At 47.0% G+C, this 261,337-nt stretch overlaps 5 protein-coding genes, 4 long non-coding RNA genes and 1 other non-coding gene across 27 annotated transcripts; 5 read left to right on the top strand and 5 right to left on the bottom strand.

Annotated features, from left to right (window-relative positions):
• Positions 1-10,130: 10,130 nt before the first annotated feature.
• Positions 10,131-46,658, bottom strand: TRPV4 (transient receptor potential cation channel subfamily V member 4). Its single transcript, XM_036874149.1, has 16 exons — positions 46,577-46,658; positions 32,115-32,531; positions 28,982-29,154; positions 24,425-24,577; positions 23,565-23,705; positions 22,599-22,897; positions 20,937-21,116; positions 19,490-19,648; positions 19,022-19,114; positions 18,806-18,879; positions 17,932-18,097; positions 17,626-17,692; positions 14,519-14,835; positions 12,999-13,126; positions 11,274-11,395; positions 10,131-10,798 (listed from the first exon to the last, which is right to left on the bottom strand). The coding sequence occupies exons 2-16, from the start codon at positions 32,498-32,500 to the stop codon at positions 10,641-10,643; spliced, it is 2,616 nt and encodes an 871-aa protein (XP_036730044.1). The 5' UTR covers positions 32,501-32,531; positions 46,577-46,658; the 3' UTR covers positions 10,131-10,640.
• A 10,023-nt stretch (positions 46,659-56,681) lies between these two features.
• On the bottom strand, positions 56,682-80,075 carry LOC118880163 (glycolipid transfer protein). 2 transcript variants are annotated; one of them, XM_036823623.1, is made up of 6 exons: positions 79,806-80,075; positions 63,721-63,779; positions 62,595-62,728; positions 59,665-59,815; positions 57,669-57,845; positions 56,690-56,937 (listed from the first exon to the last, which is right to left on the bottom strand). In XM_036823623.1, exons 1-6 carry the CDS (start codon positions 79,906-79,908, stop codon positions 56,875-56,877), a joined length of 687 nt encoding a protein of 228 aa, XP_036679518.1. In that variant the 5' UTR covers positions 79,909-80,075; the 3' UTR covers positions 56,690-56,874. The 2 variants fall into 2 exon arrangements, with proteins under 2 accessions (XP_036679520.1, XP_036679518.1); XM_036823625.1 differs by having other exon boundaries at positions 56,682-57,845.
• A 12,188-nt stretch (positions 80,076-92,263) lies between these two features.
• On the top strand, positions 92,264-107,481 carry LOC118880266 (trichoplein keratin filament binding). Of its 2 annotated transcripts, XM_036823841.1 has the most exons (14): positions 92,264-92,403; positions 93,720-93,913; positions 94,704-94,914; positions 95,524-95,580; positions 96,955-97,023; positions 97,708-97,881; positions 98,719-98,831; positions 99,016-99,082; positions 100,171-100,343; positions 101,193-101,274; positions 102,650-102,835; positions 103,418-103,561; positions 104,609-104,672; positions 107,445-107,481. In XM_036823841.1, the coding sequence occupies exons 2-13, from the start codon at positions 93,720-93,722 to the stop codon at positions 104,639-104,641; spliced, it is 1,503 nt and encodes a 500-aa protein (XP_036679736.1). In that variant the 5' UTR covers positions 92,264-92,403; the 3' UTR covers positions 104,642-104,672; positions 107,445-107,481. The 2 variants fall into 2 exon arrangements, with proteins under 2 accessions (XP_036679736.1, XP_036679735.1); XM_036823840.1 differs by lacking the exon at positions 107,445-107,481 and having other exon boundaries at positions 104,609-105,964.
• A 7,323-nt stretch (positions 107,482-114,804) lies between these two features.
• GIT2 (GIT ArfGAP 2) lies at positions 114,805-163,324 on the bottom strand. 16 transcript variants are annotated; one of them, XM_036874407.1, is made up of 21 exons: positions 163,122-163,311; positions 158,824-158,957; positions 157,270-157,382; positions 156,533-156,638; positions 154,934-155,020; positions 154,687-154,817; positions 152,591-152,685; positions 144,120-144,165; positions 143,976-143,981; positions 142,948-142,999; positions 139,576-139,648; positions 139,227-139,324; positions 137,953-138,064; positions 134,806-134,948; positions 132,627-132,776; positions 128,676-128,924; positions 126,956-127,045; positions 122,905-122,987; positions 122,110-122,298; positions 118,806-118,869; positions 114,805-118,270 (listed from the first exon to the last, which is right to left on the bottom strand). In XM_036874407.1, exons 1-21 carry the CDS (start codon positions 163,171-163,173, stop codon positions 118,058-118,060), a joined length of 2,286 nt encoding a protein of 761 aa, XP_036730302.1. In that variant the 5' UTR covers positions 163,174-163,311; the 3' UTR covers positions 114,805-118,057. The 16 variants fall into 16 exon arrangements, with proteins under 16 accessions (XP_036730302.1, XP_036730303.1, XP_036730306.1 ...); XM_036874408.1 differs by lacking the exon at positions 143,976-143,981 and having other exon boundaries at positions 163,122-163,320; XM_036874411.1 differs by lacking the exon at positions 126,956-127,045 and having other exon boundaries at positions 163,122-163,318.
• A 3,716-nt stretch (positions 163,325-167,040) lies between these two features.
• Positions 167,041-206,788, top strand: ANKRD13A (ankyrin repeat domain 13A). The gene is made up of 15 exons (XM_036822824.1): positions 167,041-167,416; positions 185,209-185,341; positions 186,143-186,267; positions 188,427-188,472; positions 189,977-190,120; positions 190,770-190,959; positions 195,051-195,117; positions 196,482-196,563; positions 198,547-198,608; positions 199,359-199,489; positions 200,168-200,325; positions 201,030-201,143; positions 202,170-202,330; positions 203,893-203,960; positions 204,803-206,788. Exons 1-15 carry the CDS (start codon positions 167,321-167,323, stop codon positions 204,996-204,998), a joined length of 1,773 nt encoding a protein of 590 aa, XP_036678719.1. The 5' UTR covers positions 167,041-167,320; the 3' UTR covers positions 204,999-206,788.
• A 2,500-nt stretch (positions 206,789-209,288) lies between these two features.
• On the bottom strand, positions 209,289-215,108 carry LOC118879801. Its single transcript, XR_005016145.1, has 2 exons — positions 214,947-215,108; positions 209,289-210,570 (listed from the first exon to the last, which is right to left on the bottom strand). It is a non-coding gene; the product is annotated as an uncharacterized LOC118879801 (long non-coding RNA).
• A 193-nt stretch (positions 215,109-215,301) lies between these two features.
• On the top strand, positions 215,302-218,217 carry LOC118906620. Its single transcript, XR_005022555.1, has 3 exons — positions 215,302-215,416; positions 216,328-216,480; positions 218,118-218,217. It is a non-coding gene; the product is annotated as an uncharacterized LOC118906620 (long non-coding RNA).
• A 2,196-nt stretch (positions 218,218-220,413) lies between these two features.
• On the top strand, positions 220,414-224,445 carry LOC118906621. The gene is made up of 3 exons (XR_005022556.1): positions 220,414-220,752; positions 223,796-223,948; positions 224,347-224,445. It is a non-coding gene; the product is annotated as an uncharacterized LOC118906621 (long non-coding RNA).
• Positions 224,446-229,075: 4,630 nt separating this feature from the next.
• Positions 229,076-237,416, top strand: LOC118906619. Its single transcript, XR_005022554.1, has 3 exons — positions 229,076-230,736; positions 235,948-236,043; positions 237,072-237,416. It is a non-coding gene; the product is annotated as an uncharacterized LOC118906619 (long non-coding RNA).
• Positions 232,729-232,801, bottom strand: TRNAE-CUC. The gene has a single exon. It is a non-coding gene; the product is annotated as a tRNA-Glu (tRNA).
• Positions 237,417-261,337: the final 23,921 nt, after the last annotated feature.

The raw sequence follows: 261,337 nt of genomic DNA, 5'->3' as shown, positions 1-261,337 counted from the left end.
CCTGCAAGCCACCCTCCAAGGCCTGCCCCACACCATTCCAGGGTATAAGGCAGGCAGGGGGTCCCCCCATTAAGTCTCCAGGGCCCGATTTCCCCAAGTCCTGGCCCCTCTGGCACTCCGGAAGCGGTACTGTATCTCTCTCCAAGGCCTGTTCAAGCACTAAGTGCATTTACAAATCTCTGAGAATGTTTTTTTTTTATACTAAAATTGACCATTATATTCTACTGTGAGAAGTGCGGTCTGCACTATATTGTTTTAAAAACGAAGAGAAAGAAAAAAAAAAGGAAAACACAGATGGTGTCTCAGCTGTGGGATGTTTTGTAGCTCTTGTTTTCGTTCGTTCTTCCTTCCTCCCCTTAGGAGTAAAATGGGCTGTCTCCTCCCCTGCTGACTGGGCTTGGAGCCCTCGGAAGCAGGCCAGGAGCCTCCTGGCCCCTCCTCTGCTGGGCCACTTTGTATGCAATGTTTCATTTACTTCTCCAGCTCTTTCGAAGTGGACACTGTTTACGTGTCAGCCACTCAGTTGGGTCAGTGATCGGTCCTAGAGCAGCCGAGACAGAACTGAGCCCGGGCCGCTCTGGCTCATTCCCTGAGGGGTACAGAGGTGGTCCTGGGGCTGGTGTTCCCCTGCATCACTAAATTCCTTTCCAGCTCTTCCTCTGTGCCTGGCACCATCCATGCTTCCCTGGAGGCAGAGTGGCTGGGGACAGGCCAAAGTGGCTGAGCAGTGGCCATCTCCCTGGCCAGCCCCAGCACACACCCACCCCATGCCCTGGTGCCTGGGGATGTCCAGGAGACCATCCCTGCTCCGGGATGCTCAGCATTTATCAGGCACTTACTGTGTGCTGGCCATTTTCCTATACACGGCAGCTCTTTGGAGCCTCACCACTGCTTGCAAGGAAGAAGCGGCTCAGAGATGTGAAGCGATCTGCCTGAGGTCACACAGCAAGTCTGTGGAAAGTTGTAGTTCAAGCAGCAAAGCACAGACTCTTCCTCACGTCCTGTCCCCACCTTCTCCCCTGGCTTGTTGGCCCAGTGTCTGAACAGGGGGGTCCCCAGTCTGATTCAGGCCTCCCCTCTCATGCATGGAGCCCTGCCTGGGATGCCTGGCATGGCAGGTTCAGGGCAGAAGAGGGACAGAGAGGACACCCTGGATGTGACCTTGCAGTGCAGACATCCACCTCCCTAAGGCCAGACCCCCGAGCCTGGCAGCACACAGAGGCTCCGAGAGGAAGAGGCTGTGTCCAGGGCGGGACCCAGGCCCTTCTGAGCTGGGTCAATGAACCAAACACACCACCCAGGCCCTGGAGAGCAGGAGCAGGGGTCCTGCTGGGAGACAAGCTAGGGAAGTCAGCGCTGCGTGAAAGGCCACTGGGAGTTATCACAAATAGGATGTAAACGGTAGCTGACACAGTGCTTTTCTGACCACACATAATTAAGTCTCATGACATTCTTCTCGGGTATGTAATAAAAGCATCCCCACTTTACAGATGACGCAGAGAATCTGAGAAACAGCCACAAGGATGGTAAGAGGGAGCCAGGTTCCAGCATCAAGCCCCACGCCCTGGGCCAGGCTGCCTTGACACTCCACCCTCATCCATCACTGAAGTACGCCTGGGGGCATCGCAGTGCCCAGGGCAACCCAGCCCCTGGAGTGAGCTAGCCCTGGGTGCAAATCCTACCAATGGTACTTTGAGTGAGCCGGAACAGGTCCATCCCCACAGGGGGCAGCGCCAGAACCAGAGATGGGATTCAAGGAGACTACAGCACAGTGCGGGTACTTGGGAGGGGCGCAGAGCAGAGCAGCAGGGTCTACAGCCAGGTTTACGGCTGGGTGGCAGCCTGTGGCTCGGCTGTTCTAAGGGGCTACCAGCACCAATTCTAGGTAGCCCAGGTCCCCACGTCCTGGGCCCACCACCAGGCCCGCCCACACTGGGGCATCAGGAGAGAGGACAGAGATGGGAGCCACCCTGCAGGTCAGGTCCCTCACACCGGGGGTGAGGACCCGCCCCCTATCCTGGGAAAAATCTTACCCTCTGCAGGGTGGGTCTGCAAGCGGGGCAGGTGCAGGCACGGAGCACAGCCAGTCGGGGCATGGCCCCAGGACCCAGCTGGGGTTCTAGCTCTGTCCTAGCACTGGCTCCCTGGGTGCCTTGGCCAGGTTTCTTCTCCCTGGGAGCTGAGCTAGCTGATGTCAAAGGGCCCTCCAGCCTCGTCATTCTGGCATGAGGCACCCCTGCCCTTTATACCACATTGGAGGAGCAGCACAGTTGTCAGCGATATTATCATTACGACAATTACAGACAGCCCAGTTACTGTAGGCAGATTGGCTACCAGGCTCAGCGCTAAATGGTATTTAGGCCTCACAACTGTTCAGGTGCGCCTGATATGGGTGCACCCTGCCACGTCACAGATGAGGCCCAGAGAAGGGCAATCACTTTGCCTAAAGGCACACAGCTGAGGATGGAGCTCAGAGAAGCAGCTCGGGTAGAACACCAGCCCTCTGATTCAGAGTCTAAGCTCTTAACTGCTGTGCTATGCAGCGACTAAAACTACCACCGACCCCCAAATATGGCCTACTTGGCTCCAGAACGCAGGTCCGGCCTCAGTTGCCGCACCCCGCGCTGCTGGGACTTCATGTTGGGTGAACGAGGGAGAGGGGAGCCGCTGCCAGCCGATCCAGCCCCCTCCCCCGACCCGAGGTGCAAGCCTTTCTCTTCATAAGGACGCTAGGAGCCTCTTCTCCGTGTAGCTGTCTTGGGTTCACCCCCAGTTAGAGCTGAGCTGTCCAATACGGTAACCACGTGTGGCTGGCCCAGAACCGCGTCTACTACTACCACTTCCGGTCATAACAACAATTAGAACATCACCCCATCCTCCAGAGGCATCAGACTGGAGGCAGGGCTTCGACAAACATTTGAGTGGAGGGAATCCACGTGGGGAACACTCACCTTTTCAGGGTGGCTCCGTGTTTTCCTGACTCATCCCAGCTTTTAGATCCCGCTCCCATTTCGACCCCTGCCTTGCCTCCAAGCAGCAACTTCGAACCCGAACCCAACCCGCACAGCTCAGCTCTGAGCTGCATCTGAGACTCCACGTGCGCCTGGGTTTCCCCACGCGCTGTACTGCGCCTGCGCCCGCGCGTCCCGGGTGCTCTTAAAGGGCCCACACGGCCGCCACAGGGCCCCCTTCGCTGGCCATTGGAAGGGGGCCCAGCCAGGGGGGCGGGCAAACCCGGTGGACAAAAGGTTTTTTGTTTAAATCATCACCATCACCAGCTCACTAAAGAGTGGCAGGAGGAGGGGAGGAGTCAGGAAAAACTGGCCTCAGTGTCCTCATAGACTCCATGTGTGACCCTGGGTGACTTGTAGGGCCTCTCTGAGCCTTGGTTCCAGTTCTCTGAGCCTCTGTCAAAGGGAGTGGAGGCCTTTGAAGGACTGGGATGGCATCAGGTGATGTGTGATGAGGATGACAGGGCAAATTGGTCCTGTGAGTGGGACCCACCCCCAGAGCAGCGGGGCCCAAAGGTTCCAGTCCTGAGGCTGCCGCCCACCAGCATGTGGCATTTGGCAAGTGACTGCCCCTCTTTGAGCCACCTATGTCTCAAATGTAAAGTGAACCTAATATTACAATACACGTACCATGTGGTGTTGAACAGAGGAGACGGGTAGTCATATCCGCTAGGCAGCACAGATCCTGTTCTGTAGATGTATTATTTCTGTCTTCACCTAGTCTGGCTGACTTTCACCTTGGAAAGTGGGTTTCTAGGTTAAAAGAGTTTGAGAAATAGATGCCTATGTCCCCCTCCCCCCACCACCTTGGAGATGCACAAATCACATTAGCATATTAAAGGCTCTGAAAAGTCCTGCAGGCAAGATACCCTTCCAGCTTTTACCCAGCATTTCCCTAACTTTTTCCGATCACCTAAGTTTTTGTTTCTATCTGTTAGCATCCCAAGGAACAAATGGGACTTCAGGAAATACTGAGTCCTAACTCTTGTGTTGCAATTGGGGAAACTAAGTCCTTTCTCCTCACTGGGCCTCAGTTTCCCCAATTGCAACACAAAGACTCCTAATGAGTTTGCTGCAGAGCCAGAACTGGAATCCAACCCTGACCTGAGTCGTTGGGCCTCACGTCCTAATCGGTCTTTGTCCACTGTGTAGAGCTAGGCCCAAAAGAAGGGAAAGACCACCAGGGAGAGAAAGAAAGCCCTCATTTGAGAACTGGGGATGATCCTCCATTTTGAAAATTTAAAAAGTGAGGTTCAGAGAAGGGAGGCAACTTGCCTGAGAGCACACAGCAACTAGGTCCTAGACTTTCCAGAGGCAGATATAGACTCCTTTTTCTCCTTGTGGGAGTGGCAGTGGCAGGGTTTCCTCAGTCTTGTAGCGTCAGCCTCACTTAATGGGGAGCTCACTCTAGGCGCTCCTCCCGACCACGTCCCCAGGTTCCAAGTTTCCCTAAGGCCTCCTCCGAGGAGGCTCCTGGGTGTGACTACAGCAGCCCCTGGTGGCCAATCTCCACGACCAGCCACCCCACCCTGTAGTGGCCAAAGGCAGATCTGTGGGATCCAGTGGGTATATCCCAAACTGAGGGGGGCTGAGATAGAGGTGGGAGTCTCTGATGTCACTGTGCACCTTGAGATGCTGAGAAGGCTCTGAGCTGGGATATGGGGACCTGGGTTTGAGTCCCAGCTCCACCCAACCTGTCCCATCTTCACCTGTTAGAAGCCATCACAGCAGCCTGTTGCTATAGAAAAACAGAATGTCCCCTTGCTGTGGAAAGGCCAAATCGCTAAAAAAAAAAAAAAAAAGAAAAAAGAAAGAAAGAAAAAAATCCTGCTACCCCCCAGCAGGGGTCTCCTTCTAAGCCAGAGGATTCAAATCCTGAGTCCACCACATCCAGGCTGTGTGTACTTAAGCAAATGCCTTTACTTCATTGGATCTCACTTTCTTCATCTGTAAAATAGGCAGAAAAATTTGTTCTTGTATCTTCATGATTTTGGCAGGGTAACAGGAAACCCTGACTCACTGGTATAAATGAGGAAAAAAAATTGATTATCTCAAACAATCATAAGAAACCCTATGGTAGGGTAGCTCCAGGGTTCGTTAATTCAATAGCACAGTGGTGTCATCAAGGACCCATGTCCTTTTCATCTTTCTGTTCCACCAAGCCCTTTCATGGTCACAAAACGGCTGCTGCAGCTCTGGGCATCACATCCAGACCTGACAGCGCCCAGCAAAAGAGAAGACAGTGTTTTTTATATTTCTCTTTTTCTCCCCAGAATTCTTCCTCCTTTGGCAGACTTCCCCTTTTGTCTCATGGTCCAGAACTGGTTCACATGGCTGTTCCTATACCAATACCTAGTGAGGGAAATAGAGTCACAGTGGTTGGCCCGGCGAAAGCCCATGACTGTAGAGCAGAGTGGAGAACTCTGAACAAAACGAGGTGCTGTGAATAAGGAAGAGAGTCATGACTTTTGGAGAGGCATCCACACCAGTCCATGAGGTCCCACACATGGTTCCTGAGATGTGAATGCCAAACACTGGGCACGGCGCCTAACACAGGGCAGGTGCCTTATGTGTGTTCATTTGTTCTCTCCTTTTGGTGCTTCCCTCCAAAAACACAAGACTCCCAGCCTGGCCTCTCCTGACCCAGCCTCCCGCCCTCCATCCCTGGGGCTGGGGTCTCCACTGCCCAATGCCCCTTCTACCCTGTCCTCTGGTTCCATCACCACCACCTCCTTTTGTTTCTGTCTCAAAAGCTTGGAATGAACAAGGATCTCCCCATTGTCCCCCATGACTTCAGATTCCTAAAAAATAAAAGACGGGAAGTGCTCGATTCTCATGCAAATGCTTTTGCCAGGGAGTCAAAAATTAATAACAATATAAACAGAGGCCTGGAGTATTTAACCACCTCGTCCAAACAACCAGAGTGATCAGAATACACCGTTATCCAGGCAAGGTGTGGAGACTGACTGCCAACTACGACATTATTACATTCGGAAATGTCAGAAGCGTGCGAACGCCGGGAGGAGATGAACAGTATGGTTGAAAATGACTTTTGATTAAAAAAAAAAAATCCCCAGCATTCATCTAAAACAATAATAACAGCTAATAATAACAGGGCATGTAATAATGAACTATTCACAGGCATAAGAGGTAATTGTTCAATTAAGATCCAAGAGTTTCTGAGACTGTCTTTTCTGATGGGGTCCCATTGTTTTTGCCTCTGGTAGCACTAATTATTTCCCAGTAGCGCTTTAAAGTTGGGATGAAAAAAACCCTGCTGTCACATATGACATACAAGTGCTTTAACATTATTAAATACACATACACGCACATAATAAGAAATCCTTGTTGGAATAAAGTTAGGGGTATGTTCAAACTGACGGTCTCCAGGGCTCAGCAGAAGTGGCGGGCAACGGCCAGGGCCTTACCCCACTGCAGAAGCCATCTGGCCTCACCACCTCTCACCCCTCAGGGGTCAGAGTGTTTTCTCTCCAGGAAGGGGTCTGAGGGCAGAATGCCTGGGTTCAGATCCCACCTCCACCACTTACCAGCCAGCTGCCCTGGGCAAGTGTCTTCCCCTCTCTGAGCCTCCGTTTCCCCATTTATAACATGGAGTGCAGTGAACATTCAGTTTTTCGGTTTTTGTTTTTTGTTTCTTTTTGGCCTCACCAGATTCTAGTTACTCTTTCTTCTATTGTCTGTATTCATTAGCTATTGCCACAAGATTGATGCCTGCACTTGAAAAAAAATCACAAAACTCAATGACATACAAAAAAAATGTTTTTGGTCCCGCATCTGTGGGGTCCCTCTGATCTCTGTGAGGCTTGCCTGGGATGATATAGCTCTATTCCACGTTCTCTCATCCTCCGCCTGGGTGCTGGCGCCGGCACGTCTGCTAACATCCCACTGGTTAAAACAAGTCACATGGTTAAGCCCAGGGATGCAAACTTATGCTTTGCCCATAGTCGAAAGACAAAGTTGTACTGCAAAGGAATGGCTAAAGGGAAGAGTCAGGGCCACTGAAGCAGTCTAGCACAGGTATCAACACTCCAACTTTCCCGGGAACTCCCCCTCCCCATCCTCAGTCCCTGTAGTCCGGGAGAAGCTAACATCATCCCTGGTTCTAGCTCTGCCTCTCAGAGATTCTGAGCCTCAGGTTTTTCTCCATTAAAGAGAGGTTAGGGGCTTCCCTGGTGGCACAGCGGTTAAGAATCTGCCTGCCAATGCAGGGAAAACGGGTTCGAGCCCTGGTCTGGGAGGATCCCACATGCCGCGGAGCAACTGGGCCCGTGAGCCACAATTACTGAGCCTGCGCGTCTGGAGCCTGTGCTCCGCAACGGGAGAGGCCGCGACAGTGAGAGGCCCGCGCACCGCGATGAAGAGTGGCCCCCGCTCGCCGCAACTGGAGAAAGCCCTCGCACAGAAACGAAGACCCAACACAGCCATAAATAAATAAATAAATAAATTTATAAAAAAAAAAAAAAAAAAAAAAAAAGAGAGGTTAGTGAGTGTCAGGAAGGTATCAAAAGCCCAGAAACATCAAACTGAGACCATGTCCTAATCAGGAGGGACGTTTTCCTCTAAGTGATTCTATGTCCAATGTGTCCCCCGAAAATATTTTGACATACCACCAGTACACGCCCTATATTTTGAAGGACATTGGGAAAGGTCATCTTTCAGATCTTACAGGAACAAACAAAATCTCAATGGCCTGAAAATATTTTAAGTTCCCCCTAAACAGCTTTTGAGTTATAGAATATCAACACCCAAACCATCAAATATTTAGAAAATCACAGTTGAAAAAGTTACTATATATTTAGCTGAAAATGTTCTCAGAGGAAAATTCATAGCCTACAATTATTTCGTTATTTTTTAAAAAATGAATGAATTAAACATTCACCTCAATAATTTATGGAGTCTCTTTGAGTTGAGAGGGTGTTTTGATTTTGTGGGCCAGCCCATCACAAAACCCCCTAGAGAAATGACCTCTTTATAGCCCCAGAATAAGTCAGAGCCGTTTTCCATGACAATGTTGCCCAGATGGGGTAGAGGGTGGGCATCTGGGAGAAGGATTGTCGCAGATGTTACTGGCTGCCTAGGCAATATTGGTTTCCCCATCCTCCTTTCCCACAGAACCGAGACCTGGCTGGGGAAACTACCTTTCTCCATATTGCCTTCTGCTGCTTTAGGACAACTGCTGCTTCCAGCCTGCTGATTGGCTGAAGCATGGAACACATGACACAATTCTGGCCAATAATACAAGAGGGGAGGTTGGCTGGGGGACTTCAGGGAAAGGTTTCCTCCCTCATAAAAAGAGACACAGGAAGAACCATTTCTCCTTCTTCCTCTGGATGCTACCGAATCTGGATGTGATTCCTGAAACAGTGGCGCCATCTTGTTTCTTTGATGGAGGCCTGTATGAGGAAAAAGCCAGCACATCTGGTGGGTAGTGCCTAGCACAGTGCCTGATAAATGTTTGAGGGGATAAATGAGCTGGCAGAACCCTTAATGAATCACAGAGACTGAATTAACCAGCCTTACTGCCCTCCCTAACTTGGGACTTCCTGCCGAGACAATAAATATTCTTTTCTTCAAGCCAGTGTAAGTTTTCTGACTTGCTGCCCCAAACACATAACTGTTTGAACACCACAACCACAATCCTCTCTTCTTTGAAAAGCCCAGGGAATCACCTGACCTTCACAAAAGCTGTGCCCCATTTTACAGATGAGGACACTGAGGATCAGCGTTTAGGTCCTACCCACGGTTACCCAGAAGGCTTGGCTCAGCCGGGGGGCATCCCCTCCCCCAGCACAGGATTGGCTCAGGCATGACATGTGACCCAAGTCCGTCCAATCAGAGTGGCTCTTGGGACCTCCATTGAGAATGGTGGAATAAGGAAGCAAGTAGCCCTGGGAGAAGCTGGGTCATCCCTGGATCACGAGGAGAGCCCATCAGCCCCTGCCCATCAGCAACGTAGAGGGAGATGGAAAGAATGCGTCTGTGGGAAGGTTGGCGCCCCTCAGCCACCCTCAGCAGTAATACAATGAGTCTCCCCTTCATTCTCATATAGCTGAACAGACTATATGACATCCTTCTGACAGACGGGGACATGGAGGCCCAAAGTAAAGTGACCCATTGCCACAGTTTGGGCTGAGGGTGTGAACTCGGGTCTATAGACCCCACGCCCTGTGCGTCTCCCACTGCAGCTGCCCTTGGCCAGGTCCTCAGAGACCCAAGCTCTTCTCAACTGAAGCTTCAGAGAGGAAGTAAGACCTAGTCCAAGCCGGGACCAGGAACCTGGGAGGTCAGAGGGAAACTTCAGCTGGCTGCAGATTCCTCCACTTCAGCGTGGAGCAGCAGGATGGGGTATTTTGGGGGCCCCTCCTCATGCCCAGAGGCTTGGAGCTGCCCTGGGGGCTTGATCAGCAGCGGCGTGTGACCCTGGGAAGAATGGCTGCCCTCAGAAGGGAAGCAGGTCGGCCTTCAACTCCAGCTCACGTTCACATCCCCGACGGCACGCGGTCCCATCCACAAGCACTCTCACGGCTCCAGTCAGCACCACTGTCCTTACTAAGGCCGCTCTCATCCTCACCATCACCCCGCTGCTGACGCTGGATGGCTCACCCATCTCTGTGCCTGTCATCTCCGCCTCTGCTCTGCCCTCTCCCAGCAGCTTTCCTACCCACCAGCACATCAGTGTCCCCCCACCAGCATCACTATCCCATGATGAGCTTTACAATCTCCCCACTAGCATTACTCTCCCCCACCAGTGTCATTACCCCCTCCCAGCATTTCAATAGATTTACTATCTCCCCCCAGCATCGCTATCCCTCCGCCAGCACTCCTCCTCTCCTCACTCCCTTTGTCTCTACCTTCCCATCACACTCCACTCTCACCTCCATCTCTCAGGCCACCACCCCCGTCCAGCCCCCACCAACCATCACCCTAAACATCACCTTGGTCGTTACTACTAAGCCTCGTTCTGTTCTCATCCCCACCGCCCCATCCCCCCGACAAGAGCATCTCTTAGCTCGTCCATCTCTGTGCTGTCATCCCCGTGCCTGTTACCGTCTTCCCCACCGTCTCCACAATCAGTGAACATTTATTGAGCACCAACAATCCCCTACAGAACACACAGAAGGCGCAGCCCCACCCCGAGGGCCCGGCCCTTCAGCAAAGCCACCCCGCTTCAGCCCAGGGTGGCCTGTGCCGCCAGGGTGTGGGGCGGGGCCGGGGGCTTAGCCGGCGGCAGTGCACCTGGGACGGGGGCCTGAGGCCTCTACCAGGCTCCAGTTGGGGGCGGAGGTTGTGCCACTTTCCTGAGAACAGAGCAAATAAATAAATGGAGAGGCCAGGTCTGAGCCGCCCCGGTGGGCGGAGAGACTGGTGTTGCTTACGTGACTCCATGGGAGTGAGACAGGCGGCCAGGAGCCCTGTGCCCGGGTGGGGAGGTGGAGCTGGAGGCAGAAGCCTGGGGACCAGAGGGTCCTGGGGCCCCCCTGGCATCTCCACCTGGCCCTCACCTCTGGGGGTCGAAGGAGGGTGCGGGGGACACCCCAGGAGGTGCCGCCGAAATGCGGGTGGACTAGAAATGGGCGGTGGAGGGGACCCTACTCCTGCCGGCAGCCCCTAGAGGGGGGCGTCGTCAGTCCTCCACCTGGGGGGATAACTCTTCTGGTGGCCGTCACAGCTGGGGTTCCCCATGTTGTCCAGAGGCACCACCACCTCGTCCGGGTTCGAGTTCTTGTTCAGCTCCACCACGCGGGGCACCACCGAGGACCAACGATCTGTAGTGAGCGCGGCGGAGGGAAGGGTGAGGGTTGGCGGGGAGTGCACATGCATATATTGAGCACCTTCTGTGTACCAGGCACTCCTCCACAGTGATCTAAAGGGGGAGGTATATTATCCCTGTTTTATAGAGGTGGAAAGTGGGGCTCAGAGAGGTCACAGAGTCCGCCCAGGAACACACAGGAGTAAATGAAAGAATAAGAATTCAAGCCTGGGTCAGGAGGCCTGAGTGCCCATGACCTCTCCACTGCATCTCATGCACTCAGCTGAGTGGAACGGAGGGGCCCCAGGCCTTCACAAGCAGCGGAGGAAGCTCAGTGGCCAGCCCATCGGACCCTTCCATTCTACAGATGTGAACACTGAGTCCCAGAAAAGGAACAGGACTGCTCAAAACAAACCAGTGATGAGGAGGACCAGGGCTCCCCCTCTGCACCCCTGAATGTCCCCCACCCCTCCACTCCGCCCTCTACTCACCCCTCCGGAGGCGGCCCACGGTGTGCGAGAAGCCGTAATACTGGTAGTTCTCGTTCTTGCCGGGGTCCTCGTTAATGATGCCCAAGTTCTGGTTCCAGTGAGACCAGTTTACCTCGTCCACCCTGGTGGGGCCACAGCAGAGGGAGGGTCAAGGGGAGTCCCCCAGAGACAGCACCCCTTTCCCACCCCCAGGCAGCATCCCTGTTTCAGCCTCCCAGCATACCCTCCTTTTTTTTATTCTGATAAAATATATATAACATAAAATTTGCCATTTCAACCACTTTTTTTTTTTTTTTTTTGGCTGCTCCACGCAGCTTGCAAGATCTTAATTTCCCTGCCAGGTGTCTGTCCTGGCAGTAAAAGCACGGAGTCTTAACCACTGGACCGCCGGGGAAGTCCCCTTCAACCACTTTTGAGTGTACAATTCAATGGCATTAAATACATTCCTAAGATTGTGCAACCATCACCCCTATCTATTTCCAAAATATTTTCATCACCCCAAACAGAAATTCTGTACCCATTAAGCAATAACTCCCCATTCCCCTTCCCACCAGCCCCTGGTAACCTCTGTTCTACTTTCTTTCTCTATGAATTTAACTATTCTGGACATTTCATGTAAGTAGAATCATTCAGCATGTGGCCTTTGTGTCTGGCTGCTTTCACTTAGCATCATGTTTTCAAGTTGTATCCACAATGTAGCCTGGATCAGTACTGCATTCCTTTTTATGGCTGAATAATATTCCATTGTGTGGAAAGACCTTATTTGTACGGGTATATATCCATTCATCTGAAGATGGACACCCTCCTTCTTGATATTCTCACTCTTATTATTGAGACACCCTCCTAAAGTCAGGTTATACCCTTTTGGGCCCAAATGGGCTCAAGATAATTTTTCCTTTCTAAAATTATTTTTAAGTTATTTTCATTCAGTTTCCATTTTTTGAGCATTTTTTCCTATGGGTCAGGACCCAGCAAGGAAGATACATTCTCTGTTCCCATTTTACAGATGAGGAAACTGAGGCTTGAACTATTCATCCAAGGTTACAAAGCTGATAAATCACAGTCGGGGCTTGAACTTCAAATTCAAATTGAACAGGACTGACTAGCTGGCCTGTGAGGTGGGGGCTATCATAGCGGAAACTGACTTTGCCTGACTCCAAACATGATGCTTACGCTCTGTGCTGGCAACCACATTACAGAGTCCCCTTAAAAGAAAAGATTCACCCAGGGGTTCCCCTAAGAAGCTGGCATTCCCTGTGCATCTGGGTAACATCCCAAGCCCTGGAAGCTGCTGATAGCTCAGATTCCCCCTTTCAGCCGGAGACCTGAAACCCACCCCATTGGTTCGCCGACAGAGGGCGGTGCCCTGTGATGAGAACCCGCCTCTGAGTCCGCTTCCTCCAGCAAAGGACAGAGCAGTAACACTGGTTGCATGGGGGGGGCGGGGGGGGGAATCTGTCCCAACGTGCGTCAGGTGCTGGCCGCGCACATCTCATGTGCCAACCCGTCTAATCCACACAGATGGCTGAGGGAGTGATGCTATCATTGTCCCCATTTCACAGATGAAGAAACCAAGGCTGAGAACTAAACCAACTGGCTCAAGATCAGCCGGTGGAACTGAGTTCTGGTTGGGCCCATGGGGGCCTCAGTGGCTCGGGAAGTGGCAATGGGTAGAAAACGTAAGGAGGCCCAATGGTCCTGCCCTGCCCACTCACCCGGCCTCACCTGAAGCACCACCTGCGGTCTGGAGTGCCGTCCGAGCTCTTGCCCACGGTCACCATCTCGCCGGAGCGGAAGGCCTTCCTCAGGAACACAGGGAAGGAGCGCTCGATGTCCAGGATGGTGGTGGCCCACTGCGGGGAGGGAGGGAGGGCGGGCAGGCGTGGGTGAGCCGACCCCAGCCTCGCCTAACTGCTCTCAAGGCAGGAATGATTCAATGGGTCAGTCTGGGTAAAGAACTAGGCTTCCCAGCTCCCACTGCCTCTGGATTAAAAACTCAAATACCCACAGGGGCCTGGCAGAAGAAAATGAATGAAGAAGGATCAACATTCTGTGCCCCAGGACACCATGTGTCCCCTCGGTGCTGGGCATCCCCAGGGAGGGGTGGGGACTGGGGCAGACCGGTGGGTGCAGGTCCCCCACCCCGTGTAAAGGAAGCAGCCACCTCTCATCTATCTGAGCGCTGCCAGGCAGGAATGTGAGCTCACCTTGCCAGGCTTCCAACCGTTCAAGAAAGGCCAGAAATCTGGATTCTTCTATGACATCTCTTAATTTAAAAGTTTTGCATTAATAAAAAAAAAATATGGTGATGTAGGAAAAAAATAAATCTGGGCTGGTCAAATCCAGTCCATAGGCTGCCAGTGGCATCTTATGAGTTATACTCAGTGGGGAAACTGAGGCCCAGGGAAGTAAGCGGTATGGATAAAGGTTAAGAGCAGGTCCAGATGGTTCCCTGAGACCCAGACCTGGGAGGAGGACCTTGGAGTTTTTTCTCACTGCGCCTTTTCCTGGAAATGTACCACGTGATGGTAAATGTGGACGCTGCGTTCCCGGGCCTTGCAGAGACACTGAATTTATTGGGAACGCCAGTTCTTGAACTGCATGCACCCAGGCGGGCTGTAACCCCCACCCCCAGGGCCTCTGCTGTCTAGGACTGCACGGCAACCTGTGGGAAGCAAAGGCAGCAGCTCCCCAGCACCCACGAGGCCCACATCTACATCCAACCACATCTGCTTGGCGGGGGGCAGGTGGGGAACCTGGAAGCTCCCCCTGGGCTGGTAAAAGCCCCTCTGACGGGATTGCTGACGCTTCCCGGCTCTGGGGGGGCCTCTACGCATGCCAGCCTTGTCTCTTGGGCCAGGGTGGGGCACGGAAGCTGCCCCCCGTGCTCACTGCAGAACCCTCACTGAAATGTGAAATGTGATGCTCTTTGAGCATTTCCTGTGCCGACAGAGCTCACTCAGCGGAGCCGCGTGAAGCTGACTGTATACCACAAACCGGACCACGAGGGAATCTGAGCCCACTGCTAGTGGTCAGGCAAGAAGCCACCTGGAAATGTGTTAGGCGGCTCTGGGGAACAGATGGCAGTCTTCGGTGCCCATTTTACAGACAGGGCAGTGGAGGCAGAATGAGATGGTGTGGCTCGCCCAGAGCACAAGGCCGAGGAGGTGAGGCGGGTCAGGTGGGCCCATCTCAGAAGGAGAAGAGTGGCGGGCAGGGTGGGGATGGGAGCCCTGGGGCCTCACCTGCAGCTTCCAGATGTGCTTGCTCTCCTTGGACACCTGGCCCACCGTCTCCCCCATGAGGGCGATGAGCATGTTGAGGAGCAGCACGAACGTGAGGATGATGTAGGTGACGAGCAGGATGATGAAGACCACGGGGTACTTGGTGCTGCTCAGCATCTCCAGGTCGCCCATGCCGATGGTCAGCTTGAAGAGGTCCAGGAGGAAGGTGCTGAAGGTCTCGCTGTCACGGCACGAGGGGTACGTGGGCACTGTGCAGTTGGTGTGGTCCTCGCTGCACATCTTCATGTTGGCACACGGGTTCAGGAGGGAGACCAGGGCTGTGGGAGGGACGGCGGTGATGTTCACCGAGGGTGAGGACGCCGGCTGAGAAGTGGGGAGGACCCTTCCCATTTGATGGAGGGGAACGCTGAGGCCTGGTTAGGGGATAGCGCTGGCCCAAGGTCACTGAGCGTGGAAGCCAAGCCAGCAGTCACATCTGGGCCCTCCTGCATGCAAAGCCTTTGCTCTGTCCACAAACTCTTGTTAACAAGGAAGAGGCTCCCAGGACCTAGTCCAGTGGTTCTCAACCAGGAGTCATTTTTCCCCCAGGGCACCTTTGGTAGGTCTAGAGACATTTTTGGTTGTCACAGCTGGAGGGGGGAGCACTAGTGGCACCTAGTGGGTAAAGATTAGGGATGCTGGGACTTCCCTGGTGGTCCAGTGGTTAAGACTCCGCACGTCCACTGCAGGGGGTGTGGGTTCGATCCCTGGTCAGGGAACTAAGATACCACGTGCCATGCGGCATGGCCAAAAAAATTAAAAAAAAAAAAAGACCAGCAATGCTGCTCAACATCCCACCGTGCACTGGACAGTTCCCACCACAGGGAATTATCTGATCCCAAATGTCAGCAGTGCCAAGGCTAAGAAAAACCTCATCGAGCCTATTGTCCTTAGAGGTCTTGGGAGCCTGGAACGCCAGCATTCTGGGGGCAGACTCTCTCGCATGCTCTTGTTTCCCAGCTCACGGCAGCTCAGAGAGGAAGGGTGGAAGAAGCCGTTCTCACTAAGGCCCTCACCCGCTCCAGACATCTCAAACTGATCATGGTGTTCATCCCTTCCCACTAAACCCAGACGAAGCTTCAGAGTCCTTCTCAACACAGTTTAGCACCAACATCTGCATCTGCTCCTACACCATTCACAGCAGGGAGCATGAGGGGGCTGAGCCCCTTCAGTCAGTGGGGCATAGACGGTCACCATGCCTTCAACCTGGGATTACAGTAAGCAGGTTCCAACTCATATACTAATGCTATTCAATTCTGTAGTGACTGCTGAAATATGTGTTGCGAAGGATTGTGTGATCCATTAGCAATGTCTGTCATGGGCACAATAGTGAAAAACAGCAGCACATGTACCATGTTTGGGATATGTCAGCCTCAGAATGCAGATCTAGTGTTCCCTAGCAGGAGAAGCCCTGGGACCAAGCTGACCACTAAGTTGCTACTTTAACCCCTAGGTTTCTGCCTCAGTTTCTATATTTAGGACTGTGGTACGGCTGGACTCTAGATATGACTTTCAAACCACTGGAGAACCCTTGACAATCTGTCTAGTTCTTTCCAGTCCTACTCCTGGTAGGGGCAGTTGGACCCTGTCCTTCTCTCCCCAGCTAAGCTAAGGCCACAGTTCTCCTTCTCCAGAATAATCCACACAGAGCCTTGGCACCATCTGGGTTAAAATATCACCATCATCAGATTCCTGCTGCCAGTGCTGGTTCCTAGACCAGCCTCCTCAGATGTGAATGTGGCCCGGTGACGCCTGAGTTGGCCACTCCCTTTTGGACACTGGGCATTGGATGGCAGATCACCCACCCCTTGGGAACCAGCCCAACAGCTTCATTAGTTTCCCCATCCCTGGTCCTTCCCCCATGGTCTGTGCCACTGAGGTCCCACAGCATCAGGTCATCAAGGAGAAAGCCTATTAGAGGGAGCCAGTGCCGAGCCTTAAGAAAGACCTGGGCTGGGGCTTCCCTGGTGGCGCAGTGGTTAAGAATCCACCTGCCAATGCAGGGACACGGGTTCGAGCCCTGGTCCGGGAGGATCCCACATGCTGCGGAGCAACTAAGCCCATGCGCCACAACTACTGAGCCTGCGAGCCACAACTACTGAAGCCTGCACACCTAGACCCCATGCTCCGCAACAAGAGAGGCCACCGCAGTGAGAAGCCCGCGCACCACAGCGAAGAGCGGCCCCCGCTCGCAGCAACTAGAGAAAGCCCGCACGCAGCAACGAAGACCCAACGCAGCCAAAAATAAAATAAATAAATTTATAAAAAAAAAAAAAAAGAAAGAAAAGAAAGACCTGGGCTGGTAGATGAATGATTAAAAGGCACCCCCCCCCTGTAACCACACCCCTTCAATGTGGCTTTGTAGCTCCTGCCACCAAGAGGGTAGAGTCTATTTCCCCACTCCTTGAATCAAGGCTGGCTTTAAGACTTGCTTTGGCCAATAGGGTGAAGCAGAATTGATGCTGTGCCAGGCAGTGACCTTGAACACTTCTGCTCACATTCTGGGAACCCTCAGACCACCATGTGACCAAGTCCAAGCTAGCCGGCTGGAGATGAGTGACCCTGGGGAAGACAGCGAAGTCACCCCCAACAGAGGCCACCCCCTAGCTATACCAGTCAGCCAGCAGCCAACCCGCCAGCTGAGCACAGACACAGGAGCCCATCAAGATTAGCCAAACCTGGCCCAGGTCGGCACAACCACCCAGCTGGGCCACAGACTTGAACGTAATCATCAGTGGTGGTTGTTTTAAGCCACTAAGTTTTGGGTGGCTTCTTTTGCAACAATAGCTAAGACACCAGTTTTACCATTCCCTAGCTTTTGAACTTGGGCACATTATTTAACCTTTCTAAGCCTTGGTTTCCTTATCTGTAAAAGGTGATAAGAAAGGCACTTCCCTTACAGACTTGTTGGGAGGATTAAATGAGGCAGGAATGGGAAAGGACTTAGCCCAGTGCCAGGCACACAATGAGAACTCTACAAACGCTGGTCATTTTCCTCCACACATTGTGGTGGCCGCTCCAGTCCCGGTACCACCCCCGCCAGGCCCACCTGGGCACCCGGAGCTCACCTGAAGCGTAGCCAATCATGAAGAGCAAGTAGACCAGCAGGAAGCGGAAAAGATCTTTGAAGAGGATCTAAAGACCCCGGCGGGAATATGGAGGCAAAGATGAGACACGTGGTTTCTCGCTTTCCCAACACCTCATCCCAAATCTTCTCTCCAGCTCCACTCTGTCCCTCTCCGATGTCCAGGCCCTGCCCACTGCCCCCACAGCACCCCACAGCCTCAAGGCCGCCAGCACTGTCTGTACATATGTGGTGTGTGTGGCTTCCTCCGAGGACATGCAAGTCCAGAGGGAACCCCCCCACCCCATACCTTCTGGATCATGATGCTATAGGTCCCCGTCAGCTTCAGCCCACGGGTGAAGTAAAGGGCGTTCATCCAGCCCAGGACCAAGGCAAAGACCATGACGGCCAGGTAGGCCTCAATCCCCGCCAGGTAGAGGGCCGCCGAGACTATCACCAGCACAGAGTAGATGAAGCTACAGGGCAGCAGAGATCACAAGAGGGGCCAAAGGGGAGAGGGGGGAATGAGGCCCTGGAGGGGGAGGCATGCCCTCAAGCCCTCTAGGTAGTAGGACAGTCCAATGACACCCGGAAGAGAAACCATGTGGATTCACTGGGTTCCCCAGCATCCTGTTAACCGGACGCTCAATTAATTGGCAACTGATACGTGTGTAATGGCCCTGAGGCCCTACCAGAACCCAAAGTGATGTCCTTTGGAATTGGTAGAGAAAGAGTCAGTGGTGTTCAGTGGTGATTTTGTGGCTAAGTGAATTTTCATTGTTCTCTAACTCTCAGGAAAAGGGAAAAGAAGTAACACACACGTAACAACACATCCTGTGCCCTAGGCAGACATCATTAATCAATCCCAGCACTCTTTCCCACTAAACACAGACACAGCCTCAAGATTCTTAACATGGGCACTCCTGGCAGACATTAGCGATTAATCACAAGCATAAGAGGTTAAATTATTTCTATCCATGGTGTATATGGTGATAACTCTTTAGCAACCAGAATCTTGCTTTAACCAGAAGACCCTTTTGCTTGACACTGGCCTTGTCCTGATCAGGCTGGGTGAATTCACTCCTAACAGAGTCAGCCCCCATCCCACCACCAAACCTGGATGATGTCCCTCCCAACCCCACCTTCCTCACCCAGAAGCTGCCACCCCAGGGACCTCTACTCACTAGAGTAGTTGGAAGGAGCCATCCACGAAGAGAGAATTCACTCCAGGGCATTTCTTCATGAACAGGTCTTTGATCTGGAGGAAGGGAGGGGACATGTGAGAGAGGTGGAGCCAACAGAAGTGCGGAGGGGAGGAGAATGGAGCTAAAAGAGGTGGAGGGAGAGGAGGGGGATGGGCAGGGTGGGCGGGGGGATGAGGGGGGAGGCCAAGCACTCACGTTGGTGAAAAAGAACAGGACCCCGGTGAAGAGCGTGATGATCTCGCCGGCAAGCCTCAGGTAGTCCACCGTGGTGAGGTAAGGGTATGGCGGCTGGGGGGCAGGGAGCATGCAAGTCCTCCCCCAGCCCCACCAACATCTGGTCCCAGATCCATATGTTCCCCAATGCCCCGAACATCTACGTCCTGTGGCGCCTCCTCCCTCACCCTCTTCCCCCTGGGTGTGGGGTAGGCACCTCCCCATCCGTTTCTTTTTTTTTTTTTTTTTCCCGGCTGCACCACACAGCTTGTGGGATCTTAGTTCCCCCAACCAGGGATTTACTGAACCCAGGCCCTCAGCAGTGAGAGCACGGAGTCTTAACCACTGGACCGCCAGGGAATTCCCCCTATCCATCCCTAAGCCTTCTCCAGTCCCTCCCACGGGGGACCCCGCTGCGCCCCAGCTTCTGCCTGGCTCGCGGTCACTCACAGTGCCCTCCAGTGGCTGGTAGTAGGCGGTGAGGGTAAAGATGACCATGGCGCACAGATAGGAGGCCACGTTGATGTAGAAGGAAACGGCCCCGAACTTTCGCCACTTGTCCCGAAGTAGTTCATTGATGGGTTCCACGGCCAGCATCTCGTGGCGGTTCTGTGGAAGGCGGGGTGGTCAGGGAGCTAGACAGGCTGACTCCGGTACGCCTTCCCCCACCCTCTGCCCTGGGAGCACTTTTTCCTCCTAATTCATTCTTCAACGACACCCAAACTTCTGGGCTCAGCATTCGAGGCTCTGCCCAATTCTGCCCCAACTTACCTTTCCAGCCTGTTCTAGACTCATGGAACCCAGAGCTAGAAAGATCCCTAAAGAATATCTATTCTTGTGGTCCCCAAACTCCAATCTGTGGATGGTGCCAAGCCGCTGGCAGCAAAATCACCTATGGAGCTTGTTAAAAATATAAATCCCTGGGTTTCAACCTCAGAAGTTCTGATTCAGGAAGTGGGACTTGGAAATTTAGCCCAAGGATAATAAATACTTGACTCACCACAATTTTCCAACTCTGAACCCAGGACAGACATCAGTAATTGAGTCCCACACAATAGTTCTCTATACAGTTCCCTGGGCAGACACTACCAATCAGTCAGAGTTTGCAGCAGAGATGCTAAACTTCCCACCATCCCCAATCTAAATCAAGTTGGTCACTAATTTCAAAGATGAGGGAAGTGAGCTCTGGTAGGGGAAAGGCATCTGTCCAGGCTCACAGAGCCGGGGCTAGAAGGGAGACCTGCACCCAGGACCCAGCACTTTCTGCCCCATTTGTACAGCATCCTGTCCCTTTAACGACTTGAGTCTCTTTATCATCAAGGATTTGTGCAATTATGTAGTCACAAAGATGTCACTGCAGTGTTATTCCTGATAGTTAAGTGCAGAAACAAACCCAAATGACCAAGAATAGAGGAATGGTTAATTAGAATGTGGTACATTTCCATGCAGCAATGATATTGCAGAAGAATATTTAATGGTGCAGAACGATGTTCATAAAATATTCCTAAGTCAAAAAAAAGAGCTTTTAAAAACTTCATATAACAAATGCTAATGATAATAGCTGACACCTAATGTTTACCCTGCGCCAGGCTGTTCATTTGGTCCTCCCAGCAACCCAATGGGAAATGCTCTATCTTTATCCACATGGTACAAAAGAGGAAGCTGCAACTCAGAGAGGTTGGGTCGTTTGTCCTGAGTCATACAGCACGTAAGTTACAGAGCCAGGATCCTGAACCAGTCCTGCTTGCCCCTGAAGCCCGACCCTACAACCTCCCATTGCCCCCCAGTGCCAGATGCTGTTCTGGCACTTAGTGGCCTCTTCTTCTGCATCCAGTTCACAGACCCACCACTTTGGGCCCCTCCTTCACTGGGTCCCATCTCCTGCCCTGATGCCTACCTCGATCTTGCTGTTGTACACCAGGATCTCCAGCACAGAGGCCTCTTCCCCACACGTGTCCAGGGAGGAGAGGTCATAGAGTGAGGAATACACTGGCCCGTAGGCCCAGTCCTTGAACTTGCGGGACAGATGCCTGGTGTCCTCGTCTGTCACCTCCCGACGGATGATGTGCTGAAAGATCTGCATGGGAGGAGGGAGGGTCAGGGGGTCCTCTGGGGGGCGGGGAGCACTGCTGCTGGGCCACACACATTGGAGGGACCCTGGGAGCTGGGCCAGCCCATCAAATAGCACCTCCCCAGAGAGCAGGATGGAGGGAAGGGTAAAATATTTACTGAGCACCTGCTGTATGCTGGACCCTTTCCTCACATCATCTTGTTTAATTCCTACCCTTACCATCCTGGTTGACAGATGAGCAAACAGAGGCTCAGAGAAAAGAAGGATGTCCCCTGAGGCCACACACCCCTCTGAAGCCAGACTGAACCCAGGTCAGCCTTAAAAACCTGAGTTGTCATGAGTATCTTCTTTACGTAATTAAAACAGCAATTAATCAATCTTACTGATCAGTTAAATCTAGTAATAATTATCCTATTTGGTCCTTCTTATTGCTACTCCTACTATCTCTGGCTTACACACAGGAGAACTGGGGAACAGATCCAGGTGAGAGTCCCCCCAGGCCACAGAGCCCAATAGGCAAAGACAGATTTTAAACCTAGGCCTTTTCTACCGCCTCAGGACTCTGGTATAATTGTGATTTTAGTAATTTTTTGCTATATTTTTAATAGAGGAATAATAACCCTTACCGATTATTGAGCACTTATTACCCATCCCAGGATCTTTATTAACAGCTTTAAGTGGATCACCTCATTGAGTTGTCAGAACACTATACCACAGGGTACTATTGTTATCCCCATTTTACAGATGAGGAAACTGAGGCACAGAGAGGTGAGATGCCTGAGGTGACACGCTGGGAAGTGGCAGAGCCTGGCCTTGGACCCAGGTGCTCCTGACTCTAGAGAACCCCAGATTTGGTTCTCAATCAGGGCGATGGGTGCCCCCCACCAGGGGACAATTTGGCAATGTCTGGAGACATTTGGGGTTGTCACAATCGGTGGGGGGTACTACTGGCATCTAGTGAGTCGAGGCCAGGGATGCAGCTAAACATCCCACAATGACACAGAGCAGCCCCACACCCCAGAACATCCAGACCCAAATGTCAGTAGTGCCCAAGCTGAGAAATCCTGCTCTAGGCCCTGTGCTGTGAGGCCAGAGAGGGAAGCAACTGGCACACAGCCACTCAGCAGGTTAGAGGCTGAGCCAGGACCCCTGCCATGGAGTAGAGGGGAGTACTGCAGGGCTGCAGCTCTGGGACTCAGTTCTCTGTCAGTGGCTTGCCCTGGCTGGTGGGAATGGGGCAGTGAGCATCCAGTGAGGTGGGAAGAGCAGAGAAGCTCTGGGATGAGGTTGAATAGCTTGGCTGGACAATAGGGAGCCATAGCAGGTTCTTGAGCTGGGACATCTGCACAATGGGGTTGGCAGGATGGGAGGTGGGTGGCATATTAATAATAATGCATGCCAGCAGCAGTCCCTCCCCTGTGTGTGTGTGTGTGTGTGTGTGTGAATGGAGGGGCAAGAATGGGTGTGTGCCCCCGGCCCTGCACTCACCCCGATCTTGCCCGTCTTGGCGGCCATCATGAGGGGCGAGAGGCCGTCGTTGTTGAGCACGGCCTCCAGGTTGCTGTCAGGGAAGAGGCGGGCACACTTGAGCAGCAGCAGGTCGTACATCTTGGTGACGAACTTGGTGTTCTCGCGAGTGTTGTCCGCGATGGCCACCAGCGCGTGAAGCACTGTGTTGCCACGGGAGTCCTGGCGCCGCATGTCCGCCTTCTTGTGCGGGTTCTCTGTCAGGTAGTTGACGATGTGGGGCTGGTTGGTGCAGGCCGCCAGCGACAGGGGCAGCTCGCCTGTGGGTGGGGGGGCGGTCAGTGACGGGGCCCCGGGGGCGGACACTCAGGGGCAGACGCCGTGACAATGGACGCAGTGCCCACGGTCAACGTGGACGAGCCCCGGCCGACTACACGTGTCTGGAGGCGATGCCCCCGGGTAGACGGAGGCAGCTATTTGGGGGGGGGGGGGCGGAGGGCGGGGTGGGGCGTGTGACTTGGAGGCCGTGAGGGATTCTTTAAGGGACTTTGTGCCTGAACCCCAAATAACATGTGCCTTTGAGCAGGGGTGGAATTTAAAATCTTTCATGGGTCCAACTGGGACCCATGGCGGTGATGGAATTTGGGCCCTGCAACGCGACCATCAGTCCCAGCTTAAGTCAGACTGGAGGGTGCGAGTGCTAAGGGGCGGGGACAGCCCATCGCAGCCCTCGGATCCCATCACGATCCCCACTGTAGAGATGGGGAAGCTGAGGCTCGGGGCAGTGTGGTGATGCTCTACTCCTCAAAGACAAGACCTCAGTGACCAAGACCAGCAAGGCGGCCTGTGTACCGGGTGCCGTCTGGGCCCGTGGCCAGCGCAGCCCTGGCTGTTTGGGGAGGGGTCAGGGCTGCCAGCACCACCATAGACCCCCCCGCCCCCAGCCTCTCCCCCGTGGGCCCCAGGCCCCACCGGGCCCCTCCTCACCAAAGTAGAAGTAGCCTCCCTCATCCTTGGGCTGGAAGAAGCGTCCCCGGGCCTGGGCGTGAACATCGGCACCTTGGGCCACCAGGAGCTCCACATAGTGTTTGCAGCGGCGCTCGATGGCGATGTGCAGGGCGGTCTGGCCTGGGATGGGGTGGGGGACAGTCACCGGGGGCAGAGACCCGACCAGTCGTGGGAGGCACTGGGGTGCAAAAGGGAGAAATCCACCCGAGGGCAGCAAATAGACCTTCAGACATTCCCGGATGTGGAGTCTCTGATGCCCGAGGTCCCAGACCTGCTGCATCATGCAAGCAGAATCTTAGGCTCAAGGGATATCCAACTTGGAGGGTCCCAAATGTGGGAACTTTTCAGACTCAAAAGAGGCTTTCATCCTAGAGGAAACAACGGGATCATGGTCTCATAGAATTTGGGATATAAAATTCACAGCCTTTGAATCTGCATATCCAGGAATCTGAAAGGTCAAGTTGGATTCATAGATCTCAGAATTTAGACCCAGGGAGCTGGCACTGGTGACACCTGTGCCTTTCTGAGCTGTTGGCTCATAGAACTATTACAACAAAGCCTCAGAGTACCCAGAACCTGAGCATCTTGGGTCCAGATTTCCAAGTTCATGGCCCCTTTGGCTCATTGCATCTGAGAACCTTGGAACCTTTGATTCTGAAACTCAAAATATCAAAGTTGGAAGGGGTAGTTATTGTTCTTTCGTCCGTTCATTCATTCATTCAACAGTTGGTTCCTGGGGACGTGCTGGCACTTGGGGCCCAGACTGAAGCTCTCAGTTGGGGGGATGGTTGGACAAGTGGAGACGGTGCCCCCCACCCCTGCCCGGCCCAGGGCCTCACCTCGGTAGTAGATGTCCCGGAAGGGCGAGTTGATGAACTCGCGCATGTTGCCCGTGCGCTCAGCGATGTCCAGAAGCACAGGGATTGTGTCGTTGCGGCCGTTGCTTAGATTCAGCAGGGCTTTGGGCAGGCAGGTCTTCCCCGTGGATGGCTCTGTGAGGAGAGACGTGCAGGAGAAGGGGCGCTTGGCCCATGGCCCAAACTGCTGGGCAGCTGGGGACAGGGCACTGGGCAGGGAGCCAGAGGTCCTGGCCGTGTCGGTCCTCCTCTCCGAGCCTGTTCCCTATCTGCTCCCCACGGTACTGAGAAGGTCAAATAAACTCAGAGGAGCAGAAGTTTTTTAAAACGTGGGAAGCTGCAGCCTGTAGAGAGGTTGGTGTTTACCAAAGCATATTTGGAGAGAATTTTTAAAAATCAAATAAAAAGGGTGAATGCTGGGTTAAACAAAGCCAACCGTATTTCTTCACTACAGGACTTCTCAGAACCTTTAATCTGTTAATGAGGACTGTGAACCTCTAAAAGCAGACCCAGGAGGCAGTCTTTGCCTGCCTATTTGCACATAGCTCCTTTTCCCATGAAGCGATTACACTAGTGCCCATAGAGGGCAGCAGAGGGAGTGCAGCGTTCCCCAAAGTGGAGGCCGTGAGCCATAGTGAACGTGAAATTACCTTAGAGGATTTTGGGGCTTCTGCAGATGCAGCAATAAATAACAGTAAAAACCCGAGTGTGCAAGGTTTCATCCGCTTGTCAAACCCCTCCTGTGAAGTCGGTCTTCATTTTGTCCTAATGGGTCCTTAACACCTCCCACTAACGCTTACTGTCCCTTTGCAATTTTCTTTCCCTTGTATTAATTTTTATGGTGACGTGAGTTGATTTATATCTTTAAAAGAGCAAGTCAATGAAAAGAGAACTCCCCTGTGAATCAGGCAGGGGGCAAAACGGCCAGATGCAGGACAGGGATCAGGAAAGGGATGAGGAAGGGGAGAGGCAGGTGTGGGCTGAGGGGCCCGCTCTGGAGCCAGGTCTCTGGGGGCTCGAATTGGGCTTTGCTCCTGATTTCTGTGTGACCTTTTCTGCTTCAGTTTTTGTCTAGCTAAATTGAGGTTACAAAGGGAAATTGTGGGACTTCCCTGGTGGCGCAGAGGTTAAGAATCTGCTTGCCAATGCAGGAGACATGGGTTCGATCCTTGGCCCGGGAAGATCCCACATGCCACGGAGCAACTAAGCCCGTGCGCCACAACTACTGAGCCTGCACTCTAGAGCAGGTGAGCCACAACTGTTGAGCCCGCGAGACACAACTACTGAAGCCCACGCGCCTAGAGCCCACACTCCGCAACAAGCGAAGCCACCACAATGAGAAGCCCGCGCACCGCAACGAAGAATAGCCCCTGCTCGCCGCAACTAGAGAAAGCCCGCGCACAGCAACAAAGACCCAACGCAGCCATAAATAAATAAATTTATATATATATAAAAGGGAAATCGTGAGCTAATAGGTATTTGTTGATGAGCCCAGAGCCAGGCAGATAGGAGTCTTCAATAAGTAATACTGCTGCAGTTATTACTCCACGAGAAATGCTTTAGAGCCTCTCCCTAGGTGCTGGGAAGTGGGGAAAACGCAGAGACCTGAATTTCTGTCCCACTGCTCCTAGGAGTGAGGTTGCTCAGACAAGCCTCATTCTGGCTGCTTTTCGCTACACCCCTGGGGCCCAGCCCAGAGTCGACACCAGGTAACTATGTACTGAATGATAACGGACTCCAGTTCCCCATCTGCATAAGGGGGAGGGGACCCCAAATGCTGGCCGAGGCCCCTGGGGATTCTGTCCAGACACACCCACACTCAAACAGTCCGTTTTCTAATTGTCAGGCAACTCATGATTCTCCATGCTGACCTCGTCATCTTTCCTTCCCCAAACCCCAAGCCAGTCTACATGTGTCTCCTTCGTAGATGACGGTGTCCCCAGCCAGCCAAAACTTTTGTGTCACTCTTATCTTTGTCCTCCCTTCTCCCCACATCCACCTCCCCCCAGCAAGTCCCACAAATTTTACCTATTTCTCCAACCCCTCCACCACGCTCCATCTCCACTGCCGCCAACCTGGCCCAGCCACCATTTCTCTCACATTCCTGGTTTCCACCAGCCTCTCTGGACGTCCTTTAATCCACTTTCCACATAGCGACTGAGTCCAACTCTGGTCATGGTTAGCCACAGGGCCTTTGCACATGCTGTTCTTTCACCTCCTCTCTAATCCCTCCTCCACCTCTTTTTACCTGGCTAACTGCAATTCATTCAGACTCAGCTCGTGTCACCTCCTCCCGGAAGTTCTCCCAGATTTTCCTGATTAGGTCAAATTGTCCAATACATCCTATTGTGGACACACATTACAGTTTGTAATTGTGTATTTATTTCTGTGATTGCTTGATCAAGTTGGTCTCACCCTCAAGACTGAGAGCAACGTGAGGACAGGGTCATATCTGCTTCACTCACCACTTTTGCCCCACACCAGCACAGAGCCTGACACTTGATAGGTGCCCAATAACCACTTGTTGAATTAATACACATTCAGCGAAGGGGCAAGGTGGGCACTGCAGGGAATTCCAAACCACAGGAACTCAAGTGGTTTGTGTGGGATGTGGAACTAGACCCTGGATTTGGACTTCCACACCCCCAGGCCCAGGCTGTAGCAGGGTCCGGGGCTGACAGCCTGGGTCCTGGTATAAGACACCAAGAACGGCGGCTACCCAGAAATGGGGAGGGGTTGCAGTTATGGACTCCACCAGCAGGTGGCGAAGTGGCTCTGCCCACGGTGGGGATGAGGGGAGGCTGGAGCCAAGGGCCCTAAGTTAACTGCCAAGTTCGAGGTTATGTGTGGGCGGAGGGGAGGGCCGGTCACTGACTCCCCTAAGAATCAATGAGCTCAGGAGCCTCTGGCTAGAAAAACCCACAGGGGCAAATCCAGGTTTTGTGGAGCCTGAGACTTACACAATTTGGGGATCCTGTTAATGAAAGCGAACACACAATTACAAGTTCCAGATTAGGTCCAGGGCTACAAGGGGCCAGAGCAAGCAAGGGGCCTGAAGCCTAATTAATGGGCCTCACAGTAAAGCCCCTTCTACAGATGCATTATTCTGTACAATTTCAGGGCCCTCTCCCAGCCTAACTTAGGGTCTCCCACCCACCCTCATGCAGACACACTGGCCTGGGGGTTCCCAGCCTAGGCTTAGAGCCCCCTTTCAGCTCAGTCCTGAACTCAGGAGAAGCCAGAAGCCTTGGCAAGCCCAGCCTGGCGCTGCTCTGTCCACCGAAGCACAGGCACCATGATCCCCATCTCACAGGGGTTCACTCTGCCCCAAAGCTCCCCACTTTTGCCAGGTGAACTTGGGGGGCCAGGTGGGGCCATTTGGCCGGGGCTTAAACGTGGGTTATCTCCAAATGAGATTCATACCATCACAGAGACCCTCTCCGCGACTCTAAGCTCGTGCCCCAAACGAGGCCACACCACCTGGCTGGGCACCATGAATGAATATTTTTTATAAGTCCGGTAATTCTCTTCTGATGGACACAATGATACAGCATCGTATCGTTTTGGTGTTCAAAGAATCTGGTTGATAAAGGTATATGTGAAAAATATACTGCAGACCCGGTCAGCCTACTTTCGCACTTAATTTACTTGAAGTACCTAAAGTCTCCAAAAATGGCCCCTGATCTCCCTGAAGCTTCGTCAGCCCCGAGCTGTTACCATGGCCGGCCCACCCGAGACAGGCCCTCCTTCCTAGCAGGTGCCACGATTCTCGACATTTTATATGGATTTGTGGGGTCACTAGGCCAGTTAATTACAGCTCACCTGGCACCCGGCACATAGCAGGTGGCTGACTTGGGTGGAGAGGCTCACAGGCCACCTTCCCCGATTTGCAGGGAAGCCCTGGGGTAGCGGAGGGAGCTAGTGCCCCGAGGTGGGTGTTCTGAGCCTGGACGAGGCTGGAGAGGGAGCTGTCTGGGCTGAGTAAGTCCCAGGGCAATGGTGACTGGGCTCCAGCCTATAGCGGGGAGCTGGAAAGCTGGGCGGGGAGGGGGGCAGAGCCTCAAAGCAGAAGCAGGAATGCCCTGCTCCCGCCTCCAGAGCTCCCCTCAGAGGGGGCAGGAGCTCCTGGGACCCCAGCTGCCTTGTGCTTGGCAATATGGAATTCTCTGTCCTCAGAGGCCAGGACTATGCTATTATTATTCCCCAGGGTACAGATGAGGAAACTGAGACCCAGAGAGGCCCACACGTCCCTTAAGTGGTAATGGTGGGATTTGAATCCAGGTGGGTAGACTCTGCTCACCTATGACACTAATCTTTTCATAAATGAAGGCTGAATGAATGAACAAAGAAAGGCAGCAAAGGCGCAGAGAGGTTAAGTAATATGGTAAAGGACACACAGGACCAGACTCCCTGTCCAGTGCTCTTCCTGGCTAGTGCAGCCCACTAACCCAAGGGAAAATGCTGAGGGGAAAGGGGGCCCCCAATGCCAGGCCTCCCCCAACCCCCAGGTGGCCCACCTGCTATTCCTGGGTGGCTTACCCCGGAACTCCTCGTCAGTCAGCCGCTTCTTGTGGGTCAGCAAGAAGGGGAGCAGCCCGTCCAGGTCAGCGGTGGAGCCCCGAGACACGATGTCAAAGAGGATAGGCCGGTTGAAGACTTTGAGTATGGGAGGCGGCTGGGGTGTGGGAGCTTTGGGGCTCTGTGGCTGCTTCCTGAAGGGGGAGGAAGCCGGGTGATAGGAGGGCTCATCCTCTGCCCACCCCACAGTCTCTAGCCTTAGGGGCCCAGGGATTGTGGGGTGGGGGCAGCTGGAGCCCTAGAGAGGGACCAGACTGAGAGGAGAAAGACATCTGGAGACACAAAGGAATGTTTTATCCCAATAGACTCTACCTGGTACCTACTGTGTGTTGGTTGGAGACAGAAAGAAACACACAGCCCATCCATCCACCCACCCACCCATCCACCCACCCATCCATTCATCCATCCATCCATCCATCCACCCACCCACCCATCCATTCATCTATCCATCCATCTACCTATCCATCCATCCATCCATCCATCCATCCACCCATCCATTCACCCATCAATCCACCCATCCATCCATCCATCCACGCACCCACCCACCCATCCAGTCTTCCATCCATCCATCCACCCATCCACACACCCACCCATCCACCCACCCTCCATCCATCCATTTATCATTTACTAAGTACTTAAGAATCCAGAGACTGGAAGAGACAAAGATAGTAAGACAATAAAGGAGGAACACCAGACTAAAAGATAAAGCAACTCTATCTTTTATTCAATCATTCACTCCTTGATTTATTCATTCAACAAACATTTGAGACAAATGAGGCCATGCACATAGGTGCTTAGTCCAGGCCCCAGCAAAGTAAACACCCAATAAATGTTAGCTGATATTCCTGTTATTATTTAGTGCCTACTGTGTGTCCAGAGTCTGTATGTGTGGGAGAAATGCCGAGCTACAGAGGCAGGTGGAGATAGAACAAGATGGAGAGGGCTGGGGGAGAGGAAGCGATGGAGAAAGAAAAAAGGGAAAAAACACACATTCATTCAGTCATTCAATAAACATTCATTGGGCACCTACTGTGTGCTAGGTTTTGAGAGACAAAGAGCTGGAGCAGCAGTGGCCCAGGGGCACCATGAGGGCAGGGATGCCCTGCGTCGTGTCCTCACACACCCAGTGCCCGGGACGTACGAGGGCGAAGAACAATCTGTGAAATGAAGACAGGATGGAGAAGAGAAAGAGGCGGAGGTGGGGAGGGAGAAGAGGGGCTGTAGGGGAGCAGAGAGTGAACCATGGCAGAGGTGGCGGGGCCAGAGGGGGAAGGGACACTGAGGCAGGGGCTTCAGGGCAGAGAAAGCGAGCGGCTCACCAGGGGGAGTGGACAGCCGCTCTCCCTCCTTCCTCTGCCCGGGCCCCAGATTTTACACCCCAGGGCAGCGCCTCCAGTGATGGGGGGCCAGGGAAGGGGGAAGAGGTGCTTCCTGACGACGGGGGCACACAGGCTAGGGCAGCCCCCATTTTATCTGCTCCTGAACTGTGACCTTTGAGCCAAAAAATGAAATGAAATAACACCCTCGCCCCCAGTCCTCACCGAGGCAGCCTTCGGGGTCTCTGAAGACCTCAGCCGCTTAGCCACCTCCCAACTCCTCTGCAGCACTCCCAAAGCTGTTAGCCCTGGCTGTCTGGGGTAATGGTGGGGATGAGGGCTTGAAGGAGGGGATCTGAGGGAGGGGAAAGGGAGACAGGGAGCCCACCAACTTCCAATGGGACCTTGGAGGGATGGGATACCAGGGCACTTTGCTGCCCTGGGCCTGTTTCCACCTCTGAGTGGAGGTGATGCAATTTGGCCAGTACAGCATGTGGACTGCGAGGCCCCATTTCTTGGATACATTGAGCCTCTGTAGCCTTGGGCCCCTGTACATGCACTTCCCTCCACCTGGAATACCTTCCTCCCACCCACCCCACCCCCCCCCGCTGTGTGGCTGCCCTTTTTCACCCCTTAGCGTTGGGCTTAAATGTCGGCTGCTCCAGGAAGCCCTCCTGGACTACCTTTCCTGTAACAGCTCCTCTCTCCCACCTCAGCACCTCCCCCAAAGTGAATTGTCTAATCACTTGCTTATTACCTGTCTTGCCCTCCAAACTGAAGGTACCAGTGACAGCTACTCAGTGTCTGAGCTGAGTAGGGGTAACATCTGGTCTGACTCACCCCTGGAGCCCCAGGGCCAACCGCCCTACCTGGCATGTGGTGGGTGCTCCAGAAACAGTCACCGAACAAATCGGTGGCTCAGTGAACAAATAAAGGAAACAAAGCAAGGGCTGAGGAGGTGAGTGGGCTTCATCCAAGGGCATAAATGAGTCTGTGATCAGCAAGGGGGAACAGAGGAGGACCAGGTGACAACAGGACATCTGCAGACTTCAAGACTGTCCTCCAGACACACACAGAGGCCTGAGAGAGGTTTTCATGGGTGGATGGCTGGGCAGAGAGATAGCAGATGAATAGATGGGTCGATAGACATTTGAATGAGTGATGATGGACAGATGAACAGGACAAGTGGATGGGCAGATGGGAAGATGGGTAGCTAACGACAGAGAAAGAGAGGGAAAGAGAAAGAGAACAAAAGAAAGACATGGAAATGAAATGAATGAATGAATTATGAATAGTTTGATAGCTGACTGGCTGGATGAACAGAAACAGTGAGTAGATGGGAGAATGGATGGATTTTGGGTAAGTATATGGTGGATAAATGGAAGGTTTGTTGTATGAGTGGATGATTGGCCAGATAGATGACAGATGCATAGATGGGTAGATAGATACTTGAATGAGTAGATGATGGATGGATGGACGGACTGGACAAGTGGATGGCTAGGTGGAAAGATAGGTAGCTGGATGAATGAATGAGTAGATAATGGATGGATACACAGATGGATGGATATACAGATGGATTGGTAAGTGGACAGACAGATGAATGGATAGACAAGTATACAGAAAGGTGGACAGATAGGTGGATGGATGGATGAGTGAATAGGTAGACAAATGAATGAATGGATAGAAGGATGGATGGATGGGTGAATGGATGGATGGACGGATGGATGGATGGATTCAATACAGAGGAGACCCTCGGCCAGGCAGCCAGCAGTACTCACTCTATGACCTTCCTCCTCCACCGCTTGTTGTCACTGGGGTGCTGACGATAGGTGCCATAGTCAAAGAGCGAGTCCATGGGCGCCTTCTTGGGCCCAGGCACAACCGAGGACTCATACAAGGTGGACTCCAGCAGGTCGATGGGGTTGGGCACCCCCTTGCGGAAGGCGCCCTGGAACTTCATGCGCAGGTTTGGTCGCCCATCGCCTGGGCCGGCGGGGCGACCACTATCAGCCGGAGAGGGTGACGGGGAGCCGTCCTCCCCCTCGAACAGGTTGGCCAGCGAAGAGAGGGGGAAGGCCTCCCCGCCGGGGATGCCACTCTCATCCCCGGGGGGCTCGGCTACCTCCCCAGGCCCCACGCGGGGGCCTTCGCTGGGATCCGCCATGCTGCCCCTGGACCTGTCTGCACTGCTCGGCCTGCAAGGGAACAGGAGGGGAGTCAGGCCGGCTCCAGGAAGCCCCCTCCCACGTGGGCAAACAACACTGCTACCAGCTTCTTCAAAGCCACCGTTGTAATGACAGGGGTTCAGGGTGGCCACTCCCAGATGTGGTTGGCCGCCAGCCCCCGGCAGGAGCTGCAACAGAGCCTCTTTCAGGGACCTGGAAACATGAGTCTGCCTTGGGTCCAGCTACCCTGGACGTTAGCTGGAGGAGAAAGGGCGTCAGAGTCACACTGGGTCCCCAGATCTGGAGCCCGGGGCTTACTCCTGGCCAACCAAGCCAGCTTCGGGGCCCCCAGAGCAGGGTTCAAGTTCCAAGCTCCACATTTAGCAACCATGTGATGCGAAAGTGGATGGTTCACAGCCTCGGTTTCCTCACCTGTGAAATGGGGATGCTGAAGCAGAGAGCACGTGTTCCAGTGGCCAGTGCCGTGCCTGCCACACTGTAAGCACCTACTAAAACATAACCATCAAATCTATGCTTCAGGGACACTAGGTGCTCAGAAATACTCATGAACCCACTGTGGGAGTCAGTAGCCCTCAATTTCCCAGTACCATCATTATGACCCCATTTCACAGAACAGGAAACCAAGGTTCCGAGAATTTAGTTAACTTCCCACAGTGCTCAAATGCTGCTCCCCAGTGCCAAGCGCTGACCCCTTCCCTCCCCTCTTTGCCTGGTTAACTCCTGCCCACCTGCAATCCCAGCTCATGTCCATTCCTCTGGGAAGCCCTCCCTGACCATTTGTTCATGAGATTAGTTAATTCCTGAGCTGTAAGCACCAGAAGATAGGGAATGCATCTGTCTCGTTCACTGCTGTGTCCCTGACACCTAGAAGGGTGCCACATGGACACACGACCTGATGACAAAGGTATTATTTGTTCCCATTTGTCAGATGAGGAAAATGCAGCTTTAAGAGGGGAAGTCACACAGCTTGTAAGGAGAAGAGTTGGACTTGAACCCAGCTCTCTCTGGCTCCCAGGCCCAACTTTTAGCCAGGAGAAGGGCAAGGGAGGGGCAAGGCCCTGCTGGCTGTCAGCCCCCTGCCCTCTGCAGCACGCCACTGGGAGGGCTGGACACCAAGGGCGAGTTTCCTGGAACTCCTACCATCCCACCTGGGCTGCAGGAAAATGTCTGGAAAGCCCTCTTTTCTATAGCTCTCCCTCCCCACACATTAGCAGAAAAACAAATAAAGATTGGTTCCCACCTTGTTTGTTTTGTGGCTACCAGGAGGGAAGGCTAGGGCACTGCAAGAGGCCTCTCTAGGCAGGCGCAGCAGGGCACACAGAGGGTCAGAGCTCCTGCCGGGGACAGACCCTCTTCTAGGCACCAGAGGGTAGGGAGAGCCTAGATTTTAGAGTCTTCCAGGCCTGGGTTCTAACCCCAGCTGTGCTATTTATGTGCATCATGACCTTGAGAAAGTGACTTTAGCTACCTGAGCCTCAGTTTCCTCATTTGTAAAATGGGTACAATAGTAGTAGCTTTTTTCATACGTTTGCAGGAGGAAGTAAATGAGATCAGGCACGTCCAGTGTCAAAACTGGGGCTCTCAATGATTATAATCAAAGGAGTAAGTAAGGGTTAGGAGCACAGTTGTTGAAATCAGATATACCCGGTTCCCATCTTGGCCCTGGTTAATTAGCAGCTGTGTGATCCTGGACAAATCACTTCCTCTCTCTGGGCCTCAGCTTCCCCACCTGTAAAACCAGGGTAACCACACCTCCTCCTAAAGCTCTTGGGAAATGCCAGTGCCCTCAGGAGTTTGAAGCACCCACTTGATGCCAGCACTTAGTACGACTTCAGGAGACATTAGTTCCTATTCACCTGCCAGGTGGGAAAGGGAGACCCCTAGTGGCTGCCACACGAGTCTGGGCTTAGTGATGCAGGAATGGGGGTATGTGGAGGCAGGGAGGGTGTCCACTGGGGTGCAGGCATTGAGGGGGAAGATTAGACTTCCCCCGGCACAGTCCTGTTCACCTCAGTGGGGACCCAGGGTCAGGGGAAGAGGAGGCATTGGGCACGTGCTTCTGCTGTCAACACCCTCCTTACTACTGCACCCCGTCCCAGGGCCCCACGGGGGCAGGACAGCCCCCGCCATAGGGGGGGCCAGAGGAGGCAGCTGCTCAAACCCCCGCCACGCCTGCACCCCCTGCCCTAAGAAATCTCAACTCAGATGGCATCCAGGGTTTCTGGGGACTCCACAACAGGGGGTCTGGAGTCAGCCAGCCCCAGGTTCAAATCCCCCCTCAGTCACTCACACACTGCTCGTAGCCTTGACAAGACACACAGAGATCAATATGAGCATATTAATTACGGTGAAGTAGTAATTTTGAACTAAACTCCCATCATCATCGTGATCATGTGGCTCTGAAGAGCCCAAGTGCTTCATACACGCACTCTCATCCGGTCCTCACTGCAAACTTAGACCAGCAGTTCTCAGCCGGGGGCCCTTCTGCTCCCCAGGGACACTCGGCAATGTCTGAAGACATGTTTGGTTGTCACACTGCACAGAGGAGAGAGGGCTACTGGCATCTAGTGCGTCAAGGCCAGGGATAGTGCCAGACATCCTACAATGCACAGGACAGTCCCCACCACAAGGAACGACCCAGCCCAAAAAGTCAATAGTGCTGAGGTTGAGAAATCCTGCCCTGGAGGTAGGTACTGCTATAATTCCCCTTTCACAGATAAGGAAACTGAGGCTCAGAGAGGTAAAGTGACTTGCCTGAGGCCACCCAGCAGGTTAGCAACGGAACCAGGATTCAAATCCTGGCAGTTGGCTGCGGAGCCTGGGCTACCCTAACCCCTCAGTTGAAGGCATGGCCTGGGAGCCAGGCGCCACACCAGACCCTTAGAATATCTTGTTCAAGGTGCACAACAGCCCTGGGAGGTAAGGGTTATTACTATCAGCTCATGCTAATCTCTCTGAGCCTTGGTTTCCCTACCTATAAAATGAGGGTTGCAAAACAGCTTCTATCCCCTAGGGCTGCTGTAATGGGCAAGTCAGGTGTCTCTTGGGCACCTAATAAGCACTTGACAAATACTTTAATCATCATCGTCATTATGATACGGTCCCAGTTTACCTGTCCTCCTCGCCACCGCACCTGCCGGGCACACACAGGTTGTAGTACTACAGCCTGGCATTCACGGCCCAGGCTAACATTCACCAAGCCCTCCCAGCCTCTCCCTTGGTTAATCGGCCAGAGCCTGGTGAGCAAAGCTGGGCTACTGCTCCCATTTTACAGCTGAGGAAACTGACTTTGAGTTGCCACACGGAGAGTGAATGGCCTTGACGAAGGCCTCTGGACTCCGAACCTTGGACTCCTTCCACACCACACAACCCAGTGTGTACAGACACCACCGTGCACATCCACACACATATACACGTGTACACGCACGTGCATGCACATGCACACACACACACACACACACACACACACACACACACACAGCCTGCTCTGTGGCCATCCCCTCCCCAAACACTGCCCTGTTCTCTGTGGTTGGGGATAGAGTTCACTCCCGGTTCTAATTTGCCCTGTAGGCTGTTATTACACATTCCAAACCCATGCCAGATTTAGAGGGAAGGAGGGGTACAGGGCAGGAGAGAGGCTGAGTCCTCCTTCATCTCCTCTGTGTGTAAATATCGTGTCGGTTTCTTCCTGTCTCTCCCCATGTGATCAGGCACACGCGGGCGTGCCTGCTGTGAGCCCCTGGGAATGCCTCTGCAGCGGGTAGCACCCAGCTGGCACCAGGAGCATGTCTGGGGCTCAGCGAAGGACATTTACGCAGAGCGTGGACATCCCCACACACTGTGTGACCGCTGTGTTCATTTAACGCAGCAGATTTCAAATGTTTTTGTTTTCAGCATCAAGGAGCAGGACTGGAAACCATTCACCTATGTATTTACTCAACAAATGTGTATTGAGCACCTATTGCGTGCCAGGTCTTGGGGACACAGACGTGAACAAGACAAAGAACTCCTGCCCTGCTGGGGCTGACCTGGTGGGAAAACAGAAGAAACAGCTAGACAAAGCAAGAAGCTGAGGCATGTCTGGTGGTAAGAGCTGGTGAGACCAGAAGGGCTCGGGAGTGGCCGAGTTCAGGGGTGCAGGGGTCCCGGGCGGGGTGAGGAGATACAGTGCTGAGCCAGGGTCCCCAAGCCGTCCTCTCTGCCTGGGTCAGACTCCAGGCTCTCCAGAAACATGGCTGAAGGTCATGCATTCTGCTCTGATGGCCCTGCGGACTCAGTCAGAGCAGCCAAACCCACAATCCCTTCCCCCTAAGGAGGGGGCACTTGGTAGGAGCTAAGGGGGCATGGAAAGAACTTGCATTTTGATGTCAGACAGATCAGGGGGTTGGCTCCCAGACTCACCGCTCATCAGCTGGATGAGCTTGAGAGAGTTACTTAGCCTCTCCGAGGCTCGCTTGCCTCACCTTTCCTTGAGGAACTTAAGTGGGTCATCGTGAGGATTATATGAATTGAGTCAAGCACCTGGCACAGAGTAAGCCCTCAGTAAACAGCAAACCGCAAGACTACGTGAATGGCAGGTGCCTTCTGAGAATCCCAGATTCAGCAGGGGTGGGGTGGAAGTCTCTTGCTCCATCCCCCTGTCCCCACGCAGAGGGTAGAAGAAGGGACCCATCCTCACCGTTACCCCGTGGCTTTGCCTGATCTCATGGAAACCCTGGCACGTAATGTCAAATCCCATCCTCCTGATTCCGTGACCAAGGAAAGCTGCTTAAATCTGGGGGCAAGTTTAGGCGTGCAGGGGCTGCTCCACCCCAGGGGGAGGAATTCCAGGGAGCTGGGATCAGTGCACTCCATCTGCTGAGTGCCACCTGCTTGCAGGGCAAACAGGAGTGGAAGCTCAGGGAATTCACAGTCTAGGCGGGAAGGCAGATGGCTTTCCCCCTCCAGGCCTTTGCCTGGGCTGTCCCCTCTGCCTGGGATGCACTTCCTCCACTAACCCTTTCTTTGAGTGTCATCTCAACCAGCACTTCCTCTGAAAAGCCCCCCTGGCCGCCCCCAGTCTAAACTGGCTCCCTTGTGTTCACTCTTAGAGCAAATTGTGCCCCTCTTTATAGCGCTTCTCATGATTAGACTTTGACCGTTACTTATATCATTCTTTTATTCATCTTCTCCCTTCTCCTCTAGAATTTTGAGTTCCATGAAGGAGGGACTATTTTGTGTCTGCTGTCTCCCCAGCATTCAGCATCGTGCCGAGGCATCAGTAAATTCTTACACTGCAAGGCAAGGTCCTCTGAAGTTCTGGAAGGAGGAAGGCGGGAGGAAGCAGCACTAAACTTGACAGGCACAGGGAGAGGCTGCAAGGAGGAGGGCTTGACAAATGGAATGGGATACAAGAGCAGAGGAGACAGCAAGGTCAAGGGTACGGAGCTGGGAAAGAGCAGGGGGCACTGAGGAACGGTGCAGCCTGAGGCGTCAGAGAAGAAAGATAGGAAGGAAGAAAAGATGGGTGAGTGGGTGGGCGGATGGGGAGGTGGGGAGGAGGATGAGGATGGGTCCCAAGGTTTGCTGGTGCCGAGAGAAAACAGCCGCTCTGTCCAACCCCCCACCTTCGAGGTGAGGAAACTGAGGCTCAGAGAGGTGGAGTCACTCTTACAGGGTTGCCCAGCTCCTTAGAGGCAGAAGCGGGTCTAGGATCCACGTGGCTCCAAGACCTATGCCTTCCGTGGATACTTTACAAGGACCAGGAGACTCGAGAAGAAAAGGGTGGAAGATGGGGGTGGAAGAAGAGTGGTTCAGGGTGAGTGGTGGGGACCAGGGGCCCCAGAGGCAAACTGCCCACTCACCAGTTGTGTGACCCTGGGCAAGTCACTGGCCTTTCTGTGCCTCTGTTTCCTCACCTGTAAATGGTGATGATCATAGCACCTATCTCCGGATTGTTGAGCGGGTTAAATGAGATAGCACCCCGCAGAGAGCACACACCCAGTAAACGATGGCTGCTGTCAGCATCATCAGTATCATTACATCATCGTTATTAGAGGATGGATGAACAGACAGACCGAGGACCAAGGAAGGTATGATAGCCAGGGAGGGCGGAGTGGCAGGGCCCAGAGCCTGGGACTCTGGCAGCCACCTCAGAGCAGCTGCCACTGGGAGCTCAGCCCCTTGGCCAGGCAAAACCCACTGCCTGCCAGGCTGCCCGAGGCTCCCTAGGCCCTGGCGGGCGGCAGCAACAGGGGGCATCACGCCATGCCGGGCACCTTCCCCAGACAGCCTGTATTTACCTAGCAGGTCTCGGCCCAACCCGCTTCCTGTTTGCTGCACAGTGGCTGCCTGACCAGGGCTGACAGAGCCCCAGTGTCCTGTCGGGTCCCCCCACCCAGGAGGGAGCACAGGCGGGGCAGGGCTGGGGTGACTCACTGGGCCCCACAGAGGGCAAGGCCAATGTGACCACGGCAGTTACTTGGTCATTCTGCAAGTCCTTGGCCGGAGGGATTCCAACAGTGCACACAAATACCCCTCTGAGCTCTCACGGGCACGCATTTGCTTCCAGGGTCCCCGGCCCCAGGGTGGGAGCCACCAGGAGGCAGTGTGGCTAAATGGTTTAAGAGCACACGCTGAACAGCACAGAAGGCCACATGTGATAGGATCCTACTTACATGAAATGTCCAGAATAGGCACATCCATAGAAACAGAAAGCAGATGAGTGGTTGCCAGGGGCTGGGGGGAGTGGGGGGGGGGACAGTGACAGCTAATGGGTACGGGGTTCATTTTGGGGGTGATGAAAAGGCACTGAAACTAAACAGTGGTGATGTCTGCATAACTCTGAACACTCTACAAAGCCACTAAATTGTACAAGTTGAAAGGGTGAGTTGCATGTGAATTACATCTCAATAACACTTCCCAGCTTGGTGACCTCAGACAAGTCACTTCCCCTCCCGAAGCTTCAGTTTCCTCGGTGCAACAAGGGAACGTCGTGAGGTTAGACGCTCATAAAGGGTCCAGCACAGGGGCTGGCGCATAGCAGGGGCTCAAGGACATGAAGTCCCTGTCCCAGGAGGCTCCGGCTCCTTCTTCCCTTGCCTCGCCCCCTTCCATCAGAGCACAGCCCTGGATTCCACCCTCTAACTCAGCCCTGCTCAGAGCATGATGCTACCCAGATCCAGCTAGGAAGACGGAGGCCCCTTCTCCCTAGCCCAGCCCCTCTCCTGGAGGACAGTCACAGCCACAGAGAGCCCCCCCAGAGAGGATTCTGTGGCCTCAGAAACTACCCAACCTATATCCTCTTCCCCACCTGCCGCTTCCTGGCAGGGCGACCGGGAGCAAGTCATCTCTCTCTGGGCCTCAGTTTTCTCATCTGTACAATGGGGTAAACAATTACTGCCACCTGGGAGGGGTGAACCCATATTTGCTTTATAGTTATTGGTTGGACTCTACATTCATGCTTTGAATTAAAAAATAAAATGATAGCTCTTACACCAAAAGGCTGTTGTGAGGATTGAATGATAATGGAAGATAATTGATTGAGTTGATAATTCAAGAGTTTAAGACAGCGCCTGGTACATAGTAAATGTTAACAAAAGGCAGCTGCCTTTTCATTGTTAATATTCCCTCAATTTACAGCTGGGGAGACGTGACCCAGGACTTGTGACTCTACGCAAAGACCTGGTCTTCTGAAAGGGTTTTCTCCCCTCCTCGTTTCCATCTCTCTTCCATCATGGCCCCACTTCCTAGCTGGGAGACTGAGGTCCAGAGGAGACAGGATACCCACTCACCCATACCTACACACATCCCTCCACCTCATACCCACATGCAAAAGTCCCGAGGTGACCAAGTCAGAGAAGAGAGCAGACACCCGTGGAATGAATGGGTCGGGCAGGAGCCGGGAGGGGAGCCCCAGGCAGCAGAAAACCAGTTTGAGATCCTCTCTCTGCCCCAGCCGGCCTCACCACCAGTCTATGCCAACAGTAGGCTGTGTCTCTGGCTAACTGCTTGGAATTATGGCTGAGAGTAAGGCCTGAAATCCCACATTAGCAGTGCCTACCCTCCCATTGGTCCATGTCACACAGCATCTTCTATCTCTTTTAATCCAAAAAATAACTCTAGAAGTTAGATATCATCGTCTCCATTGTCAGATGAATAAACCACGTCTGGGGAGAATGGAGGGGAGGGGCTGACATTTATCCAACACCCATCATGTGTTGAGCACTCTCACGTTTACTTCTCATCCCCATTTCACAGATGAGCAAACAGGCTCGGCGAGACCAAGAGATCCAGCCGAGGTCACAACTCAACAGGAAGGGAATGTGGCTAGGATTCCAACCATCTGCTTTTAAGCCCATTTGAGTTCATCCCTTCAGGGTCTATGAAGCCCTCTCCCTGGGGTCATCCTTCTAAATGCCACGCCCCTTGGAAGTCATGGGGCAAGCCAGCACAAAAAGACTTGGAGTTTCCATTGTGGCTTTGCCACTTAGTAGCTGTGTGACCCCAGGCAGATTATTTCAGCTCTCTGAGCCTCAGTTTCCTCATTTCTAAAAGCGAACTAATCACAGCACCCACTGCTGGGTTGCATGGTCATTGTGGGTGTCAGAGCCTCATAAAGTGCAGCCCCCAATGATGGGAACGCGGACACAAGCTCCAGGAGGGCAGGGACCTCTTCTGTTCCAGTCACCACTGAGTCCCCAGTGCCTAGGACAGGGCCTGGCACATAGTATCTATCCAAGATATACTTGCTGAATGAATGAACAAACGAATGAATGAACGCATGGATATAAGTGAAAGGAATCACAAACAGCTAAGTCATTCTCCACGGGGCAGACAGATCTCCACAGCTGAACCTCTACCCAGCTAGCTAACTTGCTCCCTCCCATCCTTTAACATAGTTTATTGAGCACCTACTGCATGCTGGGTTCTCTGACCTACGAGGTTCAATGTCCCCCCATGAGGGCGGCAGCTATCATGAGTCCATTTTGCAGATGAGGAAACTGAGGCTCAGAGAGGCCAGGACACTCGCCCAAACCCGAGTCTGAATCTGAGCAGGCAGGTTCTCCTGATGCCCCCGCCTTGCTGATTCATCTGTTCAATCACTCATTCCTTCCTTCCTTTACCATTCACTCTGTCCACAGGTATTCCTCAGCCCCTCCTCTCTGCCAAGGGACACAGGGACAGGAGTGAACCGGGCAAACCGGTCCCTGTCTGAGGTCAGTTGGCCCCTTGCCCACCGGGGTCCCCCCTGAGCCTGTGGAGCCCATCGGGGACACACGTTGGAAGTAGCCCCCCCATATATACCCTTGACGAGCTGTCCCAGAAGGTGGTCAGCCCTCCAGGTCAGCCGGGTGGAAGCCAGGCCACTCCACCCTCAGGGAAAAACAGGCGTCCAGTGAGACTGAGGAGCCCTTTGTGTGGCGGCAGGCAAGGGCGGGGGCAGGAGGGGCGGCCGTTACTCACCACCCAAGAAAAATAAGCGTATTCCCGTTTGGTCAATGGCCCTCCTGTCTGCCCCGCCACGCCACCACCTCCTTCCGTAGGCTTTCCCACCCTCTGACCTCACCTGGAGCAGACCTGTGAGGGCCTCCTATGCCCCTGGTGTGCTGTCTGTGACCATCCCTCACAATTGAGGAAACATGTTCAGAGACGTGGGGTGACCTGCTTGAGGTCACACAGCCTGCAGTGGGCAGGGCTCGGAGCAGAAAGGGGAGCCGGTGACCAGGAAGGGGCTCAGAGGTGGGAAGGAAGTCAGAGTCACAGTGAAAGTGAGGGCCTGGCCTCCCTTCCTCATCCCTGCTCGGCCAGGGTGACAGCTCAGGGGGACCCAAGGGCACCCAAGGCAGGGGGAGTCCAGGCCGGGGCAGGAGTGGCAGCCAGAATAACCCAAATCTCCCCAACTGGCAGAGCTCTGACCTCCAGCAAACCCCGGGTGGCAGCCCCAGGAACACCGCAGCAAGTGGCGGAGCTGGGATGTGAACAGAGGTGGGTCAGACTCCAAGAGGGGAGAGTCCAGTGGCCTTCCAGGAAGGAAGCTGAGCCACCCACTGAGTTTTCAGGGACCCAAGGCATCCAGAGTCACTGGGATCTGGCTTTCAGGTCCAGCTCTTCCATAAGCCAGCGGGGCATCCCTAGGCAAATTACTTCTCTCTCTGAGCCTCAGTTTCCTCAGCTGTAAAATGGGACTCAGTATTCCTGCCCTGCCCACCTCCAGTGGGGGTGATGCCGTGACACCATCAAGGTGACTGTCAGGCAATAGACACTGGTTACACATTGAACAGTCCGTGTTGCTCTGGAGACTGTCCACAACCACCCCCACGAAGCAGGCACTAACATCCTATTTTACAGGTGAGGAAACTGAGGCCCAAGGAGTAAGGGAACTTACTGAGAGCTGGGATCTGAACCAGCTGGCCAGGCTCTGGCCCTGTTTTTAAGCATTACATTAGGAAAGCAGGAAACTCTGACGGTCCTAGAGCTCAGTCAATGCCCGTAAATATTTTGTAGCTGAAAAGGCAGCACCCCTTGTCCAAATGCAAGTCTAGCTCTGCCCCTGCTACCTTCCACCTGCTTTCCTGGCACAGAGGGGTTCTCAGAGAGATGAGCTGGAGGAAAATGCACGCTGGCACAGGCCGGGGGACAGGATGAGGAAGAAGATAATGCTCAGAGCCCCATCGGTGTGCCTTGGACTGTCCTTGCAAAGAGGGGGTTGACAGCCTCATTTGACAGATGAGGAAACTGAGGCTCAGAAAGATGAGGTGACTTGCCCGAGCTCCCCTGGTGAGAAGGCAGCAGGCCTCGGATTTAAACCCAGGCCTGTCTGAACAATTCAGGTTCTTATCTCTAAACTGCAGACTATCTTCCCATGACCCCAGATCCAGACAAATGGGGACAGGCCACTTTGGAAGTTAAGGGCATGGATTTTAGAATCAGATAAATGGAGTTCAGATCCCAGCTCCGGCCCTTCCCAGATGGGCAAGCAACTTCACCACCTTGACCTCAGTTCCTCCCTCTCAAAAATGGGTACAATCCTAGCTTTGCATCCAAATGTACTGAGTGTTGGGCTCAGTGCCTGGCACACAGTACGTGCTCAATAAATGTTTGCAACCATCGTAATGACCACTAATGCAGCCCACGCCTGGCTAAAGCCAGAAAGAATCTTGCACCCAGAGTTCAGAGCGGCAGCTGCGGGGCCCAGGACCACAAGCATCTCAAGAGATCTGAATTAATCTTTAACAGGTGAATTCCGCCCCAACTTGGTGACGCAGAGCATTCCAGAGGGCTTGCTGGCATGAAATGTTCCCTTGGCTCCCCAGATCGTGTGTGTGACAAGAAGAGGAGCTAGTCCCTGGGTCCCCATGAATTGGGGAGGGGCCTGGAGTGTCTTTCCCGGAGTCAAATGGGAGAAACTGAGACAGACAGCAGGCCGGGGGCCTGGGAGGGGTACAGCCGCCTGCTCCACATGGCCCCCTCCCTCCTGGGAACACACGAAGGACCTCAAAGGACTCCGGCCCTCTCAAAACGATGTTTTCAGTCACTCAACCGTGCAACAGTGATTTACTGAGCACCACGTGCCAGGTGCAGCGAGGCCAAGGCTTGCGTGGTTCTCTCCCTCCTACACCTTCCAGCCGCCCCTGTCAGTCCCTACCTGGGGCCTCACACCTCTGGCCTGGAGGACTTCCCCTGCCTGGGGACCGGCCTCCCCGCCTGGTCCCCACTCTGCGGACCTTTCCAGACCACACATCCGGCATGTCCCTCCCAGCCTGGACTTGTAGGGTTTCTAGGTCTGACCCAGCCCCTGCCTGTCTGATCCCCTGTCCTTCCTGTTCATGTCACACACTCCAGACAAAGGGGACAATGTCTCAGCTCTCCAAACCCTAGTTTTACCACCTGGTGACTGGTAGAAGTCAGGTCTTTACCTAAAAACCTTTTTGCCCAACATCTGCATTTATTCCTCCAGGTGAGGCTCAAGTGCCACCTTGATCAAGCCGTCCCGGGTACTCAGGTCTTTACCTAAAAACCTTTTTGCCCAACATCTGCATTTATTCCTCCAGGTGAGGCTCAAGTGCCACCTTGATCAAGCCGTCCCGGGTACTCAGGTCTTTACCTAAAAAATCCTTTTGCCCAACATCTGCATTTATTCCTCCAGGTGAGGCTCAAGTGCCACCTTGATCAAGCCGTCCCGGGTACTGGATCGTCACAGTGCCACCCCCAGCGCGCTCTCCTGGCCCCCATTCACGGGCAGGACACCCTTCCCGGCATCCAGCACAGTGCTCCCTTGCTGGGCGCCCTCAGGTCTGGTGTGGGTGCTCCTGCTGGAAGCCACAGCTGGCACGAGGGGCAACCCCAGGGTCAGGGATGCAGCCGTGGGAGAGGGGCAGCCCTTCCTCCCATCTCAGCGGCTCTCTTGGACCGCTCGGTTCACGCCCCTCGGGCTGGGGCTAGGCTGGGTCTGAGGTGCCTCAGTGCCCAGCCCAGGGCTGGCACAGGATGGCTTTCCCGGAGGGTTCGATGGACAAAGGAAATGGCTGAGGCTCAGCTCACACCTGATGAGGTGGGAGGGGTGTCCACAGGCCCGGCCTGGATATAAGGCATCTGGTCTGGATTTAGCTTGGGGAATCCCAGGCATCTTCACTGGGGCTCTCTTGCACGCTTTTTCCTCAGGTGCCCGTTCCCTAAACCTCGGAAAACTCCACTTCGGAATGACCCCACCCTGCTTTCACAAACGTGAACCTGACTGGCCCATGACCGCCATTTGCCATTTGTCTTGGGAGCCCCTCCCCGCTCCGATTGATCAATGAAGGTGGGAAAAGGGGCCCCCAGCCTTTCTGGTTCCCACTATTACTCAAACAGAATGATGTAGAGAAATGCGGAAATGGCCAATCACCTTTCTCACCCCCTTCCATTAAGAAGACGTTGGGGCAACAACAGCACGAGCATAGTAACAGCTGGGGCTCCAGGCACGGCGTGGGACCCCCTCACACGTCCGCTGTCCTCACCCCAGCCCCTGGGGTCACCCTCAGCCAACCCCCATTTTCCAGATGAGCTCCCTGTCCCTCAGGCAGCTGAGGGAGCAGCCCAGGGTCACACAGTAGTGGGGCGGCAGAGTGAGGGTTCGGGCCCACACAAGCCCCACTTTTAACCTCACAGATGACCTTGGCCAACCCTCGTACCTGACCTCTCAGAAGAGGCCACCACTTCACCCCGCTGTCCCCGCCCCAGAGATAAAGTGGCAAAGCTTAAACCCTCCAGTGGGTCTTAGCGTCCCAGATCAAAGCTCACACACGACATCACGCCCCTACCCCCCCTCCCAGCAGAAGCCCTTGTTGTAGACACTCAGCAGCCATAAGCCCACCCCCTCCTGGGTAACTTCCAAGACACCCCCTGGGCACCAGGCAGGGAGGACGTTGGAGCCGGACAGCCCTGGGTTTAAATTCCACTTGGCTACATCCCCGACCTGAGCCTCAGTTTCCTCATCTGCAAAATGGGGAAGACAGATGGAGAAACCCGCTGGGGCTGGGCCAGGCAGGGGTGCCTGTGGTTGGAACGGCCACCCATGCGGGGAGGGTGGGAAGTCTCTCCCTGTCCTCAGAGACCTCCCAGGAGTCTCCAGGGCAGAGCTGGAGGGGAGGTTAAAGATTTTCCTGCCTCTTGCGGGGAAAGAGCCATCTCTCTGGGACTCAGTAACTAAGAAGTGGCCTTTGGAAGTTCCAGGCTCCCAATTCCCTCCCAGAGGTGGGGGGCAAACCTCAGGACCCCAACTCCCTCTTCCAAGCCCTCCAAAAAGGAGGTGACTCCGGGGTGGGCTGCAGGGCCTTCTGTGTTTGCTTCCTGGGCTTGGATATTGGGGGACCTGGGCCTGCATCCCCGGAGCCCACGTTGGCGCCCTCTTCGCAGGTAACAAAACCGAAGCCCAGAGAGGTGGTGCCCAGCCCAAGGGCCCCCCGCGGGTCCCGCGCCTCCCGCGCTCCAGGTCACCACTCCGCAGCTTCCAAGATGTGCCCGGGGGCGCGCGAGGTCCTCGGCTGGGCCGTCCCTCCCAGGGTCCCCGCCCCGAAGTTCCAGGCCCCACTCACCTCCGGGAGGGCTCGGCGCCGGCGGCCGGGAGCGCGGCGCTTCCTGAATCCCGGCAGCCGGCCCAGCTCCCGCCCGCCCGCCGGCCGCCGCCGCCGCCGCCGCCGCGTCCCTCCTCCCCGGGCTCAGGTTCCACCTCGCGCGCCGCCCGCGGAGTGCACCCCGCCCACCCCGCCCGCCCTCCAGCGGTGGCACCGAGCCTACCCCGCACCCGGGATCGGCTCCCCTGCGGGGCGTAGAGGCGGGCCCTCAGTTTTCTCACCTGGAAAGTGGGCGTCATGATCCCTGGTAGAGGGGCAGGCGCTCCGTGGAGGGGGCTCTGGCTGGAATCCTGAGATCATGGGCTGCTGACCTCGCCAGCCTGGGACTCCTTCCTCATCTGTTAATGGGCATCTCGCTGATTCCTCCCCGCTTTCGCTCATTCATTCATTCAGCAGACAATTCAGAGACAGGTCTGCGGTAGGTCCCGGCCCTCAGGTAGCTCCACGTCCAGGAGGGGAGACACCTGTGTTACAGACAGTGCAGGTCCAGGACTAAATCAATGTGAGCTCCTCTTAACTTCACCTCTACCCAGCGCCTAGCACGGAGCCTGGCACTGAGTAGGCGATCAACGAGTGCTTTTTTTTTAACAGGTGGTGAAGGTAAGCCCCACCACCCAGACACACCTTCTACCCCAGATACTTGAATACCTCCACGGGACGGGCAGCTCACTTCTGCTGGGACTGGTTGGAAGCCTCGAGCCAGACTCCCTGAGCCCAAGCCCTAGCTCTGTGACTCACTAACTGAACAGCTGGTCCCTTCTCTGTGCTTCAGTGTCCCCTCTGTAGAGCGCGGTGTAGATATGTCCCCACCTCACATCACAGTGAAGATGGGGGGAGCACCAGGTCTGTGTAGAGCTCAAGGAGCATTCTTAGCCCTTTTTATCGTTATTGTTTTTACTAAACTGAGCTAACTCTCCCACTGGGAAGACAGTGGGGTACGTCCTTCCTCCTGAGCTTGCAAGTAGAAATAGTTCTACTATTCTACTACACCATGGGGTGTCGGTTCGGCAGCTAGAAAGTGGAATTTGAGAATCACTGGAGACAGAGAACCTTAATGGAAGTGATGTGTTCAAACCACCAGTTTGAGGACTTCCCTGGTGGTCCAGCGGTTAAGACCCCATGCTTCCTCTGCAGAGGGCATGGGTTCGGTCCCTGGTCAGGGAACTAAAATCCTGCATGCCTTGTGGCCAAAACGAACAGACCAAAAATTAAAATAAAATTCAAACCACCAGTGTGAAACATTTACCAAAAAGAAACCTTAATAATGAACTCGCTGAGCAAGGGGTGGGGTGGGGGGGTGTCATGTAAACCTTCCTCCCACCAGGCTATGAGGTAGGGATTGCTGTGCCCATTTTACAGATGGGAAACTGAGGCTTGGAAGGTAGTGTGGCCTCTCCAAAGCTCCCTCCATGAGGGGATGGGGAAGAGAAACTTTTTACTCTGGGTTTCCAGGATCTTAAACAGAGCAGACAGGCAGCTATCTGGCAGTGAGGAATGTAAACAGGGGGCCCCTCATACTTCCCTGATGGAAAGCCCATCTGTTGGGGGCCTTCTGGGCTGCGGCTGGGGCTGGGCCAGGTTGGGAAGCAGAGGAGTCATGGGCATAACTAGTCTGGAGCCCACTTCTGCAGAAAGACCCTTCTCAAATGGAAAGAAAATGACAGGGATAATTCAGGTTAGTAGGAAGGTGATGGAGGGGACGAGAGAAGATAGGGTCGGGGAGGGTGTCTGCTCTTCTCCAAAGTTAGGGGGAAGAGGCATGAGCCCTCAGCATCCGTATGGTTAACCCAACTCCCTCCTGAACCCAATTTCATGGACGGGGCAACTGAGGCCCCATGCAAAAAAGTGACTCATCTTGGGCCAAGAAGCTGGATCTTGGCCCCTATGCCAGCCGTGGGTTCAAACTCTGTTTTGCCACTGATGAGGTGGGAGCCGTGAGCAAGAGCCTCTCCCTCTCAGTGCCTCAGTCTTCTCATATGAAAAATGGGTATCAGTTCCCACAAGGCAAGGACCACGTCTGTCTCATTTGCAGCTGCAGGACCAGCCCCTTGGCACTTAGTAGATGCTTTTAAAATACTGTTTGATTGAGACTTCCCTGGTGGTCCAGTGGTTAAGACTCCGTGCTCCCAATGCAGGGGGCCCGGGTTCGATCCCTGGTCAGGGAACTAGATCCCACATGCATGCTGCAACTAAAGATACCGCATGCTGCAACTAAAAGATCCTGCATGCCGCAACTAAATATCTGTCACGCCGCAATGAAGATCCTGCGTGCCACAACTAAGACCTGGCGCAGCCAAATAAATTATTTTTAAAAATTATTTTTAAAAAAATACTGGTTGATTGAGCTGGAGGAAGGGGGGAATAGAGTTACAGTTTAATGGGTACAAACTTTCAGTTTTGCAAGATGACAAGAGTTCTGGAGATGGATGGTGGTGATGGTTGCACAACAATGTGAGTGTTCTTTGAGCCACTGAACTGTACACTTACAAATGGCTTAAGATGGCAAATTTTGTTATGTGTATTTTACCGCAATAAAAGAAAAATTGGGGAAAAAATACTGGCTGATTGAAAGCATGCAGGCCTGCCTTGCAGGAAAGGGGGGAGTGGGAAGAGAAAGTGAGGTGCTCGGGGCACCCAGCAAACACTCGGTGGTTTGACTAAATAAGAACAAGGGCCACTGCTAGAATGTGACTGCCATTATTTCACTGTTTTTTGTCTCTGGTGAAACTCTCCAGCCTCTGCCTTGGAAGAACGAGAGACTCTCAACAGAAGGAACTTTTCCTCTTAGGGAAGGAAAAATTTTCAAAGCCCTTAAAACGGGCAGAGAGTCCCGTAGAGGCTATAGGCAGGCCCAGCACCTTGTCCCACATGGGTCCCAGAGCCCCTAGCAGGGGCACGGCCACTTCCACTAAGGGAGGTTCCTTGGCAGCATCGAGGGTCTACACTTAGCAAGCGCCTACTGTATGCCAGAATCAGTGCCAGGCACTGGGGAGAGATCGGGAGCCAGATGGGTCCACATCTCAGGGACTTTATACCTGGTACATCTGCCCCAACCCCTGGTTATAAAAACAAGACATATGCACCTCACTTTACAGTTAGCATAGCCCTGATGCTGCCACTTCACCTCCTGACAGCCCGGAAGGGAGGGGTTCCTATGCCATTTCCTACAAAAGGACACAGAGAGCCCACGTGTCTGAGATCCTACAGCTGGTAGCATTTGAACCCAAGCTGGGCAGATTCTAGTATAGCAAAGTCAATGAGAATATGGTCTCAAAAAGACAGATCATAATATGTGTTAGCAAAGATGTGGAGAAGCTGGGACCCTCATACACTGCTGGTAGGAATGTAAAATGGTGCAGCCACTGTGGAAAAGTTTGGCAGTTCCTCAAAAAGTTAAATACAGAGTTACCATATGACCCAGCAATTCCACTCCTAGGGATACAGCCAAGAGAAATGAAAACATATGAATACCAAAAATACTTGTATACAGGTGTTCACAGCAGCACTATTCATACTAGTCAAAATAGAAACAACTCAAATGATGAACGGATAAATGAAATGTGGTATATCTATACTGTGGAATATTATTTGACAATAAAAAGAAAGAAGGAATTCCCTGGCGGTGCAGTGGTTAGGACTCTTCCACTGCTGAGGGCCCAGGTTCGATCCCTGGTCAGGGAACTAAGACCCCGCAAGCCACGTGGTGCCGCCAAAAAAAAAAAAGAATGAAGTGTTCACGCCTGATACAAAGTGGATGGACCTTGAAGACATTATACTGAGTGAAAAAAGCCAGACATCAAAGACCATATATTGTATGATTCCATTTATATGAAATGTCCAGGAGAGGCAAATCCATAGAGACAGAGAGTAGACTAGGGACTTCCCTGGTGGCGCAGTGGTTAAGAATCTGCCTGCCAATGTAGGGGACACGGGTTCGATCCCTGGTCCAGGAAGATCCCACATGCCGCGGAGCAACCAAGCCCACGTGCCGCAACTACTGAGCCTGCGCTCTAGAGCCCAAGTACCGCAACTACTGAAGCCCACACACCTAGAGCCCGCACACCTCAACGAAGACCCAACGCATCCCAAAGAAACAGAAAAAAGAAAGAAAGTAGACTAGTGTTTGCAAGGGGCTGGAGAGGCTTGGAGCAGTGATGGCTAAAGGGTATGGGGTTTCTTTTTAGGATGATGAAAATGTTCTAAAATTGACTGTGGTAAGAATTGCATCTATCTGTGAATATACTAAAAACCATTGAATAGTTCACTTCAAGTGAGTGCATTGCATGGTATGTGAATTGTATTTCAATAGAGCTGTTACAAAAGATTAAAAAAAAAAGAAGAAGAAGAATGTGGTCTCTGGAGTCCAAAGTACCTGGGAGTGGCTGTACTGTATTTCTAAGCTGTGTGACCTCAGGCAGGTGACCTTGCTTCTCTGAGCTTTACTTCTTTGTCTATAACATGGGAATAGCAACTGTCCCTACCCCTTCCCCTACCTGGGAAGAGTAAACACGATCATGCTCATGAGGGCCGGGCAATGCCAGGACATAGTAACGCTCAGTAACTAGTCCTGTGTGGGCACCGTGCTTCCCCCACCAAGACCAACATCCCCTTCTGAGCGCTGTTATGTTTACCCTACACTCTCCCTTACACATCTTCCTTCCCGCATCTTGTGAGGTTGGCATTAGTGTCTCCATTTTACAGATGAGAACTACTGAGTCCAGCAGGCAGCAGGCTTCCCTGGCATGGCTCTCCCCTACACTCCCAGGCAGAAACTTCCTTCCTCTCTGTTCCCACACCCCATGCTGTTCTGCCTCTGCCCTCTCCCCTCCTTCTCTCCCCTGGGCACCCCCTTAGCCCTGCTGGTGTCCTTGTAGCTCCAGGGCTTGGCTTAGGCCAAGAGTTGGTGTTTAGGTTCCTGGGGGCCTGAAGTGCTCCTCAGAGTTAGGGATGCAGCCAAAACCACCACGTGGGGCTGGATTCCTGCAGACCCTGGCCATCTCAGTCCCTCCTCCCAATACACCTCAGAGGGGTGGGTTTCTCCAGCCCTTTTCACAGATAGACAAACTGAGCTTCCATACAGTGAAAGCCCTTTGCCTGAGGTGCCTGCTGGTGATGCAGTCAGGATCTGAACCCAGGACCGTCTGAATTCAAACGACACTCTCCAGCCCCTCTAGCAGCCACTTGGCACTGCCCCCTGTGCCTTAGTCCCCTCACCTCTGACATGGGAAGCCCTGCTCACATCCACCTGGGTGAGATTGGGGAACATGGGGTTGTAGGGGTTGAGAATTCTGGTTGGTCTTTTGGCTTTTTCTCTGAGTGCCAGGGAAGGGCTCAAGTCGTGATGTGGAGAAGAAACAATTGGGGACGAGGGTGGGGGAGTACCAGGGCTGGCCTATGTGCATGTATGCAGCACCTGCTGTGTGCCAGGCACTGCATAGGGCTTGATCCTCACCAATCGCTCCCAGCTACAGGAGAGGAACACACTCAGAGAGGTGAAGGAACCTGCCCAAGGTCACAGAGCCAGGAGGGTGTGGGGTCTGATGGTCTTCCTCTGGGGGGCTGCCCCAATGGACAGCAGGCCCCCCATGAAATCACATCCCCCCACATTTACCTAGAAGCCACAGAGACAGGATACCAAGAGGCTGGGGACACTCAGCTGGTTTGTTCACCTCGGTCCTACAAAGAGCTGGCTTTGTCCCAGAGACCATTAGGTTCTTCTGGAATTCTCCCTGGGGCAGAAACCTGAGGCCAGGTGGGGAGGAAGCCCTTCCCCTCAGACATCCGTTGCCATGGGAACAGCCACCCGCAGCCCTCAGCCACTGGCTGTGATTCCAGTCCGCTGCTGGGCAGCAGGCCTGGTGGCCTGTGGGTGTGGCCAAGCCACAGCTGGCCACGGGCATTTTGGAATTAGCCTTCATCTGGAGCTATGGCCTAGAGAGGGCGGGGAGCCTTGGCGCCAGTGGGGTTTGAGTAATTCCAGGCTTCCCAGCTGGGGCCCCTGGGTGGGCTACTGGGGACGCGTGGAGGCCCCTGGGATGGTGACCGAAATTGTGAGGGGGGTGGTGAATGAGCACGTTCCTGAGAGGTCCATGACTTTCACAGAGGTCTGGGACTCCCTCCCCCGCCACTCCTCCACCCCTGCCCCCCAGCACATAGGTGATGAAGGCTCAATTCTCCCAGCCAGGAAGAGGCAGAGGTTGGGGCAGGGAAGGGAGCAGCCGGGACCCGTTAAGATCCTAGCTAACAGCTTTTTAAACTGAGAATTGGCTTTGCCACCTTCTACTCACAGAGGCTTATGACTTCCCTTGCTCTAAAATAAAAACCAAACTCACACGGGCCTCAGCATCGCTAGGTTTCCTCCCTCACTGTCCTCCCCCCTCTATCACCAGGCTCCAGACACTTTGGCCTTTCTCTGTCCTTAGAACATGGTGTTTTCTCTCCTGCCTCAAGGCCTTTGCATCAGCTGTAGCCGGCTTCTTTTCTTGGTCTGCTCTTTCTCCCTCTTCAGATCTCAGCTCAAATCTCACCTACTCAGAGGGGCTCTCCCTGCCCTCCCCCATCTACATCTCTTCCCGTGGACCGTGAGCCCCTTGAAGGGTGCAGCCTTATCTGACTCGGGGCTCCCATAGAGTAGGTGTTCAGCAAACAGGAGTTGAATGACTTGCCTTCCAGACTCTCCTCTCTGGGCTAGGTGGAGAGCTGATTGCTATCATCATCATCATAGCTGCCCTTTATCACGCACCCTCTAGGTGCCAGGCCCTGTGCTAAGTGCTTTGCACATGTGGTCCCATTAGATGTCACAAGGAGAAACCGGAGTGCCCACTTGTGGGTGGAGTGTTGATTTCCCTGGAATTACGAATACAAACCAGGGACTGGATGCAGCGACAGGCCACTGTAGATTGACAGAGCTAGAAAGGAGCTTTGAACTGTCCAATCTCCTGACCTTATAGATGGGGAAACTGAGGCCCAGAGGGGAGAAGGCACTTGCTCAGAGTCACACAGCAGATTAGGGCAGAGCGAGGAATCCCAGCCATATTGCACGACCTTTTCTGGGGTGTTCCTGTGGATGTGTTGCCGTGCACCCTGCCGTATCTTTCAAAACAAGAAGTGAACATGCTACAGTTTAACTGCATTAGGGGTCGGGTTGCCCCTCAGGAGCCCCTGGCAGGCCATAGAATCATAATAAAAATATTAATAAATGCCAATTATTGAACATTTTCTGTGGCAGGCATTTTACACACATTATCTTATGTAATCCTGCAAGGTAGAGGAGTTCCTGTCCCATTTTAGCGATGCGGAAACTGAGGCTCGAGGGGTGAATTGACTTCCCTGGATCACACAGCTACAAAGTTATAGAACCTGGGCTTGAACCCAAAAATTGTGAGGTGATGATGATGGTGATGGTGCTAGTGGTAGTAGTAGCAACTGTAGTAGCAGCAGCAGCAGTAGTAGTAGTAGTACTAGTAGTAGTAGCAGAAGTAATAGGACATACCTTTGACCAGCGGCTGACATGAAGTCAGAATCCCAAAGCACCCACTTAAGAGGCTTCAAACTTTTCCAACAGTGTTCAAATAGGGCTCCTCACGTAGCCCTTGGAAACCACCCCGAACACGTTAGCGAGGCAAGGCACACACCTTGGGCTCTGGCTGCTGTTCGGGAGGTGCGGACAGGCGGGGACTCCCAGCTCTGTCGCAGCGGCGCGGTGCTAACAGCGCCACCTACCGGAACCCGTGGGACCTGCAGGAGGTCAGCGCGCAGGCGCAAGGGCGGTGGGGCGCGCTGCCCGAAGATGCAATGGCATGAACCAAAGGAAGCCATCAACGAGCCAACTAAACCCAGGGAATGGAATCCTCCTCCGTCCTCCTATTAAGCTTCTGTAAATGATGATCATTGGATCAACACTGAACGATTAGCAGCCAAGCGCCTGCCTGGGCAGTTTCATTGACTCTCAGTGAGCTAGGAACTGTTAGTATCCCCATTGTACGGATGAGGAAACTGAGACTCAGAGAGGTGAAGCGATTTGTCCAAGGTCACTCAGCTGATAAATAACAGAGCCAGGACTCCAACACTCGATACATTGCCATACGCCCTTCATCACATACCAAAAATATCCATGCAGTTTTATTTAACACTTACGAAGACAGCTTACTACGTTGCAGACACTTCTAATTGCTTTGCAAATAGTAACTTTTTTCCTTTTTTTTTTCTTTCTTTCTTTTTTTTTGGCCATGCCACACAGCTTGTAGCATCTTAGTTCCCGGACCAGGATTGAACCTGGGTCCTCGGCAGTGAGAGCTTAGAGTCCTAAATACTGGACCACCAGGAAATTCCCTACAAATAGTAACATTTAATTTAAGCCTCACAACCTGTGAGATGGGTATTAGCAAGACCCCCGTGGTACAGAAAAGGAAACAGAGGCTTTTTTATGGAGAAGTGAGCTTCAGTTCCTTGTCTGTAATAGAGATGTATTAAGACGGATTTGAACTATTGCTTATGAGGTTTAACTGAATGCAGCAACGAGTGAAGAGTCAGCCGTTGTCAAACTTTTGGGCTCGCTCAGGTTTCTGTGGACCATCATGTTAACCTGGGTTACATCTGGGGCTTCCCACAGTGGGAGTGTCCTGGCAGGATGTGTGCTGGAAGGCGGGCTCACTCTGTCCGCTGGCACCGGAGTGGGCATGACTGGGGGGAGATATGGAGTCAGATGTGAGCTCCCAGTGCCCCCAGTCCTGGCAGGATCACCCTAGCCGAGTCCTCTTGAACCCCTGGGGGGTTCAGTTTCTTCATCTGATAAATGGTGCTCCTGATGCCCACATGTCAGGGCGCTTGTGAAATGATGCATATGAAGCACTTGTGCAGGGCCTGGTATACAGCTGGTGCTCAATGTGTTCCTTCCTCCCTGCCCCGGGCAGAACTCAGTCCCACTTTGACAAGGATGAAATGAGAAGGCATAGATGCACTGCTGGCTTTGTTTCTGGGGTCAAAAACCCAAAGGGCTCCTGGGGCCAGGCAGGTACCAGGACTGAAAGAGGCTCTCCTGGGAATATTCTGACCTTCCACAAAGAAACTGCCTTCCCGGTCTCACTGTATTACGTTGAAAACATGAAGAAAAGCTCTTTTTAAAAAGGAATACACAGAATTTTACAATTTTGTTGGCAGAATTTTATATCCAAAGGGAAAAATCCTAAAAAGCAGTTAGAGTTTAGAAAGATCAGTGGCATTCCTACTATCAGTAACCTTAGAAAATATAATAAAATCAGAGACAGCAAAAAACTTAGTTCAGGCGTCCAACCCTTGGCCACATCAGAGGGAGCCTTCCGAACTGGATATCCAACTGACTGTGCGCAAGACCCTTGAAGGCGTTCCATAATTTTCAGGGTCAAATTCAAATCCCTCAGTGGCATGATGTCTCATATACACACAGCCTGCTCTGGGTCAAGCCATCAGGACATTGCCTATGATTTGCAGTGTCCCCTCCTTCTCCTCCTCTACTGGGATCCTCCCAACCCCAACGCTTCCATCGAGGTTCAGTGTCATCCCAGGATGTGGCCCCCCCAACCTGTAGCCCCAGGCTCCCTCTGGGCACTGACCACTCTATATCATCACTGGTGATTTACTGGTCCATCTTGCCCACTAGACTATCAGTTCTGTAGGAGCAGGAATGAAGTAAAATATTTCCTTCTACATTTAACCCTAGTAACAGAAAAAGCATCAGCCCACAATAAAGCTCAAATAACCAATGGTCACAGGGTTGGGGAGGCAACAGGGATTGGTGGGGACTGAGGCAAAGTGGAAAATATATCCACCCACTCCTCCCATCCAGCCAAGGGGGCAGTCATCTCTCAGCTCCTGACAGGCAGTCTGATTTTTCAAAAGAAGCTAGAAATCAAGCTTTTTCTGTGACATGTCCCCAGTTTCTCAATGTGGCAACCAGTTCTATTTTTTTAAACCAGAAATAGGACCTGGAGGCCAGAAAACAGGTCCTTGGCTTATCCCCAGTTGTAACCTCTGATCCAGAAAGAACGGGGAAAAAAAAAAAGAATCAAGAACCAAAACAGCACACCAATGTGATTCCAAAATAGAGATTTATTTATTAAGGATTATTTAGTTTCCACATAAAAATCACCAATCGTTCCTCACTGGGTTTTTAACACATATCAGTTCTTTGGGGGTTGCTCTGTTTGCCCCAACACTTTCAAAAATACAGCTCTTTTTAGCGCCAGGAAGGACAGTTAAGGCAGCAAGGCGTGTTCTTGGGTTCATCCTCTTCCCCTTGAAAGAATACACATGGTAGGTAGTTTCTTAGGTTGGAAAAGCTGTCCCTGAAGAAGATAATTATGGAGAAGAATGCAAATACAGTCATCTATGGTCAATTATTTGTGCCTGATAGCTTTAAAATAACCCTCCCCTTGGTCATCAAAGGCTTGCTGGTTGGTTTCAGCTATAAAAACACTGTCTAGCAAAAGACAGTAAGAAAGAGCAGGCTCTAATGACAGTGCTGTGAGGTTGGGCTGTGCAAACCACGGAGAACACACGCCAGTTTGTTTAAAAAAAATCCCACAATAGGGGCCCTGTGTAATTTCAGATCAAACCCCCTCATGGTCCTTAAAATACCCCAAACATCAGTCAGCCAGATCCTCAGGACACGCGCCTATTTTTAAAGTGAGGAGTCTGACACCGGTTCCCCCAGAGTCACGCTCCGCATGGGGTGGTGGTGGGAAACCAAAAAAACCCAAGGACTTGATTTATTAGAAACATTAATCAATTTTTATCACACTGAAATGAAGGCATAAAGTCAGTCTGTGCTGTCATGAAATTCGGAAGTGAGATCGTTATTTATTGCTCCAGGAGGATAGACCCCAAAAGTGACTTTTAAAAGAGCAGGGCCGGTCCCCTGCAGACCCTGGTCCGTCTCTGGGCTGCTCTGGGGGGCGCCTCAGGCTGGGGGTGGCCGGCCGGCTGGATTCACAGTGATTCGGGTTTGCCTGTTCCTGCGGGGGGCTGTGGTCAGGGGCATGCGGCCCGGGGTGCCCGCTGAGGGTCTGGCCTACACCTTGTAGTTGAGCTCAGCATTCATCTTGGTGTACATCTCGTAGATGACGTCGATGGTGGCCGTGTAGTTGACCAGGAAGAGGCGGGTCTTCTCCAGGCATTCCTCTTCCGTCACGTTCTGGCCCTTGGAGAGTGCTTTGAGGAGGTCGGACTTATAGGGGGCCGCGTACAGTGCTGCCTTGAGACGGGTGAGAGGAGGGTGCGCAGTGTTAGCGGAGGTGGAGACCCTGAGCCACCAGGCCAGGCCCGTCGGGGTTCTGGGAGGGGACTCCCCAGAGGTCCGTGCTGGGCAGGGGTCTGTGCTATTCGTGGTGCTGGACGGGAAAGGCCAAGGGGGATGTGTGTCCCCTTCTACCCCGGTGAGAGACAGCAGGAAGCTTTGGGGACAGACAGACCTGGGTTCAAATTCCAGCTTGTGCCGCCGACTAGCGGTGAGCCTTGAGCAAGTTACTTAGCCTCTCTGAGCCTCAGTTTCCTTATCTGTAAATGGGGATAATAATGACACCCACCCAATCGGGCTGCCTTTGTGAGGATTAAGGAGGTCATGCGAAGTGCTCAGCACAGCACCAGGCACACAGCAGGTGCTTGGTGTGGATGAGCCTCTTACCCCGGCGCTCCCTGCCCTGGAGAAAGTAAACAGCTTCCTCCTGAGACCCCACCTTTCTGAGCCGGGGAGAGGACGGCTGATCTGTGCTGTTCCTCTTTTGTCCTTCAGGGGGTGATACTTCCCTAAATTTCAGGGCTTCCCTGACAACTTGAAAAGTCCAGAGAACCAGACATACACAGAATTTCAGAGCCAGAAGGAAAAGGATGCAACCGGATAAAAAGCTGAGGCTACAAGCCTTTTGAGAAGGTGAGGAAATTACAAATAATAACGTTATCATTAGGAATCAAAATAGAAATAGCTTCAATTTGCTGAGTGTAAACCACATGCCAAGCATTTTATACAGAGTAACACGCTGACTCTTCACAATGAGACTGTGAGGCAGGGCCTATTTTATACCCATCTGCAAGATGAGGATACCGAGGCTCAGGAGGTAGAATCCCAGCTGCCCATTTCTCTTACTGTGTGACCTCTAGCAAGATCCTAAACGTCTCTGGGCGTCAGTTTCCTCATCTGTGAAACGGAGGCAAGGACAGCACCTCTCGGTGCATTTGTGAGGGTCCCCCTCCACGGGCAGCCCGCCAGGCCAGGCATCCAGGACACATGGTTATTACTGAGGTGGTGGTCGTGAGGCCTTCACGGGGGAGGGGGGGCAACGCTCTGCCGGGGGTGGTGGGGGACAGGGCCCTTGCGGCACCCACCCAGGATGAGCACTGTCCCCAGCCCTGCCAGGGAAGATGGCCCAGATGTGGCCCTATTTCCTGCCTGGATCCAGCAGATTCCCGACCCAGCCTACCCTCGACCTGTGCCACGTGGGACAGAGACCAGCCCTCAGATGCCGGTTCTCACGGGAGTGAGGAACAGCGGGTGGTGGGAGCTTCAGGAGGAAGGGCAGCCACGACAGTGTACAGGGCACCCCGAGGGCTCTCCACACCTCCCCAGTGGACCTCTCCCAAAGCCGGGCTGGTGCTGAAGGCCTGTGGTCATCACCACCCCAACACAAGTCACCAAGGGCCTCGTGGGCCAATGTTCTTTCAGCAGACGCCCCCGTGGGCACAGGGGCCCTTCCTCCCCTCCCAACCCCAGAGCGAGGGTCCCAGCTGAATCCAAGGGGCCAGTGAGGCCAGCCCACCATCAACCTGACGGCCTCAGTCTCTGCCCTGGTTCCTCCCATGGCCTCCCAATCAGGCCCCTCATCAGAACCACCACGGAGCATCTAGGAAAATGCCCGCTACGCGGCAGGGGTCCTTCGGAGCACCAGCCTCACCCCAGATGGACAGGGGAGCCCTTCCTGAGCCGGGGCGGAGGGGGGCGTGGACCGCAGCTCCAGGGCGCGGGGCAGAGGGCGGGCCCCGCGAGCCGGTGGTCCTTCCGGGCCTGCGGGGTGGCTCACCTGGAAGATCTTCTGCACGATCCAGCCGTGGTACTTCTTGAGGGCCATCTCGTAGGCCTTGGTGGCGTTGACGCGGACGAGGTTGGGGTGGTTCTCATCCCGCTCGCCGTCGCAGATGCTCTGGAGGAACACCTGGATGAAGCGCAGGCCTCTGCAGCCGGAAGGGAGACGGCGCTTCAGCGCCCTGCACGCCCCCGTCGGCACCACCCACCAGCGCCGCACGCGGAGACCCGGATGTGCTCTGTATTAACCTCCCACAGTGAGCCGGGGGGGATGGACACCCCAAAGGGGGTGATGATTCCTCTACTGTCATGTGTCTACAACAGCTTCCGTGTAACATGACTCCCCGGCTCACGTCACATGTCCCAAGTACCTCGTCTATACCAGGCCTGGGGCCAGTCCCTGTTGGGCTGTAAGGTCTATGAGGGCAGGGTCTGGGCCTGTCTTGCCTATTTCCATGGCCACATGGCCATCAGTGCTTGAGGAATGAAGCCAGTCAGTGCAGGGTTGAAGCTACAGCTCTGGTCCTCAAAGGGCTCAGGGACCATAGACCAGGGACATGCTGAGAACACAGGCGAGTTTGACCCTGTGGGTTCCCCGCCTCCATCACTGCCTGAGCCACCGTCTGCATCTTCCAATGGCCACTTGAGCCCTTCCTCCGGGGTAGAATGATGCTTCAAGAGCCAGAAGAAGGGTGTGGGTCACGGCAGGGTGACCAAGTTGAAAATCAGATCAGTACTAGCCCTTTAATCCACATCATTTCACCTGCTCCCCTCAGCCCTGTGAGACTAAGTTCAGCATGATCTGCCCACTTCACAGAAGGGAACACAGAGGTACCCCAAAAGCTCAATCAAAGGCCGGGATGTGAACCCAGCCTGTCTCACTCCCCAGCTGGGGTCCTCTGCTCCCTCCCTGCAGGGCGGTAGGATTCAGGTTGGGGGGTTCTTAGGGGCAAGAGTTCTGGACCCGAGGACTAAAGGAATAAAAGTTAAGCTTTATCACCTATGAGGTGAAGGGAAATCCTCCATGCTTGGATCACAACCCTCAACCACTGGGGATCAGCCTGGGGTGTGGAAGCGAGCTCAGGGTCCAGTCCCAGCCCTGCCCTGGCTGACCACCTCTCCTGAGGCCCTGCCTCTCCCAGCCCAAATGATCCCCCTCTAACCAGCAGCTGGGACGATTCCTTCTCAAGCCCCATCTTACCCTGTTGCCAATGGGCTTCATGCCCCTCAGTGGCTCCCTAGCACCCCTGAGGAGGCTGGAACTCATCCTTGTCCAATCCCATCTCATCTTTCCCTGCTCCTGCCTTGCATCCCGGGCCCTGGCTAGACCAGATCTTCCTGGAGGGGCAGATATGCTGTGCCTCTCCTGCCCTCCCAAGGTCTCTGCAAGGCCTCCTCCTCTTGGAACCCTCCTGTTCAGTCTTGGAGACCCTGCTTGGCGATCCTCCTCCGGGAAGCCCTCCCTGATTTCTCTCTGCTCCAGGGTCTGATATCCAGCTGTCAGGATCTGCCCACCAGCCTGACCCCTTGCCCAGGCTGTGATGCCCTAAGAGGGACCATGCCTCTCCAAGCATCATCCCATGCACCCGGCACCATGCACAGCACACAGCAGGTGCTTATTATGTGCTCGATTTGTTGACATCCACCGGCATGTGCTCTCCCAGTCACCTGGCTCTGCCCATGTCTGATCTGGACACAATCTAACTGATCTGAACGTCACTCTCTGGCTTGCTCTTCCTGAGAAACCTACGGAACCTGCCAATGGATAGACCCAGGGGCTTTCCTTATTCCAGGTCTGTGATTCTCTTGTTGACAGACAAGAGTAGGTAGCTCAGTGGGGGCGAGTCATAAAATAGGCCATAAGGTTGTTAATTATAGCCCATTTACCCCCTGATGCCCACACAGGCCACACCCTCCAGGGAGCAGATTCTTCCTGTTCTGTTTCACCAAAGAAGTGCATGGGGGTGGGGGTGGGGTAGCTTCAGGGAATGGAGAGAGAGACAGGGGAAGAGCGCCTTTCCTGGCTCCTGACTCCAGGCCCCAGAGAAAGGGCAACATTGGGAACATCTGTGGGGCAGAGAATGGGTTCCTGGCTTCACAGCTGTTGCCAGGGACTGTGCAGTTTGCACAGCTAAAGGAGAATTCTGGAGCTGGTAGAGAGCAGCGTGATCTCAGCAAGCAAGCTACCTGGCCTCTCTGAGCCTCAATGGCTTCATCTGTAAGATGGAACAATTGTATGCGGCTCCAAATATGTGCTATGAGGACAATATGTATCACGGTTACAAGCACTGTCAACTCTGGGGTAAGGCTGTCTGAGTTCATATCCCATATCGGGGTACCCTGCCCCCAGGCCACAGGACAAATTTTGTGCAAATTAGAGTTCTTTGTCTTCAAGATGCTGTATTTCTGTCAAGAAGCTGTCATAATATACAAATCTACCATGTGTGTGATGTGACCGGCCCTAGACGGAACATCTTTGTGCAGTGTACAACCTGCACAACTGTGCTCAGCCACTCAGTCCCAGCACTGCCCCTGTGCCCTGGGCATGTGATTTGGCCACCAGAAGCCCCAGTGGCCTCCTCTGGGAGATGGGGATAACCACACCTAACTCACAGCACATGAAATGCGATTGGGTGTCTAAACAGCTTAGCACAACGGCCAGAGTACCCGCCGGCTTGCTATGCCTCTGGTGGGGCTGGAACAAGCAAGGAAGCGTCACCATCAGGCTGGCCTTGGCCCCCAGGGTGCTTTTTCTCTGTCACTAACTAGCTTTACACAAGAAGAGCGCCTATGTGAAAGACAGGAAGTGCCCGTCCTGCCCCATCAGAGCAGACACCGTGGGGCAGTGGCGGGGTTGGCCGTCCCTCCTCTGCAGAGCAGGCCTCCGGGCCCACCAGCCACACACACCCAGCCACCCGAGCCCATCACCTCTTCAGCCACATCAGCGCCAGCGTGGCCCCCACTTTGGGCCACTCTGCTCCATACATTTCCTTCTCCACCTCCAGGATGTTCTGCAGGGTCCGGAACTTGGCCGGGTTGTTGTCATACACAGCTTTGATTTTCTGAAACGGAGCACACAGGGTTTCCCCCTTAGGAAGGCTGCCCCCATAGACGGCTGCCGCGTGCTGGGTGGAGGAGCGCCCCGCCAGAGCCTCGCTCTCCTGCCCCCCAGCGCCAGGACCTGCAGTGGGGCTTGTCAGCGGGGCTTGTCATAACAATAACCATGACTGTTCGCATTTACAGGACTTGCGAAGTACTTTATGGGCACAGCCTCATTTGATCCTCACGGCAACCCTGATGCTGCTGTCATAATTCCAATTTGCAGATGAGGAAACTGAGGCTCAGAGAGGGGAAATGACGTGCTCAAGGTCACATAGCTGATGCAGGTGCGAGCGGGTTCCAGCACTGGCCAGGCCCCAGAGTCCACGTTCTCCAACCACTACTGACAGCGCCTCAAACCCCAAGCATCTGAAGTTTCGCTTTTGTGGACAAATGGAAATAGGTTCTTAGGATTCTGAGATGTCCAGGAAGAAGGCTCCTGAGTTGGAGCCAGGCAGTTTGGATGTGAATTCCACCTCTGCCACTTCCGTGCTATGAGCCCCTCAACAGCTCTGAGCCTCAGCTTCCTCGTCTATAAAATGGGGATAATGACACAGAACCAGCCTCAGAGTGGATCCTCATGGGGGGAGGGTCAGTGGCTGGGGGATGCCGTCTGGAGCTCTCAGCATTGGGGAAGGGAAGGGCAGGGTCAGTGCACCTGTGGACCTTGGAGTTTATTTTTTGTTTGGTAGAGTGAATACAAGAACCAGTAGGTTCCTTCTCAGGTCAACCCTCCAGACTGTGGTCCTAGTTTGGCTATGACTGGATGGCATGACCGCAAAGAGGACCAAGAACCTGGAGCCCCAAGTCAGAGAAGCTGGGGGCCAGGCCCATTTCCACACCTCCTTCCTGTTCCTCGGCCTGGGGAACTTGTGGCAGGGAGCAGGGCACTGGTGACGGGGCGGGATTACAGAGTCCTGATCTGGGTACCGGGGCTGCAGGGCCAAGTACGTACTGTGATGTTGCCACTTATGTCCAGCTTGATGGGAGTAAACACTGGGGAGCCGAGGCAATCTGGGGACAAAATAAGAAGAGAGATTTAGATTCCCAACGAGAGTGATATTCAGGACCTCCATGGGCCATGGGGACAGGAGGGGAGGTCACTTGGTGTGTTTAAGGAAAGGCAGAGCTGTTTGTTAAGTGTTAAAATGGTTCATGGGCAATTTGGAGTGCTGGGCTCTGAGTAAGACCAGTTTCTTACTGCAGGACTTGTCAGAGCCTTTAAAATACACCTGGACTAGGACTTCCCTGGTGGTCCAGTGGTTAAGACTCCGCACTCCCAATGCAGGGGGCCCGGGTTTGATCCCTGGTCGGGGAACTAGATCCCACATGCTGCAACTAAGAACCCACATGCCGCAACTAAAAGAGGCCGCATGCCGCAACTAAGACCTGGCGCAGCCAAATAAATAAATAAATACTAAAAAAAAAAATACAACTGGACTATCTAGGGGGCAAACCGTTTTGTCCACAGCACCCTCTCTTCCTAAGACAAAATGTTCTATATTTGCACCGTCTAACATGGGCCACATGTGGCTATTGAGCACTTGAAATGTGGTGAGTGTGATCGAGGAACTGAATTTGTAATTTGATTTAACTTTCATTCATTTAAATTTAAATAGCCACATGTGGCCAGTGGCTACCAAATTGGACAGCACAGTGTAGAGTATCTTGCAAAACTAATACTCTAAGAAACCATCTTGGCTGACAAGGCGGAGGCCACTAATGAACCAGCTGGCCAGGAGGCAGCTCGAGGAATCTTACGAGCTGGAAGAACAGCTCGTTCACCAGCTTCTTTTTTCTTTTTTTTTAAATTTTTATTGGAGTATAGCTGCTTTACAATGTTGTGTTAGTTTCTACTATACAGCAAAGTGAATCAGCTATACGTATACACATATCCCCTCTTTTTCGGATTTCCTTCCCATTTAGGTCACCGCAGAGCACTGAGTAGAGTTCCCTGTGCTATACAGTAGGTTCTCATTAGTCATCTATTTTATACATAGTACCCATAGTGTATATATGTCAATTCCAATCTCCCAATTCATCCTACCCACCTCATTCACCAGCTTCTAAGGAAGAAGTGAGCTGGCGACCCAGAGGCCCCACCATTCTGAGACTCTTTATAAGAGCCCAGGAGAACCCACCAGGAGTGGGACTCTGGTCACTTAACAGAGCTCGATGAACTGGGGCTCCATACCCGCTCTGCACACGCTGGCAGTGTGGGCTTGGTCATGTCCCTTCTGCTCTCTGAGCCCAGCTTTCCCATCTAGCAAATGGGCCAACAGAACCGATCAGAGCTGCTGTGAGGATGATGTGAAACAACCCACTTCCAAGACACATATTTTGTTCACCTCTGGAATTGGAATGTTCTTAATTGGAGGCGTTTTTCCTGTCTTGGTGGTTCATAAAACAACAGAGCATTTTAAAATAGGTGGCACCTTTGAGTTGATGAAATGTGGACCTAGAAACTGGCAGTGCCTGGAACTCAGGACTCCATGGGAAATGTGAGCTGACTGTGGACTGTCTCTCCTCCTTTCCCTCCTCTGTGATCCCCCAGCAGGCTGTCAAGGGGACCAGAGACAGCCCATGGGTCAGAGCTCCCTGCTAAGGGCTGGGCAAGGAGGAAACACATGGGGAAGGGCCGGTTCTCTCCTGAGCAGACTCAACAAGGACTTCACCTCAGAGCCTGAAGACAGCTGTGCTTCCCCAACACCTCTCACCGTCCTCGATACAGAGCCCAGGGGGCAAAGATGCCCAAGCAGGCCACAAGTGGGTATCAAACCCACGGCGGGGAAACACCAGCGCCAGCTTCCCCTTGTCCGCTGGCCAGGCTGGGGCCTCGGTGCGCGTGCCAACTGACCGCATAGGGGCGGAGGACTGGGGGAGGGACACCTGTGGGCTGAATTCCACCCAAGGTGACCCAGCACACCTGGCCGGCCATCTGGAACATTCTAATCGCAGCCGTTACAAAAAAGGTGCATTGGGGAAACAGCATTGGACGTTATAAATGAAATACCCCAAAACCCAATGGAAAGAAGGTCAGGTAGAAATCCAGACACCCTGGGTTTGAATTCAGTTGAGCAAGTTTCCTGTGCTTCAGTTTCCTCACATGTCAAATGGGGCAGCAGTGGCACTTATTTCATAGGGTTGACGTGGGGATTAAAATGCACGCGCTGAACGCATTTAGCAGAGTGGCCAGCACAGGAACCCTCAGTGCATGAACTGTGACCATCTTTATGACTTTGTAGCGTGACCAGCGCCAGGCTCCACGGTCCAGCAAATGTCACCCAGGCTCGGAAGGCACCAGGTCCTTCAGGACCTCCGCTGAGTGGGAACACTGGGCCTGTGTCCCCTGCCACCTCTACTCTCCTGCTTCCCAACTGAGGCCCTCATGGGGCCCGGGGCGGCTGCCTTGCCCTGCTGCAGGCTCCCGGGCACAGAACCCTCGGGCCGAGAGGTGAGCCCACCGCTCTCAGCTACCGGCCTCTCTCACGCCTGTGGGAGCACATCTCCCTCCACGGGGCTACGCTGGACCTCCCCCGGGGTGGCCACAGGAGCTGCGCCGAGGTGCTGGGTGGGGGGATGCAGGCTGCCTGTCCCACCTGATCCTGGGCGCTCTGGACTCCCAGGTGGACCTGCCAAGGGCATTAATGAGGTAATGATTCCACCCACCCTTTCATCTTCCCTGATGTATCGCTGACCTCATCCTGCAAGGCCAACCTGGGAGGCTGTGCAATTTGCTAGCCCTGCAACGTGTTCTCTCCTGGGACATTTACCACTGACTCCCCCAAAGGACAACGCATTCCAGACTTAAAATAAGAATGCAGGAAATTCCTGGCGGTCCAGTGGTTAGGACTCAGCGCTTTCCCTGCTCAGGGTAAGGGTTCAATCCCTGGTCGGGGAACAAAGATCCCGCATGCCGAGCGGCGTGGCCAAAAAATAAATAAATAAAAAGAAACCTCCTTTAAAAAAAAAATAATAATGCAAGACAGCCAGGACTCTCCACCACTGGAGACTCTTCCCCTCTTGACTGTGCAACCAAGGGTCACCAATTTCGAGCCTCACAGGAGCCGGGCAGGTGCCATGGATGGGGAGCATAGGGACTGGCAAAACCCTTCCAAAGGGGGGCTTCCCTGGTGGCGCAGTGGTTAAGAATCCACCTGCCAATGCAGGGGACACGGGTTTGATCCCTGGCCTGGGAAGATCCCAGATGCCGCAGAGCAGCTAAGTCCGTGCACCACAACTACTGAGGCTGCGCTCTAGAGCCCTCGAGCCACAACTACTGAGCCCACGCGCCACAACTACTGAAGGCAGCACGCCTAGAGCCCGTGCTGTGCAACAAGAGAAGCCACCGCAATGAGAAGCCCGTGCACCACAACAAAGAGTAGCCCCCGCTCGCCGCAACTACAGAAAGCCAGCACGCAGCAACGAAGACCTAGTGCAGCCAAAAAAAAAAAAAACCCTTCAAAATGTATGTTGTCCAAAGACATGAGGTGGATTGATGGATGGATGGAGAGGTGGATAGACAGGTATGGTCAGGTATTAATGGTAGAATCTAGGTGGCAGATTCATGAATATTCACCATAAAATTCTTTCAATTTTGCTGTACGTTTTATTTTTTATTTATTTATTTTTTTTATGGGTATACTATTTTATTAACATTTAAATTTCACCAAGAGTTCGCTAGCCATTTGTTCAGATTTTTAAAGACAAAATGGGCAAACAGCTTTAAGGCTGCGATGTATTTAACACTGCACCATATATTCACCAACTAGACAATCGAAGGGGTAAGACCATACCCTTAGGAGCACCAAGTATAGGAACAAGCCCTGGAATTGGAAGACAAACCTGCCCCGCCATTCAGGACTGCACAGAGGTCTTTGGTTGCTGACAGAATCTCCCCTTGACTTCAGACTTGAGACAAACCGAGGGAGTCTGTCAGTATACATGAACCACTGCCTTCAGTAACAGGATGGACTGGCCAGAGCCAATTCAGATTGTGGGGGCCAGTCTGAAGTGAGCAGGGTTGGCTGGAGGCTGGAAATGCCGCAGCTGAAAGCCAGCATCGGCAGATGACAGCAGTCATCTTCTAAAAATCGCTGATTTCTACACAAGTTCCTAAGATGCTTTTCCCAAACAGGGTTGCTGTATGTTTTAAATTTTTCATATATAAAGTTGGAAAAGAATGTCAGACTTGGGACTTCCCTGGTGGTCCAGCAGTTAAGATTCTGTGCTTCCACTGCAGGGGCACGGGTTCAATCTCTGGTGGGGGAACTAAGATCCCACATGCCGTGCGGCACAGCCAAAAAAAAAAAAAAGAACAAGAATGTCAGACACTTTTTTCTGCTCATAAAAGTCATACTTCTTACTTCCACTTTTTCTCCAAGTCCACTGCACTGCTACCGTGATTGTGGTTCCACATGTAACTCTGTTTTCCACCCATCCCTGCCATGGACTTGACCTCAGAGAGGGCAGAGACCAGGGGGGCCTCAGTCCCCCTCTGTGCCCCCCGCACCTGGCATGGAGCTGGACCCCAGCATGAACGAGGGGGCAGATAATAGGAAACGTGAATCTAGAGGCACATTTCCTGCCAGGTTCTTCTTCTAGCCACTTTCTTGTAGTGAAGATTGACCCAATGCACCGGGTCTAAGGACCCACGCGACTAACAAGGCAGAGGCTATGGAAAGGGGCTTTGGCCTCAGTTTCCCCGCCTGGAAAGGGACCACCCCTGTAGAGTTGCTGTGATGGGGCAGGCGCCATATGTGCCAACTGAGGGCCCTGAGCCTGGCCGTGATTTGATTCCCACTGCCGGCTGATGTTCGAGTAAAGCCATCCCACGTTGGAGATGTGGAACCAGGGCTTGGCGACAGATCATCATCAACCACGCGTGGGTGGCTCCCTAGCTTTTCCCAGCGACTCAGGCCACTGGGCATGCATTTTAGACATGCACAGAATGTTATTCAGCTTCCCTGGCTCTAGAAACGGCTCTTTTATGGTTCTGAGTGCCCGCCCCACCCCGCGATGGCGGGGAGAAAGGCTTTTTGTTTCGCCTTCTCCCAACAGCGTGTCACTCGGGTCATGAGGCTGCCGTGGTTGGCAGGAGCCGGGCCCCAAGGCAGCTGTTCTTTTTTTTTTTTTTTTTTTTTCCCCTGATTTTTTTTTTTTTAATTATTTATTCATTCATTTATTTATGGCTGTGTTGGGTCTTCGTTTCTGTGCGAGGGCTTTCTCTAGTTGCGGCAAGTGGGGGCCACTCTTCATCGCGGTGCGCGGGCCTCTCACTATCGCGGCCTCTCTTGTTGCGGAGCACCGGCTCCAGACGCGCTGGCTCAGTAGTTGTGGCTCACGGGCCCAGTTGCTCCGTGGCATGTGGGATCTTCCCAGACCAGGGCTCGAACCCGTGTCCCCTGCACTGGCAGGCAGATTCTCAACCACTGCGCCACCAGGGAAGCCCCAAGGCAGCTGTTCTTGTGCGTCGTGGCTACCATGCAGGGACACAGCTTCTGCTCTACTGTAGGGTAGGATGTGGGGTCTGGATGGACTTCTGGAGCCAGTTGTAGAGCAGAAGCAAGAGAGGGGAGAGTCAAGGGCTGGGAGATGGACCCCAGCAGAGGGAGATGGTGAGGCCGACCGACCCCAGAATCCACTTCCCCGCTGCATGGGGCCGGGGCGAGGGGGCGATTGCCGGCAGGAAAGGCGTCACTGTGTACACGCAGATGGGCACACAGGAGTCGGGCTGGCAGCATCTGGGGGTGGGCCGCCTGTGATCAGGGGAGGAGCACGGTTGTGCTCCAGAGCCCCGGTCCTGGGTTCGGCTCTCAGCTCTGGTGTCTGGACAAGTGCCTGAACCACGCTGGGCTCAGGCCCCTCCCTTTCCAGAGCCCTGACGTGCTGGACAAACAGGAGGCGCTCCAGGTAAGCTGAAGCCAGCTTCAACACGCCTCATGGAAGGCTCTGGGTTTATGTTTGCTTTGGCGCAGCCCGAGGCCGCCAGGCCCAGAAGAGCCAAGTGACTGGCCCAGGGTCACACGGCGAGAGTCAGGCACGCAGACACAATTAGCCAAGGCTGGTGCCACCACTCCCTCTAGCCTTTCTTTCTAGAACGTTTCTATCTGTGTGTGTGAACTCAACAAAAGCGAAAGGACTCTGACGGGAAAACCCTGAAATGATTTTAACCCCCAAGCACACCGTGGCCTAAGCCTTGAAACTCAAACTGGCCGCTGCTCTGGATACGACGCGACATGCTTCTGGAGGGTTATCCAGCTTTACCTTTCCTACAGAATGCAGCCCTGCCTCAAAATTATTACCTTTCTTGTTTTACCTGTTTTGCAGTTAACCCAAACTTGTTTTTCATTGTTGTCAGCCAACAGGCTCTTTAGAATGACACCCAGAACCTGCCAGAAGGGAAGGGCAGGGGGCGGGGGCGGGGGCGTTCGGGCGCTTTTCTCATTCATCGTCTTACCTCCAGGGTGAAAGGAAGTTGTCTCAAAAACAAAAGAAAAATCAGGTACAATTTCACCATCTCGCTTCATGATACCAACTCTAATGGGCACGGATTCCAAACACAGTCAAGCCTTGGTTACCTGGAACACATTGGCAAATGGCCCCTTCTGTTTAGAAGACTTTTCTAAGCATGCTACTCAACCCAAAAGACATAAGGAAAAGACCAATAAGTCTGATTACAAAACCCAGAAACCTTCTATATGGCATGGGGTCGGGGTGGGGGGAAATCCCATCACCAATCTAAGCCAAAGAGCAAACTGATTGGGGGAGGGGATGACCTGTGTAACAAATACCATAGACCAAAGACTGTCATCCCTAATGTGTAAAGAGTTCGAACAAATCAATAAGAAAAAAACAACAACCACCTTATAGAAAAATGGACAATTAAAAGAAGAAAGGAAAAGACATTTAATCTCAATAATAAAAAGAAAATAAAACAGTGAAATATTTTCCATCTACCAAATTTTATGAATGTACCAACTTTCACATTCAGCCATTCTGGATGGAACTTCTCAAAATGTAACTCAAATGTCCCTGCTTTTGTACAGCAAGCCATTTGCAGTTTTCTAAACAGGGCCATCATCAAAAACAGGAATTATGATAAAAGTGTGACCCAGTGACATCACAGGCCCCCTCAAGTCTTCTCTAAATGGCTCTACATGGTATGTTTTCAGGGATTTAGGACAGCTTTGTGTAGTTTTTTAAAAACTCCTCTTGTTTTCTCTGCAGTGCTTTGATTCTGCTAGATACTTGGAAAACAAATAGCCAACTTTGTCACCATTGCCTTCAAAATAAGAGGAAACAGGCACCAAGCAAGCATTCTGTGCATGACCTCTGTGACAGTTCTGCCCGGGTCTCTGTCATAGTTCAGATGGTTGAGATTGCCCAGACAGCAGAATTCCCCGTAAGCCAGCAGTCACCATATGCCACACAGAATCACATTCACTTCCTCTTTTTCTGGCCTCAGCGTAGTTGGAAAGCACCTGCCATCACGCTCTGAGCAAGCCCCCAGCACATACTTGGAAATTTCCATCCAAGCTGCCCCTCAACGCCTGCCTCTTCAGACAACCATATCTTCCCACAGGTGATGTTCCCAACATTAGGCAAGAAAGTGACAGAATCGCCCCCGCCCTGGCCCGCCCTCTCATTTCATCTCAGGAATAATTCTCCTTCAAGAACAAAAAGCATTCCATTTTTAAGATGCACAGCTTCACTTTCAGCCTGTGTGATTCAGTGTGGGAATACCAGAGCCAACCCATAAATACTTATTTGAAAAAGGAAGAAGAGGGTACCTGTGTCATGACTCTAGGAGCCTGGTTTGGGGAGGTTCTATTTCAAATTCAATTTTTTTTTTTTTCAATAGCTGGATAATAAGGTTTTGTTGTTAAACACATGGGGCAGATTAACTTTACAGACCCTGGGTTACAAGGATCATAATGGGAGGCACTCAAATTACAGCTGATGGAGATGAATCATTTATTAATCCACGGGTATGTGGTGTGTGTGTGTGTGTGTGTGTGTGTGTGAGATGGCTCAGTCTGCAATACGGCCTATTTTGAAGCATAAGAGCCCTGAGAATGCCCACCTTTCTAAAACTAGTTCCCATTCTAAATTCTACTATCCTAATATCTAAGAGAAAAGAATGTTTACAAAATGATGCTTTTAAAAATCACCCCCATGACATGCCAACTCTCTTTATCCAAAATTGACCCCTTTGGCAAAAACCAGCCTTCAATCGGGAATGCAGATGGGAAAATGATTTCTCTTACTTGCTGTGTGGCCTGGGAGAATTTAGTTAAACTCTCTGAGCCGCAGTTTCCGCATTTGTAAAATGAGGCTAATAACAGGCCTCACCTCATAGTTTCTGGCTAAATTTTCATAGTTTCTGGCTAAAGTATTCTTTCTGATTATGATTATAATAACTATTATTATACATTATATCATCATTCTTTAGAGAAGAAATCCAGAAAAGAGTGATTCCAATGATTAAGAAAACAAAAGAGAAAGAGAGGAAGGGAGGGAGGAGAGAGAGGTAGAGAAAGAAGGTGTTATCAGTTGATTGATATGGGTAAAATTAACAGGAGCCCTTCAGTTATAAAATAAGGACCATGTATTCCTGACCATTAATGTCTGAGATCTCAGAAGGGAGTGGAGAAAGGAACTCGGGGGAACAGCAGTGCAGAAAGTGAATCATTTCTGAGCCAGGGGAAGTGTGAGCTGGCTGCGCAACGGCAGGGACAGAAAGCAGAGGTTTTATAGGACCCTGGAGAGGGCTGATCCGTTGTAATGACTTTTAAAAGCTCAGATACAGTTAACACTGTAACAATTAAAAAAAAACCCAAAAAACCCTGTTACCAGTAACTCTGTAAGAATGTAACACAAGGAGTTAACATCCATCCAGGCCATTTTAAAACTGAAACAATGCAACCTACATTTCCATTCTAATAAGCTCATTGAAATAAGCACACTGCCAGATGGGAACTTACTTCCTATCATTTCCCCTCCCTGACAAACAGCTCAAAAAGGCCCTTTCTGCTCTGGAAGACTTGTGGCAGGGCTGGCCCCCTACAAAGCCCTTACTAGCTGTGTGACCTGGTCAAATCCCTTCACCACTCTGAACCTTGGTCTCCTCTTCTGTAAAATGGCACGAATTCCTCCTAATTCATAAGGTCATGATAAGGACTGGAAATGAGATATCGGCTAGTTCAATGCTTGGCACATGGGAGTCACTCAAAACAGGGGTTACGCTAGCTATGATGGGGTCATGCATTATATTTTACAAAGCCCTTTGTCACGCATTCTTTCCATTCCCTTTCAAGTCCCATGTTGGCTGGGCACCTACGCTCTGCCAGGCACATTGCTGGGGCCTGGGAGGCGATTCACAATGGGGCACTGTTCCTCCAAGAAGCCCTATGCGACAGACACCCCACAGATGAGGAATGAAACGGGGGCTGGATGAGCTAGCAGGTGACAGAGTGGACGTTCGGGTCTTTTCCCTCTTTCTTCTCCATCCTCTTCCCTCCAGGAGCAGAGGCCAGACCTCCGTCCCTGACCTCAGGGTCAGACTTTTCTGAACCCAGAGGATCAAGAGGATTTCATCCTTATCACTGGGGGAACAGAGCAGGTGGGCACCATTTGTCCATGCTCTGCACTGGCCTTTGGATGTTATAAGTGAGAATTGCTTCAGTAGCCAGGCGGCTCAGCTGGCCCCAAGCCCTGGCAGCTGGTCAGCAAGAGCCAGAGGCAGCTTCTTTTTGCAAGAACCTTGTTTCCCAAGGGCTGTGTGGCAAGAAGTGCAGATTCTAAAGGTCTGAGGATGTCTGTCCCACCTGTGCAAAAAGATGGAGTGACTCTGGGCATTGGGTGCCAACATCATTTGGGGGAGGCCACCTCCATCGGCCCTCCTGGGAGGCCCAGCTTCCCCCTTGTACAGTTGGGGCTGCAGGCTCAGAGAGGGGAAGCACTAGGGCATGGACACACAGCTGGGGCACCATGGAACCAGCACTCAAGCTCAGGCTGGCTGCTTGATGCCAATATCCATCTATCTAGAGATTTCGATTCATGGACTTCAGTGGACAATAGACCCAGGTTCAAAGCAACTTCTTCCCTCTAAGCCTCCAAAGCAGCCAGCTCATGGGCTGTTATACAGACGGACGGGATAAGACAACAGGGCCAGCGGCAGCCCTCTATACAGGTGTTACTTGGCTCTAACTTGGGCCAGGTGAGCTCATGAGTATGTCTCACCAGCACGCAGTAGGTGCTCCTCAAGGCTAATGAATCCTCACTCACTACTTGCAAACACACTTCCAATGGATGAGAGGAGTCTGCAGGCCGGTTCAAAATTGCAAAACCCATCGCTGAAAGTGACTTATCCACCGCCCTCCGCAAAGTACATTGTTTCTTCCTCCTAGAAGCGGTCTACTTCCGGTTCCTACAGCATCCAGCTCTCAACAGACACTCAACCAAAATGATAACTAACCTGCTATTGGACGAGGGTTAATACAGTTTCTTGTTTCTCTTTCTTGGGATATTCTATACAAAACCAAAAATAAACATATATTTGTATCAACTTAAAAAACAAATACCAAAAAACTTGTGGTCCCAAGTCCTGAAAGGTGCTTGTTGCAATGGTAAGAACAACTTCTTAGAGGCCAAGGGGTGTGGGTGAGGCTGGTCCCCAGGCAGTTAACTCAGTGTCCCAATTAAAGGAAAAACTGAGCTGTCTGGGGCCTCCCCACTGGATGACTTCCATGCCCCGGCCATCAGATCTGCGTTCAAATAGGCAAGAGATATGGTCCCAGCTTGGCAAGATGATTATGAGGCACGCAGCTCCAAGGAAACCTGCATAGCTGGTCTGGGGTTCCCAGCGTCTTGGATAAGCCACGGTGGAGCCAGCAGAGCTCCAGGACTTCGGTGGCCAAACAGGCTGGCTCCACTGACCAGACAGGAAGCCAGGAAAGCAGGCAGGCACAACAGCAAAAGCACTGCATAAGGAGTCCAGAGGCCTGAGTTCTAGTCTGGCTCTGTGGTCAATTGCTGGCTGTGTGACCTTGGGCAAGTCACCTAACCTTCCTGGCCTTGGTTTCTTTGGCTGTAAAACAAGATAATTCTGTGGCTCTGGGCTGCCATTCCCCCACTCCCCGCCAAACAGAGCTAGCATTGAACCAAAGTGATGCAAAACCACTCTTTCTGGGGCTACTCTAGGACTGTTTCGTGAGTGTCAGGTATCTGTAAGGCTCAATTCTATGGACATCCATTTAATTAAGCTAAGAAGCCTGAAGGAAGTAAAATCACCCCTGGAATCTGGATCTCAAGAACCAAGAGGTAGAAATCATTACTTTCAGCTCCTGCATCTTTGGTTGCTCGCTAAACAGTGAGAGCAAACAGGTGTCACCTCATACATCAATTCTAATGGACCTCGGAGTGGCCGAGGCTGTGTTTAGACTTAAAGGGGCAAAAAACAGCATCATGATTGATTATTAACGTCTGCCATGGGTACAGGATATGAGTTATGTATCTTAATTTGATCCTATATTTTAACTTAGAAAGAGAGAAGAAAGCAAAACACTTTTAGAAGAACCCAGAAAAATGGGAATGGAGCCAAAAGCATTCACTCGACAAACATCACTAGCTCGCCAAGTGCTAGGCACTGAAATAACTCAAAGTGTCAGAATGGGGTAGATTCCATGGGAGTCAGGCAAGATTTTCTGGATGAGGTGACCCCTAAGCTGATTCCTTAAGGATAAGTGGAACCCAGCCAGGTGAAAGGAAGGTGGTGGGCCAGAGAGGAGTGGTACCCCAGGCAGAGAAACTGACACGGGTAAAGTGCCAGAGGCAGATGATGGCATGGTACCCTCTGTGGGGCTGCAAGCCATTCAGAAAGGCTACAGCACAGATATCAAGGCGGGGTAACAGGGAGCCACTGAGGCTTCTAGGCACGGAGTGGCCAGACTAAATGATTAAGCCTCTCCCTCCCCCTCCCTCCACCCCCCCCCCATCCTCCAATTGCAAATGCTCTAGAACAGCTGCATAATTGACCATAAAAGATGAGAGAGCAGGGCCTCACAGAAGTCAGCTGCAAACTGATCAGTCAGAGGTGAGATCCAATTACTGGGTCAAGGTAGAGAAAGAAGATGGACAAAGGGCTGACCTCTAAGTGGACATAGCAAAACCTATACAGCTCGGGAGACTCAGGCTGGAGATATGGAAGTGTTAGCCCAGGATGCAGATGTTCTGAGCTACATCTGACCTGCAGCCCAAAGAATCAGCATTCATCAAGCCCAACCAATTCTGTCCCAAACCACCACCGATGATGGTTTAAGAAATGGGGTTGTGCTAACAGGTTAAAAGCCTTCACAGCCTTCGACCCAGCAATTTCCCTTCTAAAAATTAGAAATAACCAAAGAAGTATGCAAAGAAATATATACAAGAATGTTCACTGTAGCACAGTTTACAAGAGCAAAAAAAAAAAAAAGGAAGCAATGTAAATGTCCAACAGCAGGGGATTGGTTAAATAAATTAAGGCCACATTCAAACAATGAAGTTCTAGGCAGCTATGAAAAATGCTGACTGATGGGTAAAGGTGGTTATGCTATATTGTTGGGTGTAAAAAAGCAGCTTATACATTTCCCCTTAAACATAGATAAAGATATAAATGGGTTTGGAATGAAAATACTCTGAAATGTCAGCATTGATTCTCTCTTAAATAACAATAACAACAACAACAAACTGACTCAAAAGGTTGTGAGAGGATTAAGTGAATTAATCAACATAGAATGCTTAGCACACAGTAAATGCTCAATAAATGGCAGGGAGATTTTTAATTTATCATTTCTTCTTGCTCAATTTTCCTTTGAGAAACAGATCTTCCTTGCAGAATTAAAATACTTTTTAAAAACACAGCTTTCAGCCCTCTGCCCTATTTATATCAAGAGCGGTAGCTCTCAACCAAGGGTAACTTGGTCTCCCTGCAGATATTTTTGGTTGTTACAACTTGGGGAGATGGGGTGCCACTGGCATCTGGTAGAGAGAGGTCAGAGATGCCACTAAACGTCTTACAAAGCACAGGACAGACCCCCACCCCAAAGAATGGCCCAGCCCCAAATGTCAGCAGTGTCACGGTGGAGAAACACTGATTTGGAGGAAACTGGCACCGAATGCCTTTCAGACTTCTTGTGTCCATTATCCCAGGCCTGCTCCATTCCAGAAACACGCCACCCAGATCATCCAGGGGACCAGATGTTCCCAAGACCTAGGCAAAGCCCGTGTGTCAGAGCTGACGGCAGATCTCCATCGACCCCTGAGTGCCAGAGAAAAGCCACTGGTGGGAGCAACCTCCTAAAGCTTAAAGCCTCAGGAGGAACTCTCCCCCAAGAAGAGCCTAATGCTTCAAAATGGATCATCACGGGGGCTTCCCTGGTGGTGCAGTGGTTGAGAGTCTGCCTGCCAATGCAGGGGACACGGGTTCGAGCCCTGGTCTGGGAAGATCCCACATGCCGCGGAGCAACTAGGCCCGTGAGCCACAACTACTGAGGCTGCGCATCTGGAGCCTGTGCTCCGCAACAAGAGAGGCCGCGATAGTGAGAGGCCACAATAGTGGGAGGCCGGCGCACTGCGATGAAGAGTGGCCCCCACTTGCCATAACTAGAGAAAGCCCTCGCACAGAAACGAAGACCCAACACAGCCATAAATAAATAAATAAATGGATTATCACTTTTTTTAAATAGTGCTAAGAATTATCCTCTGTGGGCCAACCCACTGAGGCCTCTGTATAAATGGTGCTTCTGTCAACAGATGTGACGGCCCACAGCACCAGGCTCGCAGCAAAGACAAGGGTCTTTTGAGATCAGGGGAAGGAGGAGGGGGTGCTCTCCAGCCGGGGCACCAGATCACCGCCAGCTCCAGCCGCCACCACCCCCTTCCTCTAAAACCGGCCCGATAATCGCATCAAATGAAGGAGCCCCCAAATGCAGAACTGATGGGCAACCTTGCTGAAGATGAGGGAGGAAAGGGCCACAGAGCTTAACTCGGGGTTTCTCCACCTTGAGATCCAGCTAACGTTTGGGGCTGGATCAGTTCTTTGTGGTGAGGGCTGTGCTGTGCACTGGAGGATGTTTGCAGCATCCCGGGCTTCTACCCACTAGGTGCCAGTAGCACCTCCCCGTGCCCCTCACCACCCCGCCCCCCCCCAAGCTGTGACAACCAAAAATGTCTCTAGATATTGCCAGATGTCCCCTGAGGAGGCGAAACCACCCTCAGTTGAGAACGACTAGCTTAAACAGATTCTGAATCCTTGTTCAGGGCAAATGCTCATAGAACCGAGGAGGGGGGAAAAACCTGTCACAAAAATCAACAACTCCTCAATGCTCAAACCAGATAGCTCCCAAGCTCCTGCCTGGAGAGTCAGTGTTATCTCAACACTGAGATACAGAAAATAAGAATGTTTTATACATTTAACAAGTTCTGACTGAGCACCTACTGTGTGCCAGGCGCTGTTCTGGGTACCAGGGATGTAACAGTGGATGTAAAAGAGCCAGGTCTGAGAATCGTACAAACCAGCCAATGGCACTCACTCAAATACTACTCATTAATCAATCATCCACTCTATGAAGGAACCAAAACTGAATCCAGGAACTTGTATAACAACCACACACCTCCCCCTGCCAACAGCTAAGATCTATTTGGCACTTAAGGCCTCAGAACTTTACACACACCACCTCATTTACTCTTTGCTGCTAGCCTAGGAGATCAGCTTGCCCGTTTCACAGATGGGGATACTGAGGCTCAAGAGGTGGAGGAGGAGAGCATGCACACGACTCCACGTAGTCACAACCACCCCAGAGCCCACGGCACTTCAGGGACTACTGCCCACCGTGAGCCCTGGTCACCCACTAGGGGGGAAAGGGAGTGACTGCCCCGGGTGCCACTTCCCTTCAGTCCAGGTCAGTGTCAAGGTTCTGTCAGTTTGCGGGTTTCGGCTAGACTCTGCCCTCCGGACTGGTCTCTTCCTGCAAGGCCACCAAATGAAACAGCAGGGCGGGACGCCGGGCAAGCCCACATAGAAGAGGAAAAAGCACAGCTCAGGTTGCACCCTTTACTCAGGACCAGCAAAGCAACGGGCAGGGGCCGATGGTACTGTCTTCTGTTTCCCATTTTCCATCCAGGGTGTGGGCTGGGCTGAGGGATGGGAGAAAGGAAGGTCTGCAACTGGCTCAGTGCTCCTATGACCTCCCAGGGCATGACATATGGAGGAGGGATCTTTTTCTTTTGGACCCCATCCCAAGCACTCCATGTCTGATGTCGCCCCACATAGCAGCCCCCCTGTCCTGACCCCTGTTCTAAATGGAGGGAAAGCTTTAGGTGGTTCTGCCTAGGAAGGGGCCCCAGAGTTTTGCGACTCTGTCTCCAAAAGGACCCTCCTCACCCTGCCAGGCTTCCTGCCCTTGGAGTGGCGGTGGTGGGTGGTGTCTCTGATCTGGAATGAGGGAATTCTAAGGAAAGAAGTGTTCACAAGGTCCCATGAGGGAGAGACTGGGAGAATTTACAGAAAAGAGGGGGTTTATGAAATGGGGGGGGATTCATTTTAAGGGAGGGAGTTGAGAGCCACTCTGAAAGGGAAGAGGGGAATGATAGGGTGAGAGATGTTTTCGGGGAGATGGAGGATTGGGGATTTGGAAGAGTGGGGGTGTTTGTGGGGAGATGGACGACTGGGGTGCACAAAGGGGTGGAGAACCGCGAGCATCTGAAGGACATGTTGGCATGTGAGGTGTCTGGGGAGACAGAGGGTTGGGAGAGTCTGAGGGAGATGGAGGATTTGGGGATGTCTGGGAAGAGATGAAGGATGTGACATGTTCGGGGGAAAGAGGATTTGGGAGCGGGCCGGGATAGGGAAGATATGGGGTGCTTGGAGAAAAAGGGGCTCTCGGGTGCGTGGGGAATTAGGATTTGCGGTGTCTAGTTGAGGGATACTCGGGAGAAGGAGGATACGGGTGCGCTCTGGGTCAGGGCTGCGGGCCAGCTCCCCTCTTCACCCCTGCTCACCGAAGAAGGGCGGTAGGTGGGACACCGCCTCCAGGAAGGGCCCCGTCTCGATCTGCTTGTCCGCGGGCAGCGGCTTCAGCAGGTGCTCCGCCAGCAGCGCCATTTCGGGGTCGAGGCCCTTGGTGATGCCCCAGCCGGCGCCGCGGGCGTCCACGCCGCCCCCCGGGCCGCCGCCGTCAGCGCCGGGGCCGTCACTGCCGCCCGCCGCAGGCTCAAGGGACGCCAGCGTCGCCACTTCCGCCCGCGCCGCGCCCGCGTAGACCAGCACTCAGCGCCGCCCGCAGGCAGAGCGCCTAAGCTGCCGGACGCCCCGCCCCGCCCGTCCGCCCGTCCGCCCGAGCCCAATCCTCGCCCACGGCCGCGGACCTCAGCGTCACCATTGGCCGAGGGGCGGGGCTAGCCCGCCGGGCGCGAAAGCGCTCCGACTCGTGAATCCAGGTACGCCCAGGTGAGCCGCTCCCAGGTGAGCCGCTCCCAGGTGACCCATCCCCAGGTGTGTTACCTGCTGCCCCCGGCGTGGCACCCCCAACCAGGCGGGCTGGCTCGGGCCGGGTCCTCGCCTGATGGGCGAGGTCACAACTCACAACACATCCACCAGCCCAGGTTACAGCCCAATCCAGCCAGCGTCCCTAAGGACATCTGTTTCCCCGTAAACCGAGCCCGTCCTCCAACAGCCCCCAGTGACTTTTTGGACACTGCTGTGGTCACAGTTCTCTTTGGCTACAACCATTGGGGACGCATAATTCTCCGTGAGTGATCCTATGCCTGTTGGACACTGCTCAAGTCACAAGTTAACTCAGCCATGCCTAACTAGGACTCCTGTTACCTGAAATCTGGGATCGAGTCTGACTTCAACAGTCTGATATTACCTGATGCATTCAGCCCAGTTTACAATCCAACTCAATCAGCACCTGACAGGTGCATGTTTCCTCAAACCTGACCTCAGCCCAATAGCTCAGAGCACATGCCTGTCACAACCTGGAGCACACTTCACCTCAGCCACAACCCACCTAGATGCTTGTGTCCTAAAATCTAGCACACAGTTGTTGAGAGCTCCTCATTCATTCCAGAATAAATAATTAACTGTGCCCCTACTATGTGCCATGCACTGTGCTAAGCATTGAGGATAAAGTGATGAAAAGTATAGCAAAATCCCTGCTCCTGTGAGGCTGACATTCTAGTTGGGGAGACAATACAACCCAACACAGTACAATACATTATAACACAATACACAAATAAGACAACTTCAAATACTAAGTGTAAATGAAGAAAATAAAACAAGGTGGAGTGCCAGGGGATGACTGAGGACATGACTGGGATAGGATGTAGGGAGTTAGGGGCAGTAAGTACCTATGAAGTGGTGACATTTGATCCAAGGCCTGAGGGAGAAGTAGGAGACAGCCAGAGTGGCTGGGACATGTGCAAAAGCCTTAAGGTGGCAAAAAGCTTGGCGTGTGCAAGCAGCCAAGGGGAACGGGGGAGGGAATGGGAGTGGAGCAAGTGAGAGGAAGAGGCAGAGGAGTGGAGGGATAGGAATTGAGCTCAGGGAGGTGAGCAGGGGCTTGTTGGGTTAGGTAGAGGGTGGTATAGTTTGGATTTTATCCTAAGGCAATGAGAAATCACCGGTGTCAGAAAAATAATTGCCAGACCTTATTCAATATTTTCAATTTAATCTTTCAGGGGGCAAATGGGAGAAGAGGCTGTTCCAAACCAAGGACACGACCCACATACAGTCAGGAAATGAGAGGTTGTGGGGGAGACAAGGCTATCATCACTTTTCACCCATGACCCAAACCCTGACATGTCCCATAAAGTCAGTTCACCCACTAATAGGAAGCCCAAGCCATCAACTTTGGCTTGTTCCCACCCCACCCAACCTCACCCCCTCAGGCATCCTAAGATAACCATCTCCTTGAAGCCTCCCTCACCAGCCCTCCCAGCACTTTGACCCAGTGCCAGAACCCCACCTACATTTCAGACACTGCCATTAATTCCACAGAAAGATCACAACCCGCATGGGGACCTCCAGCCTCAGACAATGCCCTGATTTCTCAACTTGCTCCATCGCAGCCAAACCACCAGAGATTATGGCTGATATAAAAAATTCAAGTCTGGAAGAATTGTCTTGCCATGGAACATGGGTTTGAGGTGCTGCGATAGGTTGTTGCTCTGGGTTAATGCGATGTCTTGAAAATTCTTCCATCCATCCAACAAATGTTTTAAGTGCCTGCTCTATGGATTCCCATAGCTTATGACAGGGGTTGGGCTGGTCCCAGGGGCCAGGCTGGAAGCATAAATAGATGCTGTGGGCTGAGGGTTACACAGTAAGGAGTGGAGGGGACTGTGGAGAACTGGGGATCACAAAGACCATCTAAAGGGCACCGTGGCCCAACTCATTCTCAGAGTTGCTAGCTTTTCAGATTTCTCAAGGGAAGTCAGAAACCTAGAGTTGAGGGCAAAAACTCTTGATTTTTAGATGTTGGCAACTAATTTAAAAAAACTTTTTTAACACTATGTGAGCAACACAAAACATTTTTTTTCTTCTTTCTTTTGACACGATCTCAAACTTACATAGAAGTTAGGTGTACAATTCAAATAGCTTTTTGTTCCTGAATCATTTGAGCCTAAGTTGCTGACACAATGCCCCATCACCCTAATACTTTAACGTGTATTTCCTCCAAACAAGGATGCTCTCCTACAGAATCGCAATACATCCATCAATGGAGAAAATTAACACTGATACATTTTTTTTTAATTTATTTATTTATTTTTGGCTGTGTTGGGTCTTCGTTTCTGTGCGAGGACTTTCTCTAGTTGTGGCAAGCAGGGACCACTCTTCATCGCGGTGCGCGGGCCTCTCACTATCGCGGCCTCTCTTGCTGCGGAGCACAGGCTCCAGACGCGTAGGCTCAGTAGTTGTGGCTCACGGGCCCAGTTGCTCCGTGGCATGTGGGATCTTCCCAGACCAGGGCTCGAACCCGTGTCCCCTGCATTAGCAGGCAGATTCTCAACCACTGCACCACCAGGGAAGCCCCCGGGAAGCCCCCAACACTGATACATTTTTAATGTATCTAATACTCAGAGCTCATCAACTTTTGCCATTTGTCCAAAGGATGTCCTTTGTGGCAAAAGGGTCCAGTTCAGGATCTCATGTTGCATGTAATGGTCCTGTCTCTTGAGTCCCCTTCAGTCTGGAACATTCCCCAGTCTTTGTTTGGCTCTCGTGACCTGGACTCTTTTGAAGAGGCAGGGCAGTTGCTTTGGGGAATGTCCCTCAGTTTACGTTTGTCTGATGTTTCCTCTCAATTAGGTTCAGACCATGCATCATAGATTAGATGCAAGTTGTGGATTCTGTATATCATGAAATATCACAGAAGTGATGCTGTGTCCTTATTGCATCATAACAGATGATAGGTGACTTCAATTTGTCCGATTATGGATGATGTTAATTGTGATCACTTGAATAAGATGGTGTCTTCCAGGCCTCTCATTCTGAATTTCTTCTTTTCCCCTTTGAAATTAATAAATATTTCATAGGGAGGTACTCTGAGACTAGGTAAATATTCCGTCTCTCATCAAACTTTCCATTTATTTATTTCCATCAGTACAGACTCTCGATTCCATGGGTTACAATCCATTACTGTTATTATTTATTTGGGTGCCCAGTGTATCCTAGATTTGGTCCATGATAGCCCCTTTAATCTGGCTTCTGTGTCCTTTTGACATGTCTCCATCATTCTTTAAACACTTCCTTACTGTTTGACACAAGATATTCCAGGCTCATCTTGTACTTTCTCTGCCTTAGCTCTGAAATCAGCCATTTCTCCGTAGAACCCAGGTTCCTTTTAGTAGAGAATGGTATTTAGAAACCAAGATCTAGATGTGCTTATGGTTTGGGGGGTTTCACTGCCCCTAGATTCTATCAGTGGACTGAGTTATACACACACACATTTATATCTATATTTATTTCTATAGTCTTTTATCGATATTGAAAACCATGAGTTCTCCCTAATAGATCCAGTTCCAGCCTAACTCCAAAGGGTTAATTCTAGTCTTTCCATACTGGTAACTCACCGCTTGGACAGTGAGAAACCTAGTATTCCTATTGTTTTCAGTGTGTTCACTTATTTGACCAACTCCCCATATGTAACAATTTCTTATTGTTGATGCTGCCCTCCCCCCAACAAGGATACCCTCTACACCCCACTCAAGTTCTGACACCACATACCAAGCTGCCTTTCCATGAGGGTGACCTTCTTACTCATGCAAGCTCTGGCCTCCTGTGCTGGGCCACCCTCTCCCCATGCAGACACGCTTCTTATCCCTTTTGGGCTATGACACCCCTCTGTGGACCAGCATGTACCCTCTCCCCCTCCCCCCATTGCTGATGTTTACCTTGCTGGGACCCACCTAATGGATCAAATTGTTAAAGAATAGAAGGGATGGGAAGGGAAGGGAAGGGAAGGAAAGGGAAGGGGAGGGGAGGGGAGGGGAGGGGAGGGGAGGGGAGGAACCACATAGACCTTTAGCCAGCTGGCTTTAGCTGTGAGCCATCAATCCCTGCCTGTAGCTTACTGTAATGGGGCAGACTTCACACACTCAGTACATATGGGTTGAGTGTTTACTCTGAACCAAAGAGGACAGAGGTTGTAATCAACAACAAATAAAGTGTCCTGGGGGAAATACTGCCAGACACAGAGGAGCCACCTCATCTTTTTGAATTGTTGGGCCATCACACCTGCTCCATTGGCTGCACACCTGCTCTCAAATCGATTTGTGGGACCAGCTTGGCCAGTGGAGTTAATCCTAGTGCTTGGCATTGACTCAGTGGGCGTGAGGTGTTCATGCTACAAAGTTGCATCATTTTCCTGATCCCGCTCCACCCCGTGTCAATAGCTTCTTCCCAAACTGAATCATCAAATCCAGGTTACTCAGACTGTTGGGATGGATAAAGTAGACCATGTTCATGGTCTTTCGGACATTTCATCCTATAAATCAGCCTCCCCACGTGCACCTGGTCATAATAATAATAACAGGTAACATTTATTGAGCACTTACTATGTTTCAAGCCCCACACCTCCACTTTATAGCTATTTGGGCATGGACAAGTCATTTTCTGTATGAGTTTCCTGTGGCTGCTGTAACAAATGATCACAAACCTTGTGGTTTAAAACAACCGAAATTTATGCTCCCACAGTCTGGAGGCTGAAACCTGTATCACTGGGGCAAAATCAAGGTGTCAGCATCACTGCACCCCCTAGGAGGGCTCTAGAGGAGACTCTGTCTCAGGCCTCTTCCAGCTTCTGGTGCCTCCAGGTCCCCTGGGCTTGTGGCTGCATCACTCCAGTCTCTGCCTCTGTCTTCACATGGCCTTCTCCTCTGTGTGAAGTCTCTCTCTGTCTCTCTCTCTTTTTTTCCTTTTCTTTCTTTTTTTTTCTTTTGGCCGCGCCACAAGGCTTGCGGGATCTTAGTTCCTGACCAGGGATTGAACCCATGCCCCCTGCAGTGGAAGTGCGGAGTCTTAACCACTGGACCGCCAGGGAAGTCCCCCATCTCTCTCTTATGTCACCTGTGATGGCATTTAGGGCCCACTCAGATAATCCAGGATGATCTCTCCATCTCAAGGTCCTTAATCACATCTGCAAAGACCCCTCTTCCAAATCAGGTCACACTGAGGGCCTCCAGGGATTAGCGCCTGATCTCTTTGAGGGCCATTACTGAGCCTACCACACTTCCCCTCTCTGACCCTCAGTTATCCCACCTGTAAAACGAGGATAGTAATAATGGTAACTGCCTCTCAGGGCTGATGTGGGGTTTAACGGGTTAATGTAAATCAGGCAGTTGGTGACTTGGCAGGCAGGCAGCCCTCGATGAATGGCGTGGTTATTACGAATCGATTTCTTGAGTTATTTCTACCCAGGACTGGCAATTGTGGGGGTAATTGATTCCAGTGATGTCACCTCCCCAACTGCCAGGTTTTCAGCAGGATTAAATGTGCCAAATTGGCTTTGTTGGGCCAACTCCCCTGGGTGTGAAGAGCTGCCATGCCAACCCGCCTTGCTGTTTCGCGGGGCCCGTCTGCCGCTTCTCCCTAATTAACGCAAAGGCGACACACACCAGCAGGCCCACTCCCTGCCATCCCAGGAAAACAGCACCGCATACTACAGCTAAATATTTGAACTTTTTTTTCAGTTGCTGCATGAACATAGTATTTTGGGCATGTAAACAGCACAGAGTGAAGGGAGAAATGCCACCTCATCTTCTACCTATAGGGGCAGCCTCAGGGGAAAAAATGCTATAAGGAAACCCAACCATGTCACTGACCGAAGACAGTGTCACAACAAAGTACCATTGCTATTAGTAGCTCTACCACTTCCAGCTGTGTGACCTTGGGCAAAGAACATAATCTCTCTGAGCCTCGGTTTCCGCATCTGTAAAATGGGTATCCTAATAGCCCCTCCTTCAAAGTACTGAGAATATTCAAGGAGACGGCACCTAAGAATTTAAGGATCCACCTGGGACACAGGTTGGCACTCGGCATATGTCACATGGGGATGCTGAAGGTGAGGATGTTGATGGTTCTAGAAATGCCCTCCCCAGCTCTCAGTAATTCTGGGTGGAAGCAGAGTGAAAGCACCCAGGCCCACCTCTCAGGGTACCCAGGATCTGGTCCTGACTCTTGTTGACTGGTTTCCAGACTCTACTTCCCTTTGTGAGCCTCAGTTTCCCCATGTGTTGAGTGAATGGGTCCAGCATGATGATTTCAAAAGCCCCCTCTGCAGGGGGGGAGGGATAAATTGGAAGATTGGGATTGACATATACACACTGCTATATATAAAATAGATAACTATAAGAAACTGCTGTATAGCACAGGGAACTCTACTCAGTACCCTGTAATGGCCTACATGGGAATAGAATCTAAAAAAGAGTGGATATATCTATATGTATAACTGATTCACTTTGCTGTACACCTGAAACTAACACAACATTGTAAATCAACTATACTCCAATAAAAATTTTTAAAAAATAAAATAAATAAGCTAAGCTGAGGCCATAAAAAAAAAAGTCCCTTCTACCTTCTAATTCCACTAGTGGCTCTCGGGGTGTGTCCCTCACTCCTACTGCCCCCTGGCAGCTGGCTTTGCTGCAGGACCAGCCCAGTAACTTTACTGTCCCAGTGAGTGTGGAGTGGAGGCACACCTCAGTGGACAGGACGAGTGGCAAAGCTTTTCTCGGGGACAAAGGCTCCTGAAACTCAATAGAGGAGTCTGGGAACGTCCCAGGTGCCTGCTTAACAGAGGTCGCACTGAATTTTTAGGAACCAGTCCTGTACACCGTCCAGGTTCTGCGGCAAACCTCTCCAGCAGAGGTGTGGCCCTCTAGCCCACGTCCCCGCTCCCCCACCGACTATGAGGACATAGTGCCCCACTTGCCATAGTTTCATTCACCCACTCTCTAGGTATTTATTAAGCACCCACTGTGTACCAAGCAGTAGAGCAGAGGCTGGGACACACAGCAGGAACCAGGCAGCCAGGTTCCTGGCTTTCATGAAGTTCACGGTCTAGTGTGGGCAGGATGTTAACTTTTAAAATTATTTCTTTAACACTGCAGTGAACACTATGGAGGAAAAATCCAGTGTGTTCTGAGGCCAGGCGACCTGACCCAGTCAGAGGGGCTGGGGGAGGGTTTCTCAGAGGAAGGGGCATTTACACCAAGACCTGAAGGATGAGGAAGAGTTAGAAGGGGAAACAGCCTTCTAGGCAGAGGGAACAGCACAGCAGAAACATTGGCCGTGAGACTTAAAGAAAATGCTAGTGTGGTTGGTGGAATTGGCCAGGGCCCAGACCGTGCCAGGTCCAGTGGCTTGTTCACGGTGTGGCTTCACGTGGAAGGACATGGGGAGCCGAGGAAGGCTCAAGGTTAAGCAGAGAAGGGAGCTGCCCCGACACCATCCACCAGTCACCTTGAACTTAGGAACTTAGGAAGTGGAGGCTCTCTGCCATCCAGGCATGGCCAGTGGGTGCCCATGTTTGGGAGAGGCATGGAAAACACAGAACTGGCTTGAGGCCCCATCTCGGTGGACTGTGCCCAGATCTGACAGCCCAGCAGGATGGAACCGGCATGGGCTCTGGGGTGGTGAGATCTGACTTACACCATACAGGCCAACTACGCTAAGCCTCAGTTTCCCCATCTGAAAAGTGGAGTTGCGATAACCCATAGTTCCTAGAGACACCGAGGACAAGGGGGAGTCACACCGGACAGTAGATGTTCAGTAAGTGCTAAGCAGGTGCTGGCCAAGTCTTCTCTTCTTTGCAGCTTCTGTTTCCACCTCCACATGCTGAGTCCACCAGCTGCTCTCACTAGAGACACTGGCTCTGCCACTTACCTCATTTGGGCATGACCTCTCCATCTCTGGGCCTCAGCCCCCTGTATAAACGGAGGGATTTGGATGGGGTGAGCTCCACCACACTGGCCCAGGTGGTTTTCCAGCTGTGGCGACATCAGATCCAGCAGGGGGAACTTGTCACAGAGATGTGTTTGGGGGCCTCACCCCCGAGAGGGAGCTAGGGAAGAACCTCTGACCTCCCTTCCCCAGCTGTTGTCATGGCCCAAGAATTACACTTTGATTCTAAAAGCGAGGGTCTCATACACCACCTGTTTTCTAGAAAGTGTGCCATTTGCACGCGGTGAGGCCTGTCTTCAGAAGTTCAGCCGTGGGAAAGGAAACCAGCCTGAGCGCTGAAAGATCAGAGTTAGAACAGCCACGCTAATCCATGCCCCTGCCGTACCGCCGGGAACAGCATTCTTCTGGAATTCTCTTGTGTATGTGGGCCACAGCTGACTGCCAACCTGCCTGGGGAAAGGAGTGTTTGAATAGTTATTTTGTTTTCTTGTGGTTTCTCTTGCCAATAATACATGGAAATATCCATACCCACAGTGTGATGTGTGCTGCAGAATGATGAGGATGATGATTTATATTTCCATGACCTGATTTTTTTACATTAAAAAGTTGAAACAGAAAAAAAAAATCACACTTTGAGATGGTTGTACAATATTATGAATATACTTAATGCCACTGAATTGTACACTTAAAAATGGTTAAAATGTTGATTTTTACGTGTATTTTACCCCCAAAAATGTCATGTATTAAAACAAAAAGAATTGTACTTTGAGCAATGCTGCTCTAGAAAAGTCTGTGTATGGGAGTACTTCCTGCTGACTGAAAAATTATTTAAGCAACAAGACTCTTTATTTTACCTTCTAAAAAGGAATCCCATTGTATGTATAGATCACGTTTTCTGTATCCATTAACAACTCTGTACTGTACACGTAAAGATTTTTTAAGAGGGTAGATCTCAGGTTGTATGCTGTTTTACCATAAAAAATAGTAAAAAGAAAATTCTTAAAAGAAAAAAAAAAGGAATCCCAAGCTATGGGGTGGGGGCCCACTTGGCGGGTTAATTCCATATTTGACATCACCATCAAGGACCAGATTCTTCTGTTCCTGCCCTGCGAAGGTCACGGTCAGCTGTGTCAGGGGCTTCCTCCCGGAGAGGAGGGCCGCAGCAGTACCACAGGTCTCCCACAGACCCAGCAAAACCACCACCCCTTACCCCCAGGCGATGTGCCCTTAAATGTCATTGGGCAGGACTGGGCCCCAAGCCCACCGCCAGCCCAGGCAAGGGCATGGCTCCATCATAGCTGACTTAGACGAATCAGGATTTACTCCCGAGCCACACGCAGAGAGGAGTAGACACCCCACCCCAATCAGTGTGCAGCTCAAGCAGGGAAACTGGGAGAATGGCTACGTGTTTATCAACTGGTGGTGAGCAAATTAGTACAGGCAGATCTCGCTCTACTGCGCTTCACAGATACTGTGTTCTTTACAAATTGAAGGTTTGTGGCAACCCTGCGTCAAGCGAGTCTGTCACATTTCAGCTAATAGGGAGCTGCTCCCGTGTCTTCATGCCACCTCCCCAATCCTGTTTTCTCCTCCCATGCCAGGACACCCAAAGGCAAGTCCAAGAACAGCCCCAAGGAATGGTGCGCTGGCCCAGGGCCCAGTGCGTGCAGCGTCCACCTTAGTTGCCTGCCAAGGCTTTCCCTCCTAGTCCCCTGTGGGCCGTAGTCATCAAACTGTCACTAAATATTTAATAATGCTGAACTTTTTATATGGCCCAGCTGGCCCACATCTGGTGGCCTCTTCTAAGAGCTACATCTGCAAGTCACAAGCTGCTGGAAAAGCAGACTGAAAAGAGATTTACAAGCTCTGGAGTTTGGGTGTAAATCCTGGCTCTTGTCGTCCTTGCCGTGTGACCTCAAGAGAGTTGCTTGAGATCTCAGAGTCTCAGTTTCCTCATCTGCAAAATGCAGGCAGGAACCTCACATGTTGGAGGGAAGCTTAAACAAGAAACTACATCTAAAAGCATCTGACACATGGTGGGTATTCAAACAATGTTAGTCCCTTTATGTCTTTCTTTTTGTTGTCTTTCAATACCATCTTTCCCTTTTTCTTTTGGAGAAAAAGAAGGGACTCAAGTTAGGGGGAATCTACTCATTCATTCTCGACGAATATTTATTAAGTGCCTACATTGTGCCAGGCACTGGAGCCACAGCAGGGAAGGTAATGATCCCTACCCCCCTCTCGGTGCTTCAGAGAGTGTTCAGGCCCTGGAATCAGACAGAGCTGGGTTCAAGTCCTGGCTCTACCATCTACAAGCTGTGGTTCCTTGGGCAAGTGCCATCCCAGAAGAAGAGGCCCAGAGGCTATGGCCTGGGGCCTCAAGCTTCCAGGACCAGGCCAGTCAAGCCCTAGGCCCTTGATCCCAGTAGTGGAGCTTGTTTGGTCCTTTAAGGCCATTATACAGATGAGGCAACTGAGGCCCAGAGAGTAGAAGGCCCTTGCCCAAGAGGCACAAAATCAGGACCTGAAGGCAAGCCTCCCACAATACAATTCACATGTTTCTAAAGTTCCTACCACACTCAAGGAGGCCCATCAACAAGTATTTATTTATTGGGCTCTTTTGTTGTGTGGGCAGCTCTGGCTGGGTTGATCAGAGTGGGTGGCTGCTTCCTTTCTCCACTGGGGACACAATATGGAAGAGTGGCCGTGACCTTGGCCAAAGGGGTTGGGACCAATCGGAGGCTAACCCTGGGGAATCTCATGCACGAGGCAGGGCGATGCTGAGTAAACATGTGTCAAGTAAAGGGGGATGTGAGAGACAGTGCTCACCTGAGATGCACCAGGTGCTCTGCTGCTGGGCCCTCTCCATTTAAACCTTCATTTCCTCTCACAAGGGCAACCCTAGAAAGCAGCCCTGATGGTATTCTTTTTAAAAGCTAAACTGAAGCACAGTAAAATTTTCAAGACTTACTGATTTGAATCAGGCAGCACCAAAGAAAAGGTGGTCAGGAGCGCTCTACCGGCAGAATCTAGGAGAGAGGTTTTTAGAAAGAAGATGTGAAAGCAAGGAAATCATTTGATTGGCTATCGCTTAAGGGGTTGCCTTGTTTGGGAATGCCTAGCTGGCTGTTGGTGATTGGGAAGTTTCATTTTCTCGGATTCGAGTGCATTGGCTCTGGCCTCAGTTTAGGTTGGCTTGCATAGGCTACGGAGGCATCAGAGCCTCCCCAGTCTCACGGCCTCCTTTTTCAATTACTTTAACATTCTCATTTCACAGACGAGGACACTGAGGCACAGAGTGATGAAGTGACCTGTCCAAGACCACATGACTAGCATGGTGGAGGTTGCAACAGAGGCCACACTGTTCAACTGGACATTATGCTGCATCCGGGAAAACAGAATGGAATAAAGGGAGGAAGGAATGAAGGAGAGAGTAAATGAAGACAAGAATGGGAATATGAAAAGAGCATGAATCAAAGAGCGGATGTTTTTATTTTTTTAACGGAATAGTTGATACATAAGATAATACACGTAACACATGCGAGTTATAAAACACACTAAGAGAATGAACAGACTTGAACCCACCACTATCCTAAGACAATAGAAAGTTACCAATAACTCGTCCCGACTGACGCCAGCGGTTCTGCGAGCTGGCTGCACGTCGAAAGCACCTGGGGGGCTTAGACAACCACTGATACCCTCAGGGAGCTTGATGGGATTTGTCTGGAGTTTGGTTTGGACATCTGGATTTTTAAGAGCTCCCGAGATGATTCTCATGTGCAGCCAGGTTTGAGAACCACTGGCTTATAATCACCTCCCCTATCATATCCCTCTGATTTCCCCCCATCCTCACTTTCATCCTGAATTTGGTGTAGTGAATGGATTCTTTTCCTCTTTCCTTGCCTGTTTCCAGGACTAGCGACGTTTGCGATTGAGCTCCCGCCCACCACGCGGGGGCACCAGAGAAAAACACAACCTTCTTTTTCCTCTCTGCGCGTCTAGTAATCGCGCTGCAGGAGGCTTGGCCCTCGCGGCGCTCCGTCGCCGACCCGTTGCCCCGGCAACGAGCGGGGAAACGGCCAGCGTAGGTGTAGCTCTATCCGGGAGGGTCGCAGTGGGCCGGGCTGGGCTCGGTTGGGGCATGCTGCAGCTCGGGCTGGGACAGCCTTCGAAAATTCCGGGGCGCAGAGAAACGTAAGTCGGGGGTTTGGGCTCGGCCGGGGGCTGGCTTTGGGGCCGGAACCCTCAGAGCCCCGCTGCAGTCGGCCCCGCTCTGGCGGGAAGCGCGCCCGCCGTCGCGGGACGCGATCGCAGAGCGCCCGGGGGTTCGGCTTCCCGTTCTCACTCTGCTCCGCGCGCGCTCTGGGTCCGACACTTTCCTCTAACCGCGTTTGTTACAGAGGGATGCGACTTTTTCAGGGAGCAGCCCAGCTTGTTGGTGGCAGATCCGGGACCGGAATCTTAAGTTTTCTGACTCCTGGTGCAAAGATTTATCCGCGGGCGGCTCACAGGGCAAGGAAAAAAGTTTGGCAAGCCTGCCACAGTCTGAAGACAGATTATAAACTGGCAGCCTCAGGCTAAACTCGGCCCATACACGCAGATCGTTTTCCTTCGGGATCGGAGGACTCTGAGTTTGCTTATTCAACAGAAGCTCCTTAAGCATTGTCACAGCCAAGCACTGTGTAGACCCTGCACATGGGGCAGCTTTTGGACCAGGGGAAAAGGTGTCCGGAGTGAGACTGGTTCTGCTTTCAAGTCTCCAGCTGTGTCCCCAGATTGCTCCTTGACCCATGCAAATTGATTCCTCTCTCTGGGTGGTGGTTTCTCCATCCGTAAGATGAGGGATCTCCCTCCATGCTAATCCAGAACACTTCCAGATGTGACACCTGGATTGGGCCACTCTCTGCGGGTTGCCGAAGCCAGGGCATGTTGGTCCCAACAGGCAGCCTCTTGCAGTCTACAGAGCCCGGGCCCTCATCTCAGACTAACATGAATTAGGATCCCAGCTCTTTTATAAATTTCCTCCACTTCCTGGTTTTGTGATCTTGAGCAAGTCATTTTACCTCTTTGAACTTAAGTTTTCTCACCTGCCAAAAAATGGGGCGATAGTAACAATGAAAAAGATCGTATATGTCAAGGGCTTGGCACACACACGAATTCCTTAAATTATTATCTATGTTACTTTAGGCAGAGCATAGAAGTCCCCAGTGTGCTTGTCCAGCATTGCCAGGACTGGTTCTCCGTCTCTGTCTGCAGTGCCCTTCATGATGTCTGGCTCACAGCCCGGTGCAGTCCACGCTTATTTAAGTAGATGATTTGCAGCCCTGATGACAAGTCATTTTTAAAATGCTGGTGCCTGGGGGCCTACACTAAGACTTTGTTAACCGGTCTGGAGTGGGACCCAGGCTCTACCAGGCGATTCCAGCGTTCAGCCAAGGGGTGAGGATCACGCATTAAAGGGATGAGGGGTTGCAGCAGGCTCATTTTCTTACCACTGCTGTTCTCCTCAGATGGCACTCCCCACGCTGCCCTCCTCCTGGTGCAGCCGGAGGCTCCCGGATCAGCAGGCCGCACGACAGCGACGCCGGGAGCAGGAGGCCCAGCTTCGGCAGCAGTGGGATCAGAACAGCCGCTACTTCAAGGTGTCTGACGTCTGCAGCTCCAAGCAGGCAGAATGGAGCTCCAAGGCCTCCTACCAGAGGAGGTAATTGTGTGGTGACCGCCATCGGTTAGGGTTGAGGGCCACTTGCTGTCAGGAGATGTGACCTTAAGGACCTGGGGGAGTGCGGCTGGACAGCATGGATTACCTGCACAGTGATGTCTTTCCAACTGGAAATTGAAAAAAAGATCATCAGTGAAGTAACACATTCGCACTGAAAAAGATAAAATGATGAGAAATGTGTGTAGAATGTGGAAGTCTCCTTTGTAACCCCATACCCCCAGGAGAGAACCACAGTGAACTGTCTGGTGCATATCCTCCCATACTCTTCTCCATTTGTGTTTGTGTGTAAATATATATACACACATACACCCATTTTCTGTAGAAATACATGTAAAAACACTGAAGTTAAAAGCATAGGTTTTGGAGTCAGACAGACCTAGATAGAAACCCTGACTGTGTCACCTGCTGTATGAATGAGCTCAGTTTCCTCATCAGTGAAGTGGGGCTAAAACAGAACCTACTTTATAGGATTTATGTGATGATTAATATAAAACCGTCCAGGTATGTAGTACCTGGTACATGGTAACTGCTCAAATAATATTAGCTGGTACTGTTAGCACGCGCATATATAAGTCCATTATACATTTTCTTCTTGCAAAAATAAGATTCTATTATGCGTAGTGGTTCTGTCACCTCTGTTCACTTTGGCTGGAAGAAACCTTCCCGGGTCACCACATTCTGTCTGCCTCAGCCTCTGTCACCCACACAACCAGCCACGTGTTCCCTGTGCGGCTGTAGCACATCTGGTTGATGGTGGCTCCTTCTTACCCAGCATGCACGCCTACCAGCGGGAGAAGATGAAGGAGGAGGGGAGGAAGCGTCTGGAGGCCCGACGGCAGAGACTCAGGCAGCTTCTGGCGGAGGAGCAGGACCTGCTGGCCAGAGAACTGGAGGAGCTGAGGCTGAGCATGAACTCGAGGGAAAGAAGAATCCGGGAGCAGCACGGGAATCTGAAGTCAGCCCGAGAGGAGCAAAGGAAACTGGTAAGTAGCTTTTTAGGAGGCTGCAGAGCGGGAGTCCCCAGCCTGTCAGTGATGCCACGTGGGGTCCCCTCGGGGGCTCTGACCTGTTGAGACGGCAGTTCACTCCAGAGCCAGTCGGGTAAAGTGCTTACTCTGAGTTGTTCTTTATGTGTGTTTTCCATGAGTCATCTCTATTCTCTTTGGCCCCTTAATCATTACATCTGAGTCCTTTTTCTTTATTCTAGTTCTCTGGTCCCACAAAGGGCTGGGACTGGTATATTTTATCTTCTAAAGTAGTCGTGTGCAATGGTGAGCCCCAAACTCTGTTTTTAAGCCTGTTGTATATTTTGAAACAGATCTTTAGTATCTAGGACCCATCTGTAGCATCAGATTTTGGCCCCCTTTTGTCACCATTATAAGAGTCATTTGTCAGCACTGTGTGCTTCCAATCAGGTGTCTGGCTCCCAGCGCCGTGGGTGTGAGGCATGTGGGAGGTCTGAAGGGCAGGCACGGTGCCGGCGTGCCAGTGGAGGAGCTCTTAGCCTGGGCTGACTTCTATTGTGGGTTATCCAAAATGTGGACAGATTGGAAAAGTGACATCAGGCTTCCCTCTTTGTGTTTTCTTGACAGATTGCTGAACAGCTTTTGTATGAACACTGGAAAAAGAACAACCCCAAACTTCGAGAGGTGAAAACCAAGGAAATCCTTCTGTTGATTTGTCTAAGTAGATGAAGTCGTGTTTCCCATCTTGTTTTTAAGCTTGCATCTTGTGCTGGGGTGAAACAGAGATCACTCCAGCCACCTTGAAAAGGAGCCCCACACAGAAGATCTGGTTCATTCGGTTAACAGCTACAAGTGGCTGTGAGGTTGGGACGTCTGATAGGGAGGCGGGACCCCAAGGGCAGAGGCTGGGTAGGCAGAAGGGGCCACCTTGGACGGCCTCATACAGCCTTCCCCTGGAAGTGCTGGGGAGCGCCTACGTGATTTTAAGCAGGGGTGCAACAGGGTCCCAGCTGCATTTTGGGGAGCTGCAGCTTTGGCAGCAATGTCGAGGTGGGCGGGAAGGGGTGATGTCAATTGAGGGGTTGCTGCCGCAGCCCAGGCAAGTGATGGTGAAGGTCAGAACTGGGGTGGTAGGAGAAAGAGGGACAAATCCACAGGCTTCGGGGCAAGGAGAGAGCGGGGCGTCTTGGCTGGGGTGACATCATTCAGCAGAGATTGGGCTAGAGGGAGAGAATCCCATGAAGGATATAATTAATTAATTTCAGTTTATAGTTTGTGTATACACTTGGTGGTGTTAATTTATGTACTCATAACTTCATGTAGAAATTGCCAGTCACAAGTAATAGAGCATCTGGCTGCTCTGGGGCGTTGTGCACTTAGCTCTAAACCTGGGAGGACTCCTCTCCCCGGCCATTTGTAGATTTCAGTGGCTCCTCCAAAGTCATGTACTCAGATGTTCATTCAGAACATTCAAGCTAGTTGCAAATGTTTACATGTGCGAGTTGAGGAAGAAATTAAAAACTTTTATAAACAATTTCCCAAACAAAAGCTTTTGGACAGTGGTACAATTCATTTTCTGATCCAAAAGATTGTTTAAACCCAAATCTCTTATTAATTACCCCAAATTTGTTGCATCTATTGATACAGGTAGTGCCTGTTTTTACAGCTGCTCTTTTGCAGAGGGGGTACCGGGGAGCCAGGCCAAAGGCTGCGTCTGTTCCTCATCCAGCTTCTGCCCTGTGGCCTGGCAGGCTTTAGACCTACCAGGGTGGCCTTTGAGGTTAGATTTCCATTTCAGTGTCTGCTGACCTGTTCCCGCTCAGCCCCAAGGGTAGTGGAAGAAAAGTTTGTTACTTTGTTCCAATTCTTGACATGGTTTAGAATTGACTGGTCCTTTGGTTTTCTAATTGACTTGCAATCAGACTGTATATGTTGGGGTCACCATGCACTTCCTTATAAGACACCTGGCCACATTCCAGGCCATGACACTGTACTTGGCAGTGAATATGTGTCCAATGAATCAGTGAGGAAGTTTATTCTCTGCCTTCTCGTCCTCAGATTGAATTGGAACTTCACAAGAAACATGTGATAAACTCTTGGGAAACACAGAAAGAGGAAAAAAAACAGGTGTGGTATGTGTTGGGAGACTGTCTCCATGTCTTTGAATTTGTTTCTTGTTTTCAATGTTAATGACTCCAATACAGGAATAGACTTCTTCTTGGTTTACTTAACACGTGTTAAAACTGAATGTTTGTTGCTCTTATGCAGACAAGAATCCTACGTGATCACTCCCAGGGGCAGAATAAGACAAGGCGTCCAGGGCTGGTTGATGGTAGATGCAACATGCATCCTTAAAGGTTGTTTCTGTTGCAGCACCCTCTTTTGATGTAATTTACGTCATAAACTCTCGACCTTGGTTTATAGCAGCAACTCTGGGGATAAAAGTCCACACCTCTGTGGACCCATTGCTTCACCTCTGGGTTCATTTTGGAAAGTGTTTTGTTGACTTGTGGAAGGGAAGGAACCCCGGTGTTCTTGAGCCCCTCCTCTGTACCAGGCACTGTGCTGAGAGCCTCCCCAGCTTCGTCTCTGAGGGCAGCACCCCTCCCATGGTTCCCACAGTGAGAATTGAGCCCAGGAAGATGCACCTTTGCCTGGGCCACACAGCTGATAAGTGCGTGGCCTCCTCGGGTATAGACATGTTGGAATGAGGAACGGGCCCTGAGGCCTGCTGACCGGTGGTGGGGAGCTGGGTCTTTGCCAGCTCCATGCTACAGATACTCACCCCCGGGTCCCTTTGGCTCCATGCAGCAAGAAGCCGCCGAAGGGGAAAAGGAAAAACGGTATGAAAATGAATATGAAACAGCCCGACGGGAAGCGCTGGAACGGATGAAAGCAGAAGAGGAGAGGAGGCAACTGGAGGGTAAACTGCAGGCAGACGCGCTGCGCCAGCAGATGGAGGAGCTGAAGGTGAAGGAGATGGAGGTGAGGGCGAGCCCCAGCCGCCAGGGCCTCCTCGCTCGCAGCTCCTTGTTGTTAGGAAACGGGCGTTTAAAAAGCTGCACTAAACAGAGATCATATCCGGGGGGTGATTCTAAGAAGGGAAACAACGCTGGGTTCTCCTTCTGACACGTGTTCCCATCTGTGGTTCTTTCTGTGCCCAGATTCTAGAATGTTAGCCATCAGGAGATAACACCTGTCCTCTCAAACGTGTGTAGAGAGGCCTGCTGTCTGAGAGCCTCCTGAGAACTTGGATTTCAAGTGCTCTTAGTAGACTTGACTTAGTCTGATGATCTGGCATGCAGCTCTCGCGGGAGACTAGCAGTTTGGGGGTCTCAAGGCACAAACCATGAGGATCTTTGGTCCAGGAAGCTGTTTTGAGAATACTGTGCACAGTTGCTCTGAGGGGCTGGATCTTCTGATTCAGGCGAGGGGAGCACTCCCCCCTTCCCCAGGCCAGAATGATTCAAGAACTATATCCGTTGTGCCCACTACGTATTCTAAGTGCCAAGCACTGGGCTGGCTGCTAGGGGTACAGCTGGGAGCTGTGCCAGGTCAGGGAGACAGATGTTTAGTTACAGTAAGCTTGGACAGTGCAGGGCCCTGGGGGAGCACGAGGCAGGGGTTCATCCTTGTCGGCAGGGTTGGGAAGGCCCAGCAAGATGAATGAGTGAGCTGGGCCAAGGGGCTCAGAGCCCCAGAGGTGGGAGGGGATCCTGGCACCAGGTGGCCAGGCCACCCTTGTTGCGTCGTGTCTGCTGAGGGATGAAGGAAGCTCTGATTCTCATGCGCTTACCTGGGTTTACCGTCTTGTACCCATAGGCCACCAAACTAAAGAAGGAGCAGGAGAATCTGCTGAAGCAGCGCTGGGAGCTGGAGAGGCTGGAGGAAGAGAGGAAGCAGATGGCAGCCTTGTGGCAGAAGGCGGAGCTGGGGTGCGTGTGAGAAGGACCCCCAACCCCTCACCTGCCTTCCCCAAGCGGGCGAGCCTCTCACTTTCTCAGACGTGCACTGGTAACCCTGAAACCGAACGGGATACAATCTGCAGAAAGCAGCTGTCTAACCTCTGCTTAATTCTTTAGGAAACACTGAAGGCAACCCATATTTTCTCATTTCTAGACGCTTTTTGAGACATCAGTATAACGTGCAGCTCAATAGACGTACACAGCAGATCCAAGAGGAACTGGTAAATCTGAAGGGACAGCCTGGCGTTTCCTTCACTTTTTTTGAAAAGCATGTTTTCCGTTGCTTAGTAATGGGTGCGTTCTCATAAGAGAACACCAAGTGAGATCGCCCCCTTGACCAGCAGCCCCTGCAATCCCTGCCCCTCCCAGAGGTGTCTGTTTGGGTGTACATCTTTCTAGATACGCAGTTGACCCCTGAACCACGTGGGGGTTAGGGGTGCTGACCCCCACGGAGTTGAAAACCCGCGTACTGCTCTCTCTGCCTCAAAAACAAAGGAATTGATAAATGACCCACTGAAGGGCAGGAAGCTAAAAGTTTGGTTAGAATCAGGACTCAAACCCTAGTTCATTTCAGTCTACGTACTGTACTCTCTAGTCAAACACTTAGTTAATTTAAAAATCTGTAAAATAAAAATACAAGTAGTATATTTATTGAAAAAAATCTGTGTGTAAGTGGACTCACACAGTTCAAACCCATGTTGGTCAGGAATCAACTGTATTTACATACACACACATACAGGGAAGTGGTGAGTTTGGGGGGTTTTCAGTTTCATTTTTAAATGTACTTGAAGTGGCATTGCACAGCACGGTACCTAAGAGTACACCTCAGGCTTCCAGACCAGTGTTCTTAGACTGAGCTTGTTCTCTTTGACTAGCTGTCGGTATTCCTGGCGAGTATGTTGATGGGCTCCCTCACTGAGACCGGACGGGCGAGTTGCTCTCCCACCCCAGTCGGCTTTCCTCTTACGGAACAGCTGCAGTGAGCACTTTGTGCATAAATCTCTGTGCATTTGTGTCTCTGTAGCTTATATCCTCTGGCAAATTGTGTTCTAAAAAGCTGTGCTACCAGATGTGTCCAAGGGCAGAGACGTGCATGTGGTGGCAGAGGGTCTCTCCCTGTGGGCAGAGAAAAGCTCCTGGGCCTCTGGCGTCTAAAGCATCCCTAAGTGATCACACCCTGCCCGCTCTGGAAACAGCCCATGTCTTCCCAGAACGCCTGCTTTCAGTGCCGAGGGGCTGGCGGAGCTGAGGCTGTTGCTACTGCAGGGCTGGGCACCGCGCCCACTGCGCTTCCTCGTCCTTCCTCTAGGAGGCAGACAGGCGCATCCTGCAGGCGCTGCTGGAGGAGGAGGACGAGAACCAGCGCGCGCACCTGGCCCGGAGGGAGCAGGCCCAGGCCGACGTGGCCTGGATGAAACGGGTCATCGAGGAGCAGCTGCAACTGGAGAGGGCGCGGGAGGCGGAGCTGCAGATGCTGTTGAGGTGAGAGGTGGCTTCCTGGCCTCTACTCGTGCCTCGATCCCCGCAGGTCAGCAGGTCGCCGTGAGGGTTGTCTGCTGTTGATGAAACTCCCATCCTTGTTCCTCTGTCCATCATTCGTGAGGAGCACATCTTTGCTAATGGACCTGGCTTGTGGGGTGTTTCCCTCGGGTTATTTAAGGTGGAAGCCATTAGGGTTTAGAGTAAGGATCTGTTCATCTGAGATCTCAGAAACTTGAAATTGTTATAAATTATGGAGACGTTGAATGCTTCTTAGGTCTATATGAATGGGTCTGGATCCTAAAACTTAATCTGGTAGGTGGAAGTAATGGAATAACAGGTAACACTTACTGAGCACTTACCGTGTGCCAGACGCTGTGCTAAGTGCTTTACGGTCCTCCTCCTGTTTAATCCTGACATCCAGCCCAGTGCTGGGGTCACAGAGTACTTGGGTCACGGGGAGTCGAGGCAGTCACTCACTTGCCCCAGGCCACAGGGCGAGCTAGAGTGACCGCAGGAACGTGGTGACAGAGCTCAGGCACCGGCGTGCCCCTCCTCTTCTGCAGCCCCGTTGGTTCCATTCACTTCAGCGTTTAAATGTCCTGGGTGCATGTCTTCACCAGTGCTTTTTGTAAGGAGATGGAGTGTTAAAAAAGGGAACTTAAAGTACTTACGATAGTAATACTTTCTGTGAAGTTGTCCTTCCCTGTAATCTGCTGAAAGTTTATTTGGAGGTCGGCCGCACAGAAGGTGTGTGCTACCTGGTGCCTTGGAGCCCTGTTGGTTCTTTGGTTCTCTTCTACCACCGGTGGTGGTAAGGATCCAGCTGTCATCCTCTCTGTGTCTCCCTAGGGAGGAGGCTAAGGAAATGTGGGAAAAGAGAGAGGCAGAGTGGGCCCGCGAGAGGAGTGCTCGAGACCGGCTGATGAGCGAGGTAATCCGGGAACGGGCGCAGGTGGCTGGGCGGGTGTCGGGGGTTGGTGACCACGTGCTGACCCTGCCAAATGTTCTGGGAACAGAGTCTCCTCTGGGCATTTTCAGTGGACTTTCAATATCATTATAAAAGTAATATACGCTTACTAGGAAAAAATTCAGTACAGAAAAGTAAAAAGAAAAAAAACAGTCACCATCTACATCATCTACACAGCCACTGTTTATTTCCTTCTACGCTTCTGTTTCTATGGGTAATGTTTTTTCTACATATTATACTGAGCTATTTGATTTTGATCATTTTATTATACTATTATATCTTCTTTGTAAATGTCATTTTGATGGCTGTGTAATATATCTTGTGGGTATACAGTAGTTTGTTTTTCCATTTCCTTTTGTGGATCCATTTTTTTTCTGATTTTGAGCTGTTATATGTTACTGCAGTGAACATCTTGGTGCAGAAGCCTTTTCCACATTTAGGATTTTTTTCTTGGGGTGCAAAACCAGAATTAGACTAAAGAACATAACTGTTTTATTTATCATATATAAGTAGTGCATTATAAGACACACCCCAATTCAAAGGAAATCTTTTGGGGGAAAAAAAGTCTTTATTATCCATGTATTGGAAGTTATCTTAAAGTGGTTTAAAATGGAAATTATATTCTGTGCATGCCAGCATGCTACATTTTAGAACCCATGGGAAATCCGGTCTCAACTGGTGCTTTTTCACTTTTGTGAATACCAGATATTCTCCAGCATCTTTTTATTTTTTTTCCCCCATTTAAAATGTTCCTCCTCATTGTGGCCACTTTACATGTCCCCCCCAGAGAGCATGACTGTTGGGTATGGCAGGTGGCTTCCTGCTGTTCCTCGTTCCCAAGTCCTGACCATCATCTGGACATAATCCTGCTCTGGCCAAGAATCAAACACAGCAGGTTTCTGCTGCTTTGAGCAGTAAATTTAAATCCACAAGGTTGGTGGGATGACCCAGACTCTGCCTCTGGCCATCTACGTGGCTTGTGGTTTCTTACTTTTTCTAGAACTCACTGATAGGGAGTGAGAGTCACCTTGTTGCTGTGTGTCTGTGCCCTGGGGACGGAGCTCCATCCCTGCCTGCTTTGATCTCTTTGGTGCTCGGCTGTCTCCATACGCACAGTCCACGTGCGCTCTGTGTGCGATGGGGACGTGTGGGAAACGTGGCCGATTGTTTGGACTGATCCCGTAGTCTGGGCTTGCCTTCGTCTGGTCTATTTGGACCTGAGGCTGAGGATTAGGCTGGGTCTCCGTGTAGCTGCAGCTGCAGACTGTCCACGGCTGATAGAACAGGCATCTGTTAAAGTCTAACCAAAATCTTCCCTCTTCCTTTCCGCTGAGGATAGGTTCTGACAGGGAGACGACAACAAATACAGGAAAAGATTGAACAAAACCGACGGGAGCAAGAGGAATCCCTGAGGCACAGAGAGCAACTTATTCGAGATCTTGAGGAGGCAAGAGAGTCCGCTCATCGTGAGAAAGAGGAGAGCGAAGAACTGAAATTGGCCAGGAAGCAGGAGCTGGAAGCCCAGGTGGGGCTGAGCCCTGGGATGAGCGCGTGGGCAGCAGGCCCTGCTGAGGTTCCTGCGCCATCGTGGCACAGGGTTCAGGGACCCTTGACTTATTTCCACAGCCTGGCCTGGACCTTGTCCAGGAAGCCCATGTTTGGGAGCTCGGAGCATCCCTTTTCATTTCCCGCTGGAACCCTGACCCTCCTGGTTGTAGCTCCAGCCCCGCTCCGGGTCCTCCGTCTCCTGTGGGAACAAGGCTGCTGTTACCGTCCCTCGCCTCTTTCCTGTCTGCATCTGCAAGCACCTGGCTCACTGGCCACAAGTCTCTTTTTATTCAATTCAGTACCTAATAGTTAACACAAAAGGATCTTCCCAACACGTGGCTACGTCCAGAGCTTTTTACAAGGTGCATTTTACCACACACATAACCTCTCCAGTACCATGGTACCATTCAGTACCATGAATGTCCTTCCCACGAGGGCACTGCCACCACTAGTGCTGAGCGCTGATGCTCCAGCGGGGGGACCTGAGCCTGTCCCTCTGGATCAGAGGCAGGGTTCTGCCCTGTGGCCCGTCCCGGGTGACTTTGCTCTCGGTGCCCAGGTTGCAGAGCGCCAGCTGCAGGCGTGGGAAGCGGACCAGCAGGAGGAGGAGGAGGAAGAAGAGGCGAGGCAGGCAGAGCAGCTCACAGACGCCCTGCTGCGGCAGGAGGCGAAGATGATGGCCGAGCAGGGCTACCGGCCCCAGGTAGGGAGCCGCAGGGGACGGCGCTACTGCTGTGCTGCTCAGCCTGGCCCTGCTCTCCCAGGCTCGCTCACAGCCCAGGGCGCAGGGCTGCTTCCCAGCAGCTCAGGTTCTTCCTTGCTCTTCCTCTTGTGTGTTTCTTCCTTTCTCGACTGGTAGGGAACCTTGACACAGCATCTGTTTCGGTCCTTCATTGGGCCTCAAACAGCCCTTGTGGCGACTTTGCTCTGGCTCCTGCCACTGCAGCCCAAGGACTGAGGTCCTGACTGCTAAGCTGCATGCCTGGCCACCCTGTTCGGGATAGGGAACAATCCAAGAAGAGCTTTGGCGTGGCTGGTGAGAGGTGAAGGCGCAGTGGTGCTGGGTCCTAACTGTCCAGACAGCAGAGCCCAGCTGACCGGGGTGACCAGAGGCTTGTTTCCCTTCCTCTCCTGCCCTCGGCACCTGCGGTTGCCCCCTCCCTGTCATCTGATCCTCTCCTTCCTTCTTTCCCTGCCTCACGAACTACTTGAGTGACCCCCGATGCGGGGCATTGGGGGATCACAGAGAAGCAGAGGCCGTCACCCCTGCTTCAAGGGAGCTGATGACTAAAGCACCCAGGAACTGACTGAGGGCTCAGCAGGCGTGTCACCTTTGTCCCTCCTTTAGCAGGGCCACTCTGGCGCTCTAACAGAGAGGCCGGCTCCTCTGTGGTCAGAAACTCTGGGAAGCTGATGAAACAGAGCAGGTACCACACCTGCTGCAGAACGTCAGTGTCTTAACTGGCCGGGGATCTCAAGGCGCAGGGAACAGCATTTTCTAAACTTACTCCATCATGGATCAGTGAGCGTCTCAGATCAAGGTCTCAAAGAGCCACGTGAAATGTTACTTAGGGCTGGTACTTAAAAAAAAAAGAGGGCCTCATTTAGGGCCTAGGGTCAAAGACTTTTCAGCTGTAAATGAAAATAGCCATTTATACTGTGCTTGTAGCTCTTTCTTAAAATGAGATTAATTTCCAGTGCTCCAGAGACTGCTGACCTAATCAGTCTTATGTTTTCTTTCTCTTCTCAGCCTTATGGACATCCCAGAATCGCTTGGAACTGACTCTGTTGGTACTGTAAACACAGAGAGCGAGGTTGGTGAGGCCTCTGACGTGCCGCCGCCAGACCGTTTTACGTGTTCTGTTCCAGCGTTCGGGTCACTGTAAAATAGTTAAGCGAGCCTGTTCAGTCCCACGATTAAACAGAGAGGGTCTGGCCAGACTTTAAGCTCTGATGGATTTGCAGCATGCAGCAGGAAGCCCTTTCCTGCCTTTCTTATCCTAGAAAGGGGCTTCATAGCTAACACGTTGTCAGTGCTGTCACAGTCTTGTAATATGTTGATAAACAATGTAGATTCTAAATCATTGCTAGGAGTTACACATTGTGTTCCACGACAGGATACATGGTTTCCTGTTGTCTCACCCCTAATTGTCAACCTCCAGTGAGGACTCCAGCTAGAGATAGAGAAGTTTTTCAGTTTTTAAAATTGCCATTTAAATTTAACTATTCTACTGAAAACAAATTTGTGGGTCTTGGTACAGTTTATTAATTTCAGGATTTATTAATTTAGTTGTCCCAAAATGATCACGTCTTGTTTTATGGAAGAAAAGAACTATGAACCCTGAGACAGTCTGATGTCGTCCATGGATGCTTTCTAAAATGGTGGTGATAAATGAGTCTTTCCTCCTTGAAGAAGCATTTTGGTAGAATTTCCATAGAGCATTGCATGGGGGCAGGGGGCGATGATCCCAACGTGTATGTAACTGAGCCTCAAAAGGGGACCTCAGAAGGTCACCTGGTTGGCTAACCTTTTGGCATGACACCTTGGACCTCTAGTGTCTTGGGAAGGGCTCAGCTATATGCAGGCTTCTGGGATTTATGTGCCCAGAGGAAGGGGCACTGAACCTGAAAAAACAAAATCAGACTCAACCACAGATCGGCCAAAAGTCTGTCTTCCCACTGTTCTATCAATGTGACATAGTCCTAGATTTATCTCTATAAATAGCTGTTAAGTTCCTTGCAGCAATAATCATATTTTTATGACTTGTATTTTTTTCATGTTCCTCCTCTGAGGTTTCAGTTTTCATTATATTGTGTTCAAGATTCCATATCTCAGTAAATTACAGCTAATTACAGGGCTGGGTTCCAGGTTATTAAAACAGAGTTTATTAAAAAATCCCGAGTCTAAGGGCTGCATTGCCTTTCACTTCCATTGTGCTGTAAAAACAAATTGAGCTGCGAACTGCATCCTTAACCTGTTTTTCATTTTCTTGTCTTACATTTCTTTGGCTATGATCCCCTGAGCGCCACTTTCATTATGTGTGCTCATATTTACTTCCCTTCTTTCAGATGTTCATTAATTGTGAAATAAAGTTCTGGTTCGAGAGCATTGCTTCCAAGCTTTGTCATTGTTGCTTTTATTAATTGCTGCAAAGTGGGTTGTAAAGAATGATAGGTTTTTACTGATTTAGTCCACATCTCTTACAGGTTTGAATATTTTCTATGGTCACGTTTTCTAGGTTATATTCATTTTTCTTGTGAAAGTGGTATTGTCTCTCATTTCCATTGGAGCCTCTTCTAAGTAGACTACAGGGAATTATTAGCAGTCATACATTGTCCAAGCTCCAGGACAGAATCGATGTGGACAGAATTTTTTTTTTTCCGCCACGCCACGCGGCTTGTGGGATCTTAGTTCCCCAACCAGGGATTGAGCCCGGGCCCTCAGCAGTGAAAGCGCAGAATCCTAACCACTGGACCACCAGGGAATTCCCCCAGATTATCTGTTTTTTGTTTTTTTGGCCACGCTGCATGGCTTGCAGGTTTACTGAATATTTTTTATTTCTTTGAGTTTTTTGTTTTTGAAGCCTGGCAGGAATCTTATTAGCATTAAAAATTACATTATACTGGTTCTACACCCTAATATATTTAAATGTTTCCTCTCTAAACTGGGCCTCAATCTTTGTTTCCAGATTTAGAGATTCCACTGTTTCTGGCATAGCACATACTCTTCTTAGCTCTTATCTATTGATTGTGTTGTAGCTATATATATATACACATATACTGGTTTTATTGTTTTAAGCACCTTTTTCTACTTACTGTAAAATTAATGATTTATAGATCATTCTATAGCAGATTCTTCTACAAGGTTCAATTCCTTTAGAACAGATGGTGTTGAAGCCATTACTAACATGTTCTGTGTGTAAACGATTCTCACTCTTTTTGCTCCCTCAGCACATATCCTGTTTAGGGTGGATGCTCTGCGAGGCCTGGGGAAGTTAAAAAGCTGAACAAGAACAGGCACAGGAATCAAACAAGTGCATGGATAAGCAGGAGTCACTGGCGGGCACAGAGCCAGTTGTAACTCGTGGGACCGAAGGAACCATGTGTGCCACAAATATATTCAGTATATCCATATTTCCTTATGAATATAATGAATATTTTTTCACAATCTGGGTTTTTAGGTAGTTTTCAGTCTTCATAAAATATAAAGCATCATTATAATGCCTTCAAAAGCATTAACGTTAGCGGTGCCTGCTGACCTTGCCGAACTTCAGCCGTGAAGCCACATGGAATTTTATTTTAGGGAGTTTGACATTGTCATGTCTTCATTTTAGAGGGTTATTTACTTTCTGACTTAATGTTATGATCACTCAGAAGTTCTAAAAGGTAGAAAAAAAAATCTACCTCAAAGGATATAGGCATGTGATTTTTTAAGTTAATTTTTTATTGACTTTATACATAAGTATTTCATTTTTGGGGTGCTAATATAAATGGTATTAATGATGGTATTATTATTTATTCATTCTCATTTGGCTTCTAATTTTTTTCTTTTAAAAATGGTGTTTCGGGCTCCCCTGGTGGCGCAGTGGTTGAGAATCTGCCTGCCCATGCAGGGGACACGGGTTCGAGCCCTGGTCTGGGAAGATCCCACATGCCGCGGAGCAACTGGGCCCGTGAGCCACAACTATTGAGCCTGCGCATCTGGAGCCTGTGCTCCGCAACAAGAGAGGCCGCGATAGAGGCCCGCGCACCGCGATGAAGAGTGGCCCCCGCTTGCCGCAACTAGAGAAAGCCCTCGCGCAGAAACGAAGACCCAACACAGCCAAAAAAAATAATTAATTAATTAATTAATTTTTTTTAAAAAAATGGTGTTTCTTGGGCTTCCCTGGCAGTCCAGTGGTTAAGACTCCGTGCTTCCAATGCAGGGGGCACAGGTTCACTCCCTGGTCGGGGAACTAAGATCCCACATGCCGTGTAGCGAGGCCGAAAAGTAAATAAATAAATAAAAATAAAAATAGTGTTTCTATAAACATCTTGACACATAACTTCTGTTGCACACATTCAAGATGATCTCTGGCTAGATAGCTAGAAGAACTATTTCAGCCTTACAGTGATGATGATGGGAAAGCCTTGTTTTATGTTGTGACACTGTCCTTGTAGTGCTTTGGCACTCTTTTTCTCATTTTGGTTATTAGCTGACCTAAAAGACTTCCCTTTTGCTCATTTTTTTCCCCCTAAACACCCAATCCTCCATTTCTATGCAGAACCATTTATGGTAGAGAACACTGCCGTGTTGAGAGTTCCCCATGTGTGAGATTAACCAAGCCGTGTGGCACTGTCATTCATGCTGCTGACTTGTCACTCCTGAGACAAACTGAACAGCCTGGCTTACAGTTACCATACACATTCTTGACGATACAAGCGGGGTTCTTTGGGCACCTATGCAGAGTTACTTTGGCCTCTGCCAGCCTTTCAGGCCCAGGCACCACACAGGCCCTTCCTACATGATGTGAGCCAGGTCCCTCGCATCCAGTGCCATGTACACATCGATAACTCCTGGATCTGTATCTCTGGTCCTGACTCCTATATCTGCTAGCGCTCTGACATCTCCACTATATGCCCCAAAGATGCCTCAAACTCAGCACAACAAGAATAATCAAAAGATCTCTCCTCAACTCCCATCATTAAACGAAACAACAGCAACAGCCATCTGGCCCTCCTGCAGCGTTCTCAGATAAGTGAATGGCACCACCATCTACCTGCCCGCTGCAGGAGCCATACCCCAGGGCACTGAGTCCTGCTACTTTGACCTGAAATCTCTGAGTCCATCCACACTGCTCCCTCTCACCACCATCTATCTATCTTTCATCCCTACCACTGACTTCTGCCTGAAGTCACCCATCCACCTCACTTTTCTCTCCATCCTGCAGATCTTTTACAAACACACACCTGAAATGAAAATCTTCCACTGTCTTCAATGGTGTCCCTCTGCACTTAGGACCAAGACCCAAATCCTCCCCTGGCCTACCAGGCCCCATAGTGGCTAGCCCTCCAGGAGCCCTCCCTAAATGCACCAAGCTGCCTCCTGGCCCAGGAACATAAGTAATAATCAGACTGGAACAAAGATGTTCCTCACAGCATTAGTTAGAGTAGCAAAAACTGATAACCTATATGTCCAACACCAGGAGGCTGTTTGAGTTTGGGGTATTATACAGTGAATTAAAATGAAACGGAATGCTTAAAATTTTCTGAAAATTCTGGAGAAATGTTCATGCTGTGTTAAAAAGTTGTTCAAAAGCAATAGCTACGTAACTTCATTTTTAAGGAAACAATATTTGTTGGTATTTCTCAAAGTTGGGATAATGGGTATTTCTCATTTTGGGTGCTTTTCTATATTTTCCACAGAGAACATTTTTGAAATGAGGGAAAATGTTATTAAAAAAACAAAGAAAAAGGCAGATACTAGATAATTAACAAAACTACAAGATAAACCAAAACTAAATAACCCAGCCTCTATTCCTTAAGGAGGTATTTCCTACCCTCTGGCAGGAAAAAATTAAGGACCCATTTCCAAATATGGGTGTGGAAGGTTTCTGGTCAGGACACAGTCCTACAGTGGTTTCTGGGCCCCCTCCCCATGACCTCGGTCTCTGAACAACTTGGATGGGTATTAACGCTGAGTGAAAAAGCCAGTCTCAAAAGGTCACATGCTATATGGTTCCACATATATAACATTTTTGAAAGGAGAAAATGAGGGAGAACAGATTCATGGTTGCCAGGAGATGGGTATGACTCAAGGGGCAGCAGGAGGGAGGTGTCTGGTGATGCAGCAGGTCTGTATCTTCATGTGGTGACAGGAACCTACTTGCGTGGTAAAATGGCAAGAACTACACACACACAAATGTGTCTAAAATCTATGACATCTGAATGAGGTCTGTGATTGCACCAAAAGCAGTGTCCTGATTTTGATATTGTACTATAGTTATGTAAGATGTCACCACTGGGGGAAGCTGAGTGAAGGGCACGGGGGACAGTTTTTGCAATTATTTTGTGGGTCTACGATTATATCAAAGTAAAACGTAATAGTAATCTAGTGTAGGGGAGGTTTCTTAAGACCCAAGGAACACTAACCATAAGGAAAGGATTGATAAATCTGACTACATTAAAAAAGCTTCAAAAGACACCTGAGAGGGAGGCATGCCCACAGAATGGGCAAGGATGTTTGCAACACAGATAGCAACAAAATGGTCAGAACATTAAAAAAAAAAAAAAAAACCCTCCTATGAATAATTAAAAAAGAAAAAAAACAGCACCTAATGAAAAATAGGTAAACACTCAAACAGGCACTTCACCAAACAGGGAATCTAAATGGCTATGATAAACATGGAAAAGCACTCAGCTGAATTATAGATCAGGAAATGCGAATTAAAACTACTAGATACAAGCCCACTGGATTGGCAACATTAAAACTGCTTATTACACCACTGCTGATGAAGATGTAGAACAAGGGGAAATCTCATCTTCTGCTGGTACAACCCTTTGGAAGACAGCATGGAAACAGTGTTACAGTTTGGAGATGCACATCTTTATGACCCAGGAGTCCCACACCTAGGTATACATATACCCTACAGAAACATACAACACATGTACCAGAAGATATATTTTTCAAAGCAGTTTTTTTCATAAGAGCCAAAAACTAAACTCAAACGTCCATCCATAAAATACTAGATAGATAAATCATGGTGTATACGTTCAGTGAAGACTGCACAACATGGGGAATGTACTAAATAGAGCTACACACGCACGTTGAATCTCAATGTGAAGGAAGAAAAGCATACATCAGTGGCTCCGGTTACAAGTTTGAAAACAGGCAAAAGAAAGCTCTTACTTAAAAAGGGGTACACACAGGTGTTCAACCAAAAGCAAGGAAGCAATTAGCACTAAAGTCTGGGGCAGGCAGGACCCATGGTGCCTTCTAATGCAAAGGCAATGCTCTGTTTCTTGACCTGGTGGCAGAGACACAGGGGGCCACTTTATAATTCTGCATGGATGCGTTAGACACGTTTCTGTACGTAAGAGTCCAAGTTGGGGGAGGTGGGGTGAACAGAATGGAGGGGGAAGGGCAGAGGCTGTGGCCCAGGCTGGCCTGGGTTCCTGTCCTGATGCCCCACCACTTAGGGGCCAGGTGACCCCTCTTTGGGCCAGTTCTTCATCCATGAAAAGTGGAGAATGGGGATGTGAGGATGGGTAAGATAGATACCGAAACCACCAAGCTCAAATGGACCTATTTTTCCTGTCAAGAGGATCCCCGCCTCCTCCCCTGCCCAGTAAACAACCTGCCAGTGGTGGAAGCACCCTCATCTCTGCTGCTGGACTCCGGCAGGATTTCCACCTTGCTTGAATAGGAAGCAGCAGGCCGATAGGCTGCGCTCCTCCACTGAGCCAGCTTCCTCCCCCCCTCCCTGAGTGCGGGGAGTCCCGTCCAGTCCCCTGGAGGGAGCCCCCCTGGCTTCCAGCACCAGGCACAGGGCTGCTCCTTCCAGAATGGCCGACCTGGGTGCCTCTACGTGCCCTGTGGGATCTGTGAGGCCCTGAACTGTTGAAACAGCTGAATTGGGCAACATCCTCCACTCATAGATCCGAGTCTGACTTTGAGTAGCGGTTACCAAATGTCTCAATTTGAAACAGACAGAAAAGACAAGAAATACTGTGGCAAACACGGAATTGGAAGACAAAACAAAAACTCAGTGTTCAACATTCCTTTACACTGCCCCGGCACCCAGGGTGGGCAGAAGACCACACAGAGACCAGCATCCCGGCCTTCCTCTCTGATGCTCCCAGGCAAGAGGATTGCCTCTGAGTCTGCCCCACACCTCCCTCCCACCTTACCTCTATCCAGGTCGTGGCCATGCCTCACCCTCTTCTGCTTCCAGAAGGTCTGCTGTCTGCCACATTCCTGCAGCCCTCATCCTGGAGGGTCCACTGTGCCAGGAAGTGCCCCATGGTTGAGCACAGGCCCCGTGCTCTGACTTGCTCCACCACCACTAACTGGGCCTCAGTTTCCTCATCTGCAAAATGGGGGGTTGTTTCAGTTGCTACCGTAGAAAATTGCACTTAGCCCAGTGACTGCACACAATGAGTGCCAGTATGAACTCAGCCCCTCTGGTCTGAAAGGAACGGGGTGCGGTAGGGTGGGGAAGTATTGAAAGAGGGAGAGGTCCTGAGAGGGGAGGGCTGGGAGAGGGAAGCAGATAGCAAGGTGTGGGGCGAGGGGGGCTAAGAGCCACTCTTAGGCCATCGTGTGGGTGGGGATGTGTGTGCAAATTGTAAGACCAGACTTCCTGTCTGTAATGTGTCCTGGGCTCCTGAGGAAAGTAGGACCTGGGAGAAAGACGGAGCTTACAGGACTAAGGCAAGAGAAGAGGCCAAGGCTGGGTGAGAGGTAATTACCTGGGGATCTGAAAGGGAAAGGAGGTGGAGAGAAGGCTGAGGGCAGGGGCAGGACACAGAGGGTGGTGCTACAAGGGCTGGAGAGGAAGGGAGAGGAGTGAGGGGCCTGAGAGGGAAGAGAGGGGAAGGTGTTGGGAAGGGGTGAGGGGTGAAAAGGGATTTGGGGGAGAAGAGGCACTGGGGCGAGAAATGGGCTGGGAAGTTTGGGGAGCGTGGCCAGGGAAGCTGTGCTTGTGAACAAGGACCTGGGTGTGGGGGAGGGAGGATGGTATGTTTGGGGGGGCAGGACGAAGCAGGGCTTCACTGTGCCTTTCCTTGTCCCCAGAGGCCCCTCCCCGGGGACCTACTCTGTGGTGAGCTGCCACATGCCCCCGTAAAGCTATGAAGGAATCCGTCCCACCTGGTGTGGCTCTGGCTTCTGGTTTGGTGGCCACCTCTGCCCGGTGTCCGTGGGCCACGGGGACCGGCTCCTGGACAGCCTCGCAGAGTGTCAACCTCAGATGGCCCCCGAGCTGTCCCTGTGGTGAGGCCGCCTCTGTGCAGCCCCACGGTTGGGAAAGCAATGCCCATGCTTGGGAGCCAGTGGACAGTCCTGCCAGTCGGTCACTCAACAAACGCTGGAGGGGTCCTGGTGCCTGGGGCTCAAGGGTGAGACACGTCTTATGGGCACAAGAAGACTGTGCCCCGGTTACTTACTAATGCCCTTTATTCACATCATCTCACATCACCTCTTACGCAGACCTTCAGGGATGCAGCCTCCCCGGGCTTCACCTCTGCACAGAGGCCACGTTCTCTGAGCTCCTTAGTCACAGACCCCTCTAGGGTCATGAAAACCCACCTTGGCTGATTACGAGGAAGACACACCGGACTGACAGTAACTCACACGCTCTCCCTCATCCCTGGATGCGGGACGTAACCTCCTCAAGTGTAACTTCCACATCTGTAAAATGGGAACAACTCCTCCTGCTTCACAGGGCTGCAGATAGGATTCAACAAGTTAATATACATAAGGAACCCACCACGGTGCCTGGCACAGAGTAAATAGTTGATAAATGTGAGCTTTAGTTATAATTATTATAAAAACACGGCTAAAAGTGATACCGACCAGGGTTCTTGGCCTTCCCCAATCAAGAGAAATTGACTAGAGGCCAGACATGAAATTCAGGCAAGGCTTTATTGGGGCCCCTGCTGCAGCAGGGGGGAGCAAGAACAAACAACAGTTTCCCTGGCTTGCTCGCTAGCTGACGGGTGGGGCAAGCCTGTTCCTTATATGGGGTGAGGGTAGGGTTGTGTCCAGAGGTCTGGCTGGAGGGGTGGCTTAGGTATTCTACCTCCCCCTTAGGTGGTGTTGAGTGCAGGGGGCATGCTCAGTACCCTACTTTTGCTCCCAACACGCTGTTTTTGCTCCTGGCTCTTCAGAAATGGCAGTTGGTTTTCTTTTTTTTTTTTTTTTGGTCTTTCTTTTTGTATCTTTTGGGTCCAGAATTTGCCCCAACTGCCCATGCACACAGTTATTTTTAGTCGAATACAGTTTCTCTGTATTTTGTAGCTTGAGGTGAGGTGGGTCCAGGTGCAAGCTTTGCAACACTGCAGTAAAGGGTCCCGGGTCCCAGGCGTGTCTCGAAAGCAGAAGGCAAGGAGCTGTGCGGTGTTGGTGGCGGGGCCTGAAAATGGTCTACAGCGCTGCTTCTCAGAGTGCGGTCCCTGGACCAGCAGCAGCAGCAGCCCTGGGACCCCGTGAGAAGCGCAGATCCTTGGGCCCCTGCCCCAGAGCTGCTGAAGCAGAGGTGAACAGGAGACTCTTTCCCAAGCCCTCCAGGTGCTCTGATGCTGGCTCACTAGAGAACCCCTGCCCTAGGAGCTGTCTCTGGGAGTGAGCTGATTGATGATGGGTCTGAACTGCGAGGTCCTCGGACGAGCTGGATCACACAGAGAGGATGCCCCGTCTTCCCCGGGCTTCTCGCTTAGAAAGGCACCCGTGCTGCCCCACCCCTTCTTCCGTTTGGGAGAAGTGCCCCAAGTCACCCGTCGGGAGGACAGTTGTCGGGGACTGTGGGTATCCTTGTCGAACCCGGTGTAAATCTATCCCACAGCTCCCCCATGTGAACCCGCACAACAGCCTGGCTCTGAAAGTAGAAGACTGGGGGCCTCGAGAGACCGAACTGACTTCGCCACCCGATCACCTGCCCAGGGGAAGTGAGGGCGCCTGCGCTCGGCTGGCTTTCGCTGAATTTACAAAATTTAACGTGAGGAGTAAATAAGATACATGGAACTGATTCCCTGATGCAGGACTTCTTGTAAGAAAGCTATCTGCTGAGCACAGAGGAGGAAAAGGTCATCCTTTCTGAAAACAGACAGAGCCCCCCCCCAGGGTGGAGGCACATTTGATACCGTCTCTCATCAAAGATGGGGTTCTGTGGGAAGAACTTTCTAGGAACTTTGACCTAGTATCTGGAAACATCAACTTATTGATGGGAAGCATAGAATTACCACAAGGACACTTACAGAGCCTGTTTATTGCATAAGTAGCAGGCACAAATTCCAAAACGATTTTACAACGCTTAAAGGGTTGAACAATAATTACAGGAATAGAATGTACAACAAACAGGAAAAATAAGTACAGAATAATGGGTGACATGGATAAAACACATTGGAATAAAAGGCATTTCATTTTTCCTATGCAGCATTTTCTTTTGTAAAATCAAGGTGACCTTCAACCGGGACAAGGAAAGAAGGAAAACTCTCTGCTTGGGGAGCTCAGGGTGGCTGCGGAGGACACTCATGACGGTCTCACTCTGGTTCTGCAGCTTAAACTGCTGGAGGGATCGGAGGACAGCTCCTGAGTTGTGCGTTTGTAGTTCCAATTGATGAGATGCTGTATTTGGTCTTTGGGCCCGATTCATTGTTCTTTGGCAAGTACGAACTGTCTGCATTCCGAGGCAGAAGATGACTTCAGCTGAAGGAGCCCAGGGGTGGAGCTGTCTCCCCCCAGCAAGTGGCAAATGCCGGTTTCCTACCTCCGACCTCTCAGCTCCGAGGGGCATTTGAGGGGGCAGGGATTTGAGAATCAAGGGTAAGAGAATGACATTACAGAACTCAGACACTAGTGCAAGGCTGTGGAACCCATGTGCAAAGGACGGTGAACGACCGTTCAGACAAGGTGCGAGTTGTCTGCAGGCCCCGGGGACCTCTGACCCCGGCCTCTCAGGGCCGAGGAAACGGGCAGGGCACTTTGATGAGAAGGACGAGCTGTGGCCCTCCTGTCACTCCACCTGGGAACTTCCTTCCCGGGTTTTGGCACTGTGGGTTAACGGAGCAACCTCCTGCGGTGTTCTCACAACTGGAAATGCTTTGGTGGTCCCCATGTTCCTTGACTTTCTCCAGCGGCATGAAACAGCGTCCATCACTGCAGGTCCTGAGTGTTGGAGTGAAGACACCACTTCACCCACCGCAGGCGACTCATTATCCAGAAGCCCGTCCCCCCCGGGAGGCCAAGGGCACTGACTCTGGACTGCCGCTGGGTCTTTCCCGAGGAGCCCATGTAGGCCTGGCAGGAGGGCACGTGTTTGCAAGGAAGAGGAGGGACAGCCCGGTACATGCAGCATGCAGAAAAGGTTCTCAGACACTGCTTGAACTTAAGGTAGAAGACATCCTTTGAGAAGGCGTCCCCTCAGCATCCAATAAGAGCATGGCACTTAGGTTTGTGCAGACAAGTCTTGGAGATGTGGACCCTTTCCCCACACTACTCAGTGCAGCAAAAGCCGGCGAAAGCACCCACTCACAGTGACTTAGTAAACCAAACACCATTGCGGTGCTCCTCTCCGACAGCATTCGGTCACACTACAAAGGTGTTTGTGAATCAAACAGTTCTGTGAAAATACAGGCTTATTGACGATGTTTTTAGGCAACTTTGATTAGTTTGACTTTTTCACGTGTGTGAACGAGCGCTATGGGACAGAAAAGATGGGTGAAACAAGGACTAACAGCAACTGATCACAGGGCACGGTGGCCACGCTCCAGGTAAGGCCCAGAGGCTAAACCGGGGGAGACCAGGGAAGCCAGGCCCTCACACTACACAGCAGAGCTGTGAGCTGGCAGCCTACAGGCCGAAGCTCACCCACACGTGTGCCGTGAACACTCTTAGATGAGTCGCGAACATTTACAAATGGGGAGACGGCACAAAATATATCTGGTGTCTCCTGACAAATCAAAGCTCCAGCAACCCCAGGCCCACTTCTCCACGTGGCAGCCTGAGTGGAGCCAGGGAGCTGCTGTGCCCACTGATGTGCCACGGGCTCCCCCACTGTCCCCTGCCCTGGGCACCTGGCTCGCTTCACTCACCAATGTCAGTACCCCCTGGTCCCCCTGGTCTAGGTCAGGGTCTGAGCCACACCCACACAAAACTGCGGCAACAAGCAGGAAGGAATATGCTTTAGCTTTTAGAACAACAAAGCTCTTCTTAGTAACTTAAAAGGCTCAGTTGAGATTAACTTAATCTCGGTACGTTCCAGAATTTACACCTGCATGCTTTCGTAGTTTTGGAATAGTGGGTAGTCAGCGAGAGCACTCCAGGGAATTCTTGAAAGGTGATGTCTAAAGAATTTTTTTTTTTGATGTGGACCATTTTTTTTCAAGTCTTTACTGAATTTGTTACAATATCACTTCTGTTTTATGTTTTGTTTTTTTTGGCCATGAGGCATATAGAATCTCAGCTCCCCAACCAGGGATCGAACCCACACCCCCTGCATTGGAAGTCCCTTGAAAGGTGATGTCTAACTGTGAAGTACCAGTGAGATAATGGAAGAGAAGCGAACTCAGGTGATTGTACACATCTTACCTCATAAGAAGTCCTTAAAGGTGGCGAGATATGCGAAGCAGGTCGTGTGGGAAGGCTTTAGGCGGCTAGAGGAGTAAGGGGAGCAGATCATTGCTCTTGTCACCGTTTATGGCAGTGCTATCTGAATGGGGAGGGACGAAATTAGTTACGGCTTGTGGGACTGAGGCTCCTCAGAGTGTGCGTGATAACACGGCCAAGGGACACACTACAGGGAGCATGAGTGCTTATCGGATGCCATGGAGACTTCAGGATGATAGTAAAATAGAAATAGACAGAGATAGGATTGAAGAATTAGATGAGAGAACATCTAATATGATAGAACAGTTAAAAGAAACTGAACACTTCCTTGTTGCCTTCCAAGAGAGATCATTACACTATTTTTAGAAAGTGGCAAAGTCCTTTCTCTAACATGCCTGCTTGGAGATACCCCAAACTTAGAGATTCTGCAGTAGAGGCTGGAAAATCTGCTTATTGCACAATGCTTGATAGGGAACATACAATGTTGATTTTTTTTTTTTTAACCCAACTCTCTCCGGAGAATGTTTCAGTAAAACTCTCACTTATAGTTTTAGCCATAGGCAAGGAGTCTGAAGGGATGGAAAAGTTCTAAAATACTTCAAACAATGAAGATCTGCTTTTGGATATCTATGATCATGAACTCGACGGTCACGGACAGCACAACAGCACGTCAGAAGGTAAACTGGCAAACAGGCACAAATAAGGCAAGTGGGTTAAATTAACAGTTGAAAATTTGTTAGAAAACATGCAAAAATAATACTGAGTTTTCTTTTAAAAAGTTTTAAATTTTCATTAAACGTTTGTTTCTGTAAAAATCGGAAGAGTTCCATGTCTAAATTGGAAACCAGACTTAGAAAAGCCTCGAAAACAGAAGGGCCGGGCCAGCCCTGCCATTCAGTTGTTGTTCTCTTTGGTGGTGATGGTGACCAGCTGTTTGGCGGCCTTGGCGATGTCGTACGCACACTGGATGACCTGCTGCGTGACCAGCTGGATGTCCGTGGGCGGGCCCGGGTCGCCTGGGAGGGTCTTCTTGCACTCCGACTGGAGTCGGTAGGCACTGGATGTCAGTAAGCGGAGGGAAGTCCTCACCATGTCGGACCTGGGTTTCTAAACAGAAAAACACAGGCATTCGCCATGAATTGCAGGGTGGATGTATCCGAGAGCAGGGACAAGCATTCCTCAGAAAACAACTCAAGCTATTCCACAGTGAACAGCAGTTCTGTCCAGCACTTTTTCACTGAGGGTGCTCGGAACATTGCAAGCTTGGCAACCCACAGCGTGGCGGATGCTGAAGGGCTCTGTCTCAAAGGTCAAAGTGCATGCAGTGTATTTAGTAGTATGCATTTAGTAGTGCTATACTGAAGTGGTTTTTGAAAAACATTAATCCACTTGGGTGAAATATTCCAGGTAAAATTTCATTCTATTAATGCTTTACCTTTCAGCATTTGGCTTGTACATTCTTGTCTTATTAAACCCAAATCAATACTCATGTAGCACAAAAAATATTTCAAAGCCCTATATGGCTATTTGCATATTTAAAACTTTCTGTGCTACAAAAAGATTAATATAATGTAAAGGTCATAAAGAAATTTCTTACGGTTCATTAAAGGGATCTGAACCAAGTTAGTAGGGAGTGACTTACTTTGGGGAATAATGCTGCCATTTCTGTAACAGCTACGTGTATCCTCTCTGAGCAGGGAATATAACTGCAAGAATATTGAAGAGGTTATTCAAAGACAGTGAAAATAATTCAGAGACAGAGAATACTCGGCTAAGAATAGGTCCCATTTACATTCCCGTAACAAAGGGGTTGAGGCCATGGCCAACCTGCTGTGGATCCCACATCAACAGGAGGTGCTCTGTGATAAAGCAGGGGCCCCATCCTTTCTTGAAAGTTCATTCAGTCAGACAAAAACAGTCTCCAGGTATGAATGTAGGCAACGTCCACTACCAGCCAGGTGGAGCCACAAAACAGTTAGTCTGTAAAGATATCTACACCTCCTCAAGGTGGTCATTCAAATTAAGACTGCCTACATTTTAATTAAATCATTGCATCTCAAGAAACTGGTATGAATTATACCAAAATGCCTTCCAATTGGGAATTCCCGACTTTTACCTTTATGAGCAGTTAGAACCATACACCATGAAATAACAAAAACACCAATGCATAGGAGTTATTTAACTTGCAAATGTGAAGGGGCAACAACCCATCTGGTGACAAAGACCCTCAAAAAAAGGCAATGTCCACAGCAACCACTGTATCAGCCATAAATGTTTCTTGAGCATTAACTGAGAGCCACACCTAAGAGTTTTATGTTTTGCTGGTTATGGTTTTCATTTTGACCCAGAAATATAATTCACCCTTTCCTCCTGCTACACAGAGGAGACATTTTTCCTAAGGACATCTCTCAAAAACTCACTCATTACGACATATTTTAGGAAGTCCTCAATAAGCCACGAAAGAAAGCACATGCAGCTTAATGACAAAGTCCTCCTCCTTCTCTACCAGAGGGGGTCCACGTTCACAACTTGTTATCTTTCCTTGAAAAGGCTTTTGCGCATAATATGTAGTAATCCCTGGACTATGTAATTGTGTGTAAGAGAGAGAGACAGAAACAGAGACAGGCAGGGAGTGAGGCTGGAGGCTGAGGGGATGGGACCAGGCTGAGGGAAGGTCAGGGGCTGTGGGGAGCTTGCTCAGCCCAGGGGACCAGGACTAAGCCTGACCGTGCCTGCATGGGCTACTGGTCCACTTAGGACGAGCACAAGCAATGGATCATCGAGAGGAGAAAACAAGAGAAAAAGGCATGGGTTTAATTCGTATAATGTAAGGTTATAAATGAAAGTGTCGGGACTTCCCTCGTGGCACAGTGGTTAAGAATCCGTCTGCCAATGCAGGGGACACAGGTTCGAGCCCTGGTCCGGGAAGATCCCACATGCCGTAGACCAACTAAGCCCGTGTGCCACAACTACTGAGCCTGTGCTCTAGAGCCCGTGCGCCACAACTACTGAAGCCCGTGCACTCTAGGACCTGCGTGCTGCAACTACTGAGTCCACGTGCTACAACTACAGAAGCCCGCGCACCTAGAGCCCGTGCTCTGCAACAGGAGAAACCACTGCAATGAGAGGCCCGCACACCTCAACGAAGAGTAGCCCCCGCTCACCGCAACTAGAGAGAGCCCACGCGCAGCAACAAAGACCCAATGCAGCCAAAAAAAAAGAGAAAGTGTCTCAGATATGCAAGGAACCAGAGATTTTAAGAGAACACTGAACAATTTATAAAATATAAATTCTCTAGACCAATTCTAGTTTAAACCAAAAGAGTGAGTTGATGATTAAAAATCTCTGCATCATTCTCTCATGGTTCTTACAGAAAACAGATCATGACATATATTGAATGGATTTGTACATCTTAAAAAAAAAAAAGAAACTTCCCAAATTGTACCACATCACATATTGTGATCTTTGAAGCCAGAAACAGCTCCAGGGCAGATATTTATATTTTTGACAACCATCAAAGAGAGAAACTTAATGTAAGCATAGTTCTTGGTTGCTGTTTGAAATACGAGCAAGGCACTTCTGAGCCAGGGGAAATGAGAAGTGAAGCATGTTGTTCAATGGTGGGAGAGCCCCAGGGAAGGAGTTCACCCTGTTATCACGGTGCCTTGATACGTTTGAGGTGTGAAACGTTTTGCTTTATGTAATGTGGTAATGAAGTTGTCTGTTGCCAAGGCTGTGGTGCTGAGCAGAGGAACTCCACACCTGTAGCGTGTGAGGCAGGAAGGGCGTGTGATAAAGAGGAAGTCCGGGGCAGGGGGGAGATAAACAGCTATATAATTTTCGTGGAAGGAGGCTGAGAAATTATGCAGGTTCCTCCTTTTCTCTGAGGAGCCTCCAGCAGTCCAGCCATGAAGACTAGCTCTGCTCCTTCAATAAACACTGACCATTCCTCTCCTACTGAGTGGGAAATAATGACACCGGGAGAAGTCTGAGCTGTACAGCAAAACGGAAAAGGGTAGAAAATGGGGAGGTGAGCATGGCAGTGCGAGGGACACGGAGAATGCAAAAGACACCGGTGCATCTTTTCATGGAAGAGAACAGGAAAAAGAAGAAGCAGTACTGTGTTCCTTGAACAACTTTTGTTCGTGCAAAGGCATGGAGAGAAGTTCTTCACTGAAGCCCTAAACTTTGCTGACCTAATGAAAAAAATGAGATTGTTCTTGGGTTTTGATCAAATTCAGCCGCTTTCATAAACTCAGTGGGATGATGTTAAACGTGTCATGATTGTGTCTGGAGCAGGCCGGCCGCATGAGACTAGGATACCACCTGCAACAGCTAACAACTTACCAGAGAACAGAGGGGTGAGTTAGAACGAGAGCCGGGCCCTTCTCTGCAGTAAGAAATAACTCTGCAAGATATGGTTCTGCCCAGAGCGAGCAGACTCTTCATTCAGGAGCACAGAATGATTTGGGTGACAATTAGATAAACTTTTCTAAAAACCACTTGCTTCTTAGACGTGCACATGCATGAGGGAAAAAAGTAAGAAATCAAGTTCATTTCAGGATACCTTCTATGGCAGCAGATTTCTCCCCAGCTAAGGAGACCACAGACAGCAGTGTGGCCGGGAGAATGTGTTGCCAGTTTTGAGGTAGCTTCTTTCACCTCGAGAACTAGGAATGTCACTACCCCAAATACGCTGCAATTCTATCTCTAGAGGCAGCTATATTCAGAGCACTTCATAAGAAGATGAAAGATTAAAAATACTACATAAAAAAAAAAGACAAATTTACAAATTTGTTTTTAAGCCTGTTACATAAACCTGAAATTTTCAACAACTTTTGAAGTGAGCGTATTAAAAAAAAAATCCCCGCCTGTAAGGGAGCAGCAGCATCTCTTCCAGAGCACGTGCACACGTCCTGCCAGGCCGGACAGTCAAGCCCCCTTACCTGTCGTGTTTATTTTCTTGGGCTGCTCTTAAGAGCTCCTGTATGTTTTTAGTGATCTGTTCAGTCTTCCGGATGACGTCTTCGGTGCTGGGGAAGACGGGGCTCGGGGCCGCGTGGGGCTCTGCTGCATCTGGGCCTGAGCCATCACCTTGCCACACTGTACTTCTTTGCCTTCCCTTCCTGCTTGGCCTGTGAGCATTGAAGAAGTGGTTAAACGTGGCAGGTACCGATCAGCTGCCTCTCTGCTTCTAGGAGCCACAGCATGTGCATGTGCCGAAGGCTGCTTCTGTGGTTTCCTTTACCCTGTCTGGCAGGAGACTCAGGGTAAGGCTGCTCCATCAGCAGGCAGCCACAGCTCGTAGGGAGGCTGCTTCATTCTACCACGGGCGTGGCGTGATGACCCTCGTAGGAAGGCCGAAGACGGGGAAAGGGAGGGAACAACCGGAACACGGAGGGTGTGTGGTTATGAAGCCACCCTAATCGAGCCAATTCCTTGGGATGCAAATGCAGGATGTAACCTAACGTTGACTCGAAAATGAAATGGAGAACTGACTTTAAGCGCATTACACAGACTCAGAGATGAGTCTAATCTGCTGGTAAAAGGAAAAAAGGCCCCTGTGGCAATAATGTGAGATGGGAAGAGGTGTGAACTATGAACTTATGCCTTAATATCTGAGGACCTTATGGGTCTGAAAACAGAGAAGCGGGTGCAGGTGGTGAAGTGTGCCTCCTGACCACGCTGCTCGGTCTCTGGTTGAAGAGCCCAGCCCCAGGGCATTCTTCCTGCACATGTACCCCAAGTCATCCGGGTCCCTGTCATTGGGAGTGTTGTCATAGTCACTTTCAGGTGTGCTGTTCTGCTTCTCCAGCCTGGATGCCTACAAGAGAAAAGGCGACCCCATTAGTTGAGAGCACCAGACACTTCTTGGGTGCCTTCTCAGGAATTGTTACCTGTCAGGCTACGTGGCCTTCGTGCCCCAGATCTCATCTGGGACGGGGGCCGATGCTTTATTAAAAATTTAGGAACAGGGAATTCCCTGGTGGTCCAGTGGTTAGGACACGGTGCTTTCACTGTCCGGGGCCCGGGTTTGATCTCTGGTCAGGGAACTATGATCCTGCAAGCCGCGTGGCGCGGCCAGAAAATAAAACAAAAATTTTTTTTTAAATTTAGTAACAGATGAATAGTGGATCCAGAAACGGTTTCTTTCCTTCTCTGCCCCATTTTCTTCTTTGCTTCTTAGCTGCTCCATACACAGATCCCCGGTACAAACTAACAGACATGCAAGGCAACGCTCACGTTTAGCTGAGGAGTATGGAGTTTAACTATAATATAATGGGGCCCATTTAAGAAGCAAATGGGTCTGCACATATATCCACAGATCGTCAGCACTGGGAGTCGCCTGCAGGTTAGCTAGTCTAATACCAGATGGGAAAAGGAAGGGCCAAAAGAGCTGGGGGTCACCCCCAAGGTCAAAGAGTCAGCAGAAAACCTGGACTAAGAACCTGGGCTTCCTGTCTCCTGCTACCTCCAATACCCCACACCTGGGGCCCTGAGGACCTCCACTGCTCACAACACAGCTCTCCAAGAACTATCCTCAGAGACGGCTTGTGTGAGCCACACAAGGAAACCAGAAACCATTCATTCATTGCCACACGTTGTTTGTGAACCAAAATGGATTAACCCGGTGTGACACTTGGTTTCCAACCCCTTTCATCTGTCTCCCAAAACATCTATCCCTTAAAACATAAAGATATGGTGCAACAAAAATGGGACACAGGAACCCTACAACTGTTTTGAGCAAATGGCAGCACTGCTAAAGTACAGGGCATTCTGGGGTGACAACATTTGAAGGGGACCACATTCCTTTGAAAGGGACTATGTTAGTTCTGGAGTATTTAATACAAAGGATTTCCCCTCAGTATTTATTTTACCCATAGTGCTTGGGAATTTCTTCATTTGAACAGAAATCAGTGGAAGCTGATTTAAAACCTAAATTGATTACCAATTGCAAAAGACAAATATGAGCTATTTCTAGCTCTGTAACTTGAATTTAATCCAAGTTAATCAAAACATGTGCCTAAGGAATTTTATTGTTGCTGCAATAAAATGTGGCTAAAGATATAGAGCCTGTAAATTCAGAGCCCTGTTTAAACATACGGAGACCCTGTAGCTTCACTCAAATGAACGGCTCCCTTAGAGTGAGTCAGTTAAGTAAGTCTCCATAAAGTTTAATTGCTTGCTCCTTACTGATAATGCTGCTCGGCCCTCTGAAGGCCCTATGCGGGCAGGCGGGCAGGCGGGCAGACAGGCAGACAGCCAGCCCTGAGATGGGGAAAGGCTCCTTAGTCACACCACGTGCTGCTTACTATCCCCGTGACCCCTCTCTGTCCTCTCCCAGGGAGAACACTCTTTCTCTGTCTGCTGAGGTCTTTCATGTTTCCCCCAAATGCTCTATTTGGTCCCAGTCACTTAACATAAGACACTTGCACTGGGCTCCTAAAGTTCAATACGAGTTTGTACTGAAACCACTCAAATACATCTGGCAAATGACTGACAATGTTGGCCTGCAGCTATAAAGAGTCTGTAAAGCTAAGTTCTGTAAAAACTACTACAACATTTAAGATCCCTTTGTTTAAATCTCCTACCAGCAAGCAGTTCTGCTTCACTTGCTGCTTTTGGTTTGGCTTCATGGATCAATCAGTGAGTTACTGGCTACTGGCTATCTACATGGAAGACCAAAGGCAGGCACGGAACAGTGAAACCAGGCTCTTGCAGAGATGATCTCAAAAAACAAAACAAAACAAAAAACAAAAAACAAAACAAAACAAAAAAATCTCTTCTTACCTTTCACAGTGAATGTCTAATAAATTTCTTTTCCTTTAGTTTTTATATATACGTCCACACACACAGATGAGTGTATGTTTGTGTGTGTACATGCACATACACAGCATAAAATGGAATATTAAAAACCTGCATTTAAATAATTATCCTGGGACATTTGTCCAGAGCTGCTCCGGTGGAAAAAGCTAGAAAACGGAATTAAACCCAGAAAAATCCCACCTTTTTATAATGGATCTTTTTGCCTTCCTTGATGTAAATTTGATAATTACAAATCAAATGCATTACCTCCACAATGATCAAAAGTACCAAGTTTCATTGAAACATTTTAGAAGAGTAATGACTCATATATCTAATAAAAGTACTCAGGAAATGTTTCTCAAATACAGAAAACAACGTACAACAATAACCACCCAGGAAATCCATTACTTACATTAAATCCTTCATCGTTATCAACAAAAGCATATTTCAGGATTTCAAATTAGTCAGCATTAATTTTATGAAAATTATTGTAAGCATGCAGAACTAAGGTCTACTAGTTAAAAGTGCTGCTCTCTCAAAGCTGTTAATAGAAAAGTTACCTTATAGCTGGTGCTGGTTCAGTTTATTTAATAGATTTGTAGTTTTCTCTGCATACAGACATGCCATAAAAACCTAAACTCACGATGAAGCTGTCAGGAGCAATCAGGATCATCAGTTTAAATGACCGGCACAAAACACTGTCTCAGTAAGCAGTCTCTGCAATAATTCTCAAAACTACCAACAAATTTTTAAAAACTTTCACAGTGGACAAAAAGAGGTTTACTTGACTCTTAGCAACAACATTTCAAATAAGATATTCATTTCTATTTAACTGCCCCTTACTTTAACTGAAATACTGTAATATAAACAGTGCAGTTCAATTTCAGAACTGCTCAGAAGATAGTAGCATATGTCAAGAGGTTTTTTTTAATAGATTACCTCAAAAGTGCAGAAAGGAACCCCCAAAGGGCCTCCACGAGCCATAAGGCACTGGCAGTGGGCAAGACTCTCCATCGTTCCTGCCAACGTGGAGGGAACGGACAAAGGGCAGTGCAAATCCCCCTGGTCTGTAAAGGTGGTCCCTCACCCACACCCACCCTCCCTCCTCTCACTTTAGCCACACTGCCCTTCCAGTAAAAAACAAAAGAGCCAGGACCTGAACGCAGGCCTGCAAAGCTTGTGCTCTGTCACGACTTTCCCAGCTTGCTGCCATGTACTCTTCATGCATGAAACTGTTTTTTAAACTGACAGTGCCTTTGGGAGCAGGGAGGTCACCTAAGTCCCCAGGACCCTTTAACTGACTTTCCAAAAGGCTGGGTGTGGACAAGGTGCTTGATAAATACTTGCTGCCTGGCTACTCTAAAAGGAGCTTACCTGTAGCAAGTGCTGTTACTGGGAATGTAAATTATACGTCGGCAAGCTGGACTTGACCAAAGAACAAAGTGAACAGCTTCGTACTAACAGGTGCCTACACCTCCAGTGCTGCCATGTGTTGCAATCCGGGTGCAGAACGCAGGGACTGCAAAACCTTGGTTTGTCAAGTAAGGTGCTGAGGTAAAATATGTCAAGAGGTAAAAAAAAATAAAAAATAAAGAGCACGATGTCTTAGTGTTTCCGTTAGTCCAAATACACTAGTTCTCTGAACAAATTTGGACAGATTTGCCCTATTACAATATTTAACCAGCAGCCAGCTAATTTTCTGATTGTTTAAGAAGACAGAATGCTCAGAATCAGTGTTACAGGGTGAGCTGCAGACTTTGTTAAACGTCACGTGAGACTGAGCAATGTGGAGTCCGAGGAGACGGAGGCCGCCTCCTGCAGACATGCATGCGTGTGTGAGTGCTGAGAGCTGAGACACCAGGAGGGAAGCGCTGCCTCATGCAGGACAGCGAGCACTTAGCGGAGGGAGGGAGGGCTGGGAGAAGCACAGAGCGCCAGGAGCGCTGCCCCTCCTCCAGAGAGCAGAGCATTCAGAGTGTACTTAACCCTTCGGGCGCTCTCGTCCCTCGACCAGGAAAGTGTGGAGGGGAAGGAAGGCAGAGACGAAGAGGAGGTCACAAGCGCACTCCTCCCAATCTGGAAGGGGAAAAAGAAACACACTCGGGAAAACACAAAACAAACAAAAAACCCCACCACCTACCCTGGCTTCGGCCCAGGTTTCCCAGTAAAAGAATCCTAAAGAGCAACTCACTACACACGTGAGATCAGTGCTGAAACTTCCACGCTAGCCAATGACAGATCCCCAGAGATGTTTAATCCCTTAGTGAAATGCCTCTCGGAAATTACTCGGAATTTATAAGGTTACTTTTCTATGAGGGAAAGACAATACCTAGCATAATTTGTCAAATTTGCCAATGTTTTTTTTTTTTTAATAGACAGCCTTAAACAAATATTTGTTTTTTAACCAGGACAGATGATATGAAATGAAAAACTATACAAATGATTTAAAGTTGGTATACGCTATCAATCTGCTCCTTAGTACAGATATAGAACTTTTACAATAATAAGACGTTCTTACATTTTAAATGTTTCTAAAATAAAAAAGTACACTGTGAAAACTAACAAAGTGGCTTTTCCTAAATTTTGTTTTCAGTTATACAAAAATAAGATTCTTAACTTAGTTCAATGGCATTCCCATTACACCAAATGTATCAAATCAATTGCTTTAGAATGTTCAGCCCAAACAACTTAAAAAGTTGAAGTAGTAGACTCCCAATTACAATACAACAACACTGTAATTTTATCACATTAAAGCTTGACAAAATTAACCTAGGGCTTAATTTCCTAGACCATATCCTTTACTTTCTATTTACTCTGAGAATTTTTTTGGAAACTCCTATAAGAGTGGACTGAAGAATAACTCTGACATTCAAAAAGATAAATATTACTCTTTGAGAAAACATCACATAGGTTCAAAATGCCTGCAACATTTTGTCAAAACATAGGTTTTTTAAAACAAATTAATCCCCAAGAAATATAATATTTGAAACCCTCACAACACAATAGTTATTCCACTGTAAAATAGAAGCATTAGTAGCCTGTTACACAATACGATCTTTGGAATGTAACACTTGTAAGGTCGATATAGAATTCTTACATCTCATTCTTATGAAGTGAAAAAGCAACACTTTCTCCACGCAGGGAAGAGGATGCAGCTAAGCAGGCACACTGACCACAGGTGCAGGGGCTGCGGAGGCCCAGAGGCTTCCAGACCTGGCCTGCATGCCCAGGCCACAGATGCCACCCGCTCCACTGGGAGGAGCAGAGGGGGCGCCTTGAATTTTCAGGGCTCCTGTGGGTAAGGGGGCACATGCCCGTCTACCTCGAAGAAGACGGTACTTACTTCCGCCGGTAAACTTTATAATTTGCTTTTGTTTTTGGAAATAGGGAAGGAAGCTTGTTACCAAAAAAGTTCCAATAGTGGCTGGCCGGGAAAGATATTATGGATACGGGGGAGAAAAAGGGGAGAGGGGCTGAGCAAGAGCCAGAATCCCCAGGGTAGTTGGAAAACTTTCGGCCAGTGGCCCTGAGTGCTTGTGGGAACACCGCAAGCACCTGTCGACATGTTAATACAGCAAACACAAGGACGACTCTTGTAGCCCAATTTGGCAAAGCAGAGACTGGGGATCTGCAGGTTCAGAAGAGGGAAGGCAGGAGTCAGGCTGGACACAGAGTGAAAAGCAGAAGCGCCAGTGGTGTTACTTACGTGCGCAGGGAAAGGCTGGAGTCTCGTCCTGCTCTCTTCGGGGTGGTTCACTTCTCCCATTGGGAGATAGGGTTTCTGACCTGATCCCGTCTCGTACATGGACATGGGCCTACTGCCCCGGGCAGATGGACGTCTCTTTAAGGAAGAGTGGTTGGAAGTGTCTGTGTACTCAGAATCAGTTTGCACCTGATATATATTGGTTGTGGCCTGTTTCCTGAGGTTCGAATTTTCACTCTGGAGTGTTTGAAGCTGAAAGACATGTTTGGCAGTGGGACTGTGTTTTTCTACAGCAAGCAGAAAAAGCAAACACCAAGTAAACGCATACAACTACCAGCTCTAACAATAAGAACAGTAACAGCGCGCTGGGTTGAAAGTCAAAGGCAACTACAAACCAAAACTCTTTCTTCTGGAATGAGTGAAACGCAATCAACTCACTTTGTCACTTAAGCAAATTAAATAGCTAATTTCTGAATGTGAAACCGTTGCAGTTTGGACTTTTTAAAAGTGAACTGTCTAACCACGTAAAAATTGGTCATGGTGGGCCTGGGAAATGTTTGCAGGCAAGCTGCACTCTGGATTATTCTAAGGCTGTTTCAAGCAAGAGCTTGAGATCATTAAGACATCACTTAGGTAACTTGCTTTTCAAATGAGCCCTGAGCAATTTGCAAATGCCAAAAATGTCAGCAGACACCATGGAAGCAGCACAAAGATAACTAGAGTTGCTTTGCAAAGCAAGAAAGACAGTGAAATTCAGCTTACGAAAAATCAGATGAGCTACTGCTTCCCAAAAAGCCAACAAGAAAAAATAAGATCAACAAGTTTTTATTACATAATACTCTTTAAAATTCCAAACAATTTAGCACTTTTTTAAAAAGAGAGGGAACCAGATCTTGGTTAAGTTTGCTATATTAACATATCACGAAGAAAACCGGAGACCTATTGAACTATCAACATCTTCATCTGAACGCTCCACGTAGCGCGCGCTGCCCTCTGGTGATCGGTCATCTTTCAGCCAGGGCCGGAATACCTGGCCTCTCTCTCCTTTGGCTCTGCCGCCCAAAAATGCGACCGTGGTGGTGTCAGCTTTAAACACTCTAATCTGCCTGGCACCACCCCGTTTTAGTTAGAGGCTGTCACTTGGAGACCCTGAACGCTCTTTCCATTCCTTACATGCAGGCTGCTTCATGGTGCTGGATGAATTAGAGTTAAGGGATCAGCAAGGAACCGAGTTACTCTTTAGCATCTGGCATTTTAAACACAATTAACTGAGTCCAGGCTGCACAACGTCCTTCCCCTCTGGTGCTCCTCCATCTTCCAGGACATTTTATAAGCTGGGTGTGGTGTGAGTTCAGCTGTCTACTCTTTGACACAGATTGTAAAATGTGACCAAATTCCCCACCAGGGCCAAGGCTTAAGTCCACAAGCAACTGTGTCTGCACCAGGAGATCATTACTTTTTCAATAGCAAGCCCATTCAGTGTTAGGAGTTACTTTCAATTTCTATTTTAGAAAGCACCGATCTGTGAAAAATACACCAATAGTGGCTGCTCCTCTTCATTAATTAGCATCTTTTCCAAGCAACTGTTAAATGTGAAAGATCAGACACAAATCATGCTACTTTGTCAACTATATATATTAAAAAACTTTACCTAACTTCGAAATAAAATCAATGCATCTTCGCTAAATAAACAAATTCCACATACTTTATATTAGTAGTGCCAAACTTTTGTGAAAGTCTGATTTACTGTCTTTGCAACAGAAATACTCTCATTCTCAGTTTTCTCAAAGCGTGATCCCTAAGAAAGGGTAGATTGCTTCTACACCAGAAAGGCTTTCAGGGCATAACTTATACCTGCAACTCCCTTTCCAAAGAAAGAACAGCTGCAAAGTGACAAGCAGCTACTGAAAATTCCTACATTCCAGGAAACAGACAGGCATAAAGTCCCTGTCAAAACTACTTATTAGGGAACTCATATTCTACGATGAAATGGTCAAGGTCCAACCAGTGAGGAGCATAACTGACACACGGTCCTCAGTGTAGGGCTGGGGGACCTGGTCACATGCTTGTGTGTCTATGTGAAAACCTCTTAGAGTATTTTAGACAAGGTCTTGAAATCTTAAACTTTATCTTCACACTTTTCACGCTAAAACATCCAGCCTGGATTTCGCTTGAATGTGCTTTGATGACCACTAGTTCCTGGTCTCAATTTTTTTAAATTTTAGTACTCTGTACTTAGCGAGATGTCCTCAGATAAATCTGGATGGTGCTTATCTTAATAAGAACCAGACTACACTTTTTTTGTCCAGAAGGAGTATAACAGGACATGAAAAGTTACAGATAATAGGTTCAGAAATCAAAAAGCATTTCTAAGAATTGAGGAGATAATCCATGAACAATGGCAAATAATTCCACTCTGCATTTCTTAAAGAAGCTCGAGACATTTGCTTTCAGAGATTCGAGGTTATCTCTGGTGATTTCTACAAATACTAACAGGAGAATAATAAGAACAAAAATGGTGATGCTTAGCAGACTGATTTGCAGTGGCAAAGTCAGCATGTTTCAGAAAAAGTCGCCTCAAAAAAATGCATTAGTTCAATTAATGAGACAAACTGTAATTCATTAAACAAAAGACATTTCAGAAAAGACAGAAGAAGTGCAAGCCCTGTATGCTATGGCAAAAGGGCACTTTGTCTGTCTTGTTCATGGCTGCACACCAGCCGGTGATAGGGCCAGGGCGGCACAGAACCAGTGTTTGATTAAAATCTGATTGATCTTCAGGCATTCTTGTCCCCTTCTATTATAGGTATTGAGGCCATCTATCTCAAAACGTCTCCAAAAATGATCTAGAACTCAAAAGAATTCTGGACCAAGCCGCAGGCGCGGGTGCACTGCAGTGTTCTTCCCTGACAAGCAGAGGGGCACGGACCTCTTCTTAGATCTTCAGCCTTCCTTTAGGAAGCACCACTGAAAAGGGCCCAGCCACAAATGAGGTGCACCATGTCCTCTGTTCTTGATAAAGATTCTGAAGCATGACTCTTCAAATGATAGTAGGAAGACACAGATATATACTTTGTTTTGTTTCTGTTTAAGGAAGTGTACAGAATCTCATTTTGTAGAGCACTGAATGATGGGAGCAGTACCCACAAAGTCTTGGGCAGAATTTAGAATCTTTCCACTTCTTTTTCTTAGCATTCTTATAAAAAGTTATATACGTAATCCCCTCTGAAGCATATTCCTTGCTACTATTAGCCATACTTTTTTTAGAGATAGAGATTAATATATATATTTCTAACTCTCTCAAAAGGAGGCAAACAAGGAAATGCCGAGCAAATGGGATTGTTTCTTACCAGCGTACAGTTCTCGCTGGTGCAAACGCAATGTTTTCTTACATTTATTAAGTACCTATTCTGTGGCTCTGAGGACATCATAAATTAGTGGTAATTACTGGTGAAAAAAAAGCGGGGCTGTGGGACTGGGCTGCCAGGGCAGGGGTGGGTAATATCTTAGACTAGAGTGAACAGGGACAGTACCCCTTGTGTGGTGTGGGGTTTGGAATGTGGATAAACACATACACCTGTCCTGGGCTTCCGTCTGCCCTGTCTTCATGGTGTGATTATTCTTTAGAACAAGCAATAAATAGGAAGAATCACATCCATGGAGTGGTGTCTAGCTTCCCAGGAAGCACAGGATAGTGCAAGGGTTTCTACAACTGACACAAACATTTAATAGGCTGTAATGTTTTCCTACCTGGGAAACTTACACTGGATTTATTTCTAATCTAAGTTACTTCATTTAAAATATCCAAAATACATACTGCTTCCAAAAAGACAGCTTGGCCCAAAGATTTTTAGATCTGTGTTTCTTCCCTCTGACCACAAGCATCATGCCTGGGATTCTTCCTTATACTATGGGGTTAAAGAGCAACCATCCTGGCATTTATTGACATGTTACCTTTTTCTGCATAATTCTCAGCTCGTCACTCAAGTTGTTATTCACCTTCATTAGCTGTTGTATCTTGGCCTCAGAAGCCACTAGAGCGTTTTTGACCTCCATAAATTCCTGCACAGTGACTGGTCCATCTGATAAATCTGAATCTAGGCTCTAAAAATAAATTGGGGAAAATGTTCACAATCTGAGACGATGATAACATTCAAAACTAACTGCTAAAGAATTTCAAATTCTGACCACGCCAGCTGGATCGCAAAGTTAATCAAACCAAATCAAGGCTTCTAAACGTAATGCAAAAATAAAACATAAAGGTAGGGCTACTGAAGTATTTGAAAAATTTTTAAGTCAGTATTTTCTAATAGATCAGACAGTGGGGCTACAAATCTATTCTGACAATGACTATGCACATCTGTCTTGTCTGCCTTTCTCTTGCTCATTCATTTTTCTTTTTTTATTCATTATTTCATTAATTCACTCATTCCAACTTTTCTGATGCTTTTTTACTAAGCATCAGGCAGTGTTCTAGGGGCTTGGGATACATAAGAAAAGAAAATAGACAAAGATTCCTGCTTCCATGGTGTTTACATCCCAACAGAGTGAGAGAAGGAAAAAATAAAAATAAATAACTATATAGTACAGTGAAAGGTGATAAGTGCTGTGGAAAATAAATAGAATGGATCAGAGTGAGGGGCTGGGGAGCTGAAGTTGGGGTGAAGGTGGGTGCATTTTAACCTGACAGGTGGGTAGGTGGGACATGAGCAACAGCCTGCAGGAGGGGAGGTCATTAGTCAGATGGCTGTCTGGAGGAAGGGTGTTACAGCCAGCGGCAGGGCTCAGCTGGAGGGAATGGGTGTGCAAGGCGGAGAGGAGGAGGAGGCCGGCCAGTCTAGGGACCCCGTCGTGTAGGGTCCTGTCATGACCCGGCTTTCACTCGAGTGAACCCAGCGCTTCTGTGGAGACCGGGCAGAGATGTTTCAGATGCAACAGGTGACTCCTGCCATCCCCTCCACATTCCCTGCATCTGCCAGTGGCACCACTGATTCTCACAGCTGTGTAAGCTGGAAAACTGTGGACACAACTCCAGTTAGTCTACCTTCCCACTTCAAACATCCAACTTATTGCCAAGCCCTGCCTTTTTTATCTTCCTCCTGTTCATCCATTCTCAAATGTTTGCTGGGCTCCTCTGTGGGCCAGGTCTGGGAGACTCAGCAGTGGGTGGACCAGCCAGGCCCCTACTGCCCTGTCCTTGGGCTCACACTTTGCTACAGTAACTGTTCTTCCATCCAGACCCTCCCAGCCGAGGCCCTGAGGTGAACCTGTGTCACCTCTTGTTTGGACCTCGTCAGCACCTCCTACTTGGGGTCCCTTCCTCCACTCCCTGGTCCACCGGAACAGTCCTCCCAACACAGAGGACCCAACATGGCTGACATCGCCCTCCTGCCCTGCCTAAAAGCTGCCTGGGCTCTGCACTGTTGGCCAAGGTCCAGGCTCTTTGGTCTGGTGTCACGCTCCTGCATATGGTGTGACCCCTGCCCTCTGCTGCAGCTCTGACTCCCACTCCTTTCAGGCTGACTCTACACGTGACCAGATTTCCCCCCCGACGCCGCTGTCTCACTTCTTCTCTGTCTAGCCCACCCTCCCCAGCCTCTCCACATGCCCACATCCCAGGCATTCTTCAAGACACACGTTAAAGCCTCCCCTGATACTCCTCCTCAGTGACAAGTTGTGTCTCCGTTGACCACCCCAACCCCTGCTTGTGTCCGTGTTTATGACCCTTGTACTGCAGTCCTCTCTCCTCCTGGGTGGTGACGGCCTCGTAGAGGAAAGGGACTAGGCCTCACTCAGGAGAATATTATCCAGGGAAGTCTGGATAACTATCCAACAAAAGTAAACATTTGTTGAAAGAATAAAACCCACCAGTCCTTCCTCACAGGTTTTATAAAGTCAGAACTGCAGAAGGGCTGTGAGTCAACAACTGACTCAGGGACCACAGACCCCCTATTTTAAAACTATTTACCTCATTGACCTTTGCTTGGCCCAAGCTAGCAGAAAACCTGACTCTACTTCCAGAGCACTTTTCACAAGCCTAGCCCTCAAGTGATTTACAAAGCAGGCAAATTTTCAGGGGGAAAGATCTGAAAAGAAAACACAGTCTCTTCCTGTGTGCGGTGTGCCACCTCACCTTCTGCCTGTGCGCCTTGCTCGCAGTGGCTTCCAGATCCGTGTCTTCATCTGACGCCACACTGTCATAGTCCGGCTGGTCATTGTCCTGACTCTCACCACTGTGCTGGTTATTGATTGTTTTCAGTATGAGCTCCACATTGTCTATCAATAGAAGCAAAAAACTTTACTTCAGGCTTGCAAAAACTTTTTTTCCTAAAAAACTAGCCACTTAAAAGACTGGAAGAAAATGACAGAAATAGCAAGGTTATATTCACACCAAAAAGGGATAACAGAGCAAGTTATCAACTGGACAGAGAGTCTACTAAAAACTGCAGAGACAGATGTAAGCATCCCTCTGAGCGACCTGCCAAATGTGGGCAAATTAATTAGACGGTTTAGGAAAAAGCTGCTCAGATAAGGGGACAGGTTCCCAAATTTGTAATCATTCAAGGAAACAGGGTGTAGCTCGAAATCATGAAAATAAAGCTGTAACTAATGTAAGATTAACTGCAATTCAGTTATAACTGTACCTTGTTTACAAGGTAATGTCAAGTCAAAACAGAAAGGAAATTGTTAAAGCGTAGCCTAGAAACTAGGTGATCAAAGAGTAGGCACATCGGCCTTTCATTAGCTGAATGCCAGTGAGAGAGAGAAAGAGGAGAATGACCCATTGGACACACACGTGCACACCAGGAAGGTATGGTCTATAGGGAAGCAGGGATGACTCCATGGGCTCCAACACATTTTGAATGAAAGATTTCACAAATTATCCAAGTCTCTCCACTTTCTTTCAGGCAACTCAAGCAAACCTCTAATTTCCAATATTGTTTCTGGATATTTTGATGGATAATATCTTGGTGATAAATTATGTTTACTTAAAAGGAATTTTAATTTTTTAAATTAATATTTAAAATATACATGCCGGGGCTTCCCTGGTGGCACAGTGGTTAAGAAACCGCCTGCCAATGCAGGGGACACGGGTTTGAGCCCTGGTCCAGGAAGATCCCCCAAGCCTCGGAGCAACTAAGCCCGTGCACCACGACTACTGAGCCTGTGCTCTAGATCCCGTGAGCCACAACTACTGAAGCCCACGTGCCACAACTACTGAGCCCACGCGCCTAGAGCCCGTGCTCCACAACAAGAGAAGCCACCGCAATGAGAAGACGCGCACTGCAACGAAGAGCGGCCCCCGCTTGCTGCAACCAGAGAAAGACTGTGCGCAGCAACGAAGACCCAGCACAGCCAAAAATAAATAAATGAAATAAATAAATTTTTAAAAATATATACATATACATGCCATCAGATTATAGAAGTGATAAAGATTCAATATAGAAAAATTGAAACTAATGATAGAGTAATCATTCATAGCTATTGATACGTGTTGTTCTATTTCCTTCCAGTCTTTTTCCTAAGCATATACACATATATACAGTCAATTTCATTATTTGTAGCAGTTACAGTCTATAAAGTTGCTGTGAAGACAAATTAGCAAATATTAAACCATTGTTCTGACTGGAAACACAGGGTTAGGTTCCTGCAAACCTCTGATCACATTTTTGTCAACTGATAAATATATAACCTCGTTTTACATGCGATTCTGTTTAAAGACATCTTCAATATATGTTGTTGATCCGTTAACATTGAACTCATGGCCAACAGCACTATAACTCACGCCTGAACGAAGCCAGTCTAACACATGTATTTTCTCCACAAGGCACAACACGACCTTCTTGCGTTTAGGAATCCTACACAGCTCTTCAGCACTCTACTTGGGGACCACTTCAAATAGTGAAATCACCAACAAAAAGCATAAAAATGTGAAAACTGTGGCACTAAATAAATCTCAAAAAGGACACCTGTTTCGAGTATAAGAGTTGAAATAAGGCAGAGCATGGCCTTGTTCAATCTCAGCTGGGAATGTGCATTTTGGGTGACTCAAATTTTTCAGCATGTTGCATACATCCACAAATTACCATCAATGTGCTATCAGTATGATTTTGAGGTAACAAATTTTAATGAATAGGTGAATTGGCAAATATGGGATCCATGAGTAATGGGGATTAGTGGTATGTTTATATTTACATGTGATATATTCACTTGTAATATGTATATATATAAATGTTTTCCTTACAAAATTTGGATTACACTAAAGCTTTAAAAAAAATTAATTTATTACTTTATGTCATTACATAGTCTCTGAAAAAAAGTGTGCACTATTCAAATATGTAAGTAATAATTGCTCTATTATTGCTTATTTGTTTCTAATGTTTCCAGTGCTATATATAACATACATGTAACATCTCTATTTCCTCTCAATTAACACCTAGAAATGGAACCACCAAATCAAAGAATTTGTACATTTTGAGACTTTAAAGGACCCTTATCACTGCACCTTCACCAAAATTTAATAACGTTTCTTAGAACTTGTTTATGTCTGGTTGAATAAGTAAAATCAAGAAGACCAAATCGCTGTCAGTTAACGATTACTATCTCTGGGGAAGGCGATGCTGACTGAAAACTGGATCTTTATGGTATGTATTTTTCCTGTTTACATGTTTTGCAATTTAAAAATGTATTATTTCTACAATTAGAAAAAAACAACAAAAATACAGCATCAGGGCTGGGGAGGAAGTATGTTCCCAAGCATGGAGACAGGACCCTGAGCTACTGAACAAGACTCAAAGGGCACCTCGGAAATAGGTGCTTGGTGCTCTCATCACAATTTTAAACCACGATAATTCTTGCTGTAGACATCTAAAGTTTATAGCGACAAATTCTAATTATGGAGAACTCGGTCTTGTAGGTAAACCACAGCAGGTGAGCTGGAATTTCAATCAAGAGGGTTTAGTTTCTCATGTCCTTTAACAAGATCTAAGTCAGACTTTTGAGTTAATTTCAGAATGCAATTTTTTAGGGAAGACAGGTCCCAAGAGGTAAAAAATCATATATAAGATAAATCTGAATCACAGTTAATAACGCTGAAATATTTATAATTCACCAGGACTCAAAGAGAGAAACTTGTCGTCACAACATAGTACCAATAAAACTTACAGGGCTTTAACTAAGCTGTGGTGTCAATGATTGCTTTAATTATTTTTATAACTTTAACACTTGTGTGAAGTTTTAAGGCCAAAGAAGCAAACATTTAGAGGTCTGAAACAGTTACCTTTTGAACTAGAGAGAGGACTGCCTTGCTGTCTCCTCTTGGCGTCACTGAGAATGTCGATAACCAGAGTGGCAAACTCATGGGCGTTAAACCGAGCTAGTTTCTGTCTGCCCTGAGGGTGAGAAAATAGTTGGAAATATTCCCAGATGTAAAAATACACACATATTCACATAAAACTAGTCAGACTACTGTTAGACTTCGGCAAAGACCTTCCAGCATGCTCAAAGTATCATCAATCACAGCCATAACTGAATCAAATTTAACATTTTCCTTGTGAACAGTTTAAAACCATTTACATAATAGAACAATATAACATTTAAGTTCTCACAATGCATATCTATTTTTGTGAACCGAAACAAAATGGTTCTCTTAATGCTTTCTTTCTAATATCAATTCAGTTTTGAAGTAGGCCTACTAATCAAAAATTAATTTGAAGGGACAAATTTTAAAATTTCAACATAAAGTTATAGTCTAGAGGCTGGGACTCTATCATTATATATAACCAATAATCAATAAAAATGAAAAGAGCTTCATAATTTACTCAGCTTCACTGCTCTTGATGGATGGTTAGGCTTTTTTCAGTGCTCTATTATTACATACAGTGCTTCGATGAAAATGTGCATAAAGCTTTGTATTTTTATTTTATTAGAACATATTCCCAAATGAGGAATTCCTGTGTGGAAGGATGCAATTAATTTTGAGGCCTCTGAAAGCGGTTAACAGATTGCTTTTCTGAGGTCTGCAGCAATTTAAACTCTTATCTGTAGCATGAGAAAGCCCATCTTGCCACATCCTTACCAGTCTGGAGTATCCTTTATTATGTATTGATACTTTATTAATTTGATTGATAAAACTTTCATTAATGCCTTCAGGTTGCTTTCTTTGATTACTAATGAGATTAAACATTTCTTCACATTTGAAAGCCATTTATTCTTTCTTTTTTTTTTTTGCCCTTGCACTTGTGGGATCTTAGTTCCCCAACCAGGGATTGAACCCGTGCCATCAGCAGTGAAAGTGCGGAGTCCTAACCACTGGACCGCGAGGGAATTCCAGCCATTTGTATTTCTTTTGTGAATTGTTTTATATTCTTTCCCAGTCATCTATTAACTTCTATTGCTTTTCTTATCAACTTGTGAGGGTATGTGTGTGTAAAGGATATTAACATTTTAATCAATCAAAAAATCTTACATACCTGTCCTGGGAAAATAAAATACCATGATATCAGCCATTCCCCAAATATCACTACTAGTGAGTTTTTGGACTCGGCCACTTGCCTGGTTCCGTGTCGATGAGTACTCGGGATTGACCGGAAGGAAGGGGACGACGGTTGTCTCGGTCACCAGGGTGCTGTGATTTTGCGTGGCAAGCCAGACTAGCCAGAGGAAAGAGCCAGAGATAGAAGCTCATCACCACGGGCGCCACTGCTCCTCTAAGAGCCGCGGCTCTCGCGTTGCTAGGTAGACTAGGGGCAGCACACTCTGAAGCCAGCATACACAAGAGTCAATGTTGACACACGTGTTATCAGGACAGTAGAAATTGGGCAAGTACAAACACTGAGGCTGGCAGCTTGTTGCTGCCTACTGATAACAGAAGCTTAGCAGATAAAGCCACATGTTAAGTCACCTGCATCAGTCTCTCGCCTGTCAACTTCATCGTACACATCCATGGCAAGTTCTTCAAACAAATGATTACTTAGCTGAAAGTAAAAAAATATCAGGAACACAAGGGACAAGGATTAACACTAGCAGAATGAGTGGGGACTGCGACTTATTCACCCTTCTACCTCCAACGTCTTATCCAAAGCCAGTGCTTACTTAGTAAATGCCCACCATTATTAAACAGACAGTAACATTTCCAAAATAGTACAGATCCTCTAGAAACACCTGCCACCCACAGCAGCCTCCCTCCTGATATGCAGATAGGGCTGTGCCATAAGGGAAGCAAGAGGCATCTAAAGTGCGTATCTCAAAGGCAGGGTCCAGTTCTCCGCTCTTCGTGTGACATCACCTTTTTAAAGTCTCTTCTGCTCTTTTGAGAATGTTTGCCAGTACCCGCTCTGCCCCCAGTATAGGGAATCTGAAACCCTTGGTAGGATAAAGAAGCCAAAACACACCATTACGAGAGGATAAAACGTGCCACTGAAGGAAAATACCACCCAGACCTCGGTTAAGTCTCTCTGCTGTCTTCCTCAGTAGGGGTCCCCCAAACCCCCAAAAAAACTACCTGAGCATCCCCTACCAAGGACAGCCCGTCTAATCAGTACACTGTGCAGTGTCCCAACAAAACAGTCCCCACAGACTGGGGTGCCCTCCCGGCAACAACCGGCTCTTCCTCAACCCAGAGGAGGCTAAGCCCCTAGCAGGCTGGCTCCAGCTCTTTCTGCACTTTTTGCCTCATGAAACCCTGCCGCTCGGTGGCTGTTACTTCTGAGTTGACTGCTTCCCCACTCTGTGAGGGAAGATGCTGACTTTGTTCCATTCTCTCCTGTTCCCTACATCCCCACACAATACCTGGCACCAAGATCGGACCCAGTAAATATCCATTCACACACTGACCAGAAGGTACTTCATGCAGAATTTAAAGCTGGCTGCACACACCTCATTCAACTCGTTAAAATGGGTACAATACATTGTTAGGTGACAAAAGCAGGATATAAACTTCTATAATTACGCTTCAGTTAAAAAAAAAAAAAGGTAGGCACCTGAAACAAGAATTAGAAAAAATATACCAAAATATGGAGCGTGAACCCATTAAGAATATAGTAAACGAGGATGATTCCCCTTCTCTATTTTCCAAATTTTATCTGGTGTGGTTACATTACATTTATATTTAAAAATAAACTCTGAGAGCCTTTTGCTGGATAAGGTGATGAAGGACTGGGAAACTGAACTTGTACCATAAACACCCAATCTGTTTCCTCTAAGGGGCTACAAGCTAATGTCATTATTACTAACAATAACTACAGCAGCAACTCTGTTGCGGGCTTACATCCCAGGCACCTTGCTAATACCATCATCATTGTAAATACAACACCTCTCTGAAGACAGGAACTACTATTATACCACTTTACAGAGAAGGATACCAAGGCACAGAAGTAGCTTACCTAAAGTCACAAAGCCAAGAAGTGATGGACCTGGGATGCAAGTTTCTCTTAAAATGTTAATATTTACTAATTCAAGGAATACATTAGTGGTCTTATATTTCTCCCAGCTTTTCACTAGGGAGGGGGGAAGGAAAGAGGGAGGGAGGGAGAGAGGGAGATATTGTAGGATAAACACTGAATTGGCACTGATAGGAGGCGGAGACCACAGGGTGGGGGGCAGCTCACACTCACTGGGCAGCTCTGACTTGCTGCCTCTGCTGGATCACGACCTCCCTTTCTAGGAGAGGACACCGAGGTACAGAGAGGTGAGGGAGCTCGTCAGAGCCGAGATCCACACCTGACCAGTCTGACCTAGAGCCCAAGTTCTTGAGAGCTATACTCAACTTTGTCCCAGATGTTTATCTAGTGCCTGCCACACGCTAGAGATATTACAGACATAACCCCAGCTTTCAGCCTAGCAAACGCAGAATAGGATAGTCAACGGGAGCTTGGATTTTATCCATGTTTGAATTATTTACAATAAAAATTGGCTTACATACTGTTAAGTAATTAAAAGGAAATCACAGAATATTCAATGCTGACTCCAAAGCTTATCATCCTAATCATCTTACTATATGACCTCCTTAATTTAAGAAAGTCAATAAAAACACATACACACAAAACTGCAGATAGAGAACACAGAGACACCAAATTGCATAAAATACATTTATTTCATATTACAGTTAAATGCTAGTAATGAGAAATTCATTTTATGTAATATTTAGTACTTAATATTATATTAAATTCTAGTAAAGAGTCTTCTATGAAAAGGGGAATGAAGAGTAAGACATAAATTAGGGGAGTTGCAAGTTCAGAGTTAGGCTTTGGGAAAACTCCTACCTACACTGTGAAGGGGGTCAGATTTCAGCTACTCGAATGATGAAAGGGAGGGTAGCTGGGAAAGCACAGCAGGCAAAAGAGGATTCCTGACAGAGGACTTGAAGGCGGCCTCCGACGGTGCTAACCCTTAAAGAAATATTTAAACGCACGCACCTACCCACACCCACACCCACACCCACACAGTGGGAACCAGATGGGAAGCAGGGCAAGAACTGAAGGGTGAGAGTGGGATGACTCCCATAAAGGCTACGAAAAGAAGTTAAGAACCTTGGTTCTGATCTTGAGAGCAATGAGAACAGCTGAGGCGGGTAATCTGGTGGTTAGAATGGCTGGGGAAGCACCGGGCGAGGCTTCATTTGTGGGGACTAAACAGAGAGAAATTGTTCCCAGAGGAGTAGATTTCTCGGGGTCCTGACTAAGGCTGAAATGGCCAGGCTGAAGAGAAACACAGATACTAAAGTGAGCTTGTGACCTGCAGAACTGGGCAAACTCTGAGCACATAGCTGAGGCAGAACCAGCAGTTAAAAGCCTACATTTACAAAACTCTGATGAATGGCGTGGGACACGCATGACAGTTAGGGGTGGCTGGATCCCAAATAGCAGCGAGTCAATCTGCAGTACTCACCATTCCAGCTTCAGCTCTTATCATTCTCCAGCATCCTATGAGGCTACAGGAAGTAATCCCAAGAAGGGTGTCCCACTTATTCATGTACATTGAGAGAAACTAGGGAACTCTTACGGGGAGAAACAACTTCCTAATGTCAAAGGCACAGTCTTCGCTTTTAAAATGACAGAGAAAAATGCCATTATTTGAAGCCAAGCCAATAAATTGGATATACTAAACTTACTAGTACTCTCATTCTTCCTTGCTACATACTCGATGGTGCTTCTGATTTAACATCTGAGAGCACGAAACAAAGTCATTTGATGTACTAGGTAATGGGCTAAGAACAGGTATTAGCAGGACACATGGTTTTCCATACTGGAGTTCACTAGGAAAGAGAGATACTCACAGACTGAAGTTTCTTCTTAGCAGCTTTTGCCAATTCAGACAAATCCAGGCTGCTAAGAAAGTGTACAAAACTAATAAGCAAATAAATAAAACCATTTTCATGAGCTCTGTAGAAGATTAAGATAGCCAAGGGATTAAGATATTAATTACAGTTCATGGACAAGGTCAGAGGCCAAAATTCTACAGCCCAATCGTCAGTGAGGAAACTGAACAGAACTTAGTGAAAGTATCTCCTAGAAATACCATAATCATGCAAAGTGGTAAACAGAAAAATAATCACCTACTAACCAAAAGGCAAAATTATTGCCAGGTTAGTCCCCAGGCCCTTTATGTGAGAAGTCATAATTTTTAAAGTATTAAAAAAAGCATGCAGAAGAAAATACAAAAAGGGCAGAATGTTAAAAAACAGAATGGCAAGATTACATATGGAATAGCAATTAACCATTTCATAAACTCTTGACAGTATTTATGCAAAGTTTATTGGCTAAATAAGGGTTTAAAGTTCATTTCTGCAGCCATGAACTCATCTGACCTTATAGACCAGGGGCAACAGATTATAACCCACTTTTTGTTCGGCCTATGAGCTAAGCATAGTTTTTACATTTTTAAGTGGATGGAAAAAAACCCCCAACAAATGATACTTCATAATATGTGAAAATTATATGAAATTCGAATTTTAGTATCCAGAAATAAAATTTTATTGGAACAGACATGCCCTTCATTTACATACTGTCCATGGATGCTTTCATTTACAACTGGTAGAGTTGAGTAGTTGTGGCAAAGGCTGTATGGCCCAAAAAGCCTAAAATATTTACTATCTAGCCCTTAACAACAACAAAATTTGCTGATCCCTGTCATAGACAAAGGCTACACTCTCTTATAACACAGAAATATTCTGTGATATATCCAGAGACACAATATACTGTCACAACTAGCTAAAACTGTGACAATATCTCTAACTCCAATTTTATTAGCAAACTTCTTACTTGTGCTTTTTCAAACTTAAGTTTTATATGGTGGTTTACTTACAGCCATCTTATTTCCAAATTGCATAGCCATAAAAGAGAAAAATGTATGGGCTTTGTTAAACACAAAATATAATACACTTAAACACTATACAACCAAGGAAATACTAGTGACAGATAATATTGATTGTTATTTCAATGGCCTTACCTGTCTGCCATTTGAGGTATTATAAAGTGCTGTCCATTTTTGTGATCTGAAACAGAAACCAAGTCAAAGTTTTGTTCATATAAATATTGATAAGATCTGTAAAGGAATACCATCATTATTTTCTCAATTTATGTTTTGCAATTAGTATCTTCCCATAATTACGAACTATGTGGGAGAAACAGAAGTTGCCAGATTGACTACAACTTCCCAAAATCTGGCCAGTAGCAAGGATCATTTCCTCATTTTCTTCTGGTACAAAGGGCCCAACGTCATTAAGCAGAAAGCCTATGCTCACCCTAATCCTTACGCTGTTTGTCCCCAGTATAACCAATGATCTTCAGCCATGGAAAGGACATTTAGGGAGCTGAGGCAGCTTGGAGCAGGCTTCCATCTGCTCTCCCATGTGGGATGGTGGGGCTTCCTTGAGCTTCAGTGGCTTACCTTCAAATTAATCAATTAGCATAAAACAGTCAGGGCTGGCCCAGGTGGTCTGGGCAGGTCCAGGCACGGGCTCTGTCTCCTACAATGCTGACTGAGTCCTAATCAAGCTTGTGGAGGGCACTGATCATGTGCCAGTGAGTAAAGCCACTATGAGCATTCACATACAGGTTTTTGTAAAAACGTAAGTCTTTACTTCTCTTGCGTAAATACCTAGGACTTCTGGGTTATAGGTAAATGCATGTTTAAATTGGTAAGAAACTGCTAGACTTTTTTCCAGGGTAGCTCTATCATTTTGTTTTCTAACTGCAACGTATGAGAGTTACCATTGTTCCACACCTTCCCCAGCACTTGTGTTGGTTTTTTGTGTTTTGTTTTATTTCAGTCATTCTAATAGGTACTTAGTGGTATCTCACTGGGTTTTAATTTGTATTTCCCTAATGGCTAAAGAACTTCTCTCTTCATGTGCCTGCCATTTGTATATTATATTTGCCCAGATTTTATTGGGTTGTTTCTTTTCTTACTGTAAAGTTTTAAGTATTTAAGTATAAATATTCTGGATCCAAGTCCTTTGTTGGATATGTGATTTCCAAATATTTTCTCCCAGTCTGTGGCTTGTCTTTTCATTTTCTTAACTATAGTTTTTGCAGAGCAAAAGCTTAAAATTTTGACAAAGGCCAGCTTATCAATATTTTCTTCTACGGATTGTGCTTTTGGTGTTACATTTAAGTACTTTATATAATCCAAGATCACTAAGATTTTCTCCTATATTTTCTTCTAGAAGTTTTAAGTTTTACGTTTAGATCTATGATCCATTTTCAGTTAGTTTTTTAAAAAATATTTTTTTTATTTATTTATTTATTTATTGGCTGCATCGAGTCTTAGTTGCGGCACGCAGGATCTTTGTTAAGGCATGCGGGATCTTTTGTTGCAGCACGCGGGCTTCTCTCTAGTTGTGGCGTGCGGGTTTTCTCTTCTCTAGTTGTGGCGCACAGGCTCCAGGGCACGTGGGCTCTGTAGTTCTGGCGTGCGGGTTCCAGAGCGTGTGGGCTCTGTAGTTTGAGGCACGCGAGCTCTCTAGTTGAGGCGTGCGAGCTCAGTAGTTGTGGCATGCGGGCTTAGCTGCCCGTGGCATGTAGGCACCTAGTTCCCTGACCAGGGATTGAACCCACGTCCCCTGAATTGGAAGGCGGATTCTTTACCACTGGACCATCAAGGAAGTCCCCTCAGTTAGTTTTAGTTTTTGTTTTGTTTTGTTTTTTAATTTATTTATTTATTTATGGCTGCGTTGGGTCTTCGTTTCTGTGCCAGGGCTTTCTCTAGTTGTGGCAAGCGGGGGCCACTCTTCATCGTGGTGCGCGGGCCTCTCACCATCGCGGCCTCTCTTGTTGCGAAGCACAAGCTCCAGATGCGCAGGCTCAGTAATCGTGGCTCACGGGCCCAGTTGCTGCGCGGCATGTGGGATCCTCCCAGACCAGGGCTCGAACCCGTGTCCCCTGCATTGGCAGGCAGACTCTCAACCACTGCGCCAACAGGGAAGCCCTCAGTTAGTTTTTATACAAGGTGTGAGGTTTAGGTTGAAGTTCATTTTTCTGCACATGGATATTCAGTTGTTCCAACACCATATATTGTACTGTCCTTCCTCCACTGAATTGCCTTTGCAATTTTTATCAAAAGTCAATTGAATGTATTTGTGTGGGTCTACTTCTGGATTCTCTATACAGTTTCAATGATCTGTATGTCCACCTCTTCACCATAACCACTGTCTTGAGTACGGAAGAGCTTTACAGCAAGTCTTAAAATTGGGTGGTGTGATTCCTCCCATGTTACTACTGTTCTTTTGCAAAACTGTCTTGGCTATTCTAGTTCCTTTGTTTTTCCATGTAAAATTTAGAACCAGGATGTCCATGTCAATAAGCAAATCCTTTAATTGCATTAAATTTACAAATTAATTTGTGGAGAATTGACATGTTAACTATATTGAGTATTTCAATCCATAAACATAGTAGAAACCCTTTTTCAGGCTTTCCTTGATTTCCTTCATCACCATTTTGTAATTTTTAGCATATAGAGTCCACATATATTTTGTTAGATTTATACCTAAGTATTTACTTTGGAGCTATTATAAATGTTATTATTTTTCTAGTTTCAGGTTCTAATTGTCCACTGTTAGTCTACAGAAATATGATTGATTTTTGGTTGTTCATCTTGCATTCTGCAACCTTGCTAAACTCATTCATTAGTTCTAGAAACTTTATTATAGATTCCTTGGGATTTTCTATATGGAAATCATTTCATTATGAATACAGGCAGTTGTATTTCTTCCTTTTTAATCAGTGTGCCTTTTGTTTGTTTTTCTTGCCTTATGGCACTGGTTAGGATTTCCAGTGCAATGTTGAATAGAAGTGGTGACAGTGGACATCCTAGCCTTGTTTCTGATTTTCAGGCAAAAGCATTCAATCTCTCATCATTATGGATGATGTTAGCTGTGGCTTTTCAATAGATACTCTTTATCAGATTAAGGAAGTCCCCTCTATTCCTAGTTTGCTAAGGTTTTTCTTTTTCTTTAATCGTGAAGGGATGCTGAATTTTATTAAATGCTTTTTCTGCATCAACAGGTTAAGATTATAGTTTTCTTTTTTTAGTCTGTTAATGTGATGAATCACATTAATGGATTTTCAAATATTTTCAAATATCAGTCATATATCTGGAAACCCCCCTTGGTATGTTACGTTCTCCTTTTTACATATTGTTGGATTCAATCTGCTTATACTTTGTTGAGAATTTTGGTGTCCCTGTTAGTGAGGGCTATTTTTTTGTGCCATCTTTGCTGGGTTTGGTATCGGGGTAATGCTGGCCTCATAAAATGACTTGAGAAGCATTTCCGCCCCCCCCTTTTTTTTTACTGTTTTTTTTTTTTTAACATCTTTATTGGAGTATAATTGCTTTACAATAGTGTGTTAGTTTCTGCATTATAACAAAGTGAATCAGTTATACATATACATATATCCCCATATCTCCCTCTTGCGTCTCCCTCCCACCCTCCCTACCTCACCCCTCTAGGTGGTCACAAAGCACCAAGCTGATCTCCCTGTGCTATGTGGCTGCTTCCCAGTAGCTATCTATTTTACATTTGGTAGTGTATATATGTCCATGCCTCTCTCTCTCTCACTTCGTCCCAGCTTACCCTTCCCCCTCCCCATGTCCTCAAGTTCCCCGTACCTATTTTCTAAAAAATATCACATGAAACGGATGTTATTTCTTCTTTGAATGTTTGGTAGGATAGTCTCATTTTATGTGCAAAACTTGAAATGTGAATTCCAAACGCTTAAAAATATCTGTTAAGAATTATAACTGCAAAGCTAGCAAGCCATGTGAGTCATAAGCCACACTGATTGTATTGCTGTATGGCAATACCACTTCAGCTGGTTCACAGTATTTACCAGTGCGTGGTAAATTTTAAGTACAAATTCAAGTTCTTTAAAATGTAGGATTATATATTTACATTATCTCTTTCTTCTTGGATAGGTGTTGGTAGTTTGTGGCTTTCAAAGAATTGGTTCATTTTGTCTAAGTTGTCCAATTTATATGTACATTTATTTACAATATTTTGCATTACCCTTTAATGTCTGTGGGGTTTTTAGTGATATCTTCCTATGTGTATTCTTTCCTTTTTTCTTTGTCAGTATGTCTAGACATTTACCAATTTCATTAATCTCTACAAAGAATAAGCTTTTGGTTTCATTGATTTCTCTCTACTGTTTTCCTTTCTCAATTTCATTGATTTCTACTCTTTATTATTTCTTAACTTCTGCTTGCTTTGGGTTTATTTTGCTCATCTTTTTCTAGTTTCTTGAGGGTTGGGAAGCTTAGATTAGGATTTGAGACCTTTCTTCTTTTCTAACATAATAATTTAATGCTATAACATTTCCTGTAAGCCTTGCTTTAGCTGCATCCCGCACATTTTGATTTGCTGTATTTTCATTTTTGTTCATCTGAAAATATTTTCTAATTTCCCTTAAGACTTCTTCTTAGACCCATGGATTATTTAGAAGTATGCTGTTTAATTTCCAAGCATTTGGGTATTTTCCAGTTATATTTTGATTATTTATTTCTAGCTTAATTCCATTATGGTCAGAGAATATACTCTGTAGGATTTTAATTCTTTTAGATTTGCTAAGGTTTGTTTTATGACCCAGAATATGGTCTATCTTGGAATGTCTGACTGCGTACTTGAAAGGAACATACGTTCTGATGTTGTTAGGTAGAGGATGCTATAAATGTCAACCAGATGCAGTTGGTTGATGGTTTCAGTTCAATATCCTTGCTGATTTTCTACCTCTAGTTCTATCTATTAACTAAATGAAGACTGTTGAGTCTCCAACAATAATTGTGGATTTGACCTTTTCTCCTTTCAGTTCTATCAAAGTTTGCTTCCTATATTTTGCAGCTCTATTGCTGGGTGTGTACCCATTTAGAATTGTTATGTTTTTTTAGTGAGTTGACCCTTTTATCATGTGTCCCTCTCTATCCCTGCTAATTTTCTTTGCTCTGAAGTCTACTTTGTTTGATATTAATATAGCCACTCTAGCTTTCTTTTACTTAGTGTTGGCATGGTATATCTTTTTACCCCTTTTTGCTTTTTAACTTACCTATACCATTATATTTAAAGTGGGTTTCTTGGACACAGCATACAGTTAGGGCTTGTTTTGTTTTTTTTTTAATCCATTCTGACAATCTCTGCTTTTAATTGGTGTGTTTAGATCATTAACATTTAATGTAATTATTGTTACATTTGGATTTAAGTCTATGATTTATTATTTAGTTTCTATTTGGACCTCAGTTTTTTGTTCCTCTCTCTCCCCTTTCCTCTCTTTTTTTGAATATTTTGAATCAAAACACCTTTTGATTATTTGGGTAATTTTTAACATTCCATTTTAATTTATCTCTAGAGTTTCTGACCATATATCACTGTATAGTCTTTTTTCAGTGCTAGGGATTAAAATATACATAACTTTTTACAATCTACTTAGAAACAGTATTTTACCATTTTAAGAAGAATGCAAATATTTACCTCCATATTTCTTTTACCCTCTCCCTTTTATAATTGTCAAATGCATTACACTGACATATGCTGAAAACCCCACCATACAATACTATAACTTTTGCTTTAAACTGTCATACATATTTTAGAAAACTTAAGAAGAAAACACAGCCTATTGTATTTATCCAGATACTTATCATTTCTGTAGTTCTTCTTTCATTTCTGAAGTTCCAAGATTCCCTCTGGTATCAATTCCCTTCCACCCAAAGAACTTTCTTTAGTATTTCTGTTAGAGCAACTAATTCTCGTATTTTCTTTCATCTTAAAATGACTTTATTTTTTCGGGACTTTCCTGGTGGCACAGTGGTTAAGAATCTGCCTGCCAATGCAGGGGACACAGGTTCGAGCTCTGGTCTGGGAAGATCCCACATGCCGTGGAACAACTAAGCCCGTGTGCCACAACTACTGAGCCTATGCTCTAGAGCCCACAAGCCACAACAACTGAGCCCACGTGCCACAACTACTGAAGCCTGTGCACCCAGAGCCTGTGCTCTGCAACAAGAGGAGCCACTGCAACGAGAAGTCCGCACACCACAACAAAGAGTAGCCCCTGCTCGCCGCAACTACAGAAAAGCCCGCGTGCAGCAACAAAGACCCAATGCAGCCAAAAATAAAAAATATAAATAAAATAAATTTATAAAATAAAAGTCTTTATTTTTCCTTCATTCTTGAAGGTTATTTTCACTGGAAATGGAGCTCTAGGTTGACAGTTCTTTTCTTTCAGAACTTAAAAAATATTGTTCTACTGGGGCTTCCCTGGTGGTCCAGTGCTTAAGACACCCGCTTCCACTGCAGGGGGTGCAGGTTTGATCCCTGGTCGGGGAAGTTCCGCATGCCCCGTGGTGCGGCCAAAAAAAAAAAAAAAATTGTTCTACTTCCTTTTCATCTCCATGGTTTCTGATGAGAAATCCACAATCATACAAATAATTGTTCCTTTGTATGGTATGTCATTTTTTTCCTCGGCTGCTTTCAAGACATTTTCTTTCTTTGGTTTTTTAGCAGTTTGATTTTGATGTGCCTGAGTGATGATTTCTTTTGAGTTTATCCTGTTTGGAGTTCTCTGAGACTCTTGAATTGTAAGCTTACGTCTTTTGCCAAATTTAGAGTTTTTAGCCCATATTTCTTCAAGTATTTTTTTCTGCGTCACATTCTTTATGATCTCTTTCTGGGAGTGTGATGATACAAATGTTTTGATTTTGTCCCATAGGTTCCTAAGGCTCTGCTCAGTTTCTTTTCCTCCCACTCTTTTTTCTCTCTGTTGCTCAAACTGGATTATTTCTAGTGATCTATTTTCAATGCACTCTTTTCTTTGCCATCTCCATCTGCTATTAAGCCCAACCAGTGAGTTTTAAAATTTTAGTTATTGGATTTTTTAATTCTAACATTTCTGTTCTGTTTTTTTCTATATCTTCTACTTCTCTGCAGAGACTTTCTATATTAGATTTGTTTCGAGAATGTTCACACTTACTTCTCAGAGCATGATGTTACTATCTGTTTTAAAATCTTTATCTGATAATTCCAACATCTGAGTCATCTAGGGTTGGCATCTGTTAACTACCTTTTCCCATGCAAGTCTTTGGGATTTTCCTGGTTCTTCATATGTGGAGTAATTATGGGTGGTATCCCTGACATTTTGCATATTACGTTGTGGAGACTCTGAATCTTCCTTAAACTCTATGGAGAATGTTAATATTTTGTTCTAGCAGGCACCTGACCAGGTGAGGTTCTGTCTCTGGGGCCAAGTGGTGAGAGAATAAAGAGAAAAACAAAAGCAATCAGGATTCCCTTCAGGCTCTTGGTCAGAGATTTAGGCACCTGTGCTGTCACTGCTGTTGCCACTACTGAAGCCATAGGATTGCCTAGGGACTAGGGTGGGGAAAAAAGGAAGAGAAAAAATACCCAGGGGAATTCCCCTATTCTCTGTCCCGTAGGAATCCCATTTCCTGCTCCTCAGACCACACAGAGAAGGCTTCTTTGCACCTGCTATGCAGTTCCAGGTTTTAGGCTGTCCTGGATGCCATATCAGAAGCAAAATAAAGGGGACACTCACCACCAGCTTGATGGTACTCTGAGTTCCCTAATCCACCTGCTACAGTCCTCAGATAGCTACTCCATGCACTTGGTCCAGAGTTTATAATTGTGTTCAGCAGGAGAGACGGGGTGGGGGTGTGCTTATTCCATCTCACTGCGAACTGGAACCACACCAAGGGTTCTTAACTCTGTTGTACAACCAGGGTGGAGAACCACTGTATACATGTATGTGGATATTCTATATCAAGGGTCGGCAAACTTTTTCTGCAAAGGGCCAGACTGTAAATATTTTGGGCTTTGTGGCCGTATGGTCTCTGTTGCAACTACTCAACCTACTCAACTCTGCTGCTGTAGTGTGAAAGCAGCTGTAGATAATATGTAAATGAATGGGCATGGCTATCTTGCAATAAAACTTTATTTAAATAAAAACAGGTGATAGGCTTATCTGGCCCATGGACCATGGTTTGCTGACCCCAGTTCTATCTCATGAGCAAAGCTGGTTAATGGTAAAGTTCACTTTTTTACTTTTTCCCATTCCTTAGATAGCAGAATTCTGCAAATAACTACAAAAGTTAATCCTCTGCTCTTCCATTCCTACTCCCATTAATCACAAGAACCGTGGTGCACGTTCAGTTTGGGTTCAGTTATGCTCTTCGATTCCTGAAACAGTCACTACTGTAGAGCTAAAATTTTAAAAACTAAAATTCAAGATTTGACCGATGTTACATATTGCACATATAACAAAAAATGCTGTAGCTATCATTGCAAATAGAAATCCTTATTTGCAATTTTCTCAAGGATACGTTAAAGCAGAGATCGTAAATAATAGTGTCCCAATTTGTTTTTCCAGAGACTGACTGGCTGGAGGTGTGGAGAGGCTGCTGTCCTTTCAACTCACCTGGTTTCCTGCCACACAGATAGAAGGCTAGCCTGTCAGTCAGCTCATACTGTATTTCTACGAGGCGTTCTGCCAGCTCATGGTGCCCTCCTTGCCTACCAAGAGAAAACAAAGTACCATTTATATTGCTCGCTGGCCACTGGAGCTAGAATAGAAAAGTACAGAGACGTCCCCTGAGATACCCGAGTGATTTATCAAACGTGACTTTTTAGAATAATCAAACTTTTTGTGTGAGGTAAACTGTCAAGGTCTACTTCGATTCCCACCTTTATAAAAACTGTTTTCACAATCTCAACTATCGCCTTTCCTTTATTAATTTATAAGACAGAGTACTTAATAAGGAATTCAAGGACTTATGAGAGGGACAAAGAATAACTTCATCTAATGAGGTAGAAAATAAAATTAATAAATGGTCAAGGGTAGAGGTTCTCAAAAATTAACTAGCATGCTTAAAAAAATATACAGATGTCCAGGACCCACCCTTGGAAATTCTGAATCAATAAAAACGGGAGCAGTGTGGACATTAATATTTTGAAAAAGGTCCTTCCCCTAGATGCTTCTCATGCAGCCAGCCTGACTTCTGGATTAGAGTTCAGTAACTACTTCAAGGTCTTTGATTCAGGGAGAGACAGACCAACCTAATGCATAGCTCACACCTCCTTGTCTTTAATTTCCATCACAGAAAATATTAATTTTGCCTTTGAAACAAATATTTAAGCTGCCTGAAATCCTTTTAGTAACAAGGCATATAAATAAATCATTACCCTGAGAGACTATTATGTGCAAGGTACATGAGGAAATTCCAAGGTAAGTGATAAGTATCATTTATTGAGGGCTCTGTTCCCCTTAAAAGATGAAGTCTAGTTTCTGCCAGTTTCTCTTCCCACATACAAGGCACTACGAAAATATTCTCCAACCTACCCACACATCTTTGATTTCTGTGATGCGCATCTTTTTTTCTCATTTTTTAACATCTGTGAAATCAGGAAGTATCCTACAGTTGATAGTACATCATCATTTAATTGGTTGAGTCTCTTCCTTTTTAATGGTATATGAAATAATGATGACCCATATAAACAGTGGAGTGTTAGACCTGATGAAATACTGTATTCCTCAGTACCTTAGCTCTTATTCCCAGACACACTCTGCTCTATCCAATTAGGTCTCCTGCTGTGCCGAACATGCCCCGTCCATCCCTCCCTCCTGAACTTGACCCACGCCCTTCTTCTCACCTGGAACACCTTAGCTCCTCTTCACACGCCCAAATCCAATCCACTCTTCAAAGACCAACTAAAGACATTTCTTAATGATTTGGGCCACAGTGAGGAAATCCTATATATGTATCCATTTTGGTAATGAGTTCTACATTATTGTGCCTCATTTAACTCTTACCTGCATTTAGGAACCCTCTCCTCCCTGAGAGAGTAAATTCTAGGAGGGCAGAGTTCTGTCATTTCACTTGCCATTTTCAAGTTGTCATTTTATCCTCTGCAGAGTATAATTCTTTGCAGTTAATAAAGTTAATTTGGAAAAAGAAGGAAAGATGATCCATCTTCTATCATTTAAATGATATTCAAGACTAATCTATGGATGTATTTATTTATTTTCCAGCACTTCACAGCCAAAATTTTGAAACAAAGAAAAAGTTAAAGAATTTTATAGCAAGCACCCAGATGTCCACTACCTAAATCCTGCAATTAACATTTTACTATACTTGTTTAACCACATATCTATCCATATAGATTTGTTTCTAAGTTCAAGCAATGACTAAAACTATTAAAAAACTGAGGAGTGGGTTCTGCAATTCTTCATACTTGATTTGTACTCCAACTATGGCTCAAATACCACTGTGTTTAAAGGATAAAAAGAAATGAAAGACTGGAAGCTAAGCACAACGGTTAATGGTTCTACCCTCCCTGACTTTAGCTGGCTCTAAGATCATATGCGTTTGAAACACCTTCATCTGCAAAATAATAGCATGCAAACCTCTGAAGGGGTTAAATGTTAATCATACACAATTTAGCCACTTAACAATGAATCATACACAACAGAAATAATCCCAAACAGAGAGAGGTGACAAGAATCTAGTCTCTTACCTTGCATAATCAACAGGAGTTTTCCCACTCGCATCTTGTGTGCCTGGGTCTGCTCCATATACTGCCAATAATTCCGCCTGTAAAATCTGCCCTGCTTTGGAGGCAACATGGAGTGGGGTGTTTCCTTTCTCCTAAGAATCATTAATAAAAAGTATACAAAAAGAAGCAAATTAAATAAACTAAAGGCTACATGAATGCAACCCATTTAGTTTCAATTTAATATCTGAATCAATTCATGCTTTCTTACAGGGTGAAAAAAGTTGGCTTGTGCTCCTAAAGATAATAGCCTCAAACAGGTTTCAAGATTCCCTGTTCTCACGCTTGAATGGAGTTGCTGAAAAATACACACACAAGAAAGAATATTTGTTAAAAATGTAAAGAATGACGTAGCAGAGCAGCTGGCAGACTATTTTAATACACATTATAGTAGTACTACATCATCTTTATTTAGCTCAGTAAGGTGGATGAAGCAGTCTCTCCCTTGCTGGTCACAACCATCCCTGGGCTCTAAGGCAGGGTCAGGCCCATTTTCCTGACAGGAAACTAGGGCTGGGAAGGCTGACCTGCCCAAATGCATCATCTAAGTGGCACAACCAGACCTTGAGTGAGAGGGAGTGTGAAGAGGTGGTTGAGCATGGCTCTGAAGTCTGAATTTCAAACCATACACCCCTCAAGCTGTGTGACCTTGAGGAAGTTCTTTAAGCAATCTGAACCTCAGTTTCCTTATCTCTAAAATGGTGATAATAATGCCACCTATTCACAAGGTTACTATAAGGACTCAATGATATAACAAAGCATGGAGCCTGGTACACAGGAAATGCTCAAAGAATATAGCTGCTATTATTATTGTTGATGTTTTATTTGTTGTTATTATTGAACCTAGGGCTTTAGAGCTTCATATCCTATACCGTGTAAATCACAGGATTCTGCCTTATATCACACCCTCTCCACAACAGTATTCTTGGGCTTGTATACAATGATTTAACGAAGTCTTTCAGGGTGGGAAATAGGCCTGTGCTATACCAAATTCTGTACCACTACAGAAATGCCCTTATACATTCAGAAGATGAGCTGCCTTCCTTCAAGTCTAACCTAGAATTGTCCAAAATGCAATAACTCTTATCATAGCAATGGAGAAATCTACACTAACATCTGTATCCAAGTCTTATTTTTTAATTAATTTTATTTTTTAAAATTGTGGTAAAAAACACATACCAAGTCTTATTAATAAATGGAAGTAACAATCATATACATTTCCATGTAAAGTTTAAAATTCTGAATTATGAGTGCCTATGATCTGTGTGAGCATTTGCAAAAGCAGTGCTTTGAAAAGAAGGATATGTATTTTCATGGCATCTCTCAAAAACATGTAAAGGCCCACATAAAGAAAACCATCTACTCATTTTGCAAGTTTAATAAACCATCCCGTGTACTACAGCTTTGAGTCACACCCTGCTTCCTGAAGATCCCACTCAGCAGGCAACCTAGAAGCCCGCAGAAGCCCCACAAACCTTCTAGTCCCTCCTAGAAACAAACTCTGAGATGGCTCCTATTTCAAAGCTAAACAAACAAAAACTTACAGAAATACAATTTTAGAACCATATCTGAAAAACGCAAATAGTTTTCTGGATACTTATTTGTTCCTCTGCTCCTTATACCTCCACTAACATGAATGGTTGCCATTTGAAGTAAGATGAAAGAAGAAACCAACTGCAAAAAAAGCTGTTACTAATTATTTAGTGTACAGAAAGGAGTTTTTGTTTTTCTTTTCTTCTAAGTTTTTTTCAAATGAGACGATATGCTGCTTCATCCAGCAATTTTAGGGATTTTAAAAGGTGTGACCCACCTTACTAAGATCTTTGGCAGTCACACTATCGTCATCCCGGCAGGGCAAACGGTGGACAAATGCTAACATCTGATACTTTGCTCTGATGAATTCTGCTTTATTAGGGCTGGTTCGAAAACAAAAAAGAAAACAGTTCACTTGCAGTTCAGATACGACATTCCCCATTCTTCAGACTGTAAAAAGAAGAGGAAGTGACCCACATCCCCCACTCAAGAATAGAATGAACAATACTGAAGTAAGTTTCAGCAGTGTGTTGTCAGGCCTGAAGTCTGAAAACATACATTAGTCATTATAATGGCCAGGACTGCAGAATACCTGCTTTTTATAGCATCTTTCTGCTCTGTGTAATTTTCTTAATTGACCTAGCAACCTTGCAAGGAAGCAGCTCTTCATCCCATCTTATAAGTGAGGCATCAGGCAGACTGGAGGCCAGAACCGAGATTTCTGGTCTGACTGCCTACTGTTTGAGTGCCAAAGCTCAAATCTGATTACATCAAAAGCCACCAAGCCTTAGTCTTAAACCGGAGAAACCACTGAATTGTGCTGGGTAACCATGCAAAAGAGCTGGTCCCATGCCTGGCTTTGTTCTGCATTCCTAATAGCAAAGAGGTCAATGCAAAACTGGGTGACACCCTCCCGTGCTGCCCCTGTAGGGGCTGGTCAAAAACAGCTGCACTCCTTTCAGCGGGCCCCAGGGGTTACGAAGAAATAAGAGTATTTATAAACATTTCACTCACTGTACTTTATCCTGTGGATTAGCTTTGCGTCTTCCACTGATAAGAGAGGCAGGGTCCAGCAAAGAATGCTCCCATATAGAATTAGCACCGTTATTATACAAGGTTTCAACCATCTAAAACCAAGCAGTATAAAATCATATTTAAATTTCTTTCTGCAAACATCCAGTGGGAACCAGTGACTGAACTGGGAAAACAAAGCCCTATTACAAACACTAGCATGACTGGGAAATCACACACGTCACTATCTTCTGTTTTAGAATGAGAAAGATGAACCTGTACACAGGATTCAGGTTTGACCAGCAGGACAGCTAAGTACTTAAATGGGTTTGATTACATTTTCTTATAGATGATGAAGAAAGAGTACTTTGACACTTTAGGACAGTATTTCCCAAGCCTGAGCATCCAAATACTATTTTCAAGATTCTTAATATTTTTCTTTAACTCCACTTACTTTCTAAAACTTTCACTAGCAATTATAATTTGATGTGCTAGTTACAGTTTTAGGCAACCATTTAAATAAATATTTGAGTATTACCTACATCTACCTTGAGTACCACTGGTGATTCACGTGCCATACTCCGGGAATTGTTGTTTTAGGGTCAAATCTGGCATTTTAAACTACTCATCTCTGAACTTTATTCAGATCCTATAATATAATGAGTACTCTGTATAATCTGACAGCAGTAAACATCCATTTTCACATTGAGAATGAGCTGTTAGAAACTTCTCAGCAAAAGTTATTAATAAACCATGTCTCCCAATTTCATTTCAAAGCATGACTCCTGACATGGCCCCATCTGTTTTTTACGTTAGTGAAGATATTGTCACATCAGAGATCCACACTCACTTGTTCTGATCCTTTGGTACACATAGGCAAGTTTTAAGGACATGTTGTGCAGCTGGCACAGATTTAGTAAAATATGTACTCAAAACAAATGAAGGCGAAACACATGCGTAAGTCTGAGTTCCAACAGAACTCGAAGAATGTGTACCCCAAAATAGAAGTACTGGTGACATGACAATGGACCCCCAAATAAAACAAAGGGCCCCCTGAACACTTAGTAGGGTGTTAGGCATTCAATCAAAACAGAACTTAATTGTCTCTAACAGGTTACAAGAACTTTAAGAGAACTTAAATCAGATGTTTCAGAAATTTCTGAGGAATCCCAGTCCATGCTTCTATCAAAGTGGACAACTTAATGAAAAGTTTCTAAGGCAGTCACTTTCAGAAACATTCATCACGGTATGTGGAAAAGACAGACGGTTTAAAAACAATTTCTGGTGACATTCTAGAAAGTCAGCAGTGAAATATTAGCAAGAAATTCTAATGACTGTCTACCTATAGTTCAGATTTTAGGACAAGATTTACATTAGGAGGGAAAAAAATCTTAAATGATGAATTCAATAATTATATATAGCATCAATAAGCATGGCACCTCTGCTCAATTATGAGTCAAACATTTTTGTAAGATTTAAGAAGTATAATTTTAGTGCTAAAACAGTGAACCCTAAAAACTTAAATTACAAACCATGAGCAGAATTCTTATTCTTTACCTGAAGCAATGTTGGAGGCCATGGTGTGTGTTTAAGATGCCTTACTTGAGAGATATGGCGCCCTAGACTCCGATGGACACTGCAGCACTCGTCACATATAAAAGTTCCCCTATTTACTGATGCCCAGGAAGGATCTGGAAAGAAGAATGAAATCAGTGGCAAGGATACCAGGTGGTTGCTATTCCGCCAGATGGCAAAAGATGACTGAGGTTTGGTTTCTCAGAAAAACAAGACATTTCTGTTGTTTTAGTATGCTAGTCAACATATCAAGCTGGTGAGTTTGTCTGATGCCCTAATGAGATCTACCATCTCAGATGTGTGCTCCTTCAATCAACGTAAGAGAAGCAAATTGAGAGGATTCACCTGAATCATTTCGAATCCAACTCCACAAGTAGCAAGATAACATAACTGTGTCAATGAACAATCCACACAGCATTATGTGAAGTGAATGGTGAAAAGACAGCCACCCTACAACTGCTACACATCTACATGCCACTGGGCTTAGCAGAAAGCTGCAAGTGACACAACTATACAACTGCTCAGCTGCTATGGTTCTGAACACAGACTGGGAAACCTGACCTCCTGCACTAGGAAATGTGCTACCATATCCATTAGGTATTTTAAATAAACTCTTGAGTCCGATCTCGCCACTGATCTGAAGGGACAGAGCTGTAAAAACAGCGGCTTCACAGAAGCAAAGATGTAAAATACAAGTGAGTAATATTTTTGGTGTGTGCACAATACTTTTTTTCCTGTGAAGTCCCACAGAGCTTCATTAGACATCCTTTGCAACAAGGAATAATTCACACTTGGTAAGCAGTAAGAATAACTCACACTGTGAAAGTAAACTGAATATTTAGAAACTCAAAATAAAGACAGACCTTCTACATTTCATCAGACTCATGATGGGGTGACAATAGGTGCCGCTCAAGCTGCCTGGCTTAAGGGGTATATTTAAAAATTCTTCAATGTCCACAAAAATCTCTAAAATGCATGTACACCATCTTTACCATTTCTAACAGTTTATTCAAACCCCTTCCAACCATATAATGAAAAGTTATGGGATTTCAATCAAAGGCAAACTGGGAGTCAAAGAGTGTAGTGGTTAAGAGGGTTGGCTCTGGAGACAAGCAGTCCAGGGTTTGAACCCCAACTCTGCCACTTCTTGCACAATGATCTCAGGCAAGTTATTTCTCTGAGGGTCCTCATCATGGATCAAATGGGAAGAACAACACATCTCAGGGTGGTGAGGATATAAAGAGTAAGTGAAGTTCCTTGCATATAGTAATATTTCCAAATTATTTTGTTAAGTACCATTCAAATATTTTCAAGAGTCCACTGAAATCATGGCCACTAGAGAAAGTTTTTGATTCCTAATACATGAAACACTGAATGTTTCACATGAACCCTGTCTTACTACAGTGAAAAATCTCAGTGGAGTTTTCAGGTAGTTGAACTCAGAGTAGGATATGAACTAGATTCACTTTAAAAAAAAAAAGGTAAACTATTTATTGAATACTAAGATTTGATCACAGTTAGTCAAATGTTTGCCATGAAATAAAACAGAAAATTATTCAATGAAGTACAACTATGTCAGTACTACTAAGCCATTCTAAACAACAAAGATCAGAAACACCAAGATGAAGGACCCCTGCAAAGATACATAACAACTTTGCTTTCTGCAGTGTGGTACTACGACTAATGACACACATACAAAAAGACTACTCGTTTTGAAGATTACCTTTGCTTTTCACGTATCATTCAGAGGATTCACAATCTTCTTGGAGGAAATTAAACAGGAACAAGACAACAAGGATTTAACACACACTAAGCAAGGCTCTATATTAATCACCTTAACGTCATGAATCAGAATCCCATGGAGAGAATATCAGAATGTTAACAACACAGTAAAATCCAAATCGAGTTTGTATGTCTGAGGGTGGGTGAAGCCCTTCCAGTTTATCTGAACGTTTTATTCCAGGGCTTCTTAACCTGGGTTCTAGGAACACAACCAATGGGCTTCAGAAATGTCTATAACCCCTCTGAGAAATCTTAACATAAATTCTGTGTGAAAGAGTTAAGCATGTGTGCATTTTCTGGGAAAAAGGCCTGAGCATTCATCAGAATCTCAAAAGGGTCACTTCCCTGGTGGCACAGTGGTTAAGAATCCACCTGCCAATGCAGGGGACACAGGTTCGATCTCTGGTCTGGGAAGATCCCACATGCCACGGAGCAACTAAGCCTGTGCACCACAACTACTGAGCCTGCGCTTGAGAGCCCGCGAACCACAACTACTGAGCCCACGTGCTGCAACTACTGAAGCCCGCGCCCCTAGGGCCCGTGCTCCGCACAAGAGAAGCCACCGCAACGAGAAGCCCGAGCACCGCAATGAAGAGTAGCCCCTGCTCACTGCAACTAGAGAAAGCCTGCGCACAGCAACGAAGACCCAACACAGCCAAAAATAAATAAATTAATTAAAAAAAAAAAAAAAAAAAGAATCTCAAAGGGATCCCCAACCCTAAAGGTAACTCTTTTACTAGGGCTTTGCAGAAAAGGCAGCACAAATTCCCAGCTGCTCAAGTTCAGAACATTGCAAGGTAGCCTAATTATATTCACAACAGGAAGGAAGTGACTCAAGTCTCTGTAGATTAGGCATATGAGACAACAACTAAAAAGATACAATGGAAGAGAAAATGTTCTGAAATGCACAAAACGCCGGAGAAGTGCAAGACAGTATTTATTATTTAGTTGAGTATTTAGTGTGGCAATGGAGATGCAGTTTTCCTTTGCCCCATACCATCCACTGAGAAGCAAAGAAAATGCATTTCAACAGGAAGTTTGAATCTAAATTCATGTGAATCAAACATCACAGAAAGTTCAACTGAAAACAGGCAAGAAAATAAGGAAGTGGAACAAATAACATTTTTAGAGAATACAATGGAGTTCGTATAACACACTAACTTGGTTTCTGAAACACTTCTTTTTAAACTCCTCCACCCGTCTCCCTATCTTCAAAGGAAACTGGTAACCCCACTTACAGTATACAGGCCGTGAAATAACCACATAAGGTTTGAGTTATCATAATACTATTTAAAATCAGTCTCCACTTCCATAGGACAAGATGAAGTTCCGAACAGTTGCAAAAACACTGGTGCTCCTTTCGTTAAGATCGTTTATTGGACGCTATTGCGCCAAAGAAGCCATCTTACCTTTTGAATTACTTCAAATTCAAAGCAGATAAATCCAAACACTGAAAACAGCATAGAGACCTGTCAACCCAGTTCCAACCACTAAGACGGATCTGAACTCTAAATCTGAAAACTATGCATGGGAGGAATGGTTTTGGCCTTTCAGTGCTCCCATATGCCTCTACTGCCTGAATGCACAAATGGGTATACGTGCCCGTGATTTGGTATGTGTTTGCTTTGTAAGCTGTGATTAATGTATGATTTAGAAATTCAACTATAGCTTTAAGGGACTGTAAAGGTTCTGTACACAGTACAAAAAAGAAAATAAAGGAAAAAAACCGCCTTAAATGAGATGATCCTCATTGAGTCTCCCTACCTCTGAGCACTGTACTCCCAATTATCCTCATCGGAAAAATGAGGAAATCAAGACTCGGCCAAATGAAGTCACTAGCCCAAGGTCACCCAGAGGCAAAATTTAGTTTGAACTCAGCTCGTTCAGATCTCAGAACTTGAAACCAGCATTGCCTCCTAAGTGCTGGGATCATTTGCAAGACCCCGACATCCTGGAGATTCTCCGCGGTGGAGTGGGAGTAGGGATGTCAGGAGCGGGGAACTCATCCATGGGGGGTCCTCTGGCGAGTCCCAGTGGAGGGAAGCGGCGAGTGTCGCCCACTCCGGGCAGGGCCCCAGGGCCCCCTCCTGGGGCGGGAGTCTGGGTAGCTGTGGGGAGGGGGCTGACACCTGCAGCCTCTGGGGGCCGCAGCCGGGAGGACGCTCGCATTTCACTTCTGTAACTGGCCTTCCTGCGGATTGCCCAAGCCCCTTCCTGTTGGGAAAGCGGCCCCGACCCCGCCGTTTCCCCGCCCGGCCTGGGACAGAGGGGACGAGAGGGAAGGAAGGGACGGGAGGGCGGCGACCCCCTGCCCGCTCCGGCTCTGACAGGCCCGGGACGGTCCCGCCCCAAGGCCGCCGAGGTTCCTCCTCGTCCCGACCCCAGGCATAGGGTGCAGAGCTCGACAGCCGGGACCCGCCCGGCCCGAGGGGGCGGCCCCGGGACAGGAGTCCCGGCCAGGAGAGCTGAAGGGAGCGGGCCCGGCTGGTGCGACTCACCCGGCCCGCTGCAGTCAGCGCACACCTCGCTGCTCCGGAGCCGCTTCGACATGGCTCCCGCCTCCCACCTGCCGGGAACCTGGTGGCCCGGGACAGCGAAGGCGGCGGCGGCGGAGGCGGCGCTTCCGCTCTAACGGGTCCCCACGGTGGTGCTGGCCGCGGCGCCTCTCCCCTCAGCGCCTCACAGCCGCGGCGCAGCACGCACGCGCGGGGAGGCGCCCTTCGGCGGCGGACAGGTCATGTGACCGGAAAGGGCACGCTGCCTTGTCGCCATCTTGAGTGAGGGCAGGTGTCTTGTGTCCTACTTCCAAATTTCCTTGATTTGGTGTCTCCCTCTCTGGAAGAGACCTTCCTGAAGCAATCAATAGTCAAGTCATTTAGCATAACTTTGGCCAAGTTCACTTATTTATGCATTCCTTTATTCAGCAAATATTTATTCAGCATCTACTATGTTCCACACACTGCTCCAGGCACTGGAGAAGGAGCAGTGAGCCAAGAAGACGAAATATCCTGTCTTTATGGAGCTTACATTCAACTGCACTAGATCTACAATAAGTAAAACAGGAATATGTTAGATGTTTCCTTATGCTGCAGTTTTAATCTCATCTGCAAAATGGAGATAATGTGTATCTACCCGTAGCCCATGATTTGCTTTTGTATAGCCTGTTACTTAAAAATGATTTTTACATTTTTAAAGGGTTGTAAAGAAGAAAAAGGAGAGGAGGGATAGGATGAAGAATATTCAACAAAACATATATGACGTGCAAAGCTAAATATTTACTGTCTGGCTAAGGACAAATGGGATAATTTACAGAAGAGTGTGGTGTGCCTGCCCCATAGTAAGCCCTCAATAATAGTAGCTCCTATTATTTTTGGAATTTTTTTTTTTTTTTTTGGCTGACTTGGGTCTTTGTTGCTGCGCACGGGCTTTGTCCAGTTGCGGTGAGCGGGGGCTACTCTTCCTTGCGGTGCGCGGGCTTCTCATTGCGGTGGCTTCTCTTATTGTGTAGCATGGGCTCTAGGCATACGGGCTTCAGTAGTTGTGGCTTGCAGACTCAGTAGTTGTGGCTAGTGGGCTCCAGAGCGCAGGCTCAGCAGTGTTGGCGCACGGGCTTAGTTGCTCCGCGGCATGTGGGATCTTCCCAGACCAGGGCTCAAACCCGTGTCCCCTGCATTGGTAGGCGGATTCTTAACCACTGCGCCACCAGGGAAGCCCTAGAATTTGATATCACTATTATTTTCTAATCACAAATGTTTTTTTTTTTGTCTTGAGGGTAAGAATAGATAATCTAACTCACAGGATGGTGTGAGATAAACACAATGCTATGAGTTTAAGCAGTGTGAAGAAGAGCAGAGATGTGACCCTAATGCTAATGAATATTGTATGTATTATATGTAAACAGAACTATGATCTCCCTTCAGCAAATATTCCATGCCTATTGTGGGCCAGGTACTGTTTTAACTTTAGGTACTCTGGTGAGCAGTCATCGTGGAGTTTTCCGACTAATGAATTAAGAGAAATGTTCAGTAAACATAGGATGATGAAGAGAAAGAAAATTAAATTGCACAAGGCTTCTGAAAAGATAGAAGTCCTGGAAGAGGTCTCAGAAGCACTGGTCTTTGGTTCATCTCTCCATTTTTATAAATGTGTGGTATGGGCATAACCACATAATTCCCACACATTCCACAGTTAGAGCCTCTGGGTTCCATCCTGATGCTCCTGCATCCTGTTTTGGTTTGCAGACTAACAAATCTTCTGGACTCAACACATGTGGAGAATGGATTAGGCCAGGATTCTTGAACAGCTGTTGTTTCAGGCATCTGAAAAGCTGGATGTGCACGAGCAGGGAAGGCAGAGGGTATGCTTTCAGGATGCATTAAATAACTTTGCCCAGTTATGTGGTCTAGTTGTAGACAGCTGTGCAGAAAGCTCAGGCTGGTGAGTAGCTGTAAGTTGACTTGGTTCTTCATTGAATCAAGGAGTTATAGTGTCTTAGGTTGAAACCCAAAGAATGAACTTAATAGTGGCTGACTGTGGTCAAGTCTAAGTATTATCTATTAGTCCTTTTGGCCATAACCCCAAATTCAAATGGTTAGCTTCAAAAACAGATGACATTCATATGTGGAATAAACCACCACCTTAGGTAACTTTGAATCATAACCCAGTTTGGAGTTCAGGTAGAACAGTGCTTCTCAGTGAGGGGTGGGGGGTGGATTTTCATCCTCCAGGGGACATTTGGCAATGTCTGGAGACATTTTGGGGGTAGTGTTACTGGCATCCAGTGGATAGAATGGCCAGGGATGCTGCTCAACATCCTACAAGGCACAGGACAAGTCCCACAGAAAGAATTATGTGGTTCACATCTTCCTTTCCAATTTGGGTTCCTTTTATTTCTTTTTCTTCTCTGATTGCTGTGGCTAGGACTTCCAAAACTATGTTGAATAAAAGTGGTGAGAGTGGGCATCCTTGTCTTGTTCCTGATTTCAGAGGGAATGCTTTCAGCTTTTCACCATTAAGTATGATGTTAGCTGTGGGTTTGTCATATATGCCCTTTATTATGTTGAGGTATGTTCCCTTTATGTAGTATTCAACAATGGAATACTACTCAGCCATTAAAAAAATGAAATTTTGCCATTTGCAGCAACATGGATGGACTTGGAGGTCATTATGCTAAGTGAGATAAGTCAGAGAAAGATAAATACTGTATGATATCACTTATACGTGGAATCTAAAAAATACAACAAAGTTGTAAATATAACAAAAAAGAAGCAGATTCACAGATATAGAGAGCAAACTACTGGTTACCACTGGGGAGAGGGGGAGAGGGGTAATATAAGGGTAGGGGAAGAGGCACAAGCTATTGGGTGTTAGACTCAAGGATGTATTGTACAACACTGGGAATATAGCCAGTATTCAGTAAAAAATGTAAATGGAAAGCAACTTTTTAAAAAAATTTTTATTTATTTATTTTTGGCTGTGTTGGGTCTTCGCTGCTGCGCGCGGGCTTTCTCTAGTTGCAGCGAGTGGGGGCTACTCTTCGTTGCAGTGCATGGGCTTCTCATTGTGGTGGCTTCTCATTGCGGAGCACGGGCTCTAGGCGTGTGGGCTTCAGTAGTTGTGGCACGTGGGCTCAGTAGTTGTGGCTCGCGGGCTCTAGAGCACAGGCTCAGTAGTTGCAGCACACGGGCTTAGTTGCTCCGTGGCATGTGGGATCTTCCCAGACCACGGATAGAACCGGTGTCCCCTGCATTGGCAGGCGGATTCTTAACGACTGCGCCACCAGAGAAGCCCCGGAGAGCAACTTTTTAAAATTGTATAAAAAATAAAAATAAATAAAAGTAAAAAATAAATAAATTAAATTAAAAAGAATCAGAGCTACCAGAATAGCAAAAAAAAAAAAAAAAAATTATGTGCTTCAAAATGTGCTGAAGTTGAGAAATCCTGAGATAGAACCATCCTCTTACTGTGCAACTATTTAATGCCACTTCTCCAGAGTTTATAATTCCCCCCTGAAAATTGTTTGGTGTTGCCCACTTCCAAAATGGCTCCTGACCAATCGTGGAAGCATCTGCCCAGGTCCAAAAAGGCTAGGGAGTCAGTAACTAGAATGGTTTGGTCCAGGCGCCTGTTGTCACCCCGTGACCACAGAGCCGGTGGAAGAGGCCCAGTTGTGGACCGAACCATATGAGAAAGCTGGAGCAGGGGGAAAGGGGGTGATGAAGAGTAGACCGAGTTTTTAATGTAGAGATTCTGGGCTAAAGAAGAGAGTTTTAGCTCTGTTTTGGGCATTACTGTGTTTCCCGATGTGGACTTGCAGGTGTGTGGGGTTGGGCGGACCCCGGACCAGGTGGTTGTCCTCTCCTCCCCACCGCCACGGCGCGCGGTGGTTCGCTCCCCGCACTTCCCTGTTTGGGGCAGTTCTGCTCGCAGAAGTCGGTTCGGGAGCTGTCACCGCGGGCGGGAGCGCGGCGGGGCGGGGTGGGCGCGGCCGACCCCGTCCCCGACCCGGCCCGCGATCGCCGACCTCCCGCGCGTGCCCCTCACCTGGCCAGCTAGTCCCCCTTGCCTCGTACCTCGCCCCTCGCTCGCTCCCCTGGTTCTCTCGCTCGCCGGCCGCCGGGCGGGCGGGCGCCGGAGACCCTGCCGGTGCTGAGGCTTGGCAACCGGGCTGTGAGGGCCCGGCTGCGGCCTCCTCGCCATGTCCTCTGCCCGCGACGCTAGCGGCCACTTCCCTTTGCACGTCCTGGTCTGGAACAACGACTACCGGCAGCTGGAGAAGGAGCTGCAGGGCCAGGTGAGGGGCGAGGCGGGGGTCCGCCCCCGGCGAGAGGAGGGGGGAATCGGGGGTCGCATCGCCTCCCTGAGCCCATCTCCAGCCCTCTGCCCTCGGGGCCCCGCAGACCCCTTCCACTCTGCAGTCGTGGGACAATAATAATAATAATAATAACAACAGAACATGTATTGAGTGTTTAATGTGTTCCAGGCCCTGTGTCGAGGTTTTATATATATTATCTCTCTTAGCCTTTCCAACAACCCTAGGAGGTAGATACTATCGTTAAATTTGACAGAGTAGGAAACTGAGGCTCTCAGAGGTTATGTGCCTTACACAAGGTCCCTCACCTAGTAAATACCAAATCAGGATTTTTAACTCTGGCCAGCTGGCTCCAGCGTGCACCGTCTTAACCAATTAGGCCTGACTCTCCCCAAAATGTATGAGCGACACACACCTGTCACCCCACCCATCCTTTTTGTAAGGAAGGGCTTGGTTGGGTTTGGAGTCCAGGTTCTAACTTGCCCTGTGACCTTGGGCAAGGCATTTTCCTTCTCTGGCCCACGTCCACTTATTTGTAGAATGAGGGTGTTGATACCCATGTGGGCAAATCTTGTACTTGACTATTATCAATAGGTCAAGTTTGAGAATCACTGGTGCACAGCATCCTTAAAATCACTTTCTGTTCTAAAGTGCTTTGATTCCTTACCTTTTATTTATTCCCATCTTTATAAGCAGTGGTTCTCAGTTGGGAGTGATTTCATCCCTCATCCCACACATCTAGTAATTAATGGAGACTTTTTTGGTAGTTACAAGTGGGGAGTGGGTGTTACTGGAATCTAATCGGTAGAGGCCAGGGAAGCTGCTCAATATCCTATAATGCACAAATGCGTAAGACACCCCCCTCCCCACCTAAGATTTATCTGTCCCAAAATGTCAGTAGCATTTTGCTTGAGAAACCCTGCCTTAAAGGCATCCCAGCAATTCTGGGAGGTATTGGTATCCTCAAGTTACAAACTAACAGACTTAGCAGTTAGGAAGGGGATTTGTAATTATTTGGTATAATTGTTCTGGTTGACTTCATTTTATCCAGTGTGCTAAAGTTCTGGTTTTTGAATGGCTCCAATTTGATGCTGTAATTGTCAAGAAATTTTAGAGGAAAAGGGGCATTGGTTTTCTTATGGTTGGCAAAAATTGAGCAAGGTCAGCATCCCCCCATTTGATGAACGGTTACTGCTAAGTGTGTTCTTGTACCTTGACGTCTCCCTTTTAAGTCTGTTGAGCACCTACTGGAAGTCAAAAGTTGCTCTTTTTTCATTTAAATTCTCTATCCCGACAGAATAAACTTTCGTTGTAAGAGTCATTGCTCTTAATTAGATCATGCCCCCAGAGTAAATGATTCACCATTAGGCATTGCAGTATACCTGATGATTTAATTCCCTTTCTCTTACTAAACGTGGCTCAGAGAGAATCCTCCATGATTTTGCTCTCAGCTTTCAGTCTCACCTTGGACACTTTAGAAATGACCGGACAGTCTTGTTTTTAGGTCTGCTACGTTTTGCTTCTGCACTTCCTCGGTATCGGGGCCACCCAACTTCTTACGAAATATTGAGATAAAGTACAAGGAAAGTCACAAAACTAAAATCCTATTTGATAGAGAGGTTCATCATCGTCCTTAAACCACACACACGTTCAATACTGATTTCTGAAAGCAGCAGGCTTTCTGTTCATTGGAGTGAGGAAAAGAGTTTAAATGAAGCGCAGTCTTTCTTTATAGAAAAACTTGTTCGATAAGACCAAGTCTTGGTTTATAATCTACAATGTGGCATGGTTGAATTATTTCTTTTTCCTGCAAGCTGTGATAGACGTGTTCATCGAAAGTTCGATGTGCCTCTTACCTTGAAAAACATTAAGGACATTTGCGATTAGAGAATTATAACTTTGCAACAGGTTGTCCTGGAGTAAATTGATATTTAATGCCTTTGACTGGCAAGGAGGTCAGGAAAGAATATTCATCTGTGCTAATTATTTGGTTTTGACTTTGTTATTGGTTATCACTGTAGGTCATTCCACAGGATCCTGTTTTCTCTGGGGAAGGGATAGTTGAAGTGTATTCAGGAAGAACATCTTGACCGTGGAAGCTTGACTGTCATGACCACGCAATCCAATTTTGATCCTGAAACCTGGCCATTGAAGGGGTGGACATGGGGCTGGCTTCAAGCGTGTGCGACCTGGCAGTTGCACAGGGCCTTGTGCTCAGAAGTGGCTGGTGCTTGGTGTTTTGTTTTGTTTTGTTTTGGCTGCGCTGTGTGGCATGCGGGATCTTAGTTCTCCGACCGGGGATCGAACCCGTGCCCCCTGCAGTGGAAGCGTGGAGTCTTAACCATTGGACCACCAGGCAGGGAAGTCCCTCATGCTTGGTTTAATGCTCTGCAGTTATCGTCTTGAAATTCTTAATTTTTTTTTTTTTTTGAATAAGGGGCCTTGCATTTTGATTTTTCTCTGGGTCCTACAAATTATGTAACTGCTTCAGGGTCAAGAAGTTGATAATTGATGTCATTAAAGTACAAGGCAGGGAATATTTTGCTGCTTTCATATTTATCGAGATCCTCTGTTAATTACGAAACAGCTGCCTACACCTGTGCCTTGGAGGCAGTTAGGTTAATGGCCAGTGCTATCGCAGGTTAGGTTGTGAGCTTGGGTGCTTAATTTACCCTTGCCGAATTGGTTCATCACCTGTCAAAACGCGGTATTTTGCTATTTTGCCAGGCACCGTGCTGAAATGTTTTATGTGAAGTTTTAGATTTAATTCTCACATCAGTCCCCTGGGGTGAGTGCTATTGTGATTCCCATTTCACAGATGAGGAAACAGAGGTGGAGAGGTTCAGTCACCTGCTGACCCAGTAGTCGAACCAGGATGTCAACCCAGAAAGTCACAGTCTGCTTTAATCCTGTATTCTTAACCCTTCCCCTTTACTTCTTTCAGTGAAAGTGCCTCCATTTCAGGATTCTGGAGAATGAAGCAGAGAACAGATCAGAAAGCAAAGGCACTTAGTAAATGGGAGCAGTACATTTACCATACTTGCTGCTGCTGTTATTATAATCATCCTGGGAATGTAGCTTCTTTTATGTATGTTCCAATTTTTCTACAAAGAACACGTATTGGTTGCATAATTAAAAACAAAAAAATTCTTATCACCCCAGCAATAAAACCAGCTGTTTCACTTGAGGCTTTGTTTGCCAGTAACTTTCTGCTGTCCGTTCCTTCATTCCTTCCATCCCACGAGTGAGACGTGAAGCAGGCACACTGGTAGCTGTAAGAATTTTATTTTGTTCTAGGAACAGTGACCCAGAAAGAATCAAGTTTATCCAGATGAAGAGGATAAGCACGTGTTTCTGAGTGTGAGTGAGTCAGCCCCAGTGCCACCGTCTTGCTAATAGCTGGAGTTCACTGCTTGTGTAACTTTGCCAGTGATGAGATTGTTTCACGCTTTCAGCGTTTACTCAGCAGAGGCACTTTATTAAGTGCCTCTTAACCCATCAGCTCTACTGCCTTTAATATTCAGCGGGGCCTTGAAGTTGGTTGGTGCAGTTGAAATGATTTGTGTTATGGTTATGTCATTTGTCACTTAGCCAGAGAGGTCTGTTCAACATCTTTTGGCCTTCCTGCTGATGCTGGGAGAATGAATGAAAATTTAAGGGGACACATGCAAAGGTCAGTCAGTGCACCTTAGCAGGGGAGAGACAGCCCTGGGATCGAGTTGGGTGGAGGGTGGCAGATGATGCCTGACTCCAGGGCCAGCCCCCGGTTAGGGCGCCAGCAGTGAAAGCACAAAATCTGGGCAAGAGGAAGAGGATGTTCTAGGCAGCAGCAGTGCCTGGAGCCTGACAGGGAACCACCCTGGGGTTCTCACCCCAGCCCGGGGCAAGGCTGGGTGAGGCCACCGGGCACACGTTCAAGCCAGTGCCTGTCGGCTAGAGGCCCGCTGTGAACCAGAGCCTTGCATCCAAGGGGAAGAGCCTGGAGCCTCCTCTCAGCTGCTCCTCCTCAGCCCTCAGGGGCTCAGGCTCACCTTAGGAACCAGGCCTGTGTGGCCACCTCCCCCCCGACCCCCGACTCGGAGTGGGAGAACCAGCTCAGGCCACAGCCGCAGAGGACCAGGGCGGTCTGAGGGTGCACAGGAATGAGGGTGGTTGACTCTCTCAAGCGAATGGAGGGCTGCTTAGCAGCCTCTTGCCCGAGGCCTCCCCAGGAGGCCCCTGTGAGAGTTTCTGAAGCTCTGGCTGTGCGCTAGGGACCAAGGCTCAGAGGGGTTGAGTAATCCACCCAAGGCTAGTGAGGGGTCCGGAGGTGGGCCCGCTTGTCTGGCTCCGCAGCCCGCACTCAGCTGCGCCTTGACTGCGGCTGGAGGACAGTGGACTGGCAAAGAGGGCTTGGACAAGAAAAGTCGGTGGGCTTACATCATCACACAAGGAGACGTGTAGAAATCTCATTCCTTTTCTTCTTTTGGGGCATGATGACAGTTAAGAGGGTGGGGATTTTTAATGTGGTACGGCTCGTGACTGAAGAAACTTAAAGGAAAAACTTACACAGTCAGCTTCGACAGTGAATTCCAGTTAAATTCTGAAAGCTCTTGCTCACTAAACTAACGTCATTAGTTGAAGACCCTAAGCTCCACTATTAACTGTAAGGAAATTTGAACAAATCCCTTTTAGGGAGAAAGTGACGGCTTATATGAAACTATGTAATGTAGGTGTATGATAATAAGTGCTGGCTCTTCCAAGTGCTTTCTCTGGGGGTTAGGCTTGTGCCTTTGCCCTTGTAAGAACTTTGTAAGGTAGGTGGGTTTTTTGTTTTTTGTTTTAATCCCGTTTTACAAGGGAGCAAACTGAAGCTCAAGAGAAATTAAGCAACTCGTCAAACAGCATATAGACGGTAGATTCGTTTTATGTCTTACATAAAACACATACATATGTTGATTTTCAAACATCTTTATTGAGATATAATTCACTTATGCAATTCACTCATTAAAGTATATTATTCACTGTTTTTTAGTATATTCAGAGTTGTGTGACTGTCACCACTATCACATTCCAGAACATTTTCATCACCCCAGAAAGAAACCCCACACCCATTAGCTGTCATTCCCTATTTCTCCGCAACCCCTTCAGCCCCAGGCAACCATTAAGCTGCTTGCTATCTGTACAGATTTGCTTATTCTGGACAATTTCATGTAAATGCAATCATACAATATGTGGCCTTTTGTGTTTGGCTTCTTTAACCTAACATGATATTTTCAAGGTTCATCCATGTTGTGGAGGTATTAGTACTTCATTCCTTTTAATGGCTGAGTAATATTCCATTGTATGTATAGAGTACATTTTGTTTATTCATTTGCCAGTTGATGGACATTTGTTTTTTCCCACCTTTGGGCCATTATGAATAATGCTGCTGTGCATATCTGTGTGCAAGTTTTTGTGTGGTTGTATATTTTTATTTTTCTTGGGTAAACACCTGCAAGTGGAATTGCTGGGTCTTATAGTAATTCTATGTTTAACTTTTGGAGGAACTGCCAACTCTTTTTCAAATTGACTGCACCATTTTACATTCCCACCAGCAGTGTATGAGGGTTCTAGTTTCTCCACATCCTTGTCAACACTTGTTATTGTCTGTCTTTTTGATTGTAGCCATCCTAATGGGGGTGAGGTATTATCACTTTGTGGTCTTGTGTTGCATTGCCCTAATGATTAGTTATGTTGAGCATCTTTCATGTGCTTATTGGGCATTGGCATATCTTCTTTGAAGAAATGTCTATTTAAATCCTTTGCCCATTTTAAAACTGGATTATTTGTCTTTTTATTCTTGAGTAGTTAGAGTTCTTCATATATTCTGGATACTAGCCCCTTATTAAGCATATGACTTGCAAATATTTTCTTCCATTCTTTAGGTTGTCTTTTTACTTTGTTTATGTCATTTGAAGTACAGCAGTTTTCAGTTTAGATGGAGTGTAATTTATCTTTATTTTCTTTTGTCTCTTATGCTTTTGGTGTTGTATCTGAGAAGGTTTTGCTTAACGCAAGTTCACAAAGATATAATCCTATGTTTTCTCCTAAGAGGTTTAGTGTTTTAGCTCTTACATTAGGTTTTTGATCAACTTTGAGCTAATTTTTGCATATGGTATATACAGTACTTCATTCTTTTGCATGTGGATATCTATCTAGTTGTTCAAGCACCATTTGTTGAAAAGATTATTCTTTCCTCATCGAGTTATTTTGGTGCCCTTGTTGAAAATCAATTGACCATAGATGTATAAGTTTATTTCTGGACTCTAGATTGTATTCCATTGATTTATATGTCTGTCCTTTTGCCAGTACCACACTGTCTTGATTGCTGTAGCTTTGTGTAGTAAGTTTTGAAATTGGGAAGTGTGAATCCTCAAATTTTACTCTTTGTTTCAAGATGGTTTTGGCTATTCTGGGTTCCTTGCATTTCCTATGAATCTTAGTATAAACTTGTTCGTTTCTGCAGAAAGTCAGCTGGAATTTTGATAGAGATTGCATTGACTCTGTAGCTCAGTTTAGGGAGTTTTGACATGTTAAAATATTAAGTCTTCTGAACCATGAACATGGGATGCTTTTCCATTTATTTAGATCTTAATTTCTTTCAACAATGCTTTATGGTTTTCGGAGTATGAGGTTTATACTTCTTTTGTTGCTTATTCCCAAATGTTTTATTCTTTTCCATGCTGTTGTAAAAGGAATTTTTAAAAAACTAATTCATTCATTCATTCATTTTTGGCTGCATTGGGTCTTCGTTGCTGCATGCAGGCTTTCTCTAGTTGCAGCGAGCGGGGGCTACTCTTCGTTGCGGTGCACGGGCTTCTCATTGCGGTGGCTTCTCCTGTCGCAGAGCATGGGCTCTAAGCTCGCGGGCTCAGTAGTTGTGGCCCACAGTGTTAGTTGCTCTGCGGCATGTGGGATCTTCCCGGACGAGGGCTCGAACCCGTGTCTCCTGCATTGGCAGGTGGATTCTTAACCACTGTGCCACCAGGGAAGCCCCGTAAAAGGAATTTTTAAAGTTTCATTTTTGAGTTGTTACAAGTGTATAGATATACAATTGATTTTTCTGTTATTGCTCTCGTATCCTGCAGCCTTGCAGAACTCATTAGTTCTAATAGTTTTTAAGTAGATTTCTTAGGATTTTCTATATATGAGATCATGTTGTCTGTGAGTAGAGATAGTTTTATGTCTTCCTTTCCAATCTGGATGCCTTTTATTTATTTGTCTTGCCTTATTGCCTTGGTTAGAACCTCTAGTACAATGCTGAATAGAAGTGATGAAAGAGAACATTCTTGTCTTGTTCCTATCTTAGGAGGAAAGCATCCAGTCTTTCACCATTAAATATGATGTTAGCTATGGGGTTTTCACAGGCAGATGCTGTTTGAGGAAGTTCCCTTCCATTCCTAGTTTTTTGAGTGTTTTTTTATCATGAAGGGGTGTGGGATTTTGTGAAATGCTTTTTCTGCATTGTTTTAGTCCATTTGAGCTGCAGTAACAAATATGATAGAGTGGATAGTTTATAAACAATAGAAATTTATTTCTTATAGTTCTGGAGCCTTGAAGTCCAAGATCATGGTGCCAGCAGGTTTGGTGTGGTGGCTGCTGAGGGCTCTCCTCCTGGTTCATAGCAGGTGCCTTCTCACTGTGTCCTAACATGGTAGAAGGGGGTTAGCAAGCTCTCTGGAGCCTCTTTTATAAAGGCACTAATTCCATTCATGAGGGCTTCACTCTCATGATCTAAGCACTTCCCAAAGGCCCCACTTCCTAATACCATCATCTTTAGAGGTTAGGATTTCAACATACAAAGTTTGGGTGGACACTTCACCTTCAGACCGCAGCATGCATTTATCGAGATGGTCATGTGTTTTTTATTTTATTTTATTCTATTGATATGCTGTGTTACATGAATTGATTGTCAGATGTTAAGCCACCCTTGGCATTTGTGGGATAAACTCATTTGGTCATGGTGTACAATAGCCCTTTTTATATGTTGCTGAATTTACTTTGCTAGAATATTGTTGAGGATTTTTGTACCTATATTCATAAGAGATACTGGTCTCCGGTTTTCTTTTTTTGTGACGTGTTCATCATCAGGATAATACTGGGCTTATAAAATGAATTGGGAAGTTTTCCTTCCTCTTCTGTTTTTTTGGGTTTGTGAAGAATTGGTATTCATTCATTGAACGTTTGGTAGAATTCACCAGTGAAGCCATCTAGGCCTGAGGTTTTTTTCCTGGGAAGTTTTAAAATTACTGATTCAACCTCTTTTTTTGTTATAAATTTTTTTCAGGTTTTCTGTTTTTCCTAAGTCAGTTTTGCTAGTTTGTGGCTGTCTAGGAGTATGTGCATTTCATCTAAATTCTAATTTGTTGGCATACGGTTGTTCATAGCATTCATTTATAATACTTCTTATTTCTGTAGTGTTGTTAGTAATATCCCCTTTTTCATTCCTGATTTTGGTAACTTTAGTCTTCTCTCTTTTTTTTTCCTTGGTCAGTCTAGCTGAAATTTTGTCAATTTTGTTGATATTTTCCAAGAGCCAACTTTTGGTTTTGTTGATTTTTCTCTATTGATTTTCTATCCTTTTTTTCCACTAATTTCCCTCTAATTGTTATTCATCCATTGTTTTAAATCACACTGTCACCATAATATATTATATTATTCTTCCTTCCTTCTCTCCTTTCAAATGAGGAGAGGCACAGGAGGCTCTGAACAGTTAGGCAAAGTGTGCAGCTATGTGGCTCCGACATACAGTTTTCCCTGTGGTCCAAAACAGAAAAAAGTCAACAAAATATATTTGGCTTTGATTTTATACATCGTATCTTAATGGTTGCCCAGGAGCTTAGTCCGAGATGTTAGTTTTGTTCTGGGGTATGAATTAAAGTAAGTAGAGTTTCCCCTTTTGTGTGGTAAATATTGTTAAGCATCTCCTGTGTTGGGCAGTATGCTAACCCTAGCACCTTTCATGTAGTACATTGAACTTGCTCAGTAAGAAAACAGTATCTGTAAGAGACATGAAAGAAAATAATGAATTTGCTAATTATTTCTTTCCTAATAAACTTCAGCTTAGTTAATAGTTTAAAGCCATATTACTTTTTTTAAAGAACAATGATTTAATGCAAATCAGAGTCTACGGTGGCAGAAGCTAAGAAATATGAGACTCGGATCCTGCCCTTTGGACGCTTTGGTGAGATAGACAGGCTGTCCCCTTGGGAAAAGTCAGGGAATCCCAGGAGGTGGTGTGGGCCCCGTTCCAGGAGACTTGTTGGCATTTCAGCACCTGAGAGAACGCTGAGGCCTGGGGTTGGTCCAGGAGGACGTGTGTTCACTTAGCAGAATGTCTTCGACCACTTCTATTTTTCCTCCGTAGCAGTTCCTGTCTTCACTCCACAATAGCCATAATACAATTAGCAAAACAGGGAAGCTCAGTAGCTGTTGGATAGTAGCTGCTTACCCACAGTCCTGCTTACCTTCCTTTCCTGTGGCCGAAAGTGGCTTGTTCTGGATATCTCTGGAGGCTGCACAACAACTAGCATCTCAAATCAACATAAAGCACATTTTCTAGGCAGTATCATGGCACGTAAAAGTTTTTATATTCCAAAAGCCCCATGGCCGTTTCTTGTGTCCTTGGAAGAACATCCAGAGCCGTCTTTGGAAGGCAGCACCCAGTTGTTCAGACTGAGCTCTGGAGACCCAGCACAGGTGCCGGGAGGAGGGCCAAAATAGGAATGAAGAGTCAAAGCCAAATGGACATTTATCTGCAAATATGTCCACACACACGCCTGGTGGATCATGCTGGTTGTCTGTGGGACCCGTGGGTGCTGCTGCTTCGGGGCACTTGGAACTCAACACACAATAATGAGAGTGGTGTTTTGGTGGGAATCCAGCTAGAGAATGTAATTTTATTCTAACTCAAATTATCTTCTGTACTTTCGGTTTTGATTAAAGTCCTGCACTTCCTGTTCTTGACTTGAATGCTGAGATGTGCTGGAGAAGTCCCCCATGTTCCGCATCATAGGGTGGTTGCATTTCCATGAAAGCCCTTAGCCTTATTTAGTCTTAATTTTAAGTGCTGTTGTGTTGAGTGCCATTCGTGCTTAAGGTTGTGTTCAATGATCTGAGGCCTATAGCCAGTGTTTATGAGGCACTTAACTTTATAGAAAAAGGAACTGAGTAACTGTCATCTTTATGTATAGCTCCCAGAGTCATGTTTCAGTCTTGCCCACTTGCAAGCATTCATTTTCCCATATAGTGCTGTCATGATGTGCAAATACTATTTTTAATGTTTTTTTGAATTTTTTTATATTTTCATATAGCAGGTTCTTATTATCTATTTTATACATATTAGTGTATATATGTCAATCCCAATCTCCCAATTCATCCCACCACCACCACCATCCCCCTGCCATTTTCCCTCCTTGGTGTCCATACGTTTGTTCTCTACATCTGTGTCACTATTTCTGCCCTGCAAACCGGTTCATCTGTACCATTCTTCTAGGTTCCACATATATGCGTTAATATACGATATTTTTTCTCTTTCTGACTTACTTCACTCTCTCTGACAGTCTCTAGATCCATCCACGTCTCTACAAATGACCCAATTTTGTTCCTTTTTATGGCTGAGTAATATTCCATTGTATATATGTACCACAACTTCTTTATCCATTCCTTTGTCGATGGGCATTTAGGTTGCTGCCATGACCTGGTTATTGTAAATAGTGCTGCAATGAACATTGGGGTGCATGTGTCTTTTTGAATTATGGTTTTCTCTGGGTATATGCCCTGTAGTGGGATTGCTGGGTCATATGGTAATTCTATTTTTAGTTTTTTAAGGAACCTCCATACTGTTCTCCATAGTGGCTGTATCAATTTACATTTCCACCAACACTGCAAGAGGGTTCCCTTTTCTCCACACCCTCTCCAGCATTTGTTGTTTATAGATGTTCTGATGAAGCCCATTCTAACTGGTGTGAGGTGATACCTCATTGTAGTTTTGATTTGCATTTCTCTAATCATTAGTGATGTTGAGCAGCTTTTCATGTGCTTCTCGGCCATCTGTATGTCTTCTTTGGAGAAATGTCTGTTTAGGTCTTCTGCCCATTTTTTTTTCTAATTTTATTATTATTTATTTTATTTATTTATTTTTGGCTGTGTTGGGTCTTTGTTGCCGTGCGCACTTTCTCTAGTTGCGGTGAACGGAGGCTACTCTTCGTTGTGGTGCGCAGGCTTCTCATTACAGTGGCTTCTCTTGTTGCAGAGCACGGGCTCCGGGTGCCCGGGCTTCAGGAGTCGTGGCTCACAGGCTTTGGAGCACAGGCTCAGTAGTTGTGGTGCATGGGCTTAGTTGCTCCGTGGCATGTGGGATCTTCCTGGACCAGGGCTCGAACCTGTGTCACCTGCATTGGCAGGCGGATTCTTAACCACTGCACCACCAAGGAAGCTTCCCCTGCCCATTTTTTGATTGGGTTGTTTGTTTTTTTAATATTGAGCTGCATGAGCTGTTTATATATTTTGGAGATTAATCCTTTGTCTGTTGATTCATTGGCAAATATTTTCTCCCGTTCTGAGAGTTGTCTTTTTGTCTTGTTTGTAGTTTCCTTTGCTTTGCAAAAGCTTTTAAATTTCATTAGGTCCCATTTGTTTATTTTTGTTTTTATTTCCATTACTGTAGGAGGTGGATCAAAAAAGATCCTGCTGTGATTTATGTCAAAGAGTGTTCTTCCTATGTTTTCCTCTAAGAGTTTTATAGTGTCCGGTCTTACATTTAGGTCTCTAATCCATTTTGAGTTTATTTTTGTGTATGGTGTTAGGGAGTGTTCTAATTTCATTCTTTTACGTGTAGCTGTCCAGTTTTCCCAGCACCACTTACTGAAGAGACTGTCTTTTCTCCATTGTATATCCTTGTCTCCTTTGTCATAGATTAGTTGACCATAGGTGCGTGGGTTTATCTCGGCTTTCTATCCTGTTCCATTGATCTATATTTCTGTTTTTGTGCCAGTACCATATTGTCTTGATTATTGTAGCTTTGTAGTATAGTCTGAGGTCAGGGAGTCTGATTCCTCCAGCTCCATTTTTTACCATCAAGACTGCTTTGACTATTTGGGGTCTTTTGTGTCTTCATACAAATTTTAAGATTTTTTGCTCTAGTTCTGTAGAAAATGCCATTGGTAATTTGATAAGGATTGCATTGAATCTGTAGATTGCTTTGGGTAGTATAGTCATTTTCACAATATTGATTCTTGCAATCCAAGAACATGGTATATCTCTCCATCTGTTTGTGTCATCTTTGATTTCTTTCATCAGTGTTTTATAGTTTTCTGAGTAAAGGTTTTCTTATTTATTTATTTATTTATGGCTGCGTTGGGTCTTCATTGCTGCGTGTGGGCTTTCTTTAGTTGCGTCGAGCAGGGGCTACTCTTCGTTGTGGTGTGCGGGCTTCTCATTGTGGCGGCTTCTCGTTGCGGAGCATGGGCTCTAGGCGTGCGGGCTTCAGTAGTTGTGACACGCGGGCTCAGTAGTTGTGGCGCACGGGCTTAGTTGCTCCGCAGCATGTGGGATCTTCCCAGACCAGGGTTCGAACCCGTGTCCCCTGCATTGGCAGGTGGATTCTTAACCACTGTGCCACCAGGGAAGCCCTGAGTACAGGTCTTTTACCTCCTTAGGTAGGTTTATTCCTAAGTATTTTATTCTTTTTGTTGCAATGGTGAATGGGATTGTTTCCTTAATTTCTCTTTCTGATCTTTCATTGTTAGTATATAGGAATGAAAGAGATTTCTGTGCATTAATTTTGTATCCTGCAACTTTACCAAATTCATTAATTAGCTCTAGCAGTTTTCTGGTGGCAGTTTTAGGATTCTCTATGTATAGTATCATGTCATCTGCAAACAGTGACAGTTTTACTTCTTCTTTTCCAATTTGTATTCCTTTTATTTCCTTTTCTTCTCTGATTGCCGTGGCTAGGACTTCCCAAACTATGTTGAATAATAGTGGTGAGAGTGGACATCCTTGTCTTGTTCCTGATCTTAGAGGGAATGTTTTCAGTTTTTCACCATTGAGAATGATGTTTGCTGTGGGTTTGTTGTATATGGCCTTTATTATGTTGAGGTAGTTTCCCTCTATGCCCACTTTCTGGAGAGTTTTTATCATAAATGGGTGTTGAGTTTTGTCAAAAGCTTTTTCTGCATCTATTGAGATGATCATATGGTTTTTCTTCTTCAATTTGTTAATATAGTGTATCACATTGATTGATTTGCATATATTGAAGAATCCTTGCATCCCTGGGATAAATCCCACTTGATCATGGTGTATGATCCTTTTAATGTGCTGTTGGATTCTGTTTGCTAGTATTTTGTTGAGGATTTTTGCATCTATATTCATCAGTGATATTGGTCTGTAATTTTCTTTTTTTTGTAGTATCTTTGGTTTTGGTATCAGGCTGATGGTGGCCTCATAGAATGAGCTTGGGAGTGTTCCTTCCTTTGCAATTTTTTGGAAGAGTTTGAGAAGGATGGGTGTTAGCTCTTCTCTAAATGTTTGATAGAATTCACCTGTGAAGCCATCTGGTCCTGGACTTTTGTTTGTTGGAAGATTCTTTTTTTTTTAAAAGATTTATTTTATTGATTAATTGATTGATGGATTGATTGCTATGTTGGGTCTTCGTTTCTGTGCGAGGGCTTTCTCTAGTTGCGGCAAGCGGGGGCCACTCTTCATCGCGGTGCGCGGGCCTCTTCACTATCGCGGCCTCTCTTGTTGCAGAGCACAGGCTCCAGACGCGCAGGCTCAGTAATTGTGGCTCACGGGCCCAGTTGCTCCGCGGCATGTGGGATCTTCCCAGACCAGGGCTCGAACCCGTGTCCCCTGCATTGGTAGGCAGATTCTCAACCACTGCGCCACCAGGGAAGCCCCTGTTGGAAGATTTTTAATCACAGTTTCAATTTCATTACTTGTGATTGGTCTGTTCATATTTTCTGTTTCTTCCTGGTTCAGTCTTGGAAGGTTATACCTTTCTAAGAATTTGTGCATTTCTTCCAGGTTGTCCATCTTATTGGCATAGTGTTGCTTGTAGTAGTCCCTTATGATGCTTTGTATTTCTGCAGTGTCTGTTGTAACTTCTCCTTTTTCATTTCTTATTTTATTGATATGAGTTCTCTCCCTCTTTTTCTTGATGAGTCTGGCTAAAGGTTTATCAGTTTTGTTTATCTTCTCAAAGAACCAGCTTTTAGTTTTATTGATATTTGCTATTGTTTTCTTTGTTTGTATTTCATTTATTTCTGCGCTGATCTTTATGATTTCATTCCTTCTGCTAACTTTGGGTTTTGTTTGTTCTTCTTTCTCTAGTTCCTTTAGGTATAAGTTTAGATTGTTTATTTGAGATGTTTCTTGTTTCTTGAGGTAGGCTTGTATTGCTATAAACTTCCCTCTTAGAACTGCTTTTGTTGCATCCCACAGGTTTTGGATCATCGTGTTTTCGTTGTAATTTGTCTCTAGGTATTTTTTTATTTCCTCTTTGATTTCTTCAGTGATCTCTGGGTTATTTAGTAACGGATTGTTTAGCCTCCATGTGTTTGTGTTTTTTACATTTTTTCCCCTGTAATGGATTTTAATCTCATAGCATTGTGGTCGGAAAAGATGCTTGATATGATTTCGATTTTCTTAAATTTACTGAGGCTTGATTTGTGACCCAAGATGTGATCTATCCTGGAGAATGTTCTGTGTGCACTTGAGAAGAAAGTGTAATCTGTTGTTTTTGGGTGGAATGTCCTAGAAATATCAATTAAATTTATCTGGTCTGTTGTGTCATTTAAAGCTTGTGTTTCTTTATTAATTTTCTGTCTGTATGATCTGTCCGTTGGTGTAAGTGAGGTGTTAAAGTTCCCCACTATTATTGTGTTACTGTCAGTTTCCTCTTTTATAGCTGTTAGCATTTGCCTCATGTATTGACGTGCTCCTGTGTTGGGTGCATATATATTTATAATTGTTATATCTTCTTCTTGGATTGATCCCTGATCATTATGTAGTGTCCTTCCTTGTCTCTTGTAACATTCTTTATTTTAAAGTCTATTTTATCTGATACGAGTATTGCTACTCCAGCTTTCTTTTAATTTCCATTTGCATGGAATATGTTTTTCCATCCCCTCACTTTCAGTCTGTATGTGTCCCTAGGTCTGAAGCGGGTCTCTTGTAGACAGCATATATATGGGTCTTGTTTTTGTATCCATTCAGTAAGCCTGTGTCTTTTGGTTGGAGCATTTAATCCATTCACGTTTAAGGTAATTATCGATATGTGTATTCCTATTACCATTTTCTTAATTGTTATGGGTTTGTTTTTGTAGGTCCTTTGCCTTTCTTGTGTTTCCCACTTAGAGAAGTTCCTTTAGCATTTGTTGTAGAGCTGGTTTGGTGGTGCTGAATTCTCTTAGCTTTTGCTTGTCTGTAAGGCTTTTGATTTCTCTGTCGAATCTGAATGAGATCCTTGCCGGGTAGAGTAATCTTGGTTGTAGTTTCTTCCCTTTCATCACTTTAAATATATCATGCCACTCCCTTCTGGCTTGTAGCGTTTCTGCTGAGAAATCAGCTGTTAACCTTATGGGAGTTCCCTTGTATGTTATTTGTCATTTTTCCCTTGTTGCTTTCAATAATTTTCTTTGCCTTTAATTTTTGTCAGTTTGATTACTATGTGTCTCAGTGTGTTTCTCCTTGGGTTTATCCTGTATGGGACTCTCTGCGCTTCCTGGACTTGGGTGGCTATTTCCTCTCCCATGTTAGGGAAGTTTTCGACTATAATCTTTTCAAATATTTTCTCTGGTCCTTTCTCTCTCACTTCTCCTTCTGGGACCCCTATAATGCGAATGTTGTTGCATTTAATGTTGTCCCAGAGGTCTCTTAGGCTGTCTTCACTTCTTTTCAATCTTTTTTCTTTATTCTGTTCTGTGGCAGTGAATTCCACCATTCTGTCTTCCAGGTCACTTATCCGTTCTTCTGCCTCATTTATTCTGCTATTGATTCCTTCTAGTGTTTTTTTCATTTCAGTTATTGGATTGTTCATCTCTGTTTATTTGTTCTTTAGTGTTTGTTCTTTAATTCTTCTAGGTCTTTGTTAAACACTTCTTGCATCTTCTTCATCTTTGCCTCCATTCTTTTTCTGAGGTCCTGGATCATCTTCACTATCATTATTCTGAATTCTTTTTCTGGAAGGTTGCCTATCTCCACTTCATTTAGTTGTTTTTCTGGGGTTTTATCTTGTTCCTTCATCTGGTACAAAGTCCTCTGCCTTTTCATTTTGTCTATCTTTCTGTGAATGTGGTTTTCCTTCCACAGGCTGCAGAATTGTAGTTCTTCTTGCTTCTGCTGTCTGCCCTCTGGTGGATAAGGCTATCTAAGAGGCTTGTGCAAGCTTCTTGATCAGAGGGACTGGTGGTGGGTGGAGGTGGGTGTTGCTCTGGTGGGCAGAGTTCAGTAAAACTTTAATCTGCTTGTTTGCTGATGGGTGGGGCTGAGTTCCCTCCCTGTTGGTTGTTTGGCCTGAGGCAACCCAGCACTGGAGCCTACAGCACTGGAGCCTACCCGGCTCTTTGCTGGGGCTAATGGTGGACTCTGGGAGGGCTCACGCCAAGGAGTACTTCCCAGAACTTCTGCTGCCAGTGTCCTTGTCCCCATGGTGAGCCACAGCCACCTCTGTACCGCCTCTGCAGGAGACCCTCCAACACTAGCAGGTAGGTCTGATTCAGTCTCCCCTGGGGTCACTGCTCCTTCCCCTGGGTCCCGATGCGCACACTACTTTGTGTGTGCCCTCCAAGAGTGGAGTCTCTGTTTCCCCCAGTCCTGTTGAAGTCCTGCAGTCAAATCCCGCTAGCCTTCAAAGTCTGATTCTCTAGGAATTCCTCCTCCCGTTGCCGGACCCCCAGGTTGGGAAGTCTGACATGGGGCTCAGAACCTTCACTCCAGTGGGCGGACTTCTGTGGTATAAGTGTTCTCCAGTTTGTGAGTCACCCACCCAGCAGTTATGGGATTTGATTTTATTGTGATTGTGCCCCTCCTACCGTCTCATTGTGGCTTCTCCTTTGTCTCTGGATGTGGGGCATCTTTTTTTTGTGAGTTCCAGTGTCTTCCTGTCGATGATTGTTCAGCAGTTAGTTGTGATTCCGGTGCTCTCGCAAGAGGGAGTGAGCACACGTCCTTCTACTCCGCTATCTTGAACCAATCCTCCTCTCTTTCAATATTATTTGCACACTGGTAAAAATCTCTAATATGAGTCCAAAATCAATTATTCAATGGTATATCTTACATTAGAATCACAGGCTGATTTGTCAGATTCTCTAATACATTATCTAAATCTTACAAACATTGAAAATGCCATATTACACAGAATACTACTAAAGTTAACACAAAAATGAATACTGTGGATTTGGTGTATTTCATCTTTCTCATATTTAATTCTGAACTGTCTTAGGATTAAATGACATTTACCATCCATTGCACGTTGAGGGTACTGCCTCAAGCCTCCTGGGCTTACCTTTGCAGGAGAATGGGGAGTCCTGTCTCAGTAGCCTGAGGTTGCTTTTTGGCCCAGATGTGTCAGAGAGATTCTTCTGCCACCACTGTGAACATGCCAAATCCCTTCTGTGTGATGCTATGTCAACAGGGTTCTCCCAGACCCTCCTATTTTTAATTTTTATACTGAATATTATCTCTCAAACTCCTTTCCACGTTTTTATGTAATATATCCAATTATATAAATGCCAGTGTTTACTTTACAGAATGCGGAGGCTCTGGATCCGCGAGGTCGAACCTTATTGCATCTTGCTGTTTCTTTGGGACATTTGGAATCTGCTAGAGTCTTGCTCCGACATAAAGCAGACGTTACAAAAGAAAATCGCGAGGGATGGACAGGCAAGTATACTTGTAAAATAATTTAAAGCCTTTCATTTCGTTTTCTCTTTCTGAATAAAGGCCAGTTTCAATCCTCATTGTCCCAAGTCATCTTTATCTTAAGACTGTTTCTCTCTTGGAACTTGGGGCTGGGCGAGAAGTTGAGAGCCTCGGATGCTGCTGGCTTGTCTGCAGCACAGTGGTCCGAACTATGTCCTGGGCCAAGAGCCCTGGGTAGAGGGTGACTCCTCATACGGAAAGCGGCTCTACGTGAATCAGACATGAGTGTGAAGGCTGGATTTCCCCTGAGGAATGTGGTGGTAACTCCAGCGAATCCATCAGGATAGACAAAATCAAAAAGAAATTATAGCTGAAAGTAGTATTTTCCAGTGAAATCCTGGCACTTCACTTGTTTTGCACACTCTTGTACTACTGGTCAGAGTAATTTTGAGTTGACTGAGCAAGGATATACACAACACAAACCCTACCTGCCCATCTCCACAGATATGTGATCACACAGTGAAAGCCAGCTCTGAAGACACTGTCAGTATTTCAGAGCCAGTGGTAAGAAAGGGGGGAAAGGGAACGATGGCAGGGTTTGCTCAAGAGGCTAAGAGTGCTATGTTCTCTTCTCTTCTCAGTCAGGTAAGGGCTAGAGATAAGTAGTCATGGTCATAAAGATCAGGGGGTGCTGCAGCCTGTGTCCCACTTTGAAGAGAATATTGGCCTTTGATCCAGATAGATACTTTTCATAGTGGCTTTGGAATTTGTCAGAAAGTGTGAGAATACAGGGGGATCCAATTTCACTTTTTTGCCTTCCAGTTTTGCACGAGGCTGTGAGCACCGGTGATCCCGAGATGGTGTACACAGTCCTTCAGCATCGGGACTTCCACAACACATCCATGGCCCTCGAGGGAGTTCCCGAGCTGCTCCAGAAAATTCTCGAGGTAGCCATAAAAATTGACAATGCCATCATTGGAGTTAAATGCTGACACAGCAGCTGCAGACACAGTTTGACATCCTTGTGTGCCTTCCTAAAGAGTTTTATGAGTCGTGAATACGATGTATTGAATACCAAATAGCATTATTCCTTGCTTTTCCAACTTGTTAAATGTATGAAGTCTTTCACAAATTATGTTTCCGGGTCATTAAGACTTACTCTTTTAAGTGTTACTTAAAAATTAGAACTAAAGACAAATGGACATCAAGCAATTAATTTGTCTAGCTGCCTGTTTTCTTACAAGTAGCATCCCGAGCTCAGGTCATCTTGGGGAAATTGTAATGAACATCGTGACTATATGGGGATTTTCAGGGCCTGTTGAGGCTCAGAAGTCTGTGTGCAGCTCTCCTTGACACCCCTGTCACTTCTAGCCATTTGTATTATGTGACTTCTAATCCATTCCCTTAATTTATTTATAGTTATTGGCTTTGGGGCAGTTTCTCTCTCTTGTGAATGATGTATGGGCTCTGTGACACTTAGAGAATTTTCTTAAAAGACTTTACTTCTAGGCTCTTGGATTGTTTTGGATGATGGTTACCATTCTTCAGATAACCTTTGTCACTTGCAATAACCGTCTTATTGGTCAACCATGTGCAATATTCCTGAGGCAGCAGGAGACAAGAAAGTACCAGCGGTTCTATTTTCGTGTTGTTTATTCTCAGTTTAAACACAGAAGTGAGCTCCCCAAGTATTTCCAAAGATATTTGCTAGATAAATCGGCTTTCTACATTTCTTGAGAAAAATTAACAATTCTGTTGAGAAAAGAAATAACTTTGCAGTGAGACAATCACTGCTTGTTATCTGAGCACTCTTCTTAAAACAAATTTCTGTGACACAAGCTAAATCCTGCCTAAGACATTCATTTTACACATACTACAAAAAAACCGTCCATTAAGTATGAAATTGTTGTATCCATTGTTTTTAAAATAGATGTGTGTTTGAGTGCACAAAGATCACATAGATTTGTTTTCTTATCTAACTCACTGTAGGGGGAACTAAAAACATCATTTGTCCATTTGACAAAGCAGAAAGTGACTTCTTTAACAGGGAGTCACCCACACTTAAAAAATTCAGTGTAAAAGACTTTCTTTTTTTTAACCTGTATTGATCCATAGCAGTGAACTGCACTGAGTTGTATTCTCTGCTGGAGGTTATAGACAGCCCACAAATAACATGGTGCTTGGTGGCACCAGAGGCCGTGCATGACGGCTTGTCTTTCAACAGCATCTCCTTGTTACGTGTCCACATTTCTTATCCATTGCCCCTCGGAGTGTCTTCACCCATCATTGGAATCTGTTTTTTCTTGAGCAGAAAAACACCTGGAATTTCTAGCATTTTTCTTCCTTCATGCTAACTGTTGGATTTCTTAAGTAGCTCTCCAAGAACCTTCTGTAGGAAATCATGGTAGGTCAGAAAATCATCCTAAACAGGCCTGCTGTGGTGGTGTGAAACCTCAAAAAGCCAAATCCTAAAACTTTAAGAGGAAAGCGGGGCAAAAGTCTTCTGTTAACCGGAGGTAAAACTCAACTTTCTGGGGGCAGTGATGTCTCGCAGCCTCTTGGTTTCAGAGTGGTCCGATAAACACCAAGCACTTCCCAGCACACAAAGCCTTTCACAGTCAAGTTCCCCGTAGAACAGATGGGGTCCATGCTCCCTTTTCTCTGCTTAGACCAGCCTGTGGCCCATATCGTGTGGTGGTGCTTGAGCCCATCCTCCTGGCTCATGGGCCATTACTGTTAGGAACACGGTTGAGCCCCTAAATCAACGTTGACTTTATCTCCCTCCAACCTTGTCACTTGCAGTTAACTTTATTAACTGTCTAGACATATTTTATATTGAGGTAAAATAACAGCCTGAACATAAAATAAGGATTTAGTTTGATGGGTTTGCGATTTATGTTTCTTCTTATCTTCTCTGTTCTTTCTCCCTCTCCCTTTTAAACAACCCTAATAAACCTTACTGTGTTTGTGATTAGTTAATGGTACCAAGGGTAATTTATTTTATTTTATTTTTTAAAAATTAATTTTAATTGGAGTATAGTTGATTTACAATGTTGTGTTAGTTTCCGCTGTAAGGGGTAATTTATTTTAAACCTTTGTCCTTCAGGCTCCGGATTTCTACGTGCAGATGAAGTGGGAATTCACCAGCTGGGGTGAGTGGCTGTGGGCTTGAAATTTATTTAGCTTGAATATAGGCTTATATAACTTTTTATAAAAGTTATATGTATTTTTTTTTAATCTAGAAAATGAATGGATGAGAATAAGGGAAGACAGTCACCCACAGTCCCACATAAGCACAACTGTTGTTAATGCTTTAGGTGTGTTCCTTCCAATCTTTTCCTGCGTGCATAAGACTTTTTCTCCCAGGCATTCATCAGTACAATATATAGACAATTTTGTCTCTTCCTTTTATCAGTTATCGCTGATATTTATCCATATTATTCGTTTTTTAATATCTCACTTTAAATGGCTAAAATCTTAGTAAGATTTATCATAAATCAGTTACTCATTTCCTTGTGGAGTTCAACGCGATCCTTTTAAACTTGTTTTTCTCTTCTTTTTTTGAAAAATTAATTATTTATTTATTTTTGGCTGCGTTGGGTCTTCGTTGCTGTGCACGGGCTTTCTCTAGTTGCGGTGAACAGGGGCTACTCTTCGTTGCAGTGCACAGGCTTCTCATTGCAGTGGCTTCTCTTGTTGTGGAGCACGGGCTCTAGGCACGCGGGCTTCAGTAGTTGTGGCTCGTGGGCTCTAGAGCACAGGCTCAGTAGTTGTGGTGCACAGGCTTAGTTGCTCCGCGGCACGTGGGATCTTCCCGGACCAGGGCTCGAACCCGTGTCCCCTGCATTGGCAGGCGGATTCTTAACCACTGCGCCACCAGGGAAGTCCTAAACTTGTTTTTCTAAGGAAGAAGATGAGACGAATATTGGAATAGCTTGTTTTTAACAAAATGGATGTATTTCTCCAAAATCTTATGTAAGGCAAATTGACTGACAGTAATTTTCCTAGATGTTCTACTTCTGTTTCTTGTAGATCAGTTAATGACAGTTTCTAACTCCCAGATTTTCAGCTATTTTCACTTCCAGACTTCCCTTTCAGGCAAGAAGTCATATTTGTAATAAAACATTTAAATGAAGTAAAAAGTATATGAAAGAACAGAACTTCAGGTTCTTCTACGAAACTGAGTTCTTTTTAATGCAAATAACCACTCTGATCTCAGTTTTTGTTTAAAAAGCAGCATATTTTAGACATTTGATATCTTGAATGATGGGCCTGACAGTATAGGGGGGCCTCAGCCAGATGGCGAGAGTAGCATATGTGGATGAGGACAGCCAGATGGATGCACTCTAGCCCTGATGGTAGTCAATGAGAGGGGTTCATTCGGGATTGAGGATACTCTTGGGAAATTGATTTAGCGTTTTCTCTGGACAAGACAGAGATCTGCAGCTTTATAAACAGCTGTAGAACAGAAAGTCCATTTTTATTCTTTAAGAATGACTCCTTATATTTTAAGTGTGGGAGCCAAGCCCAGTTCTGTATGACCGACGTCATCTTGCCACTCCTGTGCTTTCACTGAAGTCAGAACCCTGATTTCTGGGGCCTGGCTGTTCTGCTTGGCCCTCGGGCTTTTCTCAGTAGTACACTTCTCTTCTCCAGTGCCCTTGGTTTCCAGAATATGCCCGAATGATGTCTGTCGCATTTGGAAAAGTGGTGCCAAACTGCGTGTGGATATCACATTGCTGGGATTTGAGAACATGAGCTGGATAAGAGGGAGGCGGAGTTTCATCTTTAAGGGAGAAGGTGAGTGGTTCTGTTTCAGTAATCACTGCTCTTTTTTAACCATCAAAATGTACTCACATTTATGTGCCTTTTCCGTGCCTGTCTCTGGGGCATGTTTTGTTGTTGTTGCTGGTATTCTTGTTAGTTATTCAGCTCTCAATTCCTATATCTTATTTCTTATCTGGATAGTTCTCTCGCACATACCATTTACCACCCAACACTGTTATCCTCTTGACATATGACGTTCCTAAACCTCTGAGTGCAAGACTCTGTCTTGTATCTCTTTATATTGCCTCCATAATCAGGCATGGTCCCCTAATGGAGGGTGAGAAATGGTGTGGCTAACCCAGTGTTGTGCATAAATAATTTATGTTAATTAAGTAATCATATACTTAAAGAAGTACACAGATGAAATGCGTTGCTAACAAAAAATACAAATTATTTAAAAAGTCTGCATCTTTGGGGAAGATGGCCCAGAGCCTCCTCTGAGTTACGGAAAGTTGGCCAGATCATTCCTGGGCAAGTAGGTAATCGATAATCAATAGTATAGCACCAGGGGGTGGGGGGGATGGGGTGTGTGTGAAAGATGATGCAGTTTAACATACAAAGCTTCTTTGGTTTTGCATCTTCCTTGCACTGTGCTTAGTTACGCCCTTGTTTCCATGAGCAGACAACTGGGCAGAGTTGATGGAAGTCAACCACGATGACAAAGTGGTCACCACTGAACACTTTGACCTTTCCCAGGAAATGGAGCGCCTCACTCTGGACCTGATGAAGCCAAAAGGCAGGGAGGTTGAGAGGCGGCTCACAAGCCCAGTCATTAACACCAGCCTTGATACTAAAAACATTGCTTTTGAAAGGTATGGATTTAGGTTCTGCATTTTCATGTCTAATCCCTTTACTGCCATCTTTAGTGCCATGTATATATTAACTGGAAAGTATGGGTGGATTGGGATTTTTCTAATATGGTGTAAGAAACACTAGTGTGTTTTAAAGTTGATCTCTGCTCTAACCAAACAAACCACAGCTGACATCCTCCACCATGTATCATTCTTATGGCACATTGGTTAAGTCTTGGAGAAATGTCTTCATATTCTTTTATGGGCCCTTTTCTAATGGATTTTGCTTGCATTTTATTTCTGTGTTTGGCAATCCACAAGACTCCCTAGTCCCAAATCATGGAGCTTGGAGTTTCCGAGGTAGAATCGGTCCAGTATTGAGTGTGGTTATACTGATATTAGTCAGTCAGATACACACTTAGCATACAATTAAATGTGGTCCTCCCCCTCATCCGCCTCCTGCTTCCCCATGAGGCCTAATAGTTTAGAGCAAGAGTCTGGAGGGGTTTCAGTTTTATTCCAGACTTTATCTGGAGAAACCTCTGGGGAGGTCTGTGCCTCGGTTAACCCAGGTGAGAACACCATCTCTGGGCCTCTGCCTGTGGGCGGAGCCGAGGCGGGGAGGGCCTTTGTAAGGGGGGGAAGGCTGTCATAGCTGTTGGCCTGAGTGCTTCTACCATAGAACACACTGAACTGAGGGAGTCTGTAAGAGCCCTGAGTGTTTGCCTAGGATGTCACATCCAGCTCTCTGTAAACCAAAGCAGCATAGCCTGAGCTGACATGGACACTATTCTTCTGGATTTAGGCTTTCTTTTCTCTTAATGAATATACTGACTGTTCTCTCTTTTCCTTTTCTTCTTTGTTTCCAGTATAAAATTTATTAATAAAACTGAGAGTCTTCGGTTTAATCAAACATAAGGTTTAAGTGCCCCTTTCCCCTAATTTAGATCAAGCTGTGGAATTAGGGTATTTGTTGGTAGCAGAAGAGAAAATGCCAGGTATGCTGCTGCTTTGGGAGTGACACCCCCTGAGGCAGGGTCAGTCCCCTGTCACCAGCCTCCTCGCACCGGCCTCACCAGGTGACAGCCACTGTCTTCCAGGGACAGCAAGGTTTAGGGACTGACCGTGGCTTTACCTGAAAGGGTCTTGGGAAGACATCTCCAGGCTTCAGCATTCGCCTCTGCAGGCCGGGAGGGCACGCCAGCTTAGGGCTCTGCTCGTAAAGCTGGAAGACAGGGGAGCCGAGGGCTGGAGGAAGCTGGCGCCATCGGCAGGGCTGCTAACTGCAGCTTCGAGCAAGCGGCTTCATCTTCAGGTTCCTGTTTACCTCAGCTGAAAAGAAAAAAGGAGTGAATCTCGAGATGAAATCTCAGATGTCATGAGAGGAGCCACTGTTCCCCCTAGTTCAGCAGCAGAGCGTCATTGTAGCGTCATTGTTTGCTCTGAAGTGTAATTTACAGAGAATGTGATGGTTACTGGCTGTTACCCAGCGGAGGGTAGACAGCCCCCCTTCCATTTGTACTGAGTTGCATTTTGTATTCCTGTGGTCCCGGGGTTTTCAGATGGTTCAGGCTAACCCTCATTTTGCGAGCATCAGAGTTGCTGAGAGAGAATTTCTAGAAGGCACCTGCTGTTTTTGGTGCTTGGAATGAAATAGGTGCTCAGTGAGCTTCTCGTGGTTCAAGCAAGGGCTTGGGCCCCTCTTGAGGGTGAGGTTTGCTGCTAGAAAAAGTGTGCTTGCCTGGTTCTTACCCGAGGTGTGAGCTAGTGTTCAGCTGATTAAATTTGGAAGATGTGGGCCTGTTATATTATGATAGCCTTCTTTATCCCATTCTTTCTCCTAATCTTTTTTTTTTTAAATTTTTATTTATTTATTTATTTTTAATTTATGGCTATGTTGGGTCTTCGTTTCTGTGCGAGGGCTTTCTCTAGTTGTGGCAAGTGGGAGCCACTCTTCATCGCTGTGCGCGGGCCTCTCACTATCGCGGCCTCTCTTGTTGCGGAGCACAGGCTCCAGACACGCAGGCTCAGTAATTGTGGCTCACGGGCCCAGCTGCTCCGCGGCATGTGGGATCTTCCCAGACCAGGGCTCGAACTCGTGTCCCCTGCATTAGCAGGCAGATTCTCAACCACTGCGCCACCAGGGAAGCCCTCTTTCTCCTAATCTTACTCTGAGCTTGATGCTTGCAAAGTAATACTTTTGCCCGAGTGAATTTTGGGCCTGTGGATATATACCCTCTGGTTGCAGTTTGGATTTGTCTCTCCTCTGAAAGGTTCTGCTCTGCCCACCTTAAACAGAGCATTCCCTGCCACCCTCAGAGCCTTTCTCCACATTGTGTGGCAGCCTCCGAGTCCCAGCGTGTGCTACGTGGCCTTTGGCACGGTGGTCTCAGTGGAGACGGGCAGAGGTGAAAATGGCAAAAGAGGAAGCTGGGTTTTCTCCTATCATTATCAGATGCCTCTGCATGTACAGTTAATCAAGGAGCCAAGGATTTATTAGAATCTTGGTTTTAAAATAGGATGTAGATGTTGAGTTTAATAACTAAGCTGTCAGAGAGTGGATGTGGGGAAGGAAATGGAGCAGCCAGGATTGCAGGTAGAGCAGATGTGGGTGAGTGAGGAGCGTGGCAGTTCCCAGGGAGAAAGTGCGGCTCTGATTTCTCAGCATCCACGAAGGATGAAGTGGAGCAGACCTAGTCATCCTTCAGTCCGAGTGCCAGAAAGCGATGATTTCCCGTGCCAAGATACCAAGTTCTTAGTGAAAGACAGGAACTGAGGATTGAACTGTTCACCCAAAGGAATATCTTGATTTTCACTGATCGCTGACTAAAAGGGGACTCAGGTTTGTTAATGAGGCAGGTGCGGTCCCTAAGTTTGTTTCTGGAATGTAAATTGGAGTTAGCTAGCATGTGGTATCATCCCTTTAGGAGTCCTCTCTTTCCCTCCATCGGTCACGTTGTGCTAACTGTGGGTAACGAATAGGAAAGTTAAAGCTCTGGTCCCTCCTTTCTCTGATGGACTGTAATACACACATAAAACTCCGCATACCCTGTCTGAACTAATTGCATTTACCAAATCTCATTAGAAGAAAAGCAAACTGTTTGGAAACACAACACGTAGATAACCGCCTCCCGGCCACCGTTCTGGAGCTTCCTGCGCGGTGTGCTGCTTCACCCCGGGGTCGGAGCAGGAGGCACCTGACACCGGCCCGAGTGCAGCAGTCACAGCGGAGCTGGGATGTGATGTCCTAGACAAAGGGGCAGTCTGGGCAGGGCTCCCCTGGGAGTGGGAGCATTTCCCAGGGTGAGCTGCTTTGAAAAAGAATCAGAGCCTCTTGGCCGCATTTGGCTCCTAAATGCATTTTTTTTCCAGGAGTATATTGAGTTGAGTAACTGGGTGTTTGGGCACTTTACCAATGCTACAGCTGCTGCTGAAGTGCTGGGCTGCTTTACAAGCATTCCACAGAGCTGGACTCAACGGCTGGGCTGAAAAACTGCTTTTGATATTCTTTTCCCCCGCTGCACCAAACCTGATAACGCGCGCGACTCCCAAGCCTTTTCGCAGGCACTAATGGTTTCTGCAAGCAGCTCTCCACAGTGATGAGTTCCTGCCCCACCCATGTTCTCCCAGGAGCATGATGGTCTGTGCCTCACTGTTCTAAGAATTCCTCGATTGAGATACTGCTGCTTATGGGGATAGAGCCACTGACTCTATCGGTGCCCACGGCTGGGATGACCCAGATGAATGCTCTGGCCGAGATACCACCTTAGTGGCGAGCCCTTGGACGCTGGTCATCTGCACTCACTTCTTGGGGACAGCTGTCCAATAAACGTCACCACCTTTGTTGCCTCTGCCGGCAGCTTTCGTAAAGAAGCCAAGAATGGAGGCTTTCTCTTGCGGGGGGTGAGGCAAATTGATTAATAACTGTGGGAGGGGGTGGGGGATGCTTGAGCCATCTGTCATTAATAACATCCTTTTGTGGACAGTAGGACCCTAATTTCCAAGTGTCCTTCACTAACTTAAGCTGGGGGAAAAAACCTATAAAGGCTGCAGGGATAAATCTGAATGGCATATTGTACATGTGGAAATTTGTGGTGTTCACTTTTTATCAGAACTAAATCCGGATTCTGGGGCTGGAGGACAGATAAAGCAGAAGTTGTTAATGGTTACGAAGCAAAGGTAAAAGGAAACTCTTAAAATAAGATTTAATATAGCTATTTAGCTTCTATGCAAATGAGGATTCTGTTCAGATTTTGTCATGCATCTGTGCCGTGGAGGTGCTCTGGGGAATAAGTTCTGTCTAGTGTGTCTCTTCCTTGGATTTTTATCTTATTTGACTTTCAGAAAATGGAATAGCATGTCCCAAGGAGGTCTCTCGTTATGGCAAAGAGAAACTATGTTGTAGAGAAATGAGTCCAGGTACCAGTTGTCCTGGTGGGAGTGACAATTCCTTTAATTCTTTAAAAAAAAAAAAGAAAGAAAGAAAGAAAAGAAAAAGAAAGGACTAGATTTAACATGCTTGTTCATCTTTTTTTATCACCTGAGTGGGTTTAAACAATATATATTGGAAAGTAGCTTTTATGAGTCTCCCAATATTTTTAGTCAGCCTAATTGTAACCAGTAGGCTTCCAGCCCACTTACATGATGTCAGTGAATTTAGAAGATAGTTGTCATAGTGGAGACGAGAGTTGCTCGAGTCATCTGGCACCGTGTCAGCGGGAAAGCTGTTTCCTGGCCTCTCGTTAGCCCTGCAGTGCAGCGGGGATTGATGGCTCACAACGGTGCTGCCAGCAGCTGCAGGGTCCTCTGGTGACCTCTGAGTGAGCAAAGAAAGCTTACGTCACGCTCAGTGAGATGCACTTAGAAATAGCCCTTCCAGTGCTGGGTGTGTTTCCTGAATCTTTAAACGTTGGGAATCCACGTTTTGGCATATACAGTTAATTCTCTGTGAACTGTGATGTGTGATTTTCCAGACCCCAGTATTCTTCAGTCAACCTTGAAAACAGAGCATTGACCCTGGCAGTTAAAATAATTTGAGGTCAATATACGGAATACCTTTCAAATAGTGGCTTGCTGGTTTTCTCTAAATCTTACCAGTGTAGAGAAACTTGTGTTCCTTCCTTTTTCCTTCTGTCCAGCAGATGGCTGTCTAAGTCGGTCTGAGTATAAGATTACCACAAATCAGTCCAAGTACACGATGCAGGTTTGGGCCCCTTAGTAGAAATCCAGCTGGGAGGCCTAAATTGCAGGACCTTCTTTGAGAGTGTTTAGCAACAAGAAGGGCAAGTTGGAAGGTGCAGCCTGTCACCGTTAACTACTCAGGGGTAATTAAAAATGTCAGAGATGCAAAGTAACTGCTGATGCATTTCTAAGTTGGTAGCTGTGTATTTTCTCTGAAGGGTTCTAATGAATGTTAACCATTTCTCATTTTTATTTTGCTGGGTTTTGTTTTGTTTTGGCTTCAGCATTCTTGCTCTTGCTATGCTTATTTGTTGAGTTTTGATTCCCCGTGTCACTGTTTCCTTTCGCACACATCTCTCAAGGTTTATACAGTGAACAATGTGAGTGTGATAACCAAAATACGGACAGAACATCTGACTGAGGAAGAAAAAAAGAGATATAAAGGTAATCTCTTCCCTTCTCCCTTTTTTTTTAAAAACAAAATTTTTAATTTTACTTATTTATTTGGCTGCGTTGGGTCTTCGTTGCTTTGCGCAGGCTTTCTCTAGTTGCGGCGAGCGGGGGCTACTCTTCATTGCTGCGCGGGCTTCTCATTGCGGTGGCTTCTCTTGTTGCGGAGCACGGGCTGTAGGCGCGCGGGCTTCAGTAGTTGTGGCACGTGGGCTCAGTGGCTGTGGCTCGCGGGCTCTAGAGCACAGGCTCAGTAGTTGTGGTGCAAGGGCTTAGTTGCTCCGCGGCATGTGAGATCTTCCCGGACCAGGGCTCGAACCCATGTCCCCTGCATTGGCAGGCAGATTCTTAACCACTGCGCCACCAGGGAAGTCCCCCTTCTCCCCCTTTTTTTTTTTTTTTTTTTAGCCTAGAGGAAGTCTTTGTTGCCTCTGTTAAATTTGGGGGTTAATGTGATCAGGTCATGCCAATCCAAATTTCCTTTTTATAAAATTTTCCTTAGTCTGACTCGTTCTTGGAGGTCCTCCCCTGTGGTTGGCTCCAGTTGTAATTAAAGCCATTCACAGGGCTTGTTTATGTGTTATGCAGAACAATTGTTGGATTCGGTTGAAAAAATCTGTAGATAAGGATATTGGAGAATATTTATCACTGGAATGAGTGATTTAGTCCAAACTATCACGATGAGAGATTTGGACAGAACTTGGGCTCTGAGCCAAAACATGGCCAATACATGGCTGCCATATCCCAGCTGGCGCGAGGCCGGTTCAGGGCCTTGTGAAGTTACCTACCTGCTGTGCCTTGGTCTCCTCAGCAGTGAAATGAGTGCTACCAGACCTGCCTTAGAGTCATCGGGAGGATTAGATGAGTTATTACACATAAACCTTGAGACTGGGGCTTGCAGTGTGCGGTGAGCATGTGGCCATTGTTAACTCACACCTCCACTACCGTTCCCATTAGTCCAGTTTGACAGGTGAGGAAGCTGAGGCCTCCGACCAGCCAAGGTGCAGTTAGAATCCAGATCTGGCTCGTTCCTAAATCCAAACTTTTTCTACTATGCTGATTGAATTCTTTTTTTTTTTTTTTAATTTTATTTATTTATTTATTTATTTATTTATTTTTGGCTGTGTTGGGTCTTCGTTTCTGTGCGAGGGCTTTCTCTAGTTGAGGCAAGTGGGGGCCACTCTTCATTGCGGTGCGCGGGCCTCTCACTATCGCGGCCTCTCTTGTTGAGGAGCACAGGCTCCAGATGCGCAGGCTCAATAGTTGTGGCTCACGGGCCCAGTTGCTCCGCGGCATGTGGGATCTTCCCAGGCCAGGGCTCGAACCCGTGTCCCCTGCATTGGCAGGCAGATTCTCAACCACTGCGCCACCAGGGAAGCCCTTGATTATAACTATTGTTCATCTAGCTTAGAGATCCTAATAAAAAGTGTGCTAGAAAGAGTAAGTTAGGGGCTTCCCTGGTGGCGCAGTGGTTAAGAATCTGCCTGCCAATGCAGGGGACACGGGTTCGATCCCTGGTCCAGGAAGATCCCACATGCCATGGAGGAACTAATCCCGTGCGCCACAACTACTGAGCCTGTGCTCTAAAGCCTGCGAGCCACAACTACTGAGCCAGCGTGCCACAACTACTAAAGCTCGTGTACCTAGAGCCCGTGCTCCACAACAAGAGAAGCCACCACAATGAGAAGCCCGCGCACTGCAATGAAGAGGAGCCCCCGCTCACCACAACTAGAGAAAGCCCGCATGCAGCAACAAAGACTCAACGCAGCCATAAATAAATAAATAAAATATTTTTTTAAAAAACCAAAACAAAAAAAGGATAAGTTAGCTGATGGCTATTGGGGATGATTTTATTGGCCTGTCCATAGATGGATTTCCTAATGCATGATGGAGAAACATGAAGGTAGGATGAGAATCTTTTTCTATAATCATAATTAAGGTATAATATTCGACATTCAACTTTTCCCTCCTCTGTAGCGGACAGGAACCCACTGGAGTCTTTGCTGGGGACTGTGGAACACCAATTTGGTGCTCAAGGGGTAAGTCGAAACGTGAGCTTCCAGCACGGTTTAACAGGAGATGACTTTTCTCTGCTTGTGGGGGCATTTACTGAATCCTGAGCAGACCACTCGATTTGAAAAGGCTAAAGAGTACTCCCCAGCTGAAATCTGAGATATTCTTTTGGAAGAGAATAAGATGAGTGAGTCTTTGAAAATAAAGATTTTAGAGGCAGGTAGTGATTATAGAAATCAGGTGCTTTCTCTCCTGTTTTAAACTAGGCCCTCACTATAAAAATGGAACTGAAAAAAGGATTCAGGACTTTATATTTTAATAGAGCACCTGAACAAACATTTTCTTTCTCAGTCCTCACAATAACCATATGAAATTGCCGCCGTGGAGGTCACTGCGGGTCAGAAAAATGAAATTACCTTTCCAACGTCACAGGCTAGAGAAGGACAGAGCTGGAACTTGAACTCCAAATCTTCCAGATCCCATGTGCTTTCAGATATTTCTGTCTGTCTCTCTTTTTCCTTTCTATAATCAGGAGATAAAAGGAGAGTGGAGAAATTATTTGAAATGGAGAAATCCATTAGACTTGGTCATGTAGTTTGGCAATCTGTTTGTCAATTTTCTTGTTCTGTGCAGTTAACTTAATAAAAAAAAGCTAATGACTAGAACTTCCTGCTCTGTAGCTGGTTAACGTGTCCACCTCAGAGGCTGGGTGCCCTAGGCCTCCACTTGTCAGCATCATTTGGCATTTCTGACTCCCCTGAGTTCTGGCTCGGCAGGACCTCACCACAGAGTGTGCCACCGCCAACAACCCCACAGCCATCACGCCTGACGAGTACTTCAACGAAGAGTTTGATCTGAAGGACAGAGACATCGGAAGGCCAAAAGAGCTGACGATTAGAACACAAAAGTAAGAGAGACTCAGCAGCCGTTGTCAGCTTAACGGATTCTCGTTTGTTTCAGAAGTCGTGCTGTTTTCCAGTGTCATGTTCTGTCCTTCCTCTAAAAATTATTCGGTCCTTCCTTTAAAAATAATTTCAAATTACTGGAACTTCCCTGGCGGTCCAGTGGTTAAGACCCTTCCACTGCAGGGGGCACAGGTTTGATCCCTGGTCTGGGAACTAAGGTCCTACATGCTGCAAAAAAAAAAAAAAAAAAAAAAAAAACCCCAAAAAACAAAAATTACTTTATCTGATGAAAGGTAACAGTAGATTGCCCATCTTATTATTCGACCTTCTCCAAATAGAATATAGATTGGATATAAGAATTCCTTATTTATTTTTTTTAACTGCCAACAAGCTTCAGCTGATCAAATGAAATGGTTTCCACCAGCTACCAATTCTTCCTGCTTGCTATCGATAAAGGCTTGTAGCGCAAGTCATTTCCTCTGCTTGCCCGATTTCAGGGTGATGCGAACTCTTTGTGGCTCTAATCCCTTCCCAGCTCAGACTTAGAGGAGGTAAGATGACTGGGAAGGCTGGGGCATGGGGCGTAAGGAAGCTGGCGTTGTCTAGCCTACTGTGTAGAAGTAACGCAGTCTCCCTGTCTGAGGGAGATGGCCTCAGTCTTTTCTCATCCAATCCGGCAGGTTTAAAGCAATGCTGTGGATGTGTGAGGAGTTTCCTCTCTCTCTCGTGGAGCAGGTCATCCCCATCATTGACCTGATGGCCCGAACTAGCGCTCATTTTGCCCGACTGAGAGACTTCATCAAACTGGAATTCCCACCTGGATTTCCTGTCAAAATAGGTACCGTTCAATAAACCACAGACAGGAGTGCCCATAGGTTCTGCCCGTTTTTGCGGGAGACAGAGTGTGCTTCAGGGAATTGGAGCACCTGAGGCAAAAGAAGCAGACAGTAGACTTAACGGAGGAGGGCAGAGTTATCCTCTAGTTTAATTTGGTTTAAAGAAGTGTCATGATTCTTAGTTCATTTTGCATATTAAAATTAGGAGATCCCCCCAGCCATCAGTTCTATTTACAGATGGTGCTGACAGATGAAAAAGGCATAAAAATGTGACACATTCATTGTTTTAATATGAAACCTTACTTAAGTGAAACTTCAAATTAAACTTATTATTTGAGGAAGACAATTGACACTAAGATCCTTTGATACGTTAATATGTTTCTGGGCTTGAATTAGTGTGCATGATACCACATATAATACATATTACTTGTGAGGAATTTACATTTTGGATAGTTGTATCCTGGCTCCTGTATCCTGTATCCACTTGAATCCTGGCTCGATCACTTACTGTGATCTAGGAGAAGTCGCTTAACCTCTCTGAATCTCAGTTTTCCCATCTGTATATTGGGAAGGGTTGTTATGATGATTAAATGAAATCATACTTATAAAAAGTACGTGGCATGGTACCAGCATAGTCAGCGCTCAGTAAATGGTGGCTGTTATTCTTCTCAGTAAAGTTTATTTATAAAAGCTTTTATTTTATTAGAAATTCCCTTGTTTCATGTCTTAAATGCACGGATTACATTTGGAAATGTTAATGGCTGTAGCACTGCTGAAGAAACTGTATCTCAAAATGTGGAAGGGACCCCGTCTGATTCAGGTAAAAAAAAAAAAAGTTGGATTATGTGATTAAAAAAACCCTCATACATTTAGTCATTATAGTAATTATTCAGTTTGAAATTAGAGTATCTTATGAGTAGATCTCTGTCTTGAATGAAATAAAATTTTAGATTTAGTTTCGATTAAGTGAAAAAAACAATTTGCAGAATATGTATGACCCCACTTGAATTAAAAAGACAGCCTATTCTTAAAAAACAACTTTATTGAGGTGTAACGTGTATGTAATAAAATACTCCCATTTTAAATGTGACGGTTCAATGCCTTTTGGCAAATGTATACACCCACGTAACCCCTACCACAGGCAAGATACAGAACATTTCCATCACCCCCCAAAATTTCCTCAGGCTCCTTTGCCATCAATCCAATTCAGATTTTGGATGCTACTGTAAATGGACTTATTTCTTAATTTTATCTTCCAGTTACTCATTGCTAGTATATCGAAACGTAATTGAATTTTTTTTTTTTAATTGTGGTAAAATAGTGTTCTGTGTCTTAGGCCAGTTGAGGGATATACAGGCCTTTGTTTTATTATTATCATTTTTATTTTAAGTTTACAGATATCTTATATCTTCTTTCATATATTTACTATATTTCATAATAAAAAAGGAAAAAAAAACACATTGGTGTGATTGTGTGATATATACACATACACATCACATTCCTCAAAGGACCCACAGGTAAACACTGGTTACCTCTGGAATTTGGAAATAGGAGAGACAGGGTGTAGGGAGAGAGATCTTCACTTTTCATTTTACAGTCTTCTGTATATTTTTTGTGTGACTATGCATTTTATTACTAAAAAAAAAGTGAAGGCAAAAAGAAAAAAAACAGTATTCTGGTACTTTTCTCTGTCAAGATTATTCTTCCTTGAAATCTCTCTTACATAGTAGCCAACCTTGATTTTAATTTGTTCATTTTTTTTAATTTAAAAAAATTTTTATAAAAAGTTGAAGTGGAAATTTATTTTACTAACTCAGGCACTGTACTGTCACCTTTTGTGTTTCAGCTTCCACTCTCACAAACTTTGAGGTTGATCAATCTGTGTTTGAAATTCCTGAATCTTACCACGTTCAAGACAACGGCAGAAACGTGTATTTGCAGGATGAAGATTACGAGATAATGCAGTTTGCCATCCAGCAGAGCTTACTGGAGTCCAGAAGAAGCCAGGTGCATTTATCAGAATAAATGGCGGGGCTTGGAAACTTTTACCGTCCAGTTTGGCCTCAGTCTTTGGCTAACCTGACAGACTTACTCTAAATGACAACTTTGGCATATTCATGGTATTTACATGGGTTATTTTATATTTTATGCACCTGGTCTTTTATAAAAGCTTATTATATGAGACCATCTGCATAGCCCCAGTCAGCATCATTCACAGGATAGAGCCTGACAGACTTGTCTTTTCCTTATACTCACCGATGTAGCTAATAATCTTGTATCTTTCGGAGCGTGCTGTATAACTTCCCAGTGGTGAAACAGTAAATTCTTGCTAGTTTACGCCATCGTATTTTTCCCTAGAATGTTATCTATGTGTCAGTAGTCTCATACAAAGGTATGTGGATCTTAATCCCAACTTCCTCCCCAATGAAGACCGGTCTTTGCGTTGTGGTTGCTCAATAAGTGTGTGATGAAAAGGATGGTTGATTCATTGTTAAAATTGTTTTTTACTCAGATGTTTCATTCTGTGGTAAGGGGCATAATCCCAAACTCTTGAGTACTAAGGATAGAACAGACCAGCCTGAGAACAGTTGCCTCTTGTCTTCCTATGTGGTTCTTCCTCAAGGCCTCACCTTCCTGGGACCGTCCAGGGCTTGAGGACAATAACTCCTCCGTCCCCTCCCTCTGTGGCTTCCTGCTCTACTAGAGTGGGATCTGCTTCTCCCTCCACTGCCCTTTGGTGTGGTCCTGGGCTCCTGTTGTCCATTTGTTTGTTCATTGGTTTCTTCTGTCCTTCCATTGTTCATTCGGCAGATGTTTGCACAGTGCCTGCTTTGTGCCAGACTCTGTACCAGGTGCTGGGAGTTCTTTGACGAAGCAGCCCCAGCACCTGCCGTCATGGGGCCGCTAAGCTTTGAGAATGGTACCCACACTCCAGTGTCCCCCCAGCTGAGGTTTTTGGCATCCTGGTTTTTTCTGGAGTCTCAGCTTGGGTAACATGAGCCCCGCCTCCCATGGACCCATTCTTAGAGCCATTCTGTTTTCTGAGGCTGCTGGGCCAAGGGCCAGACTCCAGTGCTGGCATGTTCCCTTTGAGAGGCTTCCCTCTCCTAGCCATCACTGTCAATCCAGTATGTGTTTCCTTTCCCTGTTATAAGTGAGCTTATTTTTTCCCCCAATAGCTACATAAACCTTGTCAGCCATACATTTTGAGAAGAGGAGTAGCCAAAGTCAAAGACGACAAATAATGAGTTATGTATTCCAATCTTGCTCTAGAAGAATTATCTGCTTTGTTCATTGAGACTTTGCCTGAGGTTGAGTTGTTTTTAATAGATTGACAGCTACCACCTTCTCATACTTGATATCAAATCAAGCAGGGTAGTGGACCATATACTATCTGACATTTGGGTGTCATTTTAGAGATAACCCCAGTCTATTAATTTTTCACACAGCTTTGTGGATAACGGACTTGTAAATATTTTTAATCTTGTTCTTGCTGCTTTCCTTTTGTTATCAGTACAACAGTTTATTTCTTCTAAGGGGTATTCGTGTCTGTCACATGTCTTTCCTAGGAGCTTTCAGGACCAGCTTCTAGTGGAGGGACTGGCCAGGCACATACCTGTGACGCCCAGGACGAGAGGTGACTGATGTGACTCTTGATGATTGACCCGAGGTTGGCACAGGCGCTTAGGACATGCGGCAGCGGGCCTGGCAAGAGAGACTTGATACAGTGTCAGCTCTCCTGCTTCCTCTTGGGGCAATTCCTCATAAAAGGAGCTCTGAACTCTCGGGGGCTGAGCTTCCGGGAACTGGTGATAGAATTGCTGACCAGTTCACTAACCATTGCCGTGGGCAGAAAGGCACTCAGTAAATGTTTTCTGACCGGTCTGATCTTCTGCGAAGAACGTATGATCACAGAGGGTCTAGGTGCCGTCAGTGGGAAGTTTATACAGTGTTAAGGATGGTGCCACTTTGGGGAAGGGCTACAGAGATGATCAGATGATGATGATGATTATTTTTTGGCTGGACCACGTGGCTTGTGGGATCTTACTTCCCAGACCAAGGATCGAACCTGCGCCCTCAGCAATGAAAGCTTGGAGTCCTAACCACTGGACTGCCAGGGAATTCCCAGATTATCCGTTTTAAAAGGGGTTAAATTGGAAAGATTCATTTTACAAAGCATTTTCCTATAGCCTGGGCACATATGAAAACCTGTTGAAGAAGTTGGGTTTTGCTTTAAAATAGATCCAGGTTCAATTCCTAGCCCCATCACTTAGTGGCTGGGTGACCTCGGGCAGGTATGTACCTGCACCCAGCACCTACACCCCCAGAGTTACGTGGGATTGATGGCATCGTGTACAAGAGGGTATAGGAAGCGCCGGGCTCGGCGCACACTGGGTCCGCGGTTAAGAAATATGGCTGCTGCTGCCACGATGACGATGTTAAAACACTGTTTCTCTGCCCCGTGTCGTTCTCACGCAGGGCTGTCCAGGAGAGCCTCCCCACCGGCTCTGAAGGCCTGTGCCCCGGCGCCTCCCGTGAGACCAGCAGTTTTGACAGCGACCTGCAGCTGGCCATGGAGCTCTCCGCCAAAGAGCTGGAGGAGCACGAGCTGCGGCTGCGGGAGGAGGAGGCGGAGCTGCAGCAGGTCTTACAGCTGTCGCTCACCGAGAAGTAGGCCTTCCTGCCTCCCGCCCGGAGGCTCTGTCTGCACGCGGGCCCAGGGGCTGCGCCTCACACGATGCAGCAGCGGACGGCAGCCGTCCCCTGCTTTCCACAGAGGTGCGGGGCCAGGGCTCCCCGGTGAAGGGGCTGGGGGCCAGCGGCCCCATCTCCAGGCTTGAGGGGAGGAGAGCGTCGTCACTTTCCATAGCTGTACTGGCTTGCAGGTCACATTTTTACTACCAGCTTTAGATAAAAACCCAATCCCCAACCCCACCCCGCAGGTTTGTAGATGAATTTTTATCAAGGAGTGATAACAAAACAAGTTCTTGCGGAGTCAGGGTGTTTTATATACGAGAGCAGCAGCCTTTGCAGAGTGTGGTGTAAGAGAACTTGGGAGACACTTCTGTACAGTTCACCAAAGAAACGGATCATTTGTGCCGTTCTGCTCTTCTGTTTTTACCTTTCTACGGGGTTTCTAGGGCACTGTCACTGTTCTACTCCATCCCCTCCTTATTCCATTCCTTCCACACCCAGCTAAAGAGGAGATAAGTACAGGATCCATTTTATATTAGGGTTAACTATTTGCATCAAATTAAGATACACAGATGACAACAGATGTTGCCTTAGCCTTAAAAATTACTAATGGTTTCAAACCACCTCACTCCACTTTGAGGGATCTGATTTGAATTTGTAAAGGCAGTTCCTTTGAGAGCAGGATCCTCCAGGCTAAATCCAAGGCAGCTAATCCTGGCCCTGAAGGAGCAGCTAGGAGAGCCCGAGGCTTGTTACTGAAGTGGGCAGGCTGACCAAAGGATCACCAAACCAGGGGTGTGTTCCGGGCCTTCTCTGGTGAAGGGTCTCCAAGCAGAGGCCTAGGAAGACCTCACTACATGCCCTGGGCGCACCTGAGAGGAAGGGGTGGGCTTGAAACTAGAAAGGGAGCTACAAACAGAACTCAGTGGCTCTGTATTCAAAAGGGAAAATGATGATTCTACGTTACTTTTTAGAGTTCAAATCAACATCTTTCTGGATGAATATATTTTTTAACAGAATCTTTTTATTATTTTTAAAAGATATAAAAACGACTACTCCTATCAGTAGCAATACAAGGTTATACATTTTAACCAGATTTTCTCAGGCCTTTTTTGGATACCCTCAGTAGTTAACTATTTTGTCTAACCCTTCTGTAAATAACCACCGCACAACCTAGAGAACCTGGGGAATGCGGCCGAGGGCACCCTCACTCCAGCCCGGCCCATGGATTCATCCCCACAGGCTGCACTGAAGTCACCTAGTAACAACATCCTCCTCCTCTGTCCTGCGTCCATTTCCTGTCTGTTGCGCTGCTTTGGGGACGGGAAGGGAAACAGGAACTACCGTTCCATTTAACAGCTGTAAATACAGTTAGCGTTGCCAGTGAAACGTTCCCAAAGAATTGTGCTTTTGATTCCATATGACCATCTGCCTTTCTTTTCACGGTCTGACCAAAATTCCTTCTCTGCACACGAGGCCAGTATATGCAGCATCATGTTTGTTTCAGATACACAGTTGGCATTTTGTTTACTTGGCGTTTACCTTGAGCGAAGATACGAAGATACATTTTGGGAATGGCTGCAGTTAGGCCGCGGTAATCTCTCTGTTTGCATTCCATTGTTCTGCTTCCCCATGTCTTTGACTTTCTCCCCAGGAGGTCAGTTAACAAGGGACTGAACTTTGTGTCACCATCACAGCAGTTTTCGATATGTGTTCACTCTTAAAATACAAATAAAGACTGCTTCCTTAGAGGGTGCTCGTACAATATTCTAGACAGCCTTTGAGTCTTTTTTTCTCTTCACATTTTTCTAGTCCCTTCCTGTTATGCATGTTACTGGAACATTAGAATTCCTCCCAGTCCTCGCTCGTGCCCAGTCCTCGCTCGTGCGTGACAAAGGTGGCTCGTGCGTGACAAAGGTGGCACACTCCTCTCGGCGTCCTGCCCAAGTCACACCGTCCACACGCCCGCACGCTACTCCTTTCAAATGGAAACTCCACAGCCAGCATCCAGCCGCTCTGAGCACCTCTGCAGCCCTGGAGAGGGACTGTCTCTTGTGGAGTGCTGGAAGCCAAGCCAACATTAGATCTAATCTCAGTAAATCTGCTCTCTCCTTTGAAGCCGAAGTGCTTTGTGAGGCTGTTCTTGGAAGCTCAGGTGATGATTCAGCCTCCTGGACTTGCCGTACACCTAAATATGTTGGTATTAAAACAAAAAAGGCAGTGACCAGTAAAAAATGTTTGGGTTCCGGAAATGAGGCCTTGGTATTTCCAGAAGTTGTGAAGGATCTGCTTTGCTTTTGGGGGGGGTGGGGTGGGCGGGAAGTAAGCAATATTTTGAACATTGTGAAAACTGTTACTCTTCTTAGGTCAAGACAAGCCATACCTATGGCTTATTTCATTAAACTAATAGTTTCTAACTTTATCTTCAGGGTTTATTAAAGCTTGGGTGGACCATTACCAGCAGTAAACTTTCATCGAGCAACTTCTGCACATAAGACAGTGCTGGGAATTAAGTACAGTCCTCCCTCACTATCTGCAGGGGCGTGTTTCCGGGATGCCCCATGGATACCAAAAACCTGTGGATGCTCAAGTCCCTTATAAAGTGGCAGGGTATTTGCATGTAACTTACTGTATCCTCCTGAATACTTTAAATCATCTCTAGATCACATATAACACCTGATACAATGTAAATTATATAAATAGTTATAAATACAATGTAAATGCTAATGTAAATAGTTGCTGGTGTGAGGCAAATTCAAGTCTTGCTTTTCGGAACCTTCTGGAATGTTTTTTCCCCCAAATATTTTTAATCTGTGGTTGGGTGAATCCACGGATGTGGTATACAGAGGGCTGACTGGGTAACAAAGTTCCTAAGATACTTGCTCCACAAACAAGCCCATCACACCGTACTTGATGAGAGGTGTCAGGGCAAAGTCTGCTCTAAATAATGACAAGAAAGAGAAAGACCATAACCACCAGCTTGGTCCCAGTTTCCTCCTGCACGCAGATGACATCAAAGATGATAAGTTGGACTACAGCAACTTCAAATGGCTGCAGTGCTGTGAATGATGGAGTTCAAAGTCCAAGCTAGGCCCATGTCTAGAAATGAGTGTGGCTATAAGACTGAGATCCTGTGGGAAAAACTGTAATCCACTAATAAGACTCCAAGCCCCTAATCGCAAGCAGCACCTGCAGACTTCTTAATCTCAACTTTAAAGAAAGTTAAGATAGTGTTTGCTAAAATAACTTGTTTTTACGATTGGTGTAAATTAGTCAGATGTGTTTGTTAGGGGACATGGTATCTGGAATACAGTTCAGTTTAGGAAAACTAGGGTTCAGCCACTGCCCCTCTGCACTCCTGAAGATGAAGGTCAGGAGAATAATTCCACTGGAAAATTGCAGTTGGTCAACCTCTGGTGCATACAAGTTTTCAGTTTACTGCTCTCTCGCTCCTGGAATTGATGTTTTCATCTTTACTCATTTCTCTGAAATAAGCCTTTTTCTACAAAGGTTATTCTTTGTCCTACTTTTGACTGAAATCTCATACTTAACAGACGGTAACACTGGGATGAAGATGCAGGCTGGGTTTTGGATCTGTATGTGGAATAACTATTGCAAGGTTGTTTCAGAAAACTGAACATGATCCAATTACCTGGCTGGTGATTACTGGGCAAACGGCAGGTCACAAGGTTTATGGGCCTGACAAGTTTTTACCGTTTCCTTTTAAAATTCTACAAATGGCAGTAAGTTTTTAGGCAGATATCAAAACATGGCATCCCAGATGAGGCGGGGATGTGGGCTCCTGGGACTTAACTCTGTCCGTGCCAAAGTCTCAGAATCCCCACCAGTCCTCCCTCCGGTCAATAACCATGGGCTTCCAAGGCACAGGCCGACTGTGGTGACCCCATCTCCATCTGTGTTAGTTTTCACATCATTTGATCCTCACTATAATAAAGAAAGATAAAGTGTGTATATCACTGTTTCACAGATGAGAAAACTGAGGCTCTAGAGAAGTTAAGCCTGTTTATAACTGGAGCTGGGACAAGAATCCAGGTCTTCTGGGCCCTGGCCCAGCCTGAGAGGTTACTTACAGTCAGTTTTCTGAAATAATCAATAGCTTGCCTTGGGGCAGTAGTGTTATTTCACATATTAATTTAAAATTCCACTTCACAGTGCCTCAAGAGATTAAATCAGATTCAAGTGTGCACACGTGCACACACACACCCCTCCCTACCTGCATTTTAAACGCTTGGAAAATAATTACTAGGAATAAAACAGCACATAAGATTTTACTTTCATTTTAATGGACATTTTGCTCAAAAGCACGTTTCAGTGGCTCAATGTTAGGGTTACAAACAAAATCCTTAAGTCAGTTACCGTATCCCACATCAGTTATTTCACATTAAGTGCCGGTTGTTAAAAAAAAAAAAATCAGTGCTGTGCTTGAATGGAGCACAAACAAGATAAGCATTTTAATTTAACAACAAAGTTAAACCTAGCACCCTTAAAATAAAATAAATACTGTATGTACGAAAGTATCATTTCCATGGGGGAAAATTCCAGTTCACCAACAGTGCAAATGAATAGCAGCATTTTCAAAGTTGAAATTAAATTGTGTAAACACACACCCACCCGCCACAGTGAACACGCACTTCTGTAGCCCCACCCCACCCAGGGCGGAAAAGAGGTCCTGCTGAGTCTCTTCAATTCTGAATCAGAAAAGCTGCCCTGACTTCTAGGCCAAGGGCTGGGAAGACTTAAGTGCAGGACAAGGAGATCAACATGTTTGAATGGGACCAGTTCTTTTTCAGATGGGCCAAGTGCTAACACTTCCAGCCACCCCCAGTGCCTCCCAGCCCAAGGGTGCCCGTGGTCACAGGCCTAGCTGGTGTGACCCCAACTTCAGTGGGGGCATCTGAGTGCAGAGCTCCGTGCAGAGTGAGGAGTGGCGGCCTATGTTCCCCACAGCTGACACTGCTTTGCAAACGGGGCATCTAGGCCAACTCGGGATAATTAAAAACATTTGGGATTCTTAACCCGTTGTGACCAAATGGTTCTTAAGCAGGGAATGTCTACATGTTAAGTCTTACTCTTCTTAATATTTTCAAGCATTAATGATTATTCCTTTCCAGTGTGGCTTTTACATCACTCACAAAGTCATGTTTTCTTTCTCGTGAACACTCCATCTTTACACTGAACCTTGGAGCTTCAGGTCTTACTTTCAACAGGTACAGCCGGATATAAAAAGAAACGCTGAGAAGCAGGCTCAAGTGGCCAAATACTTGCATTACAGTGTTAGGATAAGATAATGGGTAGATGTTTTTTCTAAATCATTCAGCATTTACCAACTGTCCAGACCGATGATCGTTTCCAAGCAGTTAAGTTCTGATTCCACCTTCTCCACTGACCCATGTGCAACATGACTTATTCTGCTCCCAAATGCTCGTGGGAGGGCTGGCTTGGCCATCACCGGCGCCGAATGGGCTTGTAGACGCAAAATGCCATAAGGATCACGGTCACCAGCAGGATGCTGAAAATAGTTCCCATCAACGCTGCAAAAGGAAAACAGGTTACCTCCTAACGGCAGCTTCAGGTTCTGTAAGTCCTCCACTGACAATGATTTGCCAAACGCCCCTTGGTGCCAGGCACTGTGCCAGGTGTGGGGGAAGCAGCCATGACAGACCCTCTCTGGGGATGTCTCCATGCACGTGAGGAGAGAACGTAAATGAGAGCATTTCACACAGCTTTTAAGTGCCATGAGGAAGACGGTAATGTGAGAGTGCTGGGAGTGGTGATGGAGGAAGCAAGTGAGGAGGGGACACACAAACTGGGGCCTTAATGGGAGGCAGGAGCCGGCCATGTGGAGATCTGCATGCCCAAGGATCAGCTAATGAAAGCCCCTGAGGCCAGAACAAGCCAGAAAGCCAATGAACAGGAAGGAGGCGAGTGTGGCTGGGAGGAAGGAGTGAAGGAAGAAAGGTGGGGAATGAAGCCAGAGAGGAAGGCTGGAGACAGTTCATGCAGGGCCTTGTAGACCATGAAGGAAACATGGATTTTATTCTAATAAATCCTGTTCTAATCCTGTTTAAAGACAGGGCTGTAGGCAAAGAGTGACATGATCTGATTTAGTCGGAGAAAAAGATCCCTCTGGGACTTCCCTGGTGGTCCAGTGGTTAAGAATCTGCCTTCCGATGCAGGGGACGCGACTTCGATCCCCGGTCAGGGAACTACTAAGATCTCACGTGCCGCGAGGCAACTAAGCCAGTGCACCACAACTACTGAAGCCCGTGCGCTCTAGGGCCTGCATGCCACAACTACTGAGCCTATGTGCTGCAACTACTGAAGCCCACGTGCCTAGAGCCTGTGCTCTACAACGAGAAGCCACCACAATGAGAAGCCCATGCACCGAAATGAAGAGTAGCCCCTGCTCGCCACAACTAGAGAAAGCCTGCACACAGCAACGAAGACCCGATGGAGCCAAAAAAAAAAGGTCTCTGTTAAACAAAATCTATGACTTATATGAGCTGGATGTCGTATCTCAAAATAGCCCTTGTTACCTAAATACCTGCCCTAATTTTTTTTTGTAACAAACTTATTTATTTATTTTAATAAATAAGTTGCTTAGTTGCTCTGTGGCATGTGGGATCTTCCCAGACCAGGGATCGAACCCGTGTCCCCTGCATTGGCAGGTGGATTCTTAACCACTGTGCCACCAGGGAAGTCCCTGCCCTAATTTTTAAAGTTCAGAATTCCATGAGTTTCTAAGGCTCTGACTACAATTGGACCTAAAGCTGTCTTATTGCATTTAAACCCATTTTTTTTGCGTTTTGGAAAGGCTCTAAAAAAACAAAACAAAACAAAAACAAAAACCTCCCAAAGCAGGAATGCAGGGGACTAGAATTGGAGAATGAAGTCTTCTTAAAAAATACAAAAAATGGGGCTTCCCTGGTGGTGCAGTGGTTGAGAATCCGCCTGCCAATGCAGGGGACACGGGTTCGAGCCCTGGTCTGGGAAGATCCCACATGCCGCGGGACAACTGGGCCCGTAAGCCACAATTACTGAGCCTGGGCATCTGGAGCCTATGCTCCGCAACAAGAGAGGCTGCGACAGTGAGAGGCCCGCGCACCGCGATGAAGAGTGGCCCCCGCTCGCCACAACTAGAGAAAGCCCTGGCACAGAAACGAAGACCCAACACAGCCAAAAATAAATAAATAAATAAATTTTTAAAAAAAGTTAAAAAAAAAATACAGAAAATGAGCTTAAAACCAAGAGTTGTTAGGTACACGATATCCACTGGAATAGCTATACTTTTGGGCCTTGATCTTCCACTCTTCATCATTATCTTTTCTCCCTCCCCTTAGCTGCCTGAATGGCAGGCCCTGGCAGAACCATTAAGACTACTTAGGTCCTTCCTTATGGTCACTTCCCCTTTTCGAGCCTCATTCTCTACCCTATAACATGGGGCAAATGAAACCCATCTCCCAAGGCCTAAATATCAATGTCATTAAAATAGTGAATTTCAAGTGAAATGTTTTGGTTTTTTAAAATTTATTTATTTTATTTATTTATTTTTGGCTGTGTTGGGTCTTCATTGCTGTGCAGGGGCTTTCTCCAGTTGCGGCGAGTGGGGGCTACTCTTCGTTGCGGTGCGCAGGCGTCTCGTTGTGGTGGCTTCTCTTGTTGCGGAGCACAGGCTCTAGGCTCACGGGTTTCAGTAGTCGTGGCACGTGGGCTCTAGAGCGCAGGCTCAGTAGTTGTGGCACACGGGCTTAGTTGCTCCGCGGCATGTGGGATCTTCCTGGACCAGGGCTCGAACCCGTGTCCCCTGCATTGCCAGGCAGATTCTTAACCACTGCACCACCAGGGAAGTCCCAAGTGAAATGTTTTTGTAGTGTTTTGGAACTATTCTAATACTGCATTTTTTTTTTTAATATTGAGTTAACACTGTCACATGGAATCTATTGTTTTAAATATAATAATTAAAGTGGCCGGCATATTCTAAAAGAATCTGAAAATCTTAGCCTTGGAAGGGTCCCAAAAGGCATTTGATCCAGCTTTTCACTGCATGTGAACATTTTTTCTACAATATTCCTGGCAGTTCCAACTCTTATTTGGAATACTTCTGTGACATTTGTTTGTCAACCAACCAAAATATTGGAAAATTAGAAAAGCATATCCACATCATTACTGTTTTATCTGTCAACTGTATCTTATTCAAATAAATCTCATTTTAGAGCTCAAAAAATTTTTCATATTTCATATGAAAAGCGCTCAACACAGTGCCGGACAGATAATAAGCCCATGATAAATGAAAGCCATTATTATCACCAAGACAGGCAGTGCAGCACAATGGTCAAGAACGCAGGGTTTGGGGTTAGACTGTCTGGGTTCCTGTCTACACTTACAGGCTACGTGACCTTACAGAATTTACACAGTCTCTCTGTGTCTGTTTCCTCTTCTTTAAAAATGGAGATAAAAATACCCATTGCACAGAATGGTCTAGGGCAGTGTTTCTCAAACAAAGCTGTGGTAAAGGACTAGTTTTTGTAACTTTTAGTCTGTCCCAGGCCACTACCTAGCCCTACTGTGTATGACTAATTAGCAGCTCCCTCTACCTAGAAAGCATTCCGGTTTAGGGACCTAGAAGTGGTTTCTAGTTGCTTGGATGTTGCAACAATGTCAAACCGTTAAATTTCTAAACAATCTCAAGTGCTGTAAGACATCTCTTTGCAGATAACAAATAGTTTGCAGACTTCACTGCTCTGCCACCACACTTTGAATAGTACTATTCTCAACCAGCGGGATTTTGCCCCAGTGGCAAAATCCATTTGGCAAATGTCGAGAGACATTTTGATTATCTGGACCGGAAGTGGGGTGTGCTACTGGCATCTAGTGAGTAAAGGCTGGGGACACTGCTAAACATCTTACAGTGCTCAGAACAGTGTGTGCTCAGAATAGTATGTTCCCCACCCCCTAACAAAGAATCATCTGGTCCAATATGTCAGTAGTACCTAGGTTGAGAAATCCTGTTCTGAAGGATTAAGCAGGATAATGTATGGAAACCACTTAGCAGAGTGCTACGGACACAGTAAGTGGTCAATACATGACAGACAAAGAGTTCATGGAGAGTCAAGGTAATCCAGAAACAATACTATGTAGCAGCTTTGCAGATATACAGACATACCAATGACGTTCAGCGCAAAGAAAGGACTATGGCAGAACAAGATGTAGAGTTATTGTGAAGTTTGCCAAGCTTTAAGCTCCAGGGCCCCTTCCAAAGCCATGTACGTCCATACACGTACGTATGTATGTGTGTATATATATGTGCATGCTGATGACATCCTCCCAAAAGGTATGTTTCAAGCCCCACAAAACTTAGGTTCTCCTACTGGCCTCCACCACTTCCTAGCTGTGTAACCTTGGACAAAGAACTTCACCTCTCCGAGTTTCATTCCCCTTATCTGTAAACAGGGCTGAAAACCGTACCTTTCTGATTAACTTACTGTGAGGCTGAAATAAACTCATGTACACAAAGCGCTTAGTACAACACGGTATACAGAAAATGCTCAACAAATGCCAATTATCATTATGACTATGACTATTAATTCCATTAGAAAATAAGAGGGCATGGGGTATATATCATGCGCCGTATTGCCTAGCTTGGGCCCACACAGCCACAGAGGAGGGGACCCAGATTGTGACCCGGGTCATTCATGCAACCAGCATGTATCAAGCCCACCGAGGACCAGGCCTTTCGCTGAACCGCAGCTCAGGCCTCTGTCCCAGGTCTTTGGAGAGAGGGTCGCATCTGCAACCGCCTGCCCCCACACGGCCCCCGCCGTCCGCCCCGCGCGTGCGAAGCTCCGGCTGCCTGGAGCGGCAAAAGCACAGAACCGAACCCGCCACCCGCCCGCCCGCGGCCGCTCACCCAGGTTCTGCCCACGCAGCACCGCATACGGCCGGCTCCGCTCCGGCGGCTCCACGGGGCTCGGGGCCTCCGCCTGTCCCAGCAGGAGGCTGCACAGTCCGAGGCAAAGCCACCGCCAACCTGGACGCAGCATCTTCCCTACCCAGCAGTGGAGAGCTACCCACTTCCGCCGGAAGTCCCGCCCCTGTTACCTCTCGCGCACCGCCTTCCGTCGCACCGGGCGCGCGTCGTTGCCAGGGTAACTGTACGCCCCGGCCAGAGTTCGGCCCTCACCAAGCTTCCTCCCGGATCCACGTTCCTCCAGGACCAACGTTTCCGCCCGGGCCAATTTTCAGGGGGATCACCGTTCCGTCGCGGCAACGTCCACCTCGATCCCAGTTCCGCCCTGACCAAAGTTTCTCTCTTTCTTTGAGTTCTAGGAGGGCCTCTTTCCAGAGAGGATTCTTAGGTCCATTTTGGACCTATTGAAGGTATTTTACAAATCTGTGTATTTTCTTACTAAATCTCCACCACAGGCCTGAGAAATAGACACTGTATTCCTATTTTACAAATGCCACCTTCTCAGGGAGTCTTTACCTGGACATCTTTTTCTGAAATTGCAGCCCTTCCACTCCCTCTATATATAGACTCCCTACTCTTTTGTCTCTTTCATCCCCTCTTAACTTCTCCCCATTTACCCTATACATTTAACCTGAATTTTGTTATTTTGTGTTGTTGACTGGAGAAAAAAAAAATCACAATGTGAGAGTTGTGAGTTAAGTTTTATTTGGGGCAAAATGAGGACCATAGCCCAGGAGACAGCCTCTCAGATAGCTCTGAGGAACTGCTCTGAAGAGGTGGGGGGGGGGGCAGGTTGCTATATATATGATTTTAGTGAAGGGGGATAGGTGCAATCAAGCACACGTTTTGGCAGAAGGTTGCTGCTAGTCACGAGGAGCAGATGTCTCTGTCAATGATTTTAGTGCTTTCCTAGATTTAAGATGCAAGAAATTGGGCTTATAAAGTCTTCTGAAAAAGATCTAACTACCTGAAGGCCTGTTCTGCCAGTTTTTCCCAGAGCACAGAGTGCCACATTCCTGATCTCTTCCCGGAACTCCTTTCAGGGTGTGTTGAAGGTCAGTGACTGCAGTGGCTAGTGACGTCATCCTCAAAGAGGCAGATGGCGAGAGACAATTTTTAGTTGGCACTGGGTATCTGCTGGTACCACTGGTTTCATCCTAGAATGTAAGGTCCATGAGGGCAGAGATTTGTTCTTGCTCACTGTTGTTTCATAGCCTAGAAGAGTAGCATATTATGTTCCATGAATGTTGGCTGAATAAATGAGGAAACAGCTTAGTTAATTGTTTGGCCCAATGCTGCACAGAATAATACCTGGGTCTAGGTATTGTTCTGCATATTTTACCATTCGCTGAGACGATGAAACCAACACAGAAGAAAGGAACTCTGAGATGATTGCAGAGATGGAAATGAAGTCTGATGACATTGAGCATCTAGCCCCAGACACCTGGGCTAGACTTTGCAGTCACTTGACCCAGTAAGTTTCTTTCTTCTTTCTTCCTTCTTCCTTTCATTCCTTCCTTCCCTCCTTCCTTTCTTTTTTTGCTTTAGTTTCTTTGTTGAGTCAGGTGGCTGTGATTTTCACCCCAAAGGATCCTGACATGGTAGACCTGCAGAAACCTGAGTTGAACAAGAAGTATCCCAACTATTTTAGCAAAGGGAGTGACTGTCTCAGTTGTTGACCTGTCCTTTCAGCTGAAGTAGGACCCAGCCATCTTTGCTCTCACCTCCTCCCTCTCATGTCCTTAATTCATTTCAGTGCATATTGACATGAAACAGGAATTCCACATATGACCTTCATGTCCTTTTAGACCATTTTTCTTACTTGGGCACTTGAGATTGCATTTTCAAAATGTTAAAACCCCAGCAGAAGTAGAGTGTCAAATAATGACAAGAGACTGGCTTCCAAGAAAGTTATATATTTAAAATACAGCTGCAAAATGTATATTTTCACCTACATTTAGAGCAGGGAAGCAGCTGTCCTCTCCTGTACCATTTGTCCTTTTTATTGTTAATCAAGGTTGCCTTTTTCATTTTCCTCAAACAGAATCATGTTTATGGTCCTGTGTCCTGAGACAGGCTGAAATTTAGCTTCATCAACATTCTAATTTTAAAGCCATCAACTTGGCAACTTTTGCCCTCCATCATTTTGAGTACATCTACTTCAAGCACTTTGAAAGTTGCATCTTTTTTTGTTTGTTTGATGACACTGAGTCACAATTCTATTCCAGAGAACTATGTCCCCGGCCAGGGGGATTTCTGTGTAAAGGAACATAAATGACCTTCCAAAGTTTGTGTTAAGACTCAGGAACTGGGCTTCCCTGGTGGCGCAGTGGTTGAGAGTCTGCCTGCCAATGCAGGGGACATGGGTTCGAGCCCTGGTCTGGGAGGATCCCACATGCCGCGGAGCGACTAGGCCCATGAGCCACAATTGCTGAGCCTGCGCGTCTGGAGCCTGTGCTCCGCAACAAGAGAGGCCGCGATAGTGAGAGGCCCCCGCTTGCCGCAACTAGAGAAAGCCCTCGCACAGAAACGAAGACCCAACACAGCCATAAATAAATAAATAAATAAAATTTAAAAAAAAAAAGACTCAGGAACTAACTCCTACAACTAGTAAACCATTTGGAATCTGTGACTAAACACTTATTTTTAATATAAATTTATTTTAATTTTTCTTTTTTTTTGGCTGCGTTGGGTCTTTGTTGCTGTGCGTGGGCTTTCTCTAGTTGCAGAGAGCAGGGGCTGCTCTTTGTTGTGTTGCCGGGCTTCTCGTTGCTGTGGCTTCTCTTGTCGCAGAGCATGGGCTCTAGGCACGCGGGCTTCAGTAGTTGCGGGGCGCGGGCTTAATTGCTCCGCAGCATGTAGGATCTTCCCGGACCAGGGCTTGAACCCGTGTCCCCTGCGTTGGCAGGTGGATTCTTAACCACTGCGCCACCAGGGAAGCCCATGTCACTAAACACTTCCAATCAACAGGAAACATTCTCCTTTCCCCCTAGCTTCAGGCAACCACTAATCTATGTTCTGTGTCTATGGATTTGCCTAATCTGGACATTTCATATAAATGGAATCATACGATATGTTATATATATTTTTTGACTGGCTTCTCTCCCTCAGACACATGAAGGAGACATGCTTATGTCCACCTGGAGGGCTGTACAGAATCATTCATCGCTGCATCATTCTGAGTAACCACCATGGGAAATGACACAGGGTATGTAAGACGTAGAGGAAGTAAACTTATTGTGCTTATACGTACAATGTTATATACTGAGACAGCAATTCAGAATAAATTCTTGCTTCTCATAACAACATCGATGAATTCCAGTACTATTCAGACATAATATTCAGCCAGATACAAAGGTGTTCATACTTGTGTTTCCATTTATTTGATGTTGAAAGCAGAGAAATATAAAATATAGTGGTCATAGTCAGAACATTGGGTTCCTTTTGGGGGTTGCTGACTGGGAAATAGCAAAAACAATGCTGTGTAGGTGTTTCAGAAATTCTTTATATTGATTTGGATTTTGGCAGTACACACATTTATATTTATAAGAAGTCATCAAGCTGTATACTTAATATCTGTGCACCATATAATATGTAAAGCAGACATCAAATAAAAAAAAAATACCGAGAATATTTTTCTCACAAAGCAAACTTCTGGCCCTGGTGTCTTCCTCTGAGTTCTTCCATATACTTAAGATAGGAATAATGCCAGTCTTGAACACAGTCTTCCAGAGAAGAGATTTAGAGGAACCACACCCACACTGTTTTTATCAGATCAGGAGAATTTTGATACCATCTTAGCAATAGACATTACACGAAAGGGGAATTACAGGCCAAACTCTTCTGAATGGTGATGCCAAAATCCAATACCAATTATTAGCAGTCTAGATTCAGAGATTTTTAGAAAGGAAAGAAACTGGGATTTCATGGCAGGATTTCCATAAGGATCACTGGGTGTTTGGATGCTTCCTGGGAGAGTCGAGAGAAGAGACAGTCAGGTTAGTGGAATGAACATTTGGTGACCGAGGTTAGGAGGGCCTGGGTCATCCTCAGAGAAAGTCCTGGGGTAGGGTCTCTAGGGTGGGGCTATGGAGGGGTCCCTTTAGGAGGAGATGGGAGCCTGTCCTCTGCTACTGCAGGATCTAGGGACGATGAGAAGCTTGTAGGGCCTGGATTCTGGTGAGGAAGGATGAGCAGAAAAGGTGTGCACTCAGAGCCAGTGCAGCTGGGGCCCCTCCCCTGCCAGGCTGCTCAGACAGTTGCTCACATCAATAGTCAGTGAAACATTGAGGGTCACAGACTCAATTCATTAAATTACCAATGCACCAGCCTAGATGCCTACTTTCCCAGTTAGGTCTCATGAACTGCTCATCCAGGGTTGGTCCGCTGAAAGGAAGTTAATTCTTGGCAGAGCTGTCACGTGACAGTTGGTTTGGAATGTCCTGAGTTCCAAGCCAGCTTGGGGACCAAACAGACCCCTGGTCGTTCAGGGTAGTCCACTGGTCATCAGGAAGGCTCAATGTGAGACAGCTGACAGTGGGAAGATGCTGGGGGAGGATGGACACATGGTTGTAATACTTCCCCTTGTCCTTCAAAGGGGCTCTGTTTGGAGGAATCTGCCATGTTTGGGGTCAGGAGTTGAAACTTAGAGGCAGGAGGCTGGGTCAGGGTTTAAGCCCTTCTTGTAGCTCAGATTGTCCTCCAGGGCATCAACTCTCTCCCACAGAAACCCTGGGGCAGGGTATTTTGAAAAAAAAGAGGGAGAGGAGCCCTTGATTTGTGTATAGGGCACAATCTAGAAGTCTTAGGGGTTCAGGGATCTCTGTCCTCAAGGAACCAACTACATTCCTTTCCCAATTCCATCGTGCATCATGTGACTGGACAAGGCACTTAAAATCTCTAAATTTCAGTGCTGTGAACTACAGAATGTGGGTTTTACAGCTCCTGCACTGCCCATTCCACAGGGCTGACCTGGGGGTCACAGGAGATGACAACAGATATTCTCCATGAGCTGTAAAGTGCCCTTCCCACGTAAAGGATGGAAAGTAAGTATCCACCCTTCCCTGTCCTATAGCCATCCAAGTCCTCTCTCTGGAGGCAACCCTACCTAGTTTCTAACTTATTCTTCCAGGCATTTAATGATCAAACACTTAAAGAGGACTTCTGAAGTACTCTTTCTTAATCTTTCCTTGTATTTAATCATTTTACGCCTCATATACTATGATGCTATAGGTTCTGTTTAAGAACAGTGCAGAGAACTCAGGCACAGAAGGGTACATAATCTTCCTAGGTTCATGCAGCTTCTAGTGGGATTTGAACCCAGGTGATCAGGCACCAGAACCCATGCTCTCAGTCTGTACTGTGCTGCCTTCCTATATTGCCCCATCTAAATAAAGGTATTTGCCCATGCAGTCTGTCTCTTGGGTGTTTTAAGTGCACGCCAAACTGCAAGATCTTCCTAAAGCCCAGCTTCGATTCAGGAGGCTCTGCTAGGCAGCTGGTGAATAATGGGATCAAAGGTTTGAACTGTGAATAAGTTATCACTAATTTTCCTGTGCTCTTCTGCTAGCAAGATGTCAGCAGCTCTCTTTGTTGTGAATGCATTTCCCAGAATCTGGCCTGATGGATACAAAAAGAAAATTTGATCCTCATTCAAGAAGATATGCATCTCACCCCCAGAAGTGGGTCAGAGAAATGGGCATCCTGCCATACCCCAAAGTGCACCCTACAAATGGGTCAATTGAAGGTACTTTGGAAATTAAGTCATTAAGTAGATTGAAGAATAATGATTGAAGTTTATTCAGTGTACTATATGTAAAAGTATAGAAATGCTAAGCCATATTCTTTTTTTTTTTCCCATGTGTGAAAATTTAGATATACTAAGTCAGTAATTTATGCTATGACCAGAGAAGTAAAGATGCATTTACAACTCAGATTTGGTTTACATTTAATAGTAAACAAGGTCTTAGCTAATGTTTGGGTATTAGCTGATTGCTGAACATTAGCAGAAGTAGGTCTTTCCATGAAACAGTGCAGCCAGATTTTTTTTTCAGATTATTTTTTTAATTAATAGATTTTAGTATTTAGGACAGTTTTAGATTAACATAGAAAATGAGCAGATAATAGAGAAAGTTCTCATATACTCCCCTCCCCCACCCTAGTTTCTCCTGTTATCAACATCTTAACATTAGTGTGGTATATGTGTTACTATTAATGAACCAGTATTGATATATTATTATTAACTAAAGTCCATAGTTTACATTAAGGTTTACTCTTTGTGTTATATGTTTCTATAGTTTTTGACAAATGCATAATGTCTTTATTCACCATTTCAGTGTCACGCAGAATAGTTTCACTGCCCCTGTGTTTCAGCTATTAATCCTTCTCCCCTTTCCAATACTGTCTCTATATTTTTGCCTTTTCCAGAATAGTCAGAATCACAGAGCATGTAGATTTTTCAGACTGACTTCTTTCACTTTGTAATATACATTTAAGTTTCTTCCATGTTTTTCCACGGCTTGATAGCTCTTCTTCTCCTTTTAAAATTATTGGATAATAACTCATTGCATGGTTGTACCAAAATTATTTAAAATAAAAAACCTATCCACCCATTGAAGGGTATCTTGTCTGCTTCCAGTGTTTTAGCAATCATGAATAAAGCTGCCATAAAATGTCCCATGCAGGTTTTTGTGTGCACATAATTTTTCAGTTTAACTGGATTAATACCTAAGAGCGTGATTTCTGGAATATATAGTAAAAGCATGTTTTGCTTTGTAAGAATTTGGTAGAATTCTTTGGTAGAATTTCACCAGTGAAATCATCAGGGCCTGGTGTTTTCTTATTTTGGGGAGATAACTCATTATTGATATAATTTCTTTAGTAGAACTAGGTCTATTCAGATTATCTGTTTCTCCTTGTGTGAGTTTTGGTAGTTTGTGTCTTTCAAGGAATTAGTCCAGTTCATTTAAGCTGTCAAATCTGTGGGCATAGAGTTGTTCAAAATATTCCTTTGTTAACCTTTAAATGTCTGTAGGATCAGTAATGATCACTCCCTCTTTCATTTCTGATATTAGTAATTTGTGTCTTCTTTTTTCTTTTTTTTGTTTATGGATAGCCCAGCTAGAGGTTCATGAATTTTATTGTTCTTTGCAAAGAGCCAGCTTTGGTTTCATTGATATTCTCTTTTGATTTTTTGTTTTCAATTTCAGTGATTTTTGCAATAATTTTTATTATTTATTTGCTCACTTTATATTACATTTCTTTGTCTAGCTTTCTAAGATGGAAGCTTAATGATTAATTTTATATCTTATTTTCCATTATGTTGCATTTCATTCTATAAATTTCCCTCTTAGGACAGTCTTTCCATACATTTTGACAAACTGTATTTGCATTTCATTTGGTTCAAAATATTTTGCAATTTTCTCTTGAGACCTTTTTTGACCCATGTTTTATTTAGAAGTGTATTGTTCAATCTACAAGTATTTGGGGATTTTCCTACTATATTTTTTGTTGTGATATCTAGTTTAATTGCATAATCAATTTCCTGACTGCCCACGTCTCCGTTCAGCTTTTTGAATATCTCAAGATAGTGTGTAGTAAATCTGCCATATTGTATTCCTTGGGGATGGTTTTTGTCGTTATTTTTTTAGACATACTTTCTTGTTTCTTTTTATGCCTTGTACTTTTTTTGTTGAATACTGGACATTTGAATCTTATAATGTGGTATCTATGGAAATCTGATTCTTTCTCTTCCTCAGTGTTTGCTGTTTTGTGCGTGTTTGTGTGTGTGTGTGTGTTTTAATTGTTATAGGGTGTTTCTGTGCTGGAATCACTCTGTGGTATAAGCTTAAGGTTTTCTCAGGTCTTTTCTGAGGCTGTGTCTTTCTCTGGGAATGTGCACTCACTTTCTAAATTCTCCCATACATACGATTACTTTTGAATATCCTTATCTTTAAATATCTGGCTCCCCCAAAAAGGGAAAGGAAAAAATGAAAGAGAGGGGAAAAAAAAGATGCTTTCCCTTTAAATACCCTGGAAGCCACTCAGCTGGTGGGGTTTGTAACAATAGTGGCCTGCCTTTATGTCTGCACCTCCATTACAGAAAGCAGTAATCCACAATCAGAACACAGATCCTTAGCATTTAGAGCGCAAGGTTCTTATTGCCCATTGTAGCTCCCACAAGCTGATCTAGGAATGCTGGTGTGGCTGCCTGCCATGGGGGTCATGTTGGAGGATGAACTCCTTAGTAAACTCTCCCACAGTTGTCTGACTAGTATGAGTATGGACAGCCAGTAACGAGTGAATACACATAAATGGTACAGAACAGGAAGACTGGAAGCAAAAATATCATCTATTAATTGTGGTCATTTTTAAATAGTAGGATATCAGTATTTTCAAAACTTCTATAACTGATTGTATTTATGACAAAATGTTAGTGAATGAATATAATAGAATATTTTGTCTGGAATTAAATCCAGCCCCCCAATAAAAGTTTGGTTTTCATCACTTGCAAAATTCTATACAACAGATGATAAATGTGGTAATAGCATATGTGATCCATGGAGGCTGAAATGGTTTTTGGAAGATGTTAAAAATGTAGCAGTAATTTAACTGGACTTCAAAATGGGCAGGATGAGTGATGGGACTCTGTCATGAATGATAGCATATAGTTTAGTACCGTTTGTAAATTGAATATTTCACAATGATATAGGTTGCCTTCCGCTGAAAAGCCAAGGGCTGTGTCTTTCCTGTCTCTCTGCTCCTCTCCTTTGCCTTCCTTTTTCCACCAGGCAGGTGGCCCTGCGGCAGCTCTATCCATGCTTGTTTACCAACCACATCCATGCAGCCTGTCTCCTTGCCCAAGTCAGCCAAACCTCCCTGAAGACCTATTGGAGGAGCTCCCTCATGACAGAGCAGAGGAAGAAACCCTATCTAACACCAAGGTAGGGTTGCTTGTTTTTGTCTGAGATCATTATGTCGCTTTGTTCATTTATTTCACGTTCAATTGAATTCATGTTTGAAAATCTGACAATGAAGATTATAGATGGTATATAATGTTTCCATGCTGGGGAGAGTGTCACTTAGGAGTCTTTTACCCACTGACATGTGATTCAGGAGGGCATTCAAAAATGGTGGCATCAATTACAGAACTCTATGGTACCAAGCATTTCCACCAGCAGCAATTTCTCCCCCTTGGACAAGAATTATGTGATTGCCAACTAAAATGGACTTTAGTGACATGTTCTCCAGGAAAAGCCGGTGCCTTTTGGCGTGAGGAGGTTTGGTCTATTTTGCTTTGGTTTCCCTTGAGTCAACTGCTGTTTCCCATTTGGTTTTCTAGACTCACCAAGAGAACAAAAGACCTGTGCAGGCAGTATACAGCATGATCTGACCCTCATAGCGTCTTCTTTTCTGTATTTGCAGGTGGCCTCAAGAACCAGTGAAAAGGGTACATGTTTTTTTTTTTAATTAATTAATTAATTAATTAATTTTTGGCTGTGTTGGGTCTTTGTTGCTGCGTGTGGGCTTTCTTTAGTTTCAGTGAGCAGGGGCTACTCTTCATTGCAGTGTGTGGGCTTCTCATTGTGGTGGCTTCTCTTGTTGTGGAGCACAGGCTCTAGGCACTTAGGCTTCAGTAGTTGTGGTGTGTGGGCTCAGTAGTTGTGGCTCGCGGGCTCTAGAGCACAGGCTCAGTAGTTGTGGCGCACAGGTTTAGTTGCTCTGCAGCATGTGGGATCTTCCCGGACCAGGGCTCGAACCCGTGTCCCCTGTATTGGCAGGCTGATTCTCAACCACTGCGACACCAGGGAAGCCCAAGGGTACGTATTTTAGAATCACTCATTTGCTGAGGAAAAATCTAGAAGAAAAGGGAGGTGGGGCTTTCTTGCTGGTTTTAGTCTAGAAAGTCACCCTATTTCCAGCTTCCTGCTGGGATGAGGATTACGGGTGTGGGGTAAGGACCGATTTTCCAGGTAGAGAACTATGGCCATGGTCTGCAGCCCCTGGGAGCAGCTGTGTTCCCTTGAGGTGGTGTGGGTCTGTGTCCATGGGGCTTTAGGGTTGTCTGTGTGTAGGTCTGTGTGATGTGATTGTGAATGTGTGGGCAATACATACGGTTAAAAATACGTGTTTCCCCAGTAGATATGTCCCACTTAACACATCACAATCACAAGTGTCACCTTTCTCAAAGAAAGTCCTATCACCACTGCACACTTTATGTACATTGTCTCGTTCAACCCTCCCCACAGCTGTGCCTGGGCATTGGTTTACTATCCCCACTCCCCTGGGAGAGAAACTGAGGTGCTGAGACGATTGACCCAAGCTCAGGAGCTCCTACATGGAAGAGACAACGTGGGAGCCTGGGCGTGTGGCTGGTGCTCTAGATCGCTGCCCTGCACTTGTCAGTCAGGCACGGGGTCATTCGTCTCAGGGCAGGAGCTTCGCAGCACCCGTGTACATCTACAGGGGTCCCAGACACTGCCCACCATCAGGAGGTGGTCTCAGCGGTCCCGGAGCCCAGGGCAGCTATAGGTGCATTTAACAGCCGGCTTGGGCACAGTCATGAGTGTGAACGCACATCGGGAGCCTTGCGCCCCTGGTCAGTCCATAGATTCTGAGAGGTGTGAGGCTCCATGTAGACAATGCAGGTCAACAGCTGTCAGTGCTGGGGTCACTCCTCAGCCTCTGGCCCAAGCATATAAGAATCAGGGAGATATTTTAGTGTATTCAATAATATTATCACCACAAGCTCTGCAAGTGTCAGATTGTGTGAGCTTCATACCCCAGAACAGTGACAAATAAGAGCTCAATATGTGGCTTTGTTATTAGCCTGGACCCTGCTTCTCATTTCTTTCCTGCTCCTCTCCTTTGCCTTCCTTCATCCACCAAGGAGGGTGGCCCTTAATGCCCAGTCCTTGCTTGTTAATCAGGCGCTGCCATAGACTCTGGCCCTGGGTCCACATCAAGCAAACCTCCCTGAGTGGTTCCTGAGCAGCATCACCAATGACTGACAGTCACTACGTGTCCTTCCAGCTCCCCCCAAGGGCCTGGTGGAGGAGCTGCCCAGGCACAGGGCAGAGGAAGAGAGTCCATTTAATGCCAAGGTAAGCTCACCCTTCTTTGTCTGAGATAGAAGTGCTGCTTTCTTGGTTTCTTTCTTTCTTTTTTAATTCGGTTAAATTCACATATGAAAATCTGAGCATGTGCATTATAGGTGGGATTTACAGTTACCTCGTCGGGGAGCATTGAGTCTCTCCCCAATGACCCCTGATTTAAGAAGCCATTCACAAATGCAGCATCAGCTTATAGATCACGCAGGGACCTTTCCTCATCAGAAATGTTTCCTCAGGGGACTTCCCTGGTGGTCCAGTGGTTAAGAATCTGCCTTCCAAAGCAGGGGACACAGGTTCGATCCCTGGTCCCCTGGTCAGGGAGCTAAGATCCCACATGCCGTGGGGCAACTAAGCCTGTGTGCCACAACTACTGAGCTTGCATGCCTCAACTAGAAGAGCCTGCGTGCCACAGTGAAAAATCCCTCATGCCTCAGCGAAGATCCTGGGTGCCGCAACTAAGACCCGACACAGCCAAAAAAAAGAAAAAAAAAGGTGTTTCCTCAGTGGATTAAGAATTTTGCAAGGGGCAACCAATATGCACTTGAAAGATTCATGGTGCAGGAAAAGCTTGTGCCTTTTTCACCAGTGTCTCCTATACTATCTTTTGGGACATTTGACTGGACAGTTTCCCATCTGTTTTTCTAAAGTCACCAATTGGAGAAAAGATCCATGTCAACAACACACAGCGTGATCTGATACTCATAGTGTTTTCTTTTCTGTAATTGCAGGTGGCCTCAGGGGTAACTGAAAATGGTTGGTACTCTGGAATCAATCATTTGCTTGGGGAAAAAAGGCTGATGATAAGGAAGGTAGGCTTTGTTTTCTGGCTTTCATCTGGAGAGCCACCCTGATTCTGAATTCCTGCTGGGAACAAGGGCTGAGGATGTGATGAAAGAAGCTGATTTCCCAGGCAAAGAACCATGGCTGTTTTTCAAGAAGCAGTTTCATTGCCTTTAAGTGGTGACAGATTGTGTGCATAGCAGTGGGCTGTTGTCTGTGTGATCTGGGTGGTATGATTCTGAGTGTGCATGTGCGCATGTGTGTGTCTGTGTGTGTGTTTCCCTAGGTTGCCTCCAGCAAGGCAACTGCCAGTGTCAGCTTCTAAATGAAAAATCCCATCGCTACTGTTTCATGTGATTATATGTGTTTCAAAATGTATCAAATTGTACACTTAAAATGTGTACAGTTCTTGTATGGCAGGAATACCTCAATAAGCTCAGGGGAAAAATCCCATCACCAGCTAGGCAAATGTTCATAGGGTTCCAAGTGGACAAAAGTGTGTTTCAGAATCACTGTGATTGAGTCAATAACAACTTCTATTAATAATTCTCACCTCCATCCAGCCCTTTATAGTCCCTTCAGGCAGTTTGATTGGTGGTGAATGAAAAGCAGCCATCATTGTCCTTATTTCACATAAGAGAAAACAGAGGCTGGAGAAGGTGGATGAATTATGGGGTGTCGCACAGCCTATGGGTGGGGAACTGGGTGAGGCAGTCTAGAGCCTTCGATCCAGAGCCTCTGCACTTTCTCCCACACGTCTACTGCCTGGGAGAGACTGAACTTCTCCTTTGAGTTTGGCATCAATTATGATTTTAATCCTTGTTCCTAAGCCTCTTTGTGTGGGATGCTCGCAGGACCTGAGATGCAGTAACCCCAGCCCTTGATCGCTCAGATACTTTAGTATTAAATGGGTATTTCTCCCAATGATGCTTCATTCCTGCTCCTTCCCTTCTTCCCCCAAACCTTTAGATTACAGGTGGTCTCAGCATTAAACCTCCCCCACCTCGGCTAGGGTGCTGGGGCAGGGTTCCTTCCTTTTTCAGGAGCCCTGGGGGGAACCCACATGTCACTCCTGGTTCTGAAGGAATCTGAGAAAGGAGGAGCCTCCAGGAAGAGATTCACCCCAACTTTCACCAACTAAGATCTCATATTTTCCTTCAGAAAATTTTGCCGAGAGTAGCAAGTGCCATTGTCGTGTGGAAAATCAGAGCCATCATTAATGCCAGGCCTAGTTTCTGTGTGCTAGGCATGAAACACTGGACAGAGATCTCCTTCAGGGACAGAGCGTCAGGAGCTCCCTTCCTGGGAGGGTGAAGGGGAGGTTATGCGTTGTGAAGTGGGGAAAGGGGAACTCAACAGTGGGACAGGAATTTTTCAGTTACGTCCCTGTCAAACCTGCCAAAAGAAATAGGGTCTGGGTTTCTTCTGAAGCCTTAACAAGTAACAAGTCAAAGGAGTTGTTTCAAGTCAATATAAAACGAGACAAAGTAGGGTTTGGGTTTCCTTTTGGATCATGAATCTTGTGTGAAATAGATTGTATTTTAATAGAATCTGATAGTCCTGTAGACGTCAATATTTTTCCCTACGAAACAAAAAGATGAAACTGCTAGACTGAAAAATGTCACTGGTCGGATCAGCGGTGGGAAGGCTAGTGAACTACTCTGCAAGGAACAAGCAGGGGACAGGCGGTCACATCTTCCCCCTCTTTGGATTCTAGAGCTGCACTGCCCAGTGTGGTAGCCACCAGCCAGATGCACCTGTTCATACTTAAATTAATTAAATTAAATCAAATTAAGCATTTGTTCCTTCATCACACTAGACACGTTTCAAGTGCCCAAGAGCCCTGTGTTCATACAAATGAACTTATTTACAAAACAGAAACAGACTCGCAGACTTAGAGAATGGACTTAGCGTGGTGGGGAGGGATAGTTAGGGAATTTGGGATTGACATGCACACGCTGCTATATTTAAAACGGATAACCAGCAAGGACCTACCGTATAGCACAGGGAAATCTGCTCAATGTTACGTGGCAGCCTGGACGGGAGGGGCATCTGGGGGAGAATGGATACATGTATGTGTATGGCTGAGTCACTTTGCTGTGCACCTGAAACTATCACAACATTGTTAATCAGCTATACTCCCCTATAAAGTAAAAGGTTTAAAAAAAATTTTTTTTTAAGTTATAGACTTGGAAAAAAAAAGAGCCCTATGTTTCCAACACAGAATATTTCCATCTTTACAGAATGTTCTCTTGGGCAGCTTTGAGCCTGGCTCACGGTCTGTTCACTGAAGTCCTTTAATACAAAGTACATCTATAACAGTTGGAATTTGAGGGTTATCCCTTTGGAGGCTAGAGCTAGAAGGATCTGGTGGAAACGGGGAAGTGACAAGTTGAAGGCAGATCCTCTCTCTTGGTGAAGGTTTGCAACTGTGATCAATGTCTTGGTGAAGGGCTCTGGCTCCAGGGAGCCCAGGGAAGGCTGAGAACCCAGAGGAAGGAGCCAGATGATGCTGAGTGAGCCAGCATGGCCTCCACTGGAGGGGGAGGCACGGGTGAGCCGCTCTCTCTAATAACTTTATTGCTCATGTTTGTGTCTCTGAAGAATGGCTTGTGGAGAGCATATACGACTCAAGCGAGGACGAAGACTCTCTAGGTAGGGAACCACTCAGGTAGGATTCAAGGGGAGAAGGATCCTGGGAGAAGCTGCTGCTTTGGAGACTGGGGAGGAAGGAAGTAAAATCAAAGAGAAAAAGGAAATGTGTGTTCTTTTCATGTTTTCATGACATAAGAATAAGATCTCTCATGTCTCTTGCTTTGGGGGCTTTGGATGTACTGTTTGTAGTTATCTTTTCTTGCTTTAGTATTTAAAGCTTATCTTTCCCCCAAGACCTGCTGTTTTCTGCTTCGACCACTGCCAAACACCAAAGCCTTTGGTTGTGTTTGGTTGGCATCTCTTGGGAATTGAGCACTAGCGTTCTGGGGTTGGGTTTTGGGGTTGACTTACAATGCAGGCTATCTGGTGGGACACGACTCCCTCACAGACACTTGAACCTGCACAGTCCTTCGTGTGTGATCCAGGTGCTGGGTGAGAAGCAGACATTCTCCCTCTGCACGTTTAGGTCTTGTGGCAGCACCTTCATGTCCTGTCCTCAGGTTTACTCCTGGTTTAAGGGCGCTGCCAGGGGTGGGGAAGTTAGAGGGGGCAGCAGGGACCCAAGTTCTCACCTCCACCCTAACTCTGTGCTTTCTCTTCCCAAGGCTACTCCATCACCATCACTGCCCTGGTACCTGCTGAAGCCTGTGTTATAGATTCTGAGGATTAGGATACAGAGACCAGCAATCGGCACGTAATTTATTTCCTACTTATGTCTCTCTTTTTATTCTGTTTATTTCCTATCCGTAGACTCCTCTCTGTAGCTCTTCCCTGTTCCCTCTTTTTATGATTCTCATCCTGAAGGGCCTGGTCTCATCCAGGCACCTGAGGTCCTGGGAACTTCAATGTCTATAAAATCTTTCTCCAGCCCTCCTTCCCCGCTCTCTCAGTGTCATCCTGGCCTGTCTGCACCCTTGAGCCATGTTGAGCAACCCTGAGTGGCCCAGGCATAGAGGTGGGCTGGGCGTCAGAAGAGCTGTGTACCCTCTTCTGCGGGGGTTCTTCTGCACTGGATGTCTCTGGACATGCACAGTTGTTTTCTGCCTTTCAGCTCTCAAGATTACACAATTTTTTAAAAAAGGATTATCCCATCAGGAATCTGATTCCAGAAATCCTCTCATCCTGGATTCAAGAGAATGAATCAAGAAAGTAAAAGGAGATGAAAAAGAACAAGAAGAGGAAATGTGAGTGTAGAGGGGGCATGAGGAAGCACAGAGGGCAAATAAGGGCACTTCAGGAAAACCAAAAAACCGGAGGAGCGCTCTGGGGTGGCCACTACTGCATGTGACCATGCAGGGGAGATAAATGATGGTTAATATCAGTGCCAGCGAGTGAAGGATGAACTGAGTACGTATCCCAGGGAATGGATAACCAGTCCTTACAAGGCCCTAAAGAGAGCGCTCTAGGTGCTATAGGGCTGCCACATGCACGACTTCGGGAGGTGCAGGTTGCGTTGTGTTTTTTGTGGAAAGTGTCCCTGGAGTGGTTCAACATCCTAGTCCCACAGGACCCAATCCTGCCCTCCCAAGCCTCTCAAGGTGAACAGGGAGCACCTCAGCTGATCAGTGTGGTGAGACAGTGTGGGAAGCCCTTGACCTCCCCTGTTTTAGGCCTCCTGGGAAAAGGGTGAGGAGGACAGAGGCACCGGGGCTTCTTCTCATGCAAGCAGACAGCTCACCTGGCCCAGTGCTGCTGCATCCCTGTAGGCACGCGGTAGCCCTGGCATCAAGTAGGGGACACTGCAGGATCCAAGCCCAGCTGGGAGTCTCCCATTGCCCTGCGCACCCCTCAGCCTCTGTGGAGCCCCGTGGAGGGCCTGGCTTAGCTCATGGCACCGTTTCTCAGGCTGAGGTTCTGTCGATTTTTCATAAACAAATAAAAATCAAGCAAAACACAAAAATTTGAAGGAAATTCAGTGCAATGCTACCTTGGGGGTATGTTAAGGAGTTAGGATTCTAAGTTACTTACATTTATTTTCCAATTTTGTAAATAAAGAAAACAAATATAATTTGTGTTCTATTTTCAAAGGCAATATCTTCTGTGACCTTACTCAGTCTATTCCAGTAAGAATATGGTTTTATTATTTATGGTTTTATTATTAAACATTTATGGTTTTATTATTAAAGCATATTAATTTTCTTTTAATTGAGGGGCAAAGTTTGGCTGGGGTGTTAGAAAGAAAAATGATTTTTAGGGGAAAAGGTGCATTCCAGGTCTCTGCCCATTTCTACTGTGCAGGTCTCATGATGGGTCGTGTTGAGTGTGTTCTGGGAGGACCAGGGTCACCACTCCCACCTGTGTCATCAGACCTCCTGCTCCTCACAGGGTCCAGGTGGGTGGGACTCGGCCCTTTGATCCTGGAGTTACTTACAATATTTTTCCCGGTTGGAGATTTGCGCAGAGAGGAGCTTGCCTGCCTTCCCCTGGGTCAGTGGTAAAGCTTTCCTTGCCCGCTCTCATTGGCAGCTCTGGACTTTAAAAGTCTCCTATGTTTGATTGGACCCCGTGTTTCAAGATCTCACTCAGCAGGGGTCAAATTCCCACCTCCTGTCCCTGAACATGTGTCCTGGAACCCAAGATTGAGGCGTGGAGCTGATCTGCTCCGACACAGGCTTCGCTCAAGGTCGTGCCAACAGCACTTGATAATTAATGCTCCACATTTAGCTCTTGGCACGTATCTGGGTCCTCGTATCTCCCTGACTCGACTGAAAGTGCATCTTTAAATAATTTAGCGATAGATCTCCAGTATTCTTATGTGAACGGAAATACGGGCTCCTCAGTGTCTCTGGAAACAGGAATCTCAAATCTCTTCTTAAATAATAGCTGAGTTTTGCATTTAAAAGTTCTTAGTTGTAATTTTTGCATTTGAAAGTTCTTAGATTTCTGAAACTGTAAAGAATATCTGCAAACCTGAAGGAAAACTTGGAGTTCACTTTATCTGTGGTGGAAGGTCATAATTTGGGAAGTGAGTATCAAAAAATGACCCCCAAAAATCTTACCTTTCAATTGACCAGTGGTGCAGTAAGGAAATTATAGGAGGGCATAGCAATGGGGAAGCCAACAGCAGAAAGTTAGAGGGTGAAGGAATGATGATAATATCCAACTTGACAACAGTAGCCTTTATTTATTTATTTAATTTATTTTTTTGCCACACTGTGTGGCTTGTGGGATCTTAGTTCCCTGACCAGGGATCGAACCCAGGCCCTCTGCAGTGAGAGCACAGAGTCCTAACCACTGGACCACCAGGGAATTTCCAACAGTAGCCTTTAGACAACAGCATTCAATGTCTGCATCACCTAAGGGTCATTGTTAACCTTGAGACACTCAGGTGTAGTGAAACGTTAGAAAAAAACTCCATGACTTCATAATGGTGAAAATGTTTATTTAAGAATATAAATTATAGGGACTTCCCTGGAGGTTCAGTGGTTAAGACTCCACGTTTCCACCGCAGGGGGCACGGGTTCGATCCCTGGTCTGGGAACTAAGATCCTGCATGCCGTGTGCTGTGACCAAAAAAAAAAAAAAAAGAAAAGAAAAGAAAAAAGAATATAAATTGTAATCTATTTATTCATTTCTCAATTTTATAGTACATAAATTTTATTTACTGGTTTATAAGAGGGCCTAATATTGGATTGGCCAAAAAGTTCGTTCGGGTTTTTCATAGCATCTTACAGAAAAACCCGAACGAACATTTTGGCCAACCCAATATTACTATCATTTTAATAAATCACGACGTACTTAGATCTTATAAAATATTTTCTTTGAGTTAAAAAATCTCTGTAATACATTAGATAGTCCTTAGAGCAAAATAATTACAATGCAAGTTCTTGATCTGAATGTTCAAGAGATACAAATTATTAAATTATTAAAATCTAGGTTGATGATTCATAAAAGGTTCCATACATTTTTGTCCTCTGACATGTTTAATATTTAAAACTAGCAGAATACTTCTGTATCACGTACATATTTTTCCCCCCAAGTATTCTGTTTGTGTTTGTGGTTAAGAGTTTCACTGGTCTTCCCTAGCGTGCATTGGAGGGATTACTGAACCTGGATCCAACACTGGATAGATCCTCGGGCACCCTGATCACTATTACGTACTTGGACCTGAAGGTGAAAAGAATGGGCACGGAGTCTGCAGCAGAAATTTTGGTGAATGAGAAAATATGGGCTCCATCGCTAACGTCAAAAAAAGGAAATATTTCCAATTTTCATATTTAGAAAAATGCCCAGTCGTGTACCCCAGGGGTCACCCAGAGGGCAGTCTGAGGTGCTGTGTTGGCCTCAAAGTAGCTTCCCTTTCTCAAGCTCAGTGTCCAGAATCCAAGTTCTGAGCACAGTTGGACTCTCCTTGTCGGTGAACAGATTCTCTGCAAACTCCCAGGCCCCCATTCTCTGCTTGTTCTCACATCCGTCTCCCAGTAACAGTGGCCAGAGGTGAATCAAGAGGAGCCCAGGATGCAAACCAAGTAGCTGAATCTCTCAGGAAGCTCTTTCCCATTCTTTGATATACCTCTATTGGAGGCTCTTCAGGCCATCAGAAATGAGGAGGGGGTTCTTGACTGAATCAGCATCCACTGTGGAGAGAAACATAACTCGCTTAGCAAATGGACCAGAGCTAGGCCAACTCTTCTACTATAAAAGCCCAACAACAACAACAAAAAAAAAGCCCAACGATTTCATTCATTTTAGCTTCTTTAAATCAGCTTTTATTCCCTAATCAGAACTTTTCTTGGGGGAAATTTCCTTTGCTTCCCTGAGTTGGTCTAATTATCCTATGTGTCTAGAAACATGGGCCTAATATTGATAGTAGGAGTTTTTATATTGTTCTGTGGCCTGCTGATTAAAGATCTGTCCTCTCTTTCATGTGTTAGATTCATGAAAGCAGACACCATAGCTGTGTTTGCTCTTTAATATATGTTAGTCTAGATCATAACAAAAGATAGACATCGCATCTATTTTGAATCAAGGAAAAGTAATTGTATTTATTGCAGAATAATATTGAAATAATAAACTTTTTTTTTTCTTTACAATTCCCTTTCTCATTTCATGTTGCTGGCTAGATTCCAGGTTTTCATTTTCCTAGTGTTACAACAAATGAATAGGTAATGTTAGGAGTCCTGAGACAATGGGTTATCTTGGCCAACGTCAAGACAGAGCAAGAGGCATCTTTCCCAGCCAATCAGAGATTTCCTTGGGCACGAGTAGGGATGCCTTTGGACCTTGATGGCAACTTAGAACTAGAACTTGCTCAGAGGAGAAGGGAAACTGGAGAAGAATGGCTTTCTGGACTGCCAGCATCTCCAGCTGGCCCTAATTATCAGAGTCTGGAGCAGAACTGCTTATTCTAACATGACTGTGGATGGAGGCACAAGAAGCTTCAGAAGTGCCCCTGTTGTCTGGAACAGTGCCACTCACTTTGTTAGGCTCTCTGATGACTGACTCAGTGGAAGATGCTGGGACATGTCTGATAGTCAGACTGTGGGTTGTCAAGGACAAAATGTCTGGGACCGGTTTTGCTATCCCCAATACAAGTTTGCATGGAGCAAAGAGTAAACTCACTTAGAAAATCAACAATTCATTTTTCTCACAAGTGATATTGTGGACTGGGATATTTAACAAACATACATTCATCCATCACAGTGGTTGCCCACACCCAGTGTGGGTTAGAATCACCTGGGGGCTCAGAAACATTGCAGATTCAGACAGTGCCGGTTTTGCTACTCTCCACGTGTGGTCAGGAACCAGAGGTATCATCCTGGGCTCATGTCAGAAATGCAGATTCTCAGGCTAGTCCAGCCCTATAGAATCAGAATCTGCATTTTAAGAAGACCCCAGGTAATTAAATGCACATTCAAGTTTGAGAAGCCATAGTTGAGGCAGTGCTTCTCAATAGAAATAGAACATGAGTCACAGGTGTAATTCTAAAGTTTCTTGTAAACTTATTCAAAAACGACTTCAATAAGATATGTATTAAGCTCAATATATCCAAAATATTATCATTTCTCTATGGCACTACCCCTGTTTTGAGTGCTTAATGGCCACCAGTGCCTACCCTACTGAACAACACAGATCAAGGCATGACCTAAATACTATATCCTCCTAAAAATCTCCAGGTGGTTCTAATTCATACTCAGGGTGAGAAACACCATTGTTTAGGGGATAAAGATTTAGGTGCCGGGATTCAAATAATGCCCATATTTAATGGAGACCTTAGCAGAGCTGCTTCCTCCTGGGTCCTCCATGGGGAGGAGTAGTTAGGACAGATGCCTCCCCTTGGAGCTTCAGCATCCTTGGGTTAAACTGTGGAACATTACTCAGGTGGGGCTCCATGTCCTTGATCTTGGACACCAGCTTCCTCAACTGACCATTTGTCTTGGTCTCATTCTTCTCAGTGGCCACAGAGCAGAACGGGCACAATGAACGCGTCCATGGGACTCCCTCTGTGTTGAATCGATGCACCAGAGGCAGCAGACATATCCGCATTTCAGGTACGTAAGTTTTTCAAGATAATCTAGGCAGATGAGACATCTACTTGCTTCTTTAAAATGTTTGGCCATAGTCACTTTCTGTGGAAAAATGAGCAAGATGTTTCCATGAGTTGAATGACCATTACTGCTTGGGGCTCTATCCTTTTTACTTGTATAGATATATCAGGTACCTAATGTGTGCCATCCATTGTGCTAGGTAATGACATAAAATGTAAATATAAATATAAATATAACTGACCTTTGCCCCAGAACTTCTGATATTTGGAATGCTAGTTAGAATGAAAGACTCAATCCAGGGACTTCCCTGGTGGCACAGTGGTGAAGAATCCACCTGCCAATGCAGGGGACGCGGGTTCGAGCCCTGGTCAGGGAAGGTCCCACATGCCCCAGAGCAACTAAGCCCGTGCGCCACAACTACTGAGCCTGTGCTCTAGATCCTGTGAGCCACCACTACTGAGCCAGCATGCCACAACTATTGAAGCCTGCGTGCCTAGAGCCAGTGCTCTGCAATGAGAGAAGCCACCGCAATGAGAGGCCCGCGCACTACAACCAAGAGTAGCCCCCGCTCGCTGCAACTAGAGAAAGCCCGCGCGCAGCAACGAAGACCCAACGCAGCCAAACATAAATAAATAAATAAATAAATTTATTTTTTAAAAAAAGTTAAGTGCATTGATGGAGAGATGCATTACACTTAAAAAAAAAAAGAAAGAAAAGGAAAGAAAGACTCAATCCATCATTTAGCTTCAACTTGAGTTGGTGAATGGACTAGACGTGGGTTGTCCAGTACTGTAGCCACCAACCACAGGTGGCAACTGACCATCTGAAATTTGACTTATTTCAACTGAGATGTGCTCTGAGTGTAAAAATGCACAATGGATTCTGAAGACAGAATAAGAAAAAGCAAATTGAAACTACCTCATTGAGATCTTTTAAACAATGTTTGTATCATCAGTGTAAATACCTGTTGAAGTGATAACATTTTGCCGATTAAAATTATTTTGACTTGTTTCCTTTTACTTCATTTAAAGTGGCTACTAGAAAATTTATAATTAGATATGTGGGTTACATTCTCCTGGACATCCTGGTCTAGACTCAGAGACCCTCCAACTTCCGCCAGCTGGTCCGAGTCGGCTGTGGCTCAGATCCCCAGCAGCAGCTGAGAGGTTGAATCAGTCAACGGGGGAAACTCGGTTCACCATGTGGTAGAGGACTCCAACCAGGATCTGATTAAGGAAAAAGAGCATCATCTCTCCAGCCTGGGTGCTGAAACCTAGTCCTGCCTACAGCTCCTGGAGCAGAGGGCCCAAGGGTCCCTAAGTGTACACAATAGGTCTGGGATTGAGCTGGCCTCGGCAACACTTGCTCTATTAATAAATTACTCCATTCCCCAAACTTTGTTCTGTCATATTTGCCTTTTGTAGAAAACTGAGAAGCAAAAAAGAAATTACATAAGATTGGACTTGCCTCTCTACTAGATCCTCCTCTGGCCTCCAACTCCTTCTGAAGGTGATTCAGCTCTTGAGTGAGATCCACCTACAAGGGGCTTTTAATTTTTTAAATTTTTTAGATTCTTAGTTACACATTTAATGAGACTTGTATAGGACTTGTACAGGGTAAAATCTGTAACACTTTGCTGAAGGATGTGAAAATTGATTTCTTTATTGAAGTATAGTTAATTTACAATATTAGTTTCAGGTGTACAGCATACTGATTCCATATTTTTACAGATTATACTCCATTAAAAGCTATCTATTCTATACATAATAGTTTGTATTTCTTAATCCCTTAATCCCATACCCTCCTCCCTTCCCTCTCCCCACTGGTAACCACTAGTTCGTTTTCTATATTTTGAGCCTGTTTCTGATTTGCTATATACATTCATTTGTATTATTGTTTAGTTCCACATATAAGTGATATAATACAGTATTTCTCTTTCTCTGTCTGACTTATTTAACTAAGCATAATAAATACCCTCTAGATCCATCCAATTGTTGCAAATGACAGAATTTCATTCTCTATGGCTGAGTAATATTCCATTGTATGTATATACCATATCTTCTATAAGGGGCTTTTTATCCTGAAGGATCTCTTCCCACCCTATTCATACCAGGCCTCTTTAATCTGATTGTATTTTGATTTACTTCTAGCAAAAATGAGATTTTTACTAAAGACAAAGAAGTTACCACAAACATTCTTTATTGATGTAAATTATCACAAGCATTTTTACACAACATTTTAAATGAATTGCACTTGCATTAATTAATTACAATTCATTAATATTACTTCACATATATTTGTAAATATGTCATGCTTAATCTGTAAACCACACAATGGTAGGTAAAATTCTCATTTACTCTGACTCATACATTTTTAAGATTAAAACATTCAGCTTTGCTAATTAATATTGACCCTTCACTAATACCTGATGTAAATTCTCACTTCAGCTAAACTATTTAGAATATGTGGGTCCAGTTTGATGGACACACAACCTATTTTCCAGGGAATCACATGGTACCAAGGGAAGGTGAGATGGGATTTGGCCGTGCTTAATTCCCATCCTATGAGATAGATTCTTCGTCTTGATTTTATTGTCAGTCAATGACTAGAAAGAAGATATTGCAAATTGCCACCTTGTTTTACTGTGCATTAAAATGTAAGAGTGAAGATGTAGCAAAAATCATGAAGCTGATTTGAAATAGTTTTGAGATTCAAAATATGAGGTCATAATGGCAGTTCATAAATTGTACATATTTTAAATACCCATATTACTGAACACTCAATGAAGTTTGAGAATTTGTTGTTGTTTTTAGACACTTCCCCACATATTTTGACCTTCTTTCTTCATATATAAAAAACATGGACAGGTTTTAGTTCTTGAGTGACAGTTGCAGACATATTTAACATTTGATTAATGAAGTAATCATAAAAGGCTCCAGCCATCTCACAGCTACCCGCTAGGTGGCACTATGTCAAAGTCTATGAAAGGATTTGGCTCTTCCCTGTTCTGATCCAGGTTTCCTGCCTCCTAGATTCTACTTTCTGAAATGCTCACCAGAAAGCAGGGACCCATCTGATCCTGTGACGGCTCAGTTTTGTAAAAACCCCTGCCTCTTGACAACTAGCTATCCTAACTACATGGTCCTCACAAGACTATGAAAATTTATAGCAGTTTAAATTCTGCTATGGGCTGAATGGTGTCCCCCCTGCCCGCCCCACCAAATTCACATGTTCGAAGCCCTAACCCCCGGTATCTCAGGATGAAACTGTATTTGGAGAGGAGGCCTTTAAAGAGGGGATTCAGTTCAAATGAGACCATTAGGTGAGCCCTAATTCAATCTGACTAGTGTCCTTATGGGAAGAGGAGATTAAGAGATACAGAGAGAAACCAAATGTGCACAAGTCCAGAGGAAAGACCATGTGAGGACACAGAAGACAGCCGTCTGCAAGCCAAGGAGGAAGGCTTCCAAAAAAATTTCTTTTTTTAAATTTTCTCAAGTTCTAAAAAGGGTGGCTAGAATTTAGACATTGATAACTAAACCATTACTGAGTACCAACTCTACACCTGGCAATATGTATGCAACTTTGTCACCTGCCCAATATGCTAGTGACTGGCTCCGTGTGACTACTGAGCCCTACCAATGTGGCCACATTTGTAGAAATTCCAACATTTTAGATACATTAAGTTAAAAATATATGATTTATGTTTATTTCACCATTTTTGTTTTCTTTTTTCCAGTATACTTTTTATTTATTTTTTGGCTGCATTGGGCCTTTGTTGCTGCGCGCGGGCTTTCTCTAGTTGTGGAGAGCAGGGGCTACTCTTCGTTGCAGTGCGCGGGCTTCTCATTGGGGTGGCTTCTCTTGTTGCAGAGCACGGGGTCTAGGTGCATGGGCTTCAGTAGTTGTGGCACATGGGCTCAGTAGTTGTGGCTCGCGGGCTCTAGAGTGCAGGCTCAGTAGTTGTGGTGCACAGGCTTAGTTGCTCCGCGGCATGTGGGATCTTCCCGGCCCAGGGATCGAACCCATGTCCCCTGCATTGGCAGGCAGATTCTTAACCACTGCACCACCAGGGAAGTCCCTTCAACATGTTTTTTTTTTGTTTGTTTGTTTTTGTTTTGTTTTGTTTTTTTGTTTTGTTTTGTTTTTTAAAATATTTTGGGGATTGATTTTACTTTCTTTTTTTTTTAAATTTTTACTTATTTTTTATTTATTTATTTATTTTTGGCTGTGTTGGGTCCTCGTTTCTGTGCGAGGGCTTTCTCTAGTTGTGGCATGCAGGGGCCACTCTTCATTGTGGTGCGCGGACCTCTCACTATCGTGGCCTCTCTTGTTGCAGAGCACAGGCTCCAGACGCGCAGGCAGACACGCAGGCTCAGTAGTTGCGGCTCACGGGCTTAGCTGCTCTGCGGCATGTGGGATCTTCCCAGACCAGGGCTCGAACCCGTGTCCCCTGCATTGGCAGGCAGATTCTCAACCACTGCGCCACCAGGGAAGCCCCCAGTATGTTTTTTAAGGAGATTCAAGATGTGTGTAATTTTCTGATCTGGAAGATGGGAGATTGTAGCCCCTCCCCCCAACTCCTTAAACTTCTCAGCCCTGCTCTGGGTTAATGTCTCAGCCAAAGAGGACTTGTAGGGTAGCTGGAGGTGAGTCTGGACATATCTTCCACCTCAGCCTAATGATGGACAACCCATGAATGGAAAAAAAACATTGCAAAGCATATATCTGAAAAGGGGTTAATATCCAGAATAGATAGAGAACTCCCACAACTCAACAACAAACAAACAACCTGACTTTAAAAATGCGTAAAAGACTGGAATAGGCATTTCTCCAATGAAGATACACGAATGGCCGATAAGTGCCTGAAAAAATGCTCCGCATCAGTAATCATGAGGAAGATACAAATCAAAACCACAATGAGATACCATCACACGTATATTGGGATATTAAATATTAAAATACAGAAGAGTGTTGGCAAAACTGGGGAGAAATTAGAACCCTTGTGCACTGTTGAAGGGAATGTAAAATGGTGCAGCCATTACAGGAAACAGGATGGCAGTTTCTCAAAAAATTAAAAATAGAATTATCATGTGATCCAGCAATTCCACTTCTGGGTATCTACCCAAAAGAATTCAAGGTAGGGTCTTGAAGAGATATTTGTCCACCCGTGTTCATAACAGCATTATTTTCAATAGCTAAAAGGTAGAAGCAACCCAAGTGTCCACTGACAGAGTAATGGATAAGCAAAATGGGTCTATCCGTACAATGAGATATTATTATTCAGCTTTAAAAAGGAAGGAAATCCTGACATATGCTACAATACGGATGAACCTTGAGGACCTTATGCTAAGCGAAAGAAGTCAGTCACAAAAGGACAAGTACTGTATGATTCCACTTACATGAGGTAGATACCTAGTCAGATATCTAGTCAGGTTCAGAGACAAAGTAGAATGGTGCTGTTTAGGATATCCCAGGATACCCCTCCAGGCAGCCACCATGGCTGAACACTTTGAAGAAACAAGCACATGTCCCATGTGCCTGGCCTTCATTGAGAAACCCGTGTACTTGAAATGTCCCTCCTGATGGCCGTCATGGAGCAGTGGACCGCACGTATGCCAGTGGGGCTGGCCGGGTGCCATATGACCACACAGGTAAGCAACACGAGGAGGTTCAGTGCACACGCAGACCAGGGAGAGGTTCTCGTAATAAGGAAGAAGAATGTAGGGCGAAGCGACACAGGGGGGACTGTTCCAGTCCCAGCGCACCAAGCCCGCAATCCCAGAGAGGCTGTGGGTCTTTCAGTGGTGCTTTCCCAGCAGTCCCTACAGGTGCGTCTTACTCAGGCTTGGGAATCATCATAGTGCGAAAAGCATGCAGAGGGTCCACATGCTTCTGGTCAGCTCATAGATGCTGAGCACGGAAGGCAGAACCTAGGACAACTGGGTCACCTTCTGCCAGGTCTGGGTCATCACTCCTTAGAAGCCGGCCCAACGCAGATAAGTTTAGTGCATGTGGCAGCATTATGGCCGGGAGCCCTAGAAATCCTGAAATCCTTGAGCTATGCACCCTGGGGACAGTGACAAATAAGAACTCAAGGTGCCTGGTGCCCATCCCCCTTGCCACAACTCTCTAGCGCAGCCATGTTGGAGAGCATTGCTGCTCACCCCCATCTCCCCTCCAGAGTGCACTAGCCCACCTCCGGACTGCTACCCGAGCAAGGATAGCCACCTCTCTCAATGAATACATACATGTGACAAAGAAAAGGAAGACTGGAGGTAAAAATAACATATGGCTATTAAGGGTTATTTTTATTTTTATTTTTAAAAAATATTTATTTATTTATTTGGTTGCACCAGGTCTTAGTTGCGGCAGGCAGGCTCCTTAGTTGCAGCTCGCGGGCTCCTTAGTTGTGGCATGCAAACTCTTAGTTGCGACATGCATGTGGGATCTAGTTACCTGACCAGGGATCAAACCCGGGTGCCCCTGCATTGGGAGCGCAGAGTCTTAACCACTGCGCCACCAGGGAAGTCCCATGGGTTATTTTTAAGTGGCAATATGTCAGTGTTCTCATATCTTCTGAATTTGAGTGTCTTCATGGCAGAGGATTCTCAAGAACAGTAGAATGCACTGCCTACAATTAAATCTCTCCCACCAAGAAAAGTCTTTTAAACAAGTGTGAGATCCTATGCCACAGATGGCCGATGTTGTTGCACCATCGTTGCATCGTGGAGACTGAAATGGTCTTGGAAGAGGTGAGGAAGACAGTGGTGATCGAGATGAGCTTCAGAACGGGCAGGAGAGGCGATGGGGACCACGCCATTGAATCACAGCCTGCAGGTCAGGACCACACGTAGACTGATTCATTCTCATTGCTTTAGGTCACCTTGAGCAACAAAGCCAAACCAAGGGCTCTGTTTCTCATTTCTTTCACATTCCTCTCCTTTGACTTCCTTCAATTCACCAAGAAGAATGGCCCAGCAGCACCTTGGTCCATACTTGTTAATCAACCATATCCACAACCCCCCACCCCAGGTCCACATCAAGCAAAGCCCCCTGAGTAATTTCTGAGAGGCACCACCAATGTCCCGATGGTCACTGTGGGTTCTCTTAGACCCCCCCGACCCCACGCAGGACCTGTTAGAGGATCTTCCCAGTGACAGAGCAGAGGAAGAGGCCCCATCTAGAGCCAAGGTAAGCTCGCCTCTCTTTGAGATAGAAACGCTGCTTTCTTGGTTTCTTTCCTTTTCAATCAAATTTGAAAGCTGACCAGGTACACTAGGGATGATATATACCATTTCCATGGTGGGCGGGGAAGGGGAGTATTGAATGAGAGTCTTTTACCGACTGATACCTGATCCAAGAGGGCATTTACAAATGACAGCATCAGTCATAAACTACACTGTGGGGGAACTTTCGCTTGGCAGCAATATTCCTCCTTGGATGAAGAACTTTGACATCACTGACCAAACTGGACTCGAGAGACACATCCTTCAGGAAAGCTTGTGCCTTTTCCAAAGGTGTCCTCTACCCTTGCTTTTGGGACCTTTGACCTGACCACAGCTTCCCATCTGGTTTCCTAAAGTCACCAAGAGAACAGAACGAAGACCTGTGTGAACAGGTCCTCATTGTGTTTTCTTTGCAATTGCAGGTGGTGTCAGGAACAAGGGAAAGTGTGACATAGTCTGGAAGCACTCACTTGCTGAGGAAAAAAAACATGCTGGCTTTCGTGGGCAAAGCTGGCCTCATCCAGGTTCCAGCTGGGATTGGCCAGGAGATGAGTCCACAGGGATGGGTCAGAATACAGGGTCGGGCCAGAGACATGGAATTCCCCAGGCCTCTTCCGCCTGGGGCCAGGAAGGACAAGTTTCTAGTTTTCACCTGTTTCTGGAAGTTGCCTGACAACCAGACCTTGTCTCCAAATTGTTTGCCAAGTGTTGTCTGGCTCAGAAACACATTTAAACTGAAGAGCCTTCACACTGCGTGGCCAGGGCAGCTGTAGAACATTCTAGTTGCAAAGGAGATGAGACAGGCATGGGCCCCAGTGGAGTTCAGGAAAGAGATGGGGGCTGATCCCAGAGTCGAGGTGGTCCTTCCTACTCTTCTCTATGACCAAGAGGCATCAATCTGAGAGTTTCTTCAAAATTGTCTTGGAATTCTCAGGCCCAAATTCTGTGTCCTCCCACTCGTGGGGACAGGAACCTTGGACGTAGGTGACCACTGCAAGGGCACTGCCTGTATCTTCCTCATCAGTTCTCACCCCAGTGCTCAGCCCTGGACAACCCGTCTTAGGCCCCAAAAATGTCTAATGTACATCCCCCCACCCCGGACTGGGATCCAGTTCAGGGGTGGAGAGGGTCCCTCCTCAGCTTGTCCAGGCCTGCTGGGTCCACACCAAGCCAGGGGCCTGCCCGGGCTCTAATCCAGATCAGGAATGAGACGGGTGGGCTCCTGAAGCATCCCTCCCTCACCCCTGACCCTGCTGTTCTGATTACATCTAGCACAGGAGTGCCCGGCCTTGCTCTTCATCTCTGCCGACAGGTGGGCCCCCTGCTGGGAATCCTCTAGGACCTAGATGTTGACCTTACTGTCTTTGTCCCCAGGGCCTCACTTAAGGCCTGGCACGTGTGCCTGAGTCCAGGAAGAACCTACAAATGCGTTGTCAGATAAGACCAGCAAACTATACTTACAATGAACGAGGCGGAGTGAGGGAGACTATGTCTTCCTCATCTTTGGATTCTATAGCTGTGACATCCAGTGTGGTGTTCCCTTGCCAGATTTGCCTGTTTATAACTAACTAATTAATTAATTATAAATAAAATGAACATTCAGTCCATCCATCACACCAACCATGTTTCAAGTGCCTTATAGAGTTATGTGCTAGCGGCCACTATATTCAACAAGGTAGAGAGGATATTTCCATCCTCACAGGACACTGTCTTGTGCAGCTGACCTGATCTGGGCACAGGTCTGTTGGCTGAACTCATCTAATTCAAAGTGTTTCCATCACAGGTGGAATTTCAGGTTGATAAATTTGCAGGTGAGAGTGGTAACTTATCTGGTGGGAATTGGGGTAGTGAGAAGTTGAAGAGGGACCCTCTCTCTCATTAGAAGATTTGCAGCTATGATCTTGGGGAAGGGCTCTGGCTCCAGGGAGCTCAGGGAAGGCTGAGAACCCAGAGGAAAGAGCCGGGTGATGCTGAGTGAGCCAGCATGGCCTCCACTGGAGTAGAAGGAAGGAGTGAGCCACTCTCTCTAACAACTTTATTGCTCAAGTTTCTGTTTCTAAAGAATGGCTTGAGGAGAGCATAAATGACTCAAGCTGCGAGGATGAAGACTCTCCAGGTAGGGAACAAGGCTCAACTGCTTTAGTAGGCTGAGGAAGAAAGGTGTAAAATCAGAAGGAAGAGGAAACGTGGAGGCTTGTTTTGTGTTTTCCGTATTTTTTTTAAATTAATTAATTAATTAATTAATTAATTTTTGGCTGCATTTTATTTTTGGCTGCCATTGGGTCTTCATTGCTGTGTGCGGGCTTTCTCTAGTTTTAGCAAGCGGGGGCTACTCTTTGTTGCGGTGCGCAGGCTTCTCATTGCAGTGGCTTCTCTTGTTGCAGAGCATGGGCTCTGGGTGCGCGGGCTTCAGTAGTTGTGGCTCGCGGGCTCTAGAGCGGAGGCTCAGTAGTTGTGGCGCACGGGCTTAGTTGCTCCGCGGCACGTGGGATCTTCCCTGACCAGGGCTCGAACCCGTGTCCCCTGCATTGGCAGGCTGATTCTTAACCACTGCGTCACCAGGGAAGTCCCATGTTTTCTGTATTTTAATGACCTAATAGGAAGAGGTATTACCTCTGTGGGCTTTGAGGGTGCTGTGTTTGTAATCACCTTTTCTTGCTTTGTTATTTAAGATAATCATTTCCAGGAGACCAGTTCTTGCTGCCTTTGCCACTGCCAAACACCAGAACCTTTGCTTACGTTTGGGTGGCATCTCTTGGGAATACAGCACGAGTGTTATTGGGTTGGGGTTTGGGGGTTGAGCTGGGATGAGGCCATCTGGTGGGACACGACTCCCTCACGAACACTTGAACCTGGAGACACAGTTCTTCATGTGTGATCCCGGTGCTGGATGAGAAGCAGACGCTCTCCCTCTGCACATTCAGGTCTTGTGGCAGCACCTTCATGTCCTGTCCTCAGGTTTACTCCTGGTTTAAGGGCGCTCCCAGGGGTGGGGAGGTTAGAGATGATGTCCTCCCAGCTTCCTGCACGGGTTCCTGGGTCCTCCTGGAGAGGTGAGGGGGGAGCACACCCTGGAGCCCATTTCTCGCCTGCGCTCCTCACCCACAACCCAAATCCTGGGACCAGGAATAAGGCCCATGTTCAGCTGCCCCTCGAGCCCCTCCATGGCTGGCAGGAATTCTCGAGGATGCTGTGAAGGGTTGCCGGGCTGGCTCCACACACTTGCCCTCATAGCCCTGCTGACCTGGTCCTCTGGGATTGACCTGCCCCAGGACAGAGCGTCTGGGAGGCAGGGCCAGGGGGTCGCTTCTCCTCTCAGAACCCACCGCTGCAGCCCGGCAGCGCTGCCCCTGCTCCCCCATACCCCAGCCATGCCCACCCTGTGCCCTTCTCCCCAGTCCTTCCAGGACTCCGGGAGAATCTAGCAGGTACTGTTTACTCATGTGGGCATATATCCTCCTGCTGGAGAACTCTTGTTGCATCACTTGCCGACCAAGAGAATTTGGACAAGTTACTTTACCTTTAATCTTGTGTTCATCCCCTCTAAGGAGCTAGAAAACTTACAGGGTTGTTGTGAGGACTAAGTATCTAGCAAGTAGCTCAGGTCATCGCCTCAGGCACAGGACAGATAAATTGTATGTGGAATTGGCTGCCATTCTCTCCCAGGAGGCCCATCGAAACCCTGGGTCCATGACAGGTGCTTCCTGCATTTGGTTGGATTGGTTCATGGATCCATTGATTGATTAGGGAGAGTGGCAGGACACCCACAATTGTTCCTGCAATGTTCCCATATGTTGGAGAACAATATGGTTGGTGGAGGTTGTCAAGGAGAAGGGACTTTAAGCCGACAAGGCAGGGAAGAAGGAAGGAAGAGGAGGGAGCTGGGAGGAGGGCAGTGTTATGCACAGAAAGCCGTGGAGATGTGACTGGCTGTCGGAGGCACAGGAGGACACAGGCATGGCGTCCTGGTCATAGTTACAGAATTCGAGGGCTGGAAAAGGGGCCCTAGAGATCCTAGACCCTCTCCCTCATTGCAGAGGTGAAGCCATCAAGGCCCTGGGAGAGATGGGGACAGAAGGGGCCCCGAGTCCTGACCTTGACTCTGATTCTCAGCTCTCCTTTCGCATGCCCCCACCCCCAGCATCATTGCTGTCCTTGGGCACTAAAACACTCCTCTGCTGACAGTGAAGACTCTGAACGGGAGGGCAACAACCTGCATGTAACCTACTTACTCTTTCATCTCCTTTACATTTTCTCTCTTTTTCTAATCCATAAGCTCCTCTATGTAGCTCTTCCCCGTCCCCTCCTTCCTTCTTTTTAATGATTCTCATCCAGAAGGACCTGTTCTCATCCAGGCACTTGAGGTCCTGGGATCTTCTATAAAATCTGTACAAACCCTCTGCAGCCGTCCTCCTCCACTTTCTTAGCATTGCCCTGGCTCCAGAGTCCCCGCCCACCACCCTGTCTGTGTCACTGAATCGTATTGAGCAACCCTGAGTGCCCCCCTCCCTGGGGCAGGAGGCAGGTCAGAGTCAGAAGGACTGGGCCCACCCTGCTGGAGCCACCCCAGCCCCACCTGTGAAGTCTGGCTCTGCCCTGCCCCCTCCCACCACTACCACCAATGGGTGTAGTCCTGCCCTGGGCGCCTCTGACATGTGCCATTGTTTTCTCTCCAGCTGTCAAGAAATTCTCTCCTACTCTATTAGAATGAAGGAAGGAGATAAAGTGGAAGAATAAGAGGAAATGGGAGTATGAACCAAGTAAACTGCGGAGGGGAGGGGAGGCAAATAAGGGCAGGTGGGTTCCATTGCTTCCTAACTTTCTTTCTGGCACTTTGGTAGAACCAGCAAAACTGAGGAGCACACTGGGGTGACGAGTATTGCATGCAAGGGAGACAAGAGGATGGTAAAAACCCATGCAGACAAATGAAGGGTGCCCTGAGAACATCTTTCCTGGAAGCGATAACCCACTCCACATAAACTTTTTTTTTTTTTTTTTAATAAATTTGTTTGTTTATTTATTTATTTATTTATTTATTTATTTTTGGCTGCGTTGGGTCTTCATTGCTGCACGCGGGCTTTCTCTAGTTGCAGTGAGCGGGGGCTACTCTTCATTGCCGTGCACGGGCTCCTCACTACCGTGGCTTCTCGTTGCAGAGCACAGGCTCTAGGTGCACGGGCCTCAGTAGTTGTGGCACACGGGCTCAGTAGTTGTGGCTCGAGGGATCTAGAGCGCAGGCTCAGTAGTTGTGGCACACAGGCTTAGTTGCTCTGCGGCATGTGGGATCCTCCCGGACCAGGGCTCGAACCCGCGTCCCCCGCATTGGCAGGCGGATTCTTAACCACTGCGCCACCAGGGAAGCCCCACATAAACTTTTAAGGTTGCTGGGCCAAAGCCTCCAATGGCTCCTCCATTTGGAGGAGAGGGCTGTAGGTTACTGTAAGGCCACCTGTGCCTGACTCCAGGCTGCGTTGTTCACATCATACACGTTTGTAAGAGTCTTCCAGGATTTATTTAATATCCTGGTAGTGCGGGACCCAGCTCTGCTCCACCAACCCCCTTAACATCAGCAAGGGGGCATCCCCCACTCAGCGGCTGAATGCTAGATCCGTTAACATTGGCATGATGAGGTAGCATGGTGTGACCCTGACCCTCCCCCTCCTTCAGGCCTCCTGGGAAAAGGGTGAGAAGGACAGAGGCACCTGGGACTCCTTCTCCTGCAATCAGGACAGCTCGCCTGGGCCAGCTTTGAGCCCTGTCTGCCCGTAGTAGTCTCAGCATCAAGTAGGGGACTCTGCAGGATCCGCACCCAGCTGGGAGGGAGCCAACCCCTGGGGGCCCTTCAGCCTCTACAGAGCCCTGCGGAGGGCCTGAGTCACCTCATGGCAACGTTTCTCAGGCTGAGGTTCTGTAGATTGGTCACATGTATGTAAAAACAAAACACACACACAAAAATGGAAGGAAACTCAATGCCATACTCATTTGGGATAGGGTAAGGGGGCAGAATTATAAATTGCTTATGTTTCTTTAATTTCCAAATTTGTAAATAAGTAAAAAAAATTATATATTTGATTATATTTCATTTTTTATTTATTTTTTAAATATTTATTTATTTGGCTGCATCAGGTCTTGGTTGTGGCATGTGGGATCTTTAGTTGCAGCCCTCAGGATCTTTAGTTGTGACATGCGGACTCCTAGTTGCGGCATACAAGCTCTTAGTTGGGGCATGTGGGATCTAGTTCCCTGACCAGGGATCAAACCTGGGCCCCCTGCATTGGGAGCACGGAGTCTTAGCCACTGGCCCACCAGGGAAGTCCCTATTTCATTATATTTTATTTTATTTTATTATTATTATTTTTAAATAAATTTTATTTATTTATTTATCTATTGGCTGCGTTGGGTCTTCGTTGCTGCGCGCGGGCTTTCTCTAGTTGCGGTGAGCGGGGGCTACTCTTCGTTGCGGTGCGCGGGCTTCTCATTGCGGTGGCTTCTCTTGTTGTGGAGCTCGGGCTCTAGGCGCACAGGCTTCAGTAGTTGTGGCACATGGGCTTGGTAGTTGTGGCTCGCAGGCTCTAGAGCGCAGGCTCAGTACTTGTGGCACATGGGCATAGTTGCTCCGCAGCATGTGGGATCTTCCCAGACCAGGGCTCGAACCTGTGTCCCCTGCATTGGCAGGCAGACTCTTAACCACTGCACCACGAGGGAAGCCCTCATTATATTTTACAAAGCAGTGTTTCCTATAACCTTTTCACATTGGAGTACTTAGGCCATAAGCCTTATTTTTTTATTACCACTGAATAATCTATCTCAGAACTGAATGAAGCAAGCAAGGCTTGGTGGGGATGTTAGGAAAAAAATTATTGGGGGTAAAATGTGACTTAACAATTGTTCATTTCCACTGTGCAGGTCTCCTGATGGGTCGGGTTGAGTAGGGCTGGAGGGACGGGGTCACTACTCCCACCTGTGTCATCAGACCTCCCACTCCTCACAGTGCCCAGGTGGGAGGAACCCACACTTTTCACCCTGGAGCCCCAGAGCCTCCCCTTTCCTCTGCATCACTTTCACTGTTCAGGGGACCAGTCACTTGAACGCCGCCCGGCCAAATGCCCAGGTTAAATCGCCCCTGTAGGACATGTCTCTCTGCTACCAGAGCACACTTGGCAAAGAGCAGCAAACAGGCCCCACCCAGTGCCCTGGGGATGTGACCCCTGGGCATGTCAGGGCCCAAAGTCACTTCCAGGGTCTGAGTAGCCCCCTGGGTCCCACACACCGACCCGAGGGAGCCCACCTCCCCGCTGACTCCAGTCCCTGGCTTTGTGCGGCAGGTTCTGGTCTGACACCTGTGAAGACCGTGACCTGGAGGCCTCAGCCTGAGACTCAGAGGGGATGGAGCTTGTACAGTGTCTGCAAGCTTAAATGAGGCCAAGGAAGGAGGGCCAAGGAGGGCCGCCTCTCTGCTCCTCCTCTTCTGAGTCAGCTATTTAGTGCCGGTTATCGCCTGTCTGAACTGTACAGATTCAGCATAATTTTAGATATATGTTTTATTTTTAACACTGGAGGCTTTTACATCAAGCAAAATTGATCTCCTACTTGGTTTAATTTTTAAACATTTCTATGTAAAATAACACACAAGTATAGGAAAGCACCCTCAGCAAAGGGAGGGCTCAGTGAATTACAATGGGCGCTCCACTCTGGGAAGCAGTAGTTTTTCCCTCTGTAAAAGCCCAGATGCTTCTGAGAAGCTCCTCTCAGCTTCCTTACTCTGGCCCCAGACCTCCACAGCGGAAATCCCAAAGGGACTGGATTCTCCCAGCCCTCCAGCGCCCTCCACTACTTTCTGAGTGTGCTGCCACACTAATTTTGAGTTATCTGTGTGTAAATCATTGCACTTGGAATATACATGGAGAAACTGATTTCATGCTTATAACTGAATAAGTTAGCACTTATTCTTCTCCCCTTCTACAGGGGGCTGCCAGGGTGCTGGGGACGGCCTGTATATTGAACTGAGTGTTAGTAACAGATGTGTTTATAGTTACAAGAAACCATAAAGCTCTACGCTTAAGATCTGTGCCCTGTACAATACACCAAGTAAACTTCAATTAGAAAGAGATGCAAAAAAAATTTTCCCACAAAACAAACTTCAGGCCCAGGTGGCTTCCTCTGATTTCTACCAAACGTTTAAGACACAAATGATGCCCGTCTGCTACACACTCTTCCAGAGAACAGATACAGAGGGAACACACCCACACTGCTTTCATCGGACCAGGAGAATACTGATGTCATACCAGCAGCAGATAGTACAGGACAGGAGAAATTACAGGCTAAACACTTCTGAATGTCGATGTCAAAATCCAAAAGCAAATATTAGCCGTCTAAATCTAGAGGTTTTTAGAAAGGGAGGAAGCTGGGATTTCATGGCGGTATTTCCGGTGGTTGATGTGGACAGGATCACTGGGTGTTTGGGTGCTGCCTGGGAACGTGGAGAGAAGGGGCAATGCCATCGGGTTAGTGGAATGAACGTTTGGTGACAGAGATTAGGAGGGCCTGAGTCATCCTCAGAGACAGTCCTGGGATGGGGTCTCTAGGCTGTGGCTATGGAGGGGTCCCTCCAGGAGGACATGGGCCTCTCTCCTGTGCCACTGCAGGGTCTACAGATGGATGAGGAGTTTGTAGGGGCTGGATTTTGATGAGGAAGGATGAGCAGGGAAGGTGCGCCCTCAGAGCCAGTGCAGCCACGGCCCCTCCACAGCCAGGCCGTAGCCCAGGCTACTCTAACAGCTGCTCACATCAATGGTCAGGCGACAGTGGGGCACGCCAGCTTCAGCCACTAAACCACCAAGCACGGCCCAGCAGGCCACTGTCCTCACTAATCAGCAGTAACTGTGCATCCAGGGCTGGTTGTTGAAGACCAAGTTAATTTGTTAGAGACGTGCCACGTGGGCAGCTGGCTTGGAGAGACCGGGGCTCTGAGTCACGTGGAGACAAGCCGACCACTGGTCAGACCACCAGGAGGCTCACCTGGTGTGTGATGATGCTGAGAGAGGAGGGACGTAGATGGGACCCTCTGATCCTTCAAGGGACCTTCTTTCAGGGATATTTAACAGCTGTGGGGTCAGGGATCAACATGTAAGGGAGGCAGCTGGGTCAGGCATGGGCCCTCCTGTTGGCTCAGACCCCTCCTGTCCTTGGAGCAACCATGGGGCAGGCAGGAGGATTGGGGGGATAGAGGGAGGGGAGCCCTGGGCTCAGGAGTCCAGGGCACCATCTAGAGGATTCAGGGGTTCAGGGATTTCTGTCCCAGGGAACCAACTACATTCCTGTCCCACATCCATCTGTCATCAGCTTTGCGACTCCAGGAAAGTCACTTAAAATCTCAACATTTTAGTGCCGTGTACCATAAAATATGGATCACAGCACCTGCCGTGAGTTCCCTACGGGGCTGATGTGGGGACCACAGGAGATGATAACAGATATTCTTCACAAGCTCTAAAGCATCACACCCATAACCTTCCCCGCTCCCCTGCCCTGTGGCATCCAGGTCCCCTCTCTGGAGGCAGCGCTACCACATTTCTTGCTTATTCTTCCAGACATGTAATATTTGAACATTTAGGTAGCACTTATGAAGTACCCATCATTTTTCGTCAGGGTCTACCTGATTTGTTGTATTAAGCTTCATCATGTAATACTAATAAGTGGGCCCTATTAACATTTCCATTATCACAGAACAAGGAACTGAGGACAGAGGGTCTGCATAACTTTCCCAGGTTCATGTGGCTTCTGGTATGATTTGAATCCAGACCATCAGGCACCAGCCCCCACTCTCTCGGTCACTGTGCTGTGCTCCCTTTCTATATTATCTCACTAAATAAAGTCATGTCCCTGTGCAGTCAGCCCGCTGGCTATTTTAAGTGCACACCACATTGCAACACCCTCTTCCCAAGGCCAGCTTTGATTCACTTGACTCCCCTAGACTCCCCTAGGAGGCTGGTGAACAAAGAGAACAGACGTGTGACCTGGGAATGAATTGACACCTCCGCATGGTCTTCTCCCAGCGACATATCAATAGTTCTCTCAATTTTTGTTGTGTTTTCCAGGATCATGACTTGGGTACCAAGAAGAAAAGGAAGATTATAAAGGAATCAAACACAGGATGCACAAGAATATCATATCAGATGCGATCAAGATAATCTGCTGGCCATCCGCAGCGGTGGTTCAGACACATCAGAATCAGCATCTGGCCAAACAACAGGGTAAGGACACAAATATCACCCCCACTAACCACTCCATTGAAGGTACTGTGGAAGTAATACCAGTAAGTAGATTCAGGAGTAATGGCTATAGTTTGTGCAGCAGAGCCTGGATCTGGCTGAGGGAGGGTTGGGCAGGGAAGGTGCCCACTCAGAGCCCGTGCAGCCACTGCCCGCTCTTAGCCAGGCCTTAGTCCAAGCTGCTCAGCTGGTCAGTTTCTAGCCAGTGAGACCCTGGGGGCCTGTAAGCTTCATCTGTTAAGCCACCAAAACACCAGCCCAGTAGACCCTGTTCCCCGCTAATGAATATTAACTGCTCATCATCCAGGTTTGGTCAGTTGAAGATGATGCTGATTCTCTGTGCAACTGTCATGTGGGCAGTTGGTTTGGTATGTCCTGGGTTCTGAGTCAGTTAGGGAGTCAAGAAGACTACTGGTCATTCAGGGTGGTCACCTGACCACCAGGAAGTGTCACTGCAAATCAGCTGCTAGACTCAAGTGCTGAGGGGGAAGGGAGGGGAGATGCACACATATTTGGGTACCCCGGTCCCTCAGGGGGTCTTCATTTGGGGGAAAGGCATTGTATTTGGGGTCAGGGATTGAAACGTAGAGCCAGGAGTTGGGTCCAGATTTGAGCCATTCTCGTGGGCCAGGCACTTCCTCTGAGTACCAGCTGTCTCCCTGCAGCATCCTTGGGGCAGGAGGATGTGGGAAAGGGAGTGAGGAGAGCTCTTGGTTTGTGTATCCAGGGCATGATCTCATGTCCATGTGTTCAGGAATCTCTACCCCCAGGGAGTCAACTCCCTCCCCTGCCTCAGACCCATCACTCATCAGTGTTGTGACTCTGGGCAAGTTATTCAATCTCTCTAAATTTCAGTGCCCTGAACCGTAAAATATGGGCCACAGCCCCTACTCTGCCCACCCCACAGTGCATCACAAGAAATAATATTCTTTCCATGAGCTCTAAAACTTCTTACTCATGTCATCAATGTGAAAAAGTAGGCTCTATCCTCCTGTTTGTAGCCTCCTAGGTTCCCTTTCTGGAGACAACCTGCTTATTCTTCCAGGCATTTAATACTTGAACATTTATGTAAGTAGCACTTATGAAGTACCCATCATTTTTCTTCGGGCTTTGTATTTACTAATTTTTAGCCTCAGAACATAATACAAATAAGCAGGTCCTATTAAAGTTTCCATATCACTGGCCAGGGAACTGAGAAACAGAAGGGCTAAGTAACTAACCTTCCCAGGTACAAGTGGCTTTCAAATAGAATTTGATTTCAGGCCCTCAGGCACCAGCACCCATACTCTCCCTCATTGTGTTGTGCTGACTTTGTACTTGTCTCATGTAAATAAAGTTATTTTCCCCATGCGATCAGCCTGTTGGGTATTTTAAGGGCACGCTAAAATGCAAGGTCCATCTTCGTAAGCTCTACTTTGATTCAGGGGGCTCCCCGGTCAGCTAGTAATAAGGAGATCTGAAGTTTGACCTGTGAATAAGTTAAGACTTTTGCCAGGAAGATGTCAACCCCTCTCGCTATTGTGAATGTATCTCCTAGGAACTTGCTTCAGGAATATGAAGAAAAAAAGACAAGGATTCAAACCAAGGATACATATGGGGATTGATCCTCAGTGAAGAAAATATACTGGCTGGCCCTCACCGTCATTCAACAGCTCAAGATGAGCATCTGGTCCCAAAGGGTTGAGCCTCAAATATCATCCCATACAAGCCACTCCATTGAAGTCACTGTGGGAATTCCATCATGAAACTGATCAAGAGTAATGACTATAGGGACTTCCCTGGTGGTGCAGCGGTTGAGAATCTGCCTGCCAACGCAGGGGACATGGGTTCGAGCCCTGGTCTGGGAGGATCCCACATGCCGCGGAGCAACTAAGCCCGTGAGCCACAACTACTGAGCCTGCGTGTCTGGAGCCTGTGCTCCACAACAAGAGAGGCCGCGATAGTGAGAGGCCCGCGCACCGCGATGAGGAGTGGCCCCCGCTTGCCGCAACTAGAGAAAGCCCTCGCACAGAAACGAAGACCCAAGACAGCCAAAAATAAATAAATAAATTTATTAAAAAAAAAAAAAGAGTAATGACTATAAAAATGTTAAGTCATATTATCTTTTTATTGAGATATAATTCACATTCCATCAATTCACATTTTTTTTGAACTGTGTGATTCGGCTGCTTTTAGTATACTCAGGTTTTGCAATCAACATCTCTAATTCCAGTACATTTTCATCATCCCCAAGAGAAATCTCATACCTAGTATCAGTCATTCTCATTCTCTCCTCCCCTTTCACCCCAGCCCTGGGTCTTTCTGTCTCTATTGATTTTCCTATGCTGGACATTTCATATGAATAGAACCACACAATGTGCGGACTTTTGTGTCTGACTTTTGCAGTAAGCAAAATGTACTCAAGATGCATCCAGGTTGTAGCATGTAACTGTCCTTCACCCTTTTTATGGCTGAATAATATTCATTGTATGGATATAAAACATTTTATTTTTCCATTCATCAGTTGACGAATAGTTGGGTTGTTTCCACTTTTTGGCTATTATGAGTAATGATACGACAATATAACACTCATGTACAAGTTTTTGTGTGAACATATGTTTTTTATTTCTCCTGGACATATACCTGGGAGTGGAGTTCCTGGGCCATATTGTATGTCTGTGTTTAACTTTTTGAGGAACTGCCAAACTATTTTCTTTTTCATATTTGCACCAGCAATGCTTGAAAGTGCCGATTTCCCCACATCATTGCCAACCCTTGTTTTTTAAAAAATTATATGCATACTAGTGGGTGTGAAGTGGTATCTCACTGTGGTTTCAGTTTGCATAATTTTGACTAATAATTTTGGCCATGTTTTCATGTGTTTATTGGCAATTTGTGTCTCTTCTTTGGAGCAGTATCTATGCAAATTCTTTTTCTCATTTTTAAAATTTGGTTATTTGACATTTTATTGTTGAGTTGCCAGTGTTCTTTACATATTCTGAATACTAGGCTTTATCAGATATATGATTTGCAAACATTTTCCTTCATTCTGAAGGTTGTATTATGTCTTTCTTTCTTTTTTTTTTAATCAGTCATCAATTTTATACACATCACTTTATACATGTCAATCCCAATCACCCAATTCAGCACACCACCATCCCCACCCCACCGCAGTTTTCCCCCCTTGGTGTCCATACGTTTGTTCTCTACATCAGTGTCTCAACTTCTGCCCTGCAACCCGGTTCATCTGTACCATTTTTCTAGGTTCCACATACATGCGTTAATATACGATATTTGTTTTTCTCTTTCTGACTTACTTCACTCCGTATGACAGTCTCTAGATCCATCCACGTCTCAACAAATGACTCAATTTCGTTCCTTTTTATGGCTAATATTCCATTGTATATATGTACCACAACTTCTTTATCCATTTGTCTGTTGATGGGCATTTAGGTTGCTTCCATGACCTGGCTATTGTAAATAGTGCTGCAATGAACATTCAGGTGCATGTGTCTTTTTGAATTACGGTTTTCTCTGGGTATATGCCCAGTAGTGGGATTGCTGGGTCATATGGTAATTCTATTTTTAGTTTTTTAAGGAACCTCCATATTGTTCTCCATAGTGGCTGTATCAATTTACATTCCCACCAACAGTGCAAGAGGGTTCCCTTTTCTCCACACCCTCTCCAGCATTTGTTGTTTGTAGATTTTCTGATGATGCCCATTCTAACTGGTGTGAGGTGATACCTCATTGTAGTTTTGATTTGCATTTCTCTAACAATTAGTGATGTTGAGCATCTTTTCATGTGCTTCGTGGACATCTGTATGTCTTCTTTGGAATAATGTCTATTTAGGTCTTCTGCCCATTTTTGGATTGGGGTGTTTGTTTCTTTAATATTGAGCTGAATGAGCTGTTTATATATTTTGGAGATTAATCCTTTGTCCGTTGATTCGTTTGTAAATATTTTCTCCCATTCTGAGGGTTGTCTTTTGGTCTTGTTTATGGTTTCCTTTGCTGTGCAAAAGCTTTGAAGTTTCATTAGGTTCCATTTGTTTATTTTTGTTTTTATTTCCATTACTCTAGGAGGTGGATCAAAAAAGATCTTGCTGTGATTTATGTCAAAGAGTGTTCTTCCTATGTTTTCCTCTAAGAGTTTTATAGTGTCCAGTCTTACATTTAGGTCTCTAATCCATTTTGAGTTTATTTTTGTGTATGGTGTTAGGGAGTATTCTAATTTCATTCTTTTACATGTAGCTGTCCAGTTTTCCCAGCACCACTTATTGAAGAGACTGTCTTTTCTCCATTGTATATCTTTGCCTCCTTTGTCATAGATTAGTTGACCATAGGTGTGTGGGTTTATCTCTGGGCTTTCTATCTTGTTCCATTGATCTATGTTTCTGTTTTTGTGCCAGTACCATATTGTCTTGATTACTGTAGCTTTGTAATATAGTCTGAAGTCAGGGAGTCTGATTCCTCCAGCTCCGTTTTTTTCCCTCAAGACTGCTTTGGCTATTCGGGGTCTTTTGTGTCTCCATACAAATTTTAAGATGATTTGTTCTAGTTCCGTAAAAAATGCCATTGGTAATTTGATAGGGATTGCATTGAATTTGTAGATTGCTTTTGGTAGTATAGTCATTTTCACAATGTTGATTCTTCCAATCCAAGAACATGGTATATCTCTCCATCTGTTGGTATCATCTTTAATTTCTTTCATCAGTGTCTTATAGTTTTCTGCATACAGGTCTTTTGTCTCCCTAGGTAGGTTTATTCCTAGGTATTTTATTCTTTTTGTTGCAATGGTAAATGGGAGTGTTTCCATAATTACTCTTTCAGAGTTTTCATCATTAGTGTATAGGAATGCAAGAGATTTCTGTGCATTAATTTTGTATCCTGCAACTTTACCATATTCATTAATTAGCTCTAGCAGTTTTCTGGTGGCAGTTTTAGGATTCTCTATATATAGTATCATGTCATCTGCAAACAGTGACAGTTTTACTTCTTCTTTTCCAATTTGGATTCCTTTTATTTCTTTTTCTTCTCTGATTGCCGTGGCTAGGACTTCCAAAACTATGTTGAATAATAGTGGTGAGAGTGGACATCCTTGTCTCATTCCTGATCTTAGAGGAAATGCTTTCAGTTTTTCACCGTTGAGAATGATGTTTGCTGTGGGTTTGTCATATATGGCCTTTATTATGTTGAGGTAGGTTCCCTCTATGCCCACTTTCTGGACAGTTTTTATCATAAATGGGTGTTGAATTTTGTCAAAAGCTTTTTCTGCATCTATTGAGATGATCATATGGTTTTTATTCTTCAGTTTGTTAATATGGTGTATCACATTGATTGATTTGCGTATATTGAAGAATCCTTGCATCCCTGGGATAAATCCCACTTGATCATGGTGTATGATCCTTTTAATGTGTTGTTGGATTCTGTTTGCTAGTATTTTGTTGAGGATTTTTGCATCTATATTCATCAGTGATATTGGTCTGTAATTTTCTTTTTTTGTAGTGTCTTTGTCTGGTTTTGGTATCAGGGTGATGGTGGCCTCATAGAATGAGTTTGGGAGTGTTCCTTCCTCTGCAATTTTTTGGAAGAGTTTGAGAAGGATGGGTGTTAGCTCTTCTCTAAATGTTTGATAGAATTCACCTGTGAAGCCATCTGGTCCTGGACTTTTGTTTGTTGGAAGATTTTTAATCACAGTTTCAATTTCATTACTTGTGATTGGTCTGTTCATATTTTCTGTTTCTTCCTGGTTCAGTCTTGGAAGGTTATACCTTTCTAAGAATTTGTCCATTTCTTCCAGGTTGTCCATTTTATTGGCATAGAGTTGCTTGTAGTAGTCTCTTAGAATGCTTTGTATTTCTGTGGTGTCTGTTGTAACTTCTCCTTTTTCATTTCTGACTTTATTGATTTGAGTCCTCTCCCTCTTTTTCTTGATGAGTCTGGCTAATGGCTTATCAATTTTGTTTATCTTCTCAAAGAACCAGCTTTTAGTTTTATTGATATTTGCTATTGTTTTCTTTGTTTGTATTTCATTTATTTCTGCTCTGATCTTTATGATTTCATTCCTTCTGCTAACTTTGGGTTTTGTTTGTTCTTCTTTCTCTAGTTTCTTTAGGTGTAAGGTAAGATTGTTTACTTGAGATTTTTCTTGTTTCTTTAGGTAGGCTTGTATAGCTATAAACTTCCCTCTTAGAACTGCTTTTGCTGCATCCCATAGGTTTTGGGTCATGGTGTTTTCATTGTCATTTGTCTCTAGGTATTTTTTGATTTCCTCTTTGATTTCTTCAGTGATCTCTTGGTTATTTAGTAATGTATTGTTTAGCCTCCATGTGTTTGTGATTTTTACGTTTTTTTCCCTGTAATTCATTTCTAATCTCATAGCGTTGTGGTCAGAAAAGATGCTTGATATGATTTCAATTTTCTTAAATTTACTGAGGCTTGATTTGTGACCCAAGATGTGATCTATCCAGGAGAATGTTCCGTGCGCACTTGAGAAGAAAGTGTAATCTGCTGTTTTTGGATGGAATGTCCTATAAATATCAATTAAATCTATCTGGTCTATTGTGTCATTTAAAGCTTCTGTTTCCTTATTTATTTTCATTTTGGATGCTCTGTCCATTGGTGTAAGTGAGGTGTTAAAGTCTCCCACTATTATTGTGTTACTGTTGATTTCCTCTTTTATAGCTGTTAGCATTTGCCTCATGTATTGAGGTGCTCCTGTGTTGGGTGCATATATATTTATAATTGTTATATCTTCTTCTTGGATTGATCCCTTGATCATTATGTAGTGTCCTTCCTTGTCTCTTGTAACATTCTTTATTTTAAAGTCTATTTTATCTGATATGAGTATAGCTACTCCAGCTTTCTTTTGATTTCCATTTGCATGGAATATCTTTTTCCACCCCCTCACTTTGTCTGTATGTGTCCCTAGGTCTAAAGTGGGTCTCTTGTAGACAGCATATATATGGGTCTTGTTTTTGTATCCATTCAGCAAGCCTGTGTCTTTTGGTTGGAGCATTTAATCCATTCACGTTTAAGGTAATTATCAATATGTATGTTCCTATGACCATTTTCTTAATTGTTTTGGGTTGTTTTTGTAGGTCCTTTTCTTCTCTTGTGTTTCCCACTTAGAGAAGTTCCTTTAGCATTTGTTGTAGAGCTGGTTTGGTGGTGCTGAATTCTCTTAGCTTTTGCTTGTCTGTAAAGCTCTTGATTTCTCCATCAAATCTAAATGAGATCCTTGCCAGGTAGAGTAATCTTGGTTGTAGGTTCTTCCCTTTCATCACTTTAAGTATATCATGCCACTCCCTTCTGGCTTGTAGAGTTTCTGCTGAGAAATCAGCTGTTAACCTTATGGGAGTTCCCTTGTATGTTATTTGTCTTTTTTCCCTTGCTGCTTTCAATAATTTTTCTTTGTCTTTAATTTTTGCCACTTTGATTACTATGTGTCTCGGCGTGTTTCTCCTTGGGTTTATCCTGTATGGGACTCTCTGCGCTTCCTGGACTTGGGTGGCTATTTGCTTTCCCATGTTAGGGAAGTTTTCGACTATAATCTCTTCAAATATTTTCTCTGGTCCTTTCTCTCTCTCTTCTCCTTCTGGGACCCCTATAATGTGAATGTTGTTGCATTTAATGTTGTCCCAGAGGTCTCTTAGGCTGTCTTCATTTCTTTTCATTCTTTTTTCTTTAGTCTGTTCTGCAGCAGTGAATTCCACCATTCTGTCTTCCAGGTCACTTATCCGTTCTTCTGCCTCAGTTATTCTGCTATTGATTCCTTCTAGTGTAGTTTTCATTTCAGTTATTGTATTGGTCATCTGT

Source organism: Balaenoptera musculus, chromosome 14 (genome assembly GCF_009873245.2).
Source record: "Balaenoptera musculus isolate JJ_BM4_2016_0621 chromosome 14, mBalMus1.pri.v3, whole genome shotgun sequence".
NCBI lineage: Eukaryota > Metazoa > Chordata > Mammalia > Artiodactyla > Balaenopteridae > Balaenoptera > Balaenoptera musculus.
The sequence above is the reverse complement of the archived record's forward strand: the minus strand, read 5'-3'. Positions and strand labels throughout refer to the sequence as shown.

Coding starts and splice junctions, on each gene's coding strand:
- TRPV4 (XM_036874149.1), bottom strand. CDS start 32,500: ATGGCGGATCCCAGCGAAGGCCCCCGCGTGGGGCCTGGGGAGGTAGCC. Junction 24,578..28,981: donor GACTGACGAGGAGTTCCGGG/GTAAGCCACCCA, acceptor CTCTCCTCACAG/AGCCATCCACGGGGAAGACC. Junction 18,098..18,805: donor GGCTCCTTCCAACTACTCTA/GTGAGTAGAGGT, acceptor GCTGCCCTGTAG/CTTCATCTACTCTGTGCTGG.
- LOC118880163 (XM_036823623.1), bottom strand. CDS start 79,908: ATGGCGCTGCTGGCGGAGCACCTGCTGAAGCCGCTGCCCGCGGACAAG. Junction 62,729..63,720: donor ACATAAGTGGCAACATCACA/GTACGTACTTGG, acceptor GCTCCGTTTCAG/AAAATCAAAGCTGTGTATGA. Junction 56,938..57,668: donor ATGCTGAGCTCAACTACAAG/GTGTAGGCCAGA, acceptor TATCTTCTTCAG/GGACAGCTTTTCCAACCTAA.
- LOC118880266 (XM_036823841.1), top strand. CDS start 93,720: ATGGCACTCCCCACGCTGCCCTCCTCCTGGTGCAGCCGGAGGCTCCCG. Junction 98,832..99,015: donor TGGCAGAAGGCGGAGCTGGG/GTGCGTGTGAGA, acceptor TCTCATTTCTAG/ACGCTTTTTGAGACATCAGT. Junction 101,275..102,649: donor GAGACCGGCTGATGAGCGAG/GTAATCCGGGAA, acceptor CGCTGAGGATAG/GTTCTGACAGGGAGACGACA.
- GIT2 (XM_036874406.1), bottom strand. CDS start 163,173: ATGTCGAAGCGGCTCCGGAGCAGCGAGGTGTGCGCTGACTGCAGCGGG. Junction 144,166..152,590: donor TCTGTGTGGCAGGAAACCAG/GTGAGTTGAAAG, acceptor TTTCTGTTTCAG/ATCACAAAAATGGACAGCAC. Junction 139,649..142,947: donor CTAAGAAGAAACTTCAGTCT/GTGAGTATCTCT, acceptor TTTTACTTTCAG/CTAAGTAATCATTTGTTTGA.
- ANKRD13A (XM_036822824.1), top strand. CDS start 167,321: ATGTCCTCTGCCCGCGACGCTAGCGGCCACTTCCCTTTGCACGTCCTG. Junction 167,417..185,208: donor AGAAGGAGCTGCAGGGCCAG/GTGAGGGGCGAG, acceptor TTTACTTTACAG/AATGCGGAGGCTCTGGATCC. Junction 186,268..188,426: donor TGCTCCAGAAAATTCTCGAG/GTAGCCATAAAA, acceptor TTTGTCCTTCAG/GCTCCGGATTTCTACGTGCA.